This window comes from Miniopterus schreibersii (assembly GCF_964146895.1).
Source record: "Miniopterus schreibersii genome assembly, chromosome: 20".
In the NCBI taxonomy this organism is placed as follows: domain Eukaryota; kingdom Metazoa; phylum Chordata; class Mammalia; order Chiroptera; family Miniopteridae; genus Miniopterus; species Miniopterus schreibersii.
In genome coordinates, this window is record NC_138122.1 from 23,827,707 (window position 1) to 24,031,833 (window position 204,127).

The window sequence follows — 204,127 nt, forward strand, 5'->3', positions numbered from 1 at the left end:
GCGGCCCCGGGCAGGAGGCTGTGACCGCCGCCGCGCCCCACCCCATCCCGGGCGGCCCAGCGCCAGGCCAGCGGGCACCCGAGGACTTGACCGGCTGAGTCTCGGTCCGGATCGGACTCGCCCGGCGGCTGCCGAGACGAGAGGCGGAGCGCAGCGGCTGGGCCGGGGGGCCCGAGGGCCGGGGGCCCAGAGGGAGGGCGAGGCGGCCCGAGCCGCCGGGGCGCGGGGCTATGATGGTGCACTGTGCCGGCTGCGAGCGGCCCATCCTCGACCGCTTTCTGCTGAACGTGCTGGACCGCGCGTGGCACATCAAATGCGTTCAGTGCTGCGAGTGCAAGACCAACCTCTCGGAGAAGTGCTTCTCGCGCGAGGGCAAGCTCTATTGCAAGAATGACTTCTTCAGGTAAGGGGCCGCGCAGCCTGCGCGCCCAAGCTGCGCGCGCTCTGCTGGGGCGCTGGGGAAGGGGACCCACGAAACCCACCCCAGCCTCCCGGGCTCGGCAGCTCCAAAGGGGAGCGGGCAGCCCACTGCTCTCCTCCTGTCCTTGGTCAAGGAAAGGGCCTGGGGCCGAGAGGAGCTAAAAGGAAGCTGCTTCGCAGCCTCACGGTCGCTCCTCCGGGCCGGCTTGGATCGGAGGTGCGCGGCCGCGGGAAGCTCTGACAAACTTGCTCCCGACCCGTCTCTGCCCCTTCCCAGCGGCTGCAGCTCCAGGGTGGAAGTTTCAAGCCCGATTCTGAGAGAGAAAGGATTTTTGCAAAGTCGGGGGTGGCTGGAGGCTTCCCCCACCAGAAGGATTACCTTTGCCAAGAGGCTGTCATCCAGGCAGGGCAGCCGCGGCCCCAGAGCCCTCCAGGAGACACACAAACTTCCCAGAGGGGCTCGGCCAGGTTTCCTCTGAAGTTGGGAGGAGGGAACCTTTGCCTCCTATCCCCTCACTCCAACTCCTGCAATATTTTCTCCCATGTTGAAAAGTACCAAGGAAATCCAAGCTGGGAATCAGGACCTCCCAGGTCTAGCCTGGGCTGTATCACTCCCCTTGCTGGGCACAGGGGCCCTCAGGCAGGCCCAGGAGGCTCACTCCCCTGGGCCTCAGTTTCCCCAGCTGGGCAATGCCTAGGGGTGGCCTGGAAGGCTGTGGGGGTTTGGGCAGCTCAGCCCTGCCTGCTTCCACCCGCACAGAAAACCGGCTTTGTGAGTGCGAATTCCAGGCCCAGGGAAGGGGGGGTTGCGATTAACACCCGGGAGCCAGGCGGCTCAGCACTGGGGAATTTGAATAGGAGAAAATGTCAGCCTCCCCTTTACACGTGTAAACCACCCCCACCCCCACGCCCAGAGAACCCAGGCCCCTAATGTGGCTGGGACTGCAAAGCGCCTAATGATTTTTGATAAGGTGCATATGGCCAATTAGGCTGCCCGATAAAGCCAAAAGTGACTTATGGCTTCTAAGGCCCTCACTACATCAACGTCACCCAAATTCGCCCTGTTTAGAGACCTGGGTGTGAGTGGATATGGGGCCCCAAAGTCCTGGGCCCTGTCCCTCCCCCAACCCGCACCTCACCCGTTAGTGCAGGTCTGTGCCACCCATTTCGGAGGAGACCGGCCTCCTCCCAGGGCTCACAGAGGAAGGAAAGGATTTAGACCAGGAACGCGGGCAAGGGGGGATTTGAGCGACCCGGGTGCTGGCCATGCAGGTGTTGGGTCACCCTTGGTCATGTTTCCCCGCTGCCTGCCAGGGCCAGAGATGTTGGGGGACTGGAGACTCCGTCCCTGCTTCCCAGAGTCCACTGTTCTGAGGCCCTGCTGTCCACAGGCTCCTGACTAGCTCTGGTGCGTCCCACAGCGGGGACTGGAAATTCTCCAGTGCTGGCGGCGCTGGGCCCCAGAGGACTGGAAAGGAGCCAGGAGGCAAGGACAAGTAGGGTCCAAATCCCGCCCGCCTGGCTTGAAAGCCTTCCTGACCTGGCGAGGCGAGGTTGCCTCGAGCATCCCAGATGGATGTGGGGGTCCGGGAGCATCCTGGGGTGCTCTGGGCCCTCTGCGTGGCTGAGGGCTGTGCCCATTGCTCTAAGCCAGCGGAGTCCAAATAAATCTGAATGAGGCATGACGGGCCTAAGAACAACCCAGGACATTTGTCTGGAATCTTGTGCTCCAGAGGGGGAGCACAGGGTCGAGGTCTCGTGTGACAGATGTGGAAGCGAAGGCTTCTCAGAAGCGAGAGAGGGTGGGCAGAGGCGGGGGACTGGAGGGGGGCCGGCTGCACAGGTGACCGGCTGTGCTGTGTCTGCAGGCGCTTTGGCACCAAGTGCGCCGGCTGCGCGCAGGGCATCTCACCCAGCGACCTGGTGCGCAAGGCCCGCAGTAAAGTCTTCCACCTCAACTGCTTCACCTGCATGGTCTGCAACAAGCAGCTGTCCACGGGCGAGGAGCTGTACGTCATCGACGAGAACAAGTTCGTGTGTAAGGACGACTACCTGAGCTCCTCCAGCCTCAAGGAGGGCAGCCTCAACTCAGGTAGGGGCCTCGCTCCTCCGCCAGCGGGCCTGGCGCCCTCCGCTTCCCGCCCTGTGCGCTCCGCAGGCCCACTCGGAGCTCTCCACCCCCCATCACCCACCAGGCAGTTCCAGGGCCTGACCACCAGCTCTTTTCCCGCCCCCCTCCAATTCGGGGGCCTTTTCCAGGTTGCCACTTTTCCCGCTTTGGAGCTGGGCAATTAATTCCCCTTTCCACCTGCCCTGGGAGGACACTAATTGGAAGGAGAGAAGGGAGAGGGAGATCTGAGGCCCCAAGGGGATCTGTGCCCTCCTCTTATGCCCCCAGGAGAGAGAAGGCAGGGCTCTCCGGAGGGCGCGCCTCCTCCTTTCTCAGGCAATAGGTGAAAAGTGCTGAGAAGGCTCGAGACGGCGGCTCCAGAGGCCCAGCCCGGCCTGGAGGCGGCGGGCGGACGCGGGGCCCCTGGGGGAGGGGCTGTCTCGGGGTTCGCGAGAGAACCCTGCGCGGGAGGCCGTGGCCTGGGCTGGCTGGAACCGGCTACCCGATTGTGGAGGCCTCGGGCTCCACAATCACGCTGCTGTCCGCTTCCCACTCCGCCCGCCCGCAGTGTCGTCCTGTACGGACCGCAGTTTGTCCCCGGACCTCCAGGACCCGCTCCAGGACGACCCCAAGGAGACGGACAACTCGACGTCGTCGGACAAGGAGACAGCCAACAATGAAAACGAAGAGCAGAACTCGGGCACCAAGCGGCGCGGCCCGCGCACCACCATCAAAGCCAAGCAGCTGGAGACGCTCAAGGCCGCCTTCGCCGCCACGCCCAAGCCCACGCGCCACATCCGCGAGCAGCTGGCGCAGGAGACCGGCCTCAACATGCGCGTCATCCAGGTGCGGCCGGGCCCGGGGCCCCCTCCCATCCCCCTTGCCCAGCCCCGAAGCGTCCAGAAGCTGGGAGGCTCAGAGGAGCCCCGCGGCAGACCGTGCGCTCCAGGTCGGTGCGCTCCGGGTCGGTGCGCTCCGGTCAGACTCCTAGCCAAAGTCACTAGTCACTCCACCTCTCTGAATCCTGCCTCTGCCCCTTCGAGGAGGGTTTTAAGCCTTGCTGGGGACAGGCCCCCTCCCTTCCTCTCATCTACGGAGCAGAGAAGAAGGCGACTTCCTCACGTGCCTCCTCCTCGGGCCCATGCTTGGGCAGGCAGACAGACATACGGCCAGAGTCCGGCTGGGAAGCCGGGGTGGGGCCCAGGCCGGGCGGGAGGCCTTTATAAAGCCGTCAGGCCGCGGGCAGGCCGAGGACCGGGAAGCCCGAGTCTTTATGAGTCGCCCCAAGGGTCCGCAAAATCCTTCACCCTTGGCTGGTTCACCGAGGCCCCTCTCCACCCCTGCGGCCTAATCCGGCCCGGCCCCCGCCTCGGGTAGTATTGGAGGACAGGAGGCGCTAGGACCCAGTAGAGGCGGCCCCGGGCTGGGAGAGGACACCCCCAACCGAGCTCACTGCCCCCTCCTCTGGTCCCAGGTGTGGTTCCAGAACCGACGGTCCAAAGAGCGCAGGATGAAACAGCTAAGCGCACTGGGCGCCCGGAGACACGCCTTCTTCCGGAGTCCGAGGCGCATGCGTCCGTTGGGTGGCCGCTTGGACGAGTCCGAAATGTTGGGGTCCACTCCATACACCTACTATGGAGGTAAGGGGGCCCCCCGGAGATGCTCTGCCCTACACCGAGGCCCCCAGCCTTCTGGGGTCGGAGAGCTCAGAGCCCATCCTGAGCTCTTGGCTGCCCAGGGACCCCCCCCTCCTACTCACACTGGACAGTAATGGACACACTTGAACAGACACATCCACACACACACGCTCACCTACAGATCCTTCCTGGATGCAAAATCAGACACACGGGTTCCCAGTGATGCAGTCAACACACCAGGCAAGCAACAACACACATCCACACGGGACACGCGGGCACACCGACTTCGGAGACCTCGGGGACACATGAGAGCGAGCACACAGGTATACTCCACCCCGGATACACTACCCGACAAACACCCGGAGAGGTCCGCTGGCTTACACACGCCCACCCGTCATACAAGCCGGGCACCCGCAGACCCGCAGGCGCCCTGCCCGCCGGGACAAGCAGCCTCCCTCCTGCCATGCCCGCGCCCGGCGTACTGGGCACTGGCAGGAACTCGGGCACTGGAGGGCAGTGCTGGCGGGAGGGATGGAAGAGTCGGGGTTCACCCCCCCCCCCGTCCCCCAGCCTGCTCTCTGGGTTCTGCCCCGCGGGCTCTGGGCTCTGTGCCCACAGGCACCTGGCAGGGGCAGCCAGGGGCAGTCAGTGGCTCTGGGCGGGACTCAAGCCCACTCCCCAGCCCCAAGCGCGCGGGTGTCTAGTGGCAGCTGAGGGCTCAAGGACTGGGCCAACCAGTTCCCAGCTCCGTCGTGGGGGCTGCAGGGGCGAGTAGCGGGAGTTTGCAAAGAGCCGTTCCGTGGTTAATGTCCCGGGCTGGGTCCGGGTGAACTTTCCTCTTGGTCACCCCTCCCCTTCTCCTTCCCCCATCTCTCTCCTCTCTCCTCTCCCCCACCCCTCCAATTCCTCCGGACCGTTCCAGCTCCGCCACCCAGGGCCGGGGAGACTCCCTGTGCTCCGGGGCACTGCAGCACATGCTCAGCGCCCTCCCCTTCCCAGATTGTGGGTGAAAGGAGGGCACCCCCCCCTCTGTTCTGGAGCCTCTGAATCTGGGGAGCCCCCGGAGTGCCCATGCCTGAGCTGGGTCTCCCCTCGGAGTTGCTCAGTACCACAGGCCTGCGGGGGTTGGGGGCTAGTAGCTCGGTTTGGGGAGAGGCGACTTCTCTTAGAAAAGGGCGTTTGGGGGCCAGGCCCCCAGAGAGAGCGGGGGCAGACCCAGGAAAGAGGATGCGGTCTTGGTACATCCGCAGGCCTGGGAGGTTAGAGCTTCAGATCTGGGCAGGGTCCCCAGGAATTGTGGCTGTGGTTTGGGGTAAGAGGCTCTGCGACGGATGGCCCAGGACAGCCCGGGTGGTGGGCCTCTCCACTCGGGGGCCTCTCCACTCGGGGACCGCTCGGCCTAACTTTGCCCCTTCCGCACAAAATCTCGGCCCGCGCAAGGAGGTGCTGGGGCGCTCCCGGCCGGAATCCCCGCCCCCCCGCCTGGGTCATTAACCAAGGATTCCCCGAGGACATTGCACCCCCACCCATCCCGCCAGCTCCTTTCACCGCGCGTCTGCCGGCAGGGGTGGGGACCTGGACACCCGGGCCCCTCTTCCCCGGGAATGGGAATGGGGGGCAGGACCCCCCAGCCCCAGCGAGGCAGCCCCGCCTAATCCGCGCTGGGAGATCCCGGCGGCGGCGGCGGGCGGCGGGCGAGAAAGGGGCCGGGCGGCGGGCCGGCGGCTCCCCGTGGGAGCGCGGACAAAGCCCCAGCTGCGGCTTTTGTGCCCTGTTCAGACGGCGTTTGTTCCAATTACCTCCGGCCCGGCCGCCATATGGGCGGAGGCGGCGCGCGGCGCGCGGGGGCCGCGGCCCTGGCCGGCCGGCCTGCTCGCTGCGGGCCCCTGCCGGCCCCCATCCCAGCCCCTTACGGGCCCCAAATTCGTGCTTCCAACCTTGCGCTTCAGGTCCCCAAAGGATGGAGTGAGTGGTTCCTAAAAAGTCCCTGGCGACCGTTTTGGCCGTTGCCTGAACCGTCTCCAAGCCTCGCCCGCAGACACCTCCCTTTGGGCTGGTTTCAGGGTTTGGAGAGGGGAGGGGAGTGGCAGGGGGCTTCCGGAATTCGCCCGCGGACGGAGACCCCAGGACTGAGCAGGGGGTGTGGGTTTGCTGAGGGGACTCCGGCCTCCGGGGCGCGCTGGTTTTCCCGCCGTACAAAGCGGGTTATTGTCACCAGTGAGGGCTACAAGGTGCTCCTCCCGTGGGGTCCCACACCCCAACCCTTCAGGGGCTGGCCTGGGGGGATGGGAGCGGGCTGTCCGGAAGGGTCTGGGGCGGGGAGAGGCTTCGAGAGCAGGTCAGGAACAGTTTGTTGAGAACGCGCAAGCTTGTAACCCGGAGTCCCTGTGCCTCCTGAATTTGTGGGCAAAACGCACATTGGAGCCTTTTTGTGGAGAGAGGGCCCCAAACGGTCGCCAGATTCTCAAAGGGGCTCAATGTTCCCAGATGCTTCAGAACCTGGGTGTCCTGGCCGACCACCCGAGTGAGACCGGAGGCCCGAGCCTTTCCCCCGGGCCCCGGGGGGACTCTGGACATGACCCAGAGAATGCTGAGCCGTCCTCCGGGTCTCCCAGGCCGCTGGGGCTCAGCTTTCTGGGTTCCAGGCCCAGGGGAGGCCGGTGCAAAATCAGGGGCTCAGGGGGCACAGGGCTGTACTCGGCGGGGCGCAGAGGCCGAAGGACAGGGCCTGAGCCCTCCGTGCGCGCTTCCGCGTCCAGGTTTCCGTGCCCGCGTCCAGGTTTCCGTGCCCGCGCCCAACTCGCCAGCCCCTCGGTGCTCCAGCCGACGCCCAGGTCCCGACGCCCAGGTCCCGGCATCTCCCCGGCCTGGTGGCCGCCGGGTCTCAGCCATTGCGCGCTCTGGTCCCTGTCGCCCCTGCACCCTCGCCCTGCGCCTCTCCAGCCTCTCCAGCCTCTCAGCCTCCGGGTCTCTGACTTTGTCTCTGACGCATCCCCGGGTCTCTGGGCGCATCCGTCTCTCCAGACCTTCCGTCCCGTTCTCGGGTCGGGTCTCTAGCTGGGTTTTTCACGCGTGTGTCTAACCGCGCGCGGCCCTCTTGGCATCTCCTAGACTATCTGCCTGACTCGACCTCCGACCTCTCCGCGCCATCCCTGGGTCTCTTTTCTTGTCTCCGACTCGTGCAGCTCGGTCCCCTCTTCTGTCCCCCTTCACTCTGTCCCCTGCGGATCTCTCACCGTCTCTGTCTCTCGCAGTTTCCGTGTCTCCCACTCTCTGCGTCTCTCTCGCCAACTCTAAGACTCTGTCTCTGCGTCTCTCTCCATCTCTGAGTCAGGGAACTTCCTGTCCTCCGCCGTCTCCGAGCCTCCCCGGGCGCATCTCTCCGTCTCTCCGAGTTTAAGTCTCTCCCCATTACGGCGTCTCTCCTTGGCCGTCTCCCCAACTTGACCCCCGGGTCTGCGTCCGCGCCGCTCCGGGCCTCCCTCTCCCTGGGTCTCTGCAGGCCTCTCCGCGGGTCTCCAACCTCGAGTCCGCGTCGCGTTGTCCCCGGTGAACGTCCTCTCCCGGCGGCCCCAAGCCTGCGTCCCTGGCCGGGGTCTCCCGGGCCCGCTCCCCAGCCCCGCGAGTCCCACCCTGCCCCGGCCGTCTCTCACCGCGCCCTGTCTCCTCCCGTGCCCTTCGCAGACTACCAAGGCGACTACTACGCGCCGGGAGGCAACTACGACTTCTTCGCGCACGGCCCGCCGTCGCAGGCGCAGTCCCCGGCCGACTCCAGCTTTCTGGCTGCCTCGGGGCCCGGCTCGACGCCGCTGGGCGCCCTGGAGCCGCCGCTGGCCGGGCCGCACGCCGCCGACAACCCCAGGTTCACCGACATGATCTCGCACCCGGACACGCCGAGCCCGGAGCCCGGCCTGCCGGGCGCACTGCACCCCCTGCCGGGCGAGGTGTTTAGCGGGGGGCCCAGCCCTCCTTTCCCCATGAGCGGTGCCAGCGGCTACAGCGGACCCCTGTCGCACCCCAACCCCGAGCTCAACGAGGCCGCCGTGTGGTAAGGCCGTCGGGACAGGCCACCGCCGGGACGCAGCCTTCCCCAAACCAAAACGCCCGACGTGGCGGCGGCGGCGGCCTGGGGCTCCCCCCACCCCCGCCCCAGGGGTTCTCTCTCGGGTCCACACTGAACCCGCAGCGGCGCCGCAGTTGCGCGCGCGCGCGCGGAGGGGGAACGACCCCCCCACCCCCACGGCCACCTCGCGGGCTCTCCAGGACCCCCGGCCCTCCGCCAGCGCTCTCCTGGCAGTCGCGAGCAATTTCTGGGGACCAAAGTCAATACCGCAGAGGGTCAAGCGATCTCGAGCGCGCTCCAGACTTCCCCCGACCCCCACCCACCACCTCCATGGACCAAGAGAGGGCTGAGACCAAGGGGCGGAGATGAGTGTCCCCCCCCTCCCCCCGCAACCCGAGTGGCATTTTGGTCATCTTATGTCTAACTCTGCTCTCCCCGTCTTTCAAACGAGATGATAAAGAAAAGAGAGAGACTGAAGGGAGAGAGGGGAAAGGGGACACATTGAGAAGGAAGAGAGGTGGAGAGAGCGCGCCGGCCGGGGAGCGCGCCCGAAACACCGACGGGCGGCGCCGGGAGAAACGCGTCGGCCTGCGCGCGGGTGCCCCCTGGCGGCCGCTCTGGAGGATCAAGGTCAGCGCCTCGGGGAAGGCGGGGCCGTCGGAGCGCCGCCAGCCGGGCCGGGCGACCCCCTCCTGACTCCCCTTTGAGCCCGGGGGCGTGGGGGGGGTCCAGGCCGGACTGGAACTCTCGCCCACCCTGCTCCCTCCCTGGGCCGGGCGCCGAGATTTCTGGGCTCCGGCCCGCCGACCCCCCCTCCCTGCCCTGGGCCTGGAGGCTGGGCCGTCAGGATGTACAGTATTAACACTTTTTTGGAAGTTGGACGCTTCTAGTTTCCTTATTTTGTATAAAGAAGAAACAAATAAAGTATGTTTTTGTGTTTACTGTTTATTTATTGTACTCTAGTTAACTGGGGCTGGACATTTTTATATTTTTAAGAGGAGGGTGGGCAGAGTGGGGGAGGGGAAGCGGAAAGGTTTACCTAAAAAAAAAACCTAAAAAAAAAAGCACAAAAAAAACAACACACAAACAGAATCAACTTTTCTAAAAAGAAAGATTAATAAAAAAAAAAATTCTTTTTTGCCCTCAGTGCTGTGTGTTTTCTTTTTTTGTCTGTCTTCATAGTCGCTCAGAATGAAAGGGACAATTTTCTCTGGTTCTTGTTTCTGGCATAAAAGCAGACTCGATGGGTGCAGAGACCTCTCCTGGTCGAAGTGAGTTCTTTTGGGAGCTATCAGGTAAGGAAGGGGGCTGCTTTTTTTTTTTTTTTTGGCAGCTCCTGTGCTGCGGGAACAGCATCTCCCCGCGCTTCCTACAGCACCCGGCTCCCACACGCCTGCCGGGCACCCAGCAAACCTTCAAAATATTTGATGTGTGATTTGTTTGTCCCCAGCGTGTCCCACAGAGTCTAGCTCCCTCCTAATTATGCCCCAGGCAATTCCAGGTGCTACAAAAACAAACAAACAGAATCCCCCCCCCCCCCCCCCCCCCCCCCCCCCCCCCCCCCCCCCGGTTGGGGAGCGGACGCCTGCTGCCTGCGGGGCTGTGTCGGGAGCGTGGAGCCCGGGAGCCAGGCCGCGGCTGCCGTGTGGTGCGTGCGTGGCCTTCATGGCCGAAGGCTTAGGCCTGAGGCCGCTGCCTAAAGACAGGCCCCTCCCTCTTTGCCTCAGTTTCCCTACTTACAGAAGGGATTGGAAAGAGCGCTCCCTACGTTCCCTTCTGGCTTGGACACTGCAGATGGAGATGAAAATAAATGGAAGAGGGTCCTGCCCTTGGATCCTCTGCGCCCAGGCTTGGGGTGGGGGGGGTCTTGCCCATTTTAGCGGCAGCAGGAAAGGAAGGGGGTAGGAGATGGGGACACGTGGGCCCCCAGGGGGTGCACACAGGCAGAGAGCCCTGCTCCTCTGTTTTCTGTGGGCTTCTGGAGAACAGCGCGGGGCGGCCTGGCTTTATCTTTCCTCTCCTTGTGCCTTTGTCTTTGTCTGACAAATGCAACTTGCTTATTGAAGGAAATTTAGAAATTCCAGGTAAACAAAAGAGAGAAAATGGAACCACCCCGAATCTCGGGCTCTGTGGTAATGTAGCTGATGTATTTCCTTTCCAGACTCTCTTTCATTTTAGAACAAGAGATCATCCACATATACACACAGAGCCTGCGAATCCCACGACTTCAGTGTGAAAGAAACGGAGGGGACAGAAGACCACTCTCGTGCCAGGGGACACTTGAATGACCCTGGGGGGGAGGGGGGTCTTCCAGTCTCAGAGGGTGGCCCCAGAAACCAGACTTCCAGAGGGTTGCTCATCTCTGGGGTCATGAGCCACACGTGGGGCTCACTCCCCATGGGCCGTCCTCTGAGCGCTCACCAGTGAGAAGAGCTGGGAGCAGAAGTCACCTGGGAGGGGGAGGGGAAGAGGCCAGGGCAGGGTCGTGGTGTCCAGGAGACCACCTGCCTGGTCACTCCATCACCCTTCTGAGCCTTGGTTTGCTCCTCTGCGAAATGGGCTCACAGTGACCTCTCGGCCACATCGAAGCGATATAAATTTAACCTGTGGCCAAGGTTCAGGAAATCTAGGTCCCGGGTTCAGTCCCCACCCCCACCCTCACTCACACACACACACCCCTACACACTCGCTCTGGAATCGCTCTCTGGGGTGGTACCAGGAGGTTTCTCATTTGTCAAGCTCCCCAGTTCATCCCCATGCCTCCGAACGTGCAGGACCACGGCTCCGGCAGCCTGGCCCGGAGTCCGGTTCAGCCCTCGCAGCGCCCCTGCAGGATGAGTGTGGTAAGGCCCCATTTTGCAGACGCGGAGACTGAGGCCCAAGAAGCGAAGTGAGCTGCCTGGGGTCGCAGAGCTGGGGAGAAGCAGGGCCAGGTTTTCAATCAAGAACCTCTGCTTCCAGGCCCCACGTTGTCCCTGGGCCCAGGACAGAGCCCATCACTGGTAAAGCCTCACTCTGTCTAGTAACGACCCAGATGGAGGGATGAGTGAATGAATGAATGAATGAATGAATGAATGAATGGATGGATGGATGGATGAATGAATGAATGGATGGATGAATGAATGGATGGATGGATGAATGAATGGATGGATGAATGAATGAATGAATGAATGGATGAATGGATGAGTGAATGAATAAAACGAATGCTCTCCAGCCTCTGTAAAAAGAGATTGTTTAAGAAAGGGTCCGATGAGTGCCAGTTCCTCCTGCCAGCAACCTCCCTGGGTTTTGTTCAAACGCCTTCCCGGGTTAAACAAAGCTGCCCAGAGGGGCCAAGAGCCTAAGAAAACCGCCAAGGTCAAGAGGCACAACGGCTTCCTCTTCCCCGAGCCCGCCCCTGTTTCTTTCTCTCCCCCCACTTCCCTGTCCATTAATGTATCTGTTCATCTCGTTCTATCTCCCCATCGCCTGTATTTATTATCATTTCAAAATAAACGAATTCTGAGAGGAAAGAAAAATACTTCGAAGCCTGCAGGTGAGGGGGCCAGCCGGCCCCCCCCCCGTTCGCGCCCTCCCGCCCTGGGGGAGAGGGAAGGTGTGTGTGTGTGTGTGTGTGTCGTCCCCCCCCCCGCCTCTGGGCTGTAATTCCCGACGACACTGCGCATTCACACCCGTGTGCCTGGCCCCATCCTGCACGCTGTCCCCGGCCCCCATCCCTGTCCCCCTGTCCCGAAATAAACGCCCCGCGGAGCGTGAGAGCCGACCCACTGTGCTTAGGACTAATATTTAAAATGCAGAATGGCTGTGGAGGGGCCCTGCTCCCGAGCCTCGCCGTGCAGTAAAAAGATATAAACAGAATAAATTACCTCTCCAGCGCGGATTATGAGAGGACCCATCTCCTGACCGGAATTTTAAGTCCTGCCTCCCTGGTCGCGCTGCGCGCGGCTGATTTATGGGAGCCCGAGCCCTTCTCTGCATATTTCTCCTGTTCAGCCGAGTGACCGAGTTTACCCTTCCTCTGCCATTAGCGTTATTAACACCTGGGCAACCGATCATTGCAAATGGGCCATTTCTGTGATGAACGGGAACCTCTCCACCGCCTCTCCCAGGCCTGGCCCCCTCTTTCTGCATTTTGTGCTGGGGCTCAGGGACCACCACCCCCTGCTTCCCCCCAGCACCTGCCCATGGGCTCCTGGGAGCCTTGGGAGGAAACCCCTCACCCCAGCAGGTGCCCGTGGCTTTGTGGCATGCACACAGAGAATGACAACTCTGCTCCTATTTTTTTATTCTCCAGAGAATGTTCCAGAGGTAAGGCAATGCCCCCATTGATCGGGGAAAGAAACCGAGGCTCGGGGAGGGCCAGAGACTGGCCTGAGAGGCCACAGAGGGTTTATGGAGGTGTTGGGATCAGAATTCACATCTTCTAGCCCCTCGACACTCAAGGTGTGGCCGACGGACCAACAGCAGCAGCAGCGGGAAGCTGGGTAGAAATGCAGAAGCTCAGGCCTCGCCCAGGACATCAGAGCCAGAATGCGCTTGGTCCCCAGGGGGTGGGGTGCACGTTTGGTTTTTGAAGCTTTGGTTTAAAAACAGACCCAGGTTCTCAACCATCCCTTTAGTATTATCATTGTTATTATTGATTTGAGAGAGAGAGAAACATCGATTTGTCGCTCCACTTGTTCACGTATCGCTGGCTGAGTCTTGCGTGCGCCCTGACTGGGGATCGAACTCGCAACTTTGGAGTATCGGGCAGATCTCTAACCAACTGAGCCACCAGCCAGGGCTCAACTACCCCTTTTCTCAATGAAGGAAAACCTTATAGGAAATTCTCCTCTCAGCAGCCGCAGGGGCCCCAAGTCCACGGTCAAACCATGTGAGGATAAGGCAGCCGGCCGAGCTCGCGATGCCCGCCGGGCACCTGCCCCGCTCAGCCCGCTCCCTCCTTCATCCCAGGCTGTGAGCAGCTGGAGACCAGGGGCGGTGTGACCCCACGCTGGGCACGCAACCTCTCTGAGCTTCGGCTCTGCCGTCTGTAAAAAGGGCACAATAGTATCTAACAGCCAGGGTCCCTGCAAGGGTTAAATACGGCCACATAGGTCATAGTCTAGGAGCAGTGCCTGGCATGGAGCAGGCTGCTGAGCAACCAACACTAAATGAACTAACAATAATATAGCAGCGAGCCCTGGCCGGTGTGGCTCAGCGGTTAGAGCGCCTGCCCTCGCACCAAAGGGTCGAGGGGTCAATTCCCAGTCAAGGGCATACACATGGGTTGCAGGTTCGATCCCCAGGAGGGGGCATGCAGGAGGCAGCCAAGCGAGGCTCCTCTCTGTCCTTCCCTCCCTCTCCTTTCCTCTCTCTCTCTCAAATCAATAAAAACATGTTTGGGGGGGAAAGAAAGAAAAAATATCCTCAGGTGATTGTTTTAGGAAGAGCCTCTGTCTGGTGCTAGCGAGTCTTAAATGCGCCTCTAAGAAACTGCAGGTGAAACACCGGGCCTGCTGCCGGCCCAGGGAAGCTGGTTACAATGTAGCGACGTTCATTCTGCCTGGTGCTGTTATTGCAACACTTACTATCTAATTCTGGGAAGCGATACTGTTTCTCCATTTAGAGGGTGATAACATTTTCTTTCTAAAAAGCAGTTAAGGCTTCAAGAAACATATGAATTAGCCTGGCCTCAAGTGGCTCTGTCGGTTGAGCAACATCCTGTTTGATTCCCAGTCAGGGGCTCATGCCTGGGTTTTGGGTTCGAACCCCGGTCGGGGCATGTAGGAAAGCAACTGATCACTGTTTCTCTCTCCCATCGATGTTTCTCTCATGAGGATTTGAAAAAATAACAAACCTATGAATTAGGTAACAGTAAAGATAGTTCATGGATTGGTGGTGCAGCACGGATCTGGCACAACCCGAGGTGGCAATGAGTTTGGGACCGTCTTTGCTGTGGCTGTGCTGTGTGACTGTGACTAGGTTACTGACCCTCTCAGGGCCCCAGCCAAAGCCTGAATAAGGAGAAGTTGCTGACTGCTGAGATCTGATCCCAAAAGCTGGGCAGGAACCAGATGATACAGGGCCCTGTAGGCCAAGGTGATGGGTGTTTTTGATCCTAAATCAGGGTGGGGACGGGGAGGGGGCAGCCTCAAGACTGGCAGCCAGACGACCAGTGGGGAGGCCGCTAGCCACCCAGGCAAGGGACGTGCCTGGCTGGTGTCCTCTGAGCTTGCTATTGTCTTCTCCCTGGAGGCCTTCGAGGACTGCCGTCAGCCCTCACTTTGCAGGAGAGGAAACCGAGGCTCAGAGAAGTTAATTCACCTGCCCGGTTTCCCAGCTGGAAAGAATCAGAGGTGGGGAGTGACTCAGGTATTTAAACGCCCAGCCCAGCCCACTTCCTGCCCACTCATCTCAGGAGAAAGAGCTTAGGTCCAGTAACTGCAGGCCAGCCTCAGTTTTCCTCGTCTGTAATATGGGACGAATTGTAGCCCCTACTTCCTCGGGTCCAGGAGGCAAGGAAATTAAATCCCTCACGCACTTTTACCTTAAAAGGAAGGGGAAAAGGCCCTTTCCCACCCACTTCTCTCTCTGCTGGTTCTCCCCAAAAGGAGGGACTTGGGTATTTCTTCTTCAAACATTTATTTTTCATGGGTTTTTTTGGGTGGAAGGGGGCGGGTTGGTGACGGTAATCAGTTTGGGGACTTAAGATAAAAAATCGCAGCAAAGGGTTGACTTGACTTTTTGTAATTAATGGGGCGGCTGGTAATAGGATCTTCCTGCCGGTGGTGCTCCCGGGAAACGCCTTTTTACATAAGATATTGCCCACACCGGGGTGGCAGCGGGTGATTTATGGGGTTCCGTGCTCCAGAAAGCCTCTCCTGGGGTTGCCCAGCCGGTGGAATTTATCAGGGAGTTTGGAAGGGAGGCGAGAAACCTGCCCGTGACATTTTTGGTGGAGTTTAAACAGCACAAACACTGGGGCAGAGAGAGGCCGGTGGGACGGGGAGAGGGGGACAGGGGGAGAGGGTCCAGTCAGGTTGGCTTTTCCGCCAGCAGAGCCTGAGCCGGGGGTTCTTGGCTGGTGACTTCTTAAGGGAGGGCCCAGAGCAGAGGGGGGCAGAGGGGGGTCAGGTGGAGTCTGGCCCCAGCCTGATCCCGGGAGGGGCTCTGGACTTGGGCTGGCTCCACAGAACTGCCTTGAGGGTGCAACGGAGCCTGCCTTTTCTATTCCTTATGGTCAGTCACTGGCTGCGGGCCACCGCTCGTGGGGGGGGCGGATTGGGGGTGGGGAGGGATAGCCTCCCAGGCATCTCTGGATCCTCTGGCCCTGGAGAGAGGCACCGGTGCAGACGGAAAGCTGGGGGTATCTCAAGCACGTACACGCACCTGGCGGCCCTGGACTAACTCCAAGAAGTCCTGCTCCCAGGACCCCCGGGAGGGTCTCCGTTTTCCCACCGAGCATCGGGAGGGCAGAGTCTCTGCAGCTCACCTCCCTACATCAGCCGGAGCGTCCCTGGCCTCAGCTCCCATCGCCTGCTTCCTTGCTCTCTCCCTGTGCCTCCCCCCGCCCTTGGCGTTCCCCAGGTGTCAGCCAGGGAGGGCTAAACCCAGGGAGCCCACACGTGTTATCTGGACGGAGTCAACAGGCCCCTCAGCCTCTTATCTCCAGCCTGCCGAGACCGAGAGAGGGGCAAACCGCAGCTGACAAGTCTCCCAGGGGTGCGGCCGAGGGCAGAGGCCGGCCTGGGAGACGGAGCACCTGGGTGGAGGGGAGCTCGAGTGCAGGGTGGGGGGTTTGTAGCTGGCTGGAGCAATCCCCGAAGGCTTCAGGGAGGAGGCTGCCCTACACTGGGCTTTGAAGGGTATGTAGGATTTAGAAGCAGGCAGAGCATAGCAAGGGTGCCTCAGTGGGACCAGGGGGTTGATGCTGCCAGGGGCTGTGGCGCCAACTGGACCCCACACTCTCTGAACCTTGTTTCCTGCAGGGCGAGGGAGGGTTGGGTAGAGCTCCCCATGTAAGACCTTCGGCCTCAGCCATCTCTGGGGCCTCAGCACCCTCCAGTTGGAGGGAAGAGTCAGAAGACCAGAGAGTCCTGGAGGCCTCCCCTGTCCCGGGCCAGGATTCCCCATCGGAGGCACTTTGCTGCCCCCTGGTGGCTCCAATATGCTAATTTCCCTCCCGTTTCCTTAGAGACTGTTCCCAGGAGTGGGAGGCGCCAGATGCCAGGACAGTCCCCACCCTCCTTGCGGCCCACAGGAGTGTCCAGACTGACCTGGACGTCCCACCTCCTTCCTCAATGTCCCTCCACCACCATCCCCCACACAGAGAAGGCCGAGGCCCGAGGAACACAAAGTCATATTGAAAATCACTGGGTTTGGACGCAACTGGGCCGAATTCCTGTTGCGCGAACAGACCCACCAGAGTTATGAACTCAACTCAGAAAGCGTTTATTGGCCGGGGCTGCGGGGGGAGCTGAAGGAAGCGGTTCGGGAGGGCTTCCTGTAGGAGGCGGCCAGCACAGAAGCACAGGGCAGCTTCCACTGCCATCCATGAGCACAGAGGCTCCTCGGGCAGCTACAGGAGCATCTGTGAGCCTCTTGGGGGTCTCTGGGGTGCAGCCGGCCCTCCCAGACCAGGAGCTCTCAGCCCAGGCCCAGCTGGGCTTTCAGAGCCTGCAGCTCCTGGCTGCTGATGCTGTTTCCTCCGCACACAATGACCACCACGGAGGCCAGGGAGGGGCCCAGGCGGCCCTCAGCCTGGAGCCTCCCCAGGAGGCCCGAGTAGACGGCAGCTAAGGCTGCCCCGCAGGCAGGCTCCACCAGCATGCGTTCGTCATCTGCCCAGAGCAGGGGGTGGGGGTGCGGGTGGAGGAGGAAAGGGGGGCAACCAGTCAGTGCTCAGCAGGCTCTGGACCTCGCAAGTCCATGAAGCCAGCCAGCCAGCCAGCCACCTCAGTCTATCTGTCTGACTCCCTCTCGGTCCATCAATCTCTCCGCCCATCCACCTTTCATCTCGCTACCCATCCATCTAGTCCTCCATCCATCATTAGACTGTCTGTCTGTCCATCTATTAGTGTAGCCATCAATCACCATATCCATCGATCGATCCATCCATCCTTTCATCCACTATCCATCACTCGACTGTCTGTCTGTCCATCCATCAACGTGCCCATTAATCAGCGTCCAGCCGTCCATTCACGTCTATGTCATTCATCAGCTCCCCCCATCAATCCATTTGCTCACCCACCTGTCCATTACCCACCCCTCCGCTCCCACATCCATCCATTCATCCCACACACGCCCACCCCCTGCTCGGCCCTGTCCTCGGAAGGCCCTGGGGACACATCAGTGAACAAGACACACCAGCCCCTGCCCTCGACAAGTTCACAGTCTAGTGACGTAAGACGGGTAAGAATCAGGCAGTTATGAGATTAGTGGGCTTGGTGCAAGGCAGTCTCCAGCCCGGGCGGGGTGGGGATGAGAGATCGAAGGAGGCTTCCTGGAGGAGGTGCCACGATGGCCGAGTCGCCCTTGGTCTCATGAAACTGACAGGGAGCAGGGCCAGGGATGGGCAGCTGGAGGAAAGAGCATCTACAAAAGGCTGGAGGCCGGACACAGCGCAAGCCGTCCCTTCTCCATCCCCAGCCCTTCCATCTGCTCAGCGCGCCCTTGTTGTGAGGCTACTGCAGACCCGGCCCTGGGACAGGCGCTGAAGACACAGGCGAGACCATGCTCTCGCCAGGGGATCCCTGAGGGTGCCTGAGCCCAGGTGGGGGACAGAGCTCGCTCACCGAGGAACCGCTGCACGGCCTTCACTGCCTCGCTGTCTTCCACCACCGCAGACAGGACCTTGAACTCCTGCGTGCACTCCAGGGCCCTCGCAGCCACTGTCTTGGCACCCAGGCACTTGGCCACGCTGTAGGAGGGGCGGGGGGGGGCAGGGAAGAGCTGGCGAATCCCGGCTCCTCCTCACACAGACCCAGCCCACCCCCGCCCCAGGCCCCAGCACGGCCCTGCCCACACCCTGATTTTGGATTTCAAGCCCCCCCAGGGCTGTGAAAAGATAAATTTCTGTTGTGTGAAGCCACCTAATTTGGGGTCGTGTCTGTGGAAGGCCTCAGTGACTCACACAGCATCCACCACGTTGGATGGTGGCGGGAGGGGCCGTGAGGAATAGAGGGGGCAGGGTCTGGAGGCTGGGCCACTCTCTGTTCCTTAATTCGTTTATGAGAACTTTTCTTCGGTTGCATTAAAATCGGGTACAAAACCCAATGGAGAAAAAGTTGTCTAATGACGTTGCCAAAAAGAAAAAAAAAAAAAAACCCACAAAAAACAAACCACAAAGTATGTTCATGTTATATAATATGAATAGAAAACTAGAGGCTTCAAAGCCGTCTGAAGGCTAGAATCTCAACTGTTAAAAATATGTAACTGACGCGTTTGTCCATTTCACAAACATTTGTTGAGCACTTACTATGCGCCGGGTACATCTCATTTGTAGGTAAGGACGCGTGGGGGGGGGGAGACAAAACTGGGGGAAATGCAGCCTAATCGGAGCAACGTCCGTCCTTGGGTGGTGGAAGCGAGGGGACATCTGGTTTTTTGCTGCTTAGTGTTCGCCTACATTTTCAAACCTCCACACGCTTCCGTTGCTCTGGTCACGATACAGACCAGCGAACGCTTGTTTTGCTCACTGATGAGACTTAAACGAATCAGGTCCTTCATCTACTTTTCCAGCAGGGCCGTGGCTGGAGTCCCAGGTGAAGGGGACCCTCCGAGTGTCCCCCGCCTGGGCGAGTTGGGGCTGGCAGGCCCTGGGGCGGCTGCATCCTCCCCCTCCAGTCCCCCTCCCCCAAATGTCCAGCCCGCACCCACCTGGTGATGTTGGGCAGCGTGACCAGCCTGTCTGCCTCCACGGCCGCGTGGAAACAGTGGGCCCCTCGGGTCTCCACGGCGACAATGGGCACGTGCTGCCAGCCCACCTCCGCCAGGCCTGCTGACACCCCGGCCAGGAGCCCCCCACCCCCCACCGCCAGCACCAGGGCCCCCGGAGGGCTCCCCAGGGCTGCCTTCAGCTCCCGCACCAGGCTGGCGTGGCCTTCCCTGAGGGGTAGGGAAACGGGGGGGGGGGGGGGGAGCCGGGTGAGGGGGACCCTCAGCTCCAAAGGCTCCCGTGTACACAAACTCCCTCAGGGCCACCCCCTCCCCACCCGCAGCTAAGGGAGGGGAGCCCCTGTCGTGCTTGGTTCACTCCGCTTTCGTCATTGAATTCATTCATCCACTCGTCACCCCCCCCCCCGCCCCTGGGGCCAGCATAGCACTTGGAACCCTATCAACTCAAGTTCTTGACCTTGGGCCTCACGTCTCTGCCACTTACTAGCTGTGTGATCTCAAGCAAGTTGCTCAGCCCCTTGGTGCGCCAGTTTCCTCCCCTGTCAAACGGGCATAAAGCACCCACCTCTAGGGCTTCAGGGCGGAATCACTGGGCTGAATGTGCCCCTAAGGACACGCTCCATAAAGGGGACTTATTAGCGTTTCCCTTTTACACATGGGGAAACTGAGGCACGAGGCGGTGCGATGCTTTACAGTCACACAACTCACAAGTGGCGGAGGCGGGGTCTGACCCCAGTGTGCCCGGACTCTATGCCTCTTCTACTCTCTGGGTCTCAGTTTCCCCATTTATCCAAAGGGAGGACCCCTGATTCAATGAGGGTTTCTCAACTCTGAGCTCCCTGGGGGGAGGGGCCCCAGCCTTACCATATCAGGGGGTGGTCGAACGGGGGCACGTTCACCCAGCCGTCCCTCTCGGCCAACTCTTGTGCCCTCAGATTGGCCTCGTCCCAGACCTAAAGGGAAACAGAGGTCGGAAGACCCAGCAGTCAGCTCCTGGGAACCCAAACTAACAGCATTTCAGGGGGACCCCCTCTCCTAAGGGGTACAGGGGGACAAGGGGGCCCCAAACAGCCCCTGCCCATTCCTCTGGCACCCCACAGTGCCCGCTCTGGGCCTCGTCCTGTGCCAGGGGCAGCTGGAGGAGACAAAGAAATGGTCTCTGCCCACGTGGCATCCCCGCCCACGTGGCATCCCCGCCCACGTGGCATCCCCGCCCACGTGGCATCCCCACCCATGTGGCACCCCGCCCACGTGGCACCCCATCTAGCCGGAGGGATGGGCGTCTTTCTCTTGAAACATTGAAACAAACACGGGCTTTGAAGCCGAGCTGCCCTTAGCGTCTCCCTGGACGCCTTGACGTCTCTCTCTGTCTCCCCCCCCACACACTGTCTGTAAAAATCAATGGAACAAGTATCCTCGGGTGAGGATTACAAAGGCAATGGGGGCGGTCTCGGGGTGGGGAGGCCTGGAGGGGATCGGCCCTGCCCCGCGGCGCCCCCTTCCCGGGCCTCACCTTGCCACTCAGCTGAACCTCGGCGCCCTCCCCCTGCAGCCTCCGCACCACCCGCTGGGAGGCGCCCTCGGGGAGCACGATGGTGGCCGGGACGCCCAGCTTCCGAGCGCAGTAGGCGGCTGCGATGCCCGCGTTGCCCCCTGTGCGGGAGCAGAAGGGGCGCGGCGGGCCCTGTTGGCAAACTTTCTCCCTCCCCCTCCCTTTCCCCTGTGAGTCGCCCCCTCCCCACATGCCTATGCCCCCCCTTGAGTCCCCTCCCTGGCCTCAGGTGGAGGCATGATGGAGACGGAGCCAGTCAGAGGACTCAGTCGCCTGACCCTTGATGGGTTCAGGGCTGAGCGCATGACCCAAGCTGGGCCCAAAGGACCAATGCAGGGTGCGGGAGAGCCGTCGGGAGGGTGCTCCCTTTGCACTGGGGTAGGGAGGACGGCAGGAAGCAAGCCTGAAACTCCTCAGGCCACCTGTGCTACCATGAGGCCTCTATGAGGAGAAAGCCTCTGTAGGGGGAAGAAAAGCCAAGAGAAAGGAGGGACACAGGTGGGAGCTCCTGGATCCAGCTGTGCCTGAAAGCCATGCATCTCGAGAATTTCCAGTGCTCGGAGCCCACAGCTTACATCTGTATGAATAATCGGGGTTCAGTGGCTTCTACTAGGGGTCCTGAATAACGGGAACGGGGCTGGGAGAGGGCACACGAGATGGCCGCCTGACCATGACCCTGATGAGGCTGGACCCTTAAGAGGAGGCCGAGCCCTGGACTCGCTGCTGCTCCAGGCAGCTCCCCCCCCACACCCAGCCCCGAGGCCCCGCAGGAGGCAGAAAGGGGCCGGGTCACCTGAGGAGCACACCAGGTGCCTGCATCCCTTCTTGGCCGCCTAGGAAGAGAAGGCATGGGGTCGGGGGCTAACCCAAGCAGGTGTCCCGGCCCCCCCCCCTGCAACACCCCTCACGCCACCCCTGCCAGTGGCTCTCAGTCCCATCCCTGCTACCTCGATTCTCCCGCCCCCAGCCCTGCCCACCTGCCCCCCCCCACACCTGGTGCAGCCCGCTGCTCCCCTCCTTCCCTCACAGCCTCACCTCCTGGCAGAAGTGCCCGATGCCCCTGACCTTGAAGGAGCCGGCCGGCTGCACGTTCTCACATTTGAGGAGGACAGTCGTGCCCGCCACCTGGGACAGCGCCCAGCTCTCCAGCAGGGGTGTGACCGCGTGGAAGGGCCCGCCCTTAGCACGCTCCGCCAGAGAGCTCTCCATCCCAGCGGCCTCCGAGCGAGCCTGCGGGGGGACAGGGGTGCCACAGCCCAGGCGGCTCCAGCTCCGAGTCCCCTTAGCCAGCCGGGGGGAGGGGAGCGTGGAGAAGCCCTCAGCTTGGCTCCCTTCTTCCTGCTGTCTGGCTGCCAACCCGTGAGCCCTCAGGCAGGTGTCTGCTCCTCTTGGGCCTCGGTTTCCCCTTCTGGAGAAAGGTTGGGACTAGGGGCCCTTTCATTCTGTAACTGTGGCTGCTCACAGCGCTGGGCTTACAAAACATGGCCAAGCGGGAGGAGTCATTCATTCATCATCCGTTCAAAAAAGCATGTCTTGAGCACCCCTGACTGCCGGGTAGGCCCATGCCTTGGGACCTGGGACTGGACGCGTCAGAGGGGGCCCTGCTTTGCCAGAGCTCGCATTCTAGAAGGGGAAACGGAGTTACAGGATTTCAAACGGGAGGGGCGGGGCAAGGGTGGTGGGGAAGGACCTCTCTCGGGAGAAAACCTTGTGGTTTTTTTAAAGATTTTTATTGATGTTTAGAGAGAGAGGAAGGGAGAGGGAGAGGGAGAGAGAAACATCCATGTGAGAGGAACGCCGATGTGGTTTTTGGTGTTGGTGGTGGTTGGGGGTTTTTAACAATTTGAATTAGGGTGCCTTATGGGCCCTGAGCATTTTTGGTTGATCGAGAGGTCTTTTCATTCATTTTTTTGATCTGAAAGTTGTCAAAGGGGGGGACTCTGAGACGCATGGCAAGAAGGAAGCCGAGGGCAAAGCGTCCCCGCAGCGGGAACAGCAGATAGAACCCCCCGGATCCAGGAATGAACTTGAGCGTTGCGGGTGCCAGGGGAGGGGAGGGGGCGCGGGGAGCAAGAGGTGGGGGGAGCCGGGGCGCTATTCTAATTCTATTTGCAGTGGGAGGAAGTGGGGGGGTCTAAGCCAAGGCGGGAGCGAAGGAGCAGTGAGGGAACCCGGGGGTCAGGGTGAGACCGGAGAGAGGGAGGAAAAATAAAAGAGAGAAAAAAATAGGATTTTTTAAGGAGCCAATTCAGGCTGCCCCTGCGGTCCCGCTACTTGCCACTAGGAGGAGCACCGCAGCCTCCCCCCCCCCCCCCCCCCCAGCCAAGCTCAGGGTCCACCCTTACTTAGCCAGGGCTGGGGTGCCCCCATGGAAGAGCTCCAGGTCTACCATCCCTGGATTTGACCCCCTGGCCTTTGTTGGGATGGCCCTGGGGCTCCCCAGGCAGGGTGAAGCCTGGGCACCCCCACCCACTTCCAGCCAGGGCACCTCTTGAGCTGAGCCTGGCGGTGGCGGAGAGCAGCCCATGAGTCACCCAAACCCAGCACCCCTTGACTTAGGCTTCACTTCAGCCCCAGAGCCCAAGAATGTGGACTTTGGGGCCAATCAGAGATCAAAGGGAGAGACCAGCTATGACTCCCTGGCTGTGCAACCCAGACAAGTGTCTCAACCTCTCTGTGCCCATTTCCTCTTCTGTAAAATATGAATAACAGTCTGTAACTCACAGGTTATGGTGCATATTAATATAATAATAGCTATCCTTTGTCGAGTCCCTGTGATGGGCCAGGCACTGGCTGAGTCCTCTGGAGGGGTTATCTTATCGGGGTGTCTGACTATGCTGGCGTGCCCACCCTTACTCTAGCACATTTACAAGGTGCAGGTCCTGGCTTAGGAACTTGGGATAACATGGGGCAAGACAGACATCTACCGTTGGAGCTGACTTATAGTCTGATGGAGAGATCGGCATTCAACAAATAACTGTATAGACAAACAAACTAATCAGAAACAGTGAAAACTGCTAAGAGGGAAACATGCATATAGCAAATCTTGAAGAGAAAAACAAGGGGGCGTGCTTTGGGTAGGGAGGTCAGGAAAGACCTCTCAGAGGAGGTGATCATTAAAACTGAGACTGAGCCCTGGCCAGTGTGGCTCAGTGGCTGAGCGTCTTCCCATGAATCAAGAGGTCACTGGTTTGATTCCTGGTCAGGGCACATACCCAGGTTGCGGGCTAGATCCTCAACAGGGGTTCCTGCAGGAGGAGGCCGATCGATACTTCTCTCTCACATCAAAGTTTCACTTTCTCTCTCCCTCTCCCTTCCTTTCTCTCTCTAAAAAAATCAATACAAATATATGAAAAAAAATAAAAACTGAGACTGAGCCCTGGCCTGTGTGGCTCTGGTGGTTGGAGCATCGTCTTGTGCACCAAAAAGGTTGCTGGTTCAATTCCCGATCGGGTCACATGCCGGAGTTGCGGACTTGATCCCTGGTGGGGGACATGCAGGAGGCACCCAATTGATGTTCCTCTCTCTCATCAATGTTTCTCTCCCTCTCCCTTACTCTCTCCATAAAAATCAATGGAAAGTCTTTTTTTAAAAAAGAGAGAAACTGAGGCCCAGAGAGGTTAAGTAATTTGCCTAAGGTCACACAGCTGGAAGCGGCACAGGCAGGATTCAGACTCAGGCAGTGTGCTTTGGCATCTGTGCTCATAACCGCAATAGAGCGTGAAGCCCAGAGCTTGGGTTCAGGTCCCAGCAAGCTTGACCTTGACCGGGTCACTTTTTTTCCCTGGGCCCCATCTGTTGCATCCATGAACTGGGTAAAGACCAGCTCCCTTTTCCAGCTCCCTGTCCCTCTGGCTCTTCCCCAGAGGCCACCTGGGTGACACGCCACAGCTAATTCCTGGCACCAGGGCTGGGAAACCTCAGCCGGCCCCTGGCTGGCAGGATGCTCTCCGCCCCCTGGCAATAGAAACCTGCTCCCCTGCTGCAAGGCAGGCCGGGCCCAGGGTGCCCCAAGTTGAATCAATATTCCTGGGAGCGCTTAGCCTCTCTCACTTTCCACCCACTCAGCGGGGACTTTGCCCCTACATGCACCTTTACGGGTGCACACAGAGCCCCGGGGACCCCATTTGGGCCCCAGGCCCCCTTACCTTTCTGCCCAAGAGTTCCTGGACCAACTTGGCTGCAACCTGCTGCCAACCAGCCTAACTGGCACCGGCTCTGCCCAGCCTCCCACAGCCTCCGGTGGCCTTGGCCCCTCCTCCCGCGTTAAAGAGACAGCTCAGGGCTGGAGAGCAAGAGGCGGAGGTCAACCCTCGCTGCCTCCCGGTGCGCTGTCCACCACGCAGGCATTGCCTGGTCCCATTTGATAGATGAAGAAACTGAGGCTCAGAGAGGGAAGTTCACTTGGCTGAGGCCACCCAGCCAGTGAGAAAACCCTTTGTCTCTCATCCAGGATCATCTCTTTCACAACAGACATCTTCGAGTCAATGCTGGTCCCAAGGACAGAGAAACAATTGTCCCCTGAGAAAGGCACATTTTCTACCGAGTCACTTCTGACGTTTCACACCCAACACAGGGGCCGAACAATTATTTATTTTCCAAATGAATGACTGGCGATTGATTCATATATTCAACAAATATTTACTGGTCACCTATTATGTGTCACATCCCGGGACCTTTAGCCCCAAACCAAATAGCATGTTCCCTGTCCTCGTGGAGCCCCAAGGTGTCACTGAAAAGTAGTTACAGTCAGTGCCATCGGGCACTAGCAGGGGGCTGTGGGTGCCCAGAGCAAGGATGTCACTTGGCCCCAAAAGGCTGGGAAGGGTTCCTGGAGAAGGAGAAGGCTGAGCTCAGCCGGGAATCGGGAACATGAAGTGCAAAGGTCTGGAATTGGAAAACATGGCAGGACTGGAACAGAGAAGGCAGGGGCGGGAGAGCAGGCGGGTTTGGGGCTGGAGGGGTGGGCAGGGATCAAATCCACAGGGATGGCTGTGCCAATGCAGAGTCTGGACCTTACCCCGGGGCACTAGGGAGCCATGGGAGGTTGTGGGCAGGAGGCTGATGTAACGAGATTCACATCTTGTCTCTTTCACCGTCTCGCTGGGTGAACCTGAGCTAGTCCCATCCCTCTGCGCCTCAGTTTTCCTCTATGTCAGGTGGGAGGCGAGGTCCAGGAAGGACCTGGCAGCCCAGATATTCTGGGCCCTTCTTGGACTTTGGGTGACCTCCTCAGGTTTGATGATTAACTCCCAGCCACGTGGGGTCAAGTCAAGCTGCTTGACCCTGATCCCCAATGAGAATGCTGACAGTTTCATTTCCATCTGCACATTAAACATGCGCCCATCCCTAGGTGTTCTGTCCTGACCTGGGCGCTGGGAACAGAGATGGTAAAACCCAGTTCATGCCCTGAGGTGGCTCCCGGCCTGGAGTGGAGAGGAAAACAACCAATACAGTGACAATTCTAACACCCCCTAGGGGGACAGAGGACAGACAGTCCCCACTGGACAGCTGAGGGTGGGATGGGCTCAGGGAGGGCTTCCTGGAGGAGTAGGGCCTTAGCGCACAGCTCAGGCTTGGACAAAAGGCACAACTGCTGCATTTATTATGCCTACTGTATGCCAGCCCTTGGGAGGCGAGCACTGTAATGAACTCTACATTGTGGAATCAGACTTGGCTCAGAAAGGTCGAGGCATTTTCCCAAGGTCACACAGCAGCGGCAGAAGCAGGGCTCACACCCAGAGGGGCCAGGCTCCAGAGCTCCTGGCTTGAAGGAGGTTGGGGAGGGGAAAGCCAGGGTGGCTGCATCAGATGAGGCTGGAGAGACCGGCCAGGTCACCGACCTGTCCCCTCCCAGGGCCACCTTCGTCAGCCAGCCCCTGTCCCTGATACCTCAGGCCGCCACACGCCCACCTTGGCCGGTCCCTTGGGTTATTCATTAAGCTTTATTTCATCACCCTCACCCCCCGCTGGCTTTCTTGTTTGCAGGGCGAGGGAGCTACATGGAGAGGAGCGATGGCACCTTGGACACGGGTGGTCGGCCCTCCAGATTTGCAGGGTGAACTCTGGACTCGGGCCATGTATTTTCCAAGCCACGAGCCTCAGTTCCATTAAACGGGTGAGAGAACTGGGGTTTAGGCAGTCATGCAGCCAGATTCGCTGGCGAGTAACCCAGCTGAGGTTTGGACCCGGGTCCCCTAACACTGGATGCAGCTTAGGTAACTTCTCAGACCCTTGCCAAGACGATAAACCATTCTAGAGCACAGAGGATCTCGTTTCTGCCGGCTGGAGCTAATTCACTCTGTCCTCTGCAGAGGGGCATGGCTCTCCATCTGCCACTGTCCTTACCTCTTCCTATTGCATTTCCAACACCCGACAGACCCGTCCCTGGCCCTGTGGATATCTGAGTTTGAGGCCCTCGAACTCTCCCTCCCTCCTTTTGCCCCTGAAAACAAAAGGAGTCCTTTAGCAAAGGAGAAGCTGGGGCACAGAGAGGTTAAGTAACTTGCCCTGCGTTGCCCAGCAAACAGACCATGGGGCCAATCTTCAAGGGACCCCACATCCAACCTGGATGCTGTTATCCCAAGAGACATAAATCCATAGCCAAGGTGTCTGAGCAGAAAGAACCAGCACGGGCCTGATAATGCACCCTTTTTGTGGGTGGGGAAACTGAGGCCCATAGAAATAAAGGGAACAGTTTAGCATCTTGTGCGTGTGAAGCAGACTTTCATAATTAAGCCACTCGTTTATTCATTGAGCAAACATTACCCCAAACTACCAAAACCTAGGCCCTGTGAAAGGCGAGATGGAGACAGATAAGATACATCCCTGGCCCTCACGGGGCTTGCGGTCGCCATGTCAGTCAATGGATGCAATAAAGTGTTATAGGTGCAGCAACAGAAAAAATGCAAGTAGGGCAACCCTGAAATGCCATTTATTTTATTTTTATTTTTATTTTTTTATTTTTTATTATTTTTTTTAAATGCCTTTTTTTTTTAACTATTAAGTTGACAAAAAATTTTAAAAAGCAGAAAAGCAATAAGAGCCGGGGCTGGGGAGTATGAGTGTGAACAGGCACCTCGCGCGCTGCTGATGTGACCAGGAATCGCCATATGCCTTGGGACACGACTCTGTCAATATCCATTCCAACTTGATAAATGCCACCCCTCTAACCTAGGCATCGTCATTGGGGGGCTTATTTTCCAAGAAAAAAAGTACCAGAGGGTAAAGCTAGGGGCATGAGAGTTTATTCGAGTGCTGTCTAGAATGGCAGCAACGAAAATCAGAGAAACGAGAACACTGGCCGCTGGCCCTGGCGGCGCGGATCCGTTGGTTGGGCATTGCCCCAGGCGCCAGGAGGTTGCCGGTTCGATTCCTGGTAGGGGGCGTGCAACAGGCCACCAATCGATGTTTTACCTTCACATCTAAACCTATGAACCCAAAGCAATGCTCACAAGGCATTTTAAGTGAGAAAAAAGCAAAAAACAAAAAACTTGTACAATGTGTGGTGACTTTTATTTACAAAGACCGCGACCAGAAGAGGCTGCTGTACCAGTCTTTGGTGGGGTCCATACCTGCAGGCCCGGGGAGGGCAGTGCTGATAACATCAGTTATCCTGGGGCAACAGGGGGAGGGGGGAGGAGGGAGGAGAGGGAGCTACGCCCGCCCCCCCCCCCCATGGCAAGTGAGACTGAGCAATTGAATCGTAAATTTTATTTCATTTTTATTAAATAGCCACAGGTGGCCGGCGGCTTCCGTTGGGCCCGTCTGGAGCATCCACCTAGGAGACCTTGTGGGTCCCAGCGTGAGAGGTGTCACTGTCGCCAGGGGCAGGCAAGTGTTGGTAAATCTTTCCCATTGTGTAATGATTGCCCCATTCGATACAGATAGAGAGCTGAGTGACATGCAGACAGAGAGACAATTACCAAACAGGGACAGTAAATAAACGGTGGGTCCGTGGGGCGCCCAGAGGGACGCAGCCTTAGAAAATCCCACACCCGGGAATCAAGGGGAACTTGGCCGTGGCGACACCCGACGCGCCCTCCCTCGGCTGCCCTCAGCCCATCGGCCACGTTGCTGGTGGATACGGACTTGACCTGCTGAGATGACGGTGGCATTTCACTGCCATGCCCGTCCTCCCCAGACCCTAGAACCCCAATCTACTCGGGAGAGAAAACATAGGATCGGTGACCAGTGCTTCTCAACAGTCGTCAAGGTCACTGAAAACAAGGGAAGTCTGTCTGAGACACTGTCACAGCCAAGAGGGGCCCAAGGAGACATTCGACCAGCTGTACCGGGGTGTCCTGAGTGGGATCCTGGGACGGAAACAGAAAGTTCAGTCAAAGCTACAGAAACCTGGATGAACAGGCTCCCGCGAATACAACGTATTGGTGTTGGCTCTGGGGCGAGCCAGCGCAGTAAGGCCCTGACAGTGGAGGCCTGATTCGCTTGTATCAATGTCACCAAGGAAAAAAATCTCTTCACTTCTGGGGGTGGATTGAATAGCCGTTGGACACAGAGTAGCAGCTTTTCGGTCCTGGCTGACCTTGGCACGACTGGCATTTGGGGCCAGATCATTTCTTTGTTGTGAGGGGCTGTCCTGTGCGTGGTAGGATGTTGAGTGGATGGAGGAGAGAGTTGGGGGGGACCCAGAGGGGACCAGGTGGGTGCAGACCTGCCTTTAGGCTGCTCCTGGTCCCCTGGGGAGAGACTCCGGGGGCTGCCAGGCTGCAGAATCCCAGAGGCTCCGACCCAGACTTGCAGGGAGAGGAGACACGAGGAACTGGGTCTGGAGGGAGGACTCGGGGGAAAGGGGGACAAAAGGGGTGGGAAAGTCCTGGATGAGAAGAAGAAGACCAAAGATCATCAGAATAGCAGCTGCTGTCCCCTGAGCCCTTGCCCCGCGCCTGGCACGGGTCTGCCATCCCCTCTCAGTCTCCCAAAACTCAGTAGCTCCCACCGGCCCCGTCTCTCGGGGCAGGAAACTGACGCTAAGGGAAGCTGCGCAGCTGGGTGTCAGCTGCAGCCCAGATGCAATGGACTCGGGAGCCGGAGAACTGAACGAGTCAGGAGTTCGGGGCTGGCTTCACCAGCTGCAGGGCAAACAGAGGTGAGAGCTGTCTGTTCCTCCCCGAGGGTGAAAACAACCGTCAGAATCCCCACCTCCCGCAGCCAAGGACACTGTGATCTTGCCACCCTCGGGGACACTTCCCGGGAGGGGGTGATGTAACAGAGCTCTCTACACTTGCTCTCTGGAACCAGACACGCTTCAGATGCTGGAGTCCCAGGCATGAGCCGATCCCCCTGAGGTTTGCACAGTGACAGCGGCCAGCCTCCCCCAAGACCCTGCAGGAGCTGACCGGTCAGAAAGTCCCCGGCACAGCCAGACTCTACCTGGTTCTGCTCTGATTCCTCCTCAGGGGGACCTTGGGTGAGGCCCCTGCCCTGGTAGGATCTCAGGTTCCTATTCATGTGATGGGGCACAGAACCACACATGTACATGTTTTTTATATATTTAAAAATGAAGATCTGCCCAGATGGCAAATATTCATGAATGGATGCATAGGTAAATAAATGTGGGCTGTCCACACAACGGAATACTATGCAGCCATGAAGAGGAACACAGCACCGACACGTTACAACATGGGTGAAACTCTCTCAATAACGTTATTACTTAAACGAAGGATATGCCCAACCAGGATGTCAACAACAGTGGTGTATATTTTGTCTTTTCTCCTCTCGTTGTTTCTTTTATGATTGATTTTTTTTTTTTTATTGACTTTAGAGAGGGAGGAAGGGAGAGGGAGCGAGCCAGAGAAACACCGATGTGAGGGACCCATCGATCGGTTGCCTCCCGTCCGTGCCCCAACGGGGGACGGAACCGGCAGCCTGGGTATGTGCCCTGACCGGGAACTGAACCCTGACCTTCCGGCCAGGGCTGACTGATTTTCTTAACTTGCCTTTTTCAAATCACAGCAGTGACACATTCTGTCTGCACGTGAGCCCGGGCGCCCCATCACTTAAGCTCCTAGCCCCGGGCGCCTGGCGAGTGCCTGCCGACGTCCCACCGGGGAGGGGCCCGGGTGCACCTGCGGGGGGTCCAAGGGCAGCAAGCGGGACGGCTTGTCCCGCCGAGAGGGATGGCTCTGCCGGCTGTCCGAGCCCTCGCCGCCCTCGGTCTCGTCGCTATTCTTGTCCCAGCCCACGGGACACGAGAGCTTTGTTGATGGGCCCAGGGAGCGGGCGCAGGGCTGCATGTGTGCCGCCCTCTGCACAGACGGACCCCCTGCCCGCCGCCAAGGACAGACAGGCAGCTTGGCATGGGGAGCATGGGGCGGGGAGTGAGGGCTGGTGCAGGGACCTGCGGTTCTGTGACAATGATGACGATGGTGACGCTGATGACAATGGCTGCTAACGCTGAGCCAACGCCGAGTTCTGGGCCCCTTGGGCACCTGCGTTACTGTGTCAGCTTTTCCCAGGAGAGCGGTGCCACGATCAGCCCCATTTCACAGAGCGGCAAGGGGAGGCTCCGGGGGGCAAAGCGGCTGCCCAGGGCCACGCGGCTGGTACACGGCAGGCAGGACCTGAACCCTGGCCTGCCTGGGCCGCACCCACAGTGCCACTTCCCCCGCATAACAGAATCGTAAGGGGATGGGAGCCGAAGGCAATGAAGAACTGTTCGGACTGTGCGACCGGGAGTCGGGTGGCTGGGCTCGAACGCCGGCTGGTCCCCCTCACTGTCTGTGCCTCAGCTTCCCCTTCTGGGAAATGGGGTAACGGCGGTGCCTGGGGTTTGTGTCTTGGGTGCCTCTCTGTGCCAAGCACACGCTGGTAACTTCAGGTGCCTTGTCTCACGCCATCCTCCTGGCAGGTTTCCCCACGGTCCTCGGGGGGTAGCTACTGTCCCTTTCGCGAAGGAAAAAGCTGAGGGTGGGGAAGGGGAGGCGGCAGGAGGAGAGGCAGCAGGAAGCTGCAGCGATGAGGAGCGGGGCCTCCCCTTCCCCTCCGGGCAGCCCCGGGCCTCGGGCCAGGGGGCGGGGCCTGGCGGGGGTGTGGCTGGCCCTGCGGCCCCATTGGCTGCCCAGAGGCGCCCTGGGAATAAAGCCGGGGCCTGGTAGCCCTGGGACAACTCAGAAGACCGTCCTCCTGTCCATCGAGCCTCCATCCGTCTGTGGACTGTCCACCGGTCCATCCACCTGGACCATCTCCAGCCTGTCCCTGCCTCTCTTGGTCCAGCCACCCAGCTCCATCCACGTGGCCCTTCCTGTCTCCCAGCAATGACTTCCCGAGAGCCCCTGCACGCCAAGACCCCCGTCCGTGACAGCATGGCCCTGTCCAAAGTGGCCGGCACCAGCGTCTATCTCAAGATGGACAGTGCCCAGCCCTCGGGCTCCTTCAAGATCCGGGGCATCGGACACCTCTGCCAGACGGTACAGGACAGCTCCAGGCGAGGGTGGCAGGCCCCCTTTCCTCAAGGGGGCAGGGCCAGTGCCACGTGAAATCCAAGGAGTTCCAGGCGAGGCCCAGGGGACCCCCACAATGCCCGAGCACCCGCCCTTAGCACTTCCTCTGGGTGAGGGGTGCCCGTCGTGAAGGCCCCCTACGGGCTGATCCCGGAGCTGTCAGTTGCCGGCCTGTCCGTCACCCTTCCCTGAGCCGGGCTCTCTGGGGAGGAGAGATGCCACTTGAGAGGCTAGGGTAGTACAGCTTCCGTGTGAAGGAAGGAGAGCTCAGTTAGAGTCACGGGGGGGGGGCCCAGGTGGGAGGGAAGAGCCCAGGGACAGCCTGACTCCCTCCCTCCTGTCTCCACAGTGGGCTGAGCGAGGCTGCAAACATTTCGTCTGCTCCTCAGGTAAGCGGCCTGCACGCCTCCTCCTGTCCTCTGCTGTGTGTCCTGGGGCCAGGAGCTCCGCCTCTCTGGGCCCTGGTTCCCCCAGCCCTGAGCTGTTGCAGACATTGCAGCGGGCCGGGTTTGGAATCCGAGGGAGGCCTGAGGTCACCAGGGGTGTCCAGAGGCCGGAGGTGGGGCTCCCGGGCCCTCCGGCGCTGACATCCTCTCTACCCCTCACCCCTGACAGCGGGCAACGCAGGCATGGCAGCCGCCTACGCTGCCAGGAGGCTGGGCATCCCCTCCACCATCGTTGTGCCCAACACCACGCCTGCCCTCACCATCGAGCGGCTCAAGAGTGAGGGTGCCACGGTCAAGGTGGTGGGCGAGGTGAGAGCGACGTGGGGCAGGGGCCGCGGAGGACAGCCGGGGGCAGAGGAGGGTCCCCGGCCGCTCACCGCCTCCCGCCTCCCCTGTGGTCTTGCAGATGCTGGACGAGGCCTTCGAGCTGGCCAAGGCCCTGGCCAAGAACAACCCAGGCTGGGTGTACATCCCTCCTTTTGACGACCCCCTCATCTGGTACGGGGAGCCCAGGGTCAGCTGGCGCAGGTGGCATCCACCTCCTGCACCACGGGGTGGGCACCTGCCACAGGGCGCGTCATCACATTAGTGGGCACACGCTCGCGCTCCAGCGCCCCCTCCACGGCACTGGGCAAACACGAGCTCAGGTACACAGGCGCCTGCCTTTGGTGCCCCCGGGAGCTATCCCGGGACTGGGATTTAAGGGAAGGCAGTTCGTGTGGGGGGTGAGTCACCAGGGGAGTGGGCAGGAAAGAAGCCACTAGCCGGGGCTCTCGTGGGCAGGGGCCTGCTGTGGGCAGCTGGAGCTTAATTTCTTGGGGGCCCCTGGGAGCCAGCATGGAACACAAACAAGTTACCCCAGCAGGAGAGGATGCTGGGCGTTTACACACCAATGCCCGCGATTCCTCATTTGCACGGTCGCCGGGTCGGGGTGTTCTCAGGCTGTTGCAGCTCCAGCGGCCGGAGGAGACCTCCGGGTAGAGCTGCAGATGCTGGCAGCTGGGAACCAGGGTGGAGTCGGGGAGAAGACTATCCCCGAGGCCCATCGGTGCTGGGGGTGAGAGCAGATGGAGGGGCAGGTGGCCTCTCTGGGAGCCCTGCCTGGCGCCTCCGGGGAAGCGCGGCCCTGACCTGCCGCCCTCCCCCGCCCCCCAGGGAAGGCCACACTTCCATCGTGAAGGAGCTGAAGGAGACGCTGGGCGCAAAGCCGGGGGCCATCGCGCTGTCGGTGGGCGGCGGCGGCCTCCTGTGCGGAGTGGTCCAGGGGCTGCGTGAGGTGGGCTGGGGGGATGTGCCCATCATCGCCATGGAGACTAAGGGAGCCCACAGCTTCCACGAGGCCACCTCTGCCGGCAAGCTCGTCTCTCTGGCCCAGATTACCAGGTGAGCAGCCGGGGGTGCCTTCATCGGGGGGTTCAGTAAGCCTTGGGGCGATCCCCCCTTGGTGCCGGCTGCAGGTAGGCCCGGGTGTCCCATTTTATAGATAAGGAAACTCAGGCTTCGCTCACTTGCCCAGGGCCACACAGCCGGTGAGTGGTACTGCTGGGGCTGAGTCCGAGACTGTGTGGCTCCGACCCCGAACCTCACACTTCCTCGGGCAAAAAGTCTGACACTCGTCATGTTTCGAGCTCCTCTGTGGTAGGGTTTTGAGCTCCTTCATTAACCGGCCAAACATTTACTGAGCCCCTAATATGTGCAAATACCGGCTGATCCTGGGAAGAGAGAAGTGAACTCCTCTCCCCAGGAGTTCCCATCCCAGCCCCAAACCTCTGAGCCATGGTGTTTAATTAGGATTAGGCTCAGCCGTTATACAGGAATCCAAAATAACAACGATGTAAACAAGATTGAATTTTATTCCCTCTCTTATTTAAAAAAGTCTAGAGGTAGGCAATCCGGGGCCAGCTCCATGAAGCCAGGGGCCCAGGTTCCCTGAGTTTGTTCTCTATCATCTTTACTATATAACCTCATGGGCCAAAAGAGCTGCATAAGTGCCAACCATCACATCCACACTCCATCTGGCAGGAAGGAGGAAGCAGGGCAGGAGCTAGACCCCCTGCCTTTAGAGACAGACCCAATATTTCCACTTACCTCTCATTGGCCAGAACTTAGTCACATGGCCACACCTGCTGCAGGGGAGGCTGGGAAATGTCTTCCTACCAGGCATCCCTGTGTGCAGCTAGACTAGATGGGTAGACAGGTCTCTGCCACAGATAGGGAAGACTGAGTCCAGGTGAGAACTCCTTCTGGATTCCTGAGCCCCACACCCCAGAGCTACCGTGTTGGCCTCTGATCCTCCAGCGTCGGGAACGTAGAAGTGGTAGTTGAGCACCTACTATGGGCCATGTGCTGAGCTAAGGGCTGAGGTGGTCCAGGCAAGGAGATGCTCATGGGCGAGTGGGGAAAAGAGCTGGGAATAGACCCAGTGATGTCTCCGGGGAGGCTGGGCTGAGCACGGCCACACTGATTATATGAGTCCAGTTCCTGAGGCCTATGGAACCTGTCTGTAGTCCAGCACCGTGGCTCCCTGAGCGAGTGACTGCACACTCCCTGCCTCAGTTTCCCCTTCTATAAAACTGAACCAGTGAACGACAACAATTGTTGATGCTTGTGATCGGCACCTAACGCCTTCTCGGGAAGTGGTCAGTGTGTGTCTGTGTGATGGCGAGGATCCTTTGAGAATCCACGTGGGGCCACAGGGCTGAGTGCTCCCCCTGGAGGACTCCTTGGAGGAGGCAAGGTGGGACTTGGGCGGGCAGAGCGGTGCTAAGCTTAGTGAGGGTTAAAAGCAGGTGAACATGGCAACTGGGAGCAAAGGCTGGGAGCCCTATCAGGGACCACAAGGGGGCCTTTCAGTCAAGTCAAACAGAAAACGGTGCTGTCAACCCCCATTCGAGCAGTCTGGGTCTTATTAGAAGACCCCGCTCTGCTTGGGATGCCCCTGGGACTTTCCGAGACTTTACAGCTGTAGGGAGAGTCCCCGACCCCATGCCCATGGACCCCAGGTCCTCCTCCCTCTCACACCCAACTTTCTGTCTCTCTCTCCTTCCCCCTCCTGACCTCCCCCTCCCTCCTCTCTCCCACCTCTGCTTCCCCCGTTCCCATTCTCCATGCCCGCCCCCTGCCCAGTGTGGCCAAGGCCCTGTGCGTGAAGACCGTGGGGGCGCAGGCCCTGAAGCTCTTTCAGGAACACCCCATTTTCTCGGAAGTTATCTCGGACCAGGAGGCTGTGGCCGCCATTGAGAAGTTTGTGGGTATGTGACCAGTCTTTTCAAGGCCCAACCTGCTGGTTCAGGAACTGAGTGGCTGTCCCGGCCACTTGGTATGCCAGGGGAGCCCATCGCTGCAAGTTTACCCACAGTTCTGTCTCCCATCCCTTCCTAGAACTTTCCATTGGAGATAATACAATGCAGTGGTAAAACCCAGAAAGGCCAAAGGCACACGTGAAGAAGCAAGCCTGCTAACCATCACAGCAGGGAACAATAACTGAGTATTTAAAATGTTGATTCTGAGCTTCCTGGCAGCCAGGGTAAAAAGGGAAAGTATAGGCCTCGGTGATGGATTCAGAAGTGGGTCTATAACTAGGGTGGACACTTTCTGGGTTCAGCCCAGGACAGTAGCACACACACACATACACACACACGGTAGCATGTAGGCTGCCGCTTATTTCTCCTGCGCCAACAGTTTGGCTAAGGGACCACGGCACTCTTACGCAGATGACACCTCAGGATCCTTCTCAACACACTGCGCAGGCGATTTCCGTGATCTTATCAGCGTTAGCACTGATGATGAAACCGAGCCCTGGCCCAGGGCTCACGGGGTCAATCTAGGGTCACAGTGGAAGGGCCCAAGTCTGTGGCCGGGGCGCCAGGGCTGAGAGCAGGTTGGCTTTTTAGCCCGGAGCGTTCCACTCGCCCAAGGGTCCCCTTGCGCCCTGTGGAACTCGGGCCCCGCCTCACCAGCCCCTCCCCTGGCAGATGACGAGAAGATCCTGGTGGAGCCGGCCTGTGGGGCAGCCCTGGCCGCTGTCTACAGCAACGTGGTCCAGAAGCTGCAAGGAGAGGGCAAGATCCGCGTGCCCCTGTCCTCACTCGTGGTCATCGTCTGCGGGGGCAGCAACATCAGCCTGGCCCAGCTGCAGGACCTCAAGACCCAGCTGGGCATGAAGAGCAAGCTGCCCAAGTGAGGGTCCTCCCCGGCCCGCCTCCCTCCCCGACCCGGGGACCCCCGCAGGGGCTGGAGTTTTATCCAGCGCCTCCTTGTACTTTTTACTCTGGTGCCCGGTTGCGAGCCTGCGGCCAGGCCAGTCGGTACCTGCTGTGGCCACAAGCCCACGGTGCAGAGGGGCCAGCGGCCAGCAAGGCCGTGAACTGAGCCCCTGCTACCTGTGTGACTGCTCTGTGATCGTCCTCAGCCCCCCTACCGGGGTGACAACTACCCACGTGGAACATATCTGGTCCCCAGAGCAGGGTGGGTGTGGGACTGAGATCACAGCAGGATGCTCCTCCTCGGGAGGCTCCCACCTGGGAAGGTGGACAGGACCCCCCCTAGGGGAGGGCACCATCTCCAGGAAGCCCACCCCCGCCATTACTCATTTTTCTAATGTGCAAACATTTTCAATGAAAAAGAAAAATAGGTATTTATGAAGCGAAGGTCCTTTGCGTCTTTCCCATCATCGCTGTGTCCCTCCCCTCCACCCACCCCGCCGCGCCTGCTCCCAGCCCCGCTGTCAGCAGTGAGCACCCCCACCCCCAGGAACCCTGGGGTCCCACAAGGAACTCAAGACCCCCACCCCCGCTGGGCCTGCGTGCAGGGGGGAAGCTGGTGAGAGAAGCGGCACCGAACAAGGCGGGCTTGGGGCGGGACAGGGGCTGCCTCCAGTGGAGGCAGATTTTATCACAGGATGGTCTGACCCCAGCACCAGCGGGAACCTGGCGGGTACTGAGTGTTCCCAAATACCTGCTAGCGAGTGGATGTTGAGCGTGAGGCCTACGGGGCTGCCGCAGCCACCACTGCAGCGAGTCCTTACCGCCATGCCTGGAGGTACTGCTCACGTCAACACCCCGCTTTACAGACGAGGTAACCAAGGCTCGCAGAGGCTAGGTCCCATTGCTGCTAAGAGGTGGAGACTGGGTTTGAACCCAGGTCTCTGACTCCAGCCGGGGCTGTGTGCTTTCCTCTCCCCAAGCACACAAGCATTGGGCGAGTCGTCTCCAATGCAGGTTCTGGGTATGAACAGACGGGGCAGGACTCTGCTTTGTGTTGATCTGTAACCCACAGTAAGACTTGAGATGGTCTTGTGGTTAACAGGGTCCCAGAACAGGCCCCGAACAAAGTAGGTGCTCAGTAAACATCAGATGGCTATGGGTGGGCGGATGGACGGACGGATGGGTATGGACGGATGAGTACATGGCTGGCTGGCTGGATAAACGGACGACTGGAAAGCAGATGGGTAGGTAGGTGGATGGATGGGTGATGTGCGCGTAGCTGGGTGGGTGGATAGATGGATAAATACGCGGATGGACAAGAGGTGGGTGGGTTGGCAAATAAATGGACAGATGGACAGACAGGGTGGACAGGAAGATGCATGGGAAGGCAGTGCAGATCTCAATCATGAGACAAGGCAGACTCAGCCTTCCCCACTGCCCCAAAAAGCACAGCACAGGGGCACGGCCTCTCTTGTTTAATGTCACAGCTTGCGATTTGGTGACTGCAGCAGGGGAGCTGTGGGCACTGCCCTGAGGCCAGGGGCACGCCCAGGCTTGGGGACGGGCCTGAGGCTGGAGCCTGGGGGCTGGCACTTCTGCCCGCCCCTGGAGAGAGGACTTCGGGCCCTCCAGCCACAAGTCTCCAGAAACTTTGGTTTGTGTCTGTCTTTAAGTTTCTGTCCTTGAGGAAGCTGTCCAGAGGGGACACGGGCTGCTTCCCAAAGGAGCAGAGGACCTGGGGCTGGAGGAGCGGCGCCAACCACAGGCGACACCCAGGTCTCAGGGCTGAAACCCATGGGGGCCCCAGGACCTGATCCCTCCGCAGGGGCAGCACGAGGATGGGGGAGGGAAGCAGGGAGAGAAACAGGGAGGAGACAGATGCAGAAAGGCAGAGGGGGCGGGAAGGGCTCTCCCCACTTTGGGGGAGAGGGAATCAGTGCTGGGCCCCACTGGGTTCTGTGCCCCCACCCAGGCGGAGATGCCCAGATGAGAGTGAACCTGGCAGACCAAGGTCCCAGCTCTGGGCACAATAGGGGGCAAAGGCCACAGATGGGACGAGCAGGAGGTCACGGTGGTGGCCGGTGGGGCGGCCCTGCTATCAGCGGGGCAGAAGGCAGCGGGCAGACTGGCACCTCAGTCCCACCAGACCTTGATGGGCGAGAACTTCCAGAGGTTGGGCTGGCCCATGTGCAGCAGGCCGCTGAAGGGCGAGGAGTTCCACTCGAAAGGGGGCACCTGGTCCCACGTGGGGCCGCTGGCTGCCACGAAGCACAAGGCGTTGGCCAGGGCCATGCTGGTCACCTGGGGGCCGGGTGGAGCAGATTGCTGAGTGTCAGGCAGGCTGGCCCAACCCAGGGGGTCCTGGCGCCCACCCCAACTTGGACCCCAACCATAGCCCAGCTCCAACCCTGACTCCACACACTACCAGCCTCTCCCCAGCCTCAATGGTGACCGGGCCCACCCGCAGCCCGTGGGCCTGGGGCGGCCGCACCTTGGCATCGATGCCCCCGTGGGGGCGCTGCTGCAGAGCCTGGAAAGGGTAGGAGCCGTTGGCCTGGTTGAGGTCGGAGCGCGCCGAGATTGCGTTCTCGCCGTTGGGATGGGGGTTGCAGGCTTTGCACAGTGACAGGGGGTCGTGCAGGAAGTCATTATACCTGGACATGGGAAGGGAGGGACAGGTCGTGCTGGGAAGGGGAGTCCAAGGAGGGGACCAAACTCCTCCTGGCGGCAGCCCTGGAACCCAGCACCTGCTTTCCATGTACCCGATCCCTCCCGCTACAGGTCACTCAGCCCACCCTCATTATTCAAACCTCCACCAGGCATCCCGTCCTCCAGGAGTGCCTCCTGTCCCTCTACAGCGTTTTCAGGGACTGAGACAGTCCTAGTGACACATCGCCTAAGTGTGAGTGCTGGATGGGTTTCTAGATCTCCACGGGACAGCGTGGCACTGAGGACAGTGGGGCACCTGCTCTGGGCCTGTGTCCCCAGTACCAAGCACAGCACCCGGCACAGGGTGGTCACTCAGCAGCAGCTCAGTGTCCCCTCCTGCAATGAGAGGCTGGCAGCAGGACTCATGCTGAGCATGCCATGGCCCTGCTGGGCCCGCTCTTACTCTCACTCTCACCCCGCAGCCCCCGGGCGGGTTGTGAGGTTTAGATGAGTGACAATGAAGAGCACAGAGCGGCCACATGACTCGGGCTCACTGTGCCCCACGCACCTCATAAGCTGCATCATGGAGTCCACGTCGTGCACCAGCGACTGGTTCCGCCGGAAGATCTGGGCCCGGGGGTTCCCATCATAGGAGAACCAGTCCCCGTACTGGGCCACCAGGCTCTGCAGCCCACTGGCATTAAACACCTTCTCAAAGGACCTGGGGGGGAAGGAAGGTCACTCGTGACTCCCACTGGCCTTGCCTGGCCGTGGCCGGGAGGCAGAGGGGCGGTCCTGCCAGACCATTTGCACTAACAACCATGACAGCAAGGGCTGTCATGCAATAATAATGCATTTTGTTTGTGCCGGGGGGGGGGGGGGGAGGCCTAGGCAGGGTGGCCAAGCTCGGGCTCTAGGGGCCCAAGAGACCTAGCTTCTAATCCTGGCTTCATCACTGAGCAGCTAAGCAATCTTGGGAAAGTGAGGCACTCTTGGGGCCTCAGTTTCATAATCTGAGAAATGGGAACAGGAGCTATGGTTGGCGAGTTGTAAGGACCAAATGCCTCACCCAAGTGAAGCACAGTGAGTGTCCAGAGGGGATAGAGGAGCAGCCCAGTTAAAGCGGATCCAGCTGGGTCCATGGCAGGGTCAGTGCCCGAGATGGGCCACCTCCCCTCACCCTGCACAGGGGGAGGTCATCTGGATGCTGACCAAGCCCCACGACTGTACCCCAACACTGCCAGGGCTTTCCTGACCAGAGAAGGGGCGGGGTGGCTTTCTCGGCTCTGTGGGTTTAGACATCACTTGGGAAGGGCCCGCCACAAGCAGGGAGAGCTGGGCAAGGGGTGGGGCAGGTACAGGGCGGGGTGGAGGACAGAGGGACACGTACGGTATATTGTAGCTGGCCCAGTAGGTCTTCTGGTAGAGTTCCGAGGTCTTGTCAGCCACCATCACCATGCCCCTGGGACCAAGAGAGACGGAGCAGGAGTGATGAGAAGGGCTCGTGTGGGCCCTGCCCCGCTCAAGGACCCTCGATGGCTCCCACGGCCCGAAGGTAGACTATGCCCTGAATCTTTAGCCCCTGTCAGGACTGCCTTCTATTACAACCTTGCCCTCCTTGGATTTTTTCCCCCCACACACATCTCAGCACGCCCCCTGGTCCTTGCCTGGGCTGCTCTCTCTGCCGGGAGCACCCCACCCTCTCTCCCCGGGGACTCACGGGATCTGCTCCAGGATGGTGAGCACCCTGCTCCCAGGGCTGGGCCTGCCGGGGACAAACGCCTTGTAGTCCACGATCATCCACTGGTTGTTGTACCTGCCGTGGCCAAGGAAAGAGGACTGAAGGGACCCTGGGCCGCTGCCCCAGCCTCCCCTGGCCCCAGCGCTCCACATAGCCAGGACTCCGGTGGCACAGGTAGCCTGGGGGTGTCTGGCCATCTGGCTATCACTCTGGTGCTGCAGCTAGACTGGGTGTGCTCAGACTCCTCTCTCAACATGCTCTCTGCCTGGTCCAGAGGCCTCTATGGCTCCCTAGTGCTTGCTGAAACGAAGGTCAATCCGCCTGGCATTCTAAGGCCCAACACTATCCAGATCCAGTGTCTCTGGTTCACAGGGCCCTCAGCCACTCATGTCCACCTCCTCAGATGGCCCTCCCCACTGTCCCCAGAGCTCTCAAGTTCCAAATTATCTTCCTGTCCTTCCCCTGGGGACCTTTTCCTGGGTGGAGAAGCCTGCAAGAGAGGGGCAAATGTGTTCCTTTCCCGAGCCTCAGTTTCCCCATGTATAAAACAAGGGAGGGGACTCTAATGAGAATCTATGACAGGGCTCTGCAGGGGTGAGGGGTATGCAGAGAGTCTGAGTATTAGGGGGGAGGTTGGTCCATTTCTTGGGTAGGGAGGCGACAGTGCCAGGCGGCCACTCACGTGCCACTGTTGAACTTCTTGAAGATATCTGCCCAGGTGTCCCCGTCCAAGGCCAAGCGGTTGGCCACGACATTCCGCAACCACTCCAACACGCAGTTGGGCTGTACGTACTTCCACAGGGCTGGGTTCTTGTTGCCGATGGTGGTCTCCAGTGTCACCTGTGGGGGAGCCGAAGGGTGGCTGCTCTGACCTGACACAACCGGGCCATGCTGCCACCAAGTGGCAGTGCTGCAGCGGTCACAGCTCACAGGTTCACTGACAGTTTTAAAACCTCAAGTTCTGGTTTGGATGCACGTTCCTCGCCGGGTCCTGGGTGAGCACTGAGGGGGGTTCACCATCACACATCCAGCTTCACCCTGGGGATGAGCCTCTGAAGAGCCTGGGGTGCTGTTCCTATGGATCCTCCCTGCCCCCCAAGCCAGTCAACTCGTCCCAGAGAGATAGTGGCCCATTTCCACCCCTTCCCTGCACTTCACAGGGAAAGGTGGGCGGGAGGACGACCATCATCTCCATGGACTCAGCCCTCCTGGGAAAATACAGCGTGGCTGTCAATGCCGCTTCTGGCTGCCAGGTAAACTGAGGACCGAGGAAGCTAAGAGACCTGCCAAAGGTCATGGCTGGCAAGTGGATGAGCCAAGACTCGATCCCCAAACTTCCAGCGCTCAAGTCAGTGCCTGTCCCCCTGGAGCAGGATATGTGGCCGCTTCTCTGTTAGACACCCCCCTCTCTGCCTGGGGAGCTCGTAACGCGACTTGAACGGGAAAGCATCACATTTTTATTTCCACTAATGTCAAACCGAAATTCGGCGTCTCCTCCATTGTTAACGCAGGGGACACACCACAGAGGTATGAGCAGTGCCTGAGACCGTCACCAACAGAAATCACACGTCTTCCCAGCACGTGACAGGGCTGCATGCGTCTCAAAATATTCTTCCGTTCCTCGTTACCCCTAACCGATGGCAGGCGGCTGCTACCACATCTCGTTATTTCACGTACTTTTAAAGCAGCACAAATATTTCGGGCTGACTTAGACAATATAAACACACTTCAATATAACGGGTTTCCTTTGTAATGCCATGTATTTTGCTTTACGCCCTTAAAAACATTATTTGGGGTGGGGTTCATGGCTCCCCAGACAGCCGAAGGGGTCTGTGGCACAAAACCAGTCAAGGACCCGGATGGGAGGTCATTTCCCACCTGGGCACTTTCCAGGTAACGATTCAACCATTTCGATCATTGTACCCCACTGTCCCCTCAGGGACTGCAGCAAGGGGGTGCCCTCACTGGCTGCCTGGGCTTCCCATGCCTGTTTCAACTCAAGGGGACTAAATCCCACGCTCCCCTCCAACACTAATAGGAAAGAGCCCTCCCCCCCGCCCTCCCCCACTCCTCCCCCACTCCAGGGACTTGGCGTCTTTATGGCCGACTTTTTTCTCCTCTGCAGTGTTGCCCTGGTGATCACAGGGCTCACTGCCTCAGGGAGGGACGCCAGGAACAGATTTCTAAACGAGCTTGGATCCCAGCCAGGAAAGCCGATAAAAACAACACACTGTAAACAACATTTATTCCAAAAACCTGGCCAGGTTAGAGGGGCTTTGTGGAGAGCAAGAGAGGAGGCGGTATTTCAGACAAGGTCTCTCGGGAGGGACAGCTTCTCCTAAATACTTGAGAACAAAACGAGGTCGTTGAGGTCAAGGCTATTTCATCAGGGCCCCAAGAAGGGTGATTTCTGAGGCGCTGTGTTACAATGCAGCGTCCCAGGCCGACTGCAGGTTCCAGGGGCCCGGGTGGGCCTGGAAATCTGCATTTAAGAAGCCCCACACTACGGATGGGTACTAGGTTTATCAGGTGATCACTTTGTAAGTTATACAAATGTCTAATCACTATGTTGTACACCTGAAATGAATATAATATTGCATCTCAACTGTAATTGAATAATTTTTTTTTTAAAAGAAGCTCCACCCAGTGGTCTAAGTATCATCACGAGAGAACTGGCCTCGGCCCTGGGATGGTGGTGGGGGCTACACAGCCCCAGGGGGGACAATGACATGAGAGGGAGACTCACCAGCCCGCTGCCCAGGATGTAGAAGTCATCACAGGAAAAGATGGTGCCGGGGTAGGACGAGAAGGCCCACTTGTTGCCGGGAGCCAGGGGAGAGCCCTCTGTAAAGGGCCAGGGCCAGGGTGGGGAGGTACTGGTCAGACAAACCTATGTGGGGGCCCTGCTTCCCCACCCATCGACACTTGGGAGTCTCCAGGTGGGGAGTAGCAGGCCTCGGAGGACGCCCCCACACCTTTCTTTCTGCTATTTAGCAAACAAGGCATTTGACTTGTGTGTATGCGCGTGTGCGCCATATTTTCTTTACCCATTCATCCATGGACGGACACAGGTTGCTTCCATATCTCAGAAGCTACCTCTGGGGTTGACCCTGGGGCTAGGGACGGAGTAGGCACTCTGGGGTACTGGGCCTGCACTGCAAAGTTTTCAACTTTGAGTGCATTCAGCGAGAGTGCATTCATGTGTTTCTCCTGTGGTTTGAAAAATGGCTGTGATTTTGTCCATGTTGCATCCATACCGCTGCAATGTGACCCTGCAGTTCTTACATCAAATGGTGAGGTCTAGTCCTCACCTCTCAAATCTGAGCTGGTTACCTGACTTGCTCTGAGCATCTGAATGCTATGCCAGTTGTTTAACCAGCCCTTGGGAGGCCTTCCACACTGCCCACATGTCATGTGAACAAGCCTGAGCTAGCGTGCTGAGCTAGCCATGAAGCTCAGCTGCCCCATCAAGCCAGCTGACAGCCAACCCCCAGGCCCAGGAATGAGGCCACGCTGGGTCAGCCAGCTGGCCCCGGCTGACCCTGGAGGCATCAGTGAGCCAGCCAAGATCAGCCAGGTCTGCCCCAGAACAACAAAACCACCCAGCTGACCCATAGACATGTGACCCCAAAAAATGGCTGTTTTAAGCTTTTGTTGTTTTAAATGTGGGAGTGATTTGTTATGCAGCACTAGCTAACAGATACATCTTGCAAAATAAAAACTAAGAGAGAATTAACATGTTAAAAATAAGATGAGCTCTTAGAATGGCCCTACAGTGACCACGGTGTGTCCAAAGCCAAGGCCCACATCTCTTAGCAGCCTTCCTCCACCCCCCTCCCCATGTGCCCATAACCATGCTCACACACAGACTCATCCACATCCACCCACCTTGGGGACCTTCATGGAACTGAAACCAGTAATTCTTGATGACACGCAGCATGCTCTGGTAGGAGTTCCAGGTATTGTGGGCGACCAGGAGGTCACTGTGACCGGGCAGCAGCTTGATGAGTGCAGAACAGGAGCCACTGCCTAGAGTGTGCTTGGTCTTGGTTTTATTCAGGGCCAGCTCCAAGTCTTCCAGGTCCCCAGAGATCTGCAACAGGCTGAGGAGGCCAGGGCACCACAGGGTTACCACGCCTGCCCCAAGTGCTATTACAGACCCATTTCACAGAGGAAACTCAGCCTCTAGGGGTGTAGCTGATCGGTCTGAGACATGTGGCCAGGAAGTGGCAGAGCCGGTACTGGAGCCCAGGTCTGTCTATGAGGTGTGTGGCCCTCACCCCTGCCCTGTCCACTCTGGGGGTGGCACTTACAGGAACCCCAAGGGCTTGATGGTGAACTTCCCAGTTGGAAAGGTCACACTGCCTTCATAGCTGTCCTCTAGGCCTTTCAGCTGCAGGAGGGTCAGCCGCACCTGGGGAGGGGGCAGAGGGCAAGGGGCAGAGGGAGGATGAGGCCTCTCCCCCAGGCTCACACATTCTACTGCAGTGGGAAGGGCTCTGGTCTGGGTGTCCAGACAGAGCAGAAGAGACCTTGGTGCACCCAGCAGGCTCCAACTAGCCCTGACACCCCTTACTCACCACCTACCCCTCCATGCCAAGCACCCTCCTGCCTTCAATTCATTAACTATATGTCCCTGCCCTGTGCCAACTCACAAATCATACCCACTTAAGAGCCCAGCTCAAAGCCACCTCCTCTAGGAAGCCTCCCAGGCTGTTCTGAGTTTAGCTATTGGCTGTGTGTATCATCACTGTATCCCCACCCACAGGGTCTTGACCTGTGCTGGGCATACACCAGGCACTTAATAAGCATCTGCAATATGGATGGTGTGTGGATGGGTGGATAGGTGGGTGGGTGAGTGGACAGATGGGTGGACAGATGGGTGAATGGGTAAGTGAGGGGGGGTGATGGGAGGAAGGGCCTGTTCTAGTGCGGGTATGAGTAGGTGGGTGGGTGGACACTGAGAAACTCTACTGAGCGACAGGTGCACACCTGGCCCAGGTGAGGCGGAGGTGCTCACGGACGCTGACAGCCCCTTTCCAGAGGCTGCCCATGGTGTGTGCTTCACAGTTAACTCTCGAGGTGTTCCAGGGATCCGCAAATGAATGACTTCAATGAGGACCCTGCCAGTGGCCGGAAGGCAGAGCGCCCTACCTGGGCCTCTCTATTAATCAACCGCTCACCCAAGCTCAGAAGAAGGCAGTCACTGTGCCCAGACTTCCGGGAGCGCCTAGTTGTCGCCTTTCCCTTTCTCTTTGATAAAGGCTTTTCTAACGCAACCAACAGGTCAAGCCACCTCCCTCGCATGCAAGTAAAACAGCGGGCTGACAGTGACCAACAGTGATTCTTCGAGGGTCGGAGGGCACAATGGGCTGGGGAGAGACAGGTGGGCTAGGATGGACAGCTGGGGTTCCATCACTCGGATGGATGGATGGATGGATGGATGGATGGATGGATGGATGGAAGAAGGACAGGTGGAGATCAGACAGATGAATAAACGGACACATTGAAGGGCTGGCCAAGAGGGGAGGGAGACAGGCGAGTGTCCAGCTGGAACAGCAGCAGCCACAGCAGTGGCAGGTCCCCAGAGCAGACCCGCCCCGCCCCGCCCCACCACTGAGCACGGTGGCCATGCCCACCTGGTGCCAGTAGGCAGAGTCCTTGTTCTGCTCCATCTCCTCCTGCATCCACTCCAGGTTGGCCTCCAGGAAGCTGTTGAGCTTCTCGCAGTAACCAACGTCGTACTGGAAGGGGCCGCAGTAATTCACCACCGTGTTCATCCAGTGCATATAGATGAGCTGTGGGGGCAAGGGGAGGGCAGTGGGCTGCTCTCTTCCCTGGGGACCCCACCAGCTCCCCACTCGGGCTGAGTCTCCGAAGAGCAGGGCGCCCTGATGAGGCCACCTCTGCACCTTTGCTTCTGCTGGTTCCTCTCCCCAGAGGCCCTTCTCGCCCAGCCAGCTCTCACCCCTACAGGGTCTGACACCTGGACATCTCCCTCCTCTGAAACCCTGTAGCATTCAAAGCCTGTCCTAGATTACACCCCCTCTGTCACTGGGGATCCCCAATCTCTCCATGTACTCAACCGGTCAGTCAACACAGCCCGGGCCCGGCCCAGAGTTTGACCACCTCCCCAGTGGTGGAGCCAGACACAAAAGACCAGATATTGTAGGAGTCCCCTCATATCAAAGGTCAAGAATGACCTAGTCCATAGAGACAGAAAGCAGATTAGTGGTTGCCAGGGGCTGGGTGAAGAAGGGGTAAAAGGTGACTGCTGATGTGTATGGCATTTCTTTCTGGGGTAATAAGAATGTTCTAGAATTATATAGTAGTGATGGCTGTACAACCTTATGAAGACACTAAAAAACCCCCACTGTTTTGGACATTTTAAAATAGTGAGTTTTAAGGCATATGAATTGTATCTCAATATAAATGAATGAATGAATGGGAGCCACCACATTTAGGGTGGGGTGTCTCTGGGGGAAGGGGAAATGGGTTTGGGAGGGGGCTTCAATAGTATCAGTGACAATCCAGGTTTTAGTTTGGGTGCTCACCTTACTATTATGCTTTGTAACTTGAAACATGTGATGTGGTTTTTGCATGCATTAAATAGAAACTCGTGCAGATTTTTAAGGAATGCATGTGAGCCTTTTCTCCCCAACTAGATGCAGCACTGGGGGTGGAAAGCCCACTCTGCACATACACTGGCACTCTCCAAAGCTCCCTGGGGAACACGGCTGGTGGGGTGGGGGAAGCGAAGCCCCAGGTCTCCCCGTCTGGCCCTTACCTCCTCGGACACGGAGGCCTCCACCACGCCCGCCGCATAGGCCTGCAGGCTGTCATTGTAGCGGCCATTGGTGTGCAGCTCCAGAAACGCCCACCTGGAGAGGAGAGGGGACACTAGGTCAGCCCAGGGACAGGCATAGAGCAGCCCTAAGCTGGGCACACAGCCCTTTCCAGTGTTAAACCGTCAAAAACAACAGTGACGAGCTGCCTTTCACGTGAACATCTGTCTGTCTTTGTGCACCTGTCTGGCTAAATCCCTAAAAGAGAAAATGCTGGGTCACAGGAAACATGTACTTTTCATTTTAATGGATATTGACAAGCAGCCTTCCCCCAAAAGCTGTACTAACCTCTATTCCCACCCCCACACCAATACCCGCTAGTATCTATTGAGGTCTTCCTCTGCGCCAGCCACCGTCCTAGCCACTCGTATATCCATAACTCTCTGGGAGAGGGAAACACGGATCAGCCGCCTCCTGCGTGCTCCCCACGGGGGATCAAGCCGGGAACCCGGGCATTGCCCTGACCGGGAACAGGACCGGCAACCTCTGGGTGTGTGGGATGACACTCAACCAACGGAGCCAGGGCTATTTTCTTGATGTTACTGGTCACTTATAATTCTTTGGTTCATGTCCTTTACTATTTTTCTCTATTGTGTTTTTTAAAAGTCTTTCCTTATTGGTTGGTGAAATTCTCTGTGTAAGTGTTAGCCCTTGACCTGTCACTAACGTGAAAACTATGTTTGTACTTCAGTTGATCTTTGCTTTTTTGTTTTTACCATACAGAGGTTTTGGCTTTTGTGCAGCCAGATCTATCAGTCTTCTCTCTAGTTCTGGGTTTTATTCTTGCTCCAAGGACCCAAAACCATTCACCCAGGTGACCTCTAGGACCAGGAGGGAAACATTTGTTATGAGGGCAATTTCTATTAAGATGAGGGCAATTTCTGTTAAAATGAGGGCAATTTCTATTAAGATGAAGGCAATTTCTATTAAGATGAGGGCAATTTCTATTAAGATGAGGGCAATTTCTGTTAAAATGAGGGCAATTTCTATTAAGATGAGGGCAATAGGAGGACACTGAATGACCTTTGAAGAGGCCACAGGAAAGAGGCCAGGCTCAGCCAGGCCCGTCTCATGGGGAGTTGGCTAAATTGCCACCAAGAGCTCCAGGACAGGAATAGCTCTGCCCAGAGAAGAGTCTGGAGAGGAAAGACTATCAAAATGTCCACACCCGATACTCCCAGCAAGCAAGCCTCTGAGCGGCTACTGGGTGCCAGGCGCTGAATGTGGACTAGGACGAGTGACACTCAGTCCTGGCCTTCAAAGAGCTAACGGGGGGGAGGGGTGTGTGTGTGACATGTAAACAGGTGATGGCAAAACAGGGTGTGGACCACCCAGGGGCCACGTACTAAACCGGACAAGCTCAGGGGAAGCCCGTGTGGCGGCCTCACAAACTCAGAGACCTAAAGTAACCACACGGGATGGTCTGAAATGCAAACTTTCTAACTTAAAAGCAGTTCATGGCGGGGAGTCACGTCCTAGGGTGGTACTTCTCCCTAAGGTCAATCTTTACCTTAACTGAGCCTGTCTGTTGTCTTTTTGCAACTAAGTTAACATACCTGATTACATACCTTCGGAATGTCAAGGTAATTTCCGCCCCTATCCCCACCCCTCAAAGCACACCAGAGCAGAGACCACAAATCCCCTCCGTGTCATTATGTCGACTTAACTAGCCTGTACCCACCTATGTAAAAGGGGTATGTTTCTATTTCTTTTACTTTTTACCCAATCCCAGAGGTTTCCCTGCTTGGCTTTCTCCCGCCTCCCTAATCTACCCCCAGTGGATTTCTTGTAACCCCCTTATGTCTTCTCCTTTCACTCTGATGTATAAAATAAGTAGTAAAACTACCAGTTTCTGGAGCATTTTCTCAATCCCTTGAGATTCTGCTTCCCGGCAACTGTCGTCAGTTTGGCTCAAATGAATTCACAAAAATTCCTGCAGGTTTGGGTGTTTCTTACATGGACGGCGCTAACTGTGGTTATACATAAAACAAAATGCAGGGGGAATTCTACCTTCTACATCCCATCCCACCTTTCTCAACTGCTGGAGTTTTTACCATGAAAAGTTCACTGCTTTGATAATAAGGACCGACATTTTAAAAAGTGCAGCGTGGCTTCTTTCGAGCCGGGCAGAAGGAAGAAGGATGAGTGGAAACGGAGAGTTTCCCCACCTCCACCCCGCCAGCCGCAGCGCCACAAATGTGGCGTTAGTCACTGCCCTCATTCAGCGAGGGCCACCTTATTCCAAAGGGCCACTGGGATGATTCGGATTGGATGGTTTTATTCATCTTGCCTGAGCCTTCAGAAAACCCAGATGGTTGGGTACCCCCTATCTTTCCAGAAGGTGCCGGTGGAAGGAGGTTCCCATTCCTGAGGTTTGGCTCCCAGCTGGAGCAAATCCACCCTGGAGTTGCAGGAGCTGATCTCTGAGGATCCTTCTATTGCCTCAGGCACTGAGCCCTAATCGGATTTCTCCTGACAGGGTTGTCACCATGCTCAGCACTGAGATGAGACTGCAGTCCCCGGTCACCTAGATCTCTAGCAAACGGCCTCGATCTCTCTGATGGCAAACCTGAAATTCTGCCTCATGCGCACTCCCTTGCCCTTCCAGCCTCAGCTGCTCATGCGTAAGATCAGAAGGCTTGGCCGTCACCAGCGGTGCCCCTGGACAACTTTAAGAAACTGTCCCTCAGGCGCTGGGCAAAAGAAACACACCACCGACAGGGTGTTTCTAAAGCTACATGTGTCCATTCAAGACTGCTCTCTATTCCGAGATTGCGTCCTTTCTGCTCGTTTGGTTCTTAACATAGCTGATCTCTTAAGAGATAAAATTGACAGAGGTCGATAAATATTGCTCTGTTTTGTTTTTAATGTGCTTGCTTGACAAAAATTAAAAGCTGGCAGCACTGGACCTGTGCAGCCAGTCTTTTTCCACACTGTGGTTTTATGTCAGGGGTGGTGAGTGCCTCTGAGATGACTCCAGGTCTAATCAATAAAATCCAGACCTTTCGTGTGAGATTGGGGGGGGGCGGTCACCACCTGGCTTCAGTGCACAGCATTCCCCAGATGCCCTCACTACCAAGTAGGGTGCCCACCTCCTCTGTGCCTGTCACTCCTTTCCCATTCTTGATGGCATATGTTTATCTTGCAGAGATTTGCTGTGCCATCTTGGCTCTGCTAAGCAGGGCCAAAACCATAGGTGAGTCAGTAGAGAATAAGTCACCAGATTCCAGAGTCATGGAGCCACAGAGCTCTGGTTCCTTCCAGAGATGCCAGCCAACTCTGTGGCCTCCTCTCCCTGGGAGCCTTCCCAGATTAGCTCCACCCAGCTCCTGTGTCTACAGCAAACCCTGCCCCCAAATTTCCCTCCCAAGTGCCACAGCATCAGAACGAGGGTGTTCTGCGTCTCCCCAACACTTACAGGAATTAACGCATGCCAGCAAAATGGATGTGGGCAGCAGTGAGCATGCCCGCTGGAGGGGGCGATGTAGTTTAAGCACTGGGATGAGCCCAGGATGGGATGCAGAATGGAGTTCCCTAAGATCCCCAGAAAAGCCTGGATCTAGGACCTGGGGCCCTGCTGACAAGGTTGGAGGCAGATTTTCCACACTCCCGCCGACTCGGGTTTCCCTGCTGGCACTGTCTCCCTGACTGAATGGGGACCCCCCACAGCTGCTCAGCTCTGTATCTCCAAGGGCAAGCACACCAGGTGAGGGAGTGAATGAGTGAGTGAGTGAATGGGCCCAAACCCAACCTCCCAGGCAGAGCACATCCTCAAAATCTGGGCCCCAGAAGGGGAAATGGGAGCCCAGGCAGGCAGAGGAGTTAGGTGAGAGTCACACAACAGAATGACAATCTGGGCGAGAAGGACAGTGCTCTGCAAGAAGGACAGTGATGGTGAGCCCTCGGCTCCATACTAAGTATCCAGCCAAGTGAGTCTTCCCTGGACCAGGAGAGCGGAAAGGGGAGGAGCAGAGCCCAGGCGATGACATTCTCTGGGTCTCTGTGAATTTTAGGGACCCCCCTGTTTTCTTCCTGGCCTGTCACTCTGGCTCAATCCCACCACGTTGGTTCTGGGACAGAAAGGAGGTGCTCACACCCATGGGGTAAGGTCCCATCAAGAAAGTGAAAGTTAGTTTCCTGGAGAGCTCACCACCTCAGGCCCAGGGGAAGTGAAGAACCGGGAAAGGGAAGTTATTGGTCACCCACCATCCAGGGACCCGGTCCTGATGGAGGCTCCGTGGCCCTGATGACAAGGAACAGGTCCCTAGGGCGACAGAGGTACTGTCACCCCCAGGCTAAAGGCCGGAGACTGGTCACCACGAGTTGAGGGATGCTGCATTAGCTCCCCCCCAAAACCAGGGGCCTGGTCCAGATGGCGGTGCTACAGCCTCAGAAGCGGGGAGCCTGACCCCCAGGGAGACAAGGGCACCGTCGCCGGCAAGAGCCTGGTCCTGGGGACACGCAGGCCCAACGCCCGGCCACCCCCCCACCCCCACCCCCACCCCACCCGGGCTGGTTCAGCCCTTACCCTGTCTCGTGAATGGTGTTGGTGAGATTGGCCCAGGCCACGGAGTCAGGCTGGCGGCCATCCACCAGGTGCAGCTGGCCGGTCCTGTCGTCCAGGACCACCGAGCGGACGCGGGCGGCGGGTGGCACCAGCCCCGTCGGCCCCCAGTGGCCTTTCGGGGGCGGGAGCGCGCCCGTCAAGCTGCCGAGAAACAGCCCGGCCAGCAGGGCCAGCACCAGGGCCAGCGCCAGCGCCCGAGTCAGCGCCCGGGCCAGGCGGCCGCCGGCGGAGCGGTACAGCGGCGCCACCATTGCCGCGCGGGGCCGGCACCGCAGCCCGGCTCACGTGACCGCGCCGGGTCTCGGAGGGCGGGGAGACCGCGGCGGCGGGGAGGGGCGGGGCTTGGGCGAGCTCTTCCGGGGTGGGCGGGGCCCAGGGTGGACGGAAGGGGCGGGGCCCTTCTTAAAGAGCCCAGCACCCCTGTCCGCCTAGGGAAACCCTGCTGAGCATACTTTCCCCCCAACTTTTAGCTTTCAAATATTCAAACCTCGAGCAAAGTTGCAAGGAGGAGAGTAAGTACCCATGGGCCTGCCATCAATTGCTAATATTTTCTTACATTTCATCAATTTCTTTTTATGTGTGTGTATATATATATATATATATATATATATATATACATATTCCAAAAAATAGTATACACATTTTAACAGTTGGTAACTCACTTAATTTTGAAAATGAACTGTATATTAACAAATATAATCATTCAGTGTGTATAGATTTTGGGGGGGGTACCCTGAATATATTTTGCTGAACCATTTGAGAGTTAACTGAAGGCATTGTGACGGGTCAACCCTAAATGCAGCAGATGTACAGTATCTCATAAGAAAACAGACATCATCCTACGTAAGCACAATATACCCTTGTATAGTCAGGAAATTTACCATGCATTTAATACTATTATCTAGTATAGGGTTTTATTCCAATTTTTCCAACTCTCCCCAAAATTCTCTCCTTTTCTTTTGATGCAGGATCCACTCCTCACACCATACACAAGAATACACTTTTAAATGAGGAGACTCTAAATGTAAAAATGAAACTGCAGAGCTTGAAGAAAATATGGGTGAATTCCTCCATAAGATCTATGGGAAAAGGCTTTCTAATTATGACTCAAAATCCAGATACAATAAAAAAATGGATACATTTGACTATATAAAATTCCCTTTAACTTTTTTCATGTCCAAAACATCATGAAAGAACAACTGACAAATGGGTTAGGGAATCTAGGGAGTCACGGAGGACAGGTTGTCATCTGAGGGGCCCTTGAGGCAAATCCAAATACAATCAGCTGGTGGCAGTGGCTGGCCAGGCAGTCCCAGCGCCCAGGATGTAACACCCTTTCCAGAAATGCTAATGAAAATCTTGAGATGTCCCCTCACACCTGTTAGGATGGCTATTACCAAACAAACAAACAAAGATAAGTGCTGGCCAGGATGTGGAGAAAAGGGAACCATTGTGCACTGTTGGTGGGAATGTAAACTGGCACAGCTACTGTGGAAAACAGTATGGAGGGTCCTCAGAAAATTAAGAGTAGAACTGCCATAGGCTCCAGCAATTCCACTTCTAGGTCTAGATCCAAAGGAAATGAAAACAGGATCTGGAAGAGATACTTGCCCTCCCATGATCATTACAGTGTTATTCACAACAGCCAAGGTATAGGAAAACCTAAGTGCCCACTGAAGGGTGATGGATAAAGAATACGTGGTGCAAATATGCAATGGAACATTATTCAGCCTTTTAAAAGAAGGAAATCCTGCCATTTGCAACAATATGGATGAACCTGGGGGACACTGTGCTAAGTGAAATAAGCCAGACACACAGAAGGACAAATGCTGCATGATCTCACTTAAATGTAGAACCTAAAATAGTCAAACTCATAGAAATAGGGAGTAGATTGGTGATTTCCAAGGGCTGAGGGGAGGGGAAATGGGGAGATGTTGATCAAAGGGTACAAAGTTTCAGTTATACAGAGTGAATAAATGCTGGAGCTCTAATGTACAGCACAGTGACTATAATTAACAACGACACTGTGACAGCATTGCCCCAGTGCTCAACCTTTGACCCTCCCTATGTGGGTCACATGACCCCCTGTGGCCATCGAGTGGCTCAGGTGTGACCAGTCACCCAGGTGTGCTTCCTGAGACCACTGAGCAATTCTGTTATAGACAAGATATCTGACATGCACCTGACGTGCATTTCCTCATTTAAACTTCACAGCTACCCTGAGCGATCCATGGAATCTTAACCCCATTGTAAAGATAGAAAACCAGAGTCCAAGAAGAGAGGTGACTTCCCCCAGGGACAAACTCAATTTGGGGGCCTGGATCTGGCCAATCCAAAGACCTAATTCGTATCCACTACATGTGGGGGGACCCCACAGGGAGGTGCTCTAAGAGTCTCATCAAAATGGATTGAACAATTCTGTTCATGGCAACCATGGCAAGGCCATTACTGGACATTTAGGGCATTTTCAACTGTTGCCACTGTGGTAAAACATCCCTGTGCTGAGAGCATTGTCCAAATCTTTTACTACAGGAAAGCTCCAGGAGCAATATCGGTGGCGCAGAAGGCTCATGTGCTTTTGAAGCTCTTAAGGTTGACATTTGTCAATTGCCAAGTCACTTTCTAGAAGGATTAGCCCCTTGGAGGCTCCTTCTGGCAATGTCAATGGAAACACGTCCTTGCACCCTGGCCAGGTAGCTCAGCTGGTGGGAGCATCGTCCTGATATGCCAAGGTTGTGGGTTTGATCCCCAGTCAGGGCACATACAAGAAGCAACCAATGAATGTATAAATAAATGGAACAACAGATTGATGGTTCTCTCTCTCTTCCTTCCTCTCTCTCTCTAAAATCAATAAATAAAATTTAAAAAATTAAAAAAAGAAAGAAAAAGAAAGACATCCTCGCAACTGGTACTGTCCACTGGCAGTTGGGCTGCCATGGGAGGTGATGAGCACCCATCCCTGGGGGAGTGTAACTACAGGCCTTGTGCTCAGGGCTGCTAGAGCCAGGAGGGAACTTGCATTGGTTGCAGTTGAGACTCATGCATCTTAAGGAACCTTCCAAATCTCTGGGCCTCTTGGGCTAAGACTGAAAGTTCTGACGCTCTCTCTTTACTCTTCCAGGTTCCCCCTCACTCCTTACTATTTCCTCTCACGCTTTCCCCAGGTACCTGCATGATTCCAGGAGCTGCTGCCCACGTTCCGGCCCTGGGCCTCCTGAACTGGGTGCTCACTCGGCCTTATCTTCTAGTGATTGCAGGACCACAACGGTGAAGGGGACTCCTTTGTGTCACCCGGACAGAGGACTCAGAAGGAGCAGAGGTGTGGCCGTGTGTAAGTAGCGGGGTGTTCAGAGAATGGGGAGCACTTCCAGGGCCAGGGCAGGAGGGTATGGAGGTGGGGGTAAAAGAGGAGGGGCGCTAGGGCTGGAAGGTGGAGGGCTTCAGAGGCCAGGCTCAGAGCTGGGCCTGGGTCCGCAGGTGGGGAAGCAGGGAGACTTAGAGGTCGTGGGATTAGACGTGTGCCAATTGTGGAGGCGAGTGCGGGACTGGAGGGGCCACCTGGGAGGAGACGCTGGCTCCCAGCCTCATCACCCCTGTTCCAGCCCACGTGCTGTCCCCAGACCAGGAAAGATATGTGCTGTCCCCAAGGCAGGAAAGACAGAGATGACCAGAACTTCCCCAGGAGGCTGGGAAACTGGGGAGGAAGACTGTTACCAGCCAGGACGAGTAGATCACTAATTCCCCTGTCTTGGCCTATTTGCCTTCCTCTCTTAAAAGCAATGCTACAAGCCCTGGGCCGGTGTGGTTCAGTGGTTAGAGCGTCCGAGGGCACACTGAAGGGTTTCAGGTTCAATTCCTGGTCAAGTGCACATACCTGGGTTGCAGGTTTAATCCCTGGGCAACTAATCTCTCCCTCTCTCTCTCTCTCCCTCCTCCCTCCCTTCCACTCTCTAAAAATCAGTGGAGGAAAATATCCTTGGGTGAAGGTTTACAAAACAAAACAAAAATTGATGCTCAACCCAATTAGGGTTTTCTCAAATAGAAGCATTTCAGGGCAGCTGGAATATTTGTGGAGAAGGCAGGGCCCTCCCCACCTGGGACCATCTCCAATATTCCTCATCACCATCCATTACCAGAAGCATTTTGGCATCTTCCTGCCTACCCCGCCCTCGGGAATAGAACCCCTCAGTTTCACCCTTTAACTACCCCTCTCCGGCCTCCTGCTGTCCCACCTGGTTTCAACTCCGCTTCTGCTTTAGCGACGAAAGCAGAACCGACGGGCAGAGAGCTCACGGGAGACTGGCAACGAGTTAGACCCTGGGAACCTCCCCGGGAGCCTGCGCCTTTAAGGGAAGGGGCGGGGCGAGCCCTAGAGGGGCGTGTCCTTGGGCCGCGAGGGTGTAAGGGGCGGGGCCGGAGCGGGGCGGGCCGGACACTAGCTCCAGGACCAGCCCCAGACCCCGCTGCGGGGGCGGGCGCTGTGGGGGTGGAAGCTGGGCGGCGCCGGCCCGCGGGCGGGGACTGGGAAGGCCGCGAGACCCGGAGAGGTCGAGGGTCGGAGGTTACGGGTCCGAGGCCCGGCACGAGGTAAGAGGAGCCTCGCCCGCCCGCCGGGGCGCCGCGGGAAGACCCCGCACTCAGAGCGCAACTTCCCAGCCTCCGTCGGGATCGGGAAACAGCGCGTCGACGTGCCCGGGACCTCGCGTCCAGAAAGTGCAGCCGCGGAGGTGGGCGCTGCCCGGTGCTCTGCCCCCGCGCCTTTCCTATTCCGTCTGCAGAACTTCCGAGCGCCTGGCGCCTGGCACCGGATGGGCGCACCGCAGGCGCCCAGTAAGTGCCCCCTTGTGAAGGAGCCCAAGAAATCCGCGACCCGCAGCCCGGAGGCGCGGGCTGATCCTCAAGTTGGGGCCACCAAAGGCGCGCGCATTTATTGAGTCCTTACAGTATGCGCTGATGGGCCAGCATTTGTCTCCATTTTACGGAAGGCTCAGAGGCTCAGAGAGGTGAAGTGAGCCCCCCAATATCGGAAACCTGGAGTGTCTGGTTGCGGGTCAGCGCTTCCAAGTCGGTGACAAGTGACGTTCGGGACAACAAAGGAGGTTGGAGTCAACAGGTGAGGAAAGTGCTGGGAGGAGCGCTTCTGCACCCTTCTCTCGCCTTCGCACCCCCCCCCCCCGTCCCGCACCCCTCCCCCCGCCCCGCACCCCTTGCCCCCCGTCCCCCCGCCTTTTCGCTCCTCCTGCCCCAGCCGGGACGTAGAGAAAGGTCTGTGCAAAGGGTTACAAAAAAACTACAACGTTGTTTTCTGGGCTGTGTTTTTCTTGAGGGCAAAAATAAAACCTGCTCGTCTACAGACGTGTGGAGGAGCCAAAAGTAGAAAATGGGTGTGCCAAAGATTTTTTTTTTTCCCAGTGTGATTTCTTTGGAAGAAAAGTGGAGTCGTTTTTGCCCTGGTGTTGAGGGAAAAGGCAGAGTCAGTGGGGATCTGTTAACAGGTTGTGTGACTGAGCCATTCACTTCCCTCTGGGCCGGGCTTAGTGACCTCCTAGCTGTGTAACCTCAGGCAGATTAAGGAACTCCTCCGAGCCCAGCTCCCTCCTCTGTAAAAGGGGCGGGCACAGGAATTGGTCTGAGAACTGGATGAGGGAGGCAAGGTGCTGTGGCTGTGAGGCACCCACCTGGCTCTGTGCCCCAGTTTGCTCATCTGTAGGATGGGAGCAATAGCAGTGCTCCCTCTAGGCGAGTTGTGGGGATTAAATGAGGTCAGCAGTGATAAGTGCTTGACTCATCGTAAGACATAGAACAACAGCATTGCTTAGTAAGTCTCCAACTGGTGGCCTAGAAGCCAGGTCCATTCCCAAAAATATGTCTTCTTTGTTCTGAGGACTTGCAGCGGCCTCACCACAGCCCACTTCCTGTATTTATCTAGCCCAGGGGCCCCTGAAGACAGCAATCTCAGGATTCTGAATCTCGGGTTAGTCCCTTCCAGTCTCCGTAATCTGATTTTGGCCGGGAGGGTCATAGGTTTCCATGGAGACATTACTGGGGACACAGGAAGAAGGGCATATCTGATCTGTTTGCTGAATGAGCCCGGTGGGTGAGTGGCCTGGGTCCCTCCAGCAACCTCCATCCAGAATGTCGGTTTCTGCATTGGTTTTCCTTTGGTGGGGGGAGGGGAAGGGCAGTTCCTCAACTGAAAAGTTTTCAGGCCCTTCCTTCTGGGTCTTGGGATCTTCAGTGACACTGTCCCTCCTTCTCACCACCAACCAGTAGGCGGCTGGAGCTGCCAGCCATTTGGGACTGAAACACACAGAAGGGAAGCAAAGAGTGAAGGCCAGGCCCCCTGGGGGCTGATGGCCGGCAGGCGACTGGATCTGCTCTGGGTGCTGCTGATGGTGGAGACTGTGTCCGGGGCCAGCAGCCCATCTGCAGGGGCCCACACCAGCCCCCTGTTTCCAGCCTCAGGTGTGAACCAGACCCCCGTGGTAGACGTGAGTATCCAGATGGGAAGCTGGTATCAGGTGGGGGTGTATACATCCAGTCAGCAAATATTTGTTGAGCTCCTACTATGTGCCAGGCACTAAGCCGATCCCTGGGGTGTACCAGGGAACAATACGAGACAAAAATCCGTGCCCTAGCGGAGCTAACAGTCTCCTGGGAAGTCAGTTAAAGAAGTAAACAAGCCAAGTTCAGGTGGTCAGATGCTGCAAATAATAGGATGAATCAAAATTGGGGCAGTGGGGTTGTAAGGGGGAGGGTACATTTATAACTGTTTCAGATTGGGTGGTCACAGATGGTTTCTATGAGGAAGTGACCTTTGGGCCAAGCCCTGAATGAAGGAAAGAAGCCGCTTGTACAGATATCTGGGGTAGAGCATTCCAGGCAGAAGAAAATAGCAAATGCAAAAGCCCTCGTGCAAGAACAACCTTAGTGTGTACCTGTTGCAGTGGGGAAGCCAGAATGGCTGGAACAGAGTAAGTAAGGGGAAGAGAGTTAGCAAATAAGGATGGAGAGGTAGTGGTGGACAGATTATAAAAGGCCTTACATGCTGAGGCAAGGAGGTTAGATTTGTTTTATGACAGTGGAGAGCCAATGGAGGGTTTTAAGCAGAGGGATGTTGAAATCAGATTTATTTCTGCAAGGGATCTCTCCGGCTTCTCCGGGGAGAATGGGGCTGAGAGGGGTGAGAGGGGCAGCAAGAGGATCAGTGGGGAGGCTCCTGCAGCTATCCAGGTGAGTGATGGTGGGCCTGGGAGGGAGGAAAGAAGTAGTAAGATTTGGGATACATGTTAGAGGCACAGTGAGTGGGATATACTGATGGACTAGATGGAGGGGCGTGGTGGTGGGAGAAAGCGGACTCAAGGATGGCTTCCGATTCCTGGCCTCAGCCACTGGGGGGATGGTAGCGGCGTTGACTTGGATGCACTAAGCAAGAAGCAATGGGGTCCCTCGGGAGAGGAGCAAACGGGCCTCCTGTCAAGGCGAGGAGGGTGTGGGCCACTGAAAGCTTGCCTCATTTCATCCTGAGGTCTGTAAGGGGAGGAGAGGTTGCAGTGGATCTGGAGTGAATGACTGAAGGCAGGGGACTGCTCAAGATATCCCCGGGGTCCCCTCCAGCTGCAGGGGCTGGAGTTCTGCCTTGTATTTGCCTCAGCGAGAGAATGAAATAACGTTCCTCCCCACCTGTACCAACGGCCTCAGGGTGCCTAGCGCCCACACCAGCTTTGTGGGGCTGCAGTGCTCTCATGCCACCCTCTGAGGCAGTAGAGCAGGTAATTGCGCCAGTTTACAGATGGGCAAGTGGTTTGTGGTTACTGGGTTTATAAAACTGACCGATGCCTCTTGGGGTGTGCTCGTTGGGGGGCAGGAAAGCAGAGGTTAACTGTAGTTTGTGCAAGATTATCTCTGAGTTACTGAGCACAGTGCCAGGCTCACCAAACCCTCCCCCAGGCCCCGAGAAATGGGTCTGATTATCTCTGTGCTGTAGATGACACTGAGGTTCAGGGGGGAGAAGCTGGCTGCAAGGGAAGGGTCAGGATCAGGGTTTGAACTCGTGGCCGCCTCAAGCTGAATGCACACCCTTGCCCTGTAGTCTGCCACCTCCCAGGAAGGGTTGCCTCCAGGGAGCCTGCAGGCTGGGAAAGACCACCTGCTCCTCACCTAGGCCCTTTCTGAGTAGTCATCCATTCAACAAATATTGATTGAGCATCTACTATGTGCCAGGAAATGTGCCACACGCTGGAGGTAGAGGAGGGAGCAGATAGACATGGTCCCTGCCCTCATGGAGCTTTTCTCTAGTGGGGGACACAAATGAGAAGTAAGTTCACAAGTAAACCCACAGGATAATTTCACTTGGCGGGAGGAAATAGAAAACAGAACGGGATGTGATGGAACGAGCTGGGGGGCTGTTGGGGACGGCCTCAGTTTTCTCATCTGTGAAGTGGAAACAACTGTATCAACCTCCTAGGTCTGTTATGGAGATTGAGTGAGATGGTGCCCAGCACAGCATGTGGCAGAACAGTTATGAGGACCTACTGTGTGCCCGGCACTGCGCGAGACTTTGGTGGGGAGGCAGATATTAAACATAGTCTGTAATCCTATGGGGGATTTCAAAGTCCTGGGGTGGTGAGAGCTTATAGTGGGCATCTGACCTAGACTGGGGGTGGTCAGGGAAGGCATCCTGGGAACTAAGATGTGGATTAACTGGGGGGAAAGGAGTGGGGTACCTGGCAGAATCAGCAGAGAACCAGGGGAGAGGGCCAGAGGGTCGGATGCAAGAAATCTCGCTTCCAGTTTGGTGTTGGTAGGAGTTCAGAGAGGGCTTGTGGAGGAGGTGGAACTGTGATTGGCAAAGCTTTTTTAAAAATTTATGGTAAAATACACATAACCTGAAATTCACCATCTTCACCATTTTTACATGGAGAGCTCAGCGCATCAAATGCATTCACACTGTTGGGCAGCCATCACCACCCTCCATCCAAGGAGTCATGTGCCTGAGGTGACTGCCCACCATGACCCGCCCAGCTAGGAATTTAGGACCTGATCACCGTGGAAGGGTCCTTTCCTTAGAACTTCGTTTCTCTCCCCCACAAGGCCAAGGGCATTGGCCTAAGCAAATGAATGGCAAGATCCTGACAATGGACTAAAGTCCATTAGACAGAGAGCTACTCCAAGCCAGTGAGAGAAAACAAACATTCCCATTGAAAAAACCAGCCGTTCAAAGAAGGGATGCAAATGGCCATTAACACGCGAAAAGAGCACTTGACTCCACTAGTAATCGGGGGCTTGAAACTGAACCAGAAGGTTTCTGCCACCTTGGCCTGAACTAGATCTTGGGGGCCAGCGTGTAGCTGCACCCATTTCCCATTTCTGGTGGAGTGGGTGTCAGTCCAGCTTTGGGGAGGGCGTTTTGGCAAAAGCCCTGTGTTCGAGATGCTTACCCCTCCGCAGGAAAGCGAGTCACGTGAATGTTTTGGCTTCTCGGTGCACATAGAAGTTAACTCTGTACTGCACTCTCCAGTGTTAATGAAAAACTTTGAAATACTGCAAGAATTACCTAAAGGTGACACGGAGACACGGGGTGAGCACATGCCGCTGGGGGAAACTGCGCTGCTGGACTAGCTGGGCGCCGGTTGCCGCGGACCTTCGGCCCCTGAGAGCGCGGTGTCTGCGGAGCGGCCTGCGGTGGGGTCTGCCCGCGGCTCCTTGTCTCTGGTTGCCTCTGGAGGAACCCGGCCTGGATCTGCTCTGACTCCGCACTTTCACTTCTAGAATTCTCTCTGACTAATGTGTGCTCTGAGTCAAGTGCAAGGATGTTCATTGTTGGTGCTATTGGAAAATCAGTCGCACCCAAGTGCCACCAGTAGGGAAATGTTATCTCTGAGTATGAAATACCATGCTGCTGTTAAAAACACACCGAGGCGTGGCCGGTGTGGCTCAGTGGTAGAGCACTGGCCCCTGAGGTACCCCCCTCCTTTCCTTTCCTTTCCTTCCTGCAGTGTCGTCATGTGTGTGCCCTGAACGCTTCTGACCGCTGTGACTTCATCCGGACCAACCCTGACTGCCGCAGCGGGGGCGGCTACCTGGACTACCTGGACGGCATCTTCTGCCACTTCCCCCCCAGCCTCCTCCCTCTGGCCATCACCCTCTACGTGAGCCCCTGCCTCGGGGAGCTGGTGGGCAGGCCTGGTGACCCAGCCTGGCCTTAACGCTCCCTCCCTCTCCGGCCCCCACCCAGGCTTGTTGGCTGCTTTACCTGTTTCTGATTCTGGGAGTCACTGCGGAGAAGTTGTGAGTTTGGCCTTGGGTTCCCATCCGGCTTCTAGATGGGCAGATGGGGTCTTGGGAGGTTGACATTTGGGTGACCCCAGGTTGGAGGGAAGGGTGGGAGCAGGGGGGCCCTCACTGTGGTGTCCTCACCGTTTGCTTTCTCTCCGCAGTTTCTGCCCTAATTTGTCAGCTATTTCCACCACGCTCAGGCTTTCCCACAATGTGGCAGTATCCTTTCATTGGGACCCTGCACCCGGGGGGGAGGGGGGGGCAGCTGGGACACGAGATGGCAGCACATGGCCCAGGAAAGGCCTGGGCAGGCTGGGGCCTCTGCACTGACCGCCCCTTGACGTGCTCCTCCATGGTGTCACCTTCCTGGCGTTCGGGAACGGTGCGCCTGATATCTTCAGCGCCTTGGTGGCTTTCTCGGACCCACACACAGCCGGCCTGGCCTTCGGGGCGCTGTTTGGTACGAGCGGCCCTGACTGCGGGTGGCAGGGCAGCAGGAGGAGGGGCAGGGTGGGCTGAGCTTGGTGTCCCCTCCTCCAGGCGCGGGCGTGCTGGTGACCACTGTGGTGGCGGGTGGCATCGCCATCCTGCGCCCCTTCACGGCTGCCTCCAGGCCCTTCCTCAGAGACATCATCTTCTATATGGTGGCTGTGTTTCTGACCTTCACTGCACTCTACCTCGGCCGGGTCACGCTGCCATGGGCCCTGGGTGAGCAGCCAGAGGGCCGGGGAGGGGTCGTCCCAGGAGTGATGGGGGAGGCACAGGGGAACAGGTGGGGGTGGCCAGCAGGGCACAGGGCTCCTTTGGTTCCAAGTGGCAGAGACCCTACTGGAGCCAGCTTGAGTCATAAAGGGAACATATGGTTGGGGTGACCAAAGGGGGCAGGACAGAACCAGGGGCAATGCTTAGAATTTGCATAATTTCAAATGTTAACAAGCAGCGGAGCCAGGATGCTAACTGTGGCTTTTACCAGCAGCGTACACCTTCCATTCCGATGGTTCAGGTGACATGGATGGAGGGACAGTTTGCAGAGGGTTAAGGAAACCAACAAGGTGCTCTGAGGTGCACAGGCATCCAGGGACCTGCCAGAGTGGGAGCCGTTTCCTCCATTCCCGAAGGGACGGGGAATGGGGTGGCTGGAGCCTCGTGAGAGCGAGAGGCCCACAGCTGGTGCCACCCGGCATGAGCAGCAGTCACGGAGGGTCACAGGCCCTGCTAGAGCCAGGGCACCACGGCAGGCAGGGAGCAGGGAAGAAACACCCCGGACTCTCTCCCACTGCCTTCTTATTTGCTGCCAGGCCTCCCATGGCTGACATCCGGGCAGCAGAGCTCAGGGCTGCCGTCTGCGGGCTCAGCTCCCGGGGCGCAGAGCAGGATACCAACGCTTAGCGCCCGCATGGGGTTCTGGAGGCTACTGCATGGGTCATGCGTTCTGTCTTGATTGCTGATTTGTTAGGGTGCCAGGAGGACAGAAAGGGAGATTGGGTGAAGGAAGGCAGGGGAGGGGGGCAGAGGCTCTGGGAAATGGCCATTTTACTCCTGATACTGGGCTGGGTGGACACACAGGCACCGCGAACCGGCACCAGCAGCAGCCCCGGCAGCCCTTATTGCCTGGCCCTGCAGCGGGACGCCTCTTGGTGACAGCAGGCACCCTCACCTGTAGGTTATCTGGGCCTGTACGTATTCTACGTGCTCACCGTGGTTGTCTGCACCTGGGTCTACCAGTGGCAGCGGCGGCGATCCCTGGTCTACTCCATGCCGACCACGCCAGGTGAGGGCCTGTGTCGATCCCCCAGGAGCGGCCCGGCGGAGGCTGTCACCCTGCACCCTTCCCTGCTGCCTTATGTCTTGGGAGGCTTCTGCCATCGCCCAGCTCTTTGTGCTTCTACCAGTCGTTCTCCTGAAGTGCCACCTTGTGCTCTTGCTGGGGGAGCCTCGCCCTCGCTTGCTTTGTCCATGTTACTGGTTACATCGCATTTGAAAATGCTCTGTGAGCCCTGGTCGGTTTGGCTCAGTGGTTAGAGCGTCAGCCCGTGGCCTGAAGGGTCTCAGGTTCGATTCCGGTCAAGGGCATGTACCTGGGTTGCAGGTTCGATCCCTGGCCCCGGTCAGGGCGCGTGTGGGAGGCAACCAGTTGGTGCGTCTCTCACATTCATGTTTTGCTCCCTCCCTCCCTCTCTCCCCCTTCCACTCTCTGGAAAGCAATGGGAAAAATATCCTCGGGCAAGGATTAAAAAAAAAAGTTCTGGAGTTTGACTTTCTCACCCTGTAAGAATTCCTTGGCGTGCATTGTGCATGGTGATGGCTGAGAAATCCAAAATGCAGAGGGTCTGGCCCCTTGCACCCTACAAGCTGCCCAGAGGGGCCCATCCTGGAACGGGGGTGGGGAGGGGGTGGGCTCTGGCTGGCTCCGGGGACACACCCCTTTCTCCGACAGAGATGCTCTCAGATTCCGAAGAGGAGGATCGGGTGTCATCCACTACCAACAGCTACGACTATAGTGAGTCCGGGGCCTGCGCCCAGCTGGGTGGGAGTAGCAGGGCTGGGTTGCAGGTGGAGAGCTTCCGGACCCCAGGAATAGGGTGTAAACCAGCCTCACCTCTCACTGCACCTCGGCTGAGTTGTGGGCCAGGTGCACCCGCCCCTGCCAGGCACTGGGGGTTTTCTCCCAGGGGTTGGGAGCACTGGTGGGAGGGGTGAGGCTTTCCTGGAGGCTGAGCCAGCCCGACCCCTGCCCCTCCCTGCCTGTCCACCTAGGGCAAGAGTACCAGCCGCTGCTTTTCGACCAGGAGAGCACGGCGCAGATCCTGGTCCAGGCCCTCAGCCCCCTGGATTGCAGGAAATGGAAGAGCAAGCCAGTGCACTGGAGGGCCCTTAAGGTGCTCAAGGTAGGAGGGGGGACCCTGGAGCTGGGCTCCAGTGGCCACTCAACCTTCTCTAACTCGGCGAGGGGGAGGGAGGTCTCTGCTGAGACCCTCTCGGGATGAGATAACCTGTCCTGGTCCCCATGTTACCTTATGTGGCAGATGTGATGAAGGATCTTGAGGTAGGAAGATTATCCCAGATTATCTAGAGGGACCCAATGTCACCAGAAGGGTCTCCATAGGGAAAGAAGGAGGCAGAGGGTCAGACTCAGGAGATTTGACCCCAGGAGCACAGCTTAGAGTGACATGGGGCCAAGGAACGCAGGCGGCCCTGGGAACTGGGAAGACAAGGAAACTGATTCCTCCAGCCTCCAGAAGGAACGAGCCCTGCCGACACCCTGCGTTTAGAGCTTCTGTCCTCCAGAGCCGGGGGGGGGGGGACAGATCCATGTGGTCTGAGGCCATCAGTGTCACGGCAGCAGCAGTAGGAGCCTAATACAGTCAACGATAGTCACGCTCGTGAGAAACCAAGCTCCGGGCGCAGCCAGCCCAGGCGCAGGTCTCCCTGGTGACAACTTCCCGCCTTCTCCAACTTGCCAGCTGCCCGTGGAGTTCCTGCTGCTCCTCACTGTCCCCCTCGTGGACCCTGACAAGGAGGACAGAAACTGGAAACGCCCCCTCAACTGCCTGCACCTGGTCATCAGCCCCCTGGTCCTAGTCCTGACCCTGCAGTCAGGGGCCTGTGAGTATCCCCTCCCCCAGGCCCGCCCACGTCCCTCCTCCCCACCTTCCTGAGTTTTCTTCTCAACCACCAGGAGCCCAAGGCCAGTGGCAGAATCCTGGACATCCAGCAGGCACTTAATATATGCTTGTGCCATAAGGGAGCCCAGGCTCCTGTAGTCATGAGTCTCACTCCAAGACCTCCTCCGTCATTCTGCGGGGGCCTCCAGGAGGAGGTGCCAAGTTGGAGCCATGGGGAGTAGCAGCCTCCTTTCTCATCCCTCTGCAGATGGTGTCTATGAGATTGGTGGCCTCTTTCCTGTCTGGGGCATAGTGGTGATTGTGGGCACAGGTTTCGCTGCAGTGACCTTTTTTGCCACATCTAACAGCGAGCCCCCCAGGCTTCACTGGGTAAGAATCCTGGGGTCTCCAAGCTGGGAGAGGGGACACCAAGGTCTTCCAGACAGATGTCCTGTCTGCGCCTCTGGGGTAGTTAGGCCAGTAATCACTTTCTGCAATGACAGGTTTTTAAAGTCACTTTTGAGGGTTATTGAACTACTCAAGGTCCTCTCTTTTTTTTTTCTTTTTTTTTGGTAACAGCTTTATTTTATTGAGATGTAATTCCAGTACCATGGAATTCACCCATTTGTAACGTACAATTCAGTGATTTTTTAATACAGTTGACCCTTGAACTTATAAGTGGACCCACACAGTTCACATCCATGTCATTCAAGGGTCAACTGTATTCTCGACCCACAGTTGGGAATCTGTGGATGCAGAGGGCTGGCTGTAGTTATACACGGATTTTCGACTGCATGGGGTCAAGCGCCCCTAACCCCTGTGTTGTTCAAGGGTCAACTGTATATTCAGAGTTGCACAATCATCACCACTGTGAATTTTAGAGCATTTTCATCACCCCAGAAAGAAAACCCGTATCCAGCAGTCACACCCTGTCGCCCCTCTTCCTCCATCCACTGGCCACTGCCCATCTGCTTTCTGTCTCTGCAGATTTGCCTATTCTGGACATTTTATATAAATGAAATCCTATGATATGTGGTCTTTTGTGGCTGGATTCTTTCACTTATTAGCAAAATGTTTTCAAAGTATATCCACGTTGTAGCATATATTAGTAAGCAGTTCTTTTTCATGGCCGAGTAATATTCCACCATATGGCTATAGCACATTTTGTGTATCCATTCATCTGTTGATGGACATTTGGGTTGTTTCAACTTTGGGGATATTATGAATAGTGCTGCCATGAATATCTGTAAAACATTTTTTGTGTGGACATAGGCTTTCGTTTCTGTTGGGTGTATTTTTAGGAGCAGAATTGCTGGGTCAAATGGTAACGGTGTGTTGATCTTCTCGAAGACCTTCCAGGCTCTTTTCCACTACACCAGCCAAGCTGCTTCTGGGTCCCTAACGATCTCATGCCAGTGATGGAATTGCTTGGTCTTTGAGGGTGTCTGTTTCCATTATGTTTACCCTGTAGCACTCAAAGGAATATTTAGGCAGTTTGTCCAAAGACTTTCGCTTCAAAAACTTAAGATTTTTATTTTTTACATTTTCATTGTTACACTTCAATTTTTTATTGATAAAAAATTGTGGGTTTTATTTTTAGAAACACTGAATTGATGTACCAACCCAAAGGAGATCAAATTTCCAGCACGTTGATCATTTAGAGAAGTAGTTTCCTACCAGTGTTTCTTACGAGTTTGAAGTCCTGACACATGCTTCCACAGGGATGCACCTTGCAAACATTGTGCTATGTGAACACATGGTCACAAAGGACCACATATTGTATAAATCAATGAGGCCATTTGTATGGCATGTCTAATGCTTGGGTAAAGCTTGGGGGGATGGGGTGACTGTTACTTACTATGTGCTCGGCTCTAATTTCTTGGCATCTATTAACTCATTTTATGCTCATGACAACCTCATGAGATTGGTACTGTTATCGCCCCATTTACAGACGAGGAACTGAGACCGTGCCCCTGTTGGGGACCGGCCTGGGTCCCATCCTCACGCTGTTCCCTCCCCAGATCTTTGCCGTCTTGGGCTTCCTAACCAGCGCCCTGTGGATCAACGCAGCCGCCACCGAGGTGGTGAACATCTTGCGGTCCCTGGGCGTGGTCTTCCAGCTGAGCAACACTGTCCTGGGACTCACGCTGCTGGCCTGGGGGAACAGCATCGGAGGTGACTCAGGGCTGGGTCGGGCGCTTGGAATGAGCCCAGTCACATCCCGGCCCTTTGCTCCCCCAGCCAGAATGGCATGTGGGCAGAGACATCCAGGGTACTTCCCTCAGCATGTGCTTAGTGCCCACTGACCTTTCTTAAATTTTTTAAAAATATGTTTTTATTGATTTTAGAGAGAGGAAGGGAGAGGGAGAGAGAGACAGGGTGAGTGAGAACCATCGATCAGCTGCCTCCTGCATGCCCCCTACTGGGGATCGAGCACACAGCCCGGGCATGTGCCCTGACCTGGAGTCGAACTGGTCACCTCTTGGTACACGGACTGACGCTCAACCAACTGAGCCACACCAGCCGGGGCCCCACTGACCTTTTGAAAGTGACCATCGCTGGGCATTGGGACTGCCCCTGAGCCAGGAGATTCTGTAGAAGCTCAGCCCTGCCCCCCTCCCTGGTGCATGGACTTTCCCTGGCGCCCCACAGTTCAGGCCGGATGTGTGCATGGGTGTGTGACACGTGTAGGCATTCACACATACGTACGTAATTCCTCGCTAGCCACAGCGGCCCAGTCGGCTTGACCAGGTTGTGTATGACACGAGAGCATCCAGAGAAGGCGCCGGGGCCACAGTCCAGCTCCCCTCTCACTCACCTTTTCCTAATTTGCATGGAGATTCCGTATGTGCCAGCCGCAGACGGACGTGGTGGTGGCATGTCACACCACAGAGCCCCCTCTGCTGAGAAAGAGTGGGGTAAAGGAATTCAGGAGGGATCGTGTCTTACGGGACACTGTGGCCTCTCATAGCAGCCTCCCAGCTGGTGCCAGACCCCGGGGCATTTGCTCGTGTTTGTTGACTGAATGAGTGTGGGTAAGAAGGCAGGGGTGCAGAAGGAGGCCCGGGGGCGGCCACTCGCCGCTCAAGGCCTTCTCTCGCTTCCACACAGATGTCTTCTCTGACTTCACGCTGGCCCGCCAGGGCTACCCGCGCATGGCGTTCTCCGCCTGTTTTGGTGGCATCATTTTCAGTATCCTTCTTGGGGTGCCCGATCCTTATAGATTGAGTACAGATTCCCATTGGACACTCACCTTCTTAGAGGCGCTAAAACTGGCCGGGGACTCTCAGGGTTTGGGGGACTGGGGTGGGGGGTAGATCATAAAAAATGCCAATGGGCCCTGTGGTCGGGGTCATGGGGTGGTTGTTTCAGCAAATTTCCTGAGCCGGGCTGCAGATGTCCTGGTGGGAGTGGGGCTGGGCTGCCTGCTCCAGATCTCCAGGGGCCACCCCGAGGTGAAGGTGAGTGGCCAGCCGCTCTCTCCTCCTTCCTCCTGGAGACCAGTCACACCCGAGCACTTCACACTTCCTGGGAGAGCACTTGCCTAAATGTGTGACGAGTCTGATGTGTAAAACATCTTTAATATTTTACATGTAGGGCTGAAGAAAAACAAAACGTATTCCTTCCAAATTCGCAGAGCAGTAAGATGTAGCTTTGGGGGAAGGGGCAGGAAGTCCCTGGATTCGGGCGTCAGTCCCATCAGTTAAGTCTCTTGCTATGTGACTGAATAAGTTAGGACATCTCTGAGCCTCAGTTTCCTCTCCTGTGAAACGGGGTTGATGACTCCACCCCAGGCTTCCTGGGTAAGCACACATGAGGTAAGGGCCAGCTGAACACGACCCCAACGCTGCCCACACAGGATGGGCCTAAGGGCAGAGTGAAGATGCCATCTGTTGAAGGCAGCCCTAGAAGGGGGAGTCCAGCAGATGTGGAGAAGGTTCTGTAACATTGAGGGGCAAAGGTCTCACACTTTGAAAGCATCTGAGAATTTCTTGGGGGCACAAGAGAGCCCTTGACCCAGGCATTCCAGGAGGTGGTGGCTGGAAATTAGCATTTTTATTTTTATTCTCACCTGAGGATATTTTTTTCCATTGATTTCCCCCCCCCCCCCCCCCCCCCCCGAGAGAGAGACCGGAAGGGGGAGAGAGAGAGAAACATCAGTGTGAGAGACACATCGATTGGTTGCCTCCAGCATGTGCCGGAGATCGAACCTGCAACCCAGATACTCGCCCTTGGCCAGGAATCCAACCCAGCCAGGCAGGTAATGGAAAATTCAGGAGCCTCATGGGGCCAGGTCGTCCAGATTTTCTAGAGAAGAAATAGAGGTTCCTAGGGTGAACTTTTGTTACTTTAAAATATTGCACAGGGCAAACGGCACCCCCGGCAAACAAATGGCACCCCTAGCAAACGGGAGTACGTTTGCACCCCCCATCCCAGCATCTCTATCCTGAAGGGCATGAATTCAGAGACCAAACGAGGGAAAGATTAAGCTGAGGAGGGGCTGTGGCCTAGGGGATGGCTTTAGGGCTCAGCTTGTGAAAGCACCCGGAATGCCCCAGGCGGCGAGGTGGTGGGACTGAGGGGAACAAAGTCCGCCACCTTCCTCCTCGCCTCTGGGTCTTGGGGCTCCCTTGCAATTAGCTGGCAGGAGGGCCAGCCTCTCCCGGTGGCCTCGCCCAGAAGCAAATAGCTCCTTACTCCTGCTTGAAAAGTTTGCCTTTCTCGAAGGTAAACACGCTTTGCTAATTTTGCTTATACTCTTCCTGGGTTTAAAGATTCCTTTCTTTATCGATTCTCGGGCAGTTCCAGATAATAGGGCCTTGGGGTGGGCCCCCCGTGGAGAGAGTGCGCTGCGCATGCGCATCCCGGCGGTCCACCACCTGTGTTGAGTTTAGGAAAAGTGCTCCTGCTGTTAATTAGATGGCAGGCGCCGCGAAGGTCACCGGGAAGGTCACCGGGGAGGGAGGCCCGCGGAGTGCTGCTGGGTGCGGAATACAGGTTGCTCTCACCCCTCGCTAATTGCATGAGCCCGGCTCTCAGATTTAATGTACAGAGCTTATTTTTTTATTTCGTTTTGTTAATCCTGACCTGAGGATATTTTTCTATTGCTTTTCAGAGAGAGAAAGTGGAAGGGAGGGGGGAGAGGGAGAGGAGGGAACACAGATGTGAGAGAGACACGTGACTGGCTGCCCTCGTTGCCTCCAGCACTCGCCCTGACCCAGGCGGGCAGCGAACTGCAACCCAGGTAGTGCCCTTGACTGGAAATCAAGCCCACGACCCTTTGGTGTCCGGTTGACACTCTAACCACTGAGCCACTCTGGCCAGGGTGACATACGCGTCTATATGTTTGCGTGCCCACACCTATGTCTACGTGTCACTCTGGGGAGGCAGGACAGGGTATTGGTTAAGAGCCGGGACTTCTGTTGGGGCCCTGTCACCTCCTGATTCCTCAGTTTCCTCGGCTGTGGATTGGCGAGGACGCTCCCTTAGGGGTGGCTGGGAAGGTGCGAGGCTGTGAGTGTCAGATATGCGATAAGTCGAGAAGGAAGAGATGTGGGGTGGGGACAGTTTCACTTCCTTGTACTTGTCTGTTTTGCTCCAGAATTTTTCAACAAATTCATGTAATGTATATCTAACATATTGTATTAGTTTCCTAGGGCTGCCCTGACAAATTAGCCCACACCAGGTGCCTTAAAACATCGAGGGTCACCCTAGCCGGTTTGGCTAAGGGGTTAGAGCGTCGGCCTGCGGACTGAAGGGTCCCGGGTTCGATTCTGACCTAGGGCACTTCACTCAGTTGCAGGTTCGACACCCAGCCCCGGTCGGGGGGGGGGGGGTGGGAGGCAACTAATCGATGTTTCTCTCTGTCTCCCCCTTCCACCCTCTCTGAAAACCAATGGGAAAAATATCCTCGGGTGAGATTAAAAAGAAAAAAAAATTGGGGGTGAACGTGGGGCAGCCCACAGGGCAGGCCTTGGCCGGCCCCTCCAGCGTCAGTTGGGCTGTTGGCTGCAGTGACCGGGCCTCTCCCTTGTCCTCTCCGTCCCCAGCTGGAGCCTGACGGACTGCTGGTGTGGGTCCTGGCCGGCGCCCTGGGCCTCAGCCTCGTCTGCTCCCTGGTCTCGGTCCCGCTGCAGTGCTTCCAGCTGAACAGGACCTACGGCTTCTGCCTGCTGCTCTTCTACGCGAGCTTCCTCGCCGTGGCCCTGCTCACCGAATTTGGGGTGATTCACTTGAAAAGTGTGTGAGTGAAGCCATGTGTCCGGGTCCACCTGGTGGCCGGGAGGTGTCCCCGCAGGCGGGGAGCTGGAAGATGGATGGTGATGGAAGAGGATGGAAGACGGAGGTGCTTTCGGTGGAGCCCGCACCCGCGCGGGCGCAGGCGGCGGGGAGCGCGCTGTGGGCAGGATGGGGCCGGGCGCTTTGCTAGAGGTTCCCGGGCGCTGCTGTGTGCAGGGAGGAAAGCTAAGCCTCCTTCCTGGGGCTTTGGACACTGGGCTCACTGGGTGGACAGTCCCAAGCAGAAGAAAGGAGACGTCTTAAATTATCTCCAGGGCCGCTCCAAGGCTGGGGTGAAGGGGATGCCTGGGTGCCTTCGGGGCTGCTGTGGGAAGACTCGCAGTGTTCAGGGCCGGAGGCAGCTACAGAGCCCCAGGCCCCTCCCCGTTGGTGTCCCCTGGTGCCTGCCTTCATCATCTCCTCAGGGCGCAAATGCTGCGAAAACCAGGTTTAGGGAGTCATGGCAACTGGGACCCCCATGGGCAGGGTGCCTGGCCTGGTGTGCCTCAGGCCGTAATGGGCTGAGTCCTAGACCTGCACCGTCCAACAGGAACGGAATGTGGCACATAACTAATTTTGAATTTTCTAGTCACCATGTTAATAAAGTCCAAAGAAACAGGTGAAACTTTCACGGAAATATATTTTATTGAACCCAGTAGCTCCAAACTGCCAGCCCGTGGCGCTGGCCCCCTTCGTGGCTGCCACACTGGACAGCACAACTCTAGGCCTGACCTCTGGGACCTCCCCGGCTGTCTGCAAGCTCTGTGCCCTGCACCTTGGGTTTTCCCAGCTGCAAACGGGAGGTAACCTACCTCAGGGGGAGCCCTGGCCTGGGGTTCCGACGCCTGCGAACTCCAGGGAGGGCCATGGTTCCCCACCCCCGCCCCCAGCACCCTCTGCCAACCAAGGAATTTGCCCCATTGCCTTATGCCGGCAGTAGAGGGATTCAGCCGTCTTTTTTCCAATGAAATCGTTAGTAAATATTTCAAGTATACAGAAAATAACACACAGCTGCCTCTAACCAGTTCTTCCTTTCCTGGGCCAGGTGATGTGTGGTTGGTCCAGGGCTCTTGGGCCTGATATGTTGGCTTCTGGGCACATCTAGGGATGGGGCTGAGCCGGGGTCAGGAACGGCCATGGATGGGGCCTCCCTGCATCCCCCACGACACCAGAAGCTAGGAGTGGCACCTGGCAGACATCACGAGGCAGCAGCCACACTTACAAAGCAGAGGCTCTTTTATTATTAATATGCCAGAAGTCCGGAGACACAGTGGGTATTGTAGGTAACAAATCACCGATGTACAAAACCTCACAGGGCTGTTCCCGCTGTCGGTACAAAATGATTGTCGCTTGGTGTGGAGTAAGGCTGGGTGGGGGGAGGGGCGCGAGGAGGGGCACAGCCACAAAGGGGTTGTCCGAACCCAGGGCAAGTGGGCGAGTCTCAGCCTGGTTTCACTTGGCTATGATGTGGGAGGTGAGGGGGCATCTAAACTGGATGGTGTCCTAGGTCCCTCAGAGCTCAGCCCTGAGTCACACCCGCTCCCTGAACCTACGTGCAAGTCTGAGGAACAACCTGCCGAGGCTGTGGGACAGGGTTAGGAGGACTAGCCTAGACCCGCCCCTTCCTGGTGTCAGCCCTCACCCTGGGGGCCTCAAGGACCCTGGTGCCCCTCCCAGGTTTATAGCCCCTGGGGGCAAAAGGAACTAGACAGAGGTCTCAGAGGCTCAGGTGGGACCCCTGCTTCCAAAATTCCCGCTTCAGTACACAAAAGCTTACAAGGCACCCAGTTGTGCAAATGAAATTTCTTGAGAGGGGAAGGGGTTCTGGCCGGTGGCTCTCTGGAGACAGAGGACACTGTCAGCCTCTGTGGGAATCTGGTTCCCAGTGATTTCCTCGCCCCCAAAGGGCTGTGCTTTAAAAACAAAAAAATGCCCACTCTCCTCCTGGGCAAGGGGCAGAGCTGTGCAGCCTTGGCTATGGGGTGTGTGTGGGGGGGGGTCGGGCTCCACCTCACAGATGGTGCGGGGGGGAGGGCATGGGGAGCTGGGTACTGTACCCCCGGGATTGCGTGCTGCCCTGCTGGGAAGAGGACATGGCAAGGGGACCCTCTTACTGCCCCCCCCCTAAGTCACAGGAGGCTGTGGAGGCAGCTGGAGAGCTGGGGTTGGACCGGGATGCCCAGTGGCGGGGGGGGGGGGGGGGTAGGGAGGGGGTCCTGCCCTGATCACACTGATCTCGGAGAACTCCCCATGCTACCAGGGGAACTGTGGGTTCCCTCGAACCTGCTTCTGTACCAACCACCCCACCCGGTGAGACCCTGGGGTTCAGCCACAGGCCTGTGGGGCATCGGCTCTTCACTTGGGTCCCAGCAGCGGAACCTAATGCACACATGTGAAGGATCAGTGTCGTCTCCAGCAGAACCCTGAATTAACCAGCATGTCTTCTTGCCTGGACAGGACAATCGCAAGCAGAAGGGACTTAGTGGAGAAAGCCCGTTGCAGGAATGGGCCCGGGGCGGCAGCTGTCGGCTGGCCTCTCACTGGCTTTCCTCCCTGTGCTGGGCCTGGGGTCCACACCAGGCCACGTTAGGATTTTCAGCAACGAGAGTAGAAACCAAACCGAAAGGGATGTGGGACAGAGGGCTCACAGAGCCAGGACATGACACGGGCTGAGACCTGACCACCTGGTACAATCTCACCCTGTAGGCCTCTTTCAGTTCCCAGGCACAGGTCCCCCAAAGCACCACCCTATTACATTACCATATAACGAAACATGAACCCCGAGGACGTGGGTTCTTTTCTTCATAAGTGGTTTTGTCCCTGAAGCAAGAGACAGAAACCCTGATGGGGCCCTGGGGGAAGTTAGCCTCTCGAGAGCCCCTCTGCGTGTGGGTGTGGCCTGGGGAGATCCCTCCCGAGCTTTGTTAGGAAGAGCTCCTAGGGGCCCGACTGCCCCCCAGAGCACACCGACTTCCATGGTCCCGGAAAACGGGGCAAGGTGGTTACAAACCGAACCCCATCTTGTCTGTCTTCTCCTTTGTCTCCATATAAATATGTGCATATATATGAATATGTGCATATGTATATACACACATATTATTTCGATACATCGTAGGAAAATAATACTATTGTGTTATTGCATAGAAGAGATGGCTTTCGCGAGCTGGGTTAGGTGATGGTCTGGGAGCGCTGGCGGCTGCCCAGGGGCTGCTGGGAGGCGGGGAGGTGGCCGTCGCTGTCGTGGAGCTGCTCCTCCTGCTTGCGGGCGTGTTCCTCATACCACTCCTAGAGCACAGGGGGACGGGGCTGAGCCGGCTGCACCCCTTCCAGCTGCCCTGCGCCTCCCCGGCCTGCTCTGCCCGCAGGGGCTGGGGGACTGTCAGCCCCACCCAGCGGTGAAGGGGCCTCTTCTGACTCCCTCCAACGCTGCTGTGAGAGCAGCTTGAGAAAATTTAAACAGCTCACCTGCCTACGGCCGTCGTCTGACATTTTTCAGGTGATTAAGGAATTAAAAAATACACCATGTTTTGAAAGAATCTGAATCATAGAACTTTAGAGCTTAAAAAATACCGAGATGGCCTAATTCTGTGCCCCTTCATCTTACGGAGGGGAAACTGAGGCCGGGAGTGGACAGAGAGGCAGAGGCCAGAGGGAAGGACACCACCTCGTTCCTACGGGCCACGTCCGCTGGACCTGGAAGAGGCCATGTCCTCCCTCCTGCTCGCCGCGGCCCCCCTCCCTCTGCCTGTTATGTCTCCTACTGTGCGCACTTCAGAGCAGGAAGCTGAGGTTCTGAGAAGGCGCAAGTGGCCGTGACGTGAAAGACCAGACGGGAGGCGCCTACCCAGGGGAACGGGGTGAGGGGTTCAAGGCTGAGCCCCGAAGGCACCCCCAAACCTGAATCTGGGCACCACTGGTAGTGGTCCCAGCCTGTGATCCTGCCAACCTTCCCGCTCGCTGATGCACGGAGGGGCCGAGCGCAGCCCCAGCTCGGCAGCAGGGGGGCCACTTCCGGGCGAACGCCTGGCTGGGGCGCGGTCAGGGGCGCTCCTACCTGAATCTCCTCTTGGTACATCTTCAGGCTCAGGTCGCTTTTGGTCCTCGATCTCCGTCCCAGAAACACCACGGTGGTTTGCTGTGGAAGAGCGGAGGCTGCAGGCTCCACGGTGCCGGGCCCTGGCACCCACCCGCTGCACGGGCCTGGCCCGCTCCTCTGGCTTTTGCTACGACGCCACCCAAAAGTGTCGCCAAAGCTTGAAAGGATGGACGGTGGGGGAGGGACTCAGCTACAGCCTGCCCTCCCCAGGCGTGCCCCTCACCTCGTTTCTCTCCATCTGGGAGAGGATCTTGAGCAGCCGGGAGACATCCGAGGCCGCTCCCTGCGTTTCTCGGTACAGCTTGAGGACAGCGAGCAGCTCGTCCTTGGAGATTTCCTTCTCGACGACGATGCCACCGTCAACTACGGGGGGGCAGGGAGCCTGGGCTCAGAATCCCCTTCTGGCCTGTGCTGGGTTAACCATCCTCCCGCTGCTCCTGCAGGGGTCCTAAGTCTCCTTCTCCTGCCTGCCGTGGGGCATCTCACCCCTTCCCCTCCCTCTGCTGTGGGGGTGAGGATCCACGGTCAGGCCAGCGGCTTGCAGGGGACAGAGGGTTTCGGGAGGGAGTCTCCGAGCAAAAAGAAAAGGGTCAGCCAGCCTGACACGACAGAGACTTGGGAACAAGCAGTAACAGGTATGTGGCAGTCTTGAGGGAGAATCTGGAGAGAATGGAGGGCCAGGGTGCAGAAAGCTATGCAACCTGGGAGACTCGAGGCAACTGTGAGAGCCGGGATCACCAAGCTGCAGAGGAAGCGCTACGGGCTCTGCAGTCCGCAGGGTTCCCACCCTGTAAGTCCAGAACTGTGGTGGGAACATGTTCTTAGAAACGTGGAGAAAGCCAAGAGCGAGAAGTCTCTGGGAGGCAGGACAGCTGCTCTGCCCACAAGAAGCCTGGCTCTGCTCTGTGATTTTTCTTAAACTGTGACATGTATTGTTTCTATTTTAAAAATGAGATCAAGAGCATGTGTCTGTCGTCAAACATCTGAACATCAACGGGAATGAGAGATCCCGAAAGATAAGCCACATACATAAGCTGAGCTGTCAGACAGCCCATAAGCGGACCGCCGGACAGCCAATGCTCCTGCTCCCTGCACAGACCTTCTGAGTCCTGATTCTTGCGGCTGAAGTTCATTCGGAAGACAAAGGCCTCGAGGATGAAGGCGACGATGATGGTCATCACCACCTGGCGGGCAGAGAGGGGAGTTAGAGAGATAGGAGGGGGGGGGTGAGCTGCTTCGGGGCCCCCCACCCACCAGGAGAGCCGCTCAGACGTGTCCCAGGCCCTGTCCTCCCTCCCCCGAGCTGCTGCCCACTGAGCAGGGGCGGCTGGGGACTCAGGACGGGCACCTGTGGCCCCGGACCTACCATGGTCACGATATAAAAGGTCATGAAGTACAGGCGGCTCCAGTGGGAGGTCTGGGAGGTGACACCTTCCTGGAGACACAGGGAAGCAGCCAGTGAGCGACTGCCTGGGGGGGAGGTGTGTGGGGGGAAGTCACTGTCCACTGGGGCTGTTCCATGGCCCCTACACGGCCAGGATTTTCACAGAACCGTCCCTGATTTGCCTTTGGTTGTGGGAGACACAGGAGGGGGATCTCGGTCCCTTGGGTCTAAAAATTCCTCTATGCTGCATAGGCCTGAATGGTCCCCAGAGACTAACAGTCTGTCCCAAGCAGGGATGGCATTTGGAAGAGTTTGAGGAATTTAAATAAAACCCAACAACGACCGCTGCCACAATGCTTCTGGATTGAAAAGTCTCTCCCATGGTGGAGCAGAAGGACACAGACCAGAGGCTGACTGGCATCTCCTGGCTGCTGGGGGATGTGTGGGGAGCAGGGACAAAAGCCAAGTCCAGCCAAGGGGTGGCCCCTGAGCCCACATGGTGGCCCCCCGGTAGATCGCCAACCCTTTGTGCTCCAGGAAGTTACCCTCTGCAGGGAATGGGGAGAGCAATGTACCCCACACTGGGCCAGGGGAGACCCGGAGCTGGCCTCAGAGGATGGTGGAAAGATGCCCCCCGGGAGCTGACTGAGGTCCTTACCATGATGATGTACCAGTTGTTGACAACTGTGAGCTCAAACAAGGTCACTGCCAAAGGGAAGGGGAAAGAAAAAGATCGTGATCAGACCCACTCTTTCAAAGTCAGTTTCAAGTGGCCTCTCTCCAGAGATCCTGGGTGCTGGCGGGACAGGCCGCAGACAGCCCTGCTCTACCACCTCTGGGACCTGAGGTGACAAAGGCCCAGGGAGTGTCCCGCCTGAGATTTCTGCACTCACCAAAGCTGTTCAGGATGTTGTCAAAATTATTGAGATAATAGTAGCCATCCTCCACCACGGTCCTGTTGCCCACGGTGTGATTGAGCCAGCGGTAGGCATCTGCCACTGTGCTTGTACTGGCAGGGAGACAAAGGGGCAGAAGGGACGGTCACGACACAACTGGTCACCTCGACAGAGAACAAAATATTTAAGCAAACCAAGGTCTGACTGGCGCTGTCCTGACCCAGCCTGGGTTCCTGCCCAGCCCTCCAGCTCTCACCTGCCCCCCAGGCTTGCCCCCCCTTATCCACCTCCACTTGGCATCTCTCTGCTGCTGGACAGGCCTCCGCCCTCTGAGCCACTCTCGGGAGACACTGCTGGGAAGAGGAGACTGTGCCCCTCAGGACCCCCACCTGGGATCTGCTCGAGGCCGGCTGAGGGACAGCAACCCAGGGAGGGGAAAGCTCCTTGTCAGGCTCCCTCTGGCACCTGGCCAGGTGTCCTGACAGGCTGCTGCCTCGGTTCTGGGAGCTGATTTGCTACTTTTATTTAAATTCTTTATGGTTCATCTGTTCAAATCCATGCCTGTGGCTCTGCAAGCCTGGTCCTGGGCCCCCAGGGAGCTTGCTCAGAAGGCAGGTCCTGAGCCTCTTGCCAGGCACACACTGCGCCAGATTTGCAGGGTGGGGTCTGGAGTTTGCACTTTTAAGTGGCTGCCCTGGTGAAAGCCTGTGACCCACTATCCTAGGCTGCTGGTTCCGAGCTCAGCCTGACACTCGAAATAGCTACCAGTGGCTCCAGAAGGTGTTTCTTTCCCAGTGCTCAAGGCCATAAGGACCAAATAATAAAGGGAAAACTGGATAGGGAGTTAAAGGCGGAGGACAATGCTTTCATCCTGGTGGCAGGGAGGGAGAGGTCATGGGGGTCTGGCTCCCCACTCTATCCCTGTCCCCACAGACATTCTCACAAGTGTCTGTCTTATTCTAATTGGTCACCCCTGGTTAACGTGTCTGCCCAGGTCCCCAGCCGCCCCTAGAGAGACACAGAAGGAAGCCATGGGCCTCAGGCTCCAGGCCACACTTGGTTCTCGAGAGGCCCGAAGCCCTCGGCCCAAAGAGTAAGCTGATGGAGGCCTGGTTGGAGTGTGGCTCCTGGTCCCTGCCGGGGGGACAGGGAAACTGCTCAGATGTCCTCACTGCAGACAGCTCTCTGCTTCCAGGCCCCTCACTTAACTACTGCACTGAACTGAGCCCTGAAATCAAAGCAAGGTGGTTCCCGGGGCTTTCAAGGGTGCTGTGGCTTGGACAGGGGTGCCCCTGAGGACCCTGAGGCCAAGGAGGGTGCACTGGGCCGCGGGGAGGTGGGAGTGCCCGCCCGGGCTCTGATTCTCTGGAGGTACAGGGGCCGGGACTGGGCCGACCAGGGGCCCCGCAGCGAACTCACTTGCAGCAGTTGGGGTACAGGATCCCGCAGAAGAACTCCATGCCCACAATGGCGAAGGAGTAGTAGAAGATGAGCAGCGTGAGGCCCAGGCTGGGGAGGAGGGGCAGAGGCCAGGGTGAACCAGGGCCCGGGGGGAGCCCGCCTCCTCCGGCAGCCCGGCCTCCTCGGACCCCCGAGCTGACTGGTGGAGAGGATGCCCCTTGCCAGGTTCACTGGCTGGGAAGTGCCTGCAGGGAGGGGGCCTCGTGATTCAGGTCTGGGGTAAAAAACGGCTCGAAGGAGGACTCTCTGAACAGATGCCCCTTGACCAGAGATTCACCCCTTACCTGTGAAGGCAGACTCACAGGTGACCCCTTACCTGTGAACGCAGACACAGGTGGTAAGTGAGTTGACAGCTCCCTGCCCTCCCTACTAAATAGCTCAGACAAGTCAGTGGAGGGACATGGAGCCAGGGAGACCTGTGGTGGCCAAGAGCTCAGCCTCCTTGAAGACCCAGCAGACCCTCGATTCCAGTCCTTTCCGGGACTCTTCCTCTCCCCCCTCTACCGCCCAGGTGCCCGCCCCTAGGGGGCACAAGCCGCAGGACGGCTGGCCCTGGGGCCCAGAGGCAGGGTAGTACCTGGCCATCCGGGGCAGCAGCTCGAACATGGTGTCCAGCACGTTGCGGTAACGCTTTTTCAGTTTGAACAGCCTGAGCGAGGGAAGGAGGCCGGGTGACTTTCAGACGCAGGATGCGGCCGCGGCCCTGCCTTCCACGGCACCGTGCAGACGGCAGGCCAGGGCCCTCCGTCCGCCATCACCCAGGACACCGGGGCTGGACAGGCCCGTCCCCAAAGGGGCGCAGAGCCGTGCTGTGTGTCCCCCTCGGGCGAGGCCGGAGCAACGTGGCTGCTCACCACGGCTCACAGATGCAGCGAGGAGGCTCGGGGCAGCGGAGGCCTTGCTCAAGGCAGCGCGGCACCCGAGAGAGGAGGGAACAGAGGAGCCCGGAGCGTGGCGGCTCATCGGTAAAGAAAGCGCAGCGGTGGAGGGGGGAGAAGCCGACGTCTGCCCGGCCGGGCCACCCCCACCGGGCATGGCAGCAGGTTCCCCCACAGAGACGCAGCCCCGGGCCCACCCCACACCTCCCCCTCTCCTCCAGGAGCGACGGGGCGGGGTGATGGACACGTGTGAGATCGGAGCTGGATAGTCGGGAAGAAACCCAGGCTCCTGAGGACGAAGAGCTTAAGGTCCCTCGGCTGTGAGGGACACCGTCCCAGAGCCACGCTTTACTGAGTCCCCATAACGGTCCCTGGGAAAGAGGCGAGACCAAGTGAGGGCTTTTTTTGACTAGAGGCTGCTCCAGAAAAGCAAAGGGGGGGCCCTCAAAAGTCCCTTTGGGCCCTCAGAGGCTGTGCCTTCTGTTTGTGATGGCGACCACGTGCGTTTCTGTGGCCGCAGCGGTCGGCACCTGGGCCAAGTTCACCCGAGCCGTGTTTCTCTTCCATAGTGAGAGGTGACTGGTCCCGGTGACATGAGACAGTGGCCCTGGGTGCTTCTGCAGGGGGCACTGCGGTCTCTGACCCCAGGCTTGGGAGTCTTCTGGCTCCTTCTGGTCACTTCCCAGACCATCCCCAGGCTTTTCCCACCCTCCTCCTGCCCGTCTGTCCCCACCCCAGCCCTGCCCCTGTCACCTCAGCAGCTGGAGAGGACGCAGGACCACTATGAAGTAGAAGGGCTCCATGTTGAAGGCCAGAGCCAGCAGTCCCAGGAAGGCGAATGCTGTGACGGAGAAGTCGAACCTGGGAGGGAGAGGGAGAGGGGGAGCCGTCCATGGGGCCACCTGGCGTCCCTCACCACAGCCGGCATCCCGGCCCCGTCTCGGCTCGCCCTTCCAAGGGTCCCACATGCCAACCGCCGCAAAAGCAAGAGCATGCCCAGCAGGGGCCCATGGCCAGCCAGGCGGGATGCAGCTTCCTGCCACCCTGGGGTGTCCAAGGTTGCTGTGGCCAGGTGCCATCACAGCTCACATCTTGGGGGTCGGGAAGTCCTGCCCTGGTCTAACCACAGACATCGGTTACACAGGTGGCTGCCTGCCCTAATGAGGTCCCTGAGGGAGGGGCAGGGTTGGCAGGTAGGCTCCCATCTGGAGACCAGCGAGCCCCGATCAGGGCAGAGGGCCCCTCTCCCCTACAGACACACACTGAGCCCCGGACTGTCCTGTGGACTCTTTTCTGCTCATTAACTTGTTTCCCTCTCAGACCTCGTGAGTGCGGCCTGATTTCATGGGTGAGTTCACGTTAACGGGCAGTAAGCGACCTCCTGAGATCTCAGTGGGATGGGGAGGAGGGCCCTGGCGAGGCAGTGGGGCTCCCTTCTCTGTGGGCATCATGGTTTTTACAGAAAAGAGTTCAGCTGTGTTAGGGGTGGGGTGGAGGTAAAGGGCTCAGGAAGAGTCCATGGGCCTCAGGACCCTCAGGGCCGTGTGCAGGACGGGCTGGCATGGGTGGCCTGAAAGTAAGACCAGAGCCTGCCCCCGGGAAGTCCCAGAGTCACAGGCAGAGAAAGGCCGTGACCTGTCCTTGTGCCTCCCTTCTGTGACTGCAGACACGGCGTGCATGCTGTGGGAGTGTGGGGAGGGGCGGGCCACCTCCATTGACCTCTGTGACGGGGTTAAGAAGGCCGCTCTCCACTTACAGGTTCCAGCCGGAGGACAGGTATTCCACGGGGCCCAGGCCGGCGACCTTTAGGAACAGCTCCACCCCGTAGACTGTGAACGGGAGCAGGCGTTAGCAGCGGTCCTTCCATGGCCTCCCACACTTGGCCTGGCTCAGTTTCCTCTCGGAGAACCTTCCGAGGTCTCCAGCCTCCCCCGCAGGCAGCAAGCCCTCCAGACAGTCACCTCACACCCAGCGCCCATGCTGGGAGTGCGGGCTCCAGGAGAGGGCCTGGCCCACCTGCTGGGGCAACTTGCTAAGAACAGAGGCCTCCCCTCCCCCTCTCTGGGAACAGCCCAGCCACCCCTCTGTCCACCCAACAGGAATTCCCTGCCCCTCTTCTGTTCCAGGCATTGTGTTGGGTGCTGGGCATGTAGAGGTGAACACAGTGAGTGCTCACTCCAACTGGGCTTGCGGTGCAGATGGGAGGAAAGACTGTGAGCAGGTGAGGACACCACTGTGCTCAGGGATATAAGAGGAGGAGGGATGTTGGTCAGGCAGAGGAAACAGCCCGTGCAAAGGCCCTGTGGTAAGGAGGGGTATGGGGCACTTGGGAGTGTGACACTGTTCAGGAGGGCTGCGGGGGTTGGGGGGCACAAGTGGCGCTACTGGCCAAAGAGGCCAAAGAGAAGGCGGAAGGGACCCCGTGAGGCCAGGGGATGTGAGCACACCCAGGACAGAGATTTAATCTGGAAGACAGAGAACCATGGAAGAGTTTGAAACAGGGGTGGGATGGAATCAGACTCAATTTCTGCTCCCTTCTCGTCAAGCTTCCCTGTTTCAGAGCCAGGAGGTCCTAAACCAAACGACAGTTCTCCCAGCCAGTGTTTATGACAAGCCGGTTGGCAAAGCCACACCGGAGACTTACTGGTGAGAAAGACGAGGGAACTCCAGGGCACGTGCTTGGAGAAGAAGTTCCCGCCTGCAGGACAGAGGCAGCAGCTCAAGAGGCGGGCCAGGCGGGCCCGCAGGCCAGGCCAGGCCCCCAGCCGGCTCACCTTTCAGCATGAACGTCTCCACCAGGACCCAGACCCCATTGACCGCCACCACCAAGTCTGCAACAGACAGGCCCACAGCGTCAGAGAAAGTGCAGGCGGGCATGAACGTCTACAGGCCACACCTGCAGCCCCTGGTTAATTTCTGGGCAGCTCCACAAGCCCATGTGACAGGTGACTGCCTTCCACTTAGTGCTTTTACCATATGAGCTAAATCAACTGGTGGTTTCGCTGAGAAACAGCTATGGATTTCTAAAAACACCCTCCATGTCGCTGTAGGGGAACCGGTTTAGATGTTTCAGGAAAACCTATAGATTATTCTAAGTCAGTATAGACCATGGACAATATACAAAGGGTTTGAGTATTGGAAATATTTGTTTTTCCTTAGAGATGTCTAACTTTAAAATGACTGCACAATGCCCTGGCCGGTGTGGCTCAGATCATCCCATGCAGTGAAAGGTGGCAGGTTCAATTCCCGGTCAAGGCACATGCCTGGGTTTTGGGCTCAATCCCCAGTGGGGGGCGTGCAGGAGGCAGCCAATCGATGATGTTTCTCTCTCATCGATGTTTCTGTCTCTCTTTCCCTCTCCCTTCCTGTCTAAAAACCAATAAAAACATTAAAAAAAAAAAATTCAGGTCTGGAGAGTGCATACTGAGCTGGAGTGAGGTTAGAGATGCATAAGAAAAGACTGGCCACTTGGTGATAATTGTTTAAGCTGGGTGATGGGTAGGTGCATGGATGTTCATTATATTCTCCCCAGTTTCTTTTTTTAAATTGCCCTGGCAGGGAATCGAACCGCAATCTCCTGGATCACAGGTCGATGCTCAACCACTGAGCCACACTGGCTGGGCTGTTCTCCCCACTTTTATACATGTTGGGAATTGTCCACAATGAAGCGTCAAAACCAGGACTGGCTGCAGGACTGACCTCTGGCCTCTCACCTTGGAAAGACTGAGACTTGGGAGGGAAGGGGCCCAGGGCTTTGACAGCTCACACTTACACATGAAATACTGGAAGGCTTTGGACTTCACGAGGATATTAATTCCTATTGGAAGAGAGGAGATGTTAGCATGTAAGTTTTCATATGCAAGTACATACACATCCCCTACTACGGAGTTCATGCGTGTAAGCAACCAGGTATTTATGCCAGGGGTGAAAAGGGAAGGGCCTGTTCTGCCAGCGACACTCAGACATCTGGACACAACTGCACCGGCAACAGGTGCTCTGGGGGCAGCCTGGGCAACCCAGAGCTGGGACAAAACAGAACAAAATGCTGCTGACCACTGCAAAATATACTATCAGATAAAAAGGCAGGTTTCTGAACAGGATATATAATGTAATCCCATGACTGTTTTTAAAATGTGTAGAAAAAATAACCAACATCAGAAGGAAATGCATTAGAAAATGAATGGTTATCTCTGGGTGGGAAATTTTCATTTTTCTATAATTAGCAGATTCAGTAAATTTTCTTTAATGAATGAATAGTCCACAAATGTCTTTTGGTTTAGTTTTTAAGTTAGCAATTTCCCTCCTAGTCCAACACTTTTTCCCCTGCTGGGGTAATCACACACTCTCTGTCTCTTTTACACTCACACATTCACGCACACACACAAGTACACTCTGAGCATGCTCTCACAATGCTCATCTGTGGTCTCTGGAAACCTACATCTGTCCCCAGCTGCCAAGACGCCGCGTTCAGTTGAACCTTACCTTTGAAGATGAGGAACGCTGTCCTGGGAAGTTCATCGAACCAATGTTCTCGATTTTTCTTTGCCTGGCCAGGAGATAGGGCCATAGGAGAGGCGTTAAGACCCAGGACCAGAACCTAACCCTGGGGACCAGGGAGCCAGTCCTTCCCTGCTTACCAGGCTGACTTGGGGAACAGTGAAAATACTCAGGGATCCAAGTAACAACAAGGCCAGCCAATGACCACGGAGTATTTAACTGGGCCATGCATGTACCTTACTTTTATATAACCCTGAAAATAAATCTGAAGGTCGGAACTGTCGTTAGCCCATTTCCCAGGTGAGACAAGCCTGGGAAAAGTTAGATAAGTGGCCTGATGTCACAGGGTGACGAATGGGGTCTGAGATTCGGTTCTCTTGACCAGGACACTGTATTGCACGTGTACAGGCAGATGGGGAGCTGGGGCCACCTGGTGTCCCTGCAGTGCCCAGAACTGAGCTGTCCTGTTTGGGAAAGAGCTGGACCTCGGGTGCTCTCAGCCTCATCTCCCCGTGGAGCTGTCTGTCTGCTTCCTCTCTGGTCTCACACGTGTGCTCACCTTCCACTTCAAGGCGGTGACTTCGTAGATATCATAAAAGTCCTTCAGGCTGCGACAGCAACATGAAAAGGCAAAAAAATAAAAAATAAATCAGAATGCTCCCAGTGAGCTTCGCTTCTCCCACTCACCTGCCTGTGGTCACTTTAAGGGGTGAAGGTGGGAAGGGGAGGGGACATCTGGGAGTCCCAGCACATCAGCGCCCAGGGGACTCTCATCTGCAGGCATTTTGATCTTCTTTCTCCAGGTGCTATGAACACTTAATCCACTTAGTCCACACTGAGTGACACCTTTGCTCCCCCTTGGATTACTATAACTCTTACCTGGATGGGGACTGAGCCTCTGTTAGCAGAGGACTTAATAGAACAAATGGGCTGAGAGTTCAGCCCACACAGAGCTCGCTTACCCTCGTCTCTATGGCTGGCCTGCTTCTTTTCAGATTAAAAAGAAGGGTTTGGTCATCAGCAGTCTAGAAGAGCGAGACTGCCTCTGGAGATCCCACGGCCAGCCCTGAGGCTGCGCCAGGGGTGTGTGTGTGTGTGTGTGTGTGTGTGTGTGCACGCACGTCTCCCCTCCCCCCCCCGGTGGATCTGCTCACATGTGACCGCCCCACCTCACTCTTAGCAGCTGGGTCAGTCACTTCATGATCCAATATATTCCATTTTTGTCAAGTCAGCTTGAATTAAATTTGGGCGGGACTTTTGTCACTTGCAGAAAGAACCCCGGTGAAAACAGTCTATGTGTATAAGAATCTCGAAGAAAACTAAAGTCTCTAACAGGCTTTTTGCCCGCCCACTTCCCAGGGCCTTAGCACACCCAGCTCCCTCTCGTGAATACCTCCTTGGGCCACAGCGCCCCCACCTGGCCGGCGCTCCTACCTGAGCAGAGGCGTGTTGCTCTGATTCAGGGCCTTGAATGTAAGGTAGCGCTCCCCAGCATTCATCCGGGGCTTGTAGAAGCGCATCAGGCCTTCAAACTGCCTGTAGGAGATGCCGGCGGGCCTCTGGGGGACAGGAAGAACGGCAGTGTCAACACTGGAGAATATCAAGCCCAGACCACCCCTCCCCTTCGGGGCAACCACTCCGGGTGCCCAGCACAGCATGGATCCCAAGGCGCCGGGCCCCTTCTTGTCCTCCCAAGGACAGGACTCCTGCCTCCTAAAGCTGTCCTGCTTAGAGGCTGCCCAGGGCAAGGGAGGGGGAGCTGGGACCAAGCCCCAGCCCTCCCTACCCGCTCGCTGATGAGCAGGCGGTATGCGTGCTGGATGGCGGTCCGCTTATGCAGCAGCAAAGACTTGAACTTGCGTTTCTCGATGTCATTGAAGGTGTCGAACACCACGGCCAGAAGCTGCAAGGGAGGAGCAGAGACGTGTGTGCCCTGCGTGGCGGGACCTCAAGGAGTCGGGAGTGTATCCTGTCTCCAGAGGGCGCTTTTCCACACGCCCCAGAATGGGGCTTGGGGTGCCCCTCCTGCCTGGCCCTCCTGGGGCAGCAGAGGAAGGCCACGCATTGCCACTTGCGTGTTTTCTCTCTTCAGATCCGTGAAGACATTGTTGTAACATTTCCCCGGGTCCTTCTCTCCCTCTCCACCTCGCCCCTGGCTGGGCAGTTTTATAAGCCGAGAAGGAAGCGGGCAAGGGCATGCTGGGCTCTCCGCCCAGTTCAGCTCGGGCCGATGGCCGATGGCCAGGAAGGCTGTGTCCATCCTGTGCCCTCCTGACATCTGCCTGCAGCCTGGGCCCCCCACCCCCAGCGGACGCAGCCCCTCCGTTTGCGTCCCCAGGCGCCCAGCCCCGCGCAGGCTGCTCTGGCGCAGCACGGGGCACGGTCACGCACCAGGTTCATGATGAAGTACAGCTCGATGGAGAGGTACACGATGAAGAAGACGCAGGACCAGGGGTTCCGGGAGTAGGACGGCATCATCACGTCCGGGAAGCTGCGTGTGCGGAGTGTTACCCGCAGGGCCCCGCTCTGCCCGCCTCCGTCTTCTCTAAGGACTTCTCTCTTTTCTGCCTCCCCAGCCCCACCCCACCTCCTGGGCTCCAAGTCTCCAGGCCACTTCCATTCCCCAAAGTGCCCCGAGCACCTGTGTGGGCTGAGACGTGGAATATTCTGGGCCGGGGAGAGGAGAAGACCCTGGGCACTAGCAGAGGGCAGGAGCCAAAGCAGGGCCCATGCTTACTTGGCTGTGGTCAGAAGGACGAACAGACTGACGATGCTGCTCTCCAGGGTGCTGAAGTACTGTTAGGAAAGGAGGCGGGAGGAGCGCTGGAGCCAGCCCAGGAGCACACACCACCTGGGACAGGGTGCGCCCTGCCCTTCCCCCGCCCCCTCCTCAGCCCACCAGCTCTTCCTCCCCCCGCAGAATCCCTAAGGGGTGGCAGAGGGATGAGCAAACTGGAGTGGGGACTCCGCCTTCCTGAACACACTTCCCAGAGAAGCAGACACCTAACTTTGGGACTTTCCTCCCCGAGAATCACGTTTGCACACAATTAGCTTGGCAACCTCTGAAACGTTCCCACGTTCCAAATCTTATCCCGGAAACATGACTCTCAGGATGAGAAAACATGCCCCTTAACGCTCAAGGAAGGAAATGGCTCGAGTCAAAGTGATGGGGACTTTCAGGGGCCATAAGCTGTGACGCAAAGCCAGGCAGGGCCTCCCTTCCTCATGTAGCCAGGGAGTCAGTCCAGCCACCTTGTCAGAGGGGAAAGCCTCACATAAAGGACAAAACAGACAAAACACATGATTACTTACGGGGTCTGAAGGATTAGGGGAAAACAAGTAGAAACCTAAAAGGTAGTGGAAAACAGGTTGAAAAGATGTCAAAGGATTGGACCAATAAATGTAAATGAGAGCAGTGGGCAGAGGGAGAGCAATAGGAAGTGGTGGGGACTGCAGCTCTCTGGGGAACATGTGCTCCGTCTAAAGGGAGCAGGTGCTACCAGGCACTGGGTAAACGCAACTATTCAGAAATGTGGCCTCAGGTCTAGTATTAAAAAAGTCTAGTACCATCAGGTCTAGTATTAAACAGGCTAGAAGTCTGTATTTTTGTATAAAAATCGGATTTTAAAATGCAGGCTCAACATTTTTAGACCAAACAAAACTCACCCATAGGTATTTACATAATTTGTAAAACCTTTCTGAATCTCCAAAACTGTCCAAGTAAATGTTTCTCCCACTAGGACTTTGCTTTTAGAGACCGCTTGGTCCTGGGGTGTGGGGAACTCACCAAGGATGGCGAAAATGATCATGAAGAACAGCAGCAGCAGGAGGATGTCCATGAAGGGTGGCAGGGACTGGAAGATCTGCCGAAGGTTGCTGGGGAGACAGGGGCCAGGAGGGGTGAGGTGCAGCCTGGGGCGGGGCGGGGCCCGAGGGGCGCTGTCTGGGACTCCTCAGTGGGGTATGCACTTATAGAGACCGGGGCCCGGTGCTCCTGACTCCCAACACTAAATACCATTGCATCCCAGCTTGTGACATCACACTTAGGGTTGTCCTGGAAGACTTCCACTCAGTGGGTGACAGGGAGAATGGAGGCAGGTGTAGCACTAACAGCCACCTACCTCCATCTGCCTACAGAGTCCAAGTGGGCGAGTGCCCAGTAAGAGAGGGAGAGGGCGGCAGGGGGCCAAGTGCATGGCCTTGGGGGCACAGGTTGGCTTCCACGAGAAGTGGGGTGCATGAAGATAGTTCAGGGCCACCTGGTCCTCAGACACCTGTGTCCAGCTTTGAGGACGGGTGCAAAGAATGCACTGCTAGCCCATTCTTATCCACAGTGCCCCAGCCAAGAGATATTCCGGATGGAGTCTGAAAAGCTAAGTTTAGCTCTAGGCTCATGGACTGGTTTGAGTGCAGGCCCCTGGTCTCAGGGGAGGTACCAACACAGCCTGCCAAGCCACGTGGACTTTTCGCCAAGTTGTCTGCTTTTAGGCGCTGCTGCTGTTATATTGGGGCAGATAATGTGCTTAGAGAGGGGAGCCAGCCCCAGAAACCTGTAAGTTGGGAAAGAGCCCTGGGCCTGGCATCAGGACACCTGAACATCAGCTGGAATGCCACCTGCCCCTACGCGTGGCTGAAGGGCAGGGGGAAGTGAGAGTGCTTAGATCCTAAAAATTCGAAGGACGGATCTTATCGCTACTTGACTCACGGGGTCCTGCTCCACTGGCCCAGGGGTCCAGGCCAGGCCATGATAGCGACTGTCTGAGCAGCTCCTCCCCCAGGCCTTACCGCCGGACGCCACCGCAGTACCGACAGTCCACCAGAAAAATGCAGCGCAGAGCCCGGGTCACGCGCATGTGGGACATCTGCCGTACCAGCACCACGATGGCCTCGATGAACTGCACCACCAGCACGGAGGTCTGGGGGCGGACAGGCACAGAGCACCGTCAGCTCCTCCACCCGGCCCCCCAGCCCCAATCCCCTGGACTCAGGGCTGGCTACAGACTTGCCCACTCTGGTCTCAAGAGGCCTGTCCCTTCTCTCCAGCACCCTCCCCCAACACCAAGTGGCCCCAGGGGAAGAGCCCTGGGCTAGTGGCACAGATGTGTGGTCCCAGGAGGATGCACCCAAGGGGAATGTTCCCGGCAGCTCCTCAGATGGTACTCGCTCAGCAAAACTGCCACTCTGCCTGCCACATCTACCCACCCCCTGGATTTGGCTCTCCTGACGTGCACCATGAGGACCACCAAGGTAGGTCTGCAGCGCACCTGGATCTCCGATTCCCGGGACACTTTCTCTGGACAAGTGTGCGTGCTTTTTACACTGCCAAGTGCCACTTGACATGCTCTCTGTTGCGCAGAGAGAATGTGTACGATGCTGGTTATAGATGCGCATGGGCTTGGAGACCCCCCCAGGCCTGGGTTTGAATCCCGTACTCTATCTGGCTGGATGTGAACCTGGAATAGTGCTGCATCTCCCCCAAAGGTTACTGTGCCAGTGCTCAGCGCGCCCCACATTCCGAATCACGTTAGCTACTGTCAGCACGAGCGTGACCTCTGGAGCATGGCTCTGCAAGGCTGGGAGCACAGCGAGGATGGACACCCAGGGTCACACTTCTGAGCGTGGGGGGATTTGGGACTGAACTGAAGAAACAGGCCTGAAGATGACATGGGAGAAGATGCTGTAAGGAGATGCTCACGTCACCTTGACCATGGTCCGCTTGTGCCGGATGAACGTGTGGAGGCCCAGCCACCGCAGCTTCATGCAGAGTTCAAAGAAGACTACCATCAGGGCAAACAGCTCCAGGGTCGCGTGGACCTGCAACCAAAGGGCGTGGAGATATGGCATCACTGGCCCGTGTGGCGATCACACCCGACCACCTTTTCCTGAGTTTGGAAAGAGTGGGTGGGGCTGCTACCAGGTGTGCTGCCCACCTGGAGCCAAGGTGTGGCCGCTGGTCCTAAGTGAGGCAATCAGAGGCATCCCCGAATGAGCAGAATGTCATTGCTGCTCCCGAGTCCTCTATGACCTCCCAGGGCCCGTCTGTTCTAAATCCTTTCGCACTGTCTCCCCTTCCAGAATGCTCCCTTTCAAGCTTTCATTAGCCTGAGTGATGGTGTCTGGTGCTTGCGCCCCCCCCTCCGCCCCCCAAAAGCAGTGGTCCCCAGCCACTTGGACACGCACGTAAATGCCGAGCCGGAGCGCGGGGACGGCGGGCGCCTCGCACAGGGACAGCAGCAGCAGGAGCAGGGCCGTGGACAGCTCCATCAGGTAGAAGAGGTGATTGTGTGCGAAGAGGTAGGCCGCCAGCGCTTTGGCGTTCTTGGGGTGGGTGAAGAACTTGTCATTATTCTCACCTTCCTGAGAAACAAGAGCCAGTGGGCAGGCGGGCCTGAGGCACAGCACCACGGATGCCCCGTGGGGCAGGCAGAGAGGGAGGGCCTTGGATAAGGGGAGGTTCCGGCCGGAGACAGAAGGCAATGGAAAGTCAAAAGTATTCTGGCCACAAAACCGTGCACCAGTCAAGTAGCACCCTGGCCGGCTGAGGGGGCTTAAAAGACTTGCTGCTTCCTAAGAACCACCAGGAGGAACCAACGAATAAGAAGTCCAGAGAAAGTTCGAGAAGTGGGCCCTGGCTGGTGTTGCTCAGTGGTTAGAGTGCCGGCCGGCGCGCTGAAGGGTCTAAGGGTCGCGGGTTCTATTCGCCGTCCAGGGCTCATACCTGGGTTGCAGGTTCAACCCCCAAGCCCTGGTCGGGCACGTGTGGGAGGCAACCAATCAAGTGTCTCTCTCACATTGATGTTTCTCTCTCTCTTTTTCTTTCCCCCCTCCCTTCCACTCTAAAAAAAAAAAAAAAAAAAAGGAAAAATATCCTCGAGTGAAGATTAACAAAAAAACGAAAGAAAGTAGAGAAGTGGGCACAACTGATCCCTTTATTTATTTATTTTTTTAAATGTCTTTATTGATTTCAGAGAGAGGAAGGGAGAGGGAGAGAGAGAGAAACACCGATGATGACAGCCATGGACCAGCTGCCTCCTGCACGCCTCCTACTGGGGAATCGAGCCCGCAACCCGGGCATGTGCCCTGAAGGGGAATCAAACCTCGACCTCCTGGATCCTAAGTCAATGCTCAACTGCTGAGCCACATGGGCCGAGCATAACTGATCCCTTTAGAGGTCAAGTTCTCACTCTCAGAAGTGTCTGCAGAATGTCAAGATCTGGGGGGAAAGGCCCTGGGGTAGACAATCATAGCTTCCCCACGTCTCCCTGGGTCACCCCGAGAGAGCTTCTTCTTCCCCAGCTGTCAACGAGAGAATACCAGCCCTTCCTCACGGGGCTCCTGTGAGACAGTTAGGACAGCATCTGGTGCCCATAGCAGGTGTTTAATAGATGTTTGGTAGAATGAACCATTTTTGCAAGAGATCACTCCTCCGGGCCCCAGCCCAGCCCAGTCACCACCCACTAGCTGGGAGGTGGGGAGCTCTGACCTCAGCTGTGGTTTGCAGAGTAGCTTTGAGTGAGTCACTTTCCTGAAGCTGGATATGTCACTACCCTCATCACCAAGAAAGAAAGGCCAACCACAGACTCGATGGGAGCGGCCCCACAAAGGAAACAAATATCCGGGCGGTCAGACAGAGGGCAAGCCTCACAAGCCTCGCTCCAGGGCCTGTGATCTGTGCGGGGCTGTGGTTTCCACTGCAGCTGCCATGGCTGCGGGACACCCACGGTGGCCCGGGGAGCTAGCTTCTGGTTTGGGTTACTAAAAAAATGCAAGTCTTGGGGGAAATTTCTTCCCACAGACAGCCAGGAATGACTGGAGGAAACCACTGACATGTGGGGCCTCGATTTTAACTCTAGGATTTGGAAGAGCTACAGAGGAGGTGGAGGGCGAGGTCTCCACCAATAAGGACCGGGTGCAATATGACCCGCGTCGCTGGATTCTGATCCAGACCCCCGAGAAGAACACTGGCCGTGCTTCCTGGCCGCTGATCACGAACAAGATTAAGAAAAATAAGAAGGCGGGGCCAGTTGTACGTGACGTCCAGGCCTCCGCTCCCGGGGCAGGAAGTCCACAGGGAAAGAAGGACCCTCTGGGAGGCCCTATAACCGCTGAGCACATAGCTCCCGAGGCTGAGAGTGTTAACAGATAAAATTTGGGAAGAGAAGAAACTGCAGGGACCTGGTGCCCTCAAAGCAGCGAGGGGCCAATTACCCCGGTACACCAGCAACTTGGTCGGTCTGAGGGGCAGCTGGGCTGCAAAGCAGGAAAGGCAGGCAGTCGGACAGCAGCCCAACCCCCCCGCCAGAAACAGCCACAAACTACTGCTCCTGGAGATCCCAGTTCTACTCTTTTTTTAAAAAAAAACAAACTGATGCATTTTCGGTAAAAACTGTTCAAATGATACACAGGATTATAAGGTTGTAAGAATTCCATCAGCCAAAGATTATCACCTTAAATATTGAGATAAACAAGTTTCCAGATGTGACTGGGTGTCCGCAAACACACACACACACACACACACACACACACACACACACACACACACAGGGGTATATGCTCCTATAGACATGTATATTCCTCTCTATGCTCACCTGGAGGTAGATCGCTGCCTCTTGATAATTCATCTCCCAGTTGTGTCCAGTGGGGCTCGAGGGGAAACTCTCGCCCTCAGAGCTCAGGCTAAGGGCCTGGGAGTCGTGGGCGGCACAGCTGCCTCCATCTGCATCGGAAGAGGGAGAGATTCGCTTAGAAGGCAGGCCTAAGAGGATACACACGCTGCTCGCCCGGAGAAACGGCCGGCAGGCGCCTCATACGCTCAGACGTGTATATACCATTATTTATAAGTCAGTGCTCCAGGGCTGGGAGACCAATCTAGGCCGGTTAGGCTCCTAGGCAGGAGGCTACATGCCTCTCAAGAATTGGAAACCCGAAAAGGTGACAGGGTGGTGCTGAAAGGACCAAAAATTAGCAGCAGCAACCACTAAACCGGAGCCACAAGTAGGAGGAGGGACATCTGGCTGCCGCTTGCACTCAGTGACACTGGCCCTTCTCTACCCAAGGCCGACATGCCCCTGCTCCAACCCCAGTGCCCATTTCTAAGAGAAGTGAGCCCTAGGCAGAGAGAGAAGGTCAAACCACCTTCCTCGATCCGCTCATGGGGACCAGGGAGGCATGAGCCAGAAAGTGACTGGGAAGCCGGAGCAGCCACAGGCAGGCAGCGGGACGGCACTGCCACCTTGCGTGCCTGTGCCCCGTCCTCTGCGACCTTCCCGCGCCGCGGCGGGAGCTGGGGGCCGAGACACAGCAGTCCTAGGTAAAGTAATACCAGCGCCGGGTGGGGCGGGTGCAATGAGCTGGCACAGATGGCAGCCGCCATGAGGATCGCTCTCCCAGTACGTCCTGTTCCCGCTGCCCTTTCCCAGGCCTTTACCGGGCCGCCTCTCCCATCTCCCAGGGTCCACCCAAACGTGGTCCTCCCAGAGGCTGCCCTTGGCTTCGCGCCGGGAAGTCACGTCGCCCTCTCCCTCTGCCTCCCTCCTGCTGCTCTCTGCTTCCTCCTGGGGTATCTGTTCCCTGCCTGGAATGCCAGCCCCCTGAGAGCAGGGACTTTTACCTTGTTCTCGAGGTGTCCTGAGAGGCCAGAACAGTGTCAGGCATCAGGTAGCAAGTGCTCAACAAACATATCTGAGAGGGAAGCTCTTGCCCGGAAGACTCCAGCAGCGCACTCCCACGGGGCACTTACAGACGGCCAGTGGCAGGAGGCACAGCAGGTGTGACAGGCAGGGCTGGGTGGGTAGAGACCCCCGCCTGAGCACAGTGGGGGCACGAAGAGGCTGGACATGATCTCTTTGTATTTTCTAAAGATCCTTCTTTTAAGGACCTGCTGAAGAACAACTATTTGAATAAGAGTAATTCAGAGCAGAGCCTTAAAAAAAAAAAGGAAAAATATGCCCGGAACTGCGGAGGGAAAGAAAGGAGAATTCTCCCCTCCAGGGCAGACTTTGTTCTGGGCTCTAACCATTCAACCCAGTACTTGCTCTGAACGCAGACCTTGGCTTGCCTACTGGGTCCCGAAGGCAAAGCCCAAAGCTTGTTTGCGGCTCTTATGTGGGAAGAGGGCTGAAAGGCCCTAGGTGACAAGGGAGGCGAGGGCCGCCGAGGGGCTTTTCAAGAAAGCCACGGGTGATTTCAAAGGCCTGAGCGGCTGGGCAGCGCATTTAGAGGTTACAGAAAGGGCATAAACGGAAGGCAGGGAGCTGTGGTGCCTCCCACTCCTTTCATTCGCAGCCCCAAGCAGAGGCGGCTGCCTTATGGCCAAGTCCAGAAGCACTCTGAGTGCACTGCAGGAGGGGGGGCCTGGGGCACCGCATGGGGTCCTCATTCCCTGCCCCCTTCGCTGTTTCTCATTCCTAAGCTGGACAAGTGGCCAAAGAGGCGATGGACACGCTCCAACTCCCGAGGGCTTGATTGCTGCAGTTATGAGGAATGCTTAAAGGCTCAGCAGCCTCCCACAGGGAGAAGACAATTAGGGTCCGTAAAAGAGAGGAAGCCAAGGGGTACAAGGGGGCCCAGCAGAGGTGAGAGGGCCACCTACTGTGGCCTGTAGTTCAGGTGGGGCAGTGTCCGGGGCATGAGGCCCTGCTCACTGGGGAACCGATTCCAGGGCCTTCCTCACAGTGAAGCCCCTCAAAGCAGGAAGTGAGAGCTGTGAGGGACTCCCTGTTCCCCTGGTCACCACTGGACGCAAAGTCCCAGGCGATGGTCTGTCCCCACGTCCCATTTGAGGCCCACTGGGTCTACCCTGGGTTGTCAGCCTGGGGAGTCTCAGAGCCCCGTGACTGTTAGCACCCACCTGCCCTGGTGACCTGCTGCCCTGCCCTGATCTACTCCTGCCCACCCGGGCCAAATCGGCACTTCCTGGGAGTAAATGTCCCCAGGTAAATGACTGATGCCTGCATCTTTCGGGGCGTCCCCTGCTCAGAAAGAATCCTGGCTACCAAAGGGGGCAGGTGGGCTCTCCCCACAGCACCGAAGCCCAGTCCCACCCTGCGTGCTGGACTGGCCCTCACATGGGTGCCCATTAGAGACCAAGTAAGAATCTGCACATAAGACCTGGGACTTCGGCACCGTCTTACCCAGGTCAGGGCGAGTTCTCCTGGGAGAGCTGCGGAGGCAAGGTGGAGGCAAACGGCAAAGGCCCTGCTCGAGGAGATAGGATGACCTCACCACGGGGCCGTGGGCAAGCTGGCCGTCCACCGCCTCCAGGAAGCGGACGGCTGGCCCTGGCCTCGGCATTTCCGCCTCACGCCTTGGCAGCTGGGCTGGGAACGGCAGGAAGGCAGAAGGCACGCAGCAGGCAGGAGGGTGGCAGGGGCCGTCCTCCTGGTTCCCGGGCAAGCCAGTTTCTCCGCTCACGGGAGGTCTCAAAAGGGCCAGAGGAGGCTGACCAGGAACAGTCTTAGCACCCGGGAGGCTCCCATTCTGCACCTCCGGGGAAAGTTCCCCAAAGGGAAACATCTTGTTCTGCATTCCCAGTGCCCTGAGCAGAGAGCGCTCATGTGAAAACCAGTGGGCAGCCCTTTCAGACCGGTAGACCTTAGCCACTAAAGATTTATGCAACATCTACTCATAAACTACCCTCCCTGAATCCTGGCAATCAGCCCAGGGAGGTGAACTGAAATCACTGGCCAGAGAAGGAACTGGGGGGGGGGGGAAAGCCCTGAACAGACAGGCATTAAAATACAAAACACTAGCAGAAACTCTGCCTCAAAGCAGGAGAGCAGTTCCCCATCCAGGGGACAGGCTACAAACCAGGATGACCTGTTTGCACAGATGGCAACGCTGATGTAACAGGGCCCAGACGCTCCCTGCAAAACAGCTGGCTGCTTTGCATGCAGCCTCCGAAACGGCCCTGCGGGGAATCCAAGGTTTCCGTTCGCTGGAGCTCAGCGGGCAGCGGCGTCCTGGCGGTGCTAGGTGAATGGAAACAGTTTCCATATGCCCGCCATAAAGCTGCGCTGCGGAGAGGGAAAGAGCAGGCGGAGGGGGGCGTCTGTGACCCACCCCCCGCTGGGCTCCGTAACCCCTGGAGCCTTTCTTTGGGGCCTGGGGCAGGAGGCTGCTTTGGATAAAAGGCCTATGAGCTCCTTGCTCATGGGAGGCAGCTCTGATGAGCAAGAATGCAAGGCTAGGATGTTCTGGGCAGGTTTATACCGAGGATCCGACCCCCATGCAATCCTCGCTCCCCTTCATTTTCTCTATTATGTGTACACAACCTCAGGCTTTCTCAAACACACACGAAACCCTGCACTTCCTCAAGACAAAAGGTCGCCCCGTTCACGAACCAAGCTCACTCCCAGCCGTACCCCTCCCCGCCCCCGGTTCATGATCTAATCCCCAGAGCCTCAGTTTCTTCACCCATTAACTGGGACCGGCGCCAAGCGTGCTCCGGGCACGGCAGAAACAAATGCCGATACCCACAAAGCACTTGGAGGCCTCCGGAAACCGGTGCCCGCCAGAATGCCAACGAGCAATCGCCCAGCCGTTCGCCAGTTGTCGCTGAGAGCCCCACTCCATGGGAAAAAGCTTGAGGAGGGAAAGAAAATAGACCAGAGTGACACTGATGAGTTTTCCAGGCGTGGCGTCGCCACACTGCTTCTGTGCCGGCTGGCTCTATAGAGGCCCCCGGGTAAAAATCGAGCGAGAGACGCTTTGCTGGGAGGAAGCAGAGCGCACATTTCCTTCCACTCACGCCTCCCTTTGCTAGTGACTGGCTGCGAGATGGCGTGGGAGGTAGACCCACCATATCCACGCACATCAGTAAAGGCTGCAAACCTGGGTGGAGCCCTGGGCCAATATACGGACCTCCAGAAAGGCGAGGACGGGCACAGAGCCCTCCCGGTTCAATCGCTGGACTCAAGCCCAAAACCCATCCTGCTAAAGCTTAAGCCAGAGGTGGAAGCGAAAAAGGAAAAGCTCACCCAGGCCGGTCCCATGGGTTTAGCACTGTTCCAGAAGGAGGAGGTCTGGTTTGGAACCGGCCAGGATGATGCCCAGCACCACCTCCAGTTTGCTTCCCGCCAGCTGATAGGTATCTAAAGGGCCAAATCCAGAGGGATTCCCTATAGATACATAAGGCCGGCCGCAGAAGGGCCTTGAACTGCCCAGAGAGTTGAGAGCCATAAAGAAGGAGATGCCCTGAAAGGCAGGAGGGGGTGGGGAAATGAGCGCCCCTTTGTGGTCTATGGTGGGGATTACTGCCCCAAGTGTCCTCCCCCACGCTGGCCACACAGGAACCTTGCATCCTGAGGTTGCAAATGAGACCTCGAGAGCAACTCTCCAGTCTTAAGAAATCAGGCAGTAATTTGGGGCAAGAAAAAGGGGGAGAGTGAAGTTTACAAAGGCTAACTTTCCAGATGCAAATAAATGTGGTTTAATTTGAGGAGACGTTTATTCAGCACCTACTGTATACCAGGCATTGTGCCAGGTGTCGGATTTTTGAGGAAGCTAACCATGAATTCTGATGCATGAAAGCCATTTGTTCTATGACGACAGCTACCCTCCACGGGGACTGGTGGGCAGAGGCAGGGAGCGACTCGGGGTGATGCCTACACAGGCTTTTTAAGGATGAAGGTGTCCCAAGGTGGGTGGGGGTGGAGTGGGGGTGCATTCCAGAAGCAGAGAAGATCAGGCATATACCACAGAGCAGCAAACAGTGGGGCACGTTTGGGAACCCAGAAGGCTCAGTAATCCTGAAGCTTAAAGAGCCAGAGATAAGGCTGCTATTGTGGGAATGATAAGCTCACACTCAGCGCTTAACGTGCATGGAACAGAGTCCTAACAGTCAAAAGCCCCATGAACTGGAGACCATTACCATCTCTGGTTTACAGAGGGGGAAACTAAGGTCCAGAGAGGCTGAGTGATCTGCCCAAGGTCACAGAGCAAGGAAGTGGCCAAGCTGGGGTTCGAGCCCAGGCAGCCCAAGCACTCGCCCCCTTTCCCCCACCTGCAGGAGCAGCCACATTATGGAGACTGTACCTGAATCCAGGGCGCTAACAGCAGGGCATTTTGACCACGTTCACCAGTCGGAAATACGTGGCCAGGGTGGTCAGTCTTGGTTAACATCGTAACCCTATCTACAAACATACTGCTCGGGCAAAACGCAAGTTCCTCTTCCCAGGGGAGCCACAGTGAGCTCACATTTGCAGGGCAGTTAATCTGAGGATCCGCCAAGGCCATGCCTATCCTCTAACCCTCCTCACCTCCCTTTTGGTGAAGATCCAAGTCTGGGCACACCCTCCACCACCCTTCAGGCCCAGGCAGAGAGAGAACAAAGGTTTACAGATGCCCGCAGGTAGTTTCGTGGTGAGGCGGGACCTGGCTTCTACCTTCTCCAGTCAGTGAATTTCAAGGTTTAACTTGTAGTTGTACATCCTGCTCCTGTGCCACAGGGTTTATTACGAAAACAAAAGGCTTTCACTCCCACCAATCACTCATCACACAGTATTTATCGAGCACCTACCATGTGCAAAGTGCTTCAGAGGCTTTAAAAAAAAAACATTTGTAAAGAATACATACATCTCAAAGGCCCTACGCTTCACACACACACACACACACACACGCACACACGCGGGAGCGCAGACATGCAAATTCCACTCTGTTTACCCAGCGAAGAGTGCAGCACCTGTGTGAACATCTGTCTGTATTCACTTGGAAGCGTCAGAAATGCTAATTGTAGAGCACACAGGGACAGGGACAGGAGGGGCGCAGGAGCCAATGGAGATGGGAGGCAGTCTTCACTTCGCAAGGGCCCTCCCTGGGGTCAGCAGACCAGCAGGGCTAGAGGAAGGAGGCTGGCTGTGAGCCACGCTCTCCGCGCAGGCTGCTGATGTGTCAGCTGATGCTGTCCACCCACACGGATCAGAGGTCCGCTCTAGCCCCTACCTTTGGGCACCCGCGGGGGGAGGGGGGGGACTGGCTAGACCCAGCCAGCACAAACACTGGCCACACCCCAGCGCCTGTTTCTTCTGCCACAGCTACGGCTCGGCTCAGAAGAGCAGCGACAAGTAGGCACAGTCCCTTGGGGAAGTGACAGTTGGCAGGAAGTCTACATCCCGCAGAGAGCTTGATTGCAGGGTCATGCCACCTCTCCAGGGACCCGGGCTTGCCTGGCAGGTGCTGCTCCCCGAGGAGCCTGCAGTGGCCTGATAGCCTGAGCAGTCAGTGCCCAGGCCCTGGGCTCAGCCTCCCATTCCCTGTCCTCAGTTTCCTTGTCTGTTGAGGATGGAAGGCAGTCCAAAAGAGGCATCAGGAACAAAGAAAACTATAAGGCAAACCAAGAAGCCACCTTAAAGAGTGGACGGAAGATGGAGCTGCCGGAGCTGAATGACCTCTGCATCGTACCCGAGCTAAGGCACGGCGCCCCGGTTTGCCACAACCAGATCCTTAAGAAAATGCAAAACCCAGCTAAGGGTCCTTAAGCAGAAGTCAGAGAAGTTAATAAAAGGAAGAAGGAACTGAAGCCCTCAATTCAGAGACCTACAGGGAGTCAGGAAAGGGAGACATTACTATGCTGAAAATGGAACCCTTACCAATGCCATCCCAATAAATTTAATTTAAAAAAATAAAAAATAAATACATACATACATATCAAAAAAACAGAAGGAACCCTGGTACCTTATAATTATTTAGAATTTCCACTTATGGAGTTGGTACTGCGCGATGTTCTATGGGAATTTCCCACTTAATCTCTATGTCAACCCTGAATGGATTCTTATCCGCATTTTACAGATGCAGAAACTGAAACGCGGGAAGGAATGGAAGCTCAGCTCCTCACTCAAGGCTGCACAGCTACCAGGAGGTGATGCCGGAGATGCAACCCCATCCTTCACTATAGTCGGAGAGACTGAGGAAATGTTAGAGTTTAGTGGAGCCTCAGCAGATAGAATCACTCCCCCAACACACGCACATCTCCAACAACCTGTGAATCTCCCAGGACTCCCCAGCTCCAGATCTGTGAGCCTGACACACCCTGGGACAGTGTCTGACCCAAAAGGAAACAGCATGAAACGACAAGCCACAAAACCAAACGAACCCACATGCCTGGAGGCTGAGGGTGCGTTGGTTCTGTTAAAATCCGAACCCTGCCGAGGCCACCAGTCTGGCTCCGGGGTGCACAGTAAAAGCTGTGACTCCAGACAACGAGGCAGGCCGGCCAAGTGTGAACAGCCGAGCCCGCAAGAAGAGGGGACCCTGGAGAGTCACAGAGAGAAGACATCACCGCGCTCGTTGACGACCACCCACGAGCGAGAGCCAACGCATCCGGCAGCTTGGAGTGGCTCCAAGTCATTAGCCAGCACGGAGCACAGTTGCTCTGCCCGAGCTGATTTCCAGCAAGAGCTAAAAGTGTAAGAAAAAAAAATGCAACAAGCCCGGATCTAACAAAAAGAGAGATGAACGAGCCAGAAAGGCGGCCTACAGATGGTAGGGTGGTGGTGGGGTAAGCAAAGAGGTGAGGGAAGGTGGGAGTCAGCCACCCAGGGCTGAGACAGCAACTATGGGGCGCGTGTGGGCTCCTGAAGGACTGCAAAGCCCTAAAAGCAGAGACCTAAACATCCAAAATGTAGGCTGCTCCTAGAGGAAGCAGGGGCCAGGCCCCACCCGGGCTATTTCTGTCCGGATCACATGTGAATGAGTCTTCTTGTCATCCCAGATGGCTCCAGGAGCCGGCCAGGCCTCGACTGACAGTCACTTGGGACCCTGGGTGTTTTTGGAACCTGGTGACTCACTCCCAGATACATTACTTGACGTCTATTTATTAAGTGCCCAGGGTGTGTGGAGAGGAGATGTGGTCCCTATCTTTGCAAAACTTATACTACCAGGAAGAGGCTCAGTTCTGTAAAACATCAGGACCCAAAACAATAGCACCTACCCAGGCGTTACACGGGGTTGGGCATCTCCACCCGGCCAGGCCACCTCCAACGGGCATGAGAGAGACACAAGGAAGAAATCCACCAGGTTAAACCTTGATGGAAGGGAACGCGGCTGACAAAACCCACCTCGACCCTGGATGAGCCGAGGGGTATTCATCATACTAGGGAAGGATGCTTTGCCAAACATAGCCCCCCACCCACATTTTACATGATCTACTTCGCCCAAAGTCCATTTGCTCACTGCCTTTAGGACTGCATCAGGGCACAGAGATTATTTACGCGAGAGGTTCGTCAAACCTACCACGAGGTGGGGCTGGGGAGCGAGCGGGCCTCTGCGCAGGGAGAGCGGAGAATTAGACGCCGACGGAGGGTTTAGAGAAGGGGAGGGCGTGGAGATACAGCCACTACCCCAACCAGTTAGGGAGGGTCAGGGAAGGCTCCCTGGGACGGCGGCCAAAGGTCTTCAGCCTAAGTGGGGACAGATCAGAAGCAAAAGACAAGCAGCCCACGGGAAGGTTTGGTAGCGAAAGCGGTTTAAATAAGAAAATAAATGAGATTATATGCTTATTGAATAGATGAGGTTATAGGGGCAGCCCCATGTTTTGAAATGTTTGATTACTGGCTCTGATTTCTGGGGTGGAGTAAAAGAATGGAGGGCAGTCCTCCAGGAGTGTGACTGAGGCGAAGTTGCTCATGGCCTGGAAAGGGCTGGGGCCACTGCCAGGCGCCTGGGGCCAGGCAGGGAAGGTGGGTCAGGGCACCTGGCCTTCAATGGCTTCTTCTGTCACTCGATCCAAGAACTTGGCCTAACTCTCTCACCAAGTGAGCAGGTCTAAGTTTATGGTTTCTTTATCTATACCCGAGGGTTAATGAAACTTTCAAGGTCACTGGAGCCTGGGCAAGGCCTGAGAACACAGGTGGCAGGGCTCAGAGATCAGGGTGCACCACACACCTGCCCAGGTGCCCGCCTGGTACACGGCAGACCACCAACATTGGCTGAACCGAGCAGCCCCGCTGCTCCACTGTCGGCCTGGGAGGTTACTCCCGCCCCATGCCTCAAATTACACATCTGAAAAATGGGGATAAGTCCCACGACTTCACAAGGGCTATCAGGATAAGCCATCTGCACAACCATGACTGCTTACATCCCTTCCAACTGCAACTGGTTGCTTGCTGCCTTTAATAAGACAGGAACAAGACCGGCTCTGAGGGAAATCAAGAAATCACGAAGGACACTCTGATTCGCAGCTACTGGATTCATCACGGGGCCAGGGAGCAGGGGTGGAACCCACAGAGCACCTACGGGAGGTGTCTGTTAGTATTCCGGACACAGGCTGAAGCCACCAAACCTTCACCTAGGAGATGCCCCGAACATAGCTGAGTGTCCCATGGAAAAACAAAGACCTTAAATCATGCCTTAAAAAACAAACAAGCCCGGCAGGGCATGGCTCAGCGGTTGAGCGTTGGCCTAGGGTGGTCATGAGGAACAGAATCCAACCCACCTTTCTCCACAGAGGGGAGATAGGAGCATCAACTCCTCAGCACGGCCCTGGGGGTGGCGGGGGAGAGACCCTCCAAGGTCACGCGGAGAAGAGCTGGGGAAGGGCACCCGTCAAGGGGAAGGCTGTGGGTTTCACGGCGGGGTGCAATCGCGGCTGTCCTGTGTGGTGGGTCCGTCCCCCCCCCCCCCCCGCTTACTCACGTCTTCAGGTTTCTCCGTGACAATCCAATATGGCTCGTACCAGGGAACCCCATTGGTCTTGCTACTTTTACAAGGGAGTTCTAGGTGCAGAGGAAGGTGCCTTGTAGGAAATAAACGTTTAACTTTAAAAAAAGGTGACGATAAAGCAGGACACCGGCTTCCTTCTGGAACAGCAAATCCGCCCTAGAACTAGGCCTCTTCCAACACAGCTTTACTTCCCAGCACACGACAGGCACATTGGTTCAGAGCCCGAGTGCTGGAGTCAGAAAACACGGGTTCAGAGTGGCCGTGGGCACCGCCTGGCACGTGGCAGGGCTCAAAATACCTGTGAGCCACTGTTTTTCTTGTACATCACCTTCCTCAGCTGGGACTGGAGGGATAGAGTCGGGAAATGTCCAAATCAGGGATTCACCCAGCAGAGGGTTGAGAATGAAGAGCTGTCCCGGGGGCTTCCTGAGCACAAGGGTGGGAAGGGACAGTCTTGATCCCTTGGCGCTCCTTCTATAGAGTAGGGGCTTCCTTCCTGGGCCCCTGGGCTCCATCTAATCTGAGGCAGCCCTGGGGAGGGCACCGCGACCAGGGGCCACCAGAGGCTCGCTGCTGGGAGCCATCAGGACCTTCCCACATTCCCTCCCCAGCTCGGGGGCTGAGAAGTGGCGTGTTCTGGCTCATGAAACACTCTCGGAGCCAATGTGAACTCAGACCCCCCTTAGGCGACGGGTAGAGAGCAGTGCTGGCACCCAGCTGCCACCACTGCCATTCCGATGAGGCAGCTATCTGCACACGGAGGGGAGAGATGGCATTTCGAGGCAGGGGGGCCGGAGGCAACAGACAGGATCCCCTGCGAAGACATGGAGAGCCGAGGAAGTGAAAGCCTTCAAGTTTCAGCTGGGAGGCTGGAACCCAGCATGCTGGGTGCTCGCTCATTTTAATTGGTGCCTCCGTCAGCCTGGTGACACCCGGCTCTCTGCCTTGGCGAGGCCCTAAGGAAGCCAGGGGAATGACTCTGGTGGAGCCAAGTGCCCAGGCTCCCTGGGAGGCTGCAAGAGTCTAATTGCTGTTTGGTCTCCAGCTGCCAGGCTGCCTCCGCTTCCCGGCTGGGCGGTGGCCACCTGCTGGGCCAGGAGTGAGGCAGAAAGGATTGGGGTCTTGGCCTGGGTTCAGGACCCCTGCTTGTGTGCCACAATATTCCAAACAAGCCCAGTCTCCAGCCACGATAAAAACGCCTGTGACTGCACAAGCACTTATACATAAAAATGGGCATCACACACCTTAGCTCACTAAATCCACCCAACAGCCCTCCTGGAGATGCTCCATGATCCCAGTGTGCAGGTATGGAGGCTGAGCCCTGGAGAAGCTAAGCCCTGTATTCGGCTGGGATGGGAAGCCTGGAGCTTGACTCCAGAGCACACGGGCTTGGCCACTCCACTACCCAGGGTATCACAAATGACAAAAGCTATGCAAGTCTATCTCTGGCTTCGATCTTGGGCAAGTACGCTGGGGACACTGGGTCTGAGAAAGAACCACGGGCACAGATGTATGCGATGGATCCCACCTGGGGGTTGGTCATCCTGGAATACGCACCCCACTGCTCTTTCCAGCTCACCTTGGCTCCCTCTGCCTGAAGACCAAGAGCCCTGGCCCATCTGACTGAGCCTGGTGCCAACCAGCTCTGGCTGCTCCAACACTCTGGAGTGGGAGCCAGAGCACCACATGTTGACCCCCTGCAGGGGGACAGTGACCTTCCACGTTGCTAGCTGGATACCACACAGGCTCCAGGTAACTGCCGATGGATGGCACACCAGGCACCAGGGTGAAGGAGGGAGAGGTCCTCCTCTGCTCTACTACCTTAAGCCTTCGCCAGGCATGGCACGAACCACCAGCACCAAAGCAGCCTGTGAGACTAAGTGCCCCGCTCAAGCCTCAGCCGCCTCCCTTGCCCCCAATCCCTTTCTCACCCAGAGAAGGCATATCTATCGCACAGACCCATCCTAGGCAGTTGCTCAGTTTGAAGGAATGAGAAAGCAAAAGCTGAGTGTGACCGGAATTCCCCTAGAAAATCTCTTGTATGGCCCACGACACTCAGACTGTGTCCAGTGGCGGTCTAGGCCACCGCCCGGTGCCCGCCGCGTGGCTCTCTGACCTGCGCTGTCAAGAGGCCAGCCCCGCTGAACTGTGCTCAAGGTTATTCCCAAGTCCCAGGCTTTAAATACCTTTGCTCATACCTGCCTCTTTCATCAACCTGACACCTTCTGCCTATGAGTCATTCCTTAGCGTTTCGGCAGCCACGCTCACAGCCCAGAGATGCCTGAGTCTTGGATGAAATCCATCCTTGCCCACATAGGAAAAACAAAACCCAAACCCTCCAGTTTCCTGCAGGGATGATGCCCCATCATAGGTCATATCTAGATAAGATCAAAGGGCATAAGCAGCACAGCCGAGTTCCTGGGTACCTGCATCTGAGCAAAGGGTAGGAATGCTCTGGACTGAATTTTGCCCCCCTACAATTTCTACGTAGAAGTCCTAACCCTCAGGGCCTCAGAATATGCCTGCATTTGGAGATAGAGGCTTTAGAGAGATAATTAAGGTTAAATGAGATCATTGAGGTGGATCCTAATCCAATTCGACTGGTGTCCTTATAAAAAAAGATTAGGATACCGGCACCCAGAAGGAGAGGTGAACATGTGAGGAAACAGTGACAAGACGGCCATCTGCAAGCCAAGGGAGGCCTTAAAAGAAACCAAACCCGTTCACCCCTTGATCTCAGACTTCCAGCCCCCAGAACTGTGAGATAATAACTTTCTGTTGGTCAAGCCCCTGAGTCTGTGGTATATTATCACAGCAGCCCAGGCAGACTAAGATAGGAACACGGAGGTACGGAGCCAGAGGAAGGCACTGACAATAGCGGCTGGGTCAGGCGGAGGCCAGGCTTGCTCAAGCTCACGCCCTTAGAAAGCTCACTTAGTTCCCAGTGCCTCGTGCCCAGGGAGCACCAACTCCACTGAAGACCTCTGTCTGCATTCTGCCAACTCCTTCCTACCTCAAGGGTTACATCAGCCACAGCCTGGGGCTGATGAGGGCAGCCTCGAAGACAATCAGCTCTGTTGGGAGAAGTGAGACTCAAACCACTGTTAGGAGAAGAGGCAGGAGGGGATGCCGCCCACTTCTGACTGGGACCCTCAGGCAGCCACTCCCATGAGCTACAAGGCTCCAAAAAACCCAACTAGGTTTATTTTAACCGTGACTTGTTGAATGGATCACCGAGCCAAGGTGATAACAAAGATGCATGGAACTCAGGGCCCACTAGGTGATCAGATGGCTAAATAAGTAATTACCACCCAGTAAGCTACTTGTAATGATGGAAGCCTCATCCAGATGCCAACCCAGAAAAGGGCGGTCATTAGGCCTGTCAGAGAGCAAAGGTTCAAAGAGATGGGATTCTCAGCAGGACCTGCAAGACAGAACCGAAGCTCATGAGCAAACAGGAGGCTGGGAAAGGCATTCGGGACTGAGTGACCAGCAAGGCGGAGGGGTTTAAGAATGCACGGGGCCATGGCTTGTGTGGCTCAGTTGGCTAGGCATCATCCCACGCACCCAGAGGTTGCCGACTGGATTCCACGTCAGGGCACATGCCTGGGTTGTGGGCTCAATCCCCAGTAGGGGGCGTGCAGGAGGCAGCCAATAGATATTTCTCTCTCATCGATGTTTCTCTCTCCCTCTCCCTTCCTCTCTCTCTAAAAAACACAAACATATTAAAAAAAACAAAACACAAAGAATGCATGGGGGATTCACACAACTAGAAGCAGTGTGACATTGTGGGTGAAGGCAGGAAATGGGACAGGTCAGGTTAGCAGAACACACAAGGCCCGGGATGTGGCCTTCCTTCTGTAGGGGATGGGAAGGTCCTGGAGAGCTTCAAGTTGGGGAAATTACCAGGTTGAATTTGTATGTTAGACTGAAAGCTCAGACAACAGGAAAGGGGAAAGTTGGGTAGAAGGTCAGTGCCAAAATCAGAGCATGAAATAACAAAGGCCGACATCAAGGGAGGGCAGCCTCCTCTGAAATCCCTTCCTTCCTTAGCAGGTCCTGCTGTTTTCCAGCCAGGCTTGGTGCATTACACCCACTTGTTTTTAGAGGCTTCAGCAAATGTCCCAGCGAGAGGGCGAGAGAGGAAACTGAGGCACTAACGCACTGTGTGGAAAGCACGAGTTCCCTGGGCCCTGTCAGCTTTATATTTTGTTTTCCTTAAAAGAAACAAACCCAAAAGAGCCGCCGACTTTGCCAAGATGAGGACAGGCCCACTAGCGGCCTATCTGAGCTTAGCTTTGTTGTCTTTTAGGCCTATTTCCTACCCATCAAGCTCCGTCATCGGGGGGCTCTGGCACACAGCTGGAGGGTGAAACGCCTACTTACTAAGGAGACCCTAAAGCGCTAGTCCATGCCATCTCAGGACCCTCTATAAAAGGCAGGTTATTTTAAGCCCTTCCTGGACCTAAGGCCCAAGCAAATGAAGCAAATGGCTTTGGGACAAGCACCAGAAAGGTTTTTAAGGCGTCTCATCCTGCCAGAAGCACACTTAAACTTTAAAAAATTTAAAGCTCACAACCTCCCTTGGATTCGCTTTGTGCTAGGCGATGGTTGAGAGGAACACAAAGCTAAACCCCAAACCCGCAGATCAATGGATCACGACAAATGCTTGCCCCCTTTCACCCTGTCCTGGGCACTGCAGGGACGGAGCCCCAGCGCCGAGACGCAGTCAACTCTGCCTTCCTGCCAATGATTTCAGATTGGAACAGACGGAGGCCAGTGTTGAAATCCGTTGCTTTTTTTAACCAGGAATGGGGCAGGGAAGCTAGCCAAAGGGGCAGGTGCGCCCGAGGTCCCCACCAGGCTTCCAGGAGCAAAGCCAGGGCGCCTCAGGTGCAAGGGGTGGGGACAAGGTGATGAGGGAGGCAAGGGACCCTGGAAACACCTCTAAATTGGGGGTGCAGGATTAGGACCCCAGAGTCTCCCAGAAGTTTATGTCAGATCCTAGGGGTGGAACACAGAGTCAGGCATTTGGGTACACGTGTCTACGATCAGACTACCAAGCTCACAGCTCACCCCCTGAAGTTGCCCCCTCACCCGCATGCCCAGCGCAGCCCACCCCACCATCTTACTTCTGTTAGGCAGCTCCTCTTGGCCCAGGCCATCGGAGGGAGCCAGTGGGGCACTGCCACCCTCGTCCAAGGTCAGGATAAGGGGAACGTCGTCATCTAAATTCATGGCCATGTTCTGTCCTGTAGCCCTCAGGATGCGATGTCCAGGGCTGTAAATAGTCTCTGCTTTGCGCTTCCTTTGAAAGCCACTGGCCCAGAGACGCTTCTCAGACACTCCTCCATTCGAGGCATCTTCTAGGTTTGAGGGGGGGGGGGGAAAGACAATTATTAAAATACAACCACTACTGCCCAGCCGGGCGTGGCTCAGCGGTTGAGTGTCAACCTAGGATCCAGGCGATCGGGGTTCGATTCCCGGTCAGGGCACATGCCCAGGTTGCGGGCTCAATCAATGACTCTCATCATTGATGTTTCTCTCTCTCTCTCTCCCCCTCTCCTTTCCTCTCTCTGAAATCAATAAAGATATATTTTAAAAAATAATAAAATAATAAAATAAAATACAACCACTACTGATGAAAATGTTCTGCAGTTACTTAATCTTGCAAATGCACTAAAAACCACTGAATTGTACCCTTTAAAGTGGTGGAGAACTGCAGTATATAATAGCATTAAAAAATGAGAGAAAAGTTCTGCAGGAACAAATACTGAAGTTAGTGGTAATTATGTCTAGAGACTGGTATCATGACCAATATACTCCACCTCCACCCTTCTTTGTTCTTGTTTGTATTCGAATTTTATCAAGACTAAAGACTTTAAGAAAATACAACCATTAAAATAATTGTAGCTAATACTCAATGAGTGCTTACTGTGTACCAGGGACTCTTCTAACAATTTTTAAGTAAAGGTGATGGAAACTTCACAATAGATAGGTTGGATTAGTATCCTCCATAACATCGGGGGAGATTTTAGGCTCAGAAAGGTTAAGTAACTTGCCCAAGAACCCACAGCTAGAAAGCCAAGCTTTGATCTACGCAATCTGACTCCAGCCTCATGCTCCTATTGTTAAAAGTTAGTGTGCCAGGTCACCTCCACTGGCCCATAGCTTTCTTACAGAGGCATCAGTCTCCTAGATTTGGGTGTTTGAAGAGGAAGGGAAAGAGAATATTTTTATAAATGATGTCCAGAGTCACACAGCAAAAGCCCTCCTCCTGAGTTCCCAATTTAAAGCACTCAGAACTAGCCTGGTCCAGCCCCTATTTATACACATTTCCATTTCCGCCGGGAAGGACCGAAAGCAAAGCAGAGACTCAGCAGATCTGATGGCAGACCTTTGAACTTGAAAACAACAGCAGGTTCCTTCCTCAAGCGGTAGTCTCCTGAGCTCAATCAACGTTGTCTCCAGACTCAGCCACTGAATGGCAACCCCGCCATTTACTGCTTTCACGAATCATCAGAATAATCCCAAACCGGGGCATCCAGATCTTTCTAAAACAAGGCTGCAAAAAGCCAGCACGGTCCTACTTGCTGCTAATCCTGTAGCCCTCTGCTCTGCAAACTTCCTGTGAGATTTTTTGTTGTTGTTGTTTCCTCCAGATCTGGGGATTTCTTTTGCTTTTAAATCTCAGTACTGGGAAGACAGAAGAGGAAATCCCAAATGAGACACTACCATTTGTCTATCTTAGGAAGGATTATGCTTTATTTATTTTCTTTTTGGTTCAACTTTTTTACTGCAGACATTTCCAAACATACTCAAAGTGGAGAGAATATGTAAATGAACTTCCTTGTATCTTTCGCTCAGTTTTGACGATTAAAAATATTCTACCATGCAATAGTGCTGTTGAGAAATACCCACTTCACAGATGAGAAAACTGAGGCTTAGAGAGGGGTAACGTCACATGCCTCTTAAAACTAAACACCGGGTAAGTGGGAGAGCTCAGATTTCAACCCAAACAGTCTGAATATAGGGGCACCCCCTCTTTTGGCCCCCCTCTTTCACCGTTACCCTACACCTCCTCCCAGAACCAGTCCTGCAACCTGAATTCACTCCAGCCCAGCATTCTACAGAGGGAAAAAGTGAGGCCCAGAGCGGGGAAGGGACCTGCCCAAGGTCACAGGGTGCAGGACTCCTGAGTCCCAGCCCAGGGCTCCTTCTGGGGCTTCGCTTCTCCCTCTAGAGAGGGCACAGAAGGGAAGGGTCACCCCTGGGGACAGGTCCCAGGGGAGGGCCAGCTGCCATCGCGCCGTCTGCCCTGCTGTCAGACCCCCGCGCGAGTCTCCTGTGGGGTCGCCTAGGGGAACCAGGGCGACGAGCAGATGTGGGAGGGGAGGAACAGGAGCGCGGGCTCCAGCTCCACGTGCTCCCCGCCCTGCTGCGGCCCCCGCGCGGGGGTCGCCCCAGGAAGCCGGGGACTAGGAGAGAGGGTGCAAAGCCCCGGCCTGGGCTGGAGGGGCAGGAGAGCGCGACGACTTCCCCGCACCCCTCCCGGCCCGCCCTGCACGCCCTGCACGCCGCCCACGCTCCGGTGTCCAGCTGCAACCCCTTGCTCGGCGCCCTCTGACCCCTGACCCCAGCCCTCTGCTCGGGCCATCCCGAGCACCCCTCGGATTCTTACACGCGCCGCCCCAGCAACCCGGACCGCGCCCCGGGCTCGGCACCGTGCAGCCCAACCTGCCGGCGCTGCCGCCAAAGCCCCGAGCGCGGAGCTGTCGCAGCCGCCACCGCCGCCGCCGCCACTTCAGCTGCTGCCACCACGGCAGCTGCGCCAGCTCTCTCATCCGCCGCCTCCCGTCCCCTCCACCCCGCCGGCCCGCCCCATTCCTCCTCAGCCGCGGCCTATTCGCTAGTTAGGCAGCCATGATGAGCTCTGATTGGCCAAGCTTCAAGTCCTTCCCCAGTTCTCGCCCACTGACGAGGCAGGACTCCCTAGAGAAGGGGCGGGGCCAGGAATCCCCGCCCCTTTCCCCTCCCACTCTCCACGCCTTACTCATTCAGCCAAGCTCAGAGGCAGTCTGCGTCTTCCAATTGGTGGAGGGTCAGAGAGACGGTGCCTCTCATTGGTCAGACCTCGAGACGGGAGGAACTCAGCGGAATTGAATGGTGGAAAGGAAAATCAGTCAGGCGCCGAGTCCCGCCTTCTGAGATTGGCGCGTAACCTAGCAACGCAGGTACCTCGGAGGAAACTTAGGGCCAAGAAACCTGGAGCGCTCAGAGCAGGTGAGTGACCAGGGGAAGGGCTGGGACGAGGGGGCGATGCGGGATGGCGTCCAGCCTGCTATCCTTTGGCTCAATGAGGAATCAGTAGCCCCATCGAGAGCCCATCCCGGCACCCGGCCCCTGCTCTCCAGCCCCCGCCTACAAGCACCACTGGACATCTTCGGTTGTCCCTGCCTGGACTCTGCCCTTCTTCACCTTATCACCTTCACCGTCCTGCTTTCTCACCCCTAAAACGTGGAGTCACATCGTAGTTAATTAATTTCAAGTCAAACATAGGTGCTGGGGGCGAGAGGATGGTTTATAAGTCCCCTCCCATTCCACCCAAGGGCCCTGCAGTCCAGGGGAGGAAGCCCGCAATGGACCGAGCGTTTAAATTGGCTCATTTTGATTATGCCAATCTTTGCCTTTTGTGCTAACTTTAAAACTTAATTCCCACCCCTGTCCTTAAAACGTGATTTCATTTACATACGTAAGACACAGGGTTTGTTGTGAGGCTTAAAGAAGGCAAGGCAATGAAGAACTTGGCAGGGAGCGGAGGAGCATAGTAAGTGCTCAGTGAAAAGCAGCACCTTCCCCCCTTAAAGCACATCTGTCCTTGACTCTTCCTGCTTAAATAGCTCCAACAGAGTTATTTCTTCCCATACTTTAAATATGCATATATTTAGCCCTGGCCAGTGTGGCTCAGTTGGCTGAGCATTGTCCTGTGCCCCAGAAGGTTGCCGGTTGATTCCCGGTCAGGCACAGGCCTGAGTTGTGGGCTCGATTACTGCGAGGGGGCTTGCAGGAGGCAGCCTGTTGATGTTTTGCTCTCACATCAATGTTTCTCTCTCTCTCTCTCCCCCCTCCCTTTCTCTCAAATAAGTAAAAACATAAAAATGGCTATCTTTACTTAAAAAAAAAAAAAAATCAATGAGGGCAGATGTGATGGCTGAATTTTCTAACCAGTTGAATCCGGGAGACTCTCTTGTTCCCCAGTCCCCCTGTAAGGTGGCCGGGAGGAAGTGAGAATGGTAACTAGGAACTAGGAGAACCAGGCCAGGCCAGGGCAAAAGGCCAAGGACCCAAAGTGGTGGGGAAGCCAAGAGTGAGAAGCAGTGAATTCTGAGGCCGCTGTTCCCGCCTTGTCGGAATATAAACACGTTTTTAGTAGAAAGCAAGAATCTAGCCCACCACTTCCTTTCCCAGACATCACCCTCACTCAGAAAGCCCCCAACAGCCTTTTGATGGGAAGCAGCTGTAACAGAGGCTGCAGGGTCACAGCAGCAATCTCCCCACCTCCCAGCTGGACAGGCCGCCAGGGGCATCCCAGGCAGGACTCTGCCCTGGCTCTGGGCGAGGCGTCCCCCGGGAACACATTCCAGGCATGTGTGGTCCCACACAAAAGCCAGGGTTTTAGCTTGGGGTTTTCACTTGGTTTGCAATGAAAAACTGAATTAAAGGGTTAGCCTTCCCTGCCTGCTCAATTGCTAGGTGTCCCCCCACCCCCAATTTTCCTTTTACCCTAGGAGAGAAGGGCTTAGGGCAATGAGGCCGGTGTACCACCTGAGTCATGCCTGAGCATATTATAATACACCCCTTTGAAGAGGGCTTTTAGCTCTCCAAAGGGCTTTCCCATAAACCATGTCATCCCTCCCCCACCCAGCTCCCTTTGATGTGGCTGGGACAGGTGTATCCCCTGGTGCCAGAGAGATAAGGGACTTGCCCAGACTTCTTCCCAGAGCTCCTGACAGGGGCGAGTCATGTACCCAGGTCTCCTAACACCAGCTTGTGACTCAGGTCTTGATTCTGTAACTGATGGTCCCTTTAGATGACACAGATGTCAGCTTGTCAGATAGAGCTGGGACAGGCTTGAACAGACAGGCCTTCCTTTGACCCTGGGTGGAGCCCTAGACTTGGGATGGAGAGGCCAGGAATTTTATAGCAGAGCGAGGCCACTGAGGTCTAGACCAGTGGGCCTCAGCCGGGGGCACCCCCACGCCACACTCCCACCCTTGCAGGGACATTTGACAATATCTGCAGACATTTTGTCTCCAATCGGTCTGAAACTGGCAGTGGGGGCAGGGTGCTCCTGGCATCGAGTGCGTGGAGGTCAGGGATGCTGCCAAACACGCTGTAATGCACAGGACAGCCCCAAACAAAGGATTATCTCACCCAAAATGTCAACAGTGTGGCAGCTGAGAAACCCTATTCTAGACTGGTATTTTCATGCAAGCAGACACTACACACACACACACACAGATACCTTTCCCTTCAGGCCCTAGTTAGTGGGAAAGCAAAATTATTACAAATCAAGATCATCTGAAATACAGAGAATCAGGAAAAAGTATCTCTCTGACCTTAGCTCTCCAATAATAGCAGCAGGTTATATCCTACAGCCCATCTAATGGCTTTAACATGAGGGCTTTCGAACACAAATACATTTTCCACCTTGACCCAGCGGACATGTATTTAATTACAAATGGATACTTAACTACATGCAATGCGCTCTAATATTTTCTATACTCTTTCATTTATTTTATAAAAAATATGTTTTTATGGATTTTAGGGAGAGAGGAAGGGAAAGGGATAGATAGAAACATCGACGACTCTCATCATTGATGTTTCTCTCTCCCTCTCCCTCTCTCTGAAATCAATAAAAACATTTTTTTTTTTTAAATGGAGGTAATAAAAGCTCTGACCTCATCACGTTGTTATGAGGAATAAATGAGTTAATTCGTGTAAAGAATTCAGAATGGTGTTTGGCACACAGTATGTTCTCAAGAATTAGCCAATGTTAAAAAGGCATTCCTTAAAATGAGATCCTTCCCTCCCCCACCTTCACGCACACTCCAGCTTTCTTCACGCTCTCCACACACCAGTGTTGGATTTGTGGGGTAGTTGTAAGGTTAACTTTTCTACCCTTTTTTCTCCCAAAGGGGAAAAAATATAATTTACCTCAAACCTTTTTTTTTCCTTCAAAATGTTCTGAGAGTGAAAGTAATAAAATATCCAACCAGCCCCCTTGAATGAAGCGGAAGTGTAATTTGCATGATAAAGATATATTTCCATTTATAAAGTTCATCAGCAGAATTAATGACAAATAAAGGGACGATCCAATTAAAGTCCCCCATCCATTAACAATCTCGCTTTGACTCTCAGGGCAGGAATTTTCAAAGGAGAGGCTGCAGTTGGAAATGATTTCAATATCAAGGTTGGTGGCATTAAAAAAAAAAAAAGACACGAAATGATCATGTTAGAAATCAAGGAAGAGAGATTCTCCAGCGACTTTTGTCATCAGAGTCAGACCCGTTTCCCCCCAATCCCAGTTCCGAGGGCTTTTTCTTGTTCACCCAAATGAGCTGTCAAGAACTGATGGGCGTCATCATAATCAAAGAAAACAAGTTTGCCCTTTAAAGCAAAAGAGGTAATTTGGCTGAAAGCAAATTGGAAACATTTCATGTAACATTGCGTTTCCAGCCGCCATCCCTGAAGAATCCGGGCCTCTTGATTTATGTTGCGAGCTTGGGGGGGAGGCGGAGAAGAAGCTTCATTAAACACTTCGGTCCCATTCGTCCTGTGGCCACGGGGCACAGATCCTTCACCCTCACAGAAGATGGTCCGTGGCTGTCCTTAGAAAGTTATTTTCAGGGAACAGCCTTAAAGGGACTCAGGAGATTAACAGAAGAGCAGGAAGTGGGTGGGAATGAAAGAGACGCCCTTCTCCACGAGTCCTCTGCTCCAGAGGCTTCCAATTTGGGATCCATTTGGCCTGGCCAAGGCCCAGAGCAGCCTCAGCGCCAATCCTGCTTGTTCTTAGTCAAGGGACAAAGAAGGCGCAGGCTGAGGGATGGGCACGCGGTGGGGTCCGTCTTAGGCACGTTACACCCCTGAATCTCCAGCGGGGCCAAGAGACAGACTGGGAAATAGCCGAAGTCCTGGACTTGGGATTTCGGTTTCCCTGGGCTAATAATATCCGTTATTATTTATTGCGTACTCACAATGTCCAGGCCCCATGCCAGAAACTTCCCATTGAATCTGAAGATCCCTGTCACATGGGCGATGAAGCCCAGGCTTACGGGGATTAGATAACCGGCTCAAGATCCCCCAGCAAGGATCCGAACCCAAGTGCGGCTGCTGCAGAGATAGTCCTCTTAGTCATCACATTGCCCCCGTAGATTTCTCTGAAGCTGTCTTATAAGTAGGTTTTTTATTTCGTAATAGTTGTAGCTTTACAGAAAAGTTGCGAAGATAGTACAGAATTCCAGTATGCCCTTCATTCGGCTCCCCCTACAGTTAACATCTTATATAACCTCGCTATGTGTGTCCAAACTAAGAAATTAACATTGATACAATGTTATTGACTAAACTATCCACTTGATTCCTTTTCCCCTTCTAGAAGTCAATCTAGGATACAATGTTGCACTTAGTGAAACAGTTTTTTAAACATTGTATCTCCATTTTTAAAAATCCATACCTAAAACCCAGCGCAGGTGTGCTGTGCTGGTCCTAGTCCCGTCTGCTCCCTCCCTGATCTGCCCTGGGCCTGGGGCAGCTGCCCCCAGCAGGGTCATTGCCCAGCTCCCTTGCCAGTCAGTTCCTCACTGGGTTTCACCAATGGGAGGCACTGGAGTTAGATTGGAGGGCGGGACGAAGGGAGAAACCAGAGTATTTCTTCCCCCTGTGCTTTGGGTTGTGTTTCTGGCAGTGGCCACCGTTCCTCTGGGGCTGCAGTTCCTCTAGGATAGGAAGGGGCTGTGGTTCCAGCTTCCCCAGGGCGCCCCTGATGCCAAAGCTCGCCACCTCCTCCTTCCGTGGTGCCTTCTTGCCGTTAACAATTGCGGGGGAGGTGCGTGTGTGCTTCACCTTGCCCTGCTTGGCCTTTCAACTCTTCCATCACCTGTATCACCTTTTTCCGTATTTAAATTCTTAGAATGGCCCTGGCCAGTGTGGCCCAGTGGTTAGAGCATCTGCCAGCGCACCCAGAGGGTTTTGGATTCAATTCCCCGTCAAGGGCATGTACCTGGGTTGGAGGTTAATCCCAGGCCCCACTTGGGGCCCGTGCAGGAGGCAACCAATCGATGTGTCTCTTTCACACTGATGTTTCTTTCCCCCCCCTTCCCTTCCTTCCATTCTCTCTAAAAATCAATGGGAAAAAATTCTCCTTGGGTGAGGAATAGCAAAACAAACAAACTTCTTAGAATGATTTTAGCATTCCTGGTTGGCCCCTGCCTGACACATGTGCCCAAGACCCACCTCCACACTTGGCCATTCTAGCCCTGCGGCCGGGACACTGGCACAAAGCTCCAAACCGCTTTCATTGAGGGGTTGGTTCTGGGTCAAAGCTGCAGAGCTCCTAAGACGGACCCTCAATGTCAAGTTTACGGTCGCTGTGGCCGCACCGGCCATACTGATGTCCCCACAGCTCTACTGACTGCTCCCTCCATCCTTTTTCAGGGCTAACAGAAAGCGGGAGCCCCTGCCAGCCTCCCAGGGCGGGCAAAGACCAAGCCGGCCGCTCGGAAGATGGCCTTAGAGGTCCTCGCCGCGGGCTCTCTCTACCAAGGCCCCGAAGTCAACAGGATAAGGCTGATGTCAGACTCGTCGAAAAAGGCAGCCTCCCCGCTGAAAAGCCTGGTCCCCGCCAACACCAAACTCACCACCATCGAGGCCAAGAGGATCATGTCCGTCCTGGACGAGACCATCCACAAGGCGGAGCTGGCGAGCCTGCTGTCGTTCGCGGCCGCCCAAGTCGAGGCGCTGGCGGGCGGGCTGGGCGAGCGCCTGGCGGGCGCGCTGAGCGAGCACGCGGACCTGTGCCGGGTGCTGCAGGACGGCGTCGCCAGCCTGGAGGAGGAGGAGCGGCGGCTGCAGGAGGAGGAGGAGTTCGAGGAGGACTCGTGGCTGAGGGACCGCCTCCTCTCGCTGGAGGAGCGGAGATCCCACCTGCCGCCGCTGATGCAGCAGATCCGAGACTCGACCAAGAGCATCCTGCGGCTGCTGCTCACCAACCCGCAGGCCGCCGGTTTCCTGCAGGCGCAGGCGCGGGCGCAGGCGGGCAGCCGGAGCGCGGGGGCCCAGAGCTTCATCGACAGCCTGGTCGAGCTCCGGGGGTTCCTGTTTGAGAAGCTGCTCACCAGCCCCATGGAAGCTCGGGACAAGGCCCAGTTCATACAGGACATCACCAAGCGGAACAGGAGGAACCAAGAGCTCATCGACGCGCTGGAGAGCGAGCTGGCGGCGAGGCTGAAGGACCGGGCTGCGGAGGTACCGGCCCCGCGCGCTGTTGGCCGCGGAGCCAGCGAGGCGCCCAAAGCCTCTGGCAGCTGGGTTTCCCCCCAGCGACTTAAGCAGACGCTTTCCTCATTTACTCCAATAGGGGTTTGAGTCCTTTACGAGGTGCCAGGTCTTATAAAGTAAGCCCATGTGGTCCCAGCCTCATGGAGTTCACAGTAAGGAAGATAGGTCTTTTTTTTTTTTTTTTTTTTTTTTTTTAATGTATTTGTTATTGATTTGAGAGAGAGAGGGCTAGAAACATCGATGAGAGAGAAACATCCCAGGGCCGCCTCCTGCACGCCCCCTGCTGGGGGTGGAGCCCACAGCCCAGGCATGTGCCCTGACCTGGAATGGAGCCAGTGACCTCTTGGTTCCTGGGTCAATGCTCAGCCACGGAGCCTCACCAGCTGGGCACCCATTCCTGTATTTGAACCGAGGGTAGGGGACAAGCCAGGCCCTCAAGGAAGAGCTGGTGGCAGTCCTGCGGTGTGTACTTGTCACATCTTCTTGTATCGCACTGTGTCTATGCCAACTGGGCAGCCCCTGCTGTTTCCCCAGCAGGAGTGTCGAGCTGTCTCCAGACCTTTCCTGTGCCCTGCACTCCTGCCAGGAAAGAGAGGGGGGTGGCCAAGAACCTGGGCTCTAGATCAGGCATACCTGGCTTCAAATGCCCGGGTCAGCTGCAGCATCCCGGACAGACGACTGGACCCCTCCAGCCTCAGTTTCCTTGTCTGTGATCAGGCTGTGCCTATCGGGGGTGAGCAGGGGTCCCACAGGTGTTCACGGGGCCTTTTCTCCTCTTGGCCCAGGTGGAGAAGGAGAACTTTGTGATCCAAGAGCTGAAGAACCACCTGCACCAGGTGCTCAAGTTCTCGGAGAGCAGCCTCCTCCGCACCAGGCAGGAGGCGGAGAAGCAGCAGAAGGCGGACTTCCGGGCCTCGCAGGCCAGGGTGGCCAAGATCCAGCAGGACATCCTGCAGCTGCACTCGCAGCTCCACAACCTGGTCATGGAGAACCGCGAGGCAGAGCAGGCGCTGAGGAAGGTGCCCTGGGGAGCGGGCAGGAGGGCACAGGGGAGGCACAAGGCAGGGGACGGGGCGGAGGGAGGCCCAGCGTGAAGGGCAGGGCTGCCCCAGCCACTGGGGAAGCCCAGGATGGAGCCAGCGTCCCGCCCCCTGGGAGGCAGGAGGGTGTGGCACAGGGGCCTGGGGGCTGGGGGCGGAGAGATGAGATGGGATCCTGCCCTGCAGCAGCTCGCTGCTCTGTGACCTTGGGAAAGGGAGTTAGCACATCCGGTCCTCAGTTTCATCATCTGTGAAATGGAGACCTGCCTTGTGTGGATTCATAGGCGAGGGGTGTAAAGCACCCACCGCAGGGCCGGCTGCTGCCCAGAGTGCTGGGCACTGTTTGTCGTTAGTCCATCCAACAATGACCGATTGCATGTTTTTGTAGAAGAAATACAAAGTGGAGACGGAAATAGAGAACTGGATCCAGAAATATGATATGGAGATGAGTGAAAAGCAGGTATTTGTCTCTGCAGAAGTCTAAGTGTATTTCCCACAATCCTCTAGGAATGGGGGGGGCGGAGAGGCCCCAGGCTGGTCCATGGCCCTCAAGCCCCCCACCCAGCTCTGTGATAACCTCCGTGACCCACGGCCCTGGCTTCAGGGCCAGGGATGCCTGCTGACCACTGGCGGCGGCCTGAGCCCTGAGCTCGGATAGGCCCCGTCTCCTTTCCCCTCTTCCAGGCCTTGCAGGCAGAAGGCCTCACTCAGTGCCTGCGGCTGGTATCCTGGGGCGGGAGGGGCCCCCCGGGGAGGGCAGGGCTGTGTGCAGCGGAGGCCGGCAGGCAGGCCCGGCCGGTGAGCCCACCCAGCGCTCCCCAGGACGAATACGAGGAGCTGGACTGCGTCCACAAGGAGGAGAGGGTCCAGCTGGAGGAGCTGAGGCAGAGGCACGACGTCCTGGTGGAGGAGTTTGCCCAGATCCGCCTGGAGCGGGAAGTCAGCTCCAGAAAAAGGATGGAGGCCGACCAGGAGATGGTGCGCATGGTGCGGGCCGCCACGCTCATCCAGGCCGTGTGGAAGGGCTACCTGGTCCGCTCCATGCTCAGGTCCAAGAGGAAGAAGCGAGCCAAGAGCAAAGGGAAGGAGGGGAAGGAGGGGAAGGAGGGGAAGGGGGCAAAGGCCAAGGGCAAGAAGGCCAAGGGCAAGGCATGAGCCCCCTCCCCCAGCCCTGCCCCCCCCCAGTGTACCTGCCCCCCCCCCCAGCTGGCCAGGAAGCCACTGGGACGGGGGAGCCGGCTGATGAGGGCTTTAACGCTCTTTCAAAATTAAAAACCATGTTAAACCACATCCTACAAATACACCTCGTTTTCCCCAGGGCTGTTGGGTGGGCGCGCATCCATGCCTGCAGATGCCGCTCCCATGAGGGGGGCACACAGGTCGGGGCTCAGCGCCGAGCCTTCCTTCCCTTTCGCCTCCGTGGGAAGCCAGAGCCCCAGCTGCAGCCCCCGTCCCAGACCAGAAGCTGCCATGGCCGGGATGGCCACATCGCCCACCAGGACTGCCCACAGAGGGGCAGGGGCAGGGGCGGGCAGAGAGCTGGGGGGGGCACAGGCCTTCAGGCTGCCCTCAGCCCCCGCTCTGGGATTGTCCACTTGCCTACAACTTCTCCCCCAACCAGCACTGTGAAAGCTTAGGAGTCCCAAGATCATAAACCAGCAGCCTCCCATCACCTTTATTTGCTGCCCAGGTCGTTGAACAATGTATCTTTTTTAAAATTCACTGCTGGTGTTGAAAAAATCAGGGACCCTCACGCAGAAATCCAGCTTCCTGCCTTTTGTGGAAAAATCTCATCACCTAGATACCCCCGGCCTGCATGTCTTCCAGAGCTGAGCTGCAGCACCCGTCAGATGGTGGAGACCGTAGGCTGCCCCAGTCCCCACCACTCCCAACTGTCTTCCCAGACACCGCAGCTTGTCAGTTGCCCCTTATCATCACACTCAGGCTGTTGCTTCTCTTTTAGTCTAGTCAGGGGGAAAGAGGGGTACTTCGGGCCCATGTCTATTAAAAAGGGGAGGGGTAAAGGCAAATGAGAGCTGAGAGGGAGGGAACTAATTCTCTGGGAAAGCTCTAGGAAGTTTAAACATCCCACATGTTTAAAATGCAAAGTGTTTGTGCCAAGAGAGCTGCTGACTTGCTTCCCTCATGCCCCGCCTGCCCCGTGTAGGTGCGCACGTGTGCATCCCCAGCCCTGGCCCCCGGTGGTCCCTCCCAGACCGCTCCCCAGAGGTTGTTGCTCTTCCCTTCACCAAGAGGCTGTACAGAACCAATGACGGGGCTTCCAGGGGGCTCTGGAACCCCCTGCTTCCTGGAGGTGCATCAGGGGGAAAGAGGGAAAAGGCGAGGCCCGAAGCCCAGGCCCACCCAAACCCCCCCGGATGCTGGGATTCTGGGTACAACTCCATCTGAGCAAAGGCTCTGGGTTGGTTGTAAGTGACCCGACCCAGGTGGCGCAGCTGACAAGCAGTGGAGCAGGGAAGTTACACCCGACCCCTTGGGCCTCCACCCTGAGTGCTCTCTAGAGGCACGTGAAACTTTCTGGCCTTGGACACGCCCCCCCCGTGTGGTCAAGTCCTAGTCACTGTGTTGTGTTTTTTTGAAAAGGTGGGAAATGTGTGACACTGTAGCCCACATTCTGAGCTCAGGAAGCACCAGCCCCCCCACCCATTAGTGGCATTGGCCGAAACTGATGGGTGGAGGCCAGCGTCGCCTGAGGCCCACGCTCGAGAACTTCAGGAGCCCACTCACCACCGTCCTGATTTCTTCCACTTCCTTGTTATGTCATTTAACATTATTTAAATCAACTCAGGCCTAACATCGGCCTTTCCCCTAAGGAAAAAGAAATTAGTACAAGTCATGGCGTTGATGAGCTATTGACATATTTAATACATGAAAATAAATAAATACATGATTTTTAAAATAAAAAGCCCACCCACATATCACCCAGATCCTCGTGTCCCCCTGGGGTCTGCACACCAGGGAAAACTCCTGAGGCCTCCGGACTTGGCTGGAAACTTATCCTGAGCAGGAAGTTTGGCTTGAGAAGGGGAGAAGGAACCCTCCGGCTTGGGGGAGGTGGAGAGCCCCCCTGGGGGGGCATCCCTGGGTTGGCACTGATACAGCGTGGGGCTATGACAGGACTAGAACAGGCACCTCAAGGGGTGGCCCTCAAATCCACATGGGAAGCAGGGAACAACTAGAGACTGTCAGGATAGAGGACGTCTCTGACCACCCTTGCCGTGTCTGCCACTATGAGCGCTTCTCCAGTACCTGGCAGTCACCCCAGAAGCCCCTCACCTATGCCCCTGAAACTGTGCCCCTTGGTGATCCCATAGGCAAACCTGATGAAAGGACTAAGAAACTCATTTCCAAGGGGGCTTTGGTTTCTGGGTGGCCCCACCTCGCCAGGGCGTAGCTGGCACTGAAACACTGACTGACTGAGCCCTGGGAGTCACCAGGGGGCTCCGGAAGGTCACCCCCAATGGGGAAGGCCTGGGATCCCGAGGCCCACTTGTGTGGGGGCCACTGGTGGGTGGGCAGCCAGTACTGGGGACATCCAGGTGGGTGAGGGAGTGGGAACGCTCCCACCTCACAGGGCGTGGGCAGTCTAATCTCTCCAGGGACACCTTCCTCGAGACTGCCCCCACCCTGGGCTCTGCCTTCAAGGGACCAGCTTGGTGAATGGCACGCAGTGGGGTCTCCCTGGGGTGGGGCGAGTGGCCCCTAGGGGTAGCTGGGGGTGTCCAGAAGAGGGTGTGGAGTTTTGCAGCATCCCCCTTTGCCATCCTTGGGGTCTCGCAGCTGGCGCCCTCGGCTCGGGAGCCAAATAGTGACTCATCACAGTAAGAAGGAGTGTGACTGATCAGTCTGGCAAAGGGAAGAGAAACGCAGTGAGCTGAGGGAGTGAACAAACCCTACAACCTTAACCCCCACCCGTAGCCCACCCTACCCCACCCCCGCCAGGCACCTGCAGCAGTAGATCCCCAAAGTCCCTGTCTCCAAGCCTGGCACCCACAGTGAGGACGCAGACCCCTCATATACTACTACGCCCATTTCTATTATTTTGCCCCTGCCAAGCATCCAGTCCCCCTATTCCAGGCTCAGAGAGGTCAAGGTGCTTGCCCAAGGTCACACAGCAGGGCTCTAATAGGAACCTAGGTGGCCACACTGAGTGCCGGGGTGCATCTCCCCATGCCGTTACCTGTATTTGTTCTTCTTCCTGGGTGTGAGGGTCGGGGTACTGCCCCTGGAGGAGGTGGTCTCACAGCTCCCATTGGCCCCTGAAGCCCGTGAAGCCCCTGGGCCCGCTCCTTTGGTTCTGTTTCGTTCCACCCAGGGTGGGTCAAAGTCTGGTGGTGGGGGCTGGGGGCCTGAAGGGCTGCCAAACAAAGTCTCATCCACGTAGGATGCCCTGGCCTTGACCAGACGGCCACCCCGGCAGCGGTGCTCACGATGGAGGCTCTGCATCCCACTGATGGCCAGCTCCCCAGGGGTCTTCATGCTGCCTGTGGTCCCAGGTGACAGCAGCCATGCTCTGCCCACCGGGCCACGCCTCCAGGGCTCCCTGTGAAAGGGGGTCAGCGTGCCACCCCTCTGTCACTGGCAGTGTCACCGGAGAAAGACGGGCAGTCTCTTAAATCCCCATCCCAAGGGCAAAAGGGTCCTCCTCAAACCTCAGGGGACATTTCAGAAATCTGTTCGACTTCTGGTTGTCACAATGATGGAGAGAGGGGTGCTACACACAAATACTTATTGAATATGCATTCTGAGCATACATTACTCAGTAAATATTTCTAGAATGCTAGGGGGATGAGGAGAGATGGGGCTTGTGTCCATTTTGGTACCAACCACAAAACAACCTATGGTGGGAGGGGGAAGGCAGGGCCGGTCCCCATATCCTGTCCCTATTTATGAAGCAGGAAATAGCCAGTTTCAGTCTCATGCCTACCTTGCGCAAAGAGCTTTAGAAGCATTGTCTCAATCTTCTCATCAGTGCTGTGAAGCAGCTTTATGTCCATTCTACAGATGACAAACTGAGGCTTCAAAAGGTGACGTCACGTGTAAGTCACACCTATAAAGCTAAAACAGAGGAAGCAGAATTTGAACCTGACAGGAGTCCAGAGCTTGTGCCCTTAAGCCTTCTACTATAGGGGGACCACGGCCCCCCCGCTGTCCCCACAACACGCCCGATCCGCAAGTCCATGTCCGAGGACCCTGCCTTCTTGAGTGACTTCCTACCTGAGCATCTTGGCTCCAGGACGTCGGCCGGAACGCTGAGCGCGCGCTCTCCGCCAGGTCTGGACTCCCCCGCGGGGGTGCTCGTGCGCCCCCAGCGCGCGCGGTGCATCCGTGAACCCAGTTTATCCGGGGCCGGAATCCCAGGGTCCCGGATCCCCGCCGGGGCTCCGCGCGGACCGACTCCCCAGGACAGCCAGGCCCTAGCGACGTGCGCTCCGTGTGCCCCGCGCGCGTCAAACAGCAACGGGCCAGCCCGGCGTCAGGCGGCGCGGCCGGAACCATTCGCGCCTGGGGGAAGCCCCCAAGTCTGGACGCCCCCAGATTTCCCCAAAGCTTCGGAGAGGGGCCCGTCGCTCCAGGCAGGGCAGTGGGGGGGTCGGGGGGCGCCAAGCCTCTTGGGGCTGCCGAAGGGGAGGGAGCGCAGCCCGGCCGCGCAGACGGGCGTCCCCCGACCCCGGCACGCCAGTGGTATGTCCCCACCGGCTCCGCCCCTTCCCGTTTCCCTGCGCCGGGTCCGCATGGCTGCCGGAACGCGCCCGGCGGCCAGACCGCGGTCCCGACCTGCCATGGCCCAGCGGAGGAAGAAGAAGGGGCTTCGGAAGCGCCGGGATGCGGCCTCCCAGGCCCGCAGCAGCGACTCGGAGGACGGCGAGTTTGAGATCCAGGCGGAAGATGACGCCCGGGCCCAGAAGGTAGGCGCGCGGGGCTGGGACGCGCGTCGGAGCCCAAGCCCCGGCTCCGTGCGGCGCCCCGCGGCCTCAGTTTCCCCAGCTGGGGAGTGGGCATTGCCAAGGGTGGGGAGAGGTCAGCTGCCAGGGGGTCGGGGGCAGGACCGCTGGCCTGAGCTCGTGCGTCGGGCCGGTCAAGCCCCGGGGCCGGACGGCCGGAGCCACCGCGTTCCCGAGGCTGGGCCTGCGGGCCTTCCTTGCCGGCTTTTGGTTGCGCGCCTCTCATTGGCTACGTCCTACTCAGGGGGCGGGTCCTAGTGCCCATTCGTCCAATGATAAGTGCAGGTGCTGAAGACCTGACTTGGAGAGTTTCGGGCGATTTTTTGAGAGGTTGAATGAAGGGGAGGCCGGACCCGGTAGCTTGGGACGGTGATGCCCCCAAACCTCTGGGAAGCTAACAGTAATAAATTAAAGTTGGGTTTGTTGATCGCCTACTATGTCCCAGGCTCCGTGCTAAGAGCTTTGCCAGCCTTATCACATAATCTTCACACCCACCCTGCGAGCTAAGTATTGTCATCCCATTTTCCAGAGGAGGAAACTGAGGCCTAGATTGGTAAAGGACCTTGACCAAGACCTCTCAGTTTGTGAGTGGGAGAGCCGGTGTCAAACCCCAGACTGTTTGGTTCCAGGGCCTGGGCTCTTTCCATTGCTGAGTGCCAACTGTATGCAAATAGGGACCAGACCTTATCCCACTGTTTCCCCAGCCTAGCCGGTGCCTGGCACACAGTAGGTGCTCTGTAAATGTGGAGAGACTGCTAAAGGTAATGAACAGGAGGGCAGAAGACTAAGTGCCAAAGAGGAGCCCGCATAGGTGGTTGAGACCAAGGGGACTCTGCCCTGGCCCAGCCCTGTGTTCAAAATCTGGCCCAACCCTGTACAGGCTGTGGGATAATGGAGAAGTTGCTTAACCTCTCTGAGCCACATCTGTAGAAGGCAGACGTTTCCAGTTGTGAGGAAGACTGATGATTATATGTGCCTCACAGGCTGTGGAAAGGATTGAATGACATGTTTATATATTTTATACTCACTCAGAATGCTGGGCACTGATGTGTTCCAGGGACTTTGTTGTTATGTGTCTAGAGCAGGAGTTGGCAAACGTTTCCTCCAGGGACCAGATGGTAAATATATTATTCCCTGCAGGGCTCTATAAGGTCGCCGTCTTCTCTGATTTTTTGACAGTCGTTTAAAATGTATATGACTGCCTTGGCCAATGTGGCTCAGTTGGTTGACCCTGCACCAAGAAGAGGCAGGCACAAGAGAGACCAGAGTCAGATAGGGGTGATGGATCAGAAAGGGGATTGAGAAGAGGTGGGCAGGGCAGCTGGGAGTACTTCACACATAGTAGATGTTTTGATTGGCTCTCTAGAGTTTTTCATTTCGAGGGCCTTGAATGACAGGCCAGGATGACAAATATGATATCACCATCTACGGGGCACTGTGAGGCATATGCACTTGCTATCCATTTTCCAGACGTGGAAACACAGACTCAGGGAAGATTAAGTCCCTTGTGTGAGGTCGCCCAGCTGGTAAGTGACAGAATTAGGATTGAAACACAGGCAGTCTGTCTGCAGAGCCCGCTCTCTGCCCCTCCACCCTGATCTGGCCCAGTCGGGGGAGAGCCCTGTAGCAGAGCAGTCATGTGATCTGGCGGGAGAGTCATCAGCTAGAATGGGGCACAGATCAGTAACAGGACAGCCCCCCTCCCTGCCCCCAGTGATCTGATGGTGCCGAGTAATGCTGCCTCTCTGTTCCTCTCTTCCAGCTGGGACCTGGCAGACCCCTGCCCACCTTCCCCACCTCAGAATGCACCTCGGACGTGGAGCCGGACACGAGGGAGATGGTGCGAGCCCAGAACAAGAAGAAAAAAAAGTCAGGAGGCTTCCAGTCCATGGGTGGGTGAGCCAGGCTTTGGAGTGTTGGGGGAGTGGCAGCAGGGGGTCGTCCCGCCCCCCCGAGCTCTGCTCTGGGCCCAGCACTGTGGTAGGTGCTGGGTAGACTGAGGCAACAGACATAGTCTCAAGGCCAGTCAGGGGCTTCTCGTGGGGGCAACAGGCCTGGCACGATGAGAGAGCAGTTAGAGCAGGACTCAGGGTGATGCTGGTGGACGAACATTTGGGGATTTACTGCAGGACAACAGCATTTCAGAGCAGAGGGAGAAAGATTCAGTAGTCGGGTGGGATTGGAATACCCAGCTAGATGGAAATAAAGCTGAACTCTCTTTCTTGCTTTTTACAAATCAGTAGCATCTGGAGCAAAGATTTAAATATCATGAGCATTTTTATAATCTCACAAAGGAAAAGAAGGCCTTTCTAAGTGCGCCCCGAGCACTGTTTGACTTTTTTCAATCAGACATGTGTATATGCCAAAAACACTGTAAACTAAGTTAAATTAAATGCTATATCAGAAGTATATGTGCAACCTATGGGATAGACGAAGGGTAAATATCCCTCATATGCAAAGAGCTTTCACAAATCAATAAGAAAAAGACAGACACCCTGATAGAGACTTGAGTGAAGAACATGAATAGTTAGCTCACAAAAGGAATCTAGATTAGTATATTAAAAATGTGCTAAAATTTATCAAAAATCGAAGAGAAAAAAGCACATAAAAATATTTACATGTGGCTGTTTTTTGTCTTTCTAAATCACAAAGACAGTTGACCAAAAAGCAGCTAAAACCATGGTACATTCCTGTCTCGGGGCCTCCCACTGTCCTCGCATCTCCACAAGCCCAAGTCACATCCTATCTCCAGAGGCCAGCCCCTCCCCCTTTTAGTATCATGTGCATTTGTCAACACCCATGCCTGCATGTGTCCTGGGCCCTTGTCATGTAACACCCTTTTCTTCTAATTAAAAATTTCAAACATAAAAAAATAGAGTACAGTGAGTCTGCACCTACCCATCACCACGCTCCACCCACTTGTCATCCTGGAGGATCTGACTCGAGTCCCAGACATCCCCTCCTTGGATCCCTAAACGCTCCCTGCTTTCCTCAGAGAGAAGTAGGACCTTACACACTGGAAACAAATGCACAGTTCTCAGTATCGTCCAAGACCCTGACCTCATTCAGACCCCCAGTCCTCTCGTGGCATTAAGAGTGTGTCCACATCAGAAGCCACATAGGGTTCGTGTCCCATCATCTGTAGATTTGTCTTTTAAGTTTCAATCAATCAACTTGGCTCTATCGCTTTTCTGCTTTTCTCGCCATTTATTTGACAGTGTAAGAGGCACTTGTCCTGTGTAGTATTCTGGAGGGTGGTGCCTCGGGGGCCCCAGGGGCTCCCTCCACCCCCGCTCACTCCTGTGTCTTTCCCAGGCTTGAGCTACCCCGTGTTCAAAGGCATAATGAAGAAAGGCTACAAGGTGCCAACACCCATCCAGAGAAAGGTACGTGGCGGAGAGGGCTGATGTGAGTGGGAGGAGGCGATGAGCGACTTGGCCTCTTGATAGACACCCTTGCCCCAGCTGTCACATCTGTTGTCCCTCTTATTCCGAAGCCCACAAGCTTGCCTTTTTCACAGGCGGGGGAAGTTGGGCCCAGCGGAGAGGAGACTTGACCCTGGGCCTCTTTGCCATTTAAGGCCGTTCACTGCTGAGGCCCTGTGCAGGCAGCTCTCAGGCTCCCTGTTATCACCCAGGGCTTGTGACTCTTGTCCTTAGACATTTAGCCGAGAGGGAGACATTCCTCTGGGGTCCTGGGCAGGAAGAGTAGTCAGGGAGGTGGAGTCTGGCTTAATTGGATGAAGGATGTTCAGACTGTGGACTGAGTTTGGGGTGGTGAGCTGCTCATCACTAGAGGTATGCAAGCAAGCATTGGCAAGAGTGGGATCAGGGCTGGGCGACAGGCCCCTTCCCGTTCACTGAGATCCCCTAGTTCACCCTGAAGCTCTAGATCGAGTGGTGTTTGGGTGCAGGAGCTGACCCACCCCTCCCTCCCTCCTTCCTCTCCAGACCATCCCTGTGATCCTGGATGGCAAAGACCTGGTGGCCATGGCCCGGACGGGCAGCGGCAAGACAGCCTGCTTTCTTATCCCCATGTTCGAGCGGCTTAAGACCCGCAGCGCTCAGACAGGGGCCCGCGCCCTCATTCTCTCGCCCACCCGGGAGCTGGCCCTGCAGACCATGAAGTTCACCAAGGAGGTGTGTGGGGCCGGAGGGGCGGGGGAGGGCAGGCTGAGCCGGGACCAGTGGGGAGGCCCGAGTGGGCCGAGGCATCTCCCCCTCACCCTCTCCCAATCTCTCCCCCCACAGCTGGGCAAGTTCACCGGCCTCAAGACTGCCCTGATCCTGGGCGGGGACAAGTAAGAGTCACCCCCATCCCTACACCCCATCCCCATGCCAGCACACCCCGTGCCTCCAGGGTATCGGAGTGAAGGAGCCTGTGTGGCTTATTAACAACAGCAAGTTCTTGGCACATTCCAAAAAAAATTAACGAGGGAAACACACAGTAAAATACGAGCAGAAATTTCCCACACAAGCCCTGCAAAGGTTCCGATGCTCCTGAAAGACAGCTGGTGGCGCACAGGTCACCTGAACCGGGTACTCAGTTGTGTGTGCTTTCATGTGCGTAATTGTGAGTTGTTTAAAGCAGAATGCAAAAATTGAAGCATGTTTATAAATAGCTCAGATTTGCAAAATGTGTTTTCCTGATGTGCTGGGGCCGTGCAGTGGTTTGGTAGTACAGCTAATCTCTCACAGGGCAGGGCAGCCCCTTCCTTATTCTCAGGGTCACCGTCACCAGTCGCTCTCAATTCCGAGTGTTTTGCTGTCCAGTTGCAAGTCTGGGGTTGGGGTGTGGGACTCACCTGGGCATTTGCTATGGGAAGGGAGAGGGAATAGGCAGAGACCTGTTCTATCAAACCGACACCTCCCCTTCTCCCTAGAATGGAAGACCAGTTCTCCGCCCTGCACGAAAATCCTGACATGTGAGTTTGGATTGGGGATAATGCTCTGGGTCCCTTCCCAGATGCCAGCGGCTGGGGAGTGAGAGGAGGGCTCTGCGGGTGGCCCTGGGTCACCTGGCCTGCACACCCCTTCCAGAATCATTGCTACCCCTGGACGCCTGATGCACGTGGCTGTGGAGATGAACCTGAAGCTGCAGAGTGTGGAGTACGTGGTATTTGACGAGGCGGACAGGTAAGGCTGTCACCCCGGGCAGTGTCCAGGTTGGCCCCGAGGCTGGGAAATCAGAGGGAGGTGCAGTTACCTGGGAAGAAGGGCTCTGCCAGGAGAGACCTGTGTACCAGGATCAAAGCAGTGTTTCCCCAGATGCGTGCCACATACCACAGGTTTGTAAAGTACCCGGAACGGTGCCTGACACAGAGCGAGGACCGCTGTCATTTATTTCTATATGAATTTGTAGGAGACAGAACAGGTCAGACCCAAGATTTCAAGATCATTATTGCTTAGGATGAAGTTGTCACATAGAGAAAAAGTGAGCGGAGTTAAAGAAATGTGAGGCAAACACCAGTCCACAAGTGTAGTGGGGGCAAGAGTGCCCGAGCTTTGGAACTCACGGGAATGGAAGCGCCTCTCTTGACCCCGCCCTGCCCTCTGCCCTCCGCCCTCCCCCCTCCCAGGCTCTTTGAAATGGGGTTTGCAGAGCAGCTGCAGGAAATCATCAGCCGCCTCCCTGGGGGCCACCAGACGGTCCTGTTCTCCGCCACGCTCCCCAAAATGCTGGTGGAGTTTGCCCGGGCCGGTGAGTGAGCTCGGGTTGGGGCCTGGGCAGGGGAGGGGCGCCTTGCCCTTCAATGACTCAACCCCCCACCCTTCTCTGTGCCCGCTGCAGGCCTCACGGAGCCCGTACTCATCCGGCTAGACGTGGACACCAAACTCAACGAGCAGCTCAAGGTGAGGCTCTGCCTGTGCCCGCTCCAGGCCCCTGCGCAGGGCCCTGAGAGCCAGACCCTCACGGCCCCTCTCCCCGCAGACCTCCTTCTTCCTGGTGCGGGAGGACACCAAGGCCGCCGTGCTCCTGCACCTGCTGCGCAACGTGCTGCGGCCCCAGGACCAGACGGTGGTGTTTGTGGCTACAAAGCACCACGCCGAGTACCTCAGTGAGGTGAGAGGCCCTGGCGGCTTGGGGAAGACTCCTGGGGACCTGCGCTTTCCCTAGCTTGGGGCTGCAGTTCCCCGTACAGACACCAGAGGGCAGCACCAGAGCAGCACACGGGCCTAGCCGGGGGTTGGTATTTTTTATAAAAATTTCAAACGCATACTAAGGTCCCCAGTAGGGGGCGCGCAGGAGGCAGCCGATCAAAGACTCATCATTGATGTTTCTGTCTCTCTCTCTCTGAAGTTAATAAAAACATATTTTAAAAAAAGTAGATGTACCCCGCATGCTATGTAAACGTTGTAAAGTTTACACGGAAGGTACGTAAAGTGCCCTAATCTTACGTGAGCGACTTGACGAGTTTTTCCATATGGGTACACCTGCAACCCTCGGCTATATCAAAGCGCGGGGGTCCCCGTGCCCCGAAGGCTGCTGGGGCCCCTTCCCTGGTCAGCCACACCTGGGTCTGTTATCTGAGGACACAGTTCACTGGGTTTCACTTTCTTGTTACACACTTAACGGTGCTTCCTCCTTGCGTACAGCAGCTGGGGTTACTGATGAATGGGACCAAAATAGTAATTCTCAGAGAGCAGTTAACACTTCCTGTGTTCCGGGCGCATTCTCAGCACTGTATATGTATTAACTCATTTAATCCTTAAAGCTACAAAGAAGGAACTATTCTCCCCATTCCACAGATGAGGAAAATGAAGGCATGGAGAGGTTAGGTAATTTGCCCAAGATCATACAGCTTGTTAGTGGGAAAGTCAGGATGAGGCTTACCACCAGGTCACGGCATCCCCGCCGTGGCCTGGACTCCTGTCTCTCCTACAAGTCTCCTCACCCCTCTCCCTCCCTCCCCGTCTTGGCTCTGAGCAGCTGCTGACAACCCAGGGGGTCAGCTGCGCCCACATCTACAGTGCCCTGGACCAGACGGCCCGCAAGATCAACCTCGCCAAGTTCACCCACGGCAAGTGTTCCACCCTCATCGTGACTGACCTGGCGGCCCGGGGCCTGGACATCCCGCTGCTGGACAACGTCATCAACTACAGCTTCCCGGCCAAGGGCAAGCTCTTCCTGCACCGTGTGGGTAAGGAGCCAGCCGGGGCGCTGAGCCCTGGTGGGGGCTGAGGGCGCAGGGCTCGACTCCTGCAGCTGCAGGTCGGGAAGCCGAACCCAGGGACTTGGCCTATAAATTAGGATCTGGTGGGGATGGGCGGGCACGATTCTGATGGGATCTCTTGACTCCCTGCTGTGTCAGGTCAGTGTGTTGGGCCCCACCTTCCCCTCAGCCCTCCCAGGCCAACTCACTTTGTATAGTTTTTCAGTTATAAAAGCTGGGCAAGGTGTGGTCGGCCTGGTTTGCACTCTTAGGATTGGGCAGGTGGGAGCTGTGCTGGACTTTTCCTTCACTGAAGCTTGACCACCTCTTCCCGCAGGTCGTGTGGCCCGGGCTGGCCGAAGTGGCACAGCCTACTCCTTGGTGGCCCCAGATGAGGTCCCCTACCTGCTGGACCTCCACCTGTTCCTGGGCCGTGCCATCTCCCTCGCCCGCCCCCACGAGGAGCCCTCAGGTGAGTGGAGGCAGGGGTGGAGCTGAGGACTTCTGTGGCGTTCTCGATGTGGGCAGAGGGCAAAGCTGTCCCCACTTTGGTAGCGGGTGGGGCTGGATTTGACCCCAGGAGACGATCCCTATACAGTCATCCCTCGGTATCCGCAGTGGATTGGTTCCAGGACCCCTCAGATACGAAAATCCGTGGGTGCTCAGGTCCCTTGTATAAAATGGCATAACATTTGCATGTAATGTATGTACAACCTCCCGTAACTTTGTCACCTGTAGGTTACTTATGATAATACAATGGGAGTGCTATGTAAATAGGCGTTGTACTGTATCGTTTAGGAAATAACAAGAAAAATCCTGACATGCATAGTATGGACGCAACCATCATAGGCCTAACTACGTAGTACGGGTCAGCAACCCCCGAGATGATTCTGTGATTCGGGGGCCAGCATGAGGCTGGCGAGGGGAGGTCAGGCCATGCGCATGTGGGCCGGGTGACAGTCCTCTGATCAGGCTCCGTGTGGCGTGGCAGGTTCAGCCGGCACGGATGGCGTGCTGGGCCGGGTGCCACAGAGCGTGGTGGACGACGAGGACTGCGGCCTGCGGAGCACCCTGGAGGCGTCTCTGGAGCTGCAGGGCCTGGGCCGAGTGGCCGACAATGCTCAGCAGCAATACGTGCGCTCGCGGCCGGCGCCCTCACCCGAGTCCATCAAGCGGGCCAAGGAGCTGGACCTCGCGGGGCTGGGCCTGCACCCCCTCTTCAGTGAGTCCCTGTGCAGGGTGGGGGCGGCGGGCTGGCCCTGCAGAGCCGCCCCTGGCCTCACCCCCCTTTCCGCCAGGCTCTCGCTTCGAGGAGCAGGAGCTGCAGCGGCTGAGGCTGGTGGACAGCATCAAGAAGTACCGCTCGAGGGCGGTGAGTGCGGGCCGGCGGGGACCACAGTGGCCACCGCGGGGCTGGGCCTGCTTGAGCACCGCCGCAGCAGGGATCTCCATTTGAGCTTGAAGTTTCTTAGTCTGTATCTCTGGCTCTGTCAGCATCTCTAGGTTCCTGTGGCAACAATTTCCTCCCAATTACCGATGGGTAGACCGAGGCTCAGAGAGGGAGCGACGTGCCCTGGGCCTCTTAGAGGCCCGAGGAGCTGGCTCTCTGTCGCCTTTCATCTCCTCGACTCTCACTGGGCACCCCATCTTGTACCTGGGGGCGGTGTGTTCTGCAGCAGGGTTAGACCTTCCCAGGAGTGGGCCAGCGTGCCAGCCCGCCAGCATCAGGGAAGAGGGGCCAGAGGGCATGGTTGAGAGCACTGGTTTCAGAGCTAGGCGGACCTACACTGAAATCCCAGCTCTGGCTCATCCCTGCTGTGTGACCTTGGGCAGGTTACTTGCCCTCCCTGGGACTCCTTTTCTAACTGTGATATGCAGATAATGAGAGTGCCCACCTGGGAGGGTTGAAGGGACTTGGGGAGGAATGCCATAAAGAGCCCGCCAGGTTGGTAGGGGTGGAATTGGGGAGGGGAGGCCAGTGGGTGAAGGACTAGGGTGTCACCTCCGCAGACCATCTTTGAGATCAACGCCTCCAGCCGGGACCTGAGCAGCCAGGTGATGCGTGCCAAGCGGCAGAAGGACTGCAAGGCCATCGCCAGCTTCCAGCAGGGGCGACAGGAGCGGAAGGAGGGCCTGGCCAGCCCAGCCCCCAGCTGCCCAGCACAGCAGGAGGAACAGCCTGAGGAGGCGGCGCAAGAGAGTGTGGAGGTGCAGCCCCACCCGGGACCCTGGAGGCTGGGCCTGAGTGCCAGAAGGCAGGGCTGGGGGCCTGTTCACCTGGTGGGTGGGGTCCCAGGCCTACTCATCCGCCCTCTTACATTTGATTTGGATAGGGGGTTCATAGCCAAAACGTAACATTTGAAAACTCCTGGACTAGTGCATAGAGCAAGGCCAGGCCCAGAGAGGGGCAGGGCCTTGCTTTGGTCACACAGCCTTCTGGGCTGAAGCATGGATCCCTCCCTGGTTGGCACCTCAGTCCCCCTCCCCTACCTGTCCTGACCCTGATGGTGCTTGAGGCTCGGTCATGCTGCACCTGCAGGGGAGGAAATGGAGGGTCTAAATGGCAGCTCCGAGCTGGACTGGTGTTGGGGGGCAGGTGGGCTCCCCTGGGCTTCAGGTGTGACTGGGCCTCCATCCGCCAGGACGTTTTCACAGAGGTCGTGGGCCGGAAACGGCCACAGCCAGGACCGGATTGTGGAGCGAAGAGGCGGAAGGTGGAGGCCCGGCAGCGGGACCGGGATTTCTATGTCCCTTATCGGCCCAAGGACTTCGACAGTGAGCGGGGGTGAGCGGCCAGCCGGTGTGTGCGTGTGGCAGGTGGGGCCTGATGGGCCCCCGTCAACCCTGTTGTACCTCCCCACCCTCCCTCTGCAGCCTGAGCGTTGGTGGGGATGCGGGCGCCTTCGAGCAGCAGGTGGCTGGCGCGGTCCTGGACCTGATGGGGGATGAGACCCAGAACCTGACCAGGGGCCGGCAGCAGCTCAAGTGGTGAGTGAGCTCCGCAGCACAGCCCTCCCACGCCCGCCTGTCTGCCAGTGGTTCCACACAGCTAGCATGCGACCCCCTGCCTGTCCCCACCCCTCTTGGATCCCTAGAGCAGGAATGTGCCACCCCCGCCCCCTCCTTAATCCTGCACAACACGAATTATGACCTGTGACTCCCTCATCCTGTCCCCATGTAATCACAAAGTAAGGACAGTGAACCCCACCCCACCCCCATTCAGAGCAAGGAGGTGGCAGAGGGGGGTTGGGAACCCTGTCCCTCACCCAGCCTCAGACTGCCCCCCCCCCCGGGTTCTGCTGACCCCATACTACCTGAGACCTGGGATACCAGGGAAAGATCAGGAGGGGCCGGGGATGAGCCTTTATTGAGCACCTACTGCATGCCAGACGTGGCCACACTCTTTCTGGAATCCTCCACCACCCCAGTGAGAGGGTCAGGGGAGGAAACAGGCCCTCCCAGGCCACCTCCGTCCACGGCCGCCCACCCAACTCTCTCTCCTGCAGGGACCGGAAGAAGAAGCGGTTTGTGGGACAGTCAGGCCAGGAGGACAAGAAGAAGATCAGGACAGAAAGTGGGCGCTACATCAGCAGCTCCTACAAGCGGGACCTGTATCCTGAGGGGCGGGGCCGAGCACCTCCTACCCCCACCTCCCATGGGCGGGCCCTTCTCCCAGCCCAGGGGTTTCAAGGGCTCCAGGATCTCACAAGCAGCCTCCTTAACACAGCCTCCCAGCTACCAGAAGTGGAAGCAGAAACAGAAAATCGATGACCGCGACTCCGAGGAGGAAGGAGCGTCAGACCGGCGAGGCCCAGAGCGAAGGGGTTGGAAGCGGGGCCGAGGCCAAGGTAGGATTTACCTCCAAACGCACATTTGCAAGTGGTACATCCATTCGGTCATCTGGGAACTTGGTCCCTTAGCTGGTGACAGGCTAAGGGGATTTGAACCCTCTGCCAGAGCCTGTGCCTCACATGCCAGGACCTCAGTCTGCCCCTCAGGGCTTTGATGTGCTCTGAAGGGAGGGGACTGGAGCCTGTCCCAACCCCTCCTAAGCGTGCAGTCAGAGAGGGCTCTGGCTCCCACTTGCTGTGTGGAGACAGGCTCTGCTAGACACTCACCAAATGTGACCTAGGGCGGGAAGACTGAGAATGTCCACCTTACAGGCAGGGACGCTGAAGTGGTCATGAGGGTAGTGACTAGCCCTGGGCTACCCACCTGCCTGCCACCTCCCACCTGGGCCTCCCCTGGGGAGAGGGGAGCTTGGAACTATGTCCTGGGCCCTCAGTCACTGCTGGGCCCCCAGTGCCTGGCATAGAGGAGGTGCTCAGTCAAGCTTTGTTGAAATATTTATAATCATCATAATTACACATAAGAGCCCTTACTATGAGCTAGATCTTGTTCTGAGCATTGTACATTTATTAACTCATTGACTCCTCATTAGGACCCATGAGGTAGGTAGGTGCTATTCATAATTCACAGAGGGGGAAACTGAGGCACAGAGAAGTTACATGACTTGCCCAGGTTGTAAGAGGCCCCAGCTGGGATTTGAACCCTGGCAGCTCTGGCTTGAAGTTCCATGCTGCTGACCCATACAGTAGGCTACTTAAGCTTTGTTAAGCACCTACTATGTGCTAGAGGCCAGGGCCACAGCAATGAACAGCAGAATGGGGGTAGGGGCAAGGGAGCAGTCTGGAGGATTCTGGGAGGAGGAGACATTGAGAGTTGGCCCAGAGGCTTAGCTCCCTGGACCCCTGTCCTGGCAGGTGCCTCCCAGCCACGCACCCCAGGTGCCTCCACAGGCCGTGTGCGCTCAGAGCTCAAGACCAAGCAGCAGATCCTGAAGCAGAGGCGCCAGGCCCAGAAGATGCGCTTCCTGCAGCGAGGGGGGCTCAAGCAGCTCTCTGCCCGCAACCGGCGCCATGCCCGGGAGCTGCAGCAGGGTGCCTTCGGCCGAGGCACTCACTCCAGGAAGGGCAAGATGAGGAAGAAGATGTGAAGATGACCCAGCCCTGCGGCTCCTAAAAGCCTGGTCCCAGTGTGGACATCAGCAAATGCTCCTTGTGTAGCGCGGTGTGCCTGGCCCTGTGCTGGGCATGCGGGGAGCTCCCTGCAGAACCATCGTCCACGAAAAGGAGTGCTGTACGGCCAGAGAGGGCAGCAGCTGCCTCTGCCTGAGACAGGGACAGTTGAGCAAGGTCTTGAGGGGTGCATAGGAGTTCACACCCTGAATTGGCAACTCTGCTCCTGCTGCTTCATGTGTTGGGTTCAGAGGTGGTGGCTGCATGGGTCTGAGCTGTTAGTGCCTGAGGCCCAGTGATGTACTTTTCATGTAATAAACCTTCATTGAGCACCTCTGGCGGACCAGGCGTGCAATTGAGGAGTTGGAAGGGACAAACCCAGACACTAAAATCCCAGCTAGTGCGCTGGCTGAGTTGAGAGCGTGTGGGCAAGTCCTGAGTCATCACCCCAGGGATCCCCTGAGGGTGGGTTCTGTTGGTGTCCCCCTTTTGCAGATGAGGAAAATTGAGGCTCAGAGGATGAATCAGTTGCCTGAGGTGGGAGAGCCCCAAAGCTGGCTGTTGGTCCCCTTCCTCCTGCCAGGCCAGCCTTGTAGCTAGGAGTAGACGGTGGGAGGGAGACCTGGTGCAGGGTTTAGGACAGAGGGCACAGCTACTCCTCTCTGGCTTTGAAGGGGTTAACACTGCCCTACCACACACCAAGAGAGCAGAACCTGTCCCAGCCTCTGTCCTGCTCCAAGGCCTGTGCTCCTCAGCCTCTATTGGGCCATGGGAAGGTCAAGGGCAGTCTCCGGCAGCTGGATTATCAACCTGGTGGTTGTCAAGTGCCAGTCCACAGTGGAGGAGCCTCTGTGAGCAGGTGTCCTGTGAGTGGGTATCGGCCCCTGAGACCCTCTTGCCGGTCCTATTGGTATTACTTGACTTAACCAATCATCTGGAATTTACTAGAATTTGCACTGGCCCCATTGCAAGCACCTGACAAATACTAGTTTACTGCCCTCAACCACCTGGAGGAAGGGCCTGGCCCCAGGCCAGGTGGTGGATGTGGGGTAGGTGTCCCCAGGGAGGGGAGGTCCCTTGGGGAGAGGTCCCCCCTCCCCCACTACTCACCTGGGTCAGGCTAGGGGGCCAGGGTCTCCGGCTTGCCCTGGGGAAGGCTGGCCAGCATGGCAGAGAGGTCCAGGATGAACAGCTTCACCTGGGGGTCCCCAACACAGCCAGAGTCACATCCCAGCCCCTGAGTGTCCAGTCCCCACCCCCCAGTGCATGGGATGCTGTGGGGCTGGAGTCAGGGTGGAGACCTCTTTAAAAAACAGCAGTGCTGGTGGGTCCCAGGGGCAGTGACCTGGCCTGTTCTGGGATTTTAAAACCCCAGTCAGCCTCTCAGATGATTCCTTAGCAGATGCCTTCACAGTTTGCCAGCTGCCTATCACCTGTATTATAATTAAATTCCTATTTTCACTTCCATCAATTTATTTTTCCCTTTTAATTGGATCAGTCACATTTGTTGGCGTCTAACCCACTCTCATCTTCTCCATGGGTGGCCCACCTTTGTTTTGTTTTAATTAACTTATTCAGTGATATGGACTTAATGAGCGCCCCTGGATCCACTGCCAGGAACCAGGACATGGTGGTGAACCTTCCCTGGGGCTCTCCTGTCACATTTCTGACTGAAGTAAACATCTGAGAAGGAAACTATCTCCAGCAAAAACGGAAAAAAAATTAAGTCACCCCTGTCATAAGTAGGGTAATTGGAAAAATAGCTACAATGAAAACAAAACTTACTGAATTTGGCCAGCTGCTTTTGCTGATGGGGCAAGTCCCAGGCCCCGAGACCAGGGAGCCGTGCCAGGGTGAAGGCCTAGTCACCCCCAAGTTGGGATCAGAGAGTTGGTTGAAAAGGGATCGGCTTTTACTGTTGCTGCATGTCAGGCCTCTGTCCCTCCTGGTGTCATCTGGACATGGACCTCTGCTCCCGAGCCACACTTGGGAGAGCGGCGGTCCACAAAAATCCACCCTACTCAGGATGTGGCGCAAAGGTGGGCCCCAGTTCTGGCCCTTTGGTTGGAATCCTGGCCATTGGGCTCAGGGCAGAGGTGGGATGGGTAGGAGGAAAAGAGGGTGCCTCCCTTTGTCTCCCCCACTCCTCAATGGGGTCATGCTTTGGGAACCCCCCAGAAACAAGTGTCTCCAAAGTGAGCAGCCCCCTCCGTCAGCCGTAAACCTTGCAAACCTGTGATGCCACGGTGCAGAGACCACTGCTCCACCCCACCCCCACCCTCACTGGGGCAGCCAAGGCCATCTGTGATTAATTAAAAGGGAGCCTTGACTTGGTTTTTTATCGATGTCACTTGTTTGACTCTTGGCATAAATGTACAGAGGCCCTCAGGATACACCCTGGCCCTCCTGCGTGCGCAGGACACTGAAACCCAGAGGGGCATGACTTCCTTCTGGCCACACAGCTGATGACAGGACCAAGACCAACCCAGGGGCCTCCACAGCCATCGGGCCCACGTCTGTGGCACTAAGGAGCATGGCCTCTGGTCACCGAGGGTCAGGCTTAACCCACAGAGGTGGGATATCGGGGATCCTGATGTTCCCAAGGTTTGGGGGCCGGTGGTGACAGCAGGGCTCACCTGCTCCAGCTGCCCCTCGGTGTCCTCAATGCCCAGGGCAGGTGGCTGCCTCTGATGCTGGCACACCAGCTGGAACAGGTTGAGCACTGACATCCTAGCGCGCCCCAGGAGCAGGGTCTTCTCAGCGGCCGTGTTCTGGATCCCAGCCCACGCGGATTCCTGGGGAACGGCCCGCCCCTTCCGATTCAGGCGGGAGGCGGGAGGCGGGCGGGGCCTCGTGTCCCCCCACCAGCTGGGCACCCGAGGGCGCTCCCGGGGACCCGAGGGCAGGCGGGGACTCAGGTACTGAGGGCACTGGCCTTCCGTGCCCTTAAGCGCTTGCTGATGCCGGAACCTGCGCGTTCGTGCCGCGGTCCCTCTGGAGCGAGCATCGCCCCGTCTGCGCTACCGACCCCGGCGGTGGAAGGCTGGGGTCCCGGGCCCACCGGGCCGTACCCAGCGCAGCGCGCGCTCCCGCGCCGCCTCCAGGCGCTCCAGCAGCTGCGCTCGCTGCTGGCCCCGCGCGAGCAGCTCGTCCCGCCAGGTGTCCCGCAGCCGCTGCAGCCGCGCGCGCGCCTCCTCCAGCTCCGCCCGCCGCCCGCGCTCCGCGAGCCTCTGCGCCGCCAGCGTGTCGGCCAGGGCGTGGGCGCGCGCCACCAGCTCGGGGACCTCCTGGAACTGGGATGGGGTCCGGAGGGGGGCTCACCGGGCCTGCAGCTCCCGCCCTCCCCATGCCGCCTGTGAAACGGGGGCATCACACAGCCCCTCCTGCCCCAGGAGTGGAGATCACGCCACCCTTCCCGTTAAGCCGAGCTAAACTCACTGCCTGTGTTAATAGTTCATTGTTTCATTCAACTAATATTTAATGAGTGCCTGGGTCTACCCCCCCCCCCCCCGCCTGTGTGTCCTTGAGTAAGAGTTACCTTTCTGAATCTCAGTTTCCCTACCTGTAAAATGGTGTTGACAATAACTGGACCCACTTTACTGGGCCTTGGGGAGAATCCAAGAACAAAGGGTGTCCTGGCATACAGTTAGTGCTCAGCAAGTGGTGGCTCCTGGCATACAGTCAGCGCCCCGGTAGTGCACCCTTCCAAAGCCGTCCTTGAGGCCACCCAGCGCTGTTCGGGGGCGCTGAGCCCCCACACTTCTTGCGGGGCACTCACCTCGGGCAGCTGCTCCAGCACTCGCTCCAGCAGGCGCGCGCAGGGCTCCAGGCGCTGCACCTGGCGCCGCAGGCGCGCGCGCTTCCGCTGCAGCTTCTCCAGCTGCGCCCGAAGCTGCAGCGCCTCCGCCTCCAGGCGGCCCGCCCGGCGTCGCTCCTCTGCCGCCCTCCGCATCGCGCCACTGCGTCGGACCTCCGTGTCCTGAGGAGGAGGGATGAAACGGAGCCGAGGACCCTCAGGACTCCGGAGCCTGCGGAGCTCGCGCCTTTCAGCCCGCCCCAGCATTCGCTTGTGGGGCCAAGGGATTGCAAACTCTGATTTTGGTCCCTCACAACTGCCCCACGGTTTTTAAAAACTTGGATGCTTCAGGCAGCGCACGCGTGTGTGTTTCCCACCACTCCCCTTTGTACTAGTACAGCCAGTTTTTACAATTTTAGGTGACATGTCTGGCCTCTATTGGGCTGTGACTTTGTGACCCTGTGACCTGCCTCCCCCCAGCAGGCTCCACCTACCTGCAAGAACTTGTCAAAACGGACAAAGGACTCCTTTAGCTCCTGCTGCTTCTGTTCCACCTGTTCCCGGCGCAGTTTCAGGACCGCCATCGTGGTCTCGAACACCTGGGGTGTGGGAGTGGGTGTCTGTGTGTGCGTTTGGAGGTCTGAGTCATCCGGGGCCTTTAGGTTCACCCCGAACTTCTCTCGCCTGCTATCCCTGATCTTGCCACTACGCCCTGCTCAGATCCACCCATGGCTCCCACCACCCACAATGAAGCCCAAGCGCGCTCCTGCGGCCCCTGCCTGTCAGTGTCCCTGCCCTTTCTTCAGGCCTCAGCTTGCCCTCTCCCCTCTGACACTCTGTCTCCGGGCCACTTGACCGCCTGTGTTTGTCCTTCGCTTCCAGCCTTGGTAGATGCTGTTCCCTTGTCACTTTCTTCCTTCTCACGCTGTCCCCCTTTGCTGGATAAGCCGACTTGCCCTTCAGTGATCCCTAAGACATCACTTCCTCCAGGAAGCCCTCCTTGATTCACCCTCCCCCCCGTGGAAATAGAGGCTTCCTTTGGGCTCCTACAGTCCCCTCCTTCAGAGCAGCCACCAGCTGGACACTGGTCTGTGCCCTTCTCTACACCGTGAGCCCCCTGAGGTCAGGGACTGTGGTGAGACCACTAGGTCCCAGTGAGCACCCTGCACATAGGTGCTCAGTGCACATTAATCTACACCAACTGATATTCCATCCCCATTTGACAGGTGAGCAAACCAAGGCTCAGAGTGGTGAAGTGACTGTGTCAGACCTTGGAGCTAATAACTTGGCTCCATTATTTCCCATTCCCCTGCTCGTCACTATTTTGGGGGCCTGGAGTCCCCAAAAGGCTCAAGACTGCAGTGGGGGCTCACCTCCTTCTGAGCCTGCAGGCCCCGATCTGCATCCACCAGCTCCCGCCTCTTCTCCAGGAGACCCAGCACCGGTGGCAAGTGGTCAGGATGCAGCGCCGGGATCTTCCTGGAGGGCCTCGCGGGGGAGGTGGGGGTGAAGGAGGCAAGAGTCACGGCCCCCAAACCCCTCCCCAGTGCCTGAAATGCCCCCATTTGCCAGCTACTGGCTGTGGAATCTTTGTTCATTCAGCAAATTGTACTGAGCACCTAGTAAGTGCCCGGCACCATCGCAGGCACTGGGGCTGCCGCTGGGGACAAGACAGACAAAACCCAGCCCTGCAGGAGCTGGCAGCCTGGGGGGAGCACAGGAAATAAAGCTAACAAATAATAATAAATAATGCCCGGACATGGTAGGTGCTACGGTGGAAAATCCCTCAATGGAGTGATGAAGGAGGTGAGAAAGGAGGCCAAGGTGAACCTAGGACCAGGAGCTGGGAGGATGCTGCTGATGGAAGGAGCCTGGGGGGGGGGGGTCAGGGGAGATCAGCTCCTTGCCATGGCCAAGTTGAGGTTGAAGACACCTGTTAGCCCTCCGGGGGAGGGTCCAGGAGGCAGCCCCATAGGGTCGGCTCCGGTTGTGGGGAAACCCTGCCATTTTCAGATTCTAAGACTATGGTTGGGACCCTCAGTCACTCTACTGAACACAAAGCTGGCATGGGACAAGCTTCCTCCACCCTTCCTTTAAAATGCAGTTTCCAGGCATAGGGGACAGATCATAGAATAACCCCTTCCCACCCGATTCAAACGATTTCATCTCAGCTGGGTGTCAGCTGGGGGTGGGAATCAAGAGCAGGTTAGAGACCTGGGCTATTGACCCAGCTCTGCTGCAACTAGCCCTGAGCCCTCGGGGAAGTCGCTGGTTCTTTCTGAGCCTTGGATGTTTTTGTCTGTGAAATGGGGGCAATAATCTCCCACCATGAACAGTCCGAGGGGAGCCAGGATCCAGGGGTGGGGGAAAGGATGGGCCACCCCACCCCCCCCTTCTGCCCTCCTTCTGGCCGGCCCCTCCCTGCCACCCAGCGCCACTCACGTGGGCAGCTTCTCTTGCGAGGCCAGTCGGAAATATTCCTCCCAGGACACTGCCATTCTCCTGGCGATTGCTTGGGCTGTCTCTCCACCTGGCTGGAGTTCTGCTGACGGTGGGCAGTGCCACCCTACAGTCGCTGCTCCCAGAAGGCAGCCACCAAGCAGGCCCTGGTTGCCCGGGCAACCACAGACACAACATTCCACTGCCTGGAGGGGGAGGGGGCTGTTGGGAAGGGTGAAGCCTCTGCCCCTTCCGGAGAAGGCTGAACTCCCAGTCTAAACTGGGGTGCCAGACGAGAGGACGTGGGTCCCTCGGCCAGGAATTTACCCCTCTTGGTGACCCGTGTCTGGTGGAGCCTCTCCTGGCTGGGTGGGATGGAGCCTCACTAGCGGGTTCTGTGCTCAGATGTCTGCTATTATTGGGCGCCCACTGTTTGCCAGGCTTGGGTGGGGTCCTGTACTCCTGGCAAGGTGCCGAGGGCCTACCTCGTTCCAGTCCTTTGACAGTCCGCCTCCTTTGCCGGGAATGGCTTTCTCTCTCATCCTTGATGTTTCTCTCTCTCTCTCTCCCCCTTTCCCTTCCTCCCTCTGAAATCAATAAAAAACAGAACAACAACTACAAAAAACCTTTTTTAAAAAACAAAACTGTTTCGCAAGGTGGGTTACCATTTTGATATTCACACTAGCAATGGAAAAGAGCTCTGATGGCTCCATGGCCTCGCCAGGAGTTGGTCTTGCCGGTTTTTCAGGCATCCTGATGGATGTGTAGCTATGTGAATTACTTTTTGATTCTGAGATCATTGTAGATTCACCTGCAGTTTAAGAAATAACACAGAGAGATGCCATGCCCTTTCCCTCAATGGCGACACCTTGCACAACCAAACACTATCACAACCAGGAAACTGGCATGGATACAATCCATTGACTTTATTCAGATTTCACAGTTTCACACACACTCATTTGTACGACTGTGTATTTAGTTCTGGGCAATTTTATCACGTGTAGATGCTGGTAATCACCACAGTCAAGATACGAAACATTCATCTCAAAGATCCCTCCTGCCACCCGTGTGTAGCTGCAACCAGCTCCCCCCTCCCGCCTCCCTGACCCCTGGCAACCATTCATCTGTTGTCGCCTGTGTGGTTTTAGCACATCAAGGATGTTATATAATTGGAACCTTTCGGAGACTGGCTGTTTTCGCTCAGTTTCATTTCCCCCAGAGCCATCCTCGTTGCTACGTGTACCTGTTTGTTCCTTTTGATTGCTAAGTAGCATTCCAGAGCATGGATGAACAACACTTGTTAAACGTTCCCAAGTCCTGTTGGTGCTCCCGGCCACACTGCTGAGGCTGAGGTCCCAGCCTCCACCTGTCCCTGTCCCCAGGTCCTGGGGGATGGGTGGGGAAGGGCTGCTGAATGACAAGAGGACACAGCTTCTCAGGGAGCCTTGCCCTTGGCCCCAAATCCACAAGCTCTGGAAATATCCACTCTCCCCACCCCCGCCCCTAAGTCTCAGGCTTGGGTGGCTTCCCCCTTCCTGCTTCTCCATTCCAAGGCACCCGTGTGTGCAGGGGGGGGGGGGGAACTGTGGGGGAGAGGGCTGAGGAAGGCGGAAGCGGGGTACGGACTGACAGGCACCCTGTCTTCAGGCCGTGGGAGGAGGGGATTTACCGCCCCGCTTCCTGGGCAGCCAGCCTGCCGGAGGGGGTTTCACCGCTGCCTCCTGCCCCACGTGGCTCCCTGCCTCCATTCGTGCCCGGCGATCACAAACGGGGCTTTGTGTCCCCAAGACAAAGAACACACTTCTTGCCCCAACCTGGACCAGGGCTTGCCTGCCTTGCTCCGACCTTGACCTGGCGTTACTTCCCAGGAGGGGAAACTGATGAGGTCCAGAGAGGGACAAGTCTGTGGAGCCAGAGGGGTGTCTGCCTTCTGGTCTGGGGGGGAAGATGGAGAGGGAGGTGGCAGGTTGGTAATGGTCACGCTGCCATCTTAGGCACCGTGGGGAGAAAGGAAGGGGGAAAACGCCGTGACTCCTATCATCTATCCCAGATTCCAGCCTTTGAGGGGAACTGAGTCGCAGCTAGCTCCGCAGAGGGTGTGCTGAAGCTCTCCCATGTGCCAAGCAGTGTGGGAGGCGCGGCATGAATCAGACACTGGCCCTGACATTTAGGAGATAAGACAAGCGTGTAAATCACCACGAAAACAAGGGGACAAGAGACCAAGGTCACAGAGCGGTACCAGTGGGCGGGGGTTTCGGGGCGAACCTCGCTGCCTCCCCAGCCGCCACCCGGGGCCTCCCAGAGGCTGGGGGCCAGGCCACAAAACATCTGCGGTGCCTTCAGAAACCAGATGGAGCCAAATTATTTTTTTATTATAAAAGAAGTACAAACCATGATGCCAGAGAAAGCCCTCCCGCTCTCCCCCCCACGCCTGCTGTCTTCGCATCGCCCCCCCCCCCCCCCCCCCCCGCTGAGTGGATTCTTCTCGGGACATTACTCGCCTGTTTCCTCACGTGGCTGGGAGCGCCTAAGAGCAGGGCTGTCCTATGCCGCACTGGGTCCCCACTGTCTAGAACACAGTGGGTGCTCAGAACATAATGTTGAATAAAAAAGGATACCTTATATATAAATATACTTATGGCATCAGGATCAGGGTGTATATATGGTTGTACAGACTGTGTTTTCCCCACTACTTAAATGGGATTTTTACATTTTTTGGTATTTTCCCTGTCAATAGTCTTTGAGAACATCATTTTAAACAGCTATTACATTGTCTTTACTTTATTTCACCCCACCCCTCCTGGTCTTTATTCAGTTGTATCCATATGACATAAACAAGGAAATAGGTGGGAAAAGGCAGTGTGGGAGAAGTTGTGGGGATCTGAGTAAAATCTTAAGGGTGTTGCATTCAGGAGTGGTGTCTGAAGGGCCATGTGGCCAGGAAACTTTGTGACCAGTGGTGTGCCGTTAAACTAAGTCTCCAGAAAATAAAATAAAATAAAAAAATAAAAAAATATATATGGCATTTGCCAATTTCCATGGTGTAAATTCTCCTACCATGGTTGATTTTTAGTTCCCAACATAGCATTGCTGAACCTGGAGTTGGGAGGTAGGGGCACAGTCAGCTCTCATGGGCCAACAGGAGCGACTTCAGCTCGACCCTGCCTGATCCTTGCTCTGGGATCAGAATCCTTTCTACTCCATGCCTGTGAGCTCTCCCAGGGCCCCAGGCCCAGCATCTCACGAAGGGGAGGGCTCAGCCCTGGGCAGTGGGGCCCATCGGGGCAGCAGGAACACTATCTTGGGATCTCTCTATCAGATTTCTCAGCCGGATGCAAACTCCCAGATTCCCCCAGCTCAGCAATCTGGAGCTGCACTGGCCACTGAAGTGTGGCTGCCCCATCCATCCCTGGAATTCAGGGCTGGGCCTGGTGCTCTGCCCCAGCCGCAGCGCTCCATCACCAAGTGGGGCTCAGTGTCAGGCACAGAGGTGGGTTCGGGACATCACACAATGGCCATAACACTTACTGAGCACTTGCTGTATGCCAGGCTGTGTTAAACATATGACACTCCATCACACCCTCACACCCACCCTATGAGGTGGGCGCTACTAGTATTAGCCCCAGGTTACAGATGAGGAAACTGAGACACCACGAGGATAACTCACTTGTTTAAGAACATCCAGCTCTTAAGTGTAGGTGCCAGGATTCAGTCCTAGGCTGGCTGGATGCTAAAACCTCTGCTCTTAAATCCCAAGCTCAGCACTGCCTCCTGCTTAAGGCTTTATGAAGTGCCTGCTGTATGCATGGCATGGTGCTAGACTATGTAGGGAGTTGGCAGTGATCCTGAGTTTGTCTTTAAGGATCTGAGCAGAAGAGAAATGGGAAGAGGTTAACCGTTTCTTGAGCACCTACTGTGAGCCAGGGATGATGCCTTCCACTGGCACCTTAATTAATTCTCACAACAGTCCCACGAGAAAGGTGAGATCCTTCCCACATGACGGCCCAGGCCTGGGTGCTCATGAGCCCGCCCTCTGCTCTCCTAGCTGGGTGGCCTCTAGCAAGTCACATGCCTTCTCTGGCCACCTTTCCCCCTTTGGTCCCTTGACAGAGGCTGTTCTAGGAGACCTCAAACCCTCTGCCGGTTTTGGGTCAAAGCTTGTCACAATAACAGGAAGTGGCCAGGCCATTTGGAAAGGTTGGGGACTCTGGCCACAGCCCCAGGGGAATTGTAGGGACAGGCACCAAATATTGGACAGGTGACAGAGCTGGCTCCCTAGAGGCTTGGCTGCCGCAGTCCGTAACCTTTGTAACCACCCCGCCCCGGGATCTGGGGAGGGGGGCCTGGGAATGTCACTTCCTGCTCAGCTCTGGAAGGCACGCTGATATGGCCCGTGGTAGTTTGGCTGGCATCCCAGGTGGCCCCAGAGCTAGTTCCCTCAGGTTCCATCAGCACTCCCCAGGGGCTGGAGAGCCTATCTGAGGTCTCTGGCAGATCTCGAAAGAAAAAGGTCCGGCCAAAAGTTTCCACTTAGGTTGCAGGAGGAGGGCCAGGGCACCTGTCTTGAAGTAGTGCTCACAGAGCAAGTGCCATCTCCCACTGGTGAGGATCTGGGGTGACTACTAATGATTATGGGGGTGCTTTAACTACTCCCTTGGGGCTACCACTGTTCTGAATTCAACCCTGAATCACCCCTCATTTCCACCTGAAGGATGTTGCAATACTTCTAAGGCTTGGGGCCAGCTCTGCTAGACCCATTTCCCTGATGGGGTAACTGAGGTCCAGACTTTGGAAATCGGAGGACTCACCAGACAGTGGCCAACTGGGGAGAGAATTCCAGGGTTCTGAACCCTTCATGTGATTGGCTGGGTGCTGGGCGGGAGGTCAAGGGGGGAGATTGGGAGGCAGATCACTGGGCTACTTCTGTGGCTGTGCAGCCCTCCCAGTCCGGTCTGGGCGTTGGCTCCCACACTCATTCAGCAGGGGACTTCCCATTGGTGCTCAGCCCTGGGCTGACCGAGTGACTCAGGCCGGGCACCAGCCCTTCTAAGAGCTCTTAGGCAGGTAAACAACGAACTCACGGGAAGAAATAGTGTGTGTAAGTACCTGCCCGGGGACAGGCCCTTCCGGTCATATTATCTCCCTGAAAAGTTGTAAAATGCACAAACCCCGAGCTGCAGGAGCAGAGAAAAGGGGAAGAAAACCTCTATCTGGGTGGGAGGGTATCCTGGAAGACTTCCCAGGAGAGGTGACATCTGAGCTATGCCTTGAAGGACAATAAATAATATCGGACACCTTTTGAAGCTTCCCACGTGCCAGTCACTGTTCTGAGACCAGGATCTGCTTCTCCCCCAATTCTCTCCAAACCCCATGAGTGGACACTAGGATCCCTCAGAACACAGGAGAAAACCAAACCAAGGCACAGAGACGTTGACTCGCCCAAGACCACACAGCGACCAAGTGGCGGGGCTCAGGATTCAAATCCAGAAAGACAAACCACTTACTGACCGAGACCTGCCCGAAGTTATCCAATCCCTCTGCCCCTCGGTTTCTTTAGCCAGGAAATGGGAGGAATGGGACAGCACTGCCGCGCACAGGGTTGCTGTGAAGGCAGGAGACGAGATAAACTCGGAAATCGCTTAGAACAGTGCCTGGCACACAGGTAAGTGTTCAAACATCGTAAACGACTTTTATCATCGCTGTAGCGGCTGCTCCCCTCCCCCTTCGGCGGCGGCTTCCTCCCCCGCAGTGCCAGCCTGTGACGTGGGTGCCGCCGCTCGCACAGTCTGGGTGTTTTTGGAAACTAAGAGATGGAAAGGGGGGTTCGCGGCCCCTCCCTCCGCTCGGCCCGGACCCCCAGGGAATGCGCGGCGCTCTCTCTAGCGACACCTCCCGGCGGCCGGGGATACTGCTCCCGGCCAGGGCCAGGGGGTGGGACGGAGGGAGCGGCGCCGGGACGGCAGGCGCGGGAGGGCCACGGAGATGCGAGCGCGCTGGAGGGAGGGCAGGCGGGGGACACACCGCGTTTTCTGAGCCCAATGCCAACTCACCAGGAACCACCGGCCACGCCCATCGCGGCCGCGGGCCGCTCCCTACCTGGCAGCCGCGGCCTCGGCGCGCCCAGGTTTCCGCGGCCGGTGCGCGCTGCTGCGCTTTGCCGCGGTGCCAGCAGAGAGCGCGCGAGGGGGCCCGGGGACCGGCGGGGGCCCCGGCGGGAGGCGGGATTGGGGGGAGGGCTCTGGGCCGCCCCCTTCCGCCCTCCGCCCGCCCCGCCCGCCCACCGGGAGCTCCAGACGGGGAGGCAAAAGCCGGCGGTGCTCCCTGCACGCTTTGCCCGTTCCGCGCGCGGCTCCTACCTGTAGAGTCCGGGGGAGGGTGGGTGTCGCCCCCTCCGCGGACGCCGATCCTTCGAAAACCTCCCGCCCAGCTAGCTACCTGCAATCCGGACAGGTGGCGCTGGGACCCCGGGACAGGGCTCCAGGCTTGCAGCTGGTGACATGTAGACCCCTTTCTCTGCCCACCTCCCCTCGCGGTCCAGCCTCGGCACCTGGGCGCCCTCCTGTCCGGAAAGTTTGGGGTTGGGCGCCATGGCCAAGATCAGCTCCCTGAATGTCCGCGTGGTGGAGGGCCGGGCGCTGCCCGCCAAGGACGTGTGAGTACTCCCGGGGCGAGTCTGGAGTGAGGGGCGAACCAGGCGTGGGATGGGGGGGTCGCCCGTTCCGCCCGCCAGAGAGGGTCGGTGAAATGGGCGGGGGTTTCCTGGCTAAGGCCCGGTACTGGGGCAGATGCACCTTCGCGGGGCAAGAGGCCCCATGCCCAGCGCTGTCCGGGGGGGGGGGGGGGAGGCCCTGCCACCCCCTCGGAAGGGGGGATGACTTTGTTCCTGGGATGTATTAAAGGGGGTCTTCCAGAGCTTCAGCCCTCGAGATTGGAGGTTCGGATTCTGTCGGGGCTGGGGGGGGGCATGGGGAGGTGACTCCATGAATCCAGGCAGGTGTGGGAGGTAGGGTTTCTCCTGGTTTGGGTGGGCTTCTGTCAACAAAGGCTGGGGATCCAGGTGGCCCCCGCATTCCTCTGTGTGCATCTGGGATTTAGGTTTGCAGAGAGTCACCAGATGGCCAGCCATCCAGCCTTGGGGGAAACTGGGGTGCTCTTGACCCGGAGCCCTGTGCTCCCCAGCCAGTAGCTCTCAGACCAGTGTGGGCCTTCCCTGGATGCTGAGTGGCTTGGAGAGCTAACTCCCCTCTGCAGCCCCTCCCCAGCCAGGTGTGATGGGGCTGGAGAACCCTCAGGCCCCCTTAGTACCAGTCCTTGGCTGTGCCCCCCCCCCTCCCGCTGAGTCAGCAGTTGCCAAATCAGCAGAATGGTGTGGGGGGGTCCCCCTCCTGCTTGGCCTGGAGCCCAGAAGGGGCTCTGAGGGTGTCAGCACCTGGGATAGGCAGGGCTCCTTGGCAGGACATGGGCTGTTTGACCTTGAACCTGGTTCTTTCTGGGTCTCAGTCTCCCATCTGCGCAATGGGAGCTCTGACAGGGTCTCCGAGCCCCGAGCAGCTGTGAGGGCGTGGAGCCTGTTAGGATTTACCCCGTGGCCAAGGTGAGCAGGAACTGCATTCTGAGCCATTGCGAAAGTCCAGGCTTGGGCCCAGCTCTGCCCTAAGTCCCCCAGCTGTGGGTCCCCAGCAAGGAGCATCCTGCCTTTGATTTCATGACCTGCCCCCTCCCCAACACTGCAGCTGTGTCAAGGGGGAGCCGCTTAGAGCATCCCCCATCTTCATCGGCTACCCCAGATAAACACACCCCTGCAATCGATGGAGGCAGAGAGCTTGCTGTGCAAATTTGGCATCTGGGCAAGCCCCCTGCCTCCCTCCTTCTGAGATGTTCTCCCCCAGCCTTCCTTCTGCCTTCCCTGGGGAGGGAGTTGAGGGGAGCTGAGTCGTGCCTGGTTCCCATGCCATCCCTCCTCCCCATGTTCCTGGGCGAAGGTGAGCTCTGGGGTGGGCCATGCCCCAGAGCAAGGGTAGGTAGTCACCAAACCCTAGCTGGGAATCCAGCCACCCTGCCTCAGTTTCTCTAGCTGTTGGCTCCCTTCTTCAGAGGGGCTCTCCTCAGAGCACGCTGGGATCTCCCCGCCTGTGGGGAGTCTTAGCTAGGGTGTGTCTCTCCCCCCTCTCCTAAGGAGAAGGGTCTGGATTCTTCCCAAAGCCTCACCAGATTTTAGGGGGTTGGACCTGGCATAAGAGGAAGACAGTGAATAACTTTAGAGTTACTATTATCGTTAATAACAGAGGCATGTCACCGAGGGCTGACTACAGGCCAGGTCCTGTGCTTGACACTTCCTATGGTCCTATCAGCATTTCCATTTTACAAATGGGGAAACTGAGGCCCAGAGAGGCAAAGTCACTTGCCTGAGGTCGCACAGGGATTGGAAGTCTGACTACTCCCATGCACACACCAGGTCAGACAGGCAACGGCCACAGGGCCTGCTTTCCCACGCTTGCGGTGGGGCAGGGGCCGTGGGAGAGGCCAGGCTCTGGAGAGATCAGAGGTCTGGAGGGCAGCCTCCTCCCGCCACCGGTGCCCCTACCTGATGGGAGCCTGATAAGGCCCTCGTGCGTCAGAGCCCTGCAGCTGACGTGGGAGGGTGGCTCCCAGGAGGGGCTGGGGTCAGGCGGGGTCCACAGGAGGGGGCTCGTCTCCCAGCCCTTTGCTGGTGGGATCCCAGCCCACGGCTGCAGTTGGGGAAACTGAGGAATGGGAGCCTGCCTTCAAGAAGCTCAGGGATAGAGAACCCACAGAAAGAAATGAGATGTAGGGGGTCACCCAGCCACAGGTATCTGGGGGTAGGTGGAGCCAGGTGGGGAAACTGAAGCTCCTGGGGTTACTCAGCCCAGTGGGCCAGAATGGGAAACTGAGGCCCAGGGCACTACACGGAAGGGGGATCAGAGGTGAGAACCCAGAGAGGAACTCAGACACAGGCCACTGCCCAGTGTGAGGTGTTCAGGGATGGGGACCAGATGGGGAAATGAAGGACTAGAGGACCCAGCAAGGGGAGCTAAGGGAAGGACTCCAGGGAGGAAACTGAGGCACAGGGAGGGTTCAGCCAGCAGACAAGCCTCAGGTTGGAGCCAGCTCCCGGTGTCAGTGTCCCTGTTCCTTGGAATCCCTGAGGCATTTGTGGATCAGTGACAAGCTGAACTGACGGGTGGCAGAGAGAGGGAGGGTGGGGCTGTTTGGGGAAGGGGTCATGAACTGGGCTGGAGGTGGCCTTGGTTAAGAGCATGTGCACTGAGCCCTATAGACCTGGGTTTGGATCCTGACTCTGTCGAGTTGGGGTGGGGAAGGGGAGCTCCCCCAGGGAGCTCACAGCTCAGACTTTACGGGGATCCGGGAGACAGACTCTTAACGCAGAGAGAAACAAGGGAACAGGATGCTATCCAGTGCTCAGAGGCACCGGAGACCATTTTTACCCTGGTCACTGGGAGTCACTGAGGCGAGGGTGAAGTTTGAATGACAGGATGGAGCCAGCCATGACAAGATCAGGCACAGAGTGTCTTCAGCAGATGGAACAGCAGGTGCAAAGGCCCTGAGGCTGCACTGAGCTTGGTGGGAGACAGGAGGCCTGTATGATGGGCTGAGGAGAGGAGATGGGATGGGCCGTGCAGCCAGGTAACTCTTATCATGAGGCGGGGATGCAGCTGGCTTTGGTTTGCTGATGGCTCATGGCTACTGAAGGGGATGGGGCACATCTGTCCTGTTGGTTGGGTTTTGAGGTCTGGGTGCCTGGTCTGTGCCTGCAGGGAGAGTCTGCTGAGGTCCTTCCCCACCAAAGGCTGAGCAATGTGCGCCCCCTGCCCAGGAAAATCCCACTGAAATGAAAAACTGGAGGGGCAAGGTTATCCCAGAGGGTGGCGTGAGGCGCCCGAGGGGAGAGTTCTGGGGGGAGCCTGTGGTGTCTCCCACCACGTATTGTCTCTTTAAGCTTCTCCATCTGCCCTAGGAGGTGTGTGTTGATGTTATGCCTGGTTTATGGAGCAGAGGAACTGAGGGCCACAGAGGGGAGGGGACTTGCCCAGGTCCACAGCCAGCAGGTGGGGAAGCCAGGTGTGACGCCGGCCCAGCACCCACTCGTCACCTCTGCTTTGGGCTCCCTGGGGCTGGGACTCTGAGCTCTCTCGCTTTGAGCCTCAATGTCCTATTTTTGTGGGTGGACACCCAGGGAGCCCATGTGTGGTGGGCTGAGGTCGCAGTGGGTGAGCCGTGCAGCCAGGCCTTGTTCTGCCTTGAAGCTGGGCTTTCTGTGTGACCCTGAGCAAGTGCCCTGCCCTCTCTGGGCCTCGGATGTGCCTCTCTGTATAATGAAGGTGGATTGGGGTCCCCACCTATGACTGCTCTCTCACCCCCCTCCCCGAACCTCCCCCTTGCGCAGGTCTGGGAGCAGCGACCCCTACTGCATCATCAAGGTGGATGACGAAGTAGTAGCCAGGTGAGGAGCTGGAGGGGTGGCCTGGGCGAGGAGGGCAGGGCCGGGGACGGGGGAAGGGCACCTTCTAGGCCTGCGGAGTCCAGATACCAGTTCACGGGGAAAAGAGGAGCTGGGGGAGGGTGGTACTTACCCCAAGGGTGGATTTGCAGGCCTGATGGTGGGTACTTTGCGCCCCGGCCTCAGGACTGGACAGCTGGGGCCACCAGCTCCTGTCTCTATCTGGCCCCACTGGCCTGCACCTTCCCCCTGGACTTGACGATGTCCCCGCTGGCTCCCTGGGGCTGACTCGGCAGCTGCCAGGCTGTGTCTCTCATGGTGGCCTCCCCAGGGGCGGGCATCTCACGCTTGGCTGGGCTGGCTGGTTCCCGGCCTGTTTGCTGGGTGCTGCGGGCACCAGGGTGCGTGTGCGCGTGCGCCCAGCTGGGCCTGCTCGTGAGTGTTCGTGGGGGTGTTGGAGGGCTGGTGTCCAGATATGCGTGTCCCTGTGGGTGTGCAGGCTCACAGGGTCACTGTGCATCGGTGTGTGGTCTGTGTGCATGTGTGTGCGCACACATGGGCTGCCCCGTACACACGTGTGCACTGTTGCCAGCTTATTTGGGTATCCAGGCGCCAATGTCAACGCATGTGAGGATGTGAGGGTGTTTAGTGTGTGAGTGAGTCTGGGCAGGGGGACATCGCGCTGGGTCGTGCTTGGTTCCCACCCCGCAGGCGGATCAAGGGACAGCTCTCAGCCCCGAAGGCCTGAGGGGTGTGGGTGGGCGGATGGCTGAGGCCTCGGTTCCTATGGAGACAGCAGGATTCAGGATGCTGCCGGCGCGGGTTCCGGTCCAGATGGGCTGGGAGCTGGGGGCAGGGAGCCCACATGGGGGAAGGTCAGCCGACAGCACCCCGGCTGACCCCCCATCGTCCTCTCTGTGCTCATGACGCCCCCTTCCCTGCAAACCCGCAGACTGATTTTCTGTGTTACCTCAGGCTGCTGTCTCCCCCTCTCTGGGCTCTGAGGAGAGTCCCACCTCAGGGGCTGGGGAGCCTGAGGGACTTCCAGCTGGGAAAAGGCCAGGGGAGGAGGGGGGGGGGCTTGGGAAAAAGGGACCATCTGATGGTGGGGCCCTGGGCTGGAGGGCAGAGCGTGCGCGTGTGTGCAATGTGTGCACGCCCACACGCTTTGTTGGGGAAGTGTGATAGGAAGGAAGATGGGAGTGGCTCGTGTGCGAAGCAAATTTTGCAGCCGTACATTTGGGTGCGTCTGCCCTGAGCATGCAGGTTCTTCGTTTCCTGGTGGGTAAAGGGAAGTGCGTCTGCAGGGGTGTCGGGTGAAGGTGCGCTACGTCCGTGTCTGTCTCTGAGCTTGTCTCGGGCCCTAACCCTCCTGTGGTTCCCCCCTGCTCTGGCTGCTGCTCACTTAATGCTCTTCTGGCCCCTCACACGCTCCCTTTCCCAGCCAGCACCTTTCTGTTCCTCAAAATCACCAAGCTCGCTCCTGCCTCAGGACCTTGGCACATGCTCCTCCAGCCATGTGGATGCTTGTCCTCACCCTCTCTCCCCACTTTGCCTGACTAGCTCTGCAGGAAGCCCTTCCTGACCCCTCCTGTCCCCACTCCCAGACCCAACCAGATACCACTGAGCCAACCACGGTCACAGGACTTCTTTCACTGTGTCATAGGAACTCAGGAGAGAGCACCCGCCTTCTGCGGGTGGGGGTGCTCTGTGGGATCATGGGCTTGGCATCTCTTCCTCTGATCCCCCATCACCTGCATGGCTTGGTACCCAGTTGGGGTGCTTATGAAGCGAATGAATGAATGAATGGACGGATGGAACCGTGCATGTTAGTTACTGGGTGTTTGTGTGATCCTGTGTATCTGATGTGTATAGCTGTATGTACGTGAGTGTGTCTGTGGGTCTCTGTGTGTGTCTACATGTGTCGGTGTGTAGAAACACATAGATGTGTATTTCTAGAAATTTCTGAGGCTGCTTATGTGTATCTGTGTAGGTGTCTCTGGCTTCCTTATTGTATCTGTGAGTGTCGCTGTTTCCGTATCTGTGTGTGTGTATGTGTGTGTGTCTGGGTGCAGCTTGTGCAGCCCAACTACCCCCAGCCCCCTGTACCCCCCTTTGCAGGACAGCAACTGTGTGGCGGAGCCTGCGCCCTTTCTGGGGGGAGGAGTACACGGTGCACCTGCCCCTGGACTTCCACCGCCTGGCCTTCTATGTGCTCGACGAGGATGCTGTTGGGTCCGTATGCTGGGGGCCCCGGCCCCTCATCGGGGGGGCGGGCACCCCACAGGCCCCGCCCGTGATGTCTGCCCCGTACTCCACGGTTGGGGCCGGGGACCTTGACCTGGCCCTTCCCCTGCCCCTTCCCACAGGCATGACGACATCATCGGCAAGATCTCACTGAGCAGGGAGGCGATTGCAGCGGATCCCCGAGGTGGGCGAGGGGTGTGGGTCCTCAACCAGGCAGAGGGAGGAGGGGTGGCCATGCCCAGGGTGGGCATTGGCAAGGGCATAGCAAGTGCTATGGGAAACACAGAGCCCTCAGTGGAAAATTATTTCCGTTTTTGTTTTCAAATGGGACAGAAACGGGGGTGGAGGTGTGGGGAATACCACTGGAAGGACAGTGGGTGAGGAGAAGCAGGCAGTGTAGTCAAAGAGGGCGTCCTGGAGGAGGGGGAATGAGTTGGTTCTTAAAGAGCGACTTCGCTTTGGCAAAGAGGCTAAGGATTCTCATGCAGGGTGAAGTGTGGGCCAGGCCAGAAGGAGTCTTTTGTGGGGGTTGGCTGGAGAAGGCCCTAGGTGCCAGACCAGGGTCTGGGCTTTTTTCTGGAGGTACTGGGGATCCATTGATAGTTCTTGAGCAAGACAGTGAATGGACTGGAGCCACGTGATAGGGGGATGGACTGACACGCGAGATTAGACACGTTTTCAGATCTCTGTGCTGCTCTGTGGACACTGGACCACAGTGGGACAGCAGTAGATCTGGGAAATCAATTTGGCGCCTGCGCAATAACCCAGGGAGAGCAAGCTGACGGCATCCTGGGCTTGGGGGCGGGAGCGCAAATAGAGAGAGCGAAGCGGAACTTCCGCTTCTAGCAGCAAGGGGGCACCGCGTCTTCAGAAGGGCCCTCCTGCTACATCACAGTGAGACCCTGAATGAGATGGGATTCCTAATACATTGTTGGACTTGCTGTAGAGAAGAGACACTCCCCAGTATTCTCCTCCCATCCCCCCGTCGTCAGCAAAACCTAACAGGGAGTGGTGAGCAACAGCAAGGGAATGAGGAAGGAGTTCCCCGAAAATAAATGTCAGCATCAAATCCGCAGTCAACAGGCTAAATCTTGAGCTCGGGCCAAGGCAGATGGCACTGACCCTGAGACTTCCCCATTGGACCGAGACCGAGACCCTTAAAGGGGCTCAGAACCAGCAAGCACCGCTCCTCTCCAGGGGTGAGCATCCTCATGCTGGCTTTCCCACAGAATGAGGTCAAACAAACATGAATTCACAATCAAAAATCACCACACACACCATGCCTAGTACATGGTAGGTGCTTGACACATGTTAGCGCCTGTGCCCTCCAGGAATTGACAGCTGGATTAACCTGAGCCGTGTGGACCCGGATGCGGAGGTGCAAGGTGAGATCTACCTGGCCGTGCAGATGCTGGAGGATGCGCGGGGCCGCTGTCTTCGCTGCCACGTGCTCAAGGCCAGGTATGGTCATGGTGTGGCGTGTAGGCAGTCATCTGAGAATGAGCAGGAATCCCCTCGTTGCCGCCAGCTGCCTTGGCCTGTGGGATCTCCTCACTTCTGAAGCACTTCTGTGCTCATAACCAGGATCCCATGTAGGCAAACAGTTCAAGCTCACTGGATTGCAACTTCCTGGGGTCAAAATACAAACAAAAACCTTGTTGGGTCCCCAGCGGCCAGCAACCAAAGGCCAGACACTCTGGATGGCCAGACAGATGAGTGTGGAAGCATATTAATCAAATTGTAAGCAGTAGATACCCAATTCATATAGATTTAAGCAGATTGTCTCATATGAATGATGTAGCTTCAGGCATGGCTGGATCCAGGTGCTCAAATGGTGACATTAGGAATCCATAGATACAGATTCCTCAGCTGTCTTTTGTGTTAGTTTTATTGCAAGTCTCTCCCCTGGTTGGGGCAAAGATGGCCCAGCAACCTCAGCTGCCATCCTAATGACTTGGCAGTTCCAAAAGAACTTCTATCTCTTACCACTTCCAACCGATGTTTTGGGAATAGTTCTTACTGACTCTGTCTGGGGCACATGCCTGTCTCTGAGTCGATTACACTGATTCTGATTTGTCAGGTCTGAGTCACAAGCCAGTTCCTGGAGTGGAGGGAGGGACCAGCCCACCGAAGGCAGGTGGGTTGGGAGTGAGGGAGGGGAGGTCTTGTCCCTAAGAAACATCAGGAGAATGTAAGACCAGCAAAACCCACAGTGACCCTCCAGGGGCACCAGCTCACGGGATATCCATCTTTCCTCCTGCCTGTTTATCACTGTGTAACCCCCTTTCTCTCTCTCTCTGAGCTCCCCTATCATTCTGCTTCCTTAAATACTTTCCCCCTTCCCCCCCTCATCTCCCATCTTGTCTTTCTGCCTTTTTTTCACACCTTACTCCCCCAACCTTCACTTGTAGGCCAATTCTTGCTGAGGTTGGGGAGGATCTCAATTTCTAGCTTGCTGTGTGACTTTAAAGTCCTTTCTTGCCCTCTCTGTGCCTCTCCCACCACCTCCAGATTCCTGCCCCCAGCTGGGCATCCCTGCCTGGAGTCTGGATGAAGGAGTACCAGGGGGGCAGGGGACAGGAGAAAGGACTCAGCATGGGACAGGGCCTCCTCCCCAGCCACAAGGCAGTGCAGGATCCTTGCAACAGGAAAGGGACCGATTGCTGTCGCTTAGCAACTGGGCTGGCTCCTAGGAAACCAAAGAAGGCTTTGGATGCTGATCTGTGCTGGGAGAGGAGCAGCAGGAGGAAGGAAGCAGCCCCTGGGGGGGGTCCCTAGATTTGGGGGACCTCAGGAAGGAGGAGTGAGGGAGACTGACTGGGGCGAGACTTTAGGGTTGTCATGACAACCAGAGGCAGGGGTCTCTGCCTCATGCCTTTTCTTGGGTCCTAGGCAGGGTGTGGGTATGAGTGTTTGTTGAGTGAATGACAGAGCTGAGCCCTTGCCACCTGCCAGCTGCTATGCCAAGCCCCTCACGAACATCATCTCACTTACCCTTGGCCCGTGAGGTTGGTCTGGTATTACTCCCTGTTCCAGATGAGGAAACCGAAGCTCAGGGAGGTGAAGTGAGCATTCCCAGGGTCACCCAGTCAACAAACAGCAGAGTCAGGCTTTGAATCCCGGCTTCTGGTCTCCCATCCAGGGGCTCCAAACACACTGAGGCTCCCTTCCCCCTCCCCACTACACCATCACCTGCTGGGCTTTGAGATTCAGAGCTTGATCTTTCTGTGCCTCAGTTTCCTCACCTGGAAAATAGGGGCATTACTAGTGCCTCCCCATAGGGCGGTGTCAGTCAGTAGGACGACACGGGGTTTGGACGGGCATGGTGACCGGTGCTCCCCCTGGGTCCCTACAATGGAGCAGTTCATTACCTTGGAAATCAGTGGCATTTGAATGGTCTACCCTGAACCCCTTTTCCAAGGTCCAGCTTGGGTCTTGGTCCTTGAGGGTCCTGTGTTCCCCATTCCCATCCTCATCTGTCCCCAGGGACCTGGCCCCCCGAGACATCTCCGGCACATCTGACCCATTCGCACGTGTGTTTTGGGGCAGCCAGAGCTTGGAGACGTCGGTGAGTGGTGGAGGGTAGCTGGAGAGGAGTGGGGTGTCGGGTGGTGGGGTCCCTGTCAGCTCTCTCTTCCCCTCTCCTCCCCCAGACCATCAAGAAGACTCGCTTCCCACACTGGGATGAGGTGCTGGAGCTACGGGAAATGCCAGGCGCCCCATCCCCGCTGCGGGTGGAGCTCTGGGACTGGGATATGGTGGGCAAGAACGACTTCTTGGGCATGGTGAGCACCGCCCCACCACTCTCCACGGCTCCCCACTGCCCACAGGAAGGAAAGGGAGGTGGGCTGGGTATGCGGGGGTTCAGAAGGATAGATGTGAAGGCTGCCTCACCAGGTCCAGGGGGATGGAGTCCTATTGCCCCATTGTACAGTTGGGGAGACCGGGGCTCTCAAAGGTGGTGGGGCAGGGCTTGGGGCCTTCTGGGCTGTCTTTAGCCTTGTGATAGATGCAACTGTGTCCCTGAATAGAGCTGAAAATATGCCCAGTCTGACATGCTCTCTAGCAGCTGTGTGACCTTGGGCAAGTCACTCCACCTCTCTGAGCCTCAGCTTTCTCAAATAAGTGTCCCTGGAGGCCCTTCGTGCCCTGCAGGACTAATCATTTGGGACTGGGGGAGGGAGTGGCACTGCTGCTGTGTTGATGGGACATGGTGGGGGAGGAAGAGATGGTCCCTGGCAGGCTAGGCCTCCCCTCCTTGGGTGGGCAGTCTGAGCTCTTCTTCCAGTGTTGGATGGGGCTGGGCAGGGCTCGGCTGAGGGCCTGTGCCCCCCACAGGTGGAGTTCCCCCCAAAGGTCCTGCAGCAGAACCCACCCAACGGCTGGTTCCGTCTCCTGCCCTTTCCCAGAGCTGAGGAGGATTCTGGGTAAATGTGGGCCGAGGGAGGAGACTATGTTGGGCACCATCTTCAGCCTGTGGTGGGTCCTCATGGGTGCCCACGTGAGCCTGCAAACTGTCACCATGTCACTCTGTTCACTCATTTAGCAGACGTTTGCGAATGTCTCACGGTTGTGTTGACACATGTCCAAACGAGTCCACCTTGTACCCGTTCCACCTGCGAACCTGCCAGTTCACACTTGATGTGTGATCAGAACCCTCGGTCCTTCCACACCTGCCCACACCCGTTCACACCTGTCCACACCTGTCCACGCTGTCCACTCCTGCGTGCTTGTTCACGCCGGCCACACTGCTCACACTGCCTGCCCTGGCCCATGCCTGTTTGGACCGGTTCACACCTCTTTAGACTTGGCCACGCCTGTTCACACCTGCGCACACCTGCCCCCACTCCCCTCGTTTCGCAAATCGCCATGCTCCTTACCCGCGCTCACACTTGCCCCCCTCGGCTCCCGCGCCCGCCCCTACCCGCTCCCATCCTTACGCCTGTGGTCTGCCCCCGCCAGGGGGCACCTGGGCGCCCTGCGCCTGAAAGTGCGCCTCACCGAGGACCGGGTCCTGCCCTCCCAGTGCTACCGGCCGCTGCTGGAGCTGCTCATGGAGTCCGTGCAGGGGCCGGTGGAGGTGGGTGCGGCGGACAAGCAATGGCGCCAGGGCTGGGGGAAGATCCGGGGGGGATCCGGATCCTGGCCTCCCCCTGCTTCAGGGAAACCCATGCGGGCTCTGCTGCTTTGGAGTCCCAGGGCCCTGGGCCACCTCTCCTGCCTCCTGTCCTTGCCCAGGAAGATGTTTCCAGTCCCCTGGCTCTGCTGGAGGAGTTGACCTCAGGGGACTGCCGCCAGGACCTTGCCACCAAGCTGGTGAAGCTCTTTCTTGGCCAGGGTCTGGCTGGGCCCTTTCTGGACTATCTCACCCGGCGTGAGTTGGCGAGGACCAGTGAGTTGCCCGCATGACCCTGGACCTCACTCCCCAGGGATGAATCTGCAGAGGGTCTCTGGGGAGTGAGGGGGCGCTCGGTGGAAGAGGGGCTCCTGTGTGTGCACGTGTGTGTGGAGGGGTCCAGCCAGCTGATTTTGTTACTCTCGAGCTGTGTGACCTTAGACAGATCGCTTAACCACCCTGGGCCTCTGTACTGTGAATAGAGCTGAGGTTGCAGGTCTCCTGATTCCTGAGGCTGGAAGAATCCTGAGCTCCACCTTGGGTGGGTGGGGTGAGGTGGATCGGACCCCCAAACCCCAGAAAACCCTTCCTTCTGCCCTCCCAGCCGACCCCAACACCCTCTTCCGTTCCAACTCTCTGGCATCCAAGTCAGTGGAACAGTTCATGAAGGTGAGTAGGCAGAGGCCTGGCGGGGCCCAGGGACAGCTTCAAGGGGATCCCTTTCCAGTGCTTTCCTGGACCCCAGAGCTTGGCTGGCTTCAGGTGGCTGTGGGTAGCTGAGCCGGGGTGCTGGTTGTGGGTGCCTGGCCTCTCACCCTGAGTGGCACCCTGGGTAGTGCCCCCGCCCCAGCCCTCGGGCATGCCTTGGCCTCTCTCTGAACCTCTCCCTGCATGGTGCCCCCTGCCCCGAGCTCACGGGCACGCCCCGGCCTCACCCTCAGCCCCGCCCCGTGTGGTGCCCCCCGCCCCCAGCTCGTGGGCATGCCCTACCTGCACGAGGTCCTGAAGCCAGTGATTAACCGGGTCTTCGAAGAGAAGAAGTACATGGAACTGGACCCATGCAAGATGGACCTGGGCCGCAAGTGAGCAGGCTGAGGGGGGACCCTGGCCCAGGCAGCCCCTGTGCCCCTGGAGCTGTCAGGCTGGGCCTGTGCCTTCTTCCGCCTCAAAGTCTCCCTGTGGGCACCTCATCCTCGGGCTGCCATGTGTAGTGGTTCCAGGCAGGACTCGGAAATCTGAGCTCCCTGGGTTCAAACCCCGGCTCTGCCACCGCTGGTGTGCAAGTTCCTTCCCCCTGCAGGGCTGTGAGAATGAACTGAGTTATACACGCACAGCCCAGACTGCAGGCAGAAAAGTGCCACTCCACCGTCCACTCGGCAAAACAATTCTTGAGCACCTACTGTGTGCCAGGCAGGGCTGAACACTGAGTTCACAGCCCAGGACCCATGGACAAACTTCTCTGGGGGGAGACAGATGATAAACTAAAGAAGAAGTTTCTTGCGGACGGTCAATAGAATGGAGGAAAATAAAGCTGGGGAAGGTTGCAGGAAGTGCCAGGAGCAGGGGAGGGGCTTGCCTGTACCATAGGGTGGTGACAGGGACAGCTTCAGAGGAGGGGACATTTAAGCAAACACTTGAAGGAGGCCAGGGAGAAAGTCATGTGCAGGAGTGTTCCAGGCAGGGGGACGAGCAAGTGCAAAGGCCCTGGGGTCGAAGTGTGTGTCTGGCATGTCCATGCTGAAAATGCCTTTTGCTCCAAGGTCTGTGATGGTGTGTGTGTGTGTGGGGGGGGGGCTTTTTGAGGAGGTGACATTTAAGCTGATGTGGGAGCAAGAGTGTCCCAGGCAGAGGGAACAGCACGTACAAAGGCTCCCAGACAAGAACGATCTGCCGGTGTTTAAGCAGCGGCAAGGAGCGGGTGGGAACGGCAGGAGGGGCAGTGGTGGTGGGTGGGAGGCGGGTGCTGTCTGGCCCAGTGGGGGCCGTTGGAGGGTTATAGTGGGCAGGGGCTGGGCTCCGAGCCAGAGCCGCTCCGCTTGCTCCCCCAGGAGGATCTCCTTCAAGGGCACCCCCTCCGAGGAGCACGTGCGGGAGGCCAGCCTGGGGCTGCTGACGGGCTACCTGGGGCCCATCGTGGATGCCATCGTGGACTCCGTGGAGCGCTGCCCGCCTGCCATGCGCCTCGCCTTCAAGCAGCTGCATCGGCGCGTGGAGGAGCGCTTCCCCCAGGCAGAGCACAAGGTGGGCTGGGCACTCCCACTGGGCAGATGGGGAGACTGAGGCCGGGAGGGCAGGAGCTTGTCCAGGGGCCCGTGGAGAGGCCCGGAAACTGGGCTGCATGCCAAAGTACTCTGTGGCCCATCCCTGGAGCCTGGGTTGACAGCTCCTGATTTATGCCACATTGCTCCCCGCTTCCTGTTCACGGATGGGAAAACTGAGGCTCAGAGGGGTAAAGACCTTGGCCAAGGCCTCCAGACTCCCAGCGGGGGTGTCTCCTTTCTCTCCCGTAGTTGGCCTCCCCCCACCCAGGAGTGGCCTCCAAACTGGGACGCCCCACTTTGCTGGGCTCTCACCTGGGCTGCCGGCAGAGGCACTAAGTGGGACACAGCTGTGGCAGGGAGGAGGGGAGGGGAGGCCAGCTCCCCAGACAGGCTGGCCCTTGTGGGTGGAGCCAATATCAGTGACACCCGAGTGTCCCCAGTTCTCAGCCCCCACAGTGGGAAAGGCTTGGGCAGGGAACAGGGACTTTTTCAGGCCCAGTCTGGATGGGGTCAGGGGAACCCAGGGGAGCCCCTCTCTCTGCCTCTCGGACACCCGTTCCTCCTCAGGGAAGGGGAAAGCTAAAATTACCCTTGAACATGGAGGGTGGGGGTGGTGACCTTGGGGGCAGTTCAGGGTTCCAGATGAGCCAAGTGGGGGCAGAGACCCTCCCTCTGGGCAGCTCCAGGTACCCAGCCCCCAGTAGGTCTCACTGTCAACACAGAGGTGGCCCAGGGAGTTGGCACCCACCAGGGAGGGTATTGTCTCGTGTGTGAATCCAGCCTCTAAATAAACACCTGAGCCCACTCTCAGGTTAAATACAGCCGGTGAGCATGAGGGGTGAGAGGGGCATGGCTTGGGCAGAGCCAGGTCACCCAGGATGGAGACACACCCCTTTCCTGAGTCCCCTATGCCTTACCTGCAGGTGGCCAGGCCCGGGACTCACATAGACAGGCACCCCGCTTTACAGTTTATACCAGGCAGAGGCTGGGGCTGGGGGTGCGCACGGGACAGGCTCTGGAGCCAGCCCAGCTGGTTCACTATGAGCATCAGTTTCCTCATCTAGCAAAAGGAGATAAAGCCCCCAGGCCGACCAGGATGGCCTGACCCATCTCCCATTTCGCTTCCTCTTGCACCACCAGTCTCTAGTCCTTGCTGCCTCAGTTTTCCCAGCAGGGAAATGGGTTTTCGGGGGGAGGGGCTCTCACTCGCTGCTCTCCTCGGCAGGATGTGAAGTACCTGGCCATAAGCGGCTTTCTCTTCCTGCGATTCTTTGCCCCTGCCATCCTCACCCCGAAGTTGTTTGACCTCCGGGACCAGCACGCAGATCCCCAGACCGGCCGCTCACTGCTGCTGCTCGCCAAGGTGCCAGTGGTGGGGCCCCATCCTGGGTGCTCTGAGCCGGGGGAAAGCATGGTAGGGACAGGGTGGGGAGGCCAGACTTGCGTAAGACCCAGATGAGACCCAGAGAGACCTGTCTGAAACACCACCAGCAGCCTCTATCCTGAGTGCGAAGGCATTCATTATGCTCTCTCGTTTTCTATTTTGAAACAAAATCCTGACCCTTCCCAGAGGAAAGTGGGAAGTGGGCTAGTAGTCATATACACCTTAGTATAAATTAGACCAGCCTTTGCAAAGTGGCCACATTTTGAGATTCTGATGGGCTCGAGTCCTGGGTAGGAGGCCCTGGGCTCAGGAGGGAATGGAATAATAAGGGCACTGGGGGTGTACGTCTGTCCACAGAGGGGGACAGATATTGCCCAAAGCAGGTGCTGCTAAGAGTTTCCTTTCTTTGAATACTGATTTGGGAGCCAGGATTCTGGGACTCTGTTCTGGGTACACAGAGGGCCTCCCCTCCCCTGCAGTGACCTTGGCCCTGGCATCCCCTCCTTCTTTGCCCCAGGCTGTGCAGAGCATCGGAAACCTGGGCCAGCAGCTGGGCCAGGGCAAGGAGCTGTGGATGGCCCCCCTGCACCCCTTCCTGCTGCAGAGTATCTCCCGTGTGAGAGACTTCCTGGACCAGCTGGTGAATGTGGATGGGGAGGAGGGTGAGTTCCGGTGGCCCTGCCATGTCTGGCTTGTCCCTGCCCTAGGCCATTGGGACCTGCCCTTCCTCCACCTCTCCCCCACCCCTAGCACTGAGACTGTGGACCTGTGTGTCAGCTAGTCAGTCAACTAACACTTCCCGGTGCCTACTCTGCCATTCCAGCCAGTGTAGAGATGTAGGTGGGGATTGTGGCATGGTGTTCATGGAATTGACAAATATCTATGAGGTGCCTACTATGTGATAGGCACTGTTCCACGTGCCTGGGAAACAGCAGTGAACAAGACAGAAGAAACTCCTGCTCTCCTGAAAGTTTCATCCTAGTGGAGACAACAGGCTGTAAATGAGATGAGTTAGCAAATCCTGGCCTTGTAGGCAGTGATAAGTGCAAAGGGGGAAGGGTAAAGGAGGGGAGGGAACGTTGGGGTGGGGGTGGCAGGTCAAACTGTCAGATGGGGTGGCCAGAAGTAGTCTCACTAGAGTGAAATTAAAGCCCCGAAAGAGGACAGGGAGCAAGCCATGAGGATCCTGGGGAAGAGAGTTCCAGGCCGGGAACAGCATGTGCAAAGGCCCTGAGGTGGGGACAGAGAGCAGCAGCGAGGAGGCCTGTAAAGAAGAGTGAATGAGGGGGAGCGAAGGAGAGGTGAGGGGGCCGGATTGTGCCCGGCTCTGTAGGCAGTGGGGAGGATTTGGGCCTTGACTTGGAGTGACATGGAGCCACAGGACAGTTTTAAGCAGAGTTGGGGTTGGGTCCATATCACAGTGTGGGGCCGAGGTCATCAGATAGTTGGGTCCAAGCCCTGGTTGTGACTGGAGGGGTCCCTGTGGTGCTGGGGAGGAGCCTGTGTCTGGCTCCCTGAGAGGGGCTGGATCTGGACTGACCCCAGAGGCATGGCTCCCCCTGCTGGCTGCCTGCGCCACTGCCTGCAGATCCCTCAGGCAGGAGGGGCCATCAGGCCGAGTGGACTCATCCTCCTGGCTCTACGGGAGCAGAGAATCAGCTCATCCATGAGACCCTGGACGTGCTGCCAGGGCAGGTGGAGCCTGAGCAGGAAGGGTTCACTGTCCCCTCTCCCCATTTCCCAGAGGCTGGGGGCCCGGCCAGGGCCCTGGTCCCGCCCTCGGTGACAGTCCGGGAAGGCTACCTGCTGAAGCGCAAGGAGGAGCCCACCAGTCTGGCCACGCGCTTTGCCTTCAAGAAGCGGTACTTCTGGCTCAGTGGGGAGATGCTCTCCTACTCCAAGAGTCCTGAGTGGCAGGTGGGGCTTCAGTCCACAGGGGAGGGGTTCCCAGTGGGGGCCCACTCAGAGAGCGACCTTTTGCACCCAAGGGGACACTGAGGCCCACGATGGGGCAAGGGCTTGCCCAAGGCCCCGTAGTAACTTGGCAAGTTCAAACTCAGGCCAGGCTCTGCTCACAGCCTTGGGTCAATGTGGGCCCAGGCCAGGGACAGGCGTACAACCTACACACACTCATCAGCAAATGTACTTGAGAATATGCACTGGGAGTGGCCCAGACGTACCCACCCAGATGTGGACACACACAAGACAAGGACAATACTTAAGCACCCTGAGCTGTTCCCAGCCAGGTCTCCGCCCACATACCATAGAGACTCCCATCAAACGGGATCTGCTCACCGGAGGTACCTGCCGGGCTGTTAGGCACACACGTCTGGACGTTCGTTCACTCACTCATTCACTCATCAAACACCTATTGAGTGCCTACTACGTACCACACAGCGTTCTGGGCATGGAGATACGGCAGCAAACAAGACGGAAACGCTGTTCTCATGGGGCTGCCATTCGAGTCCAGCACAGACAGAGACACATACTGGTTCTACCCACTCTGTGTACACACCACAAATAATAATAGCAAACAGTGGAGAGGGCGCCAGCGTATTGGCTCTGCTTTGTCAGCAGAGATTCTAGCTCCCTGGGTTCTAATTCTGGCTCCACCAGATGAGTGACCTGGGGGGGGGGGAAGGGGTGTCATTTATCCTCTTGTGCATCAGTTTCCTCATCTGCAAATTGGAGAGAACATTAGGCCCGGCTTCAGAAATGGGAAGCGCTTAGAATCACATTCCAAGTGCCATGGTGACAACGATGGTGGTGGTGGTGGAGGAAACTGATGCCCAGCGAAGTTGTCACTTAGAGAGTGATGAGGCAGGACTCGGGGACTCAGATACACAGGGTGAATGCCCCCATCCCCGGGGATGCCGCGTGACGCGCCCCCCCAGAGGAAAGCTGCCCCTGGGGCCCCGCGCGCCCCGCGCAGCGCCTGTGCTTTCCCGCAGATGCGCTCCTCCATCCCCGTGGCGCACATCCGCGCCGTGGAGCGCGTGGACGAGGGCGCCTTCCAGCTGCCGCACGTGATGCAGGTGGTGACGCAGGACGGCTCCGGGACGCTGCACACCACCTACCTCCAGTGCAAAGTGAGGCACTGCCAGGGTGTGTGTTGGGGGGGGAGGGCGTCCCTTGAGCCCCCCTCAGCCCTCACCGCTCCCTCCCCCTCTCCCCGCAGAACGTGAACGAGCTGAACCAATGGCTGTCGGCCCTGCGCAAGGCCAGCGCCCCCAACCCCGGCAAGCTGGCCACCTGCCACCCGGGCGCCTTCCGGGGCGCGCGCTGGACCTGCTGCCTCCAGGCCGAGCGCTCAGGTGAGGGGGCGGGGCGGACTCAGGCTCCGCCCTCCCCACCTGTCAATCAGCTGGCTGGGCGGGCTGGGCAACGTTGGGCAAGTTACTTAACCTCTCTATGCCTCAGTCTCCCTGAGTGTGAAATGGGGTTGATAACAGTGCCTACCTCCTGGAGTCTTGTGAGAATTAAATGTGAGCACCCACTATGCGCCAGGCAGCTAGTGGTACACAGGCAGGCATGAGACAAGCAGATAACCAGACACTTGTAACACAGCTTCCTAAGTGCCAAGATGAGGCTTTTGAGGCTCCAGAGAATGCTGCTGACCCAGCCCCAGGGGAGGAGATCAAGGAGGGCTTTCTGGAGGAGGTGCTGCTCAGATGTGACCTGAGGAGAGTAGGAGTGGAGCAGCGAGGCTGGACTCAGGGAGGGGTAAAGAAGACTGTCGCAGGCAGAGCCAATGCCAGGAGCAAGGGCCTGGACTGGAGACTGAGGACAGGGGGATTAAAAAGGCTCAGTGTGGCCGGTGCCTAGACTGTGGGAGGAGGCTGGAGGGAAGTGAGGCCGCTGCTCTGCTGGCGAGGGTGGAGGCAGTGGGGTTTGAAGTAGAGGCAGAGGGAGCAGGGCCTGGCGACAGCCTGCTTTGGGGGCTTCTGGAAGGGGAATGGGAGGGGCCATGGATGATGCTATGTCCCCTCAGCTGCTGGTTGTAGCCACACACACTCGGCTGTCACCCTGGGAGACTGGAGTGACCCACTGGATCCTGATGCTGAGGCCCAGATGGTGTATCGGCAGCTGCTCCTGGGGCGGGACCAGCTCAGGTGGGTGCCCCACTCATCCCACTCCATCCCCTATGACCAGCTGCCACTTAGTCATTCCTTCCATGTGCCTCAGCTGAGGTTGGGGCAGGGGAGGGGGCAAGCTCAAGGGAGGGTGGGGAAGCACCCTCGGGCGGGCCCTAGTGCAGAACTGGATCTTAGCATCTTTACTACTTGGGGCTCCAGGGACACGGGCACAGACTGTGGATGTGTCCCTTCCCCTTCCTGGCCTCAGGACCATTGTTATTCAGCGACAGGGATTTGTTCCAACTCATTACAGTGGGTTCTGAAGCTGGCTTGCATGGGTTCAAATCCTGGCCTGGCTACTTACTGGCTGTGTGATCTTGGGCAAGCTGCTCACCTTCTCTGTACCATAGTTTCCTCATTGGGAAACTAGTGTTAGTAATAGTACCTGCCTCATGAGGTGTCCTGAGGATCAAATGAGCTAATACAGGTCAAATGCTGTGTAGGCGCCTGGCCACATAGGTAGCTTTCAATAAATGGTAACTAGTAGGATGCTGTGCAATCTTAGGTAAGTTACTATACCTCTCTGTGTCTCAATGATCATCAGTACAATGGAGCTGATAGTAAGCACCTACCTCAGATAAGTTTTTGCATGATGATTGAATGAGTTAATCCATGTGAAGGGCTGAGAATAGCGTCTGGGACTATACATGTTGGCTGCAATGAGGATGTTGGTGATGCTGATGGGTCAGCACCTGTAATGTCTCCTGCAACCAGCAGAGAATCTCTGGGGCAGAGAGTAAATTGGGAATCAGGGATCAGCCTTGTGTTTCTCCCTCTCAATTTCTAGGATGAAATTCCTGGAGGATTTCAACATGGATACAAGTCCAGAGTCAGACACAGGGGACTCCAGTGCCATGGAAGGTAAGGGTTAAGGAGGTCCCTTTCCTTTGCCCTCTCTGACACTTCCCACAACCTGCCAAGCATACCCCTGTGTCCTTTAAGTCACTCTCCTGTTTCCAGTCCACCAGCAGGCCGGGGCTGTGTGTGTGGGTTCTAGTACCTTTTAGGATTCTCAGGCACAAGGCAAATCTGGAGCCCAAGAGAGCCACCGGGTGTGGGTCGTGGCAGCCTGCTCTGATCTGGCTAAGGCCCTGTGGCCCCCTGTCTCCCTCCCAGGGGCCTGTCCTGATGCCCTGGCCCGGCAGCGAGAAGCAGCGACCCGCCTGCTGGAGGTGCTCGAAGACCTAGATCGAGCCCACGAGGAGTTCCAGTGGCAGGAGGCTGGGAAGGTGGTCTCGGGTCCCCTTGGGCCCTGAGGAAATGCCACAGCCAGCCTGGGAGGAAGACTTAGGAGCTACTGGGCCTGTGTCAGTGTACCCTGTTCCAGGAGTCTCCCTGTGGCTGTCCTATACCGCGTTGATGCTGTGGCTTGGAGCTGCTGGGGATCTCCTAGTCCCATGGGCTTTAAGCCCAAAACCTGGAACATGGAAGAAGGGGACCAGCCTTGCACTGAATCAGTCACCCTCTGGGTTGAGGCAGACTGGAGTGGCTGGGATAAGGAACCTGACTCATTTGGCTCAGCCTGAGGCCTCCGCTTCAATGGAATGGTCTCTACCCACACCAATGAGGCCAGCCTGACCCTGAGCTGCTGGATCCAGCTGTACCTGAATCCCTGATGCCCATGTGGCCTTGTTGCCCCAGACAAGCACTAAACCAGCTCAGCCCTTCCTTGTTTTCATGTCTGCCAATCACTGTAATCTCACTGATTCTCCCGAACCCTGCCCTTGGCTGATGGTCCTAACCTCAAGCTCCCAGAATCAGGTGCCCTCAGAAAGAACAGGCTGGGAGCCCAATGTACAAGACTCAGACAGACCCTTGGAGTCGGGGAGACCTTGGGCCAGGCTCCTTTCCTCTCTTTGATCCTCAGTTTACCCTGGGTAAAACGAGGAGGGAGTGACTTAGATGTGTCGTTTTCCAATTAGGTCCCAGAGAGGTAGCTCAGGAGCCAGGGAGGAGTTTCTGGGACTGTGGCCCACAGCCCAACCCCCAGCCCCCTGGGGTGTCTGCTAGAAACACAGCTCCCTGGGCTCCACCCACATCTGCATCACAATCTGAAGGCGTGTGGGTGGGAGGAGTCAGGATGCTTAACAAGCTCCTCAGGTGATGTGGATGAACCTGAGATTTGAGGATCACGGGGCCGGCGATTTTATCGAAAATGTTTGCAAACACCCGACCGGTGAAACTGGAAGGGCCTCCAAGGACTCGTTTCCGGTTTTGCGTGACTATAGGACTATAGGGTGGGACAGAAACTGAACCTACCTGGCTGGGGAGAGGGTGGACCAGGATCCAGCGCTATCCCACGGGTGGCCAGCAGGGGTCGCAGCGTCAACAGCAGCCACCTGGGCTCGCGGGGACACTGCAAACGCTGATCAGAAAGCTTGTTGCACGTCCTGGGATCTGTCCCTGTCTCTCCGGAGACAGAACCTGGCCCTCCTTCCCCAGGGCAGGGGCTGGGGCTCTGAGGTACCAAGGAGCTGATATGGTGTCTCCCAGCTCTCTCCCCGACTGTGCCAGGGGCTCAGAGCTCCCGGCCTGAGTTCCTCATTGCTCGGGATTGTGCCAGGGAGCACCGTGTGCACGGCCTGGTGCCCATGCCCGAGAGGCACCAGGGAGCTTTAACCTCCGCCCTCTTGGGTAGGGTCAGCCTTTGCCGCCCTCAAACCCTCTGCCCCAGGACAGGAGAATTATGGGAACCCTGCATCTCCCGCTGCCCGAGGCTGAGAGGGGCAAAGGTCCTGGGGCCGTCCTTTGTTGCAAGCTGCTTTATGGGGTGAACCAAAGGTCCCCAGGAACAGAGCCACCCCCCTCCCCTCCTTCCTTGGCAGGAAAAGACAAGGCGAGAAGGAGAAAGACCGTTTATTTCTCCACCCACAGTGGGACTGGTAGGTTTTCAAAAGAGCAATCGCTGGCGTCCCTTTAATCCGTGGCTGACTTCCGCCGCGGCAGCCAATCAACAGAGGCGGAGCTGGTGAGTTGCCGGGGCAACAGGCCCCTGGTTGGCGGAGCCCGTCAGCCGCCCTGCCGCCCGCTTCCAAGGACGGGGAACGGGACCCTTTGCGCTCCGGGCTGCTTTTCAGACCCGCAGGCTGCAGCCTGGCCGCCTCGCCTCGCTCCTGAAGCCAGAAGCTCTAGCCTTTGGATCTCGACGTGGGGAGCGATTTGATGGAGAGGATGGGGGTGGGGAGGGAAGGCGATCGGCGCCTTTATCTGGGACAGACAGGAGGCCTGGGGATGGGAAGGGGGGAGGTGGTCAGGGTCCAGAGGATGAGACACGAGCACAGAGTAAGACACCTCTAGTCCCCCGCCCCCTGTGGCCTGCCCTTTTGCAAAACTGCTCAGTAATCTGGGGGCAGAGATGGGGGTTGGCTGAGCTTCCCAAGTGCCCCTTTGTCCCCTAGGAGCCCCCGCAGGTCCCTAAGCGCTTGACCTGAATCCCCCTGCTGGCAGACAGATGTGATAGAGACGCAGATGGGATCCGCATGGGGTGTCACAGGGGTCTTCTGTCTCTTCCCCCCCAGACTGGGGGTAAGTAGAGGCACGTGGGTGTGCGTGCATGTGTTCAACAGGACACGTGTGTTTGTGTGGGGGGGTGGCGCTCTGTCTTTTTGGTAGGGAGGTCGCTGCGGTTTCTGGTACTCTCCCTGCGAGACCCTCTCCGGGTCGGAGCTGGCTGGCTGGCCGGCCGTCTTCCCATCGTTCCCCATCGGCCACCAGCCAAATTTCCAGCAGGCTTTCGGCGTCTTCCGCAGGCTCCTCCCCAGCCCTGAACCTGGGCCAGGAGGGCACACCTGGTGGAGGGAGGCCTGAGCCGGACCAGGGGCAAAGCAGGAGGGAGGTGGGCAGCCCTGGGCCTCAGGCCTTGGCCGTGGCCTCGGACACGCCCTGGGCTGTGAGCTCGGCCAGCACGTTGTCTAGATAGCTAGCGTCTGGGTAGCCGTGGCCCGTGAGGTTGGATCCGAACTCGGTCTTGTGGTGGATCTCGTTCCAAACCACGGTGTCCGACTCGCCGGTGGTGTTGGAGGTGCCGATGGTGAAGATGAGCCTCCGCTCCCAGGCCGTGATGAGCAGTCTCAACACCTGGAGAGCGCGGGGAGGGGGGTCACAGGCAGCCCCCGATGGCTTGAGCCCCTCCAGCCCGGCGTGGCCACTTCCTTCCCTAGAATGACTCCCCCAGTAAAAAGTTCTTTCCAAGTTACCTGCCTGTTTCTTCTGGGGTGAAGGAAGGGTCTTAAACTCATGGCCCCCTGCTGTGTTTGGTTTGGACCCCACACTGTATTAAATATCCACTCTGCAACGTCCTCAGCAATATTAAAAAACCCTAGCCCGGCCAGCATGGCTCAGTGGTTGAGCCTCCACCTATAAGCCAGGAGGTCACCATCCAATTTCCAGTTTCGGGCTCCATTCCCCATAGGGGGCGTGGAGGAGGCAGCTGATCAGTGACTCTCTCCCATCACTGATGTTTCTATCTCTCTCCCTCTCCCTTCCTCTCTTTGAAATCAATAAAAACCTATTGAAAAATAAATAAATAAAATTAAAACCTGGAGATTTCACATGAAAATCAGAATTTCTGGCTTCTCTCGAAAAACAGTAAAAGCAGACAAAATCTATACAGTAGTGTGGTGGTGAAAAGCCTGGACTACTTGGCTAGTAAATACAGGCTCCGTCACTTAGCTGTGTGACCTTGAGAAAGTTACTTGCCCTCTCTGAGCCTCTATTTCTTTATCTGTAAAATGGAGGCAAGACCTTGACCTCAGCAGTGCCTGGCAGGGCCAGACGCACACTAGATGGTTATGGTCAATGCTGGTGTGGGGAGGAGTGTGGGAACAGGGACTGGGGGTAACAGGCACCACAGGCCCGGCTGACAGTGGCTGGGGCCCTGGCCCACAGCCTTGCAACTCCTACCTTCCGGCCCTTCTCGTTGTTGGGCAGATAGCAGTGCCGAGGGAAGCCTCTTGCAGTGAACTTCTTCCCTGGGTTGGGGTGCTCCGGGCCCTGTGGGGAGGAGCAGCAGGGGCTTGAACCCCAGACAGGTGTGGGGGGCCTGTGGAGGGGTCAAAGGAGTTGGGGTCATGGGTCCGAGGGGGGCTCACCTGGATGCCTGTGGGGATGTCATAGACAATGCGGATGGTCTGGGTGTCAGCGAAGCCAGGCAGCGAGTGGGGAATAAGGTGGAACTCCATCTTCCCAGGAGGCTGAGTGCCCGTCTTCTCTCCGTAGATGGCCTTACAGGTGGGGCACTGCAAGCTGCCATCCTGGGGCAGGGGAGGCTGGAGGTGAGGTCCCCAGGCGTCCCTGCTCCGCTGGGCTCCCTTGCCTGCTCCCCACTCACTGTCCCCCCCAGCCCACCTTGTTGCCATTGGAGTACATGGCCACGAGGCACAGCAGGTGGTACATGTGGCCACAGCGGCCCAGGCGGCCCACGAGCTCGGGCCTAACACCCTTGTGCCGGAGCACGCCCTCGTAGCCGGAGGCCGTGACCAGCCGCTCCATGCAGATGGTGCAGTCCTGCGGGGGACACACAAGGGGAGATTGAGGACATCCATGTATCACAGGGAGAGAACATCCCGTCTACCGAATTCATATATATGGCTCCCTCACACTCCTGTCTGGAGGGATTAAAGGGCTATCAAAAGCAAAACTTAAAAAATATGGGTGAAAATAAGATACAAAAACTGTTGATCACCAAAAGATGGACACCTGTGATTCTATTAAACTCCAGCGTTTCTGTTTATCAAAAGACATTGTAGAGATAGTGAAAAGGTAAACCCACAAACTGGGAGAAGGGGCTGTAACACACAGAACCACTAGTAATTCACACTGTAGAGAGGGGAAAGGGGAGAGAGGAGAGGGGAGAGGGGAGAGGGGAGAGGGGAGAGGGGAGAGGAGAGAGGGGAGAGGGGAGAGGGGAGAGGGGAGAGGGGAGAGGGAGGACTCTCTTCTCTGCAGGCAAGGCCAAAGGCCCTCCACCCAGGTCCCTCCCCTCCCCCAGGACTCACCTCATCAGGCGGGTTCTTCACCTTCTGCATGTACCTCCGAACCACATCCTCAGGGTTCTTACCTGCAAGGACACAAGGGGATGGGCTTGAGGTTACCCAGAGCCTACCCCTGAGGCCTCGGCTCAGGATGGAGTCAGGGGTTAGAGGTGGGATTAAACTTCAGGGGTTGCTGCAGGTTAGATGCAATTGGAGTTGGTGGCAGAAGGGTTCAGGGAAACGGGAATTGAGATCAGGAGATGGAGGCGAGGTCATAAGTCCCAAGAACAAACTGGAGCTGAGGGGTGAGAGGGATTGTGGACAAGGGGTCGTGGGGTTAAGTTCAGGGGTGAGGATGGGGCGCGGAAGGCCTACTCTTCTTGAGGTGCTTCTTCTTGGTCTTGCGGCACACCCCAGGCACGCCGGGCACGGGCTTGACGTCGCTCTTGCTCACGGGCGGGGGGTGCAGGATAGGTTTGGGTGCTCTGGTCAAGCACACGGGCAGCCCGGCGGCGCACAGCAGGATCCCGGTCATCCCTGGGGGCGTGGCCTGAGTCAGGGGCGGGGCTCCCTCCAGGCCCTGCCCACCGCGCACTGCCACCCTCCTGTCATTGGGTGTAGCTTGGGGCCTCTCCCTCAGGCTCCGCCCACCTGCTTGCGTCCAGGGATCCCGGGGGTTCTCAGGTGGACGCGTGGAGTGTGCCCTGGGGACCCCCTCCAGGCTCTTGGAGAGCCTTCTGCAGGCCCCGCCCACCCCGGTGTCATGGCCCAATGGGAGAGGGCGTCCTCTGGGCCCCGCCCACCAGCTCGTTAAGGGGCGGAGTCACGGGGTCTGCAGGTGAGGTTGCCCCCTCGCGGGCCCCATCCCTCTCTGGAGTCCTGACCAGGACCTCACCTGCCAGGGCCGGGTGGACTGGCCCGGTACCGTTCAAGTTCTTCACCGGGAGCGCGGGGACCCTGACGGGAGAAGAGAAGCTGCAATCCCCACACTAAAGCATCGAGGGACCCTGGTTTGCCTTCTGGCTCTTGCTCCCGGGCACAGTCTGACCACTTTGTCACAGTCATCTAGGATGACCCCCAGGGAACTCAATTTCTACTTTCTGTGATAAGGTGGGGAGTGGCCAGGATCTCACTCCGGTTATGATGAACCCCTAGACTTGGTACAGGCTTTTCTCCAATCCACAGCCGGTCTCCTCCCCAGTGAGAGCACTTGGGTTCCAACGGCCCCCTTTCACTGGCCACTGTGCCTGAAACTCAACTCTTAGTGATTTAGTCAGTCCAGCCTCTCTCGAAGTTTGCTCTAGGAATCACTAATCCCCATAAAAGGTTCTGGGAAAGAAGGATTCTGGGATCCAATAAGTTAGGAAACACTTCAAAGTCTTCCTCTTGGAAAATTCACAACATACATGAGCATATTAAAGAATCTGATAAGTCCTGCACAAGGAAATATGGTTAGCGATGGTAAACCCAGGTTTTCCAAAAACGTTTGACAACGGATATTTTTTGCATCTCTGCAATATCTACTGATGCCAGTTACTGAGACTAAGGCATTGTTTTAGATCTCAGCTGCCCTACACTTTCTGTGGCTCCTTCAAAACCACAGAGCCCTGGGTTAAAAAGTCAATCTTGCTCCTGGGAAGAGGGTGGTGAGTGGGGTGTGGCAGTTTTTTATTTACCTATCAGCGAGCTGGGGGACAGCCCCAAGGCGGCCCCAGACCCTCTCAATCTGCAGGCTCCCTGCGAGAACCCAGGGTAGCATGGTTCCCATGACACCTGAGTGTGGGAACCACCTGGGCCCCCTTTTGATGTGGGATGTGCCGTTTCCTCCGAGTCAGTGAGAACATCCTCCTGCCCTGGACAAGAGACTGCTGCCCGCAGGCCTCCGGGAAGGGGGGCCAGCCTTCACTCTCTGCTCCGCCCTTTTGGGGCCCAGCCTGGCAAAGGGTCAGAGCAATCCTTAAGCGTCCCTAACATGCACGGTACTACCCCCACGACAGGCATCACCAATCAATCCCAACACCCCTATCCACTGAGCTGAATGCAACTTCAGAATCCTCCTCAACACAGCTGCAGGTAGTGACCACCATGTAAGCAGAGACGGCACATGATGAAAACTATTCACGTTTATTCTGCAGGTGATGGGACTGAGGCCCAGAGCGGGAAAGTGACTTCGCTAGGGTCACCCAGCTGTCTCTGGGTCCTGGAGTTTTTGAGGTAGTGGCCAGGGTGAGCCTACCAGGTTGATCTGTGGGGCCATCTGGAAAGGAGATCTCTTTGCCCTAGAGGTGGGCTAAAGCCTGTGACCTGGACCCTGGAGCTGGCTCAGCCCAGAGCAGGCTGCACAGCGGGTCCATGTGTTTGCTTGGGTCACTCCTCTCTCTCCCAGGCGGCAAAGCAGTTCAGGGCCCCAGGAGAGCAGGAAGCCACACTGACACTCCCTTCAGGGCAGCTGAGTTTCCATTCCTCTACCTAAATTTGGCCTCCCCCATCCCCACGCGTCCTGCAGGCCCCAGGCATGCCAGATCCTCTGATGATAGTTTCCAAGTCCCCCGATTGGTTTCAGGAGCCCTCAGAACACCTGGCACTTACCCAGGGGCCCCTGGGGAGGCCTAGGGGGCTCAGGCCTCAGTCATTTGGGTCCAAGTTGGTGAGGAGGGGGCAGAAGTGAGAATGCCATGTCATGGGGAAAAGGAAATTGAACAGTGCTTGGTGGGCATTCCCATGTTCCCTGGGCCTGCTCCTATCCCCTGTCCCCTTTTGGTGCCAACTCCGCCTGCACCTGAACCCCTGCTCTCTACAGTCCTAGGGCTAACTAAGTCCCCACCTCCACCTCTCTGCAGAACCCAGAAGCCTGAGGACATTACCACCACAGCTCTGGGGAGACTGGGTGCCCCACGGATCCAGTGAAATGCACAAGTGTCTGGCTGCTGTCTGGAGGCCTCGATCACTTCCCCTTTCCACGCTCCAGCACCCGTCTGCCTGGCCAAGCCTCAGTTCCCCCTCTGTCAAACAGGACCTCTCACCCTGCCTCCATCCACTCCTAGGGATGAAAGAGTGCAAAAGTCCCCCAGGGATACATTTGGAGGGATGGTTGTCACTTGGGGGTCAGATTTTCTAGAGGCCTGGGGCTCAGTGGCACTCTCCCCTGCCCTCTTGGTTTCCCAGCCTGCCCAGTGCAGCGCTCTGTGGGGGGAGCCCAGTGTTGAGGAGAGGAGAGGGGAGGGGAGGACCGGGCTGGCGGTTCCCACGGCCTGGGGTGGCCTCCTGCAGACAGGGGTGTGTGGTTTGGCCTCCCAGGGAGCGGGGCAGGAAGTGCTTCAGGTTTGCGGGTGGGGTGGGGTGTTTGGTTTGACCTCGTGATGAGGTGGTGGGGAAACAGCAGGCAGATGAGCTACAGACACTGCACACCCTGGAGCCGGGAAAGGGGGAGGGCGGGCAGGCCAGAGGGACACGGTGAGGGTGAGACTTTTCATGTTGCGCTTTTCAGCCGTCTTTTTTATTTTTATTTTTGAAGCATTTAGATGTAACACCTATTAAAGAACTGCAGAAACAGAATGTGGATTCTTTGAAGTAAAAACGTAAAAATCACTGCTAGAAATTCAAAACAAAAAGGAAAACACTCAAACACACCCACCACATCAAAGCCCACCTGCCCACCGGCTCCTGCCTCCTGCCTCAGCCCTACCTGCAGGCTTTTCTCAATATCCAGTGACCCTGTTACAACAAAGTGACACCAGTCTCTCTCCGGCTCACAACTCTGCCGGCTCCCGTCTCACTCACAAGTAAAAGCCAAAGGCCTCAACGCAGCCCTCAGGGCTCTGGAGGACTGGCCCCATTTCATCTCTGACCTCCTCTCCCACTGCTCGCCCCCTGCAGCCTCGTCAGCCACACTGGCCTCCTCCAACATACCAGCTGCGCTTCTGCCCCAGGGCCTTTGCACAAGCTGTTCCCTCTGCCTGGAAATCTCACCCCAGTTCTGTGAGTGGAGTGCTTCTCAACCCCCTTCAGTCTTTGCTCAAATGTTACCTTCTCAGGGAGGCCTTTTCTGACCTCTTTCTTGAAAACTACATCCCTCCCACCACTCCCTACACCCCTTCTTTTCGTTATTTTTACTCTGTAGCAGTCACAACTTTACCATATTCTAGAATTTATTTCGTTTATTGTTAGTCTCTCACTAGAACGTGAGCTCCAGGGTGGCAGGGGTGGTCCATTTTGTTCATTGTATTTGCAGGGCCCCAAACAGGAGAAGGGCAAGCAAAGGAAATAAACAAGTAATTGACAAAAGGAGGCCGCACTCTGCGCAGGAAACAGGAAGAGGTTCTCAGGCTCAGGAAGAACCGGGGCTATGGAAACTCAAACTGCATCTCGATGGCACCAATGAGGCTGGCGACAGGGAGGGAGAGAGGAGCACCCTTCTCCCGCTGCTCCAGAGTGGATGTCAATGGCGCAGACTTGAAAGCGCCACTTGGACATCTGGCCTCAAGCTGGACAGTGGCCTGTGTTGTCAGCCTCACTTCACAGGTGCAAAAGCTGAGCACCAGAGAGGGCAGTGAGCTCAGCTGGGGTCACACAGGGAGAGGTGTTGAAGCAGGGCCCAAACTCAGCCTCTGCTCCAGGGCCCGACACCCTGTGGAATCAGGGCCACGGGGGGCAGGGAGGAAGGGTCTCTGGGACCATGGCTAGAAACTTGGACACCCCAATACCCTGGCTGATGGGGGGATTTTGAACTAGAGTCCTAACTGTGTGACTTGGAGCAAGTGCTAGACTCCGGGAGCCTCCGTTTCCTCACATGAAAAATGGGGACAACAGGACCTGCCCCCTTGGGTTTCTGTGGGAGTTAAAAGAAGCGATGTATGTAAAAGCCCCAGCACGGAGCTCACATGATGACATGTGAGTGCTCAGTACAGAAAAACAGGCCTGCAGCTGTCCCTTCCCTCTCCCCTTCGCCACGTGGGGTGGAAACTCTGAGTCTGCCCCGCAGCTGTGTTCCAAAGTGCTGGACGCTGCCCTCTCGGGAGACAGGGCGGATCTTCCCCACCCCTGCGTGTCCCCCAGGCCTCGGCTGCCAGCTGGCTCCCCGCCCTGTCACGGGGGCCAGTGGAAAAAACCCCAACCATGGAGACACTCTGCCCCCACTGGCTGTGTGGCCTTGGGCAAGTCAGTGGGTCTCTCTGGGCCTCCACGCTGTTGCGTATCCCGGGCTGAGGCGAGGGTGGGGTGTGAGAACGGACTCGGAGCCCTCTAAAGAGTCCACGTCTCTCTTCCATCTGATCACACGCAATGATTTTGAATGATTTTAAATTCACGTGTGAATGGTGGTGGTTTGAGCTCCGTTTGGCAGATGGGGAAACTGAGGCTAGGGAGGGAAAGCTGTTTGCTCAAGGTCACCCAGCTGGGAAAGGAAGGCGAGAGGCCTGGACTCTGGGCCTGTTTGAGTCCTGCTTGGCAGAGAGGGAGGGTGGAGAGAAGGGAGCAGAAGGGAGAGAGAATTGAGAAGGAAAACGTGGGAGAGAAGGGGTGACAGACAGACAGACAGACAGAGACGGGGAGACAGAGAGACATACACAGAAAGAGACCAAGACTCAGATATGGAAGGGGAGTTACAGAGACTGTTCGCAGTTGAATTGTGTTCCCCAGACCGCGTCTTGTTGAGTTCCTAACGCCCAGTCCCTAGTCAGTTTGGAGACAGGTCTTTGCAGAAGGGATTCCAACGAGGTCACTAGGACAGGCCCTAACCAGCATGACTGGCGGAGACTGTGGGAGGGGCCACGAGGGTTCTGGGGGTGTTGGGGACCACAGCGGGGGTAGGAGCCTGGCTGCCTGGCTCCTCAGAGACCCTAACCCTATCCCCTCATTGGCTGCACCTGGGGCTCGATTGCCTCAGCAACAGGAAGCTTCAGCTGGGAGGAACCAGGGTCTGCCACCCCCATCCTGCCTTCCTCCCACTCCTCTCACTCAGCAGCAGGCTTTGGGGGTCCTGTGCCTGCCCCCTGAGCCAAGAGTATTTTGGGTTGGCATTCCTTGGAGATGAGGTTTGGGGGACCTCGACACAGGCTTGTCTCGCTGGGGAGGGTAGGTTAGAGGGGCAGAGGTGACACTGGGTGGGGTCTGCATGTCTAGGAAGGGATGAGGGAGGCCTTAGGGAGGGATAAGGGAGCCCTTGTCAGTCCCTACTCCCCCTTTCCAGGACAATGTCTGGTCTCAGAGGGTCAAAAACAGCTCCCAAGGGGAGGAGGGACAGAAAGATATAGACCGGGTGGGGGCACATGGCTGGGGAGAAGGGAATTCTGGTATGTCATAGGGGACATGTTTAATGATCAGCACCCCAAGGCCTCTTGAGCTCAAGAACACTTTATAGCTCCCCACTGCTGGCAGCACCAAGCCCAGGCTCCCCTAACGCTCCACAATCTGGCTCAGTAATTCCACTTGGGAAAAACCTCAGCCCCCAGTGTTCTAGCAGGGAACTCTTCCCCTGCGTGGTGTCCAGAGCCTGCTGGATTCAGTCCCACCTCCACCTTTTCCATGTACAGTACCCCTGGCTAGGGTACCCTTCCCCTTCTCACATCCCAGATCCCCTCATACCTCTAGCCCTGAACGTGCCATGTCCTAACCCCACTGAAGTTATGCATGCTGTTTCCTCTGCCTGGAACAGCCTTTCTGCAGATCTGGCTGCCTCCTCAGAGGAGTCTGCCCTGACCACCCCATTCCCGCTCAGCCACACTGCCCCATCCCACAACATCCCTAGCACTTCCCTCTCTGTGCAGTGATTGTGTTCATTTACTCATTTAATTCCTCTACGTCTGTCTCACCATCAGTCTGGACCCTGTTTGTCTTGTTTGCTCTGTGAACCCGCACCCATAGTACATGTCTGGAGAATTAGTACTGAGTAATAAAAGCTGAGTAATTCCCAGCCTGCTCTAAAACAGTGACTTTCACAAATTTCATCAGCAACTGAGAGATTCACTTCACCTGGCAACCCATCAAACACGTAGAAACGATGCAAAAGGTTCACGGAACAGTTCTTACCGTTACCCGCATTTTCTACTCTACGCTATTCCGTTCCATTCCCAGAAAATTCTGGTCACAACCTTCCGATTTCACAATCCACTAGTGGGTTACAACAATACAGCCCCAAAGAGAAGGTTCTCAGCTTCTTGCTGCAGAGGTCCCCAGAACTCTCCTGGTTCTGCCCCTCCCACACCCACTCCAGTTTGTTGTCCACTCTGTCATCCTGGGGCCCTCCAGCCCCCCCTTTTCATCAGGGAGCCGGAGCCAGGTTGCTATCCACAAGGAGCCATAATAAACACTCCAGCCTCCGGATCCCCAGGAGGGTGAGCCCCTCCTGCAACACTTCCCGGAGAGGCCCTCTCGACCTCCTGAGGTCTCCTCTCTGCTGGCACTGGGCCTGCCCCAGGGGAGTGGCCTGGAGGGGAAGGGAAGGGTGAGGCAGGCAGGTGGCAGCTGCTGATCTTCCCGTGGAAAGTTACACACCCCTGCACCCCATACCAACCTTCCTCCCAGATAACAAAACCAGTCCTCACTGTCAGCGCTAAACCGCGGTTATGTGTAGCCGCTACCTTCAGGTACACAGCCTCTCCACATGATGGGGGTTCCTGCACCCATTTCACAGATGATGAAACTGAGGCTCCATGAAGGGAGCCCCAGATATCACAGCTCAGAAGTGGCCGAGAGGAGATCTGAATCTAAGTAGACTCTCAAAAAGGGACAGAAGGCACCCTACTTGGGGGTCCCTTCCCTTCCCAAGGCCTCAGTTTCCCTTGGTGAAAGGGGAGGCCTGGATGAGGTGACCTCAAAGATTATATCCAGATACGACCTTTGCCGGTCTCAGGTCGTCACGGTCAGTGCCCTGGGCCAGGCTGCAGTGATACAAGCAGAGCTGGCTTTTGGCGCCTGCCCCTGCTCGTCAGGATCACGACCCACACTCCACCTGGTCTTTTCCCTTCTGGGCTGTCCCAAGGTCAAGGCTTCGCTCCTCCCTCTCACTCCCACTTCCTCGGGGCCAGGTCTCCGCTGAAACTGAGTCTGGGCGAGCAGCTGACAGGCACACTGGGTCGCTATCCCGGGACTTCGATGCCTTAATCCAAGGATTTCCACTCTTGGTAACCCCCAGTTCCCTTCCTCAAGGAAATCCCACTGGGAAATCCTGTTAATTCATAAGATTCCAAAAAGGGCCGCTCAGGTTAAAACAGGAGCAACAGGCCGGCTCCTGGGTGCCTGACTTCTCTCATCCATCACCCTCTCCTGCCACTATCTCAGCTCGCCCCAGGAGTCCCCAGAGCCCAGTTTGAAAAACACAGTCGTATTAACTCAAAGTAATGGCGATAATTCAGGGGAGGCCTATGGGGGAAATATTTTGGATGAGCGGCTAGTGCTGGCTGAAGCCTCCACGCCAGACGGGCATGGACTGGGGCAGGGGGCGGAAACCCTCCAAAACTTCGAAGACAACACAACACAGACTAGAATCCCACACAGGTCTGTTTCAGTCCCTGCTCTCCACCCGGGCGACCCTCAGAAAGCACCACTCCTCTCCCGCCTCAGCTTCTCCATCTGTCACCTGGGCACGACAGAATTATGTGGAGTAATAAACGAGAGAGGGAATACACGCCCTTACTGTCGCCGCTACGGCCCCACCACTTGTGAACGGCGTGATCCTGGGAAGCTGCGGACCCTCCCCCATCGGGGTCTTCCTCTGCCCATTGGGGATGACAATGGCACCTACCTCATGGGTCCTGGTGTGTGCAGGCAAATGAGCGGGGACACATTAAGGTGCTTAGTTAACGCCTGGCACAAAGGGACTACTTAACAGATCAGGATTATTGCTATCTCTGCAGTTCTCTGCCCCTGGCCCTGCTGGGCAGCCACCCCCGTGCCAGGGGCCCCTCTTACCCTGGCGGGATGGAGGCGCGCGCGCTCACGCTGGTAGCGCGCTGGGGTCCAGGCCGGTTGAGGTTGTTCTGGCCCGGGGTGGGCGCACCGCTGGGGGCGCTCGGGCTCCGCGGGGGCTGCGCGGGCTCGGTGGGGCCGACGGCGGGCGCAGCCCAGAGCGAGGCTCCAGCGAAGGTAGCGCTGGGGCGCACGGCGAGCGCTCCGGGGGGCGCTCCGGGGGCCGGCGGCGGCGGGGGCGGCGGCGGGGCGGCGGGGGGCGCCTTGCGGCGCTGCGAGGCCAGGATGGCGTTGGAGGCGGCGCGCGTGCTGTTGACCAGCAGGCACTGCTGGCAGGAGCAGGGCTGGCCCGAGCTGGCGCCCACGGGCCACGACTGCGACTTGGGGATGGAGCCGACGGTGAGCGGGTAGGCGAGGTCCAGGCGGCGGCGCAGCCGGCGGCGCCTGCGCGTCTGGCGGTTCATCTGCGACATGCTGTTGAAGTAGATGAGGTAGCAGAAGCCGAGCGACGAGAGGTCGAGCCACGGGTGCTGCTTCTCGTAGGCGTTCTGGATGGTGATGCAGATGTCCATGTCGTAGGCCGTCCAGGCGCCGCCGTCGCTCTCCCACTCCCACACGATGCCCTTGCCCGGCGCCGACGACGGGTCGTAGAAGTTGCGCCGCACGGGGCGCATGGTGCCTGCGCTCACAAAGGGCAGGGGTCAGGGCCCGGGGCGCGCGCGCGGGGAGGGGGCGAGAGGGTCCCCGCGCGGGGGGGCGGGGGGGGGCGCCTCTGCGAGGCGAGCCAGGCGCGGGAGGGGCCGGCTCCCTGCCCCTCTCAGGGTCAGGGCAGGCGCTGAACGAGTGGTCATCACGGGCCTGGGGGGCAGGTGGGGGACGGGGCGGGGGGCTCCTCTGGCAACGTCAAGCGGAGTCAGCACCCGCGGTGGGGACAGAGATCCACGCGGACACGCGGGGAGGGGGGGCATGCAAACCTTCATGAATTCACTCATTCATGCCGTGATTCTTGCATTAGCCCACTCATTTGTTCCCGCGCTGGCTCCCACACCCATTCACTCTGCAGGCCTCTCCAGAGGCCCCTGGCCCCGCAGGCAGCCAGGGTGCTTGGGTTCATGCCCGCACCCACCCGCTCCTTTCCCAGGCATTCAGTCACTCCTTGATGTACGGCCTCCCTGCTCTCAGACCTGCACCCCCGGCCTGTGCACCATGTTCCTCCCCTGGCTCCTTCCTCCCGTGTCTCCGCCTGGTCTACTTTCTGTGTTACCTAGTTATCCTGTTTTCCGTCTCCTCTGGCTAGAACATCACGGCCCCAAAGCAGGGACACTGTTAGCCCCCCAGCGCCTGCACCGTCGGTGCTCCCTAGGTATTTGTTGGACGCTTGAGTGAATCAGCGAGTTCAGACATTGGTCCGTTTTACTCAATTATTCTTTTGTCCCTGGTGCCTTTTGCTTAGCCCTGCGCCCGTCCATTCCTCTGTCCAGGCGTTCGTTTTTGTATTCGCCTGGCGGTTCATTTGCTCCTTCCTTTAACAAACATTCGCTGACCGGCTGCTCTTTGGAGGACTCCCTGCTGAGTGCTCATTTGAAAAGAACATAAAAAACTGCTTGATAACCCAGCCAGGTGGGTATGCACGCCCCCATCTCAAAAGCGAGGGCGCAGAGGCTTCGCTCCCAACCACTGCTCTGTGACTCCCAAAGCTCTAAGTGCTCCCCGAGAGCAAGGCCCCATAGGATGCTAGGTTAAGCAGAGATACCCAACATCCAGGCTGCAGGACTTCTCAGAGCCTTTAGCCTGCTCTGGCCTGGGGCCAGTGCAGAAGATTCTTTGGCTGGGTTTGCTTGCACACCTGCAGGAAAACTGCAAACTTGGCTGCTCCTCAACTGTGGGCAAGTCCCTTAAGCCCCCCCCCAGGTATCACTGGCCCCATCTCGAAAATGCAGGTGATGCTAGTTTATGACTCACCCTGTCCCTCACACAGGGCTGCTGGGAGCAGCGGGTGAGAAGAGCCACAGAGCACAGGGTGTGGGCAGGGCCCCAGGGCTGGGAGGCAGGCAGGCCTCATTTCAGGTCCTGACTGCCTGCCTTTCCAGCTCCATGACTCTGGTCAGGTGACTCAACGGCTCTGAGCCTCACTGTTCTCATCTCCAAAATGGGCACAAGCAGACCTTCCTGGTAGGGTTGATAAAAGAATCAATCAAGATAAATACTGTCTTATTGCTGATGATTCCAAAATTGGTCATAGAGGGTAGAGAGGTCCGGCCTCTTTGCTGAGAGCCAAACGTCTGCATCCGGCTGCCTCCTCGGCACCTTCCCAGCACCTTTTCATTTTTTTTAAATTAAAAAAAATATATATATATATGTTTATTGACTTCAGAGAGAGGAAAGGATAGGGGGAGAGAGAGAAACATCAATGATGAGAGAGTCATTGATTGGCTGCCTCCTGCACACCCCCAACTGGGGATCGAGCCCACAACCAGAGCATGTGTCCTGCCCGGGAATCGAACCCTGATCGCCTGGATCCTAGGCCGATGCTCAACCGCTGAGCCACGCCCGGCCGGGCTCCCAGCATCTTTTCAATCTTAGCTTTGCTGAGGCAGAGCTCTGGTCTTTGCTCATGGCCGAATCCCAAGCGCCTAGCATGGTGCCTGGCACACAGCAGGCCCTTATGACCATGTTTCCATTGGTAATTGGCACCTTCTAGGTGCCTGGCCCGGGAAGCTGCAGCCAGATGGATGGGGACCCGTCATGGTCCATCGTTCTCGGCCCCCCTCCACCCCTCGCTCCACCTTGCTCAGGCTTCTTTCTCCTGAGCACACACTCTGACTGTCCTCACTTGGGTCCCTACCCGGGGCTGAAGCAGCTTGTCCTCTGCTGTCTCTGTTAGAATTTCTTTGCCCTCTGTCAACTGCCCAGGCCCTAAGAGCTGGGGAAATGGAGGCACAGAGCTGTAGCTGCTGATGTGAGAGGAGGGAGGGCGTGGGTCCCTGGGCTCTGGTAATGTTCCAGCCAATCACATGAACGGTTCCCCGGGGCCTCTGGGGCAACCTCATTCTGATGCCTGATTTATCATTTTAATTGAGTGTGTGCATATTGATTTTTTCCCTTGACAACAGAGTTCTCCCAGGGCAGGCCTGAGAAGGGATGAGTTAGAGGGGAAATCCCGGGTCCTGTTCCTGCCTCTGCTTCTGAGTCCTGGCTTTCTCCTCCCAGGGCCTCAGTTTCCCTGTCTGCAAAATGGGGGTTCATATAGATCATCTTCATGTCTTATGTGCCTGAAGTACCACCACTAACCTACTGCTGAGGGTTGAGGTGCTGTGTTACCTGGAAGGTGTGACCCCTGGGTGGGAAGGGAAGGAAAAAGAAGGGATGGGAGCTCGTTGTATTTAACCACCTCGTTGTGCCAAGTCTTGAACTGGGCAGAGCAGGGTTAGGAGTGGGAGGGGCAGAGTGAAGTGGTTGAAACAACTCAAGTTTCATAGGCCATGTGCAAATTCTGGCTCCACATATAGCCTCAGTATTCTCATCTGTAAAATGGGGGTAGTAACACCTACTGTGGGACAAAGTAAGAGAATGTATGTCATAGGTGCTTAGCAGTGAGTGGGCCTATAGTAAGTGCTCGATGAATGTTAGCTAAGATGGCTATTGTTATTACCCACATTCACCCTCTCCCAGCCCTTGTTCACTTTGCGAACTCCTATTCACCCAACAAAACCCTCCACGTGTTCTCCTCCTCCAGGAAGTGCTTTTCTGTTCTGCTGCAACATAGCTTTTTGTTGCATGTCTATCCTTGTACTGTCATTCAATGATTCATTTTTGTTCTTAATCTTCCTCACTGGTTGATGGCTTTCAGGAGGACAAGAACCAGATCAGCATTACCAGCTCCAGGCACAAAGCCTGCCACAAAGGAGGCATCTGCAACTGAAACAGGCAACCTACTTGGCACAGGTCAGGGCTCAGCTGGAGTGGGAAAGAGGAAGATTCAGTCTTCATGGAGAGGGAGTGGAGACCGGAGCAGAAGCCAAAGCACACAAGGGCCCCCCAGGGGTAGGGGTGGGGACATGGCTCCTAAGGGCAGTGCAGGCCAGCTCTGCAACAAAGGACTCTGGGAGCTCCTCCGGGCCAGGTCAGGGCCCGCCAGCCCGGCCGCCCTCTCTCCAGGGCTCTCTTTACCAGGTATCGATTTTCCTGCCTGTTTACTGGTAGTTATTAAAGGCTGCGTCCCTGGAGTCCTTTTCAGACGAGATTGGAACCTGGAGAGCTGCAGTAATTAGGGCAGCTGCCGTCGGCCCCGCCGGGCCCGCACCCGCAACGCCGCTGCTGCCCGCCTGCCCGCCCGGCCACCTCTCCGCTCCCGCTCCCCTGGCCCTGGACCAGGCTGAGGGGGGCCAGCTGCTTCCCTGGTGACCTGCCTGGGCTGCGATCTCGACATTTCCAAGGGAGCCGAGGCGGAAATATCCCTTCTCCTCCACAGTGGCCTTGGCCTAGATTTTCAGCCAGAACAATGGGTCTAAGATGCGGCTGGAGGTTCTTCAGCCCAGGGGAGGGGGAGGACCTCAGACTGGTAGCTCGGAGACGCGGCTGGGCTTTCTCATTGGCCCACTCTGCGGGTGCCCTTGAGCAGCCCCCCCCCCTTGGGCCTCGAGGGCACCCAGCTGCGCTGGCCACCAGGGCCTGCGTCCCCATGGCAGTCAGGAACCTGTGTCAAGCACGGACCACTTCTGGGACTGTTTTTGTGCGCCTGCTTTTGTCTGTCCCCCACCCACCCCCGCCGTCGTGTTTTCGGAATGTTTGGTTGAAAAATTCCAATCTTGTTCCAGCTGAACTGAGGGGAAAGGGGCTCTGGCCAAATGTCAGCAGGAGGATTGCAGGAGCTGGGCCCCTGAGACCGGGTGTGGGGGCGGCCACAGCCACGGCAGCCAGTGACCAGCGAGATGAGACCCTGGGGGAGCCAGAGACAGGGAGAGATAGACACAGAGACGGAGAGAGACTGCATGTAAGAGAGACTGCCGGAGGCCAAGATCAAAGTGGGAAACGCTGAGGCAGATATAGGACAGCTGGGGCAGAGACAAACAAAATCCTGAAACCTAGAGGCTGAGCTGGTCACGGAGACTCAGAACAAGAGAGCGAGGCCAGGAGACGGGGAGAGCGGAGAGGAGAGGCAATGAGGGCGGACAGTGGCTACTGGAATGTCGATGTCAACAGGGCCAACGTTGACGAGCACCCACTATGTGCCAGATGCTGTGCTCAGTACTTTCCTTGCACTAACTCATTTTATGCTCGCATGGTTCCTTCCAGGGGGAGACCAGACTTATTTCTGTTTTACAGATGAGGCAACCAAGGCCCAGAGAAGTGTAATTTTGGGAGGGCTGGGAAGGATGCTCCATTCATGTAGTAAAGGAAAGGCCAGGAAGGACTGGTTCTAAAGGGTTCAACTCAGCCAAGTGGCAGCCCAGACTAGGATACCTCTGGCAATGGGGAACTCACTACCTCAGCTTTGCGCTTAGTTGTTTTGCTGTGAGAGGTTTCAGCCCTGAGAATGTGGTCCCAATCTGATCCCCTGCCTAGAGGTGGGTGTGTGGGTGTCTCGGGCCCCAGTTTTTTGCCTTAAGATGCTGTCTCTGGAGGGAGAGGGGAGGCCCTGAGCCCTCCTGCCTGCCCCTCAGCCTCCAGAGGGTTCCTCCCCAGGCTGGGCCAGCCCCAGGGCCTAAAAGGGAACTCCTCCCTCTGGGGTGGCTTCCCAGAGAGAAGCGACCTCAGCTTGGGGTCACCCAGACCCTAACGGGAAGGGGGGGCCTATGGGAGGCAGTCATGGGACATCCTGTCAGGTGGGGGGAGTCCTGCTGCAGGCTGAGGCCTGTGACTAGGTGTTGGGCACAGTGTTAGGCATGAATTGAGCACCCACTGGATGCTGGGCCCCAGGAAGGGACTTTACCGAGTCCTCCAACAACCCAGAAGTAACCATAACAACAACTGCTTGCATTCAGAGAACACACTTTTGTGGCCCAGGCCCTTTCTCCGCCCCACCCCACCTGATCACCTGCATAGCTGGCCCAATCCCAAGACTCCTTGGGAAGGCACAGAAGCCTGGCTGGAGCAGCGGCCATGCTGGGATTTGAACTGCAGTCTGTGGCCAGGGTGGAGCCCTGCGATCAATAATCCCGCAGGGTTTTGTTTCCCACCAAACTCTCCCGGGGGACTTGTCAAGCTGAACAGCAGCCCATTAGCGGTTTCTGCACGGTTTCCGCATGTTTCAGGCTGGCCCGGGCTCCTCAGGGTCTGCTGGCCGCCAGGCCAGGGTGGTGGAGACAGGGGAGGGGGGTCTCCAGCTGTGCCCAGGGAAGGCTGAGGGGCTGCGGGGCACTCAGAGAGGTTACCACCTTCAAATCGGTTTTGAAAGGCCCTCACCCTGGAGGCTGCTGGCGGCTGGAAGCTGGCTCTGGCCACTTTATGGGCTGTGTGGGGTCTTCCCAGTCACCTGGCTTTCAATGCACTTGGGTTCAGACCCCCTGGCACAGTGGCAACATCCAAGGGCAGGAAGTGAGGGGGTGGGGAACAGAAGAAGCAGAGAGTATTCTGTCTCTTGGAGCCCTGTGTGGCCTTGGCAATGGACCAGACCCTTCCAAGCCTCTCCTTCCTCATCTGTGAAATGGACATAATAGTAATAGTAGTAGTAGGAGTAAGCACAAAGCACCTACTGTGTGCCAGACACCTTTCTATACTCTACAGAGCAGGTACCATTATTATCATTGCTTTGTGCAAATGCTGAAGCACAGAGAGGTGAAGTGACTTGCCCAAAGTCACACAGCTACTAAGCTATCAAGCCAGGATTTAACTCAGCCAGATTTGAACTTCTCCCCACTTTTACTGCCACCACCCTGGTCTAAGCCACCTTTACTGCTTGTCCAGACTATTGCAGAAGCCTCTGTCCTGGGTCCCACCTTCCGCCCTTTGTACCCTGTAATACATTCTCCCATGGCAGCCAGAGGGATCTTTCACAAACTCACATCTGACCACATCACTCCTCCGCTTAACACCCATCAATAGCTCCCTAGTGCCCTTGGAATCTGTCCAGGCTCTTGCGCTCATCTTTGAGACCCACCACAAGCAGTCTGCACAGCCTCACACGCTGATGTCTAGTTATTCTCTGGACGCATCAGGCATGGCTGTGCCTTTGTGGGTTTGCACGTTCTGTTCCCTCTGTCTAGAATGCCCTTCCACTCACCCACCCCATTTTCCTTCCTGCTGAGTTTCTGCGCAATCCTCGTCGTTCAGCTCAAGCGCTATCCCCTTGGAATCTCCTCCACCCTTAGGGAGAATCGTTCCCTCCCTGGGGCCCCACAGCAACTGGTACCTGTAGTACTCCTGCTAAGGCACAGAGCTCACTAATCGTGGAGGCGTCTGTGCTCCCTCCAGCCTGGGAGCCTCTCAAGGGCTGGGCCAGCTTTCTGCCACCTTCGCAGCCCTCTACAGCCAGGGGCACAGGGAGGTCGGCACCGGGAAAATGCTAGCTGAATGAGTGAATGAATGAATGGCCAAGTACACATGAATGAACCTGAATGTGACAAATGATTGGGCTGGAGATCACAAGTTGGTGCTGGATGTGCTTTTGTTTTGGTCCGCATACTATTTACATTTTCAAAATATAATGACCAGGCACTTAAAAATGGGGGTGGACTCACTCACGTCTGGATTTCAACAATCCCAAACAAAATATCCAAAGATGTGGCCACAAGCATTGGCCTTCTGGGCAACAGTTAGCAGAAGGTGAGTCACAGTCGCCCTGTTCGTGTCTTCAAGTATTTATTGAGCACCTACTGCGTACCGGTGCTACAGAACAACAGTTGGAAACCTTCGCCTTCCCAGCCACGGCACACACTTCTGCCAGCTGCCTGGGCCCTGGGCCCATCTGCATTTTCCGTCTCTAAATGGGGAAACTTGGTCCGAGAGCGAGAGAAAGGGCCATGGCCCAAACCACCTACAAACCAGAGCTTCATCTTGACCCCGGGCCCCCCGATTCCCATTTCCGCAGTACCAGGTGACAAACACCTCAGAATGAATGAAGCTTTGTTCCCTGGGAGAGAGGAACTGGGGAAGGCTCCAGCTTGGTGCGACTTCAGGTAAATTCTATGCTTCCCCTGGCGCGCTTGGCCTGCAGTCGGAGGGAGCGGGGACGAGGGCTCGTGGCGGCAGGGGCCCAGCCTGTCATCGGGAGGAGAGGTGGCTATGCGGCGGCTGCTGGCAGGACCGTCTTAGCCGCCAGTGCTGCCTCCTCTGATTGCCTCGTTCTTTGTTCTGCATTTCGGGGCCTGGTGTTCAGCTCCAGGGCCTGGAGCCAGACTCCCCCCAGCACCCCATCACCTGCCTGCTTACTGCCTAGAGCAGCCTAGAGCAGCTCCAGGGGGACAGTGGCAGGAACCAAGAGAGGGAGAGGCGTTTGGCCCCAATGGACACAGCCACACAGGACCCCAGGGAGACGGCCCCCAGCCTGGCAGATCCTGGGGCACCAAGGTCAGGAACAGCCCCCAGCCTGGCACCTCCTCAGTGTCTGGCCCCCTGTACCACACCTGGCACTCCTCCCACCAGGACGGAAGGGCCTCGAGAGCAGCGATTTCTGTCTGTCCTATTCACTGCTGCAACCCTGGTACCAAGGACAGTGACTGGCACGCAGTAGGTGCTCATTAAATTCCTGCTGGAAAAAATGAATGAGTGCTGACCACAATCCCACGAGGTGGGTGCTGTTGTTGGGCCCATATTGCAGAGGAGGAAACTGAGGCTGAGGGAGGGAGTGTGCTTTACCCAAAGTCACATGCCCCTGCCCCACCCCCCATGACTAGCGAGTGGTGAGGAAGCCTGGAGTCTCGGCCTCACCCACAAGGTCCCTGGGGCAGACGGGTCCGGGCTGGGGCACCATGTTCTCAGCCGGTATCAGTGAGGGGCAGCTGGGGGCTGTGGGTGTCTGTCAACCGGGAGGCTGATGGGCTGGTAGGGGGGTGGCTATCTTAGGGCCCAGAGGCTGTCCTAGGGAGTGGACCCCACTGAGTGTGACACAGGCGTGAGAGGAAAGGGGGACAGACGTGGGGGGAGGGAGGGCTGGGAGGGCTCTGGGCACCCTCCACACCCTGACAACTCCACACTGGGGAGGCGGCTAAGGACCCCATTGCCCACGGCCTGTGGGCGCCTCCACTGTGACCAGTCCTGCCCCTTCACCTTCCCACGCTGGCCCTCCTCACAACCCGTCCCTCACATCTTCTGTCGCCCCCCCTTAGGACCCCGCCCCCTCCCTCACAGCCCCGCAGCATCCCTCTCACCTCCACTCCCATCCCCCACCTCCTCATGTCTCGGTCAGGCCACAGCTCCCTTGGACCCATGAGGCTGGAGGGTTGGGAGGGGGCAGGAGGGGGTAGAGGGGGAGGGGGCAGGGAAGGTGAGAGAGAGACTGGGAGGGCCTGACCCAGGGGTGGGCAGGGCGCCCTCGGTGCTGTCCAAGGTGCTGCGGCAGCGGGGCCCGGTGGGGGGCCGGCGCTGGAGGCCTGGCTCTGGAGCTCCCACCCATCTCTCCCCAGCTTGGGCAGGTGGCTCCCTGAGCCTCAGCTTTGCTATGTGTAAAATGGGGCGATGCCCGCTGGCTGGGTGGAGGGAGCCAGGCGGGCCGTAGGAAGAGCCTGCATCAGCCCCTGCGCCCAGCCTGCTCCAGCTCTGGCCTCTGAGGACCCATCATTAGCGCGGCTGTTCTGCAGTGTGACTCTAGGTCCCTCGGGGCCTGACCACTAAAAAGCAGCAGCTGGCAGCCCAGACAGGCCCTGAGGGACCGAAGAGGCCTCCCTTCCCCCCTTCCCCCCTTCCCCCCCCCCCCCGCCCTCCTCCTCTCTTCTGTCACAGCCTCCCTCTTCCACCCAGGCCCGAGGTCTTCTCCAGGACCTTGCCGATGCTGTTCCCTCTACCTCCAGTGTTCCTCAAACCACACAGACCCTCGGAGGATGACTCCTCCAGGAAGCCCTCCCTCTCAGGGGCCTCAGGCACACACCACCCACATCGGCGGGCCAAAGGCTCCCTGTACCTCTCCTACGAGGCATTTAAATGTTTCCCCTGCTTGAGTGTGCTAGTTATGTGCAAAGTAATATTCTTTGTGCTTTACTTACATCATCTCATTTAATCCTCACGACAACCCTCTCAGGGAGGGACTATTCTTATTTCCATTTTACAGAGGAGGGAGCTGAGGCTCCGAGAGGGCAAGGGGCTTGCCCATGGTCACAGAGCCAGCCAAGGGCCAGCTGGAATGCAGGTCTCTATCTGGGGCCTCATTAATCAGGAGATTCACTGCTATTCCCATCATGTCTCTGCCGTTCCCTCCACGGGGCTCCTACATCAATGAGGCAGGGGTCCTGTCCTGCTCGCCAAGCCGCAGGACCCAGGCCAGGCCTGGCACTAAGCAGGCATCTCTGAGTGTCACATAAAAGTGAGGATGGATTTATGGTATCAGAAGAGGCTCTGGAACCAGGTGAGCTGCCAGAATCCAAAAGGGGGTGTGTCTGTCTGTAATGATGGAAATGGAGGGAGTGTGACAGGTGGGAATGAAAGTCACCATGTGTGGATTAGTTGAACCTGAGTCACCATGGGACAGACACCTCCCCACCCAAACATGCATAATCCTCTCGCCCCGATGGCAGGCCCAGCCCCAGGGGGCTCCGAGCTTGGCTGGGAGAGGGTCCCAAGGGGTCCTGTGACTAGGGAGCTGGCCCTAGAGGCCTCTGGGTTGCACACGCTTTTCCTGCCTTGGGAGAGACCCTGACAAGTCCCAACTCAGCTCTCAAGGGAGAAGGGAGAGGGGACTTTCTCAGCCCAGCAGTGAATGTCACCTTGTCCTATATCCCTGAGAACTATTGGAGAGGCCTGGGTTCCAGCTTGGGATGGCTCGGCTGTGTTACCTTGGGCAAGTTACCCTCTCTGGGCCTCAGTTTTCTGTCTGTACAATGACCTGCATAGGAGCCTACATTCTGACAGTGTTTTCCCTGGTGATGACTGCTGCTCCATCTGGGTGGCTCCACCTAGCCTCCCATAGCCCGAGCATGTCTTCAGACAGGATGTGCCCATAAAGGCAGGGACCAGGCCTGAGTGGAGCCCCGGCCACCCACAGAAGGGATGATGTAGGCTTGGGAGATGCCGAAGCCAGCTGGCACCTGTTACTCCAACCTGACAGCTTGGGAGCGCAGGCACACTTGTGTTTTGAGCCTTGGGGACAGCAGTTGTGGATGGTCCCCAGCCTGGCCTCCCCCAGCCTCAGCTGTCCCATCTACAGAATGGACAGAAAGCTGCCACAAGTTCCCCCAGCAGCAGAGAGAGAGGAGAATGGGAGACGCCCGTCAGTAGGAAAGGTGGCCCCCTCTCCCCTTCCCCCAGCCACGGGCGTCCAGGGAGGAATCTGGAAATTGCCTGGAAAGTGGCTAAGTCCCATCTCTGTCCAGCTGTGGGGACTGGGTGGAAAATCCAGGCACTGGGTGAGGTCCTCGGCGGGGGTGGGGCTGGCAAATGACCCTCGGGGAAGTTGTGGTCTCACAGGGGGCACCACTATGAGTGACGGAAGGTCATGTGGCCCAGGGTCACAGCATCCCCCTGCTTCAGAGGGAAATTCACATGCTATGGGGAGCAATGACGACAGCCCAGCAGGGGAGGGGGGAGGGGGCACTGGCTGAATGAACAGCAGCCCCCATGGGACTGGGCCTGGCCTCTCCCCTGCGGTCCCAGCCTGTCACCTGGCTTTCATTCACCGGCTGCAGGACAGGCACACAGACAGGGCACTGTGTGTCAGTGGTGCACAGCGGGTTGGTGCTGCGTGCATGCCTGAACACGCGTGGCCACCCACCCTGGCACACATCACAGGGCATGGGTCTTAGCGTATGCCACACTGGGCACTGTGGCACCAGCACTGTCTTACCCCACGGGGGCAGGTTAGGAACACGAAGGGCGAGGACTGGCAAACTGCGGCCCCGGGCCAACCGCCTCCCGCATGCTTTTGTGCGGCTCACGAGCTGAGAGCGAGATCACGGCCACGTTCATTCATTTACAGACCGGCCGCGGCTGCTCTCACGCGACAACGGCAGGGTCGAGCTGTTTCAACAGACAGTAGGGCCAACAAGGCTAAAATATGTCCTATCTGCCCCTATCCCATGTCAGGGCACTAGCAGAGCTGGGCATGCGCTACACCCCCAAGTTCAAGTTCAGCTTCAATGAACTTACCAAGAATTTTACAATGACATCTAGAGAGAAGCTGTGCTCATTTCAATACATATACGCAAGCTTTGGGTTTTACAACTTTATATTGTTTTGTGTGTGCGTATGAGGGAGGGGACAGAGATGCGTAATCTTTTTAAATTTAGGATCTCCCACTCGTTTTGAGTATCAGAGTGTCCAGCACATGCTAAGCACATGGTAGGTGGTTAGTCAAGGTTTGTGGGGTAAAATAACAGGCTTGGTTCTCTCCACCAACCCATCAACCTTGCTAGCAAAGCGACGCCATTGCCCATTTCACAGATGTGGAAACTGAGGCCTGGAGAGGTGAGGACACCTGCCTGAGGGTCTTCCCTGGACCTTAAACAGTGAAGACGAGACGTCCTGGGAGAAGGGTGCACACACACTATGACACGTCTGGGGGTCAGTGTGCCTTCCCTCCGGCAGCTTTCCTGGCGTTCTAGGTCCCCTGCCAGCCCCGCAGGTTCCCAGGCCTGCCTTCCTCGCTGGGGGTCTGGGCAGGCTCCCAGGAGCCCGTGGAGGGATGAGGGCTTTTTTTCCCTTTTCCGGCAAACAGGGGCAGGTGTGGAGTGAGCAGTTCCGGGAGGGGGTGGCGGGAAGTGACCAAAGCTGAACTTCTGGGGGACTCAGAGAGGCTGGACCGTGACAGGTGCCAGTGAGAGTAAGGGGCCTGCTGAAAGGGGGGGTGAAGGGAGTTTGAGGAACTAGAAACCCAAGTGGGGGTGCTGCAAAGAGAAAAAGGACCCTAAAAGGGGGGATCAGAGACAAATTGGCCAGCTAGGCAGCCTTGGGTGGGGCTATCCCTGTTCTAAGGACCACCCCCCATCCCAAGCCAGGCCTGGAAGATGTCCATCCAGCACCAGCTCTGAGCCTGCAGACACCGAGCCCATGAGAAAACCCACTTCCTTCTGCGGTCAGACCCCTGCCTTCCAGGAAAAACCAGAGAGAATGAGACGGGGATGCCTGGCACTTCTCATTTCTCTCAGGGGCACAGTGCCTCTCATTTCTCTCAGGGGCACAGTGCCTCTCTGGAAGAACAGGCACAAAGACTCCATGATGACTCGCTCAAAATATTTAGAGCCCTCTTTGTGGCTGTCCAGGCCATGCTCCAACCTCATGGTGTGTAAGCTTCCTCACATTTACTGCACTCCAAATGGATTTGAATGTACGCTACTCCTTCCTGCCACAGGGCCTTTGCACTGGCTGTGCCTTCTGCCTGCCTGGAACACTGCCCCTCGCAATCTTCAAACTTCCGCTCTAACATCCCTTCCGCAAATGAGCCTCCCATGACCACTCCTAGGCCAGGTTTATGTCATATTCTCAGACCTGCAACTGATTATCTGTGAGATTACGTCTCCAAGCTGTTGCACGGGATTCTGCCATCCAGGGATTCCCAGGACGGCCCCCAAACCTCCATCAGCTGGCCCTTGGCATCAAACATGACAAGGATTCTTTGGCAGCCTCCAAGAGGCAGGGGCTCACCATCCCCCACTGCCCACCAGGCTTGTCACAGAGACCACCAGGCAACAACGACTCAGGGAGATCTCCACGGCGATGGCACGTCTCCAGAACAAAAATGCGGGGACTGGACCTCCCCGTTTTTCTCACCATCATCACTTATCACACAAGCACCACGACTGCCATCAAACTCATTCTCTCCACCCCATCATCATCACCACCCCATCTCACCAACCCCAAGACAGCCACCAACACAACCATCAGCACCAATCAGTACTCCCACTGACACCACCACCACCATCTCCTCCATCATGACCCCCCCACCTCCCCCCTCAACACCACCAGCATCATGCCACCCAGCACCACCAACGCTCAGAGCCGGTGCTGGATACCAGTTAAGAGCATTGGCTCTGGAAGTCAATGGCCTGGGCTTGAATCCCAGCTGAGTTTAAATCACTTAGCTTCTGTGAGACTCAGTTGCTTCATCTGTAAAATGGGATGACTACTACTAATAATACAATAATAAGACTTACTGTCTGTGATTGTTGGGGAAAAAGTCAAGCGAGGAAGTGCATGGAAAGTCCTTTTACTATGATAACTGAGTGCTAGTGTTTTTCTATGTTCTGTGCTCAGTAAGCACAATTTTATTTCATCCTTACAGGGCCCTGAGAGCTATTAATCCACCCATTTTACAGATGAGGAAACTGAATCGGAAAGGTGATGATGTAACTTGCCTGAGACCCTACAACTAAGAGGCTGGATTGGAACCGAAGTCTTAAACCGGACTAGGCAAGGCTGTCCCTCTTTGGGGGAGGAGTGGGGGGGCTGGATGGCAGACTGGCCTGCCTGAAGTCCCGGCTCCCTCCCCAGGGACACGGGGGATGTCAGCAGCCCCCCAGGCGAGGCGGTGCTGAGGGAGCGATGCTGGTGGTGTTTGTCCCCACCTGGCTCTGCAGGCAGCGGGGCCACTCACCTGTGTCCTGGCGAAACTGGTGCATGGACTGCAGGTCGATGATGTAGGGCACCAGCTGGGCATCCACCTGCCCCAGGACCACGGAGCCCCGCGCGTCTTCCTTGAGCACGTTCTCGATGTGGTGGCACACGGTGGCCGTGTAAGGCCGCCAGCGGTTGTGCTCATTCAGCCACTCCCACACCACCACGCGGGCCACGTTCTGCGGTGGGAAGCCCAGCCCGTTCACCTGCATCATGACACCCTGGCCTGGCCGGGACATGGCCACTGCCGCCTCAGGGGCCAGGACCCCTCCGTTGCTGGCCCAGCTCCTCCTGGGCCCGGAGAGGCAGGGCGCTTCCTCTGTCCCCAGGGCAGCAGCAGGGGCTGTGTGGTCTCCTTTCTAACTCCCTGTTCCCTGTGAGGCGCGGAGGCCTCAGCTGAAGGAGCCCGGGGGGTGCTCCAGGCTCCAAGGACCCCTTGCGCGCTGAGCTGTCTCAGATAAAGGGTGCTGCTCCCCAAAGCAAGTGTCTTTCTTAGGACGGGGGAAACCTTGCTCTAAATTCCTCGGATCCCTCGGCTCGGGTAAGGGAGTGAGGCAGCCGCCCCTGCTCTAGGTCCAGTCTCTTCCTGCCGGGCTCCTGCCCTCTTCGCAGTCAGCGCAGGGCCTGTCACCCAGGAGGCCTGGCCCAGCCCGCGGCTCCCTGCGGCGCCAGCCGCTCGGTGCGCTCGCAGCGGCGTCCCAGGCCCTGCACCTGGCTCCAGCGGGGCTGCTGGTCTGGCCTGCGACCGCCCCCCCGACGGCTCCCGCCGAAGGGTGCGTCTCTGTCCCCCTGGTCCCCGCTGCAGGGCGTCCTGGAAGGCCCGGCGGCCGGAGAATGCACGGGGGAGGGGTCGGCGCGTGTCCCCGGCCCGCCTGCCTGGGCTGCGGCTGCCGAGCTGCGCCGGGGGGCCGAGGGGGGCGGGGGCCCGTGGGCACGCCCCACCCCACTCGTGCTCGCGACCTGCCGGGGAAACAGGGAGAGAGGGCCCTTTAAGACTGGAGCGCGGCACCCCCCTCCCCCTTCCCAGGAGACCGATCGCCCGAGAACAATGGGGAACCGGTGGGGGTGGGCGGCGAGGGGCGAGAGGGGGTCGCCGCCCGCATTCCCTAGGGGCAGGCCTGCAGGCTGGGCTGGGGCGGAGGGACGATTTTCCCAGGCTCTCGCCTGCGACGCCCCCTCCTCAGCTTCCCCAGCGCTCTGCTCCCCGCGGCCGGGATGCGGGGTGCGCGGGGATGCGCGGGGATGCGCGGGGATGCGCGGGGATCCGCGGCGCTGCAGGCGCGGCCCAGGCCCCTCGGGGGTCGCGTCACGGAGGAGCGAGGCCGGGGCTGGCACGGCGCTGGCTCCGCGCTGGCTCCCGCCTTGGGGGTAAGAGCCCCCTTCCCGAGCCCAGACCCCCCCAAAGCGCGCGCGCGGGCCCCCGCAGGAGCCGGGGGTGGGGTCCCTCCGCACGCCGCGCGCTCACCGCCTCTCCTCTCCGCTGCTTGTCCGCGGGTCGCGCTTCGGCACCGCCGCCTCTCGGGCTCCCCCCCGGAGTGGGAGGGAGCCGCGGTCCCGCCTCCGCGCCCTTTCCTCCCGCGGCCGCCGCGCGCCCGGGCGCTGGGCTGTCCACGCGCGGACAGACTACGCCGCCGACCGACGGACGCGTGAGCCGGCTGCCGGCCGCCGGGATCCCGCGGGTGGGAGGCGGCCGCGGCGGCGCCCGGGGGAGGGAGGGGGAGGGTCGGAGGAGGAAGGGGAGGAGACAGACCGCAGCCGTAAGCGCCGCCCGCACCGCCACGCGAGTCGCCGGGCGCCCCAGGTCCTCCGCTAGGCCCACCTGGGGTCCCAGGAGGCCTCCTTACCCCAAGCAGGGCGCAGAGCGTGGGGCGAGGTGTCAGTGGGTCGCCTGCTGGAATCTTGGGCGCCTTTACATTTCCGTTGCCCAGTCCGGGGCCTGGCACACACGAGGTGCTCAATAAATGCTTGAGTGACTGAATAAGATCCAGAGGTTGTCTAAAGAAAGATCTTAAACCACTCTAGGGGAGCCGTCTTTCCTCCTTCAACTATTCTGGGGAGGGGGGTGCTGACAAGGCCCATTTCAGAGCCCAGTGGAATCCTGGAATCTGAAGGGTACATATAAGGAGACTGAGGCCCAGAGAGGGTAAGAAACAGGCCCCGGATCACACAGCAGCTGAGAGCGGTGCCCAGACCAGACACTAACCCAGAGCAGAGTCTCCTCCCAGAGCCGGATTCCCCCAAACCCCCACCTGCCCCAGGTGAGTGGCATAGCAACAGCATCCTGTCTGGGGGTGGGGGACCTAGGCCGGGAGGCAGAGACCTTTGGGGAAGGTAAGTGCAAGCCCTCCCTCACCTCATTCACAGATGCTTGCAAACAGTAGGTGCTCAATAAATGCTGGGTGCAGGTTGGCTGGATGGAAGGGGCTCAAGTGTTAATGGGACGGCCAGCGCTCCCTCTGGCAAGCTGGATGCAGCTGAGGACACACGTCAGCTGGGAGGGGCGGCCCCCCGGGGCCTGCGGGAGTTTAGATTAGGGAAGATGAAGGATGCATCCGGGAACTCCAGTCTGGGCAGCAGATGGGGGTCAGCGGCCTGTTTGGGAGCCTGCCCGGGGCGGCCCACGCTCCCCTTCCTCCCCAGGGCAGATGATGATAAACTAGTGGAGGTCATGGGCAGGCTGCTGAGGGGCGCTTTCCCAGAACTGAACTCTGGGTCCCCAGCCAGCTGGAGTGACCTCCCCTCCCCAGGCCCCTGCTCTGTCCTGCAGCCCGGTGCCTGATGGGCTTTTCCAGATTGGGTCACCGATTCTGCTTGCTTGCGCCTGCCCAGCGGTTCTGTCTGAGGGCAGGGTCAGCTCTGCGGTGACAACGCTCCCACAGGATCACTGAGCTCCGGGATCTTAGCCTAGGGACCAACGATGGCTTTCCAGGGGTCCATGAAGGGCCCCTCCCCCATTACACACAAATGTGTCTGCATTTTTCCAGGAAGAAGGGCTCTGGCTTTCAGAGATTCTTCTTAAAAGAGGTTGAGACCCAAAATATTCAGAGCCAATGCTCAACCTTATGTTACAGAAGGGACCTGGGGATCCCAGGGTGGGGAAAAGCCTAGCTCGAGGTCACGGGGAACTTGAGCAATGAGTTGCAAAGAAGAACCCAAGACACCAGACTGTATAATGCCATTTAAGGGCTAAATGTCACCTCCTCCAGGAAGCCTTCCCTGAACTCATTCCATCTTCCTCTGTGCTCCTTGCCCCACACCTTCATGTGACACCCTGTACCACGAGCCGCTTCAGCGCTGTCCCTGCTGGAGCGAGACACCCATGCGATCAGGGGCTGTGCCTCATTTATCCTGTGTGGTGTGGCTGGTGCTCACTGCATGGTGTTCATCGGGTGTTGAGTACCTGCTACGTGCCAGGCACTTACCTAAGACTCACTACTCTTCACGGTTGCTCCACGAGGTAGGTAATATTGTCCTCGTTTTAGAGATGGAACAAATCCCGAAGCCGAAAGAGGTTAAGTGGCTTGTCCGTGTTCCCACAGGGAGTAAGGGCAGAGCTGGGATTTGGACCCCAAGCCCTTTCGCAGCATTTCCAGCAGGACGCGGCCTCTGTTTGTTCAGCGGCTGACGAGCGGCATCGGGCCGAGGACCTGGTGCAGCGGCAAAGGGATTCGAGGAGAGGAAAGGACCTGGGCCTCCCCGAGCCCCACGCTGCTGGCGAGGCGGCTCACACACCAGTAGGGAACCCAGTAGAACAAACACTCTCAATCATGAACTATTTTGTGTTGTTGTTGGTTTTAATTTGTATGTGTATTACGTTCCTAGATAAATAACCCAAGGATTTTCCTCTTCTGTGTGTTTTCGTCTTGCATCCTCGCAGCCATGATACTAGCAACTGGCTGTGCAGTTTTCCCTTGGGGTCTGGTTTCCTCCAGACGGTTTAACGGGGTTTCCACTTCTTGCAAGTCAGGGAGTCCTACCTGGTTAAATCGCTGACCCTGTGGCCAGATCATGGTGTGGGTTTCTTCAGGAGATGTTTCTTTTTTCTTTTCTTTTCTTTTTTTTTAAATATACCTTTATTGATTTCAGAGAGAGGAAAGGAGAGGGAGAGAGAGAGACAGAAACATCAATGATGAGAGAGTCATTGATTGAGCCCGCAACCCGGGCATGTGCCCTGACCGGGAATCGAACCCCGATCGCCTGGATCCCAGGTCGACGCTCAACCGCTGAGCCACGCCCGGCCGGGCCAGGAGATGTTTCTTGGGAGAAAGTGCAAAGTGGAGAGCAGATGCTGTGCTGGAGAAAACCACCGGGGCACGGGAGGAGACCCAGGCCAGCCTCCCACATGGGCGTGGA

The 204,127-nt window shown here is 57.2% G+C and overlaps 12 protein-coding genes across 17 annotated transcripts; 6 read left to right on the forward strand and 6 right to left on the reverse strand.

Moving 5' to 3' along the window:
- Window positions 1-230: 230 nt before the first annotated feature.
- On the forward strand, window positions 231-9,271 carry LHX5 (LIM homeobox 5; the record flags this gene model as incomplete). The annotated part of the gene is made up of 5 exons (XM_081122923.1): window positions 231-403; window positions 2,289-2,512; window positions 3,099-3,376; window positions 4,005-4,170; window positions 7,852-9,271. The coding sequence occupies 5 exons, from the start codon at window positions 231-233 to the stop codon at window positions 8,217-8,219; spliced, it is 1,209 nt and encodes a 402-aa protein (XP_080979049.1). The 3' UTR covers window positions 8,220-9,271.
- Window positions 9,272-16,641: 7,370 nt separating this feature from the next.
- On the reverse strand, window positions 16,642-24,901 carry SDSL (serine dehydratase like). Of its 3 annotated transcripts, XM_081123493.1 has the most exons (9): window positions 24,809-24,884; window positions 22,137-22,283; window positions 21,696-21,890; window positions 21,454-21,493; window positions 20,622-20,761; window positions 19,973-20,061; window positions 19,091-19,318; window positions 18,007-18,131; window positions 16,642-17,052 (listed from the first exon to the last, which is right to left on the reverse strand). In XM_081123493.1, the coding sequence occupies exons 2-9, from the start codon at window positions 22,161-22,163 to the stop codon at window positions 16,859-16,861; spliced, it is 1,038 nt and encodes a 345-aa protein (XP_080979619.1). In that variant the 5' UTR covers window positions 22,164-22,283; window positions 24,809-24,884; the 3' UTR covers window positions 16,642-16,858. The 3 variants fall into 3 exon arrangements, with proteins under 3 accessions (XP_080979619.1, XP_080979620.1, XP_080979621.1); XM_081123494.1 differs by lacking the exon at window positions 22,137-22,283 and having other exon boundaries at window positions 24,809-24,901; XM_081123495.1 differs by lacking the exons at window positions 22,137-22,283; window positions 24,809-24,884 and adding an exon at window positions 23,876-24,142.
- Window positions 24,902-31,608: 6,707 nt separating this feature from the next.
- Window positions 31,609-37,213, forward strand: SDS (serine dehydratase). Its single transcript, XM_081123670.1, has 7 exons — window positions 31,609-32,089; window positions 32,472-32,511; window positions 32,738-32,877; window positions 32,975-33,066; window positions 33,724-33,951; window positions 35,695-35,819; window positions 36,543-37,213. The coding sequence occupies exons 1-7, from the start codon at window positions 31,937-31,939 to the stop codon at window positions 36,749-36,751; spliced, it is 987 nt and encodes a 328-aa protein (XP_080979796.1). The 5' UTR covers window positions 31,609-31,936; the 3' UTR covers window positions 36,752-37,213.
- Window positions 37,214-38,233: 1,020 nt separating this feature from the next.
- PLBD2 (phospholipase B domain containing 2) lies at window positions 38,234-52,896 on the reverse strand. Its single transcript, XM_081123669.1, has 12 exons — window positions 52,537-52,896; window positions 47,951-48,044; window positions 46,803-46,961; window positions 45,477-45,577; window positions 45,052-45,266; window positions 43,910-44,007; window positions 41,846-42,003; window positions 41,143-41,238; window positions 40,813-40,884; window positions 39,991-40,143; window positions 39,265-39,427; window positions 38,234-39,074 (listed from the first exon to the last, which is right to left on the reverse strand). The coding sequence occupies exons 1-12, from the start codon at window positions 52,824-52,826 to the stop codon at window positions 38,907-38,909; spliced, it is 1,767 nt and encodes a 588-aa protein (XP_080979795.1). The 5' UTR covers window positions 52,827-52,896; the 3' UTR covers window positions 38,234-38,906.
- Window positions 52,897-57,046: 4,150 nt separating this feature from the next.
- SLC8B1 (solute carrier family 8 member B1) lies at window positions 57,047-73,734 on the forward strand. Its single transcript, XM_081122549.1, has 16 exons — window positions 57,047-57,688; window positions 58,846-59,066; window positions 62,574-62,726; window positions 62,813-62,865; window positions 63,015-63,072; window positions 63,208-63,313; window positions 63,394-63,561; window positions 64,517-64,624; window positions 65,291-65,353; window positions 65,611-65,741; window positions 66,318-66,459; window positions 66,727-66,848; window positions 68,480-68,633; window positions 69,570-69,650; window positions 69,855-69,919; window positions 72,509-73,734. Exons 2-16 carry the CDS (start codon window positions 58,929-58,931, stop codon window positions 72,704-72,706), a joined length of 1,740 nt encoding a protein of 579 aa, XP_080978675.1. The 5' UTR covers window positions 57,047-57,688; window positions 58,846-58,928; the 3' UTR covers window positions 72,707-73,734.
- A 222-nt stretch (window positions 73,735-73,956) lies between these two features.
- On the reverse strand, window positions 73,957-112,484 carry TPCN1 (two pore segment channel 1). The gene is made up of 28 exons (XM_081122893.1): window positions 112,344-112,484; window positions 109,739-109,972; window positions 94,538-94,665; window positions 92,130-92,306; window positions 91,650-91,763; window positions 90,735-90,865; window positions 89,737-89,825; window positions 89,262-89,296; window positions 88,687-88,745; window positions 88,341-88,440; window positions 87,736-87,852; window positions 87,384-87,508; window positions 86,509-86,557; window positions 85,935-85,998; window positions 85,225-85,269; window positions 84,227-84,283; window positions 84,097-84,150; window positions 83,209-83,281; window positions 82,206-82,313; window positions 81,152-81,223; window positions 80,533-80,622; window positions 79,111-79,226; window positions 78,876-78,922; window positions 78,200-78,268; window positions 77,933-78,017; window positions 77,057-77,196; window positions 76,792-76,872; window positions 73,957-76,022 (listed from the first exon to the last, which is right to left on the reverse strand). Exons 2-28 carry the CDS (start codon window positions 109,848-109,850, stop codon window positions 75,906-75,908), a joined length of 2,454 nt encoding a protein of 817 aa, XP_080979019.1. The 5' UTR covers window positions 109,851-109,972; window positions 112,344-112,484; the 3' UTR covers window positions 73,957-75,905.
- Window positions 112,485-112,833: 349 nt separating this feature from the next.
- Window positions 112,834-121,495, forward strand: DRC10 (dynein regulatory complex subunit 10). Of its 2 annotated transcripts, none has more exons than XM_081122534.1 (5): window positions 112,834-112,889; window positions 118,323-119,132; window positions 119,951-120,184; window positions 120,594-120,665; window positions 121,028-121,495. In XM_081122534.1, the coding sequence occupies exons 2-5, from the start codon at window positions 118,392-118,394 to the stop codon at window positions 121,358-121,360; spliced, it is 1,380 nt and encodes a 459-aa protein (XP_080978660.1). In that variant the 5' UTR covers window positions 112,834-112,889; window positions 118,323-118,391; the 3' UTR covers window positions 121,361-121,495. The 2 variants fall into 2 exon arrangements, with proteins under 2 accessions (XP_080978660.1, XP_080978661.1); XM_081122535.1 differs by lacking the exon at window positions 112,834-112,889 and adding an exon at window positions 116,028-116,079.
- Window positions 121,496-123,063: 1,568 nt separating this feature from the next.
- Window positions 123,064-125,698, reverse strand: RITA1 (RBPJ interacting and tubulin associated 1). Its single transcript, XM_081123225.1, has 4 exons — window positions 125,444-125,698; window positions 125,154-125,284; window positions 124,407-124,769; window positions 123,064-124,072 (listed from the first exon to the last, which is right to left on the reverse strand). The coding sequence occupies exons 3-4, from the start codon at window positions 124,703-124,705 to the stop codon at window positions 123,568-123,570; spliced, it is 804 nt and encodes a 267-aa protein (XP_080979351.1). The 5' UTR covers window positions 124,706-124,769; window positions 125,154-125,284; window positions 125,444-125,698; the 3' UTR covers window positions 123,064-123,567.
- Window positions 125,699-125,921: 223 nt separating this feature from the next.
- DDX54 (DEAD-box helicase 54) lies at window positions 125,922-138,678 on the forward strand. Its single transcript, XM_081123221.1, has 20 exons — window positions 125,922-126,135; window positions 127,934-128,063; window positions 129,487-129,557; window positions 130,122-130,310; window positions 130,422-130,471; window positions 131,054-131,095; window positions 131,211-131,306; window positions 131,750-131,871; window positions 131,962-132,023; window positions 132,103-132,234; window positions 133,102-133,312; window positions 133,662-133,796; window positions 134,316-134,546; window positions 134,623-134,696; window positions 135,335-135,532; window positions 135,967-136,109; window positions 136,199-136,312; window positions 136,831-136,935; window positions 137,060-137,172; window positions 138,088-138,678. Exons 1-20 carry the CDS (start codon window positions 125,962-125,964, stop codon window positions 138,318-138,320), a joined length of 2,625 nt encoding a protein of 874 aa, XP_080979347.1. The 5' UTR covers window positions 125,922-125,961; the 3' UTR covers window positions 138,321-138,678.
- Window positions 138,679-139,380: 702 nt separating this feature from the next.
- On the reverse strand, window positions 139,381-144,636 carry CFAP73 (cilia and flagella associated protein 73; the record flags this gene model as incomplete). The annotated part of the gene is made up of 7 exons (XM_081123226.1): window positions 139,381-139,540; window positions 140,979-141,137; window positions 141,414-141,635; window positions 142,121-142,321; window positions 142,633-142,737; window positions 143,512-143,626; window positions 144,581-144,636. 7 exons carry the CDS (start codon window positions 144,634-144,636, stop codon window positions 139,463-139,465), a joined length of 936 nt encoding a protein of 311 aa, XP_080979352.1. The 3' UTR covers window positions 139,381-139,462.
- A 6,214-nt stretch (window positions 144,637-150,850) lies between these two features.
- RASAL1 (RAS protein activator like 1) lies at window positions 150,851-171,915 on the forward strand. Of its 3 annotated transcripts, XM_081123222.1 has the most exons (22): window positions 150,862-151,229; window positions 155,004-155,060; window positions 157,179-157,292; window positions 157,427-157,488; window positions 158,636-158,765; window positions 159,385-159,441; window positions 160,791-160,872; window positions 160,958-161,089; window positions 161,643-161,731; window positions 162,267-162,384; window positions 162,543-162,696; window positions 163,025-163,089; window positions 163,393-163,502; window positions 164,469-164,661; window positions 165,907-166,044; window positions 166,583-166,727; window positions 167,810-167,982; window positions 169,017-169,154; window positions 169,244-169,379; window positions 170,057-170,177; window positions 170,989-171,062; window positions 171,318-171,875. In XM_081123222.1, the coding sequence occupies exons 1-22, from the start codon at window positions 151,165-151,167 to the stop codon at window positions 171,455-171,457; spliced, it is 2,493 nt and encodes an 830-aa protein (XP_080979348.1). In that variant the 5' UTR covers window positions 150,862-151,164; the 3' UTR covers window positions 171,458-171,875. The 3 variants fall into 3 exon arrangements, with proteins under 3 accessions (XP_080979349.1, XP_080979348.1, XP_080979350.1); XM_081123223.1 differs by lacking the exon at window positions 159,385-159,441 and having other exon boundaries at window positions 150,851-151,229; window positions 171,318-171,915; XM_081123224.1 differs by lacking the exon at window positions 159,385-159,441 and having other exon boundaries at window positions 150,864-151,229; window positions 162,543-162,678.
- Window positions 171,916-173,046: 1,131 nt separating this feature from the next.
- On the reverse strand, window positions 173,047-200,110 carry DTX1 (deltex E3 ubiquitin ligase 1). The gene is made up of 9 exons (XM_081123227.1): window positions 199,755-200,110; window positions 185,081-185,756; window positions 177,069-177,130; window positions 176,549-176,710; window positions 176,198-176,259; window positions 175,548-175,706; window positions 175,292-175,453; window positions 175,104-175,193; window positions 173,047-174,278 (listed from the first exon to the last, which is right to left on the reverse strand). The coding sequence occupies exons 1-9, from the start codon at window positions 200,011-200,013 to the stop codon at window positions 174,054-174,056; spliced, it is 1,857 nt and encodes a 618-aa protein (XP_080979353.1). The 5' UTR covers window positions 200,014-200,110; the 3' UTR covers window positions 173,047-174,053.
- Window positions 200,111-204,127: the final 4,017 nt, after the last annotated feature.

Excerpts from the sequence above, each read along its gene's own strand:
- SDSL (XM_081123493.1), bottom strand. The coding sequence starts at position 22,163 with ATGACTCCTCCCGCTTGGCCATGTTTT. Across the intron at positions 21,891-22,136 it reads CTCCCGCTTGGCCATGTTTT|GCTCGCTCGGAGGCCGCTGG; the intron begins GTAAGCCCAGCG and ends GTCCCCCCGCAG. Across the intron at positions 17,053-18,006 it reads GGCCGTGCAGCGGTTCCTCG|ATGACGAACGCATGCTGGTG; the intron begins GTGAGCGAGCTC and ends TGCTCTGGGCAG.
- SDS (XM_081123670.1), top strand. The coding sequence starts at position 31,937 with ATGACTTCCCGAGAGCCCCTGCACGCCAAGACCCCCGTCCGTGACAGC. Across the intron at positions 32,512-32,737 it reads ACATTTCGTCTGCTCCTCAG|CGGGCAACGCAGGCATGGCA; the intron begins GTAAGCGGCCTG and ends CACCCCTGACAG. Across the intron at positions 32,878-32,974 it reads CGGTCAAGGTGGTGGGCGAG|ATGCTGGACGAGGCCTTCGA; the intron begins GTGAGAGCGACG and ends GTGGTCTTGCAG.
- PLBD2 (XM_081123669.1), bottom strand. The coding sequence starts at position 52,826 with ATGGTGGCGCCGCTGTACCGCTCCGCCGGCGGCCGCCTGGCCCGGGCG. Across the intron at positions 44,008-45,051 it reads GTTCCATGAAGGTCCCCAAG|AGGGCTCTCCCCTGGCTCCC; the intron begins GTGGGTGGATGT and ends GGCCCTTTACAG. Across the intron at positions 41,239-41,845 it reads AAGAAGTTCAACAGTGGCAC|GTACAACAACCAGTGGATGA; the intron begins GTGAGTGGCCGC and ends TGGCCACGGCAG.
- SLC8B1 (XM_081122549.1), top strand. The coding sequence starts at position 58,929 with ATGGCCGGCAGGCGACTGGATCTGCTCTGGGTGCTGCTGATGGTGGAG. Across the intron at positions 66,849-68,479 it reads AGCCCCCCAGGCTTCACTGG|ATCTTTGCCGTCTTGGGCTT; the intron begins GTAAGAATCCTG and ends TTCCCTCCCCAG. Across the intron at positions 69,651-69,854 it reads TTTTGGTGGCATCATTTTCA|ATGTCCTGGTGGGAGTGGGG; the intron begins GTATCCTTCTTG and ends GCCGGGCTGCAG.
- TPCN1 (XM_081122893.1), bottom strand. The coding sequence starts at position 109,850 with ATGGCCATGAATTTAGATGACGACGTTCCCCTTATCCTGACCTTGGAC. Across the intron at positions 92,307-94,537 it reads AGGCAGCGATCTACCTCCAG|GAAGGTGAGAATAATGACAA; the intron begins GTGAGCATAGAG and ends CTTGTTTCTCAG. Across the intron at positions 76,023-76,791 it reads TGTACCAAGAGGAGATTCAG|GAGTGGTATGAGGAACACGC; the intron begins GTAGGAGCGCCC and ends CCTGTGCTCTAG.
- DRC10 (XM_081122534.1), top strand. The coding sequence starts at position 118,392 with ATGGCCTTAGAGGTCCTCGCCGCGGGCTCTCTCTACCAAGGCCCCGAA. Across the intron at positions 119,133-119,950 it reads TGAAGGACCGGGCTGCGGAG|GTGGAGAAGGAGAACTTTGT; the intron begins GTACCGGCCCCG and ends CTCTTGGCCCAG. Across the intron at positions 120,666-121,027 it reads TGGAGATGAGTGAAAAGCAG|GACGAATACGAGGAGCTGGA; the intron begins GTATTTGTCTCT and ends AGCGCTCCCCAG.
- RITA1 (XM_081123225.1), bottom strand. The coding sequence starts at position 124,705 with ATGAAGACCCCTGGGGAGCTGGCCATCAGTGGGATGCAGAGCCTCCAT. Across the intron at positions 124,073-124,406 it reads AGGAAGAAGAACAAATACAG|ACTGATCAGTCACACTCCTT; the intron begins GTAACGGCATGG and ends TCCCTTTGCCAG.
- DDX54 (XM_081123221.1), top strand. The coding sequence starts at position 125,962 with ATGGCTGCCGGAACGCGCCCGGCGGCCAGACCGCGGTCCCGACCTGCC. Across the intron at positions 131,872-131,961 it reads GGTGGAGTTTGCCCGGGCCG|GCCTCACGGAGCCCGTACTC; the intron begins GTGAGTGAGCTC and ends TGCCCGCTGCAG. Across the intron at positions 135,533-135,966 it reads CGGCGCAAGAGAGTGTGGAG|GACGTTTTCACAGAGGTCGT; the intron begins GTGCAGCCCCAC and ends TCCATCCGCCAG.
- RASAL1 (XM_081123222.1), top strand. The coding sequence starts at position 151,165 with ATGGCCAAGATCAGCTCCCTGAATGTCCGCGTGGTGGAGGGCCGGGCG. Across the intron at positions 157,293-157,426 it reads CTCGACGAGGATGCTGTTGG|GCATGACGACATCATCGGCA; the intron begins GTCCGTATGCTG and ends CCCTTCCCACAG. Across the intron at positions 163,503-164,468 it reads AAGATGGACCTGGGCCGCAA|GAGGATCTCCTTCAAGGGCA; the intron begins GTGAGCAGGCTG and ends TTGCTCCCCCAG.
- DTX1 (XM_081123227.1), bottom strand. The coding sequence starts at position 200,013 with ATGTCCCGGCCAGGCCAGGGTGTCATGATGCAGGTGAACGGGCTGGGC. Across the intron at positions 185,757-199,754 it reads CCAGTTTCGCCAGGACACAG|GCACCATGCGCCCCGTGCGG; the intron begins GTGAGTGGCCCC and ends TTGTGAGCGCAG. Across the intron at positions 176,260-176,548 it reads GAAGAAGCACCTCAAGAAGA|GTAAGAACCCTGAGGATGTG; the intron begins GTAGGCCTTCCG and ends GTGTCCTTGCAG.